Source organism: Ascaphus truei, chromosome 2, assembly GCF_040206685.1.
Source record: "Ascaphus truei isolate aAscTru1 chromosome 2, aAscTru1.hap1, whole genome shotgun sequence".
Classification (NCBI taxonomy): domain Eukaryota; kingdom Metazoa; phylum Chordata; class Amphibia; order Anura; family Ascaphidae; genus Ascaphus; species Ascaphus truei.
The window spans coordinates 417,194,678-417,419,677 of record NC_134484.1 but is presented as its reverse complement, the minus strand read 5'-3'; the positions used below and the strand labels follow the sequence as shown (position 1 = coordinate 417,419,677).

The 225,000-nt window shown below is 41.4% G+C and overlaps 2 protein-coding genes across 6 annotated transcripts in view; both read right to left on the bottom strand.

Annotated features, from left to right (window-relative positions):
- Positions 1 to 84,463: 84,463 nt before the first annotated feature.
- On the bottom strand, positions 84,464 to 192,808 carry SPAG6 (sperm associated antigen 6). Of its 2 annotated transcripts, XM_075587557.1 has the most exons (12): positions 192,673 to 192,806; positions 186,837 to 187,378; positions 184,469 to 184,564; positions 145,665 to 145,831; positions 127,087 to 127,270; positions 118,553 to 118,758; positions 116,420 to 116,593; positions 113,341 to 113,493; positions 107,771 to 107,962; positions 97,511 to 97,627; positions 85,958 to 86,103; positions 84,464 to 84,855 (listed from the first exon to the last, which is right to left on the bottom strand). In XM_075587557.1, exons 2-12 carry the CDS (start codon positions 186,859 to 186,861, stop codon positions 84,789 to 84,791), a joined length of 1,527 nt encoding a protein of 508 aa, XP_075443672.1. In that variant the 5' UTR covers positions 186,862 to 187,378; positions 192,673 to 192,806; the 3' UTR covers positions 84,464 to 84,788. The 2 variants fall into 2 exon arrangements, with proteins under 2 accessions (XP_075443672.1, XP_075443673.1); XM_075587558.1 differs by lacking the exon at positions 116,420 to 116,593 and having other exon boundaries at positions 192,673 to 192,808.
- An 18,955-nt stretch (positions 192,809 to 211,763) lies between these two features.
- Positions 211,764 to 225,000, bottom strand: part of BMI1 (BMI1 proto-oncogene, polycomb ring finger) — a 127,703-nt gene continuing 114,466 nt past the window's right edge. For 3 of the 4 annotated variants that reach the window (XM_075587552.1, XM_075587551.1, XM_075587553.1), the window contains 9 exons: positions 217,903 to 218,036; positions 217,491 to 217,587; positions 217,067 to 217,122; positions 216,939 to 216,989; positions 216,448 to 216,556; positions 216,309 to 216,354; positions 215,091 to 215,189; positions 214,306 to 214,386; positions 211,764 to 214,221 (listed from right to left, as the gene is read on the bottom strand). In XM_075587552.1, coding sequence (XP_075443667.1) covers positions 213,889 to 214,221; positions 214,306 to 214,386; positions 215,091 to 215,189; positions 216,309 to 216,354; positions 216,448 to 216,556; positions 216,939 to 216,989; positions 217,067 to 217,122; positions 217,491 to 217,587; positions 217,903 to 218,014 — 984 coding nt within the window. In that variant the 5' untranslated portion in view covers positions 218,015 to 218,036 and the 3' untranslated portion in view covers positions 211,764 to 213,888. Of the gene's footprint in view, positions 214,222 to 214,305; positions 214,387 to 215,090; positions 215,190 to 216,308; positions 216,355 to 216,447; positions 216,557 to 216,938; positions 216,990 to 217,066; positions 217,123 to 217,490; positions 217,588 to 217,902; positions 218,037 to 219,005; positions 219,136 to 225,000 lie in introns of those variants that run through there. The other variant, XM_075587555.1, reaches the window with a different exon arrangement.

Genomic DNA, 225,000 nt, shown 5'->3' with positions numbered 1-225,000 from the left:
CTTTTGAAAAATATTGACGTACTACTGCCATCTTGGAGGTGGCGGCCGACAAATGGGCAAAACAGAAGTGCAAATGTTAACTAATTAGTTAAGTATTTACTGCTGCGCCAGGGTAAAAGTTGAGAAGCCCCTAAACACGCCTTTTTCAGTGAAGTAAATAGGTTTCTGCAGATAGGAGCGTTGGCTTCCGCAGGGCGCAGAAGGTGAATGAGGATTTTAAGACCTATTTCTAGGATTTTGCCCTTTTTAAAAAAACTTTTGTACATAACCCCCAAAGTAAGGCAATTTTGGTGCAAAACCAGGGAATTTTTATACCTCAACTATGTATCAAAGTGCTTTGCTCCAATTTTACACTGTCTGCCCTAGCATGCGATTTGGGGAGTGTTACATGGTTATAATGAGCTGCACCACATTCTGTGTCTCTGTACGAAACTCGTTTTCCCCTTTATTTGCCCACAAACATCTGCCACATCTGAAGTAGCCAAGTCCAAAATTGTGCATCAGATGAAGGAAATAGTTACATAGTTACATAGTAGATGAGGTTGAAAGAAGACGTACGTCCATCAAGTTCAACCTATGCTAAATTTAGACAACAGATACTTTATCCTATATTTATACTTACTTATAGATCCACAGGAAGGCAAACAAAAAACCCCATTAAGGGGAAAAATAAATTCCTTCCTGACGCCAAGAATTGGCAATCGGATTAATCCCTGGATCAACATTCTTCCCATGTTTACTTATTTGGTATATCTCTGAATACCTTTCCTTTCTAAAAAGATGTCCAACCTTTTTTTGAACAAATTTATTGTATCTGCCATCACAGTCTCCATGGGTAATGAATTCCACATTTTAACTGCCCTTACTGTAAAGAACCCTTTCCTTTGTTGCTTGTGAAATCTCCTTTCCTCCAACCTAAAGGGATGCCCCTGAGTCATTTGTACTCCCCTTGGGATGAATAGTTCATTTGAAAGCTCCTTGTACTGTCCCCGATTATATTTGTATATAGTTATCATATTCCCTCTTAGACGCCTCTTTTCTAATGTAAATAAATCTAATTTAGCTAGCCTCTCCTCATAAGATTGTCCATTCCCTTAATTAATTTGGTGGCTCTTCTCTGCACTCTCTCTAGTTCCAGAATGTCTTTTCTAAGGAGTGGTGGCCAAAATGTTACTCCATATTCATGGTATGGTCTCACTAATGCTTTGTAAAGGGGCATAATTATGTTTACTTCCCTTCAATCCATTGCCTGTTTAATGCAAGATAAGATCTTGTTTGCCTTTGCAGCTACTGCATGACTTTGGGCACTATTGCTAAGCCTGCTGTCTACAAGCACTCCTAAATCCTTCTCCATCAAGGATTCCCCCAATTTATCCCCATTTAATGTGCAAGCCGCCAGTTTATTCTTGCATCCCAAATGCATAACATTACATTTACCTGTATTAAACCTCATCTGCCATTTACCTGCACACATTTCCAGTCTCTCCAAGTCCTTCTGGAGAGAATTTACATCCTGCTCTGATTCTACTACCTTACACAATTTAGTGTCGCCAGCAAAGACGGAGACTTTAATCTCGATGCCAACCGCAAGGTCATTAATAAACAAGTTAAAAAGCAGGGGTCCCTGTTCTTACATATGCTGCAGCTCTGCTCCAAAAAATGCAGCAGTGTGTCAAAACACACTTGTGTCTATGTTCATATTAAACAGAACCCTACATATTTCCTACTCCAATCATTTTTTTTCTACATGCCATTGTCTGCACTAATTAACACTGCGCTGGCGGTATTTTTCAGATGTGAACGTTAAACAATATAGTTTTCATGAGATTTGAATGCAGCTCAACTTTAGCTCATATTTGTATGCACATTTGCAAAGGTTTGTACCATCCCACTTTTCTGGAATAACCAAAGCAACCTAATAATTTCTCTAAGATTAAAAACATTTTTTTTTTTTTAAATCAGGCATACACAAAAAAAGTGCACACGTGGGGGGGGGATAATTGCAGACTCTTGCGTGTGCGTTTTCTGTATGCTGCGTTGTGAAGAGCTGCAAGCCAGGCTAGGGAGCCCCCTTCTCTCTCCTTCCCTTCCTTCCTGCTGTCATCAGCCGACCTCTTGTTGATCAATTCCGATGTTAATAAACAAATCATTCTGCTGGGAACCACTAACATGGTTGCCATACCAACAACACTCTAACCTGCCTCTGGCTACAGGCTTTGACTGGGCTGCAATCCATCGGTCTCTAGAGACTGCGATCTGCAAAGGCAACCCCAGCGAGAAACCCCACACTATTATGCCAGAGCCAATGCATCTTGTGCACGATTCAAGTTGCAGCCCCACTTAGCTGGGCAATTGTTTATTAAACTGCCTTGACTCTCCCCCCCCCCCCACCCCCCCATCTTCATTACGTTCTTACTGTGAAAAGCGCCTTGCTGTCAGAGGCGCTGGTGATGCATTGTGGTGTTAAGCATGTCTGACATTTAGAAGCAGCCATTGTGATGGCATAGAAGGTGTTAAATGCTTTCACTGTGCTGCGTTTGTAATACATGGCGGTGGGAGTGTTTAACAGAATTCAGCAGTAAAACTGCACACAACACAATCTTTCTGGAGCAAGTTCTCATGTGTGCACAAGTGGGACATATCAAGGGAGTTTTGTACCAAATAAAGATCAGCACTTCTAAATGTCCGTGCACGCTACGTGCAAGAGTCTCCGAGTCCCAAGCAATAACATATTGGTGACACTGACCGCGCAAATGGAGAAATGTCAGGTTAGTAATCAAGGGCACACAGGCACAATTTAAACTGCAATTTCCGTGCACCAAGAAAAGGCATTTGCGGAACTTAGTATGTTGACCCCATTGTCACTTGTTAAACTCATCAATGGGAGTTATGTATTAAAGCAGCAGTCCCAGCTGCATTTGTTTTTCCTTTTAATATGTACATTAAAACAATCCACACAATGATAAGTAATTAGCTAAATTGCTGATCGATCTGTTCTCCTGTGATCGATCGGCGAAGATTCAGCTCGGAGAATAACTAAACGGCAGTCAGTGCAGCAGAAGAGGACCAAAGATGCAAAGTTCTGTGGGGAAGATCATGTGACCAGGCAGTCACTAGATACAATTGATGCACTGCTTTAGAGATGGCAGGGCTCAAAAAGTGGTGTGCCACCACTTGTTTCAGAAGAGAAAGGGGATGTGACTATGTAAATGGTTGCTATAGAAACAAAAAATGCTTGTTACATTACAATACATTAAAAATGTTATTCAGAGTTGTATTTTCTCATAGTACAGAACTAATTTAATTTAAAAAAAAAAAAACACACACATGTAGGATATTGCTTGGTCTGCAGCTTTAAAGTCTTCCAGCTGCAAAACTGGGACAACAAAATAGCCTGAGTTTATCCAGGGGAACATCAAACTCCATAGATTTATAAGGGATTTGTTCCCTGATACACATCCTTCAATGCCTCTTGCCTGCAAAGCTGGTGCAAAAAAACACATCGGTTCATTAAAGAAATAAAATCCCCACTGCTTTTCGTTTTTTCATTTCTTTGATCAAGTTGGTGCTATTTTCTGCACCCGTTTTGCAGTTGGGACCCTTTGTATGTAGCAGCTAAACAAGGGAATTCTGTATCATGCCTCCAGCATGCAAAGTTGGGGCAAACCACAGGCAAATAATATGCACCATATTTATCAAAGGGGGGGGGGGGAAATCTCATTGCCCCAATGTTCTCCCAGTTGTGCATCTTCGGTCTATTTATAAAAGTCACCAGCTATAAACTCTGCTTCAAACTCACTGCACTCACTTTAGTAAAAGAGAACATCCCCACAGCTTTCATTTTCTTTGGTAGATCCGGTGCTGTTTTGTGCACTATTTTTAGCCCCTGTTTTGGAGCTGGGAGACTTTGATAAATAGCCCCTCGTGTCTACCACAATAATTATTAATACCACAGCTATACATTTCACTGCTCATGTAAAAAGCAGATGTCAATCACGCTGTCAGGTGACAGCCACCCCTTTCTCCTCCTATAATGATCTTATCCAGCATGCTTATTTATTGCAGGCAGAGTCAATGTTGAGCCTGCCTTTTCATACTGCATATTTACCTATTATACAATAGATTTAACATTAATAATAGCTGAGAACAAAATTGACAAGACAAATCTAATTTTGATTCAGTTCCCTTTCTTAACAAAATTAATATCTGATCTCATCCTTCTTATAAAAAAACAGGCGTGCAGCGTTACATTTATTGACATTTATATATTTATTTGCTGGTACAAAAACAATTAACAATGCAACAGAAGAGTTCTTTGTTCTTAAATCGCCATGTAAACGGTTATATAAATGTGCTTATTTGTGCTCGTACTACAGACCATGACTGCGTAATCAAACAAGGAAGGAGAAGGCTCTAGATCAGGCGTTCTTAATCTTGTGGAATTTAATCACCCCTAAGGGACCAACAAGGTACCTCATACCAATAATTAGACTGTAAGCTCCTCGGAGCAGGGACTCCTCTTCCTTAATGTTACTTTTATGTCTAAAGCACTTATTCCCATGACCTGTTATTACTGTGTACATTAATGGCGCTATATAAATAAAGACATACAGTACAATAATTTGTATACATGGTGTACCGGTACCATTTCAATATTCTGCTTTCATATGAACTACAGAGTTCAACGGCCCCAGTAGCTTGACTGGAACGTTTAGTATAGGGCCCTCTCTTTTTAGTAAGTAAATGTAATGAACAGAGATGGAAAATAATGGGTGGATCCCTACTGAACACGTTTATATGGTGGGTGACAGAGAAGCTTTCACACGATGTATCAGCCACGTGTTATTTTAACAGAGTAAAGGTAATAAAATGTTACACATAAAGAATGGAAACGAATGTTTGATGTCTCGAGTTTAGATAATTTTTAATATTCAAGAAATTAAATCTTCAATAAATCCCAGCCCATTCTCAATCACCCCCAGAATCCCCTTCAATGACCACCCCCCCACCCCCAGGAGGGAAATTACCCCTGGTTAAGATTCCCTGCTCTGGATACAAAATGACATATCCAGTGACGGAGAAAATAAACCAATAACATTTTACTTGAAAGGAGAAGACAACTGAAGTTTATATATTTGCTTATGAACAAAATGTATTTGCTTAGTAACATACAAGAACTGTGTCATTCTTTTCCTTCTAAGAATATGGATCATACAAGAAGCATACAGTCACCCCAGCCTCAGTTACCACTACACTGGTCCTTAAGACTAATTATAGAACAAAAGAAGCATCTTGAAGCACATTGATCCAACAAAAGTGAATGTAAGGGACTCTTATGTATGTTTTTCTAATTCCAGTCCATTAACCTTGGTTCGTTTTGAGAGAGCCGTAAGGATGTCTAATTTAATGGTCTCTATTTCCATTAAGCAAAACACCGCAGTGTTCAGGGGGCATATGAAAAGTCAATATTACTTAGAGAACCTACAATTCTGCCTTGCATTTAAGCTAAAGATTGCAGATGGTTAATTCTCTTGATAACTGCAGTTCACATTGCCAAGTCTTTCAATATAATTACTTATATAACATTAGCTATGCGAGGAAGGGTAGAGTAACGAATGACACAAGCACAGATCAATAGATTTTCATAATTACAACTACTGTAAAAACTCGTAGTAACAAAAAATGTTCGGTAAATAAAAATCATCCAATTTTGGATGTTGCTCCCCAGATGATTCTTACCGTTTGCAGACAATACACACATACAAACCAATCAACTCCTTACCTACATTATGCAATAAGATACCCGCATAAGTAAAAATATGCAACTTAGTGCTGTGCTGTTGTATAGAATGAATTAAATTCAGTCTGAACTTTAGATCGCTGTTCCATTTAGTACTCTGCCCCTGGCATAACATTGATAGGTTTATTTATCAAGCTCTGGATATGTGCATCATGCAGTGTCATAGATTTCCTATTCCGTCCTTCCATTAGTACATTCTACACACAAAAAGCAAGGAGCGTTTTAAAAGTGGTCAAATCCCTGCAAACAAACTAATGTGCACCATTGTAGGCTAATAAAAAAAAAAATGACATTCAAAAGTGTAAAGGATGCAAGAGAAAATCCAGAATATTGGTATGTCTAATATTGGGGGGTTTACATGGAAATTCTAAGAGTTAAATTGTATAGCAATTAAATATGTCTTGTGTTATAAATGTACCATCAAAACAAACAATAATTAAAAAGGGTAAAAGAAGTTAAATTAATGGAAAAGCTTTCAGCTCAACTGAATCAAAAATTAGATCAATTGTATAGGGTCTGGGAACTATGGACTCCGTTCTTCAGATAAAATCCTAACTCTGGTTGATTATTGTCCCTGATCTCCTTTACCTTTTAGCCCTTATACATACCCATACTTCTAAACTAACTTTTCCACCCCTCCCCTTCCCACTCCTTTCCTCTCTGGCCCCATCTTTATCTATCTTTTTCTTTATCTTTTCTGTTATAAAATATAAAAATAAGAATAATTTTTAATTAAAAGAATCATAAAAGATTTAAATATATAGTTTAGATATGGAACATATAGAAAAATGTAAAGAAATCATACAGAGAAGATAATTGTATTTGCTACGATAGATATATTAAAAATGTAAAGGGATAAATATTGTTCTATTATCGAAATTGTATATGTAAGTAAGATGTTAATATATTCATGTCAAATAATAAAAAAAAAATATTGAAATAAAAAATCTCATTGGTAACATTGGACTAAAAGTTGTATTTCTAATTATTTGTTAAGGATCAGGCCTGGCAGTGCTGCCATTTATAAAACCCAGGGGGTTTGGAGAGTAACCATGTACATAGGGCAGGAGCGGCCAACTCCAGTCCTCGAGGGCCTAAACTGAGCCACTGATTGAGCCACCTGTGCTGTAGCAGGGATCCTACATCTTGACCGGCTGGTGGAAAATGAGGCCTGGAGTTGGCCGCCCCTGATGTAGTATGTGCAGTAGTTTAAACACATTTCTTTTTTTATCACTGCAGGAGATAGTGCCCTCCTAAAAATGACCTTATGAAGTTTGGGAATTAGAGAAGACAAAACTGACTCACTTTTGAGAATTCTCCAATGTTTCCACGGAATGTTGTTAATTTTGTGACCATTTTCCCAATCGAAATATATGTGTTAAAATTGAGGTCTGTTAGGAAGATTCTTTGGTATACTCAAAAAAAGAGGTAGCAGTGAACTCAAATGTACAGAATCAAATCACTAAAAAATGACAAGTTCAATATCCCACAATAAGGCCCCGCCAAAAATGGAGCCCAACCCAGTAGCAGCAAAATGGTAAGGGAAAAACTCAACAAGAAACAGTCTACACTCCGCCATATTATTACAAGAATTGTTTATTTTAGCAATTTACAAGTCAGAAAGTACTAAAATTACAATATTACAATACAAAAAATACAATATAATATGAAAAAGTGCACATAGGGCCAACACACCCGAGTTATACCTAAAACGTTTCAGGATACAACCCTTTGTCAAAAGAGAATTATCTTTTGCTGCTGAAAGAGTTTTTGAAGCAATTTCTCCTAACCCTCTGAAACTGAACAAAGGATGTGTTTTGAATCCATTTAGGGTATTGCTGACTTTAGGAAGGTGCTACTGTATACACTTGAAAAGGGCATATATCTGAATAATGTCTTCTCTAATGAAAAGTTCTAATTCAAGAATTCCTGACACTCCGGGCGTGATTTCTACACGGAATGGAAGTTTCGTATTCAAAATCTTTAGTATCCTTATGTTTTTTCTTGCTCTGTTACTCTTGTATTATACTTGTATCCCGATGTTGCCACATTTACAAGGATAGATTAGTATTTTTATAACTATCCACCAACGCTACAAAAGAAGAACTCCAATACAGCTGTCTATTATCCCATGAGGAAGCAGTCCAAGCACTGCGAAATCCATAGGTACTGAACAGCTTACCAAAGCCTCGCTGAGTTCCCAGCAGAGAAGTGTCTGGTGTTGGAACAGTGGAGGAATGCGGCTGGTCCTTAATTGTAGATGTGTCCCAAGAGATCCAAACACCCAGCATCCCGGTCTTGGCGTCCTTCACAGTAGTATTAATCGCTCAGGCTGAGCACTTATCCATGCCTGCACTTACCTGATACAGAGCATGCGTAAATCTTAGTGCCTTATTGTTTTTTAAATATATCTTCTTTATTAAACCGTTATTAGATTATTGGTGGCCCCTGTCTGCGCTCTCATCTTCCTCCATTTGCCCTTTCATTAGCGTCTGTATCAAATTTAAGACATTCGACAAAGGTCAAAGGGACCTTCCATGTGGCACTACCGAATCGGTGCTACTGCAATGTTTTGAAAATGTCCCCTATACTTTGCCGTTGTGTCACCGAATTGGAAGAAGAGATAATAAAGTAGGCGGCATGACATCTGAAAATGATATCTGTAAGCTCTTGAAAACCTTTGTAAAACTACATCATGAACAACATCTCTCAGTCTGTGCAGAAGACATCACAACCGGCAACTTACAGTCCTGTCAATAGCTCACCGAGTCATGTGACCTCCATCCAGTGAACAGACAGAAAATCAACCTTTTAAGTACTCCACACCTTTATGAAATAAAATGTAGTCAAAGTCATGCAAGTAATCATGGTAAAGTAATTAGTTCAAATAGACATCTGCATTGAATGTGTTCCAATATTGCACATATGTGTCAATATCAATGTCTGTAAAATGAACCCAGCAAAAAGTATTATCGGTATATTCTATAACTAGCAACCAGACAAAAGGCCAGTGTGGATCCAAACTGTTGTTCATTTGTTTGGATGGGAAAGAGAGAGATTGTGTCTCCTTTTATGATTACACAGAAGAAAACAATGATGATTTATAATAATAAAGATTAAGATATTACTTCAGTAACATGTCAATGGCCTTTCTATCTGCTGCTACTCATCACGTCATTGGAAAGAAGGGAAGGCATTTTCTAAAAGACTGATAAAAGGAAATATCTTACCCCTGGTAACATTGGATTACTGTATTTAGAACATCCCAAAGTAATCACAGATGATATACGGACATCTGTGATACTGTGTATCTGCCTATTACCATCAAGAGCAGGTAACCACGGGGACAACGGTAACCCTGTAAAAATACAAATCTTAAAGTTATACAAATATAAAATAGGTTAAAGCATTAAAAAGAGGATATCACTTACACACATCGCATATCAATCACACATGCATTCCACGAGTTAGAACATTTTAAAGGGCTAACCACTGATCAAAAATGTCCATATACATTAAATATACCAAAGTGATAGATTTTCAAGGAAGAATAATGTCAATAACCCACATATTTAATTTCTTTAACTGCCCACTCTAGGAATCCATTAAAAAAAAAGTCATATAGAGAACAACAAGTACAAACGTTACCTTCTTCTCTGATGGACAATTCTGGTGTTTCATGTTTGTATTGGTTTCCTACCAATTTATTCCCTAATGTGAGCAAATTCCTGAATATTATCTGAAGTCAAGTTTGCATGTTCCAAGCATAGAATAATCATATTGTAAAATGTGCCAATTCCTTAGATTATTATGTCTAAGACATACAGTACCATTTTTTTTTTGTTTCAGTTCAAACCCCTTTTTGTTTTGTAAAATGATATACGTATTCGTAGACTTTGCCTTCCACAAGCTTAATATAATTCCCTTTCTAGCTGTTGTTTTGGATTCTGGTCACACTTACTCATGTCCATTCATTCATCAAGCTTCTAATTAATGAATTAAAAGCAATAATGCAGACAGCTTGATGCATTACTTTTTGTTTTGGTTACATTGTTTGAACGAGGGCATCTCCCCCTTGCAAACCCAAACCTGTAACACCTAACTGCTGTACTAGGAGCCCCCTTGTTTAAAGCGGCAATCCAAGGCAGCCATTTTGTTTGCAAATTATATATATATATATATATATATATATATATATATATATATATATATATATATATATATATATATATATATATATATATATATATATATATATATATATATATATAATTGAAGCAGGTGGTCTCCGTAGTTGAACCCTGTTTATTTCCGCTCCGGGGACCCCCTGCTTCCAGAGATACCTCTGATGTAGGTGCCTGTAGACGCTCTCCTCGGACGCCAGGGATCATATAATGGCCGCTGTTTAAAGATCTCGGGCGCTGTGGGCCAATAGGAAGCTGTGATGTCATTGATGCAGCTTCCTATCGGCCCATGTGATGCGGGAGCTTTAAACTTTAAAGCCCTGTTTGCTCAGCCAAAGAGACTACTGGCACTTACTTTGGAGGCAAGTATCTCCGGAAGTAGGGCGGTCCTTGGAGCTGAAATTAATGGGGTTCCGTTGTGGAGACCCCCTGCTTCAAAAAATTATATATATGTGTGTGTGTGTGTATATGTAAAAATATCCAACATACCAGCAAAGCGTTTACCCAGCAAACCCTATAAATAAAAATAAATCATAACCTCTCTATGTACAGCTCAAGGGACCCTTAGTTACCAAAATATATACTGTACACTATAAACATAGACAGTGTCAACTACTGTAGAGGTGGGTCGAAATTCAGTTTGCCTATTGCTGGACCTGCGGAAGAGAGTAGAACTCTAGAAAGCCATATAATAGGGATTCCCCACTCAAGTCCACATGAACACCCAACAGGTCACGTTTTAAGGAGATCCCTGCTTCAGCACAGGTGGCTCAATCGGAGCTGAAGCTGGGATATCCTTAACACCTGACCTGTTGGGTGCTAACCACTGCTCTATAATATCAAATGTTAGTGTAATACTCCTTTACTCTGCACTCTCGCAACAGGAGTAACACGGCTTTTTCTATTTAATTACCTTCCCCCCCCATGGATGTTAAAATATATATATATTCAGAATTTTTTCCTTGTTTTATTTTGCGAACTTTCAAATATTCTCCGATTTTCACACATTCTTTTTAGATATTTTTTTAACATCCAATTTTGGTAAATTCGAACAAGTGTGAGTGTGCGAATATGAGTTTGCTGCATTCTTTTGGGCCGTGGCAGTACACCTGACAGGGGGGCCATTATTTCTTTACCTGGACAAGAATTCAGCTCCAGTAGAATAACAGGTAAATATCTCAGAAACAAAGGGGGTCCTCAAAGCTGAAAATAATAGGATTCAAATCATGTAAAATAAATGTTGAAAAAAAATATCGATCAGCGTTGCAAAGGCCCCGGACACGCTGCTTCCTGATCCTGAGCCTGTGACACTATCCCTGAAATTCTCAGAGGGCGCTCTGGACCTTGATTCTCAACACTATTTGTTTTTTTAATTTTGCTTTTTTTCCCCCCAAAATCTTACAAACTTTTTTAGTGCTTTTTTTTTTTGCTAGACTATTTTCATGGAACTTCGAATGATTTCACTCGTTTTCGTGAAAGTTACATGAAAAAAAAAAAAAAAAAAAAAAACGGGGATTTTTCCTGAAATTATTAAAAAAAAAATCACGTTTAAAGGATCATGTGATCTTGGGCAGGAAGAGAAATTCAAGCCCCTTTTAAGAGGTTTTTTTTTTTTTCTTGCAAATTTCAAATGCAAAATATTATTATTTGCAACATGCTCGCGAGCAGCGGAACGCCCAAATTACGCCAGTTTCGCAAAGGTGTGCAAAACTTTTGGACATCTCTACGACTCAAAAGGAAGAACAGCACCGCTTTCTCTGACCCATCTCTGCCACTGCGACAATCTGAACAGGAGTGGAGAATGTCCTCTTTCCTTCAAAGAAGCAATGGGAGGAAGGAGGGAGTTTGTCACATTCCTCCGGTTCCTAAATATATGTGGACTTTGTGCCACTAGATATGTTGGCACTGAAAGTGTCAGCGTTTAACTCGTCATATTCAGTTTGACTACATTTTAGGCTACTTCTTCTCAGTACACCAAGATGGAAGGCAGCGGTGGTACCTCCAAGGTTTGCTCCACGGGGTTTCTTCCTTGCTTTGTATGTTGGAGTTTAATTGCTGGGGATGTGAAAGGTCAAATCCGTCCTTTCCCATCAGATACCCCTGTCTCCCGAGATATGGACAATTGATCCAGTGAGGCTGATCGGCCCTTCAATAATTTTTTGACTTTTCAACCAAGTATATATTTTTTTCCCGGCTCTGCGTACTCTGAAACTGCTGGGATTCAGAGCTCCGTCACGTAGCAGCTACTTTCAGAGCAGTGGGACAAACAGAAAGAGCTCTGAAGCAGCCAGTCATAACTAATCTGCCTATGAAGAGGCATTGTATGCATTTTAATAGTGTCTGCTGCAGTGCACCATTGAGATAGGATCTCAATGAAAAGTATGCTCTGATGCACTGTGCTGTTTTCTGGTTGCAGTTGCCTTGTACAGGAATACAAACATGACATACAGAAATGCTAAATGCCATGCATCCAAATAGTACATGTAATCCCTTCGTAGGTCCGCAATTTATAAGTGGAGAGGGATGCATTTTTTGCTGTCATTCACATTTGGCGCGGAAATGCAGTTTTCTCGAATTTCCTAATATTTGCATATGACATTCGGTAAAGTTTTAGTTCAGAATAAAACGCCACAGGGTTTTTTTTTTTTATTTTAATACGAGAAAATGTAAAAGTTTGGAAAGTTGCAATGAGAATATAAAAAAAAAAAAAATGAACCGCAGTTTCCAAATTCGCAGAAAGAGAATATTTAAAAATAAGCAAAAGTTTGACAATTCGCCCCCAAAACAACTGAGGAAAAAATTGGCCTATATTTGCAGGGGGGGGTGTTTGTTTTTATGAAATAAACATATATTTTTTTATCTCTACTTCCAAGCTGATGCCCATGTGGAAAATATAGAGCAGATTATTAGATTGATTTAAGATTTTTTTTTTTAAATGCTGCTGTTTGCACTAATTTTCTTAAAAATGTGCTTGAAATATAGACGCCATCATTTTTTATTTTTTTTTTATTTTAGGCATCTGCCGTATTGTAACTTGAAGGGACATTTAGGGACAAAAGTGCATTTAGTCAGGAAAGACTAGCAACTTTGGAACAACATGCAATAAACACAAGAGCTCGACAGTAAGTTGAATACAATTATTTTGTGACAATCATTAATACAACACTGCATTCTGCCAGGGTGATTATTACGGATAGCAAGTTTGCATTTAGTATTCCCTAATAAAGCACCTCCAACTTGTGACATAAGTGTGATGAAACATACAGAACACCTACAAGCTCAAATTGAACCCCCAAAATACCCACAACATATATATATAAGCATATAAGTTTCACAGAGGAGTGCTACTGAGCATGGCAATATGTATTTAAAACCAGAGACATAACATAAAACACAGACAAAGCTCAGTGCACATCCAGAAAAACTTATATACGGTACAGTGCCTAAATATACATGTATAAATAACTAATAAATAAAATGGTCTTTTAGTTTAACATTTTGGCCAAATTGTTGTAAGCCCTTGAGCCAAACTTCACGGCAGACCACGTTCAAGGGTCCCTACACTAATATAAATTCTTAATAACCTGTGCATTGCCAGGAAGAATGATTTATAATAAATCTGTCAATATAAGTTGCAAAAGTTCTAAGTCTGATTGAAGCTTTTATTAACCTGTACATTACCAGGAAAAGCACTCTGTAATAGATTTGTCACAATCACACTGCATGCAGGCAAGTTCCCCTGATAGTTGGAGATGCCATGGAGTGAGCTTTTAACCATTTAAATGTGGGAGGGAGTGAGCTTCAATTGGATAGGAGGTTGCCACCCTCCAAAACAGCCAAGACTAGCTGCACAAGAATTATAAAACATACAGAACACCTACAAGCTCAAATTGAACCCCCAAAATACCCACAACATATATATAAGCATATAAGTTTCATAGAGGAGTGCTACTGAGCATGGCAATATGTATTTAAAACCAGAGACATAACATAAAACACAGACAAAGCTCAGTGCACATCCAGAAAAACTTATATACGGTACAGTGCCTAAATATACATGTATAAATAACTAATAAATAAAATGGTCTTTTAGTTTAACATTTTGGCCAAATTGTTGTAAGCCCTTGAGTTTGGCTCAAGGGCTTACAACAATTTGGCCAAAATGTTAAACTAAAAGACCATTTTATTTATTAGTTATTTATACATGTATATTTAGGCACTGTACCGTATATAAGTTTTTCTGGATGTGTACTGAGCTTTGTCTGTGTTTTATGTTATGTCTCTGGTTTTAAATACATAAGTTTGATGAGTTTTAGTGCAAAGCTACATTTTGTCAGCAAACACTGGAGCAATTTCCTTTTAACACGTCAGGGTGGTCCAAAATATTAGCATTCTTTTGCAGTTGTCAACAATAGTGTTCAAAACAATGTACGACGGTGTATCCAAAAATTGCTGTAATAGATTAATTATATATTTTTTAAAATTAAAAAAACCTAATTCTATATTACAGAGTTTTATATCATTACATTTAGAATTATTGCAAAAAAAGTAAAATATCCACCACTACCGCATTTTTTTGTTTCATAGATTTTTATTGATTGATCAAAATAGCGTGGGAAGATGTACAGAGAAAGAATGGGGTGGGGGTGGGGTGAATGGGGTTAGAGGAGTGGGGGATTACATATCCAATACATATACATCCATAAAGAAAACATTACCGCACTGAGCTCCCAAATACCACCTGAATGAGACTTCAAACAATTAGTCCAATAGATAGCCCTTATGACTCAGGAGGAGAGGGATCACTCTGGGACTAAAGGGGGCCTGGTGAGTTGGTCAATACGGCACCTTGAGACCTGTGCACACTATTATAGATTAGCCAAGGTTGCCGTATTCTTTGGGATTTGGCACAGGTATCCTGAGGAGACGAGTCCATTTCTCCATTTGATAGTTGAACCAGATTTTTTTTGATTTTTTTTCATGAGCACCATGGAGAGAAGTTCGCTCTTCGTCCAAAATGACGCATCTCACCACCACATTTTTAAATGGAATCCTAGGGAACCTCTGGCAGACTCCCAGGGTTTCATGGAAGCCAGGCTGAAAACCACTGGACTCGTGGAGAAACATCTGAATGAATTTGGGCCCAAAGCCATACGTTTGCCCCACTTTGTGCTACGCCCTTTTGCCTTTCCATTCTTTCTAGTGTACAGAATGCAATGTGCATACTGTATGCAGACTAGTTTTACTTTCCTATGAGCCACTATTAATATTTTGCAATTTGTCATAACGAGTGCCTTTTTGCAAAAGAGAACCTACCACATAAGAGGCCCATACATTATAAATGTAACCCAAAGCTGGAAATGGTCTCAATGTTTTTTTTTTTTTAAATTTCCTTCTCCATGTTACATTTGCATTATATTACATACCGCCTCAATTTGAAAACGTTATTTCTATCTTTGTTTTAAGTATGATAAATTATTGCTAGGTGTGTTTTGCTATTTTGGGTCATAGACTACACATTGGTATCAGAACACCACACAACTCAAATGTTCTCCTTGCTCTGGGATGGAAAGTAACTCCAGAAGATTAACTATCGTCAAACACCCTGCATTAAGCACAAGAGGGACTTTTTTTGAGTGACGGTTTTTGAGTGATTTTATTAACTTTTTATTAAACATTTGTTATGCTATATTGTTTGATGTTTGATATACGGAGTTTTTTCTAGTTGATGATGTGTTGGCGCACTTAGAGCAATAGAACGTAGTTCATTCAACTGGATTTTTTTATAACCAATTTGAGTTTTTACCCACCTAGTACACCTACAACACACAATTTCATTCCCTTTTTCCTTCCCATCCTTTTGTCCTTTCACCTGAAAAATTGCACCACGTGGCCTTCTTTCTTCGACATTCTTGGCTTCACCTACTTCTTGGAAGTCAACAAAGCATCATAATGGTGTCGTACCTTCCCCCCTCTCTTGCAGAGAAATCTGATAGAATATCTTGCAGTGAAGAGGTTAATCCAGCTACTAACAAGTTGCCATTCGAAGGAAGAAATATTGTGAAAAGTTCCCTGTAGCCGGGGCAGTATGAGGGTTTTGTTTGAGCGGCATACAGAAAAAGCTGAGCATCGCAAGAGTGATGAAGACAAGGGCACAGCTTCAATCCAACAGCTGTCTCTTGCTTCCTCCGAAGATTACTTTCAATAAGCCATGTGCAGTGACCTTTGGCCTTCTGTAAAAGATGTCATAGTACTAATCCCACCTTCAAAACTGTGCAGTGCTTGACAAGAGCTCATTTTTAAAAGCCTGCCAAAAGCAACCTAATATGAGGGCCTGCTCCGTTCCCTGGCTCTCTGCAGCCTGGATGTTTTCCTTAGCCAGCCCAAGCAGTTTTTGTAGGGTTTTTTTTAAGTTTGAGTCAGGTTACCAGAAATAGAATGTGTGTGAAAGCCGCCGCTCTTTCTTCCTCTGCTTGCTTCTGCCAGTGGCCAGTGATCTGCAACTGTCACCAGTCGCCCCTTTATAAAGCAGCCCACACTGAGCGACTGACAAGTCGGGGGGGCTGCTTTTTGTCAAATCAATGTCGGCTACACTAGCACTATTTAGGCAATAGTTGCTTATCAGAAATATAAATACAGCTAAGTCTATGCAACTTAAGGGGGATAAAGGTAAGATCCAAGGCTAGCTGGCTTTGGATGGCACAAACTCGGTCAAGTTTTTTTCAATTAAAGCAGCAATACTACATCCCCCCCTTTTTCTTCTTCTTATTTGTATATGTAAAGCATGTGACAATGTATAATTGTACATTCTTACCTAAGCTGGCAATCGTTTGGTGCTCCTGTTATAAATCTGTCAGAATCCTGATTGTGTGCCTAACGAAAAGGCCGCCTTCTAACTTTGTGCTGCAGGCTGTGAAATGCTGCAGCTGATATGTAACATTATATTGCTAAGTGTAACACATTATTGTTATAGCTTTCAGCATAATATACAGTCTGCTGTTTGGAACATAGCAACATATCTGTTTGTGATACTTTGTTGCCAAAGGGCAGAGCTCAAAAAGGTGTATGTCAGAGCCTGTTTCAAAAGACGAAGTGGATGTGACCTTCAAAATGGTAGCTGTAGCAACCAAATAATGGTCAGTACCATTAAAAATGGCATTAGGAGTTAAAAATAAATGAAGTACAGAACAGATTTATTTAAAAAAAATAACATATAGGATTTTTTAACGTTTTGCTGCTTTAAATTGGAAAATCTCACAACCTGAACTGGCTAAGGCTGCACTCCTTATATGGACTAAAAAAAAAGTGTTTAGGCCAGTTTGTATTTTTATATTAAACCCCCAGGTCACAAAAAAAACTTTGGATTATATTAAGCTACCAGGTAACCTTGCCTATCTCAATCGTAAAAAAAAAGGAGGCTATCAATCCCAGAATGCTTTGAGGACAAAATACAGTACAGTAATGTTACTGACAGTTACTTGGATAGTAGTTGCGGTTTCCTTGGTTACTATTCTAATGTGACAACGATTCGTTCAGAATACATCCCATTCAATGAATTGCTTGTTAAACAAGACACACTTAAAAATATTTTCACAAATCCCTACTATTGCAAAACTTAAAACTAGCACATATGCAGATTCTCTATGAAAGCAGGTCCTGTGTGAGAATTTGTGTGGATAAAGTTTAAAAATATACCTACCATATAAAGACAATTAAAATAGGAATTTGCCTGAGAAACCGTTCTACATGATCTTTCAAAACTCAACACATCTAGTGCGCTGAAGAACACTGACAAAGAGACTCATGAGGCTTTAACAAATACAACTTGGTCCACTGAAAGCTGCAATGAATCTACACGTCTCCAACACCCTCTTCGCTGCTGGAACTGGATCTGAGTGAGACCTTCTGTAAGAATGTCACCACCTGTTCATTAGCAATTAAAACTGATTCCAGGAGGGCCCTGAGCTGTTAATAACGAGGGAATAGGTTCACTGGAAAACATTTGCTAAATGTTGGGGGTTAAGACATAGCGTTAATGGCTAGCCTGTTGTTAAAAAGAGTGCAAGCTTTCAAAGAGCACAAAGGCCCCTTCTTCAGGCTTATTTTGTTGTTGTTGTAAATCTGCCATTAAAGGTATCACTTTTCCCTTACTCTTGCTTGTCTATTCTAGGGGCTAACACCGTACCATCCTCTATGTGTGGAGAACATTACTAACCGTACGTTATGCTCACACAGTAACATCAACCCCCCAGTTTCTACGTTGGTGCCGTTGTGATGTGACTTTATATGGTAGAGCGGGAAGGTACAGCAGCACATTTTGGCTTCGCTATGTGACTGGGTTCTAGCGATTGTACCAGTGTCTGTACATTTGCTTAGCAAATTTTTTTTCCGTTTTCCCTTAAATTTCACATTTTTGCGAAATGTTCACATTGCTCAGAATGTTACTAGACTGATGCCACTTTTTTTGCAGGAATTTAGCACAATTGGCAATATATAAAGGGCGTGACCTTGCACATTGACTTTTAATACTTGGCAAATGTAAGAAATGTGAAAGTTTATGGCATTGTATTGCAGACTTTGTGCAGCATGTCAAATAGGGTTAGAATATATTAATTAGGCCATTCTATTTCGACAGCAATCTCTTATGCGGGATTTGGTAACAGAAAGATGGGGGACGTGCCTGCTTTTTACTTTTCCTTTACTATTCTCAAAGGGCAGGCGAGACAGACAGTGCAATTATTTTGTCAGTACAGATTTTTAACCCTTTGTTGCTTCAGGGAATCTCTGACTACAAAGGAGTTATTGCTGCATCCAACTAAGGCACCATCAGGCTCTCCCCCACCCACGCACTCTCTTTCAAAAGGTCCCTCAAAACCAAGCTCTTGACAAGCCTATGGTTAATACCATAATACCCTCAGAGCTCCAGGCGGTCAGCATAAATAGCTAGATTTTGGGATGACTCCGTGGTGAATAGAGCCTGCACGTGTCTATAACCTCAGGCCGGTGCAGACGCAGCGACTCCCGTAGTCTGTGGTATAACAACAGTGCATCTTGCAGCCTCGCGCCTACACAGCCAGGATGCCAGATTCCTCCGTTGCATACAAACTCCAATCTTTAATGTAACATATGGAACAGCAGGGGCCAAATGAGGCACGTTTAACTTTTTACACTGAATTTATCCACGGATATCTCTTATGTGACCATAGATTGCTATTTTTATGCAGAGGAATCTCTAGTCCTGGCTGTGCCAGTGCGTTGCTTCAAGTTACGCTATGGTTAGTACCTTATACTCACGTCTATTCTCTTTGCCCCCCTGACACAACATAATGCATTGGTGGTCCCTCGGCCAGCACATGGGTTTAGAAGAAGTTGCTACAAACTGGTCAATGGCTCATGGTATAATAATGTTCTACTTTCTATCCCGTACGCGTCTTCAAATTCCACCAGTATTTTGATGGAGAACTTCTTGAGAAGTTACCGTTATAGATTTAGTGTCGTTGCAAATCCTGGCTGTATTCTCGCACGGAATGGAGAGTTGCTGGAAGAATTCAGCATTTCCTCAAATGGGGTGACAGCTTGACCAGTGCTACAGTCATTTAAAGCTGAACGCCACCCCACCACCTTCATGTAAACACTGCACTGCCACTTTACACTGTTTTTTTATCACAGTTTCCATCTTTACTACAAGCATAGGGGACTTGCAACAAATTACATCCATTACAACCACGTTAAGAACAGCGCAATCAATATTGTGTGAAGTTTTTGTACCAGAATCCTATGAATATCTGAGTGTGGCAGCTTTGCTATCATGACAGGCGAAAAAATATGTTCCACAATAAAAGCAGAGAGCGCCAATTCTGCTTGAGTGACTTCTTTTTTTTTTTTTTTTTAACATCTTGTTTTGAAGATGAAGGAAAAACTTTCATTATTTTCTCAGATGTTTGAGCCAACTTTCTGCGCAGCTTCATGTCTGGCACATGCAGCAGCGTCTTTTAACCCTTTCACTGGCAGCCATTGTTTTCTTCAGCCGTTGTTTAAAGCAGCAGTCCAAGCTGTTTTTTTCCCCTTTAATATGTGCATTAATACATTCCACACAATGATAAGGAATTAGCTACGTTGCCGATCGATCCATTCTCCTGTGATCGATCGGCGAAGATTTGGCTTGGGGGTTCACTAAATGGCTGTCAGTGCAGCAGAAGAGGACCAAAGATCTATGAGACACACAATGCTTATCGCTCTCCTAATTATTCTAATTAAAATATTCTTATCTCATGGTGCATAGGGTAGAGTTAGCATGGACACAAAAATCCAAGTGGGGTAGAGACCCTCAATTGGACAGGAAACCCAAAATTGCACTCTGAGAATAAAACACTTAATGGGACTAAACAATATATCCCAGGCTGATAGCCAAAAGTGCTACACGACGCAAAACAAAAAATAATTTATTAAATACATGAGGGAGCAATATCAGGGAGTGTGGGGTATGAATAAGGGTGTGTTTAAAAATACGGTAAATGGTGGCCAGAATAGAGAGTGTTCTCTCTCACTCATCAGGTATAATTCACATATAGGGAAAGCCAATGCTAAAGCTTATAGGGTATGTCCCTTCAGAGAGTACCTGGTGGTGGGAAATGAGGTATAATATTTTATAAATAAATAAATAGTCAGCCAAAGTCCTGACAAGGTATACAATAGAAAATTATACCAACAGCAGGAGATACTAAACACAAAGTAACGTTTTAAGGTGTAAAGAAATGTATTCCTGGTTCATCCGAATCACTTGAAAAATTGTAACATTTGCAGACTAATGTAACATGCGTCAAATGGGTAAGTGTATCATAACACTAAAGTAGAACAGAGGATTGGTGTTTCAGCATATAAATACATGTATACCCATCATCCCCTGAATAAAGTAGTCCCCCATTCATCAAGCTGCATATATAGTAATTCAAACTGTGTGTATATAGGTCAAATCGGACGATGGCATAAGGCAAGAAAAATGGGTAAGTAGAGATAAGTATCAAATACTACCCGATCAGCCGAGTTGGTGCTGGTTTACACGATACACCGGAGTTCCTGGCATTGCTGGTCACCACTACCGACGTCAGAAGAGTGACGTCATTAAAAACCGATGGGCCTTTTCGCGTAGGAAGATACGCTTCGTCAGAGCAGGAGTGATAGGAAAAACCTCTTCACTGGATCCTTATATACCCATTTGCTTAATGAGAAGCAGGCAGGTCCCTGATAATTAACTCCTTGTGAGCTCCCTATTGAGGGAGTCTCTGTTCAATACGTTCCTCACTAGGAGGTAACAGTTCAGTTTAGTGTTTTGCTGCACTGTTGAGGAATTGCAAGTAGCTGTCAATTCAAAAGCAGAATGAATATGTGGGAAAAACTTTTTATAGCACACCTCAAGATAACACTATCGTTAGTACATCTGGCATACAGAATAAATGCTGACCTAAAATAGAGATATAGTTTCAATGATACTTATATCCCTTACATACCATCACTAGTGTTTCAAGCCATGCTAAGATAAAGGCTAAAAAGCCTAGGTGTGGTAATCTCGTGTCATAGTGTATGTATGTGTGACAAGGTCAGAAGTGTAAAAACACAAAATAGCACCATACTAAAAGATAAAAAATATATGGAGTAACAGGGTATCGAACAGGGGAAATAGTGAGACAACGGGGTAATGGTGTGATTTACTGATGTGAGCCACCCCTCATAGGTGATTAATACTCCTAATGATAGATGGATACTTGGATCCTATGTAATTCATAGGGTCCGGCTACCAAACAGTGTAACCGTTAGTATGTAATGTAGGAATGTGCACCCTTAGGCCTCGTTCAGGGTGCTGGCTTCGGAGGGAGGGCGTGCTGCCGTGCGTGCTGCCGTGAGAAACAAAGTATTCAATTTGAATACTTGTTGTCAGGGTAGCAACCGCCCTGTCTCCGAAGCCAGGAGTTGAAGCTGACTACAGTTTCAATAAACGAAAATTTCGTTTTTTGAAGCTGCAGCAGCGTCACAGGGACCTAGGCAGCCAATGAAATCATTCTTCAGAATGATTTCATGACTGCAACTTGGATACTTACCCTGCTGTGTGTAACCCCGCCCCCTCCCCAACGCTGAAAAGTCTGCTGGGGGATAAACACAGATCGCCCAGCAAACTGCAGCACTGCCTCCCTCACGCCCTCCCTCCGAGTCCTGCAGCTGGCACCCTGAACGAGGCCTTACATGGAGCCATCTCTAAGAGTCAAAATGGTACCGCTAGAGTGTATGACTCCATTATAAAATATATCCCTGGATCCCATATACAGGGCAGTTCATATTCGGATGAAAACAGGCAGGAGTAAATAAGACTACTGATGTCTATGCCTAATAATATACACAGATGGAAGTTCATGAAAATGAAGTGTATAAATAAATGCTGTATCACCTAAGTATGAAGGTAATGTGTCAATAGTACTTATATCACTATCATGCTGTCACTGATATTTCCAACCATACCAAATTAAAAGGCAAAATAACCTAAGTGTGGTAGTTCTGTGTCGTAGTATATGTGTATGTGATAATTACAGAAGTGGAAAAACACAAAATAGCACCATACTAAAAGGCAAGGGACCAGGGATATATGGAGTAACGGGGGCTCGAACAACAGGAAGGGAGATGGACAACGGGGATGAAAGCCACCCCTGATAGGTGATATATAATCCTGAAGGTGGGTGGATACTTGGATCCTATATAAATCAGCAGGCCCGGCTACCTAACAGTGTCACCATTTGTATGTGGTGTAGGAGTGTGCACCCTTACATGGAACCACCTCTAATAGTCAAAATGGTACCGCTAGAGTATATGACTCCATTAAAAAATATATCCCTGGATCCCATATGAGAGGTAGTTCGCACTCAGATGAAAAAAGGGGGTGGGGGCCATGAGTTAATAGGACTGTAGGTATCTATGTCTTATGATGTACAGAGGTAGGGGTTCATAAAAATGGAGTGTATATGAACCCCTCATTGAGGCCATCTGGATACAGTGTCTGCAAGATGTATATCCACCTACATTCCACCTGCATTAAACGTCGGTCCCAGTCCCCCTTCCTTTGGCCCCATCTCACGTGTTCAATACCACAAAAAGTCACAGACGTCAAATCGCCATCATGGGCCTCGTTGACATGTTTGGCCACTGGAAGATCTTTGAGATTTCTGATAGACCCTATGTGCTCAAGGACCTGTGTCTTAAGTTGTCGGTGGGTTTTACCCACATATTTTTTCCCGCATTTACATGTGATCAAGTAAATCACCCCTGTTGTCAGGCAATTGATGTAGTCTCTAATATAGTGAGTTTTTGAATTGGGGCCCAAAAAGGTCTTGGTTTTGGGCATATAGGGGTTTTATGAACCCCTATCTCTGTACATCATAAGACATAGATACCTACAGTCCTATTAACTCATGGCCCCCACCCCCTTTTTTCATCTGAGTGCGAACTACCTCTCATATGGGATCCAGGGATATATTTTTTAATGGAGTCATATACTCTAGCGGTACCATTTTGACTATTAGAGGTGGTTCCATGTAAGGGTGCACACTCCTACACCACATACAAATAGTGACACTGTTAGGTAGCCGGACCCGCTGATTTATATAGGATCCAAGTATCCACCCACCTTCAGGATTATATATCACCTATCAGGGGTGGCTTTCATCACCCAGTTAAACCGTGATCCCCGTTGTCCATCTCCCTTCCCATTGTTCGAGCCCCCGTTACTCCATATATCCCTGGTCCCTAGCCTTTTAGTATGGTGCTATTTTGTGTTTTTCCACTTCTGTAATTATCACATACACATATACTACGACACAGAAATACCACACTTAGGTTATTTTGCCTTTTAATTTGGTATGGTTGGAAATATCAGTGACAGCATGATAGTGATATAAGTACTATTGACACATTACCTTCATACTTAGGTGATACAGCATTTATTTATACACTTCATTTTTATGAACTTCCATCTGTGTATATTATTAGGCATAGACATCAGTAGTCTTATTTACTCCTGTCTGTTTTCATCTGAATATGAACTGCCCTGTATATGGGATCCAGGGATATATTTTATAATGGAGTCATACACTCTAGTGGTACCATTTTGACTCTTAGAGGTGGCTCCATGTAAGGGTGCACATTCCTACATTACATACTAACGGTTACACTGTTTGGTAGCCGGACCCTATGAATTACATAGGATCCAAGTATCCATCTATCATTAGGAGTATTAATCACCTATGAGGGGTGGCTCACATCAGTAAATCACACCATTACCCCCGTTGTCTCACTATTTCCCCTGTTCGATACCCTGTTACTCCATATATTTTTCATCTTTTAGTATGGTGCTATTTTGTGTTTTTACACTTCTGACCTTGTCACACATACATACACTATGACACGAGATTACCACACCTAGGCTTTTTAGCCTTTATCTTAGCATGGCTTGAAACACTAGTGATGGTATGTAAGGGATATAAGTATCATTGAAACTATATCTCTATTTTAGGTCAGCATTTATTCTGTATGCCAGATGTACTAACGATAGTGTTATCTTGAGGTGTGCTATAAAAAGTTTTTCCCACATATTCATTCTGCTTTTGAATTGACAGCTACTTGCAATTCCTCAACAGTGCAGCAAAACACTAAACTGAACTGTTACCTCCTAGTGAGGAACGTATTGAACAGAGACTCCCTCAATAGGGAGCTCACAAGGAGTTAATTATCAGGGACCTGCCTGCTTCTCATTAAGCAAATGGGTATATAAGGATCCAGTGAAGAGGTTTTTCCTATCACTCCTGCCCTGACGAAGCATATCTTCCTACGCGAAACGGCCCGTCGGTTTTTAATGACGTCACTCTTCTGACGTCGGTAGTGGTGACCAGCAATGCCAGGAACTCCGGTGTATCGTGTAAACCAGCACCAACTCGGCTGATCGGGTAGTATTTGATACTTATCTCTACTTACCTGTTTTTCTTGCCTTATGCCATCGTCCGATTTGACTTATATACACACAGTTTGAATTACTATATATGCAGCTTGATGAATGGGGGACTACTTTATTCAGGGGATGATGGGTATACATGTATTTATATGCTGAAACACCAATCCTCTGTTCTACTTTAGTGTTATGATACACTTACCCATTTGACGCATGTTACATTAGTCTGCATATGTTACAATTTTTCAAGTGATTCGGATGAACCAGGAATACATTTCTTTACACCATAAAACGTTACTTTGTGTTTAGTATCTCCTGCTGTTGGTATAATTTTCTATCATATACCTTGTCAGGACTTTGGCTGACTATACCTCATTGCCCACCACCAGGTACTCTCTGAAGGGACATACCCTATAAGCTTTAGCATTGGCTTTCCCTATATGTGAATTATACCTGATGAGTGAGAGAGAACACTCTCTATTCTGGCCACCATTTACCGTATTTTTAAACACACCCTTATTCATACCCCACACTCCCTGATATTGCTCCCTCATGTATTTAATAAATTCTTTTTGGTTTTGCGTCGTGTAGCACTTTTGGCTATCAGCCTGGGATATATTGTTTAGTCCCATTAAGTGTTTTATTCTCAGAGTGCAATTTTGGGTTTCTTGTCCAATTGCGGGTCACTACCCCACTTGGATTTTTGAGGACCAAAGATGCAAAGTTCTGTTGGGAAGATCATGTGACCAGGCAGTCCCTAGATACAATTGGTGCACTACTAGAGGGTAGGGCTCAAAAAGGGGTGTGACTGTAAATGGTTGCTATAGAAACAAAAAATGCTTGTTACATTATAATACATTAAAAATGTAATTCAGAGTTGTTTTTAAAAAAATGCTACAAGTATTTTCTCATAGTACAGAACTGATTTATATAAAAAAAACCACATGTAGGATATCGCTTGGTCTGCAGCTTAAATGGTCAGATACAGCGATTCCATTGTTTATAATCATATAACAGCCCAAGGCTTCATTGTTATTGCGTCCTGCTCTGGGTCTTGAAGAAATATCCTCAGCTCACAGCACGGAGCCCTCTCCAAAGGTCACGGTTACAGCTGACCTAGACCGTCATGTCGGCGTTTCTTTACTGTTGTATTATCCCTGTTTTCTTCTTTTTTTTTTTTACGTCCATTTCCTAGAGATTAAAATTCAGCTAAATAATGCAGTGAGCGCGACCAGGAGACAAAAAGCAAATTGTACCATCCCACGCTGCGGGGCCTTATTCCTAGCTAATAAAAAATATGGTCGGGCTCCGCAATGCTTGTTGACCATAGTATCATTTGTAACAGGGTTTGTGGGATAGGTGATCTGAGTCCTTACATGTTCACTATCTGTCATTTAGGGACATCCATATAAAAGAGTAATGGTATGGCAATTTTTTTTTTAACTTATTTGTTTAGGGTCATTTACCCTATGTGTCATTAGTAATTCTGAGCATGTGTTCTTTTTTTAATGCTTTTAACATAATAAAAATGATTTTAATATTTATTGCGTGATCAGGACTGTATTGGAATACAGTGGTGCCAAATGAATACATGTATACTTTCAAATTAGGATTACGATGAGGAGGCCAGCCCCTCCCTGGTGAACCCCTTAAAAAAAATACCCTTTTAGATATCCCAACTCATTCATTGGAATAGTACAGATGCATAATGCAACATTACCCATTACCCCGCAGGAGATTCCAAAGCAGAATTGAGCTTCATTTAACATAGTGTATTATCAAAGATACATTGAGGAAAAAACATCCTTTTATGGCAGCTCATAGAAATTACCGAATGTATCTCTTTTAAAGATACAAGTCCCCGGTGGTTATTCCCCTGGTATGGGACATGGTGCATTGCCTGTTAATTTTTCTAGGTGAATAGAAATTATTAAATGAATCTGCTAAGATAATAATAATAAAAAAAAAAAAGGAAAGCAATTAACCATAAAACATGCTATCAACCAAGCATATTAAAAGGGGAATACAATTTTAAAAAAATAGTAATTAAAAAAAATATATAGAATCTGATAAACGAAATATGTAAGGAATCTCTTTTAACAATGCCTGTTTATTCCCTTGCACAACGCAAAGAGGTGCCTTTTCTGTTTCACACTGTTCGGCAAAATGGTTTCAAGTGACAAAACTATGAAGGGGTTTATTAACATATTCTCCTCAACCAATTCTTTATAACCATATGTTCCTTTCAGTCCGTAAATGATGGGATGAACAATGAAGTTGGCACTGTTGCATATGCCTCCATACACAATGTCACCAGGCTTATAGATAGGTGCGGCAAAGGTGACCTTATGGCCAAGGCAGGCATTGAAGTCAGCGTTCAGGCTGCTACCAGTTCCCCCCGGAAAGTTTTTTTCTTGTTACTGGGAGAATACAGGCCAGGGCAATATTACATTGATAAAGGCAGCGGAATGGATCGTGCCGTATCTTGTGCATATGTTGAGGCTTCCCGTTCTTTTCTTCAATTGGAGCAATCCAAGCCGCTTTCATGCCATTCTTTTCTTCTTACTCCAGGACTGAAACAGAGGGGTCTCCTTAGCTGAGCCCCATTAATTTCCGCCTCGGTGACCCCCTGCTTCCAGAGATATTTAACCTCAAAGGGGTTGCCAGTATCTCTGTGCCGTTTAATGCCCCAGTCATATGGGCCAATCGGAAGCCGCATCGGGTGACATCACGGCTTTTTATTGGCCCTCGGGGCCCGGGAGCTTCGAAAATCAGCAATAATGTGAAGCCTGGAGTAACAACCGGCACCCACCCACTATGGAGGCAAGTACCTCCGGAAACAGGGGGTCCCTGGAGGTGAAATTAAGGCGGTTCAGCTTCGAGAGACCCCCTGCTCCAATCCTGTATTTAAAGAAAAGAAAGACACTTGGATTGCCTCTTTAAATCAAAGACCACCTGGGTGCTTTTTTTCTTTGTGGGGCCCGAGAAAACAGAGTCACGTACCGAGCTAGTCAGAAACTTTCAAATGTTGCTATCCCCCCCCAACCCCCCTAACCGCAGACAACACGGGAGGGCCAACAACAATCATACAAGGTTCAGGTTACCTAAAGGAAAGGTAGACACCTTGAGGAGGCCATAAAACCCAGCATGAATGCTAAGAAGGTAACATTAAAACAAATGTCAGATTTAATTGAGCACTTGAATTTCACGTGCAGGTTGCTGCGGTCGGGGAGGGCATTTTGCAGGAGGCTCCAGAAGGCGACAGCCGGCGCACCGCAGAATAAGGGTTAATAATCACGAGTGAGGACCTGGTGCTACGGGACACTTTCCTGAAAGGTTGTAATTGTAGGTCATTCTGGATGGAGAAAAGGCAGAATAATGTGCAGTTCGAAGTATTCGTAGAGGCCACCGCTAGAGCAGGCGCGTCCTGTTGGGGGCAGTGGTGCGCAAAGCAATGGTCTACACAACAATGGAAAGAGAACGGATGGGGCAGAAAAACGAACGGATGGCCCCCCCATTGCTGCTGCAACACAAATATGGTGAGGGGAAATAAAGAGCAGGGCATCCTCTGATGGTGTGTCAATGAGAGTGTGGCCAATGCGGTCAGTAACAAGGCTGATTCTTCACCACCCACTTTTAAGATTATTTGGGCATTTCCTCTTTTTATCTCTGCATAACGACATCCTATTCAGGGCCCACCATGTAACCGGTATTATGATTAATGCCGCTTAATGCCATCTCCCATCTCCAGTGGCCCCTGTTCGGCAGCGAGCCGGGAAAGCAGGAGGGGGGTTGAGTGTCGAGCACACCTGTGGAGACCAGACAATAGGACAGATCAGGCAGTCCCTGGTCCCAGGGAGAGGGACTAGATACCAGCAGCTGGTTGACCTAATCCCAAGAAGGCAATGGAGGCAAGCTGGGTCAGAAAAAGGTTTTGATAAGGGAGGTAATTACTCATGATCTGAGCTGGCAATTAGACATCAAGATATTGACAAGAATTGAGTGGAATTCATGTATACAACGTGGGGCTGGATATTTTGTACATGACTTTGGCCAGCAGTATAGAGTAAGCTGGAAAAGAAATGCTAATGTGGCAGGGAGAGAACCCAGGTTAAGGAAAGGGGGTTCCTTCTGGGACAGGCAACCTTACCAAAGAGCGCACCACACTGGCTCCCAGGCAAGCAGATGGGAGGGCGCAGGGCTGCAGTGTAACGGGGACAGGGAAGAGGCAATGGTGAGTGGGCCATAGGATAGGAGGACAACAGTGACAAATAATGGTGAAATGTTTCGCTGCAGGCAACGGGAGAGCAACGGGAGAGGCTAGGGGTGTGAGATATGTTGGTAGCGTTACAAATTAATGAATGCTCTTGGTAAGGTCATCTGGGCCAGGTCATAATAAAAAGATACAGTATGCTCAATAAATGCTGGGGCCAATTTTAAAGCCATCATTGGTGTGGAGTACATTTCTTTTCCTGGAGGTACGAGAGAGGAGCGTAAGGATGGGGCTTAAAGGGGGGTGGGGGGTGAATTGGGCATATGCTCGGTCGTCTTGATTAAGATAGTCGCAGGTGTTAATTTCTGGAAAAGTTTTTTAACATCGCAAATTATTCACCAGTCGCAGATGTACTGAATTTGCTAAATTATGCACATTTCTATCTCTATCTCTATCTCTATCTCTATCTCTAGTTGTGTGAAAAAGAAAGCACACCCTCTTTGAATTCCATGGTTTTACATATCAGGACATAATAACAATCATATGTTCCATAGCAGGTCTTAAAATGAGGTAAATACAACCTCAGATCAACAACAACACAGGTTGTATTTACCTCATTTTAAGACCTGCTAAGGAACAGATGATTGTTATTATGTCCTGATATGTACAACCATAGAATTCAAAGAGGGTGTACTTTCTTTTTCACACTGTATATAATAATCACACATATATATATATATATATATATATATATTAAAAAGTGTGATTATTTTTTAATGAACTCACTGGAGACTCAAATGTATCTCCCCTGCAGTTTAACAGTGTTCAGGAAATCTATGCCTCTTCTGTTTTTAATGTATTTACATATTTCTGTCTTCAGGAGGATTTCTTTTTCATGGCGCCACACACATTTATTTGACCAGAACCACATACATTATTTGCTTCAACCCTAATTACTTTAAAGGGGAAGTAGATAAGCGCTTGATGCCAGTACATCATTTATCATACAGAATGTAAACTGCTCTAAATTAACTTATACTTCCGCAATGTGAGAAAACAAATAGATGCATTAACTCTACTGTTACACGTTGCACTTTATTTTCTCTAGGGGTTGGACAGCTTTACATTGTATCTGCTCTACCAGTCGTGCCGTGAAACGCGTAAGAGCTATCCTTTCAGCACCATGTTGTCGTTCACTCAATAAAGAAGTTTTTACCTGACTGGCTGTTATCCTGAATTATCCCTCATTGGCACGGCTGTGCTCCGCTTCACCTTCCCTATTCGGGGGTCACTATTCTAGTAATGTAATTGTACTGTACCCAGGGCCAGCTGGTAATATTGCAGGGCTCAGTGCAGGGCAGTGGTGTAGGGCCTTCGCCAACGCCATCTCTACCTGTCAGTGTCCATCCTCATGGCACCGCGACGTGAAATGGCATCGCATTGCCACGACAACAGACATGGCAACAGTTGTCGTGGCAACGTGGCACCATTTGACGTTTCGGCGCCATGAGAAGAGATACCGAGCGCAAGAGATCGCACAGGAGAAGGTAAGAGAGTTACAGAGACCCCGACAATCAGTTTAATAGTTGTAAGGAAGAGCGCAGGGCCTCGGTAACCGCGGGGCGCGGTGCAGTGACACTGATAGCACCGCCGTCATGCCGGCCCTGACCTGACTGTACCTATAAGGAGAGAGCAGAACCATAAATCTAGTGCAAAGGTCGAATTGGACCATTTATTGTGAATGCGTGAGACAAGAGGAGCACAAGGATTCAGGGTACCAAAGTCTCTTCCCCACTAAAGCTCTCTCCTTATATGTAATAATAATAATAATAACTTTATTTATATAGCGCTTTTCTTCCAATGGGACTCAAAGCACTTCAAAGTTACAAAAGGGGAAAAAGAAGAAAACATTGAAGGTTATAAACAAGACCAAACACAAGGAAAGATACAAGTTGGATGGGACAGTACTGCAACTATTAAATGCTGGACCGGTTGTGGATCATTAATTAAATGCCTGGGTAAACAGGTAGGTCTTCAGCCTGTCTTTATAGATTTCCATAGAGGGGGCTTCTCGAACTGTACGAGGCAGAATGTTCCAGAGACTAGGAGCAGTGTGACTAAAAGCCCGGGCCCCAAAGGAAGTCAAGGAGTTTCTGGGAACTGTAAGGAGTCCTTCATATGCAGATCGAAGTGAATGAATAGGAGTGCAGGGAACTAGAAGCTCTCTCAGATAGCTGGGACCCTGGTCATGTAGTTGCTTTGAATGTAAAAAGCCAACCTTGAAATAAAGTCGCCCTTTTAAATGCAGCCAGTGCGGAGAACAGGTGGCATGTGGCAAGAACGGCTCAAGTTAGTTAACAACCTGGCCACAGCATTCTGCACCAGCTGCAGGCGACGCAGCTCTTTTTCTGGTAGACCCAGGTAGAATACATTGCAGTATTCCAGACGTGAGGACACAAAGGCATGGACAAGCGTAGTAAGGTCCTCTGGGGGCTGGAGGGAGGATCAAGTGTTTAATCCTGGCGATGTTCTTTAGGTGGAAGAATGAAGATTTGATCACAGCTGACACCTGATGTTTAAGGGTAAAGTCACAGTCAGGGACAACACCAAGATTCCACACACAGGCAGAGTTTAGCAGTTTAGAGTTTAGGTTCTGACCTAGCTGTAGTCTTTTTCTGTTATGACGGTGAGCACTTCACTCTTATCAGGATTCAACCTCAAACAACTGGAACTCATCCACTCTAGGAGCTCAGATAAACATTTATTGAAGACAGATAATTGGTCCCTGGTGCAAAGGACAAGTAGAGTAGAATGTCATCTACATAGCAGTGATAACCCAGGCCATGCCATCTGATTATGTCACTTAGTGGCAGCATTTACACTGCGAACAACATAGGATAAAGTATAGAACCCTGTGGCGCTCCACATGACGGGGGCATTGGTGTAGAGGAGTACACTCCTGAAAATACTCTCTGTGACCTGCCAGTGAGAGAGGATCTGAACCAGCTAAGAACTGTGCCACCCAGTCCACAGAAATGCTTCAGGCGCTCCAATAAGATCCCATGTAACATAGTATCAATGCTGTAGTAACTTCTGTCTCTCCCCATCAAGAGATCATTTAAGTCATCTTCTGAATCTTGACTGGAATGGATCATACATTTTATGGCTTGATAGACGGTTTTCCAGTTGGGTTGCTACAACTTTCTCAATAACCTTCCCTAGGAAAGGAAGATTTGATACAGGCCTGTAATTAGCCATGCAATCCGGATCTAATGACGGATTTTTTATATGAGGTCTGATGATTACTTAATTCAGCAGTTCGGGAACAAAACTCATCTACAAAGAGCACAGGATTATTTTAGCAAAGACGGGGCCGATTACATCAACACGACCTAAGAGAAGGCGTGTTGGGACTAGGTCCAAACCACAGGTAGTGGAATGCTGCCCCTGGATTGTTTGCACAAGGTCTTCTATATCCAGATGGTTAAAGCTAGTCCATAAAGCCACAGAACCTGCATTTTCATGCCTGGAACTGTGACACTTACACTGGCGACACACTTTATTCGAGCTCGGCTAGTCCCACGAATTCGGGTATACCCGGGTATATTGAGGTTTGTGACTGTTTTCTGCCCGAGTGCATTGAGGTATTTTCCAAGCAGGGATTGAAGCATTTTATTCCCGCTGGCTGCAATACTGCACAGTATATATATATATATATACTGCATTACAATTCATGAATTTATGCCATCTGGTAGACACGCGAAGCATTGCAGCCTATTAAATCCTAATCATTATCATTTAACAGATCAGCCGCCCGTCAGCCAGGCATGAACCCAGGCTGGGAAGGCAAACGCAACGGGGCTTGTCAGAGGTGAGGAGCAGCGCATTCCAGGTATCTGCCAGGTACATACTGGGTATTTGCTCGAATAAAGTGTGTCGGTGCAGTATTAGATAGCACGGTCCGGGACCCCAGCCCAGATGGAGGTTACTTTATCAGAAAACAAGGGATCAAAGTCCTCACAATGGGATTGTGAAAAGGCTTCACCAGACTGCAGACATGTTGGTTTGCAGAGCCTCTCCACAGTGCGGAAAAGCTGAGTCTATGTACATAGACTTCCGTTAGGTGACAGTTTTTTGGGTCCTGTCATAGAGATCTGACTGTCCCATCGACCCTATTTCTTCACTACCTACATCCTGAGGTGTGCAGAGCAAGAATATTTTCTCAGAAAAGTCATCATAAGACCTAGACAGTGAAAGAAAGAATTCACTGAAAATGATCACGCTGTGTTTATATTGATATACAGTAGGCAAAGAGACAAAGACACAGAGGGATACTGTGCCTAATCTAAAATGATTAAACATCACGGCAAAGCTTTTTGTACCTTTTTGTTGAAAGATTTGCACAATATTTATGGAATGAAAACAGAAATCTTTTTTTTTTTTTCTTTCCAAAGAAAGTACCCTGCCCTGTCCTCTTCTCTTGATCTACATGCCCCGCTTTCTCTCGGCCGTTCTCGTCCCCTTTGGACTGGCTAAATTCCCACACGCGCATGCTACATTCTTGCACTTGTTCCTCTGAACGCCTCTGGAGGAAATCTCACACTTCCTTCACTACAAATTTATGCTATCCTGTTTCAAATCTGCCCTCTCTCAAGCTAAACAACCCTACTTTTCTTCACTCATCAACACGCACAAGTCTAATCCACGCCGACTCTTCTCTGTCTTTGACTCCCTACTCAGACCACCCTCTGCTGCCTGTTATTCTACCTCTGTCTCACCTCAGTACGTTGCCGACTATTTCAAGGACAAGGTGGAAGCCATATGTCAGTACATCCCCTCTGTATTCTCCTCCTATCCTACACCTCTTCCTAAATCTCCTCCTGCATTCATTTACTCTTTATCAACAATCACAGAGGAGGATGTGTCGTTGCTGGTCTCCTCTTCTCCCTCTACCACCTGCCCTCTTGACCCTATTCCCTCCCATCTCCTAAAACTTCTTGCTCCTACTATAATCCCTACGCTCACACACATTTTAACTCCTCCCTCTACTCTGGTACCTTTCCCTCTTCCTTCAAATATGCAATAGTTATACCATTACTCAAAAACAGCAAGCTTGACCCTAGCTGTCTTTCTAACTATCAACCTGTTTCCCTCCTGCCTTTTGCCTCTAAACTCCTTGAATGCCTTTTATTCTCTTGCTTGCTCCATTTTCTCAACACCTATTCTCTCCTAGACCCTCTACAGTCTGGCTTCCGCACTGCCCACTCCACTGGAACAGCTCTCACTAAAATAACTGACGACCTCCATGCTGCCAAAGACAGAGGTCATTACACTCTGCTCATATTACTCAACCTCTCTGCAGAATTTGATACTGTGGACCACCCTCTTCTCCTTCACATTCTCCATACTCTTGGCATTCGTAACAAAGCTCTATCCTGGATCTCCTCTTACCGCTCCCATCGTACTTTCAGTGTCTCTTCTGCTAACACCTCCTCCTCCTCTATTGATCTCTCTGTGCGGGTACCAAAGGGCTCTGTCAGGGGACCTCTTCTCTTTTACCTTTACACACTCTCTATAGGTGACCTAATCACATCTATTGGGTTCAAATATCACCTCTATGGTGATGACACACAAATTTACTTTTCTACCCCTGACCTTACACCTGCTGTTCAGACTAAAGTTTCTGAATGTCTCTCGGCTATATCATCCAGGATGGCCTACTGCCGATTTAAACTCAACATGGCAAAAACAGAGTTCCTAATACTTCCTCCCAAACCTGGCCCTACTACCTCCTTCCACATTACTGTTGGAAGTACCATCATTCACCCAGTAGCCAAGCACGCTGCCTGGGGGTCACAGTCGACTCCTTTCTCACATTCTCTTCTCACATTCAAAACTGTCGTTTTTTCCTCCACAATATAACAAAGATACGCCCTTTCCTCTGTTGCTCGACTGCTAAAACTCTGACTCAGGCCCTCATTCTCTTCCGTCTTGACTACTGTAACCTCCTGCTATCCGGCCTTCCTGCCTCTCACCTGTCTCCCCTACAATCTATCCTAAATGCTGCTGCCAGAATCACTCTACTCTTTCCTAAATCTGTCTCAGCATCTCCCCTCCCGAAATCCCTCTCCTGGCTTCGTATTAAATCCTGCATCTCGCACTCAATGACCCTTACTCATGAGCAGATTAGCACTGAAGTATTGTACTATATGTTGTGCAACTTTGTATGGTGCGCTGGGCCTTTCTGTTTTTGTTTGTATATTTTGCCACGCTCAGGAGCACTGCTTTTTGACACTAATATATATGCTGTATATATGATGTGGGTGGGTTTTGGGGTTCTGGAGCTTGCTGTGTTATTGCAACTGTTGTTTGGAGATATGGCCCCTCCTCCCCATGGTTTAAAGCTCGCCCCGCCCCACTTTCCAATTAGCAGTTTTTATCATGATCCTGTGTATCACAGACCCAGTATGGTCTTTCCCCCTTCAGCAAAAAAGAGAGGTACATGAGAATTTTACCAGGTAGTGTTAGGACCTGCAAATTGGTCATGCCTTGATGTTGGCTGCAGGCTTATAACACTTTGGCCAAAGGGTTTAACTAAAGGACCTTTACTCATAGGCAGATAAGCACTGAAGTATTGTACTATATGTTGTGTCACTTTGTATGTTGCACTGGGCCTTTCTGTTTTTGTTTACTCCATTCTCCTTCTTCACTTTTAAAGCTTTACACTCTTCTGCCCCTCTTTACATCTCAGTCCTAGTTTCTCGCTATGCACCATCCCGACTCTTGCGTTCTGCTCAAGGATGTCTTCTCTCTACCCCTTTCGTATCTAAAGCCCTCTCCCGCCTTAAACCTTTCTCACTGACTGCCCCACACCTCTGGAATGCCCTTCCCCTCAATATCCAACTAGCACCCTCTCTATCCACATTTAAGACCCACCTCAAAACACACCTGCTTAAGGCTGCGCTTATAGTGCCGGCAACGGCACTTATAGTAAGCGCGACGCGACAGAGCGACGGCTTGGTCGCGATCGCTGGAAGTCATCCCAATTTGATTTTTCCAGCAACCGCAGCCCGACGTCACCGTCGCCGGCACTATAAGCATAGCCTAAGGAAGCATATGATTGATAGTTGATAATTAACACCTCTTACATAAACCTTGGCCCCTTGAAAACGCACTTACTGTGACGATGCTAGTCTCAAATCAGGAGGCGAACCCGCAGGGCTGAGGTAGGGATGCAAATAAATCAACCACAACCCAGGGACAGAGTCCTGTAAGAGTATCCGTAGTCGGTAAGGAAGCTAGGGTCAGGGCTGGCAGCAGTGGTGCAAAGTCGAGGAGGCAAGCGGAGGTCAGGGTAGGCGAAAGACAGCAAGGTCTGGGTCACGGTCTGGGGTCAGCAACAAGAATTCAAAACAGGCAAGAGGGTAAGGCGTAACTGCAAAGACCGACAGGAGCTGCAAACACACAGAACTTTGCTTGGCGACTCCCACCAGGAAGTGCAGCCTTATATAGCAGGCTGCCAGTACCCAAAATGGCCAGTTTGAACAGAAAGGGCAGGCAGTCTGGAAAACCTGAACTGGCAGCAAAACCCATCACGGATCGAGCAGAATCCTTACACTAACCAGAACGCCCTGCTACTGTCTCTGTGCGTTCTTCCTACCAACCAATTAGATTGTAAGCTCTTCGAAGCAGTGACTCCTTTTCCTAAATGTTTCTTTTATGACTGAAGCACTTCTCCCCTTTATGTGTTAAGGGGTGAGTAAGGAAGAGGCAGTGAGACGGAGAGGAGAGAGAGAAATACATGGGATGGGAAGAGGGTGGGAAATAGAGGGGGCTCATGAGGTGTGAAATGGGGTCTCGCAACACCGCGGGGGTGGGGAGGCTCGGGGTAGGGGGGCCCGGACGCAACTAGTCCTGGGCCCCGGGAAATCTGTCTGCGGCCCTGCTCTGAACTATGACATAAAGTAATATGCCATCCTACTGTGATACCCACTAACTAACCGATTTTCCCAATGCATCTATGAAATGATAAGGGAAATATAGATGTAATAAGGCCTCGGCATGGTCAGCGCTTAGGCGCTGACCCGTGCTGAGGCGCGCTTACGCGTACCAGTGAGCCCCTGCGGCCGCAATGAGAGCAGCTTTAGCAGGGGCTCGCGTAGGTCTTAAGAAAAATGTAGTTTCAAATGCTCACGGGAGCGCAGGGCCGGTCACGTGAGCGATTCGCCCAATGAGGGCGAACCAGCTCCGTGACGTCACTGGCCCGCCCCCCGACACGCCCCCGGATGGCGCGCTAACCAAGGCCAGGGAAAGCACCCGCTTTCCCTCAGCCTCAGCGCGCCTCCGCACGGACTGAGTCACCATGGACTCAGCCTAATGCTGGCAACTGGCTTGAGAATGGATTGACTGTTCAATGTACTTATTGAATACGCTGTAACTGTTTCTGTAACCCTCAGTATTCTGTGTCCCACTTCCCCTTCCTCCTCTTTATTTTGTATTCCTCTCCCCGATCCTACCTTGACCTTAGAAAAAATAAAAACAATAACATATTAGTTAAAAAATTAAAAAAGTACTATGCCGTAGTTAGTACCCTTACACTTCGGCCACAGTTGATGTATAATATCCATATATGCGCTTCCAAACACTCAAACATCTTCTTTTGAATATTTTTTTACCACAGGAACTCATGACAAGTCTTCCATATTGATTTTCCTGATGCCTCCCGCCATTGCTCTTTAACACCTAGCCTTAGATGGCCAAAAGTATGTAGTCATACTCATCATTAGTTTATATTCCAAAAACAATTCTAGCCAGGCTGATCCTTTGTGAAGTTAGTAATGTGTCTCGGGCAGAGTACGGACTTTCAGTATCTTTATATGGATGGTAATATCAAGAGTGTATAAATCATGAAGGTATCTGGCTTCTCAGCTTGGTTACCCCAACCAGTGAACATGAGACAGTAAGGGGTCTAGGTGATAAAGCCAAAAAAGAAGCAATTGAGGGCCAAAAAAATGAAATGGATGTATTGAAGGAAAAAAGCAATAGGATTTATTTTATGTGAAACATCTAGTGCAGTTTATTTTCCCCTGGATAGTTCCCGTTTTGCCTTGATACATAGACACCTATACGTAGAGCTGGTGTTCTGTGTGCTGGATTCCAGGTAATCAAGATGTGCGATTCCCAGTGGCTTTGTACTCGATTCGACTTCAAAGTGCTGTGACTTTGTCATATATCCAACAGCTGGTAAGGAAAATAAAGCGGCGTTCTACCCGTGTAATAAAAATGCTGTTTGTAATCAGGAGGGAAAAGAACCGTTCTAGTTTTGCCACATGCTCCACGAAGATGTAACCGTTTGCCTTTTTATGACTTTACCCTGAAAATAATAGACAAGAGCCCTAAACACTTTAATTAAAAAATAGCGCATAATCAGCATTGTGGCTTGAAAACTTAACCCAGTGGATAATAAAAACAAAATGCTTTATTTAAATGCAGAATGGTCTGGAGAAAATCTGTTTGTAAGGTGCACATGGTCTGGCGCGCTGTGTTATCCAGCACAAAAAGGATGTAATTAATTAGCAATTTGGGTTTTATAGATTGATGTTTTCAAGATCCACTCTTGAAACATGACAGTGTAATATACTGCATGGGAACGAGGCCCTGGCTTGGATTGTACAGAGTACAGATGTACACACTTTTTCGCTGGAATTTACAAATCGGTTGAAATGTGCCTCTTTTTCCCCCCCACGAAAATCTACACGTTTCGCAAAGAAAAGCTGGCTACGTTTTAAAAGCCGATGTGCAATGTCACGTGGCGCTGTGTATACTGCCACGTTTGCTCAATTCTGGCAGAAACATTGAAACATTTGGCAAATTCTGAGCAACGTGAAGACCTTCGCATACCTGTATTGTGGAGCTAATGATTAAAAATAATTCTAACTATGATAAACCCATTGACCTCATTTACCTCCAAATGACGAAGTGTTGAGCGGGTGAGTGCTTACGCTTTTTTGCAATGCCATTATACCCTAGGCACGTTCTATAGTGCCGGGCGTGTGCTACGCCGGGCGCGCGGATTTTTAGTTGGCTCAGCCTTTCTATACAAGGGCCGCGCACGCAGGGAGAGGGGAGCCGACAGATAGCGGCGAAGATGAGGAAAATCATCTTTTCGCGCTGCTGCCTGCGCGCGCGCGCGTGCGTGCGTGTGTGAATAATTGCAGAACTAAAAAAAAAATATTTATTAAACTTTTTTTTCTTTAAAAAATCTTATTTAGGACTTCCTTTCACTCACACAACCCATTCACACACATATACTCACACATACACACACATATACACACACACACATATACATTACCTGCAGCTCCCGGCTCTATAGACAGGAAAAGCATGTGGCACGTGCACGCGCGTTCGCATAGGCACGCACGGCCGCATGCTGTATATAACAGCCCTTAGTATGTGGGACTGCAGATGAAGCTAGAGGCCCATTTGCAAAGGTTCCCAACTGAGGCACATGGAGCAAAAACAGCACTAAGTTGAACAAAAATAAATAAACATGGTAAAAGCCCCAGCATTGCCCCAGTGTTTGATTTATAATTCTCCAAAGTAGCTCACATTACCAGCCTGCATCGGCAACGCTTCCAATTTCACACGTTATTGATAGCACTGTTTAGTGAATAGCCTCTTTATGTCAAACCTCCCTCAATGGGGATATTAAATATATTCTAAAATAAAATGCAAGCGGGATCCCCCCCCATGCAATAAACAAATGTTATCTTTTTATACCTCCAGCTAGAGCTTGGTGGATATAGTATTACATCCATAGTGCAGCTGGGCTAATCTAATTAGTAAGCGACAAGTGAATTAGTTATATTAATTAATATGAGAGGTCGGGAGAAGGTTACTTCCCTAAATAATCTGGGCCTCATTTGCCAAGCGTTGGTACATTATAGTTCATACCAAACGATGTGATAAGCCCAGCGCATGTGGTATTTTCCATGGTGTTTACTATTAGGTACTGCAACAGAGTGCTAAGAAACAAAGAATATATTGTACATGTTATTTCTAATAAGTTAGCACAGCGGTGCGCAAAGTGGGGGGCGCGGGATTTTTTTGGGGGGGCGCGTGCGGTTGCAGAGGTCCCGCGCTCTTCCCAGGAGCATTTAAATTAAATTCTGGGGGATCGCGTGAGGTCTCTGCAACTCACGTACCGGGATTCAGACGAGTTGCTGTGACGCGTCGCCATGGCAACGCAGCGTCAAATGACGCCACGGTGTTATACGGAGTGTCGTCACACGTCCGTCTCCATGGCAATGGGGTAATTTGACGCCACCAAACAAGGTAAGGGGGGAGCGAGGGGGAGAAGGCAGGGGGGCGCAACTCTAAAAGTTTGCGCTCCCCTGAGTTTGCATATCAAGTTAAATCACATGAGCCAGGATATTTTTAAAGGTGGACAATATTTTGTGTAACACAATAATATATTATTTGTTGTCATGTTACATTACATTATATTGTATTATATATTCATAATCATTATTATTATCAGAATTTAGTAAGTGTTTAATTACATTCTTATCTAAAAGCCTAACTCCAAATAGTAGAAGATATGCAGTTATATCCTTGTACAGTATAAAAAGGCACACTAAATGTGATTGGGCTGAGCGAGCGGCTCAGTGAGTATAAACACTGAGTATGAAGCAACGAAATCCTGGTTCAAAACCTGGTGTCAGCTCCTTGTGACCTTGGGCAAGTCACTTTATCTCCCTTTGCCTCCAGCACCAAAAACACATCGATTGTAAACTCACCTGAGCAGGGACTGTGTCTGTAACAATCCTATGTGCTGCGTACAGCGCACTATACTGTAATTGTGACGCGCTTTCAGTCCCATTAGGCTGCGGCCATGGTACCTCAGACCGCGTGGACGCGTCCGCACGCTGAGCAAACAGACTACCTTAAGGCAGTGTTCCCATACATGCGGGGTGCGGGCGGAGGCAGGAGGGGGCGCGCTATGCGCAAGAAATCAGTTAAAACTGATTTCTCACGCGACAGGGCGGTCACGTGAGCGGTTCACCCAATGAGGGCGATCAAGCTCCGTGACGTCACTGGGAACGCCCCCATGAACGCCCCCAACGGCCCGAGCATTATGGCAAGGGGAAGCACCCGATTTGCCTCAGCGCGTCTCCGCACGGACTGTGGCACCATGTCGCAGCCTTAGGAAAAATGGGTTATATGAAATACTGTAAGAATATTATTATTCATACTTTTTAGCGCCTCCTTATAATAACTGATTTCTAAGATGTATTCAGTTTTTGGCACCAAAAACTCCTCATATGTAACAGAGAAAAGAACCCGGTATTTCCTTTGAAAGAAGTGGGGTAACAACATGGGATTTTGTAATTTCCCAAATACATAGAGTAGATTTGACAGTCACCCAAAGCAAATAAATGTTTTTAATCTTCATAGTATTTATAACACAAGGCAAGTGCACATCAAAACCCTAACTTCTATACTTATACCAGATTAAAGCAACTGTTTTAAAACCGCCGTTGAATCTTAGGAAAGGTCTCCACCATGAATTGTACAATACAAATGTAACGGGTTTCCCCCCCCCCAATCGCAGATTATACTCTGGGTGCGGAGAAACATACGGTGTTACCATAGGTGTGGTGCGTTACCTGTCGGCTCACAGGAGGGCTGAGCCTCTGCCACGGGGAACCTGGGGCAATATATACTAGGGGTAACCACTTACTCAATTCAGCGCCTCCACCTGCGATGGCTCCCACCAGAAGGGGAGTGGTTCCTCGCAGGACAATCACAATAATCACATACACGTTGAGGTATAATAACTAATACTATTTACTTAGGAACATAAGATAACACATATCATGACAATACCAACATAACCGGTGTCTCTCTCTAGAGGAGACACTTACCACTGCGTCGCGCAGGACGCTTTACCAACACCAGGTGGTCCCACACAGTGTCCATAGAGTCCCACCCAATGTCCCGCACTCTTGTAAAGAGAAGCAATGGGTGACTGCGCAGTCACAATTACACTAAGGGCCCGTATGACTTATGACTGTATGATACCTGCCGAGCACTCCGGTGCTCGGGTCAGCAACACTTCACAAAGGGTCAGACGTGCGATGAATCCGTCTGATCCCAACCTTGAGTTATTCTCTGTGGCCCCGACTTGGGCCCGAACTCCTTAACTGGAACCGCAGCGTCCGCTGAGTCCCTACTCCTAGGGCCTGCGGGGTGCCTATCCTATGCAGGTAGGTCCCTGCACCCACCCTACTCGTAACACGGGCCCTGGGCCATGGCTCCCCGGATTGGTTACCGCTATGAACCCCCCAGTTGCCTCATACTACGCGCAACGCGGACCTGGGCTATGGCTCCCCGGACTGGTTACCGCTATGAACCCCCCCAGTTGTCTCACGTCGCTTACCTCACTTAATTCCTGCAGCAACGCTCTGCAGACTAACACTCAGCCCACTTGTCCCTTTCTATTCCCCAGCTCTAACTACAGCAAGTGACAGGGTCCCTAACCTGAGGCTATCCCTGGCAATACTCACTAACCTGGTGGGGAATCAGGGCTAACTTGGACCTTAGGGCCGCTGGCCTAGTGCAGGGAGTCCCTGACTCCTGCACCCTACCTCTTTCCCTGGGCTGCTCCAGACTCTGACTCCTCAACGTGCTCCAACTGACAAAAACCCTGCCTGCACACAACATTGTTGCAACTCTGCAGCATGAGAATATGCCAGCTCTATTGGCTTCAATGCTGCCTGTGAGAAGGGTGAAAGTGCAGTCCCCAGAGGCTGCTGGGAATTGTAGTTCTTGGTACAGCTCTTTTCTATGGGGACCGCGTGCACGATCTTTACTGCGCATGGGCGAAGCTCGCGCCACAACCAAGAGGGGGGTGCCCGCCGGGAGAAGTCGCCGTCCCCTTCCCCCACTGCCACAGGGGTAAGGCAGGGGGGCAAAAGGAAGATCAGGGGAACCGGGGGTGACCTCCTTACACTCTCCCCCTGGTGAAAAATCCAACGTCCCAGCTTGGGGAACGACGTCACTCGGCACAATTTTTATATAATCAAAATGCAGTGCATAGAAAATACAACTTATCATTGCAACTTTACACAACAGGGTACATGGCAATTCACATACTATACCCGAGACTAGCTGAGACCATTTGTGAGGTGCCCCTAACTGATCATGTGGGGGTACCTCACTTTTGCGTCCGTGAGCCTCCCCCAGAAAAACCTCTTGGAGAGTACGCTCTAGGGTAAGAGTCACCGGTTCCGTACTACTTCCTCCCCCTGGTGGAAGGAATAGCACAATGTCCTTTAACCAAGCCTTTACCCGGTCATCCGCGGTATGGATGCGGTAGACCAGGAGGCCAGGACCTTTCCCACGGTCCACTACTTGGCGGACAGAGCGCTCCATGTTGTGCTTAGAGGAGGCAAATTTCCCTAAAACCTTCTCCATACCGTTTTTGTCCCTACGTACATGCGCAGCTTCCACTGAGAAGCGAGAATTGGACACTGTCTCTTTACTCAAAGTCTCTGCTTCACCTGGCAGGGGGTAAAGGGTAGATACCTTACCACTGCGGTGACTCCCGGTGGCCAACAGGTCCTCGGGGACGCTGTCAGTTCCCACCTCGGCTGTCTTGGGGCCTGTCCAACACTTCTGGAGCAGTCCACTCACTGTCTTGAAACTCGGGAGCGTAGGATCCCAGTCCTGGGACCATATGAGTTGGAGCGCACGGGCTCTCGCTCAGTTCAGGAACCGTAACCCTGGCCTTTTCCACAGCCACCTCCATCGGAGCCTGTGGGGAGCAAGGAAGTTCCTTACCACTCTGCTGGCTTGCAATGGGTTTCTCTTCTTCTGGAACACTGTCAGGTATCCTCTGTGCTTCACCGGACACCACGAAGTAGCCGACGGTGCTCTTCACCTGGACGATAGGCAGTAGGTACTGCTTCACTCGCACTGCGGGACAGCTATCTTCTATGGGGGACTCCTCCGCCAGGACGCGATGTCGTTTGGAGCCATTCGCCCTGGGGTCCAGACTTAAGAAGCTATCGTGCTCCGCGGTCACCTGGAGGCTCACACTCAACACCCCTGGGGCAGTCAACTCACCCTTGTCGTCGTCAACAGGTACTGATCCCAAGCATGGGACCGAAGGTACCTCTGTAGGCCAGACTGGCCGTTGTAGGACACACGGGCCCATATCTGGATTCACTGCCACTGAGGTAGTTGGCTTGATGACTTCACTAGAGTGATCCGCCGGCGCATCACCACGAGCAGTTGGCCGCTGGAATCACCAAAATAATATGGGGGTATAGACACCTTACCCTGTGATTCCGCTGTCTCCTCTGTATCATCGCTGGGGGGGTTCACGAGGGCACACGGGCCCCCCACAACCTCCACAGCTGGTTGTTGGTCGCAGGAAGCACTAAGTAACTTCTCTCTGAAGACAGACTTAACTTCAGCACAACTCATGGTAATATAGAGGTCAGGCTTCTCCTCCTCCTCCTCTAAGGATATCACAATCAGATCCTCTGAAATTTCTATGAGAGGGGTAGATAGGGTAGCTATACTGACCGGCTCATCGTCCCCTGCTGGTTCAACAGGCTGGGGCATAATAGGCTTCAATAACCGGGCACGCAACCGTCACATGGGGGTCCCCACGTCAATGCCTCTCTAGAACAGTCACAGGTGGTACAGCAACATCGTATATACGGCTTTCCTTCCAACTCGGTTGGCTCGAAGCCTAGCGGGAACTGGGATAGATCGGCTCCATGGACACAGGCTTCTTGCAGGCAGGTGCACAGTAGTGCAAGGGCATCCACTCCTGGCACGTGCCAGGGCACATACACATTAGGGTGTATCCCCTGACAGTCTATCTCTGTTTCCTGCTCGGAAAGAAAATAATCCATGTCTACAACAGTGCCTTCCTCCTCCTCCTGGTGAACAGAAGTGTCTGAGGGCTGCTCGAAACTCTCGCTCCCCCTGGGGGACTCTAGAGGGGCAGCACACTCTTTCAAGGAGTGATTCTGGCTCTGCATTGTGTCACTCAGTTGGCGGGGGTGGGGCTTTGGTTTTCCAGCCAGTCCCGGATGGTTTTCTGCAACCTTTTTCTGAGCAGCCTGGCAGTCAGAAGCACGTGTGTCATTTTGAGTTGGCGGGAGCCGCCATTTTAGGTGGGACTCACTGTTAGCATTCCCTGCTGCAGGAGCCTCCCTTTTGACTACAGTCCTGTTAACTACACTGCAGCTTTTTGCATAGATCATGAGACAGTCCCCTGCGGAGGACTCGGGTAGGGTTAATACCTGGGGAATAGTCTCTAGGCATATGTCACGCGTGGTGAACAGGAGATAGGTAATCCCCCGGCCGTCAGTATCCAGCTTATAGTCTATCACCCGGGCGGTGGCCAATTCCGGGCAAGTTCTTACTTGTGCGTGCATTGTGGATAAGGCCGTATCATGGGATACTCCTGCCACTACAAACACGCGCCTTGGGGATAATTGCCGCGCTAAGGCCCAGTCATTGACGTCTTGCTGTGACGGCACCGACATGATGAAAAATATGAATGGGACAATTTGAAAAAATGAAAACAGGGCACCCCAGGTCTATCTCAGCAGCGCCTCCAAATGTAACGGGTTTCCCCCCCCAATCGCAGATTATACTATGGGTGCGGAGAAACATACGGTGTTACCATAGGTGTGGTGCGTTACCTGTCGGCTCACAGGAGGGCTGAGCCTCTGCCACGGGGAACCTGGGGCAATATATACTAGGGGTAACCACTTACTCAATTCAGCGCCTCCACCTGCGATGGCTCCCACCAGAGGGGGAGTGGTTCCTCGCAGGACAATCACAATAATCACATACACGTTGAGGTATAATAACTAATACTATTTACTTAGGAACATAAGATAACACATATCATGACAATACTAACATAACCGGTGTCTCTCTCTAGAGGAGACACTTACCACTGCGTCGCACAGGACGCTTTACCAACACCAGGTGGTCCCACCCAGTGTCCATAGAGTCCCACCCAATGTCCCGCACTCTTGTAGAGAGAAGCAATGGGTGACTGCGCAGTCACAATTACACTAAGGGCCCGTTGGTGCACTTATGACTGTATGATACCTGCCGAGCACTCCGGTGCTCGGGTCAGCAACACTTCACAAAGGGTCAGACGTGCGATGAATCCGTCTGATCCCAACCTTGAGTTATTCTCTGTGGCCCCGACTTGGGCCCGAACTCCTTAACTGGAACCGCAGCGTCCGCTGAGTCCCTACTCCTAGGGCCTGCGGGGTGCCTATCCTATGCAGGTAGGTCCCTGCACCCACCCTACTCGTAACACGGGCCCTGGGCCATGGCTCCCCGGATTGGTTACCGCTATGAACCCCCCAGTTGCCTCATACTACGCGCAATGCGGACCTGGGCTATGGCTCCCCGGACTGGTTACCGCTAAGAACCCCCCCAGTTGTCTCACGTCGCTTACCTCACTTAATTCCTGCAGCAACGCTCTGCAGACTAACACTCAGCCCACTTGTCCCTTTCTATTCCCCAGCTCTAACTACAGCAAGTGACAGGGTCCCTAACCTGAGGCTATCCCTGGCAATACTCACTAACCTGGTGGGGAATCAGGGCTAACTTGGACCTTAGGGCCGTTGGCCTGGTGCAGGGAGTCCCTGACTCCTGCACCCTACCTCCTTCCCTGGGCTGCTCCTGACTCTGACTCCTCAACGTGCTCCAACTGACAAAAACCCTGTCTGCACACAACATTGTTGCAACTCTGCAGCATGAGAATCTGCCAGCTCTATTGGCTTCAATGCTGCCTGTGACAAGGGTGAAAGTGCAGTCCCCAGAGGCTGCTGGGAATTGTAGTTCTTGGTACAGCTCTTTTCTACGGGGACCGCGTGCGCGATCTTTACTGCGCATGGGCGAAGCTCGCGCCACAACCAAGAGGTGGGTGCCCGCCGGGAGAAGTCGCCGTTCCCTTCCCCCACTGCCACAGAGGTAAAGCAGGGGGGCAAAAGGAAGATCAGGGGAACCGGGGGTGACCTCCTTACACAAATAAAACAAAAGTTCATGCATCTGTAGCCCCTTCTCCCCCACCCTAAGTGCGATCATATAGCTACCGGTGTTTCTGGTGCGGTGCATACCTGTGAGGTTGACCAGAAGGCCCTGAGAACTCTGCGCTGGTATGGGGAGGCATAAGGACAGGCTCTCAGTGATGATCCTTATAGCGCAGCGCCTCCAGCCGGTGAGGATCCTGGTGAAGCCAGGATAGTCCTCACTGGCAACTCATATGGTGTCCCAGTCAAGTAACCACAACAGATGAATTCAACTGGATCTTTATTTGCAACATATATACAGTCATGACAGGCACATTCCCTGATGTTGTACCACAGGGCTTGCGGCCCTGTAGGCCCTTTCTCAGCTCTTTTACCCCCTGATGGGATAAAGGGTAAGTGCTTCCACTCCACAGGGGGAGGGAAGAGAGCCCTGACTTCTGGAAGAGTGTCAGCTTATGTACCCCAGGGGAGGGGCTTGTAACCCTGCCCCATAACAGGGCAGGTCCGATACTGACAGGCATCACAACATGGGCATGTGACCCTGCCAGTATCCTCCCCAAGGATAACACTCTATGGTTGTTGTTAGGCCAGTCCCTGGATACAGCAATAGTGTATCCAGGCTGCAACAACAAGCTAGGCCTCCATGAGAGAGCTTACCCCCCACAGTGCCTGAGTCTAACAGGACTTATACTGCTAGGGCCAAAGAAAAGATGATAGCCAGGGGACTAGGCTACACAACTGTTACAACATAAGTTTCACAGGGCTTTTACTATGCTGCTCGAGCTGCTGGTATGCTAGTAGCTAAATCCTCTCAATTTAAATTAAACAGAATTTTTTTTGTAAGCTAGTGCTAGTAAATATAAATGATTAGTGTAATATTATTTATGCTAGCCATGCTGTGAAAATAATAATACGTTTTGCTGTCCTATATAATAAAACATCCCAGTCGCGTCAAATACATTTTTGGGTTGATACACAGCAACTTCATTCTGCGCTAACATTATTAACATTCTTTTTAGGGTTTACGCCAAGTTGAATTTGGAGGACGATTTGGAAGCACTTTCTCCTTTTTTTTGCCGAACGGAAACATTGTTTTTGGTGGAATATACCACTCACATGTGTACGCCAAGCACTGTCTTCCTCCGTGCACCAAAACAATGACAAATATATATATGTTAGATGCAGCTGATGGAGAAATGTGAGATTAATATATATGCGTGCACACAAATGCAATTGAAGTTGAGATGATATGTACCAATTTTGAGCTAAAAAAAAAGATATTTGCTACCGTAGGCCCCGTATTAAAGGAGCCCACGGATCAAGGCAACAATGCCCACGGATCAAGGCAACAATGGTACAATTCCAGGGCAAATAATGGTACTATAAGTAAAAAAATATTTTTCATTTCAAATTTTTCTGTGGTCATTTGGTACAGATTTTTTGCCCCTAGAATTGCCCCACTTTTTCCATTATGCATAAACGCCAATGTCTGCACCATTCTTGCAAAGCTTGTTCAGAGCATGAGGATTCATAGGATACATTACTAATGGAGAAAACAGTACTCTACTAAATACTGGAATGGCGTTTTGTTGCAGATTTCAGGGATTTTAGTGCAGTAATACAACTGCGCAGCAAATGCCGGACTGGAAAATCCTACAAATAGCACAAATAGCAGAATTACTGCGCTTGATAAATACGCCAAGTATGTTTAGTGGAGACAAAATCTTACACAACTGCATTATCCACATACAAAGTTACACATATTGTTTCCATGTAAACCTTACTACACTTTCATAAACGCCTCTACACTGACAATAACATGTATTCTCAGTCCCAAACCGGGCCCCAGTGCAAAACTGGAGTGAAACTTTGATCTATCTCCCCAAATCTATTCAAATACAATATACGCAGAACCTCTACCTGAGCACAGATTACCGTCCTGATAAGTAAACGTTAGAATACAAAAGAGGTTGCATCATATCGTGTAACCAAATCGAGCAGGTGTTTTGAAAGGTGCAAAGTTGAAGGCTAAGTCAATAATATATTCAGCGTTAAATTAGCCAGTTAAGTCCGCACCTGTGTCTTGGTTTTTGTGATTAAGATACTGGTATGGGGATTTTATCCCCTGTGGGTTTTATTGTTCCTTCTATATATGCACTTGAAGAGATAAACTGTTCAACTTCTTTTTTTATAACTTCTCTATGAACCACATTAGTCATTGTGCGTTAGCTCTCAGGAACAAGAAGGGAATAGTTGCAGCCCCTGTTGTTTCCTTAGCCTCCTCTTCGTTATTATTGGTCTGCAGAGCTAACATATCCTTATTATTGCACATTTCCATTGCTATACCACAGAAAAATAGACAGTTCCCTTAGAAACATATGCCCATTTTGTTTGTTTGCTCTACAGCAAGGTATATCTTTGTATAAGTCATCATTTACTGATCAAATATAAAGCATTATATATTTTTTACCAAAGAAAGGAATCTACAGTATTCAAACCTCATCTAGCGTATAAACCCACCTCAAGGAACAGACGACAGAGAAGCCCAATGCTACATCCAACATGACAGAAATACACAGTAAAATACTTATATATTCTCTTGAAATAGGGTCATTTAGTTTAACCCTTTGGCCAAAGCGTTGTAAGCTTGCGAGCCACGTCAAGGCAGACACCTGTTCGCAAGTCCTAACACTACCAGATAAAATACTAATATACCTCTATTAGGATTAAAATTCTCATTTACCTCTATTAAGAGGGAGAAAGACCACAGTGGGTCTATATCCAGCAGAATGAGGAACTTGCAAACTAGGGAAGTGGGGAGGGGCGGGCTTAAAACCTGGGAAGGAGGAGCCACTAACCTCCACCAGCTGGAACAGCTGAGAATGGGTTAACGAAACACAGAACCCCAGCAAGCTCTTTTTGGAAACCCCTGAGCCCCCACAAAATATATATATGTATATGTGTCAAAATGGAGTGCTATTGAGCGTGGCATATGTATAGAACAGACGACAGAGAAGCCCAATGCTACATCCAACATGACAGAAATACACAGTAAAATACTTATATATTCTCTTGAAATAGGGTCATTTAGTTTAACCCTTTGGCCAAAGCGTTGTAAGCTTGCGAGCCACGTCAAGGCAGACACCTGTTCGCAAGTCCTAACACTACCAGATAAAATACTAATATACCTCTATTAGGATTAAAATTCTCATTTACCTCTATTAGGAGGGAGAAAGACCACAGTGGGTCTATATCCAGCAGAATGAGGAACTTGCAAACTAGGGAAGTGGGGAGGGGCGGGCTTAAAACCTGGGAAGGAGGAGCCACTAACCTCCACCAGCTGAGAATGGGTTAACAAAACACAGAGAATATATAAGTATTTGACTGTGTATTTCTGTCATGTTGGATGTAGCATTGGGCTTCTCTGCGTCTGTTGTATACATATGTCACGCTCAATAGCACTCCATTTTGACACATATACATATATATATTTTGTGGGGGCTCAGGGGTTTCCAAAAAGAGCTTGCTGGGGTTCTGTGTTTTGTTAACCCACCTCAAGGAAGCCTTGTAATAATACTTCCACCAATAGTATCTCACTCTCCACTTACTCTGAGCTTCATATTGTGCACTTTCTCCCTCTTCTTTCATTAGCCGGGATTCACTAAGCCTTGATGTGGGGTATCATATCGCTAATTTGACGTTCACTACTATAGACGCGCTTTTCTCTGTCGCTCTACTGCTAAAACTCTAACACAGGCCCTCGTTCTCTCCCTTCTCGACTATTGTAACCTTCTACTTACCGGCCTTCCTGCCTCTCACCTGTCTCCCCAACAATCTATCGTAAACGCTGCTGCTAGAATCACTTTACTGTTTCCTAAATCTGTCTCAGCGTCTCTCCTGCTGGAATCCCTCTCCTGGCTTCCTATTAAATCCTGTATTACTTACAAAATCCTCCTCCTCACTTTTAAGGCTATAAACTCTTCTGCTCCTCCTTACATCTCAGCCCCAATTTCTCGCTATACATCTGCCCGACTCTTGTGTTCTGCTCAAGGATGTCTTCTCTCTACCCCTTTTGTATCTAAAGCCCTCTCCCGCCTTAAACCTTTCTCACTGACTGCCCCACACCTCTGGAATGCCCGTCCCTTCAATATCCGACTGGCACCCTCTCTCTCCACCTTTAAGACCGATCTGAAAACACACCTCTTTACCGAAGCTTATGGGTAGCTCCGCTGGCTGATACTATACATCTCATATGTATATCCCGGCCGCTCGGGCCCCCTGCTGGTCACGTGTCCACTGACCGGCGGTCGTTTAAAAAAAAAATGCTTGAGGAGAGGACATCCAATCAGGGCCTTCCTCATGGGCGGGACTAGTAGCTAATTAAGCAACTACACAGGCGGGAGAAACGTGTTTGAATGTTCCTGGCTGTGCAGCTGCTTACTCAAAATACACACACGTAAACACTGTTATCTGTACTGTCTGTCTGTCTGTATCACCCTGTACTGGTGTGTGTGTGTGTGTGTGTGTGTGTGTGTGTGTGTGTGTGTGTGTGTGTGTGTGTGTGTGGTATACTCTGTGTTTGTCTCTGTAGTGTCGTGTGTTGTCTATCCTTTGCCCCCCCCTCCCTCCAACCCCCCAGGCCCTACCAGAATGCTTTGCCCCCTCCACCCCCCAGGTCCTACCGGTATCCTTCGCCGCCCCCCTCCCCCTACCGGCATCCTCCACGGGCCGTCTGCAGCAGGCTGTAGTGGCAACGGGGCCTTCTCAGCCACGCCCCCCCCGAGCTGGTTGAAGCCTCCTGAGTCCCCCCCCCCGTTCCCCCAGGGCCGGTTGAAGGCACCCCCTTGCGGACCGGTTGAAGAGTCCCCCCGGACCAGTTGAGGAGGTACTGTAATTAATACTCATCAATACTGTACCCCTTACACCCATACTTAACCGCCCCATGCCTATACTTATCTCCCCCAGGCCCATACTTAACCCCTTCCCCCCAGGCCTATACTTATCCCCCCCAGGCCCATACTTAACCCCTTCCCCCCAGGCCCATACTTAACCCTTTCCCCCAGGCCCATACTTAAACCCTTCCCCCAGGCCTATACTTAACCCCTTCCCCCCAGGCCTATACTTAACCCCTTCCCCCCAGGCCTATACTTAACCCCTTCCCCCCAGGCCTATACTTAACCCCCCATGCCTATACTTATCTCCCCCAGGCCCATACTTAACCCCTTCCCCCCAGGCCTATACTTATCCCCCCCAGGCCCATACTTAACCCCTTCCCCCCAGGCCCATACTTAACCCTTTCCCCCAGGCCCATACTTAAACCCTTCCCCCAGGCCTATACTTAACCCCTTCCCCCCAGGCCTATACTTAACCCCTTCCCCCCAGGCCTATACTTAACCCCTTCCCCCCAGGCCTATACTTAACCCCCCAGGCCTATACTTAACCCCCCAGGCCTATACTTAACCCCCCCCCCCCCAGGCCCATACTGAATCCCCCCAAGCCTTTTGTCACATTGGATGTAGCATTGGATATCTTTGTCTTTTGTTGAATATATTACAATAAACAGATTGCATTGTAATGTTTTTTCCATATTACAATAACAAGAAAACCGTTAAGTAAAAGTTGTGCGCTAAAATTTTCATGATAGGTGCACTAAGGGTTGGGGGGGGGGTCCTGCTCCTTTCATTTGTCCTGGGCCACATGATTTCTGTTGGCGGACTCCTTTTCCTAATGTTACTTTTATGTCTGAAGCGCTTATTCCCATTATGTGGTATATTATTATGTCATGTGTGTTACTGCTGTGCGGGAGCTATGTACACGGATGACGCTATATAAATAAAGATACATGTTCATACATACATACATACAGCACATACAGCACATACAGTACATACAGTACATACAGTACATACAGTACATACATACATACATACATACAGTACATACAGTACATACATACATACATACATACATACAGTACATACAGTACATACATACATACAGTACATACATACATACATGAATAATAGTTAAGGCCGGATCGGGTGTGATACCCTGTATCGCTGCTTAGGGAATCAAAGCCCCTCAGCCACAAGCTCACCTTGGTTATTTGCACTTACACTGTTATTTGCACTTACACTGTTATTTGCACTTACACTGTTATTTGCACTTACACGAGCCCCTATTGCGCCTGTCTCCATATTCCACCACACTGATTAGACTGTACGCTCTCCAGAGCAGGGCTTCATATCACATTGTTTCCATCTATGTTTGTATTACTTACATTTGTACTGATCTTTTTTATTTCCTTGTTTAATCCACATTGTATTTCATTACGTAAAACCACGAAAACATATTCAGCACTAAATACGAATAAATGATTAAAACATAAATGTTGTTATTGTAATAATAATAATAATAATAATAATAATAAGAAGAAGAAGAAGAATATTAATAATAATAAAAAGCCACAGTATGAGCTGCAATGCAGCTTAGCACTGCCAATTTATACACAGGCTTTGCATTAAATAATGATACCAGTGTTGTATATAAGAAGAAGTCACTTCATCAGAACGGTGATGAATGCCTTAAGTATTGGACGGTGTACAGCTGAAGGGGTTAAGATAAAACAACATAGTCCTGTTACACAAGGCAATTTGGGGACACAAGATAAAATCGCTCTCATTCATTTTTCCATGTGTTTCTTAACCCCTTTCCATTGGGCTCAGCATTGCATTGCTTTGTGTTACAGCCACCTCTAGCAGCAAGAGATTTCATTTAAGGTCGGCCCCTCTGGTCAACGAAGGCTCATGTACAACCACATCTCTAAAGACCAGGGGTAGCCAACTCCAACCCTCCAGAGACGCCAACAGGTCAGGTTTGCAGGATATCCCTGCTTCAGTCTTCAGCTGTGCCCCTGGTGGAGCCACCTATGCTGAAGCAGGGATATCCTGAAAACCTGACCTGTTGGTGGCCCTTGAGGCCTGGTGTTGGCCACCCCTGCTGCAGACTTTCGGACTTGTACCGTGAGTAGTATCACCAGCGTTTAATAATGCCGTTTTCTATATAGATCTGATAGTCGGATACCTTAGTGGCGCCCTGGGAAATACCAGGAAATATGCAGTGAGGGGGCGGGTGGCACAGGGAAAATGCTGCTGCAATCTCAGTGACATGTAGATGAATGTGGAGTTAGAATTCCCAAGTGTCCATTGAGTTTTCCCAGGAGTATTTTCCCAAATCGTTGTTTATCATCTATGGGCTTAAAACTAAATCAAGATACAAAATGCAAAGAATGCCATTTCTTTAATGACGTAACCATTTTCTGAGCATTTATGTTATTTGTATCGCTTCTTGCTTTTCTATTCTTTCTCTTTCATGTAGAGCTTGCACAGCAAGGCCCCGTTTCTCGGCGCCCCGCTTTTCGGCGGCCTGCCGATACGGCGGTACCGAGAAGGGGGCCGCCATGTCTGCGCATGCACAGAACGGGCCGCTCCGAGGTCGCGCATGCGTGGAAGGGCGAATTGCGCGTTGTGGTAGAGCATTGGGAGCGTCCTGTGCAAACTGCCCCGTGTCATTTTGCCGGCTGTGTTGAGGAAGACACTGTGAGCCCAGGAGACGCGTTAGACTGCAGCATACGGGCTACGCTATACCACACAAACCCGGAAGTGGCAGATCAACGCCGAAACATCAGCTGATACCAGCGCGCGGGATCAAAAGCCTTGAGTGCCGCACTGTCTCCTAGTTCTACAATCACCGGCGGGGCAGCATGGACATACATTTTTTTTTTAATTCACTGAACTACAGACATCATATATGCAAGTTGATACTTTAATTTGTGCTGCACATTATATTTATATCTTCGCCCTGTGCTCTTTTCTTCCATAAATACATAACCATTGGAATATTTTGGAAAATCTTTCAGTTATTATTGTAAATAAAATGATCACTTGTGAGCACATTCACATGTCTCAGACAGGTCTGCAACCCTGCCTTCCCCCATTATCAATTAGCATACAGTGCTTCCACTGCAGCAAGGGATTCTGGGTAATGACATGCAAATGAGCACTCGCTGTTATTATTGTGTGAGTGTATTAAAGTGACAGTGAATTATTCCAGCTTTCCTGAAAGATTGACAGCTAGTTTCTTCTGTTGTCTTTGTAATGGAGTATAGGCCTTTCTGGCTTAAGTATAAATCATATTTGTATAATGCCTTAAAAAAGCAAATTCCCAATCCAACATTAGCCTTTTTTTCTTTTCTTTTTTTTTTAAATCTACTCACAATATTGCAGTCCTCAAACTGTATCCTCTCCACATATATCTTTCTATGAGTGATACAAGACTATTCACCTTTGCATTCAGTAATCCAAACCTGGTCTGGTTATTATAAAATGAATGTATTATAGTTTGCCATTGCTCTGCTTTTCTCCTTTCTCCCTTAGGCTTATGCTGTGATAGTTCCTTATTCCCAAGAATACACAGGCGTATAATTACATGTATTTATTGCACCTCCTCTTGTCCAACCCCTCCCTTTTCTCGCTTAGGTTATACTTTAAAATAAGTCAATCAAATAAATAAATTAGATACTCACTTTTATTATGGAAATAGCTTTGCGTTTTGAGCCAATGCACCGTGAATTTTGAAGTGGGACCAATTCTGTAAGCATGTAATTTAAAGTCCACACAGAGAAAATCCTTTGAGTTATTTAAAATGTAAACTACCAGTTAAAGAAAAATTATTTTATGAATTTTGCATTATTTAGTAGTCTTATAATTTTTTGGTAGGAGGCAATTTCAATAAAGAATTCCAAAGCATTTCGTAACAAACTTGTATTATTTGTAAAACAAATAGTGAATTGAGATGACGCACGCATGCTCTACACTGAGAGGGTGCTACCCAACGATGGATGCTTCCTAAGAAGACATGAACAAATATCAAATGTAGGGGAGAGAGAGTGCACTCCTGCAAAAATTCCTTATGTGTATATTAACACTTTGGTGTACATTCACACATAGAAGCCAGCAGTTTACATGTCCTGTATACAAAGCAGATTTGGAGTCTACCATAGAGGAGGATAAACCATAGTCTGCTATCAAGGTTAGGTCAAATGGTATACTCCAAATCTATAGATACCAAAACAGGGTCAGATAGACATTATTGATAGCAGAGTAAATGTTATATACTGGACCGAAACGTTGGATTTATATGTGCTTGTTTTTTTTTTCAAATACACTTTTGCAATATGTTTTTTGTCTCCTTGGTGGGACACCTGGTTTCCTGTTATTTTTGTTGAACAAGCACCTATTTTTGTTGAACAAGCACCTATTTCTTTGGAGCCTTTGAAGTGCCTGCTGTTATCTTTATATATATATATATATATATATATATATATATATATATATATATATATATATATATAATCAGACCTCTGGGCAGAGTCAATCCACCCTGGTCAGAGAGTCACTCTTTACTATTTGAGTGTTATTCCATTTTTGTGTATTAAAATTATTTTAAGTTTTATCACATGGATATGGTATTTACAACAAGTATCTACACGCCAATCATCTACCTAATTGTGAGTTACTCTATGACCAGGGTGGTTTTACTCTCCCCAGAGGTCTGATATATATATATATATATATATATATATATATATATATATATATATATATATATATATATATATATATATATATATATATATATATATATATATATATATATATATATATATATATATATATATATATATATATATATATATATATACTGATACCTCTACATATATATATATATATATATATATATATATATATATATATATATATATATATATATATATATATATATAAAATCTGCTATCAATTATTTATTTATAAAATGTTTTACTGAGAAGTAATACAGTGGGAGTTACTTCTCCTTTTCAGGTATGTCCTGGGCATAGAGTTATGCTGCCAAATACATAGTTACAAATACATAGTTACATTAAGTGAGCAGGGGTATACATTATAGGGGGTATACATTATATTCAATGAGGTCTAGCTTACCTGGTTTGGTATCAATAGATTTTGACATTACCTTGGTAGCAGAACATGGTTTATCCTCCTCTATGGTAGACTCCAAATCTGCTTTGTATACACGATATGTAAACTGCTGGCTTCTATGTGTGAATGTACACCAAAGTGTTAATATACACATAAGGGATTTTTGCAGGAGTGCATCCACTCTAAAGGATTTTTTTCTCTATCTCCCCTACAGTTGATATTATTTATAAAATTATGGAATCTATATTATATAGGAAATTGCAGATATGTGTATAATTTAATGGAGTTTTTTTTAATAGCTTCAAATAAATAGCATTTTCCATAAATCATCTGTTGTGGCTTTAGCAACAGTGTAACACAAAATGCAGGATATAGTGCTCAATGAAGCAGGGACAAATATTATCTGGAACATTCATTCATTTAATTCAATGTTCAACACAAGAAGTTATATTTTGAAGGGAACAAAAATATGTTACATTGAATAATTATATCCAAGCCTTGTTGGGTTACTGACCTTTCTTTTTCATGATGTAGCACTCCAGATATAAGGGATTGTAAATGTTAGACTTTTAAGTAATGGAAACAGGTCTGCCAATGTCACTATTATAATTGGATGCACTATGTAGAATAAGGGTTCTAAGACCTCTGATATAGTTGTAAGCACAGTGCTGCCCAGTACGTTGTTTAGAAAACTTTGCTTCCTTGTGTTTGTAAAAATTGAGTGATTGTGCTTTTAAAGACCAGTAGTTAACAAACCCTTGAATTCTGCCATAAAATGGAGCTGCAAAAGCTTTTTTTTTTGTAACTCAATTTGTGCATTATTCTAATTTCTATCAATGTTTTTATGGAGCTGTATAAACTCTTCATATATTCTGCTGTTAAACATAAATATCAAAGTCTAAAAACATTTGCTACAGTGGACAAGATCTTTCTCATATCACATATTCACATAGAAATAAACCCACCCCAGATTAATCGTATAAAAGGAGTATATGGCTACACAGTTGCTGCTTGAAATGTACATTTTGTTTTGGTTGCCATTATTCCAGCTAAACTGAGCAATATTCTGAAGTACAGTAAATGATTGATATTGAGACAGTGAAAAGTATATAATCTTTCTATGCAAATAACAAATAAGGATATTTTTGAGAACATTTTAACTGCGAGTTCAACTCTTCTGATCAAATCTGTAGGAGGCATCAAGAAATATATTTAGGGATTTCTACAAAAGTGTTACATAAATTATATTTTTCTGAAGTGGTGAATATTATCAGCAGGTAAATTGAGACATTTTATAGTGTATTATGTCAAATGTTTTCTTGTCTAAATTATATTTATAATTGTGCTTTTTACAATTGATCGTACTTAATAACTAGTTAAAGTACAGAGTACAGCGTTTTAAACCTGTTTTATCTGGGTGAAGATAAAATATGCCTTATTAGCTCAAGTTGGGGGGAAAAAAAGAAAAGAAATGCACAGTGGCTCATAAAAAATAATGCTCAGTTTAATCATTATTCTGATCAGGACAATTCACTTGTATTTGTGGTTAGAATTCTGAACAATTAGCCATGTGCGTTTGGTTAATTTATAATCCCCCTCATTAGTGAAAATATCTAATGTGAGCTGTCTAATAAAGGATGGGGCTGAAATATTAATCAGCCAGTATGCCTTGTTTAATTTTCTTTCCCTACTAATTGCTACATTCTAATTTATATTCGCTTTGCCCCTTCTGTGTGTTTACATCCTCATCTGAAAAGTTTAACACAATTGTTTCTGAATTCTAACATATTTATTTTCTTGGATCAGTCTGATCAGAGTATTAGAGATCTGAGTGTTGTTAATATTATTATTTTTGTCCAGCGAAATCCCGGACAGTTTTTGATGGTGTTAAATCCGAATTAACACAGACAAGTGCTGGGAATGTAATAAGGAGCTTTCCCCCCACTGACCGAAAGGGGGCGCAGGAGATGTATTATCTCTGCATGCAGCCAGCCTAATAATAAATACATGTGGCTTCTCGTGGTAGATTAGCATTCACTTTGATTAACTCCTTCACCTCCAACCCACTTTTGCTACACAATTTATAATTAGATTACAATCCTTTGTATTTATTTGATTGGAAATCGCACAAGTGCTTTTAACGCAATGGGGGCCCTGTAATTGACAACCCTGTTATACCGCAGATTGCAGGTGTTCAGATTATTAGGCATTATATTCCAGGATTTCGGCTGCAGCAGCACATCACATGTATTGGCAGCACATCACATGTATTGGCAGCACATCACATGTATTGGCAGCACATCACATGTATTGGCAGCACATCACATGTATTAGCAGCACATCACATGCATTGGCAACACATCACATGCATTGGCAGCACATCACATGTTTTAACACAGCTGTAAGAGAGTGGCTGAGTTTGGTTAACAGGTGATCTGATCTTAAAATACTCCCAAAGGTATCTTTCAAACTGCAGCCGAAGACTAAAACAATAATGTATGGAAATAACAATGTCCTTGCACATTAGAGATATGCATACAGAGAGATATCCACTGACAGATGTATAAACCTCAATACCTAATACCTAAAGATCTATTGCTGTATTGAGGCATCACTGGCAGACTGCAGAGGAGAGGAGGCAGAGGAGAGGAGGCAGAGTGCAGAATTATTATTAATATTACTGTATCTCTTTGCAACAACTCTATTAATGTGTATGCACACACAGTATTATTAGTTATTCCTCTTTTCCTAACATGAACATCAGAGCCCTTTTCTGCCATTGTACAACAGTGTACCTATACTATCCCATGCATTGCCATTTACACGTCTTATCTATTAGCTGAATGTACCAATATCGATTAACTACTTGAATTATTCATATACATTTTGTCTTGTTGTCTTTGTATCATTGTAGAAATGAATACCCATTGAAAATGAATATATTTATTTGTGTAACAAATGGAAATCTTTACAAGTTAAAGTACGTTTCTTTTTACAAGGTGGTTAAACAGGATGAATAAATAACTCATGTTCATTCAGCAAGAATAAAATCCAATATAATCTCTCTCTTGCATGTAATTTGATTAATAAAAAGCCTATTTTCGTCCCCAAGCAACTTCATTTTCACTTAAACAAAAACAAATGCAGCAAGAGAAAATCATGGTTGCTAAGTAAGGTAACGTGTAATGTCTTCTGTATACAATATTTAACATGAAATGGTTTCTGCAGATCTTCAACAATTATGAAAACAACAAAAAAACATTGCTGACCTTTTTGACTTATCCAAACGAGGCTACAATTATGAATAGTAACATCCAAAGCTGTATACAAAATTAAAAAAATATATATAGTGTGGACATGTCTTTTATTTACAGACTATTTTGGATGCATTAAAAATAAATGTTGTGTGATAGGAACATTGAGATCAGGTAACAGCTAAAATCAGATTGTTCATGCAGTTAAACTAAAAAATAAATAAGTATAAAGTGACTGTATTTTGGGGCTGTGTCTGTGCAGTTGTTTGATGCAGTTTCATGGCAATAATGCCAGTTTTAAACATGTAAATGCTGCGCCCTACGTCAGATTTCTAAACGGTATAAACCTACAGACTTTTATTAAGTGTGACTCCGGAGCAACACCCCATATAACCCTCCGTGATGTCCTGCGACTCGTGTTATATTGCATTATATCAGACCCCTGTCACTTGTGTGCGCGTTTTACACTTGTACATGAAGACGCCTCTCCCGATCTTCCTCCTTTCCCGGGAGAATAGGAGCTGCTGCCATGATTTCGCACATTTACACCAACATTTTTTTTTTTTATTATTGTGAAGTCAAACGTCCAGGGTGTCTTCTTTTATTTGGAATAAACATGTCCAACTGCGGGCCTGGCTGTTTCTAGGGACAGGGTAGTCTTTGCATGCAACTCCATTTTTGTGGAGAGAATAAAGCTGCCTTAAAATGGCTGCTGCACACCGGTGTCTCTCCAGCTCTCTCACAGACACTTTTATTCTTATTTTATTTTTTTAGGAGCAAATACATTTCACATTTAGACACGACTGGTGCAGTCCATGGGTGCTTTGTTCTGTTAATAGACAGCAAACTTTATTTATTTATTTGTGTGTGTGTGTGTGTGTGTGTGTGTTGTGCTCCCCGTGTCACTCTATGTTACTGGCACATAAACGCCGAGCAGCTGTGGAGACCGGGCAGCTGTACCCCGCAGGGTCATTACTGGTCAGTTGGTCAGCAGGCTCTGCGGACAGGTGCTAACCTCGGCACTGACACATAGGACAATATATATTTATTTATTTTTAACCGGGAAAGAGATATAAACCGGGACTCCCCGTCCCCCCTACCCACCGTGGGCGGCGTTTTATTGGGTGGTGAGTGTGAGGGAGGAGGGCGATGGAGGCGGGAGAGTGATTGATTGCTCGGATTTTGGGGTTTTGTTAAACAAAAGGGGAGGGGGGGGAGCGGAATAAAGTCCGCCGGAGAGACGTCTGGGAAAGGGAAGCACAAGCGCTGAGTGAGGGGAAAGGAGACTGTGAGGGAGGGGGGGGGGGGGGACACCGCGCGTGCGCATCTTGAAACGCGTTGAGCCAGCAGAGAATGCGTTAAATGCACCCTCCGCCACCCATACCCCCCACCCTCTCTTTGTGCCTTTTCTGTATGCAAACACCGAGCTGTATTGTGTGCTTTCGGCGTGTGTCTGCCACCCCCCATTCATTTCCACAACCTGCATCCACCACAGGCAGGGTTATTTAAGTAACAAAGCTGGCCTCTCCCGCGGTGTAAAACACAGCATCACCTATATCATTATAAAGTAGTCAATTGCTTTAAATAGGATCGTTTTTATTCCATAAGGCCTGCTATTCCTGCACGTTTTACAGCTGAATACTTTCATACATAGCCGTCTATTTGGCTACCTCTGGCATTATAACCCAATTTCACTGCCAGTGAGGTCAGTACATATACAATAAAAGGGTGCTAAAAATGCTTATTTGGGACAGTGTTAGTTAATTATTACTAATACAACTAGTAACATTCATTTGTAAAATAATATAACAGTGTTGTGAATAAACATGTCAGTGAGGTGTGTAACACAGTGGCCCCTCTTGCAGTGAAGGGTTAAAAATCACATATTGATAGAACGTCCCTCTGGGATGACTATAGTAGGTTTGACAAGGTCTCACAAGGCTCCCAGGGGCTGGGTTTGTTGCGGAAGTAAGCGCAAAAAAAGGACACGACCCTGCAGCCGCTGTATTTGTTTTAGGCGATGCCCTCAATGAGTCTTCAAGGAGGCCACTCATGGACCTTAGGCATGTCTATTGACATCAGGCCTCGGGTCTCGCAGACCTAATTTACCACTAGGCTGCTGAAAAGGCAACGCTTTATGTAGGTGCCCTTATTGGACGACGAGGGGTCTGTTACGCTCTTTAAAATAAAAAAAACAATCGCCCTCGCGCTCTCTAAGAAAATGAATGTCATTCTCACTGTAGCACCTGTAGTTATTGCCCATTTCTACCGCAATCAAAAACACGTTTGGATCATAATTTTATCAACTGGCATATAATTTATTTTTTTGTGTCTTGTAAATGGAATACCAAGAGTATTCATTCAATATACTGTAAAGCTGCTTCTCTGTGCCGAATTTTAGTTCCATTCAATGAAAGGGAGCTGATCCCTCCCACCCCCCTTGGAATCTCAATTCCTTTTTTTGTCCCTTCTATCTTGTACCCATTAGAGCTCAAATATAATTATAGCACATCTACGGTGCCCGCTCTCACGTCCGACCCCTCAGTACCTATTGTACCAGCTTGCACTCATTTGTTCTTCTTTTGCTTGTCACTCTGTTATGCAACTACAGTTCCTCCATTGTACCGCGCTGTGGAATATGTTGGCGCCTTATAAATAAATGATATTATTATAATCATTATTATAATCATTGTTCTCTTGCCTGGAAGTGCCTCATAGGACACTACATCAACGACTGAGTCACTGATTGAGCCACCTGTGCTGAAGCAGGGATATGCCTTAAAACGTGACCTGTTGGTAGCTCTTGAGGCCTGGAGTTGGCCGCCGATGCTGTACTAGTTTCTCCCCAGGGCACTCAAAGGGTCAAAAACAAATTGGATACATTGGATTTTTTTATTTATTTTATCTATAAATGTTTCCACGGTAAACACATGTTTTGGAGAGTTTTTACCATCCTTTTCTAACCTCTTTTGGGGGAGAAGTTTATCAGTTCTAAAATGTACATGTGAATTGTTTTCATATTTTGATCTTCCTTTGTAATGTAATTATGAAGCCAGTATTAGTCAAACAGATACATAACGAGCTGATACACATGAATTCAATGCACATTGCATAACATTTATTTGTCATAGCATACACAAGTAAGATTGCTATACTCATACAAAGATATATTTGGTTTGGCCTCCATATTGGACCCCCTTTTTTTCCTATGACACAACTTTTATAGCACCCAAAATTAGGCGATAATCTTAGCTACATTGGCCTTTGTGTGCGACCCTCACACAGTGCCGGACTTGCGCATAAGCCATCTAAGCTACAGTTTAGGGCCTCAAAATAGAAAAAAATCAATGCTTTTCAAGTTTTAAAATCAGATGATAAATAAAGAAGATATGGGAAAAAGAAGATTCTCTATAAATATGGACATTTTCGTTTAAAATATAACCCTAAGCACCATGTGCATCGAAAGTGACAAACTTCGTGGCTTATCATTTGAAGACATCATCAATGACTTTGCTCTCCAAAAATTAATGTGATGTCCAAACACTGTTCATTTTAGCTTCACACCGTCATCTTTGCATATAACAATGCTAGTGTAACGCTTTCATTCATTTCAGTTTCATGTTTGTTTTCAATGGTCCCTCCAGTCAGAATAATAAATCTATTTCTAATTTGTGGGGCCTCTTAAACTTGACAGAGCCGCTTACCCATAAAAATCTGCAAACTCCTGCAATAATATGCAGCCGTCCTATTTCAAAGGACTGTGTGTAACCAAGTTATATATATATATATTTATTTGCTATATGCTTTACTGTGGAGGGTTTTTGTCACTTTTTTTACCCACCATAACATTACTAAGTATATATAGAATTGTATTTTTTTAAAGCTATGCCACACTAAGGAGTAGATTCATGAAAGTACAATATATTCCACAAGAATAAAATAACCTGAACAATTAATTAGGAAGCAATAAAAATCACAATGTCACATTTTTTCACAGGCTGTCAGGGCCACAGATTACACCCATGGGAGTGTACCACTGATTCATTGATGTAATTCATGTTTTGATTGTAATTAATAACACCCTACACTTTATTTTCTATTAGTATCCAAGCTTCTGGTTGTGACGTATTGATTTACCTTCCATATACGTATATACCAGTATGTGGAAGATGGTAACATGTTAGTCCATAGAAGACATTTATTGAGAAGGCATTATTTATTGAAAATATATAAAAAAGCCAGCACAGAATAAACCTTTACTGTACACTGTTTTAGCCATATTCCTTTGTTAATCAGTATTGCAGACCTGAGGGAGAGAGGAGAACTCCCGAAAGCTTGTCCTATGACATAAATTGTTAGTCCAAATAAAAAAGGTATCATCTAATACTGAACACATTTATTCTGCACTATCGCAACTGGACTAACACGGCTATTTCCGTTTTATATATATATACATATATAGCTTGGGCTATAAACAGAGTGGTTTGTAACATAGTTTTCCTTTAAAATAAATGATTTCTTCCTGTTGTGTAAGGGTATTTTTTTGTGAATATAAGAAACATGTTATGTTTTTTTTCTTTCTTTGTTCTTCACCTGATTACCATATCTAATTAACCAGAAATGGAACAGAGTGTATAAAGCCTTCAATTTGGATTAATAAATGCAATGCCTTTGATGAAATGGTGTGTTTGCAGAACTGTTGTCTGCCCATTTAGTCTTCACACTCCCTGTTATATGGGGATAATTATTCGTGTGGCTTTATGCTGTGGCGTACATATCTTTTTAACAATTCACCTTAGTTATAATTCAATCAGATGTTTCTCTTCTTCCAGAGAAGAAATTACATTTATGTTATACAGGCCTGAAGTAGCAGCTGCTCACGCCTACTTCTAGCCATAGGAGGAATTACCAGATGCATACAGTAGGTTAAAATGAGATGTGTCACATTCTGCATCAGACCAGTTAGCTTTATCTAGGTCTCTCCAATGCCTCTTTTATTCTGCCTGTATTATTAATTATCAGAGATATCATCTCTGTCTTGTTAAACGTATTTTAATTTACTCCACCATGCTTGCTCTGGAGAAGAAAAAAAATGATTCGCTCTTGTGAATATATATTATTACTTTATCTATGAAGAAATATTATTGCCATTAATATGTCTTATACTTCCTACATCCACCTGAATTATCAGTGCTGATATAGAGTATGCAGAATTGTGTAAGAAACCCCCTGCCCCTTGGAGCTTGTAATCTAATGTTTGTGCCTGAGGAGATAACGTTACAAGGAGCCACCAGGGCTTGAACTAGATTTCCCTGCTTCTCTCCCTGCTTCAAAGTCATTGTCATTATTCTCAGTCAGGGCTTTTACTCTGAGCTATTCATACCTTCAGAGCAAGAGGGTCAGTAAATCATTGCTTTGCAACACATTGCAGGGAGTTAGGAAGCATGCACACTGGTTTCTTTTTATATTCATCTGTAGATTTTACATAAAATGAATAGATGTCAAAAACAATGGCAGAGCTTTTTATATGCTGTCGAACTGTAACATACATACCTGGAGGGCTAAAACGCGGAAAGAAAAAGAGAACAATTGTCTAAAATGTTTCTTATCAGTTTTCAACCACATACAGTATAATGTCCCCTACTCGAGATGATAAGTGCGTAACAAACCGTCAGCAATGCAGTAACTTCCATTCAGACGCATGAACGTTAACGCTTCGTTCAATGTGTTACCGTGTTTATCACCATATTAAATAGGGACCATTGTGTCTCTTAATATATCATGAATATTAGTCTTATATGGTTCTTCTCATTAGTCCAGAGTTTCAAACTCTCTTTCACACGGGCCGACATGGACCGTGATGCCATGTTCAATTTTAAAGAACTTGAAGAGATAATGATGTATTTATGAATTTATTTATTCCTGCTCAAGCAATATCCTACACGTGTTTTTTTTAATAAATCAGTTCTGTAGTATTAGATCATTCTTACTACCTTTTTTGTTATTTTAAAATCCAATGCCATTTGTAATGAGATTTAATATACTGATAATTCTTTGATTTCTATAGCAGGCTTTAACCCACTTCCCCAGCAGTGCAAGATCTTTGTAACACTTTCCTGTTTGTGATAATTCGTTGTCAACATTCCCAGCAGTTTGAGCTGCAAACTATAACTATAGATGGTGTTACCTTAGTAATATAAGGATACATTGTAGCTGCTGAGTTACACTGACTGAAGGATTGATTTGAAACTGAATGGCGGCCTTTTAGTGAACCCTGGGAAGCAGGATTTTGCTGATCGATCAAGGGAGCACTAATCGATCGGCAGCTTAGGTAATTAGTTTTCATTAAAGGTAATCAAATACTGCACATATTAAAACATTTTTTTTTTAACTGCTTTGACTGTTTCTGCTAAATGTAACTATACTGTATAGCTGGTTTATCACATACACAATTAGAAAAATAGATAAAGATTACAATAACACATTCAAGGTAATTTACCGCAAAAATAACTGATTCCATGACAAATTATGTCAATAACCATGTATATTGTTAACATGACATTGAACATGGGGAAGTATATTTCTGCACAATGCAGACGTTTACCTTTTATTTAAAAATAAAAGATACGGTTGATGTTTTGCCATTTTAGTTACATTTTAGCATCTTATGTTTTTTGCGTATATGTTGTAATTGTTACTGTTTCTAAATCATCTATTTTATAATATGTATATAGTATATATATATATTGTATATAGTATATATAGTACAATATGTATATAGTACGCATATGTTCCAAAATGAAACGACATCAGCTCCCTACTATGCTATTTAGAAGGAGAACGATATTCCCTCTGAATAGCTCATTTCCCAATTTGCAGCTAATTAAGATTTACTTTCATTTAAATTCCCCAAAATTGACCATGCACAAAATAATAGGTAAGCTATAGTTTATACTATTTTGAATTAATGAGCAATTAGTGTTAACATTAATTGTTTACAAAAAAGAGATAAGGTAGCGCTAACAATGACAGACAATACAAATTACTGTAAAACTAATTCAATTGGTAGAAGAAAAAAATCCCTTGGTGTTCACATATATTTAAATGAAGGGCGGCTGCCAAATGCTAAAAAACACTGCCCACCTGGTCAGGTAAAGACAATATGAGATAGAGATACATTTGACCCCTTATATTGCACTCTTAATATCGGAAAATCCAATATAATTATAACAGAAAAATAATAAACATACAACCATTTTGTGGTGTAACACACGACAAATGTCCAGAATCCACTAGTACTCTGCTGCACTAGGTGAATGCCCTACTTACTAGACGGAAGGTGTTAGCAGGCGGTGGATAATGTCAGAGAGTATCCCCTCTCACTCGTGGCACGTCCGCTATCAGCCCGTCGGTCCGTGGCATACACCGCCGATGGTCACCGGCGTTTGATGTCTCTCCTGCCGGGCTGCGCTGAATCTGTGCTTGTGTCGGAGTCCTCCGCTGTCCGCTCTAACTCTCAGCTGACTCACAGCTCTCGCAGGATGTTGGAGAATGCCGGTTCCGGTATACGCCAAAGCAATGCCTGCGGTCTCTGGTCTCTGCTGTAGTGCACTATTGAGACACGGGCGGCTGCAGAGGAAATAGGATTAACCCTACGCGTTTCGAATCGGTCTTTCCGTCAGGGGTTTTACACCCCCGGAAATGCCAGTTCCGGTATACGCCAAAGCACTGCCTTTGGTCTCTGGTCTCTGCTGTAGTGCACTATTGAGACACAGGCTGCTGCAGAGGTAATAGAATTAACCTACGCGTTTCGAGAGTCAGTCTCTCTTCGTCAGGGGTGTTACACCACCAAATGGTTGTATGTTTATTATTTTTCTCATAATTATATTGGATTTTCCGATATGAAGAGTATAATATAAGGCGCCAAATTTATCTCTATCTCATATTAATTGTTTAATTTTTTTTTACTCTAACATGCAACATACTTTGTTCGCTGTGATCACTTTTAATGGCCCTTTTACGATTGATATATTGGTCTATTAAAAGCCCAGGGGTGGGCAACCCCAGTCCGCAAGGGCCACCAACAGGTCTCGGGTTTTCAGGATATCCCTGCTTCAGCACAGGTGCAACGGAGCCACTGATTGAGCCACCTGTGCTGAAGCAGGAATATCCTTAAAACCTGAGACCTGTTGGTGGCCCTTGAGGGCTGGAGTTGCCCACCCCTGCCATAAAGTATCTTACTTTCTCTGGGACCAAGGCAACTACAGTACAAGTGCAATTACTTGCAACATAATATGATAGCAACAGTTAGGCAGAAAAGCTAGATGCCGCCCTTCAAACTTGTCATGAAGACGTCACTTCCTCAGAGTGACTGAATGAACTGTACACAAAAATCTCATGTATATAACACAGTTAACCCATGCAATTCCAGCAAGATCAACAAATATTACTGAATTTGTATGTATGATCTGTTGTAGATTGTTTGACCATTTAGCAGACTTCAGAGATGCAATTAGTGTGCAAAGCTTACGAATGAAAGGTCCCTCCTTCCAGTGTACATATGTATTACACTGAACAGATGTGTACAGTGATAAATATGCGATGTGTAATATAATGCTGCTGCCTAATATCCTCCACAGGTACAAAGAAAAAAAAACAGTGTGAAAACACATTTTTGTAGTAATGAAACACAAACTCAAAAGGTAATTTGTGATTGTAAGTTGTTACCATAATTGTAGGAAGGGGATTGTCATACATTGTTATAAAACCTTTAATGAAATGATCATTTTAGAAATAAGCTGAGTTTATACTTTGCATTGATATTTAAAGTTAGTTTATTCTTCAGGTAAGAGCAGTGGCCTCATTTTTTCAGCCTCTGTTTTTTTTTTCATAGTATTTTTAGTAAACGAATACTGTACATTAGATTTTGGGGGCGTCCTACCATTGCAGACTAGCAGTATTTATAATAAATACAAAAAAACAAATATAATTGTGGCCTGCCTTTTTTATTATTATTACTTACTTACATTTATATAAATTGCTTTGCGGGGTTATTGGGGGTGTTACGATAAAGGAGTGGGGTACATCCATATATTTGGGTAAAATCACAGGGAGGGGAGATATATAATATATTGTATATGTACAAATGCTATTTCAGTTTTAACATAGTATACATCACAGCATCCAGAGTATTTTTAATCTAGGTACGGAGATATACCAGCATGTCGGAGCCAAGGGGCCCAAATTACCGAAAACTGTGAAGTGAAGCCATTTAGGTAAGCAGAAAGTTTTTCCATATATACTATATACCAGATTGTATTATTTACTCGATGTAGGGAGGGGGAAGAAGTTTGTTTCCAGCTCCTGGCAATAGTGCACCTAGTGGCATTTAGAATTTGTGAGATGTTTTTGGCTTCATTTTTATTTTATTTGTCTACGGGTGTCCCTAATATTGTGTATCGTGGATTATGGAATATTGACCTGCAAGATCCTATATATAAAGGCAAGCACTTCCTTCCATAGTGGTTGGATTTTAGGGCATGACCAGAATATGTGCAGTATAGACCCCATAATACCACAGTATTACCTGGGGGGGGGGAGGAGGAGGTATAAGTATGGGGGCAGGGGGTATACAGAGGTATGGTGTGCAGGGAGTATAAGGAGGTAATGGCCTGAGGGGGAGAGATATAAGGAGGTAATGGCCTGGGAGGGGTATAAGGAGGTAATTGGAGTGGGAGGGGTATAAGGAGGTAATAATCCTACACACAGGTTAAAGATCAGTAACTGCACAAGGGATCTGTACAAAATTCACTAAAACTTTTAGCATTCTGCCATTCCACCTGTGTCCTAAAATTATTTCCAAACACTTATTTCCAGTCCCATTGATTCATTCTATTGTTATTTTAAGTGGATCAGTAAATGTAAATGCTATATTGCTTACGATGGTAACCGTGTAAGAAGTGTATAAATCCTGTCTACATAGATATATCGTACTTTATTTTTAAGCTGTAGCATATCTACCTGTTTGTATTTTGTAGGTGTTTGCGTCTATGTGAGTAAAGGGATTTCCCCTATAACAGTTCTAGTCAAACTGGCCCTGGAGAAAAGTACAATTGATGTACATTGTGATTCCTTCTGGTCTAGTGGACCAACATTCATAGATTAAATGATAGTGTCTCGTGTTTTCAAAGCCTCATAGGATTTGTATTTAAATGTACACAACCTACATCGAATCTCGTATAGAAGTAACATAAGAGTTTCCCTTGGATTACAAAGTTTTATGTGGTATGTAAAGAGAATGTATCTTTTTTTTTTCTCAGAAAGGATTTTGGGACAGATTGTGTTTATTCATGAATTTATATAAACTTGCAAATATTGATGTGGCTCCCTTAACCCCTTCACTGTCAGAGTGAAGGCAGAGCAATATCCTGCAAGCTCCTCAATATGTGAAAAGGATCAGCTGCTGCGGGATTGTGGCCTAATCTGAACGTATGAATTTAAATGACTTTACAGAAGACTGAACAGGTTTATCTGATAAAGGCGTTAAACTCTATCATTATAATTTTTTTTGTGTCTCCTTAAAAAATGCTATAACTTATACCCAGAACATACTTGAAAACAAGAGGTAATGCTCAATAAATTTGTTCCTGGTAAAATATTTTATAAATGGTAAATACTCTAGATTGCAGGTCACACTACTGAGTATTGGTCCTGTCTGAAAAGAGGCCAGAATATTTCAACCAAAATCCAAATACCGTATTTCCTCGATTCTAAGACGCCATCAATTGTAAGACGCACCTTTGATTTAATAACAATTTTCGGGGGGAAAAGAAACACTACATTAAATGTACAGAAAAAATGTTTTTACTTTCAATGCTGCATCATAGTGGAGTCTTTTTGATGCCATTTTAAGTGACAATTAGGGATACCTTCTATGCACATGCGCAGGCAATGACAACTTAAATGAAGGCACCTTCAGCCTGTCATAGGGCAACAGCAACCTCCTGCCCAGCACTACGGGCGGCGCGCTAGGGTTAGACGCATCACGTTATTGGAACGTCATTCTGCAACGTAGGAGATCACGTGATCCTCTGTTGATTCGCATTAGCGGCCGTATTGGTACAGGAAACATACCCGTTTTTCAATGACATAGATTGTAAGATGTATCTCGATTTCGGAAATGGTCAAAGGTGAAAAAAAGTGCGTCTAAGAATTGAGGAAAACGGTACGTATAATGAGGGTGATCAAAGATGTCCTTTATCACCAGGGTGTTGTAATGGGGGGAACTCAGTCCCGGCACCTTATATTAGATATCGACAATAATAAACTCTATATGTAATGGTGTTAATAGAACTGGTATACAGAGATACATATATTTGTTTCTGCCATGGCATTATTTAATGCTGGATTACTTATTGTAGCTTAGATCTACAGAAGAGTACATCAGTTTTTCCTACAAAATACCACTGCTTTAGCATATTAGACATGTATCCTAATCAGACAGTATAGTATTTTAATTCACGTCCCATTCACAGCTGAACTCATGAATAATCCTAATAATTATTATGATTATCCAAAAATCCCAAAACATGTTCCCTTTGATCTAAGATGCATTGCAAAACAATGGGCTTAAAACCAGAAATTCAGACAGACTATAAATAAGTGAGGCTCACTGCATATCGGTGAGACGTGACAGGTCTTCTCCAGTACACAGTTGTGGTTTAGGCATAAGTACAGAGGTTTAATACATGCATTTGTCCTGAAGAAGGATATGCCATAGCAGGTTGGGATATCCTTTAATGGGCAAACACTAGAGGAAGCGCTCTTGATGGACGTATCTTTATGCCAGGTCTACAGAGCTCATCGGGAGAAGAGACTTTTGATAGCTCATGTACAAATACATCTGCAAATAATTGTCATATTAAAACGTAGGCAAACTAAGCAGTTGCAAGGAGTGCACCATTTACTATGCGCATATCTCTCTGCTTCAAGAGGGGCCATCAACCGAGGCATTGCCAGCCATCCTAGCAGAGAAGGGGGTCCTTCTTTATAAACAGCATAGAGGGAACATCTGTTCTATAATAAGGAAGGGTGCGATTGTACAAATGACCTTTTAGGCCCCTGATACAACATTTCTAGCATCAGCAAAAAAGAGCAATATAGTACAAGTATAAGTACAATATATCTCTGCACTTTCGTTCACACACTTGCTTTGAAAGTTATTCATTTGCATGTGTAATGTTGTTCATTTATTCGTTATTTTTAATTCAGCAAAAACTAGGACATTAATTAACTTACACTCCTCAGTGTTAAAGGGGCAGGCATGCAATGTATATCGTGTCATATGTGTCCATCTAGCATTGACGTGTTAAAGAGATTGTTTAGTGCAGGGGTTGCCAACTCCACGGGCCATAAACAGGTCAGGTTTTCAGGATATCCCTGCATCAGTCCAAGACTGAGTCACTGATTAAGCCACCTGTGCTGAAGCAGGGATATTCTGAAAACCTGACATGTTGGTAGCTCTTGAGGATTGGGGTTGGCTTCCCCTGGTTTAGGGTGTACCAGTTCCCTTCTTTGTTATTACACATACACATTGTTTCCTGAAGTTCATAAATGATGTGAAATTTGCCAGGATTATTTAGCAAAACATTTAACATTTAACTTCACAAACAGAATTTGCCAAGCATTGAAAGTGAATGTGCACGGACGGCCCTGTTGCACTTCATATACTGCCATTTACTGCAATGATTACTAAATTCTGGCAAAAAGTGGTGTAATTCTGGCAAAATTCGGAGTAATGTGAACTTTGAGAAAATTATGTAAAAACATGAAATTTTAGGGAAAAAACGCAAAAAAAAATGTTGTGACGAAATTTTGAGACATTTGCACATCTCTACTCGTTATTCCTTTAAACAGATCAGGAATAAAAATGTGTTACAGAAACACACCTTAAAAATGCATGTTGTGTTATAAAATACAGAGTCTTTAATGCTGTGTTAGGCGCATAGAATTGTAGTGCTGCTGCTTATATATGGGACTTTGGAGGAAGCTAGATTTGAAGAGGAGATGCTGAAAACTCACGCAAACCACAATAAATGAAAACTCTCAATTTATCTAATGTCACAAACGGTAAATTACCTTTTGTAACAGTACACTTGAAGAAGAAACCTATGAGGGTTTGAGAGCTCTGTACACAGTAATTTAATCTATGAAGACGCCTAATGTGGGTGCCCTGGAAGAGATTACAATTGAGAACTAATCTACATTTCTCCAGCACTTATACGGCTACTAGACCTTTCAATGACTGTACATGTTTACAGAACAATGCGATTTGCTGATCTATTGCTTGGAGTTTAATTATTTCAACGCTGGAGGGTTGAGCACAATATTACAGGGCCGTGCACTGCAGACTACTCCAGCACGAAGGGCAACACATGGTAAGGAATTGTGTGCACCTGCAGGGTTTCTCATAGTATATTCATGCAACTGTACCACGTCTCTGAAGAAAAGTATATCAACCGTTGGGCTCTGATTTGTACAGTGGAGGCTTTTCTCCCTTTATTACGTATAATGCAAACATAGCGTCTGTATTATCAGTATATAATATACCCTCCACTCAACCCACAGACGATGTCATGTATAAAAAGTTATTAAAATACCATTTGCCTTACTACTCATTTTAAATACAGGTTCAAAGCGTTTATTTGCAACTTCAAACTTTTACAGCAATTAACGAAATTGCCAGTAAAGAGCAATATTCATCCAGCATTCCCGGGTGCATTATTTTCTCTGTTTATGTTGTCAGGAGAGGGTGATGCTTAAAATAAAGTCTGGGGTTGGGGTTTTGTGTTTCTCTCTCTCTCTACGCTGACAGCTCTTACTTTGCAATGAGGTATTTGAACGAATTGAAATGCCTACGGGGTCTTTATAAACCTGACAGCCAGAGGTTTGCTAGAAATAACCATTCTTCCCCCACTGGGACATGGAGAATAGCACCTCTTGAAGCTATGTGAGGCATGATGGACATGGATGTAGAAGAGGTGTAGAAGGTAATTAGATAACCAGTTAACTCATCCAGTTCCGAAGCTGTTAAAACTAACAATGTCTTTCTCACCTTTCCAGTGAGATACATCTAAAACAAATTAGTGTTAACATTATACATAAACTTAATTCCACGTTATATATTTCTATATTGCAGTACTTTATTTAAAAAACATATTTTTATCTTTCTGCAAGACGCCAGACAATGGAAAAGATTACCATTCGGTTGACTACATTTAGAGCAGGTGTTCTTGAATTCTGCATTATATGTTTTAATTGTACTGCTGTGGAAAAGGTTATGTGCAAAAACTTTGAATTGCATCTCCCTACAATCCACAGATTTATGCCCAGATCCACAAAAGGGTGCTAAGCATTAGCACACCTTTACAACCACTCTTCCTCCCTTCCTCTTTAACGCCCCCCTCTCTAACCTCTTAAACTCCCCCCTCTTTCTCCCCCGTCTTACACTCCCCCTCTCTCTCTCCCTCCCCCTCTCCCTTGTCTTACAATCCCCCTCCTCTTCCCCTCTTACGCTCCTCGTTTCTTCCCCTCCTCTTACTCTCCCCCTCTAACACATCCCCTCTTACACCCCTCTCTCTATTCCCCTCTTACACTGCCCTCTCTCTCTTCCCCTCTTACACCCCTCTCTCCCCGTTACACCTCCCTCTCTCTCCCCCTCTTACACTCCCCAGTGTCTGGATGGGATTAACGCCAGGTTTAGCTATGACCTAACTAAGGCATCGTTAAATCCCTGCGGTAACTACAATGGAGCTCTGTGGATAGGCGCTGTTAGAGGGAACACGTCTTCTGCTTACCATTAGCATGAACTTCTATTATAGCAAAGCAAGGGCTCGTTACGGCTGAAAACAGCCCGTAATACTGCGTTACTGGGCTTTGAAGATCCCCGTTAGCACTTAACGCAAGTTAACGCCTCATTAAGTCAATAACAGAACTCTGTGGATCTGGGCCTTAGGGCGATTATTTACATTGTGTCTAATTTGTAAATATGCCCCAAAAAATTGCTTATTTGTTGAATTACATTTTTCTTTGAGTTCTTCAAAAGATATTAAAGAACCATATAATCTGTCCACTAGATCCTTAATTATTATTTCTGATATATTTATCTGCCCAAACAAAACAAAAAAATTATTCCAAATCACCCGCTGGAAAAATCGGGAATTCCCTGTAATGGTAATTACGGAAATATGTATAGATTAAGTCTCAGCAGTCACCCCGAAAGTCCCCAAGCTCCAAAAGAACCATAACAGTACTAATTATTTTATTTTTTGCACACTTTATCTTTGACTATACCACGGATCAGAAAAGGAAAATAAATCAAAAAAGGATGTAGGAATTCTGCTGCAATGCGAAACACAAAATGTATGGGTATTAAATATCTCTAGGGTCATTCTATATACTCTAAAGCAGCCCTTTAGAAAGTTTAGGATTAAGTGCTGTATAATTTTTCGTAGGTGAAGTCTTTTTACAGAATGCTACATTTGAGATTATCCTTCCTCTCCACAGCGCTTTAGCTGTATCCCAATAGAGAACAGGATTGCCACTACGACTAAAGTCATCCAAAGCAAATTCCTCGCAAGCTTGTTTAAGAAAGAAATGAAAACTTCCATCCTGACAGAGCAAAGGGAAAACTCCAACCTCTTATTAGACCTGTTGAGTGTCTGTAATGTAAGCCACAGAGGAGCATGATCAGAAGCAGATGCTTTCAATCTTTGATTTAGTCAACGTGGATGAAAGCAGAGAGTGAATCAGAAAGTAATCAATACGTGACATAGCGGCATGAGCCTCAGGAAGGGAAGTGAAGTATCAAAGAAATGTAATTATTTTTTGATAAAGGTAATATGAACCTATTTTTCTGATGTGTAAAATCGGATTTAGAAGTTGTGGGGGTCACCTTAACTAAAATGAGGTTATCAATTAAATTAATATCTCCACCAAATACCAGTTTAGCATCCACCTTGGCTAGTAAAGAAAACTTGTCATACACATTAGGAGCACATATATTCCCTAAAACAAAATGTGCATTATATAGAATAAGGACTCTGCCTTCCGGATGAACATATTGGCCTGTCAATTTAAATTTTGATACCGTTCTTGATCAGAATAGCAACACTTTGCTTCCTCCCATTATATGCGGTGGAGTAACAAGCCCCAACCAATTGTCTCTTAAGTTTTAGACGCTCTTCAGAATTGAAGTGTTCAAGTTTGCTGACTGAAGGCAATATCAGTTTCCAAACGCTTAGTGTGTTAATATTTTCTTTCTTGGCAAGGGAAGTAGCCTCGCCAACATTCCACGTGGTATAAAATAAATCATATTCAAGAGGTATGCAAGAGAAAGGTAAAATATATGTGAATATAGATGAGTGGGAGACTGGAAAGAGAGGAAAATGGCAGAGGAAGGTCAAGTTGGAAAGGAGTTGAACATAGGTATAACATATAAAACACAGGTATGAAGCCAACATGACCACACAGTGTATATAACCAGTAAGTAATAATAGTAATCAGCAATAATTATCCTATGAGATCATGTGTACATTACAAAACTTCCCAACATTCCCATTATTAATCAAACATGGCAAAAAAGGATACTCATATAAGGAAAAGTCCCCATCACTTGACGAAGCTCTCGGCTCAACCCAGGTCTTTGGTCTAGGAACTGGATCTTGGATCAGCAGTTTCTTGTTGTTCTACTTCTATGAAATCTGTTTTGTCGGCACATTCAAACGTAGAGAATTCCACACTGCTCGACCGAATTCTAGGTTTGGCAGTAAATGACAGGACAAATCGTGTTCCTCTTTTATGAAGAATGGAGTAATTTTGAGAACATTCTCGCCTTTTTCTGGCACTTCTGTAGTCTTGAAAAATCAGGAGCTTATTTCTATTGACTGATAACTCAGAGAGCTTTCTAATTGTTCTCAATATCTGAAGTTTATGTTGAAACTTGAGATTCTTTATCAGACCTGGTAAAGGCTTGAGCAGCCCTCCTCCCTGTATTTTGGGTGGCCTAATTCTGTGAGCACTTTCAACAAGAGGCGGCAAATGTTGGGAGTGTTTCTTCAACAAGGTTGGTAATTCCTCAGAAATAAAGGACAAAAGATCTTTATTTTGTACTGACCCAGAATGAGCAAAGTATTTATTTGTGATCTATTTTTAAGGTCATTGATCTTGTTTTGAAGATCATACTTCTGTTTTTGCAGCGACTCAAGCTTGGCAGCATGAGATACTTGATGGTCCTCCAGGTCTGTGTGCCATCGCTCTATCAGAGACATTGTAATCTGCTGTGTTAGATGTTTTTTTAAGTCAGCTATGTCAACTATGACAACAATTTTGGTTCATTGTTCACCCTACACACCGAGTCCCAGACTTGTTTAGCATTAGACCAGGGAAGATAATGAAGTGCTTTTCAATATTAGAGCTAGACACATTGCTAAAATACGCCCTTTCCTCACCAGCCATATACAGCTTAGGTTTATTATCTTTGATAGAGTAAAAGTGTGGGACCTTTGGAAGCTTGAGCTGAACTTTAAACTTGTTAAGATCAAAATAAAAGATAGAACAGAACAACGATAGGGTGGGTCTCCCCAGCTCCTCTAGGATCGGCACAAGACTGATCCCAAGTTTAGCGACCACAGAGCTCTCACCTCTGGTCGCAAATGCCACTCGATTCCCATTTCCACGGCAGACTGTAAAACCTACACACGATGCAAGAGCCACAGAGAGTCCGAGGATACAAGACACAAGTCAGCCGTTGAACTACAAAAAGCATTCAATATCGAGAACACTCCTGGAGTCTAGACACCAACCACGCCACTTCAGGTACTTGTTTGGACCACCAGGGAACAAGACCACCCTAGGTGGGTGATCTTGTTCTCTATTTGGAAATTCGTACCCTGCCCTTCACAGCTATGCTAACCAGTGCATGCAGTAGGAATTCTCTGTAGAAAGCAGGAAAAGTGCCCCATGAATAAGATAAATATGGATTTTAGTATAGAGTTTGGATCCGTGCTTTAACAAAATGCACAGATATTATATATATATATAAAAAAAGACATTGATGTTTATCGATATTTTTCATATATAGATATATATGAAAAATATCGATAAACATCAATGTCTTTTTTTTTGCATCATGTACGGTTTAATTAAATGAACTTACTAATATTGTGGAGCAATGTCCAGCAGTAGAAGGGTTACAGTCTCAAGGATTAAAGCATGTACTCTGACATGTACGTACATTCACTGGAAGAAGAAGAAAGTAATAGCTATGGGCCAAGATTACGTGGAAACTAAAAGAGAAAGCTAATGGCAGTCTAAACGGGAAACACTGAAAGACATAATTACTTGAACAGTAAAAGAGTGCGCTTCTCTATGCAACAGGGCTATTATAGATTTCAAAAGGCCACCGTGGTTGTCAACTGAGCTTTGACATTTGTTAAAAAGAGAAACGTGTAATGTAGGACAGATGAAGGTAAACTGCTGACATCTAGACATATACAGAGAATATAAAGAAGATATGATAAAGAGTATCTGTAGTGTTTTTTGGTTGGGATACTAATGTAAAGCACCTGAAGAGTTAGCAAAATAAAACAACCATTGTTTAACAGGGACAACGAAACAGCAGGTCAAAATATATGTAAGGTACAACCGTTTCCAAAAGACATGGTAACGTAGACTTTTATTATGAATATACAAGAAGCTTATTATTTATTTTATTTATTTATAAAATGTTTTACCAGGAAGTAATACATTGAGAGTTACCTCTCGTTTTCAAGTATGTCCTGGACATAGTTAATATGACAAATAATACATGGTTAAAAATACAGTTACATAAATGAACAGGGTACTGAACACTGGACCTAAATTATTTTGCACGTTAGCACGGATTTTGCTTTAGAAACGAGGCTGCTAGGTTGTGAAAAACAAACTTACTTTGGTGATTATATTTCCATATAAGTGGTGGGGAATTATCAGTGTTAAAAGTTCTGTTAGAATAAGGTACATCAGGGTTCACTAAAGCTGTGGTAGTTGACACTGATGGCTATTCCCATAGGAATGGGTGTTAACAATTGCTAGCAGCTATGATGGTTAAGTGAATAACTCGCACAAGTAGGAAAAACTTACTCTGCTACATTACGCAGTATGCAAGTATAAAATCATTCCATTTATGAGCATCTGCATCAAAAGCACGACACCTACTTAGTAAATTCATTAAGGACATCAAACACACTGCTTCTGCTTTAATACAAGGCCATAAAAGTCTATTTTTCAAGGTCTTTAAAATGGTTAAAACAAAAAGATGCGTACACAGAACGCTTACCGAGCATCTCTCATTTATTTAGGCTATTTATGTTTGTAAAAACAAGGTTACCGGTATGTGTAAATTTGTATTTTATTGGAGCGATTTCAGCAAAATGCAAAGCTACCAGCTGCCAAAGCATGACAGGTTCCATCCTAAACAAACACAGGAGGACACAAAAAGACTTTACTTAAACTAGCAACATATCTAGATGCATTTTTAAAATTGAAATACAGTTGAGGCCAACAGATGCAACATTTTCTACAAAGTCTTTGATGCTCACTTCACTGGCAAGTCAGTTGCAACTTGCACACATGCATACAGAGCTGGATTAAAAGTATATTTAGCCCTAGGCAACGTGCTAGTTTGGGCATCCCCCACCATAATGCCACACACAGACATACATACATAGGCATATACACACAGAGGCACAGACAGACAGAGACAGACAGACACACACACACACACAGATACAAACCTAGGCATCAGGGCCGCCGATAAAATTCCCAGGGTCCAGCACTAGAGTTTCGACAGCCCCCCCCCCTGTGTCGGCCGCCAAATACATACCCCCAAAAAAACCACCTCACAAATACGCTCCCAAAAAAACACCCCGTACATACCAACCCCCCCAACCACAAATACATACCCCCAAAAAACACCCCAATACATACAAACTACCATACATAAAAAAAACACCCCCAAATACATACAAAATAAACCCCCACCTGCCAAATACATACAAATCCCCCCACTTCCCCAATACATAAAAAATCTCCCCCCACCTCCCCCCAAAACATACAAAAAAACCTTGCCCCCAATACAAACCCCCCCAATACATAAAAAGAACAGCCCCCAATACATACAACCCACCCTCCTACCGCCCCAATACATTAAAAAAAACACCCCACCTCCCCAATACATACCAAAAAAAAACCCAGCCCCCAAATACATACAAATCCCCCACCCCCCAAATACATACAAAACACACTTACCTTGGGGATGGTCTTAGGCCTCTGGTGCCCTGACTTTCCCCGAGATGCTATTGATTAATCCTGCCCCTGCATGCATACAATCTGGCTGATCAATACATTATCATTACTTAGTTTTGTACACTGTTAATTATTTGACAGCTTACACTGTCAAGAGCCTCACGGAGGTTATTTATTTAATAAGGGTGCAAAACTGGGTTCAAAAGGAGTGAGATTTTTTTTTTCCTTTGATAAATCCAGTGTTACTTTTTTTGCACCAGTATTGTCCTCACTTTTCTGACAGCAAACATTGATAAATAACTGTGTTATAGTATGTAGTCAGATCACCGTCATAGAACAGTACCTTTCTCAGCTTGCTGTCATGCCATGTGTATGGAGCCTGTTAGTAAGGTTTCTTATATTGGATACAGATTGTTAACCAGATTTGCGTTTTTTGTTCGTTTTTAAGCAAAAGGGAAGAGGTGAGATGACGAGGAGTTGACCGAGATATTTAATGCGGCAGCCAAAAGCTCCATCTGCACGACATTAGGAGAACTCATATAAGGGATTAATGAGGTGGTATTTTATCCCAGTCAAATTATCTAAATTTGTCCCGGGTTACTCCCCTTTGTACCCAAAACAGTGCAGAGAAACGGGGGACCTGTTGCACGTGCTGTGGTCCTGTCCTCGTATAGCACCCCTATGGGAACAAATTAGAAATTGGCTGCAGAGGATTTTGGGCCTCGAAATTCAGATGGACCCGTGGCTGTTCTTGATAAACAAACCAGCACAGGAGCTATCCAGAGCGGGAAATAAATTAATTGCTCATTTTGCAACTGCTATGAGATGCGAGACTGCAGCATTGTGGAACCAAAATACAATTCCATCTATTGAAAAGATTCGGAACAGAATTTGGTTTGTTTGCCAGATGGAGAAGTTGACGAGTTTAGTTAACGACACTGGCCCAAATTTTCAAAAGATCTGGCTGCCGTGGCTGGCCCAGACAGATATCCAGGGAGTGAGCAATGCCACCGTTTGGCACTGATAGGAATAAGTGGGTTCTCCTAGGATGAGAGGCAATAGGTAGGGGACTGGGAAGGTAGTCCCGGACAAGGCCTCATAAGGAAGTTGTGCGGGGTCCATCCTGTCGGCAAAGGACAAACCATAGGGGACTGGTGCGGACAAGACTTAGACTCTCCCCCCCCCCCTGCTCCCCTCCCTCTCCCCCCCTGCTCACCTCCCTCTCCCCCCCTCTTTCCCACCCATGGTGAGTTTAATGTTGTATGTCTGTGGGTCTGCGTGACATAAGGCATGAACATGACATTTACGCAAGAAAATTCATGTGATAACATGTACATATGTATGTTATGCCTTGTGGACAAAAATCAATAAATTTGAAGTTGAAAAAAAAGGGAAGAAGTGAAGTACAACGATGCAGAGCTTGATACACGTTAATATTTAATGTGCACATAGTTTCTTTAGACACTTCTCACATCATAAGCTAAATGCACATTAGAGTACAGTAGCTTGACTCAAGATAAAAATTACATACTTTGTGTTCATTGTGCTAAAAAAAGGAAATCTTCCTGTATCATCCCTATTCTATTTATGATGCAGCTAATTACTTGTCGGAAAAGGGTGTTTGTGGCAGCCATTTTGCCTTTAGTACATTTGCAAACACTCCAGTATGCATCAACTTGCTTGTTATCCTCATTGCGTGTGGAAGAACGCTGGAGTACCTGCTACTCTACGTACTGTGCTAAACTTTCCTTTTACAGAACTGCCGAGAGCCCATGGATGATACTTTGTGCCTATATATTCAGCGTCACATATGGCGCATTTTAATCTTGATGTCAATTGTACTTGTCTGCGCCTATACATTTAGCCCAAATTTCTCCATCTGCATCAAAGCATTTTTTCCCTCATTTGTTTTGACTTTCACAAATAGACTGCAACTGGCGTACAGATTTAATGTACTAAAAAAAGAATACTTCTCTGCGCCATGAAATTTAGTTTAAGTGAGTTAAAATGGTGTGTCAAATTCTACTTGGCATAAACCGTAATAAGACTGTTAGTGTTAGTGCAGAAATAAGTTGCTGTGCATCAAAAATCTATTTGACGCAGCTGGGATGTTTTCAATATATAGGTTAAAAAATGCATTATTTTCATAGCATGGCTATTATATATAACATTACACTAATCATTGATATTCACCAATTGTAGTTCTGAATTTAAAAATACACAATTGTTTTAATGAAAACGTTATTAATCCGGTATGGACATGAGCGATGCGTCAAAACTAATTTCAAACAACAAATTATGCGGCGTGTATCAGGGTAGGTGTACTGATACTTTACTTGTTTTGTATCACAGCAAAAAGAGCATCAGATGTTTGTTTTTTAATCTATTGCTTTTTATTTTTAGTGGAAAGCTTGTGCTTTGAGTCATCTTTGATCTGAACTGATTTGCTCTGATGGACATTACTTAAAGATCTAGGACTTAAAGGGGCAATTCAACTTGCTTGTTTAAATAAAATTTTTATTTATGTAATGAAAGCATGTAGCATATAAATAAAAAAACGCTTACCAGTATTTGTGTATAGGTGCTGATGGTCCTGGTAAGCTCTGCCTTTTCTGTTTCGTTGGGAAAACTGAGACTTCAAGTCACTCAGACTGCAGTGACCAGCAGCATTACCAGGAAGTTATAGTGAGAGGCTGCGAGGTCTCGAGGGTCAGGGTTCACAGAACGGAGAAAGCAGCGGTTACCGGGATCGGCAGCACCTAGTATTGGCGGAGCAGGCCCCTCATTACCTTTTGTATCTGTGCTTGTTTTGTCCTTATTTGGTAAGCCATTTTGTTTATGTCATATACAGTACATCACTCTTTTCCCCCCACTGCACCGCGCTGTGGAATATGTTGACGCTTTACAAACAAAAACGATGATAACAAGTGAATTGTGGGCCACTGTGCAAGAATATGAACTAGGCCCTCCTTCAACCGATACCTCCTGACACCGCGCTGCTTGACACGGGTAGTATGACGGCAAGTGACGTCGGCCAAGCTCTCAGCTTTTCCCTGCCCCGCTTCTGTAAACACAATGCCTCCAGCAACCAGCATTTGAGAACCAAGAAGACTGGATCAAGGGACTACCCTGGTGTGGTTAATTTAGCGGAATACAAAAAAAGAGAAGAAGAAGAGGGACGGAGGATGGGCCCTTAAAAGCCATGGGCCCTGGTCTAGCTGGACCCACTGAACTTGCAGTAGTTCTACCTCTGGCACCTACTGCAGGCAAGTCCAGCTGAGTGGTTTGTACTTATCTCCCTACATTGTTTAATTACATACAGTAAATGAAACAAATGCACTTTGTTGGTTCAACTGCCAGTTTATAACCAGGCTTTGGTTTGTATAGTAGTAGTAGTAGTAGTAGTAGTAGTAGTAGTAGTAGTAGTAGTAGTAGTAGTAGTAGTAGTAGTAGTAGTAGTAGTAGTAGTAGTAGTAGGAATAATATTAGTCCTGTTTTTTTGTGGTGTTTAAGCTTGACACTGAAATATTATTTTTATAGAAATAAAAAGAAGTTACCTTGCATTTTGTTATAAGGGATTTAATGAAACCATTGCTCACAACCACCACATTTCATACATATTTGTTTCCCATTGTGTTTTAGATAATATAAAGTACATTTATATATAACGTATATATAAAAAAAAGCACTTCTGATTTCAATGACTCTTTCAGGAACTGCAGATGCCACAAGTTAGCCGGTGTATTTTAGCCTCAAATTGTACAAAAGTGGTTAATTATTTCATGGGAATGAAAAAGGCAGATTTAGGTTAAAACTTGAAACTATAACCACATTTATTCCAATCTGACTTTGTATTTAGATCAAGGCATGAAAACATTTAAAATCTGATTAAATAACTGGCTGGTAATGATCCACCCTCTCCAGAAGTGCCTGTGAATATCCGGGGGAATAATACCTAGGAAAAACAGAATAATTCATGTGTCAAAATGTTGAACAATGAGGGCTATGTATCAAACAGATTTTATTTTTATTTATTTTTTAAATAGCAGTGTTAATTTTTCAGCTTTTGTTAAATGGGACATGTCTATTAAGCAGGCATACTAGAAAGCAAATTAAGATGACAGTTTAAATAACACAGAGAAAGGAAGACCAGAACTGATACACATTATGATCATGTGAGCCAAATAACTCATTCACTAGATATTTCTATTGTCCACTATCAAGGTTTCTCTTATTTCTTGGGGCTTGACATAATAACCCCTTAGAGCAGACTGCTTTACTTTGTTCTAGAGCCGACTGATATGCTTTGTCCAAGAACTGACTGATATGTTTTGTCCAAGAACTGACTGATATGCTTTGTTCTAGAACTGACTGATATGCTTTGTTCTAGAACTGACTGATATGCTTGGTTCTAGAACTGACATGATCTGCTTTGTTTTGGAACTGAATGATATGCTTTGTTTTAGAACTGACTGCTTTGCTTTTCCATATGAAAACAGTCTGCAAAGGTTTTAAACTTATGTCTAACCATTTCAGCCAATTGGGTTTGTTGTAATAATTTATTTCTAATAAAAAAAGTCCATTATAGGACTCAAGATGGTCAACTTCATAAAAAAACTAGGCCTTTAAAAAAAAAAAAAAAAAATAGATATGCACTGCAGACTACTTCAGGTTTCATCCATGTTGGAATGCAAAAGGATCCACAATGGCGTCCCAGCAGCAGTCTGGTTGCCAGCGGTCATCTCGTTATTACCCAGGACATCTGCTACTTTGGGGTGGAAAAATCACAGAATATAAATATTTTACCAAATGGAATTATTAAATAGGATGCAAATGTTTCACTGGTGCTCTCCTGTCTGTCTTCCAATGGACACATATAATAATATACTGAGGATGAGTATCTCAACCAGTTAGAATTTAGCAAAGCTTCAACTTGATGGACATGTGTCATTTTTTTTAACCTAAACTACTGTCACTATGCTACCCTGTAAATGTAACAAACTTAGAAAATACATTGCAAAAAAAGGGACATATGGACAATGCAGAATATCCCATACCTCACAATTTCCTCGGGGTAACAGTTATTGATAGTGTCAATATACTCTTGGAGAGGGGAGCCTGGATCTGTTGTTATCTCTTGAATCTTTTTAAGTCCACCACTTGTTACAAAAAGACGCCTTGCTTTGCTGTCGTGCGGAAGTACCTTTAGAGAAATAATGCACCAGAATGTTATTGTAGGTATTCTTTCATATTGCCCTCATGCACATCCTATCAATGCAGACCAGGTCTTGTCAAAGGACTGATGTATTGGAATGAGTGCCTGAAACGGTCAGCACAGTTATAATTATCTGGGAACTTTTTTTTATTAACAATGAAAGATGTTGTACTGACAATAAAGAGAAATGGGAACCTTTGGTTATGTTTTATGACAAAATGGGTGAATTAATGCAAAAGTGCAGAGTGCTAGCACAATGTAATGCAGGTCGTGAGGTATTAGTAGCAGAAATGAGATACATGCAGTGATATCACTAGCACAACAATGGAAGCACCTCATCTGGGGTACTCTGTTCTGGAGGGCACATCTTTAGGGGGACAGGCAGAGTGGAGATCATGAAGATGAAAGAAGAACAACTACAAGGAAAGACTTAGGGACCTCAATACGAGCTGGAAGAAAGGAAGATATGACAGATTTACAAATACCTCAGAGGTACAGTGGAATTGGGATTCAAACTAAAAGTAACAGAGGATAAGAGGAGTGTGACACTGTATAGTGCTTTTCCACTGAAGAGCAGTGGATTCATTGAACCAGAGTGATCGAGACCGCCCAAGTGATGAAACAAAAACCAACTGGGTAAGGAAATATGGGCTAAAAGGCCAAATAGAGAATAAGGGTAAGTTGGTAAAAAAAAGTGAGACTACATAGGCCAAATCATTATCAACTGCTATAAATTTCTATTTTAATTCCATAAAGCTTCATTATGTGTTTGATACTTTCACTTGAAAGGGAATTTTTTGTATAAATGCTAAATACAACGATATTTACGTGTAACATAACCCCCTTTTTCTGTGTATCAGAGTGGCCTGCACTGCAATGTGTTGGCCTCAGGTGCAGTCCCCATTGCCACATCATCTAGCCTCCTCCAAACAAACACAATGAGGTCTATATTATGAAAAGCGAGTCTCCTGCTAGTTATTATTGAGGACGGGAAACCATATCCGGACAAAAGCTGGCCTAAGATTTGTGGATGTTTTTATTATCATTTTTGTAGGTCAAGAGAGTTTCAGGTGTAATTCTGCTTTAAGTAGTATTACACAAAGACTTCATGAACCTGCAATTAAACAAAATAAAGAATTCACAATTGCATACTCTTTCTCTTCCTTGATGTGGGGGGGGGGGGGCTAGTATCGACCCATTAAACGTCATTACCATGGATTATGCATTACACTTTTAGTGTATAAAAACAAATCTATTTCACACATTTCTCCACTCATTCTCTAATCATGGACATCAGAAGCGTCTACAGGATACGTCTGCTGCAAAATAGGCTGCATTACTTCTCTTGTCAATAGCAGGCCCTGTGATATACGTATCACTTTATTTATATAGCGCCAACCATGTACTCAGCACTTTACAACAGTACAATAAGCGGTAAATATAATACAAGCAATGGGAATTAGTGCAACATGTAAATGACAACAGAAAGCAATAGGAAACCCTGCCCCACAGAGCTTACAGTCTAAATCAGGTGAATCCCAATAAGAAGGTAGTTTAATAGGTGTAATATGGTAATAAGTACTGTCCACGGTAACTACCGATCTGTTGGTCTTAATGTTTAACCCTTTCAGTCGTGAAACCGCCTGCAACGCATAACTTGAATACCTGTCTATTAGCTCTGTAATATACAAAAAATACAGGCTTCTTTGACTTGTCTTGTATATGATCTGTAGCATAATATCACAAATTAATGTTCTCGTAGACTATTGTGTAATTTCTGTTCATGCTTTTCACTGAAGTGTGACAGAAGCATGTTTCCTCCTTAAAATGTCTTCAATCTTAGAAACATGTTTAAAATCATTACCTTCATTTCTTTCACTTGATCTTTTCTTCCCTACACAAGCAAATCAATATTTTATAGTGTTTAAAAGTAGGCTCTGAAGTATTAATAATAATGAAGATATTTGTATGTCAACTTTCTCGCTCTGCTTTAATCATGCTTTGTGTTTATTCATTTATAACAACAGTAATGATAACATGCGGGCATTTACAGTATGGCACTGTATTACAGATTACTCCAAAACAGAACACGACTGTAAAGAATTGCATCAATTCAGCAGACTAGGAGATAGTTTGTAAATATATATATATATATACCATACGATACAGGTTGCAACACGACATCAAGGGACAGCACGCAGGTAAGTAAATCAAAAATGTTTTATATTTGATAGAAGACACAAAAAACGACGTTTCGGTCCCCCAGTGGGAGAAAGGTCCCCTGCGTGCTGTCCCTTGATGTCGTGTTGCAACCGGTATCGTATGATCTGTTATTGCTTTATGGGATAAGCACCAAAACTTATTTACTTGCATATGGTGTGCCGGCTGTGCATTGGATTATATATATATATATATATATATATATATATGTAAAAAAAAATATATATATATACACATACACAGACACAAACACATATATAGATACACTTTTACATGATAAATTATTTATTTATTTTATATAAAAAAACAGAAAGCATAAAAACGGTGTGAAATTGTCACAGATAAACAAAAAGTGTGCTCTCAAATTTGGTCGGGTGGCTGAATACTTCAAAATGTACAATAATTCTTTGTCAGGAAAAAATTAGAACATTCATTTAAGATGGCAAGCAAGATCAATTCGCTGCACTAAAAAAAGACATACAATCAGAAGATACTAATATTTCTGTACAAGTTTAATAAAGTTGTTAAAAATATAATATATAAAAAAAAAAGCTTTGTAAGAATTTTAAAAACTTGATTGGTTTACCTAGTTTTTGTTTTTTTTTTGTTTTTTTTCCAGCAATCCTTCATGCTGTGCTAATGTTTAATCACTCCCTTTTAAACGTTAAATACCTTACAGCTCTGGGAAGCATTGTTAGAAAATTGAACGCTTTGCCCTCAGGCCATAATTTATTACCAAGTAATGAATGCACAGTCACCAAGCCCTTTCTCAGCCGCAGGGCCGTGCAATGCAATGAATGCACAGTTACCAGGCTCTTTCCTGCTGGATGGGCCTGCACAGAAATGGCTCTAAGCCCCTGCGTGCTGAAAGGAACTCCAGGTCGTATCAGCAGTAATGTTTCTAAGCACAACCACATTATCCAAATGTTTGGGCCCCAATATACAAATGCGTTCTTTTATTATTCTTTGATCCTCAGCTTGATTATTTATATTTCCATATATTATATATATATTATTTAATTGCTCAAAAATAGGTATCTCCAATAGGATTTGAACCCTTGAGAGGTAGAGAGGCATGAGTTGCACTGTAATGTGTTGCAGTGAAGTTCACCACTGATGGGATTAAAGCATGTGTATGGTTTGGCCTCTAGGAAGGTCTTGCTTAAGGCTCACATTTAGCTAGAGTAGGTCCCTCTGGTTGCTAAGGGATTGAAGTCAGACCGGGGTAAAATGATTGAATAATGACTTTGTTGGTGTTTTTAGGAATGCATCCAAGCATTAAATACAATGTTAGGCCATTCCAGAAATACCACAATGCCCAGAAGATAGCAGAAGGGTCCTGCACACAGGGAGTTAAAAAATAAACAACATTAACTGTCCAAGATTTTTAAGAAGACAAACCAGATTTTGTAAAGTGGACTGAGAAAAGCCAGGGTTTGGAAGTAAAGCAGCAACTGAAACTTAAATGCCTGGATATTGCACAGGTTTTCTCCACAATTTACATGTTATAAAAAGCAAAGTTTAAAAAAACAACAACAAAAAACATGCACCTGGACAAGCAGTAGCCTCCATACTAGCATATGTACACAGACACATTAATACTGCAATTCAAGTTACCGGTCTTAAAAAAAATTAATATAAATATATATATATATTTTTTTTCCATTCAATATGTGCATCAATACAATCTGCACACTGACAGGTGATTAGCTAAACTGCAGATCGATCCATTCTCCTGTAATCAATCGTTTGCTCCAGGTTATTTAATTCAGTTCCTGCACAGCATTCTCGGCAATGTAGTTCCTGGAATATGATTGACTGGGTAGTTAGGCAGTTACTAAATACAATTGGTGCAGTGCTAGAGAGAGGGCGGGGCTCAAGAGTCAGAGCCTAACAGAAGGGGAAGGGGGTGTCACTTTGGAAATGCTTCCTACATTAGAAACATTAAAAGTGTATAAAACATTTTTTTTTTTAAATTGCTACATAGTACAGAACTGATTTATTTAAAAAAAACACATGAAGGATATTGCTTGAACTGCTGCTTTAATTTATCTGATTGTTTACGATTGGCGATGTGAAACCATATCTAATGCACATTGAGCCATATCTTCTACGCGGTGCTATGCCATAAGACCTTTTACAGCACATTCACGTGAATAGGAGTTACGGTGCCCTCCTGCGCCAGAAGTCTCATGAAATGGCACTGTGTAGTAAATATGGAGAATTATGTCTAATAGGGACTCTGCTCTGGGCTTTATCATCATGAGGACTGGTGGTGTACTGTTGTGTAACTGCATTAGTAAAATCATACATGAGTCTGCAAATACAGAATGTAAAAACTGCCAACACAGGGCTTTCTTGGAATGGGCAAAAAGGCTGCAGATAACTTCCTTACCAGTTATCGCAGCAGTAACAGCAACTTCAGAAAAAATGGGGCATTTTTTTGGCTCAGAAAACTTGTGCAAATCAACATGATGCTTCGGTAACTATTCTAGGCCAATAATCTTGTGAAGTTCATACAAATGCCTTTTACAGGCTCCACTCAATGGTTAAAAACAAGGGAGGGGTTTAACATCAGTCTTTAAGGACTACCAACAGGCCACGTTTTTTAGGACTTCTCCAACACATTATTAACCAATTAGCCAAGCTTTAATTATCACTAAGATATCTAAGCAAAATGTTTGGCCTGGGTATAAACCACCTGGATATGCATTTTTGACCATGTACTTTAGCCCACTAATATTAAATGTTTGTATCACCTATTCTCCCATCAGACATTACTGTGTCTGGTTTGCAAGATGAAGAATATTTATCGAACCATTTTTATGTATTCATCTTTGAGTGGCTCGTGCATAACATTTTAGATTACAGGTGACTAATTATGTGAAGACTACAAAGATAAACCACAGAGATTGGAGAAAATGGAAAAAAAGAAACAATAGTTTAGACTGTTTATCTGACCCATATTACTACTTCACTACTGTTTCAAAAATGCTATGGACCACATGCATTTATTCATATTTGAGTCCCTGTGTCTTTGAATCCACATTGGATTATTCTCAGTTGAAATATAACAGTGTCTCACCATCTGATGAACTTTCAACAAAAGTTTAAATTTCAAGGTTCTTCACATGTCATCAGATGCTGATTTACGGTCTTGGGAAGTTTACACAGAGAACAGTGGGATGAGAACCAAAGAAACCAGCTTTAAAGAAAATAAACAAACAGACTATATTTTAGTCTGGGACTGTACTTTTGACAAGAAAATAAATTTTTAGTGAGAGTCGCACCTGAAATAAGCCATTATATTCTGCTAAACTGCGGTAACTATACCTCCAGTTTGAGAAGAATCGCACGCAGATGGCAATGACCATACATTTTACCTTGAGAGATGCATTATTGTACTTCAGTGTTCCACCCATTCTTTTCAATTAGAGTAGCTTGAATGTAGAACCATAGACAATCTCTGCACACAAGGAAGAAAATATAGCTGCATCCCAAGGACATTCTGAAATATACATTTGCAGAAAAAAAAGGCACAACATTCCGGGTAAGCAATCCCTTTCCACACTGCACCCGACGAAGGGCATTGTTTCCCTGGAACGTTGTGCCTTTTTTTCTGTAAATAAATGTATATTTCAGAATGTCCTTGTCATTCAGCTACATGTGTCTCCTTGTGCGCAGAGATATTTTTTTCAGTGGTTCTGGATTTATATTAAGGGGTTTTTTTTTTATTCACCCTTCATCTTGACCAGCACTAAATGTTACCAGTGAGTGCTTTCCCCCTATTCTTTGTGTATAGCTTGAATGTATGCCGACATTCAAATAAAGTTAACATAGCCACAAAACATACTATAGAAAAAAAGGTGTGTAAATTTAGACCTGAAAGTCTAATTGTGACCATCTCCCTTCATATTAAATTGCTGCATACACTACAAAATGATCCTCCTATCCTTAAAGGCTCTGTCTATGGCTCTATATCCTCCTATCCTTAAAGGCTCTATATGTCTATGGCTCTATATCCTCCTATCCTTAAAGGCTCTACACTCCTCTGCACCACCATATGTCTCATATCTAATCTCTCCTTACACCCATACTCACCTCTTATGCTCAACCCAAGGATGTCTCATCTTTGCACCTCTACAGTCCCCTCGCTGATTTCTCACTGATTTCTCTACTTATGGAACTCTCTTCCACTCAAAATTTGTCAACCATTCAATTTTTTAAGTCAAGCTGGAAATTCACCTCTTAAAAGAAGCATTAAATGAAATGACCTATGCCTACTTGCCCTCCCTGACTTGCACTTTTAATAAATGACTGTTAACTCCTACTGTGTCTAAGTTTCCCAATGTACTATTTAGATTGTAAGCTCTTGGGTGCAGGGTTTCCCTTTGCCTTTTACGTTCTGCTCTTATCCCCTCTGTTTGTACTTTATTCTCCCTGAATTGTAATTGTGTTAAGTGATGCATACACGGTTGGCGCTATATAATACATACGTGTATTGTAATAAATATAAAGGAGTACACAGTATCCGCTGACTTCAGAGGAGGCCAGATAGGGGCTTATACCTAACTAAGGGAAGAATGCAGCAGTGGTTCCAAAGTATTTTTTGGCTCTCCGAGTGGGGCTCTAAATAGCTTGTTTCTATAGATGTTAACCCGTTCATAGTCTGAGCTGCCAGCAAAGCACTGGATGGACTTTGTATGACACACACACATGAATTCGTTATTTCCTTAATACCACAATTAGATCTTTACGACCTAGAACAACTTATCTCCCTATCTATTGCCTGCATTTCACAACTTGTCCACTCACTAAATCTATTTGACTTTTATTGCCATCCGGGAATTGTACTGTAGTGTTTTGTTTTCCGGACTGACCCAAAGAAATGTACTTTCTTCTTTAGGCCATTTACTTAACATATTTAGTTAATCAAATAAAAACAGGGTCTCCCCTTCTGCTTATTTATTATCATTTCTCATTTGCCTCACCCACCAACAAACGTGTGATTTGAAACAAATTCTTGTGCTGAGGCATTACCGTTTGTCCAGGATCACACAAAGATTTGACCAACTATGATTAGGCAATAATGACAAAAGTGCTCTTTTCTCCCTACTTGCTTTGGGAGCCTCCCAAGAAGAGCAAGACACCAGAATTGTGTTCTGCGATTCCACCCCAAATGTGGCTGCATGTCTACATGTAATAATGAGAAGCTCTCTGGGATCCAGTTTGGGTGCGAGCCACATTATAAATTCCACTTATTTTTAGAGCATTTTATGCAGCTGTGGTCTGCTGTTACCTAATGAGACAAAAATAACCCTTTAATATCCCATCCTTCTTTATTAAAGAAATGATTTCATGGCCTGTAATGCCCTGAGGCAGCATTCCACTTGTGTGGAGTGTGCATGTGAGCGGCTGTACAATTCCAAGTTCATAACTTTCAGTGCCTCATTAAAAAGGGGAAACCTAGCTGAGATTTTTGTGTTAAGGGAAGCATTAAATCTTCACAGTGTTTTTACTGCTGAGAGCCTACCTGCAAATTGCCCAACTGAAGCGTTTTGCTTTGTACACATGCAAGCTTTATGAAATCTAAGCATGGGTCCTGCACATTCAATTACAACATAAAGCCGTTTCACATGCAAACAATTTTAATTACAATAAAATCACTCCACTATATTATTAAGCGGCTACGTGTAAAAACATCTTTCCAGGATTTTTATTTTTGGGCGTAAGAAAACAAACATAGATCTTGAAGTATGAACCAACATAATAAGTATAGATCAAGATTGTCAAAAGATTGTTGCAAACACACAACAGTTCCTTTCAGAACGATTTTGGCTAGAAATACAGATTTCTACAACTTGTACCTTACATTGACGGGGGATGGAAGGTCTATATATATCATGGAGAAGAAAAAAAGAAGGTACTGTATATTTCTAAATACAAATCATAATACTGTACTACAATGGAACGCACAGATGTATCTACCGTATATCTTTATCGCGCCATCCAGGTACATAGCGATTTACAAAACACATGAGATAATATTATAGCACTTAATGGGAATAAGCACTTCAGACATAAAACAATAGGAAAAGGAGTCCCTGCCCCAAAGATGCAAAGGTCTAAAGTCCCAAATAAGAAAGATTTAAGAAATCTTGACATTTGAATAAATTATTACGGATTTCAATTTAAACTTCCTTGCAATGAGTAAGATTCACTCTAAGCGAGACCGACAAGAAAACACTCCACAGTGCCACCACGTGCTTTACAGAATCCTGGTATACAGTACTTACAGAATCCTGGTATACAGTACTTACAGAATCCTGGTATACGTAGTGCAAACATTATACAATGTTTAAACTGCAGAATTCCACATGTAAACATTCAAATTAGCACATTAAGCAAGTCATCTTGCAGTGTACAGTAGCCTCCTCTTATTGCAGGTATCAGGATCAGCTTTAGCATTATATATTAAGTAGCTTGTGATGTCAAGCCTTGGTCAATGAAGAAAAGAACAAACAACCTATTTACAAACAGCATTATCATCCTTTCAGACTTATTTGCTTGGTTGCTCACAGAAACTGTTCCATCTGCTATGTCCAAGCTGGCAGCAGTTTGGCATGAATGGATATATATATGCAGTCTAGTTGTGCCAAATGACACTGGTGTGTCATCAGATTAAAGAGATGAACATCCTTAGTATTCCTGCAGAGCGTAAATGTCGTTTATTTTTTATTTATTTTTTATAAATCGCCTTCAGTGTCAGAGGGGCCTTGAATACAATGTAAAGCAGGCATCTTTCACACGGATACATTTAAAAGCCGAGAATTGTATCACAATCTTTTAGTTTTTTTGACTAGACCAGTGGTTTTCAACTTTTTTTTCGTTAAGGAACCCTAGAATTAGATTACGAAATTCTAGGAATCTCCAACCCTCTCCCCCTCCCCCGTCGTGCTCTCTTCCCCCCTTGTTCTCCCCTTACACTCCCCCGCTCTCTTCTCCCCTTACACTCTCCTCCTCTCTCTTCTCCCCTTACACCTCTCCCCCTCTCTCCTTACACTCTCCCCCCTCTCTGCTCCGCTCACACTCTTCCCCCTCTATCTTCTCCGCCACTATTAGGCTGCGTCCATAGACACAGCAGCTGTGCGGAGGAGTGCGGAGGCGCGCGGAGACTGAAGGAAAGCGGGTGCTTTCCCTGGCCTTCGTTCACGCGCTGTCCGGGGGTGTGTATATGGGTGGGCCACTGACATCACGGAGCTGGTTCGCCCTCATTGGGCAAACCGCTCACGTGACCGCCCGATCGCGCGAAAAATCCGTTTTGACCGATTTCACGCGCATCGCGCGCCCCCTCCTGCTTCTGCGCGCACACGCCCGCACGCTGTATAGACGCGATCACAGCCTTAGGCAGTCTGATCGTGCAGCGTGCGGACGCGTCAGCGCGGTCTGCCCTTCTATGGACACAGCCTTAGACACAAGGTAACTTCCAAGAAAGATTTAAATAGATGTCTGATTTATTTTAAGGGACACCTACCAATTACTTCAACTTACACTAGTAAATAAATCCTAGTTATTAATGCAAAGGTCCATTGGTCTGCGAGAGCTTCCCCCTCCTTGTCACTGCTCAGTGTGTGCTTGCCGGGGGAGTGCTATTGATAGCAGCGCTGCTCTATGGTAGGGAGCTGCCGATGCGCGAGGGAACACTCCCTGCTGTCATACCAGCAGAGATAGTGCCTTGGGGCCAGCGGTGCTGCGCCGGTCCACAGCTCCCTCTTCCTGTCAGCCAGAAGTTCAACGCGACTTCCAGCAATGACAGGAGGGATAGAAAGGATCGCAGTGACCGGGCGGCTGGTGCTGAGCTGGGGAGCCGCTGGGTCACTGCTACGTGGGGTGCCGCCGCTCCACCGGGCCTGGGACAGCTGGGAGAGTTGTCCCCGCTCTTCCCCCCTTTTAGCTGCAGAGCCCCGGTTGAAAATCACTGGACTAGATCTTTGTCCAAAGTTCTAGTGGCAAAATTGGTCCTGGAGACCTATATGCGATTGTAGTAATGATACCTCGGAGTGGACAAACATGAGAGTTGTTCATAGATGAAATGATGGTGTACAGAGCTCACTGTTCCCCTTTAACAGGATAGTTGCAGAAAAAACCTGCTCGGTTTTGAAAGCTCTGTAGACGATAATTTTATCTATCATTTAGCGCTCATGTTGGTCCACTAAAATGTACTACAACCTGCAATGACTTAAGTGGACAATAGGGCAAAACGTCCTTGTAGAAGTTATAAGGGTTACCAGAGAAATCTGGCCATTTCAGTCTTATAATTATATGGCAGTGGCCTGCGATTGTGGGGATATATATATATATATATATATCCAGCTCCACTCTTACTCTTTCCTTGTCACTGCAAGCATCCGCCTCCCTCTCCACCTCCCCACTATATAGAGATTAAACACTATACCTATAATCCGATTCACATCTTTCCTCCAAGTTGCACCAATCAGTTCAACCAGATGCATCCCTCCACTTACCATAGGCCGCACACACAATAATAGTTTCATGTCCTGTACACAGATTCTTTACACTTACAGTTTAAACAATACATTGTGTTTAAGTACTGGAGCAGGCTTGAGGAACCTCTTAAACTGAGTTTTTTTCCTTTCCAGCATTAACACAACAGATATACATAGATAATACTTGTCATTCTGCTGCCCAGACATACAATTTCTTTATTTAGCGAGACTTTAACAATGCCAGATGACATCACGTATATTCTGTGTCACACAGAAATTGCAGTCAGCCCAAGTTTGTTTTATTTATTTTACTTGTTGTTTTTTTTTAAATTAGGGTTCCTCTCTCTTTGCAGTAGTGTTAAGTGTTTGTTTTAGCTAAACTTTCTCTCTCTCTACCAGACATTTAATAAGAATAATACAACACCCCAGAACATGCATCAAAGCATGTTGACACACTTTTCAGGTGCTAAAAGACACTAAGCCTTTGGCTCTGTGTCTTATAGCATTCCTGGTGCATGCGTTTAATCCTTTAATGCACAACCTTGAGCGTAAATTACATGTCATGTTCCTGAAAAACGTAGTACTCAACTGGAATATTGATCACCATGTGGAGGGAGAAACAGTCCGAAAGGATTATAGCTATGTTCTGTCTGTGCAAATCTTCTTACCTTGCTGAACTGTCCAACCACATGCTTCAGAATATTGGGTGGAGCATCGTGTAACAGAGGTTCAAGAGCTGGCAGATGGGTACATTTCTGCAGGATGTTTTTTAAAGCCTTCTTTGCCTGTCAAAGTACAAACAAAATGAAAATCGGGAGGCATCTGGCTTAATGACAAGAATTTGTAGTCATTCATGTCCTACATTCCAGAAATTCACACTGTCAGGTCAAGTTTGTTGTGTTGGTTACCCCTCCTGTCTTACTTAACCCTCTCAGCATGGGGAACATTTTCAATGTATTGCTTTGAAATGCATTGCTGGCCCCTCCAGTAGTGGAGTAGTTAAATAATAGCTACTATTTTTAGACAGTTTATTTACATTAGGGTGAGTCGAGAGGGAACGGATTACTTACCACCAATTACTGATACATAGAAATGTACAGTTAAAAAACAAACAGTATTTTGGCTCAGACAATGGTCCAATATTGACTAAGCAATAAGACACCTTGTGGTTCCGAAAGACATCTTCCAGCCCATTAGTGAATTGGCCAACAGATGTCTCACAGACTTAAATATCAGCCTCCATTTATCTTTTTTTTCCCCTTTCTTACAAATCATGGGGCCTAGGAATCAAAATCCTGGAAAGTTTGTCTAGACGCGCACAATGTTAGTGTTCCCTGATGACGTTCCAGCAGACAACGCCAGCACACTGGCAGCCCTTAAAATGTCCACTGGACTTCATCTTTTTTTTTCTCTTCTAGGTGAGATTGTATCTGTAGCTCTCAGTTCACAGTGGATACGATTGGAAGAAGAGGATTCACTCTCTCGTTCCTGAGCAGGAGACTACTATGCAATTGCTACTCTACTCACATTGCTCGTGGTGCAGACAGCCTGTAGCACACGGGTACTAGAAACTTTCTGGCAGAAAAAGGGTGCATCTTTTCCCCCCCTTCGCAGTAGTATCAGCTGTATTTTGGTCAAGTTTCTTATACTTAATACAGATCTCCTGGACAGGGAGATTCATGTCATGTCATAACTGACAGAGTGATGGCTTGAGGCTGAAACAGCTTACACATCCCATTATAATATGTGCGCCTCAGAACAAGCTCCCTAGCTTTTCCTATTCTTGGCATACAGTAATTTCTCCAAATAGGTGCAAGGGAAGTAAAAACAGGGGGGGAAATCGCTTCATAGGTTGAAAGCCGTTGCATGTTCAAAAACATATTAGTTAGCATCAAATTTAGACTTCTGAGATACTTAAGATCTAAAGTTTACACTGAATTTATCTTTTAAAGAATTACACAAAAAAATAATTTCTATGGTGGCAATATTTTGAAATTGAACTGCATTTTTTTTTTTTATTCTTTTTATTTTCTCAATGTTTATTGAAGGTCTTCACAGGATTACAACACAAAAGAATTAGGATTGATAAAGAAATAAAATGGGGGGGAATGATAATTGATAATTCAGTTTATAATGAAATACATTCCCTCTGTATACAGGTTTAGACAAGTATATTAACATTTAATAATTGTCTAAAGTGAGAGCCCAGTAATAAGGACTGCAGAGCGGCATTCAGTGGGAGCGATCTAGGGAGAATATGCACAAGGCCCCAGCTCCAGCCCCCGGGAGTGCGCAGAAGCAGCTCACACAACCCCAAGGTCAGAGAAGAATCAAAAGAGGATTGAGGCCAGGGATACCTGTGTGAGATAGTCAGGGCTGACAAACTTTCTGACATTTGAAACAGGAATCATTCAAAAAGCTAGTCATCTTCTACATCTGGAAGACGAACCATATTTTATTATGGATTGCGGCCAACGATGGGATTTCTTTTTTGTTCCATAAGGCTGCTCATTCACACCTTGTTAACTTCTTCTCAGCCTTGGTAACATCCTGTATAGGTCCATTTAACAGGAAGAGCCACGGGTCTAACGGCAAGTCTATACTCAGGACCTTGTAATATTTCTCCCTGGTGGTGGTACCCATAGAGCTTCTAGCAACTGAACCAAATAGTTCATCCCATCATCCACACCTAAGTCCTCTTCGAGATCTGACTCCCACTGTCTCAAACTTTATTTTGTGTTGAGGGGAAAAACAGCCATAGTTGTGAAGTTAGTTGTTGTTGACTGGCAGTACCCAGGCACAGCCACTCGAAATGCGATAGGGGAGAGCCCGGAAGTATTTTGGTATACGGCTCTCATTTGTAAAACTCGGAAGAATTTGCCATTGGAAAGCCCTTTTTTCATTACGATTGAACTCAAATTGTCTGGCTTTAAGGTCCAGGCTTAGATCTTTAAGTCTTGTGATGCCTGTCTCGTTCCAATTTAGGAAGGCCCGTCTTGCCAAACCAGGTTTAAATTCGGGGTTGCCTAGGATGCGAGTCATTACGGAGTTTTTAGTTGTGAGATTGTATTTTTTAGTCTTTGGTTTCAATGAGTGGGAGACCGTGTGCAGAAGTGCACACCCTTACAAAGAGCGGGAGACCATGTGCAGAAGTGCACGCCCTTACAAAGAGCGGGAGACCGTGTGCAGAAGTGCACGCCCTTATAAAGAGCGGGAGACCGTGTGCAGAAGTGCACGCCCTTACAAAGAGCGGGAGACCGTGTGCAGAAGTGCACGCCCTTACAAAGAGCGGGAGACATATTAGTTTGTCATGTTCTACTGGTTGGATCAATGAGGCCTCCAGGGCCCCCTCATTTCTGAGGTCTTGATCTGTATGCCACTGAACTGCATTTTAATGTGTTACCGGAGGCAAGACAAACACCACAAAGGAATAATAGGACGAAATATTTTGAAGCTGTGAAAGCGTTAATAAAAGTATTCAACTTAGCAAGAAATATTAGTGTTGCTGACTCCTCCAGATCCAGTTAGACAGCAACGGTGAGACTATTCAGTGTCAGACATATATACTAAGCGCCAAATGTAGTATATCAAGATTACTGGAGAAGTTTACAATCAGGTGATTGTATATATCAGGATATTGTTATATGATATAAATAAAAAAAATGTTTTAGTACATGGGTCCAGTACTTTATATTAGAACCTGTAATGGTGACAATGGTCAGGAGCTATATGATTCTTTTTAGATTATAAATGATTTGATGACTTTAAGCTTACATACTGTAGGTTATTTCCACAAATATGGCCATGTTAGAAAAAACAAATCATGTTATTTGTTCGCAAAATGTCATACACAACTAAATGGATGCATTATTCTTAACGCCTTTATTACCAGATTATCTAGCAGCTGATTGCAGTTCATCTAATAACAGCAAAAGGGTACGTGTTTATAGACCATACTTAGTTCCCAGCGACAAACGTGAAGCAAATGTATCTGTTTCATGGTTAAAAATCTTTTAAATGTTTGTATTAAAACTTTAGATATCCACTTTCAAATGCTTTCTTAATCATAGTAAATAAATCCCAGCTGCTTTTTCCATGGAAGCCTTAGCCTGCAAGCAGTCTGCCAAGAAGGGAAGGCAGAGCGCACAGAAGGGTTTATTTAAAACGATCTCACAGCACAGCAACTCCGAGCCAAAATAGGGCAGAAAGTGTACAGTAGACATACATTTTTAGGGTATTTTGCTTCCAATAACTATTTTTTTGTGTGCAAACGAGCAGTCTTTAAGAATGTCATTGCTGGAGGAATTAGCAATGCACTGCATAGCTAGCATCTTAATCAAGCATTATTAAAATAGCAGACAATACGAGAAAGTACATAACCTATATATATATATTTTTTTTTTCTCTCTCAAATGAATGCAAGTAAATGTATTGTTAACTGTGTATTCCCCTCTTTTCACCATGTTGAATTGGGGCCTTTGTGATTTGCAAGATCAGTGAGATTCTGATAAAAAGCACCAAATTGTGTTATTTGGTATTGTGCTGTATGGAGTAAGGCTTGCACACATACATTGAAAAAGGTATTAAATATATTATTTATCAAATGTTTTACTAGGAAGTAACACATTGTCCTGGGCACAGTGTTATAATGACAAATATATGGTTACAAATACATAGTTACATTAAGTGAAAGGAGATACAGTACATTATATACAAGACATTGCATGCATAGTTAAAGATAATATATATATTATAGGCGTATATAACAGTTACAGACCAGATTAAAATGTGAGACAGCTTTACTTTTGAAAGAATTAAACAGGTGGCGGCAGTGAGAGTCTCCGGTAGACTGTTCCAGTTTTGGGGTGCACGGTAAGAGAAGGAGGAGCGGCCGGACACTTTGCTGAACCTTGGGACCATGAACAGTCTTTTGGAGTCAGATCTCAGATGATAAGTGCTGCATGTGGTAGGGGTGAGGAGCTTGTTCAGATAGGCGGGTAGCTTGCCCAGAAAGTATTTGAAGGCAAGACAGGAAAGATGAACTTTGCGCCTAAACTCGAGTGATGACCAATCTAGTTCTTTGAACATTTCTCAGTGATGTGTGTTGTAGTTGCATTGGAGGACAAAGCGGCATATTGAGTTGTAGAAGGTATCAAGTTTGCCAAGGTGAGTTTGGGGTGCCGAGCCATATACTATGTCCCCATAGTCTATAATTGGCATCAGCATCTGCTGTGCGATACGCTTTCTGAACAGCAGACGTAAGGAGGATTTGTTCCTATATACTGTAGTACACCTAGTTTGGCTTTCTCAGCAAGATAAACTTCTCAGTGTTTTCACTTCATTGCATGACCAAATCTCTTTGGTAAGTAAGATTGAGTTTTATATGCACATCCGTGATATTCACAAAACAAAGTTATGCATACATTTACCAAATAACTGCTGGTCATCAGATGTGCTTAATAATGGTTTCCCAGAATCAATGGGTAAAATAAAAGACTTGTTCAGGTTGTTCTGATAATCTGGATCTTGGTTCCCTAACAGTTGTATTCAGATGTAACTGAATATGAATCAGACATCAAAAAACACAGCTGCAACAATCAAATGTAAACAACTATTAATATATGAATAATAGGTAACAGATTCCTACCTGGAAAAGCTAATAATCTTAGTTTTCAGACCTACCAGCAGGCCAGGTTTTCTGGGTAATTGATAATGGAGCAAGTTGCAATAGTGATGACTACTTATAGGTTAATTGGTTAATTATGTGTTAATAGGAGAAATCTTTCAAACTTGGTGGGGGGTGGGGGGGATTCCATTAAAGTCCGATTGCAGGGTTACGCGCCCGATCCGGCATTCAAGTCAATGGTAGTTACCACTGGATTAGAGGTTACCCTTGCAATGGATCTTTGTGAATCCCTGCCTTAGGGCCTTATTCTATATAGTCTGAAGCTTCCATTAGTCTGTTCTAGCCCTTTAGGAGTGAGCCAGATCTACAGGACAACAAGAAGATAGGAAAGATTACATTGTCTGGTAGTGAAGAGGTTAAGCATGAAGTTGATCAATATAAAAATACTCAAATACTATATTTTTATTCTATAACTAGAATTCGATTTTCCCAGAAGAAAAAAAAAAACCACCAGGATTTCCTAATGTAGACGAAGAGTAGGTACAGTTTGTTTTCTGTTCTTAATTAAATAAGAGGAAGGGATATTGAAAAGCATAAGCCTTTGTCATGGTATATCAAAGTAATAGGGGCCAATATTGTAATACGATTATAGTTGCACGCAAGGAAAGATAGTAGCTGCTTCCTCCCCTCCCCCCTAACAATGTCAACCAATTAACTTCTCCTGAAGAGTCAGCCATGGATTCAGCCGCAGTGCAGGTCCCTGTGGCACTGAACTGGTTATTGGTCTACATGGTATTACTGGGTTTAAGTGCTGGCTGAATGTAAGCACAATACAGGCTGGCACCATGCTAGTTTTCCCACATGGCTCTGCTAATACAGCTAAGCCTGATCTATAGCAGGCTGTTATTTTAGTATTGGATAGAGACAACGGCTCTGAATTTTGACAAATAAAGTGGTTGTTTAACGAGGTGGGCATGTATCCACTGGGAACTGAGCGGAGACCACCAAAATCACTTGAGATGTGAACCAGAATTAAATCCAGGTGTGCGGTGGGGGAGGCTACAGCTTGCACAAGCATGTGTTCAAATATAGTTCAATAGCTGAGTAAGAACAAAAGGTTGAGGCTGGAATACACACAGACGTCACCAATTACACATTTCATCAAACAGTATAAGCATACAATGCAAATTACTGGGAGACAGTGATACTATTAGGCATGCAAGTAAACAATGAGAAGAGAAAATCACTTCCCTGGAAAGCTAAAATAATAATAATTTTTTATATATATACATACATACATATAGATACAGGTATGCAGAGATTCATTAGAGAAAACGGAGCACAGCAGCAAAAAGGTGAAGGGGCTACAATATAAAGACTAAATAAAATCTATTTATTGTAAAGGTAACAACATGGCACAAGCAAAGTAAGTACTTTAACGCGTTTCACGCTTATGGTAGTGCTTCGTCAGAGAGTATATATATATATATACTGTATATATATATATATATATATATATATATATATAATCAGAAAATAAATAGATGATACCGTTCTGTGGCTAACGAAATGCTTTTATTTGTGCGAGCTTTCGAGATACACTGATCTCTTCTTCTGATCTGAAGAGATCAGTGTATCTCGAAAGCTCGCACAAATAAAAGCATTTCGTTAGCCACAGAACGGTATCATCTATTTATTTTCTGATTATTGAAGCTCGGCTAACACGGTACTGATACATATATATATATATATATATATATATATATATATATATATATATATATATATTATAAACACACACCGTATATACATACACACACATTCACAATACATACAGGTATAGTGGCACTAACAATACACGTAACTGCCTGGATGCAATAATCATACATACATACACACACACACACACACAGATCTGGGTGTCTCTGGCTTGGGAGATATTTTGTACATTTGGTCTTGTCATTTTCAAGATGAAACATGCCCACTGACAATGTCATTCCTCGAGAGCTGTTTAAAAAGAGGAACATTGTTGAGATGGTCAACATTCCCCTTGTGCAATGCCTCCCCAGCCCTTACGTCACTGTCATCAACCAGTTATGTCATTGGCAGGAGAATATCCTTCTATTCAAGACAACAGTGCAAAGGATCTGGGCTTTTCCAATTGCTAAAACAGTGACCATATGACCTTTTGGCACTCAATGGGTTATTAAAATGCATGAACTACTGCACCTGGTGTGTGTGTGTGTGTGTGTGGGGGGGGGGGGGGTATATCATATTTTCTCCTCATCATGTTTAAGGTGGCAAAAACCAGACTGACATGTTTCTATGATGGAGACTCAAGCAGGTAGGTGTCTGGATGTATTTATGTGAAGCTTCATACATAGCTCCATATGACAAGACCATACAGGCCCATATTTACTAAGCTATGCTACTCCATAAAACACCGTTCAGCTCCAGAGGATCTCTTATGTCCCCATTCAAGTGAATGTGCTGTGATGCGTTTTCTGGTGACAGGGTGTGTCTCATGGAATAGCACTGCTTAGTAAACGTGGCCTTGAACCTTTTGAGTTAATGGACCCCCTATCTGTGATATGATGAGAGCAAAGGCTGCATGTTAGTGTGAGCAGAGAGAAAGATGCAATAAAGAGAAAAATATACATACTTTTACAACTTCTTTTTTTAATTAGAGTATTATGTGTGTTTTGCATATGTATGTTAATAAGTGTCACATCTGGAAATCCTCATCAGAAAGCATACATTTCCCTACCTTCTCTTTAACATGTTACATTACTATTGGTTGTACTACAAACATACAAAAATAACCAAGTAGCCATACTTACAAAGTTCACACCAAGAGAGCAAATGATAGCAGGGTGCTCAACTCCAGTCCTCAAGGCCTCCCAACAGGTCAGGTTTTCAGGATATCCAGTCTTCAACTGAGCCTCTGATTGAACCACCTGTGCTGAAGCTGACATATCCTGAAAACCTGACCTGTTGGGGGGGTGTTGAGGACTGGAGTTAAGCAGCCCTGGATTATATGACCCAGGAATTTGTAAAAGATCGTTTATCTTTGAATGAACTACTGAGGCCAAAAGGTTAATTGGTATCTTATTGTTTTTGCATCGATAATATACTGCATACTTTCAGCCTAGAAAAACAAAACTAGGCAGCCATATCCCTTAAAAACATGGAGAGTTTCGAAGTTCGGTCCAAAGAAACATCGCCAGCAGCCAACTGCTTGTAGATAACAGTATTTCTGCTGTGCTGCTAGGCAACACTCCTCGCACAAGTGCCACACCACTCACACAGTGAAGGCAGTTTTAAAGGAGAGGTTTTCATTAAAAACCTTTTCCTGCCAGATGGGCCCCTACAGAACATTGCAGCACCACGAGTGATTGCCTACTCTGGCAATTTAGAGGTTAAACGTTTGATTATAAAGGAGTAAAGAGGCGCTATGGGGTTACATATTGCTTTTAATGCATGCACATGTGGAATATATTTACATTTTAATTATGAAAGCATGTCGTTAATGTAGAAGGCTCACGTCAATTACAAAGTTCAGATCCAACTGTAGGCAGATTCAAACAGATAGTCAGAAAATTAGCAGAGAACCCAACAAGCCCATATTTGCTCAGACATCAGATCAAAGTGGACAAATACGCAATTGATGCTTCTAATCTCCATATTTTATGTTATTACTTCCCTGCAAGTAAGTGTATTCTGAGATGCAGATACAAGAAAATACAGCCACAAACCCTACACTGTTCATTTAGTGTTGAAAGCACATGAAACATGATTAGTTTCACCAAGCTGACATTGGATCGCACTCTCAAATTATGGGTCGCATTTTGCATAGGCTCAGAACAGGCCTCTGATTCATAAGGTAAAGCATCCTAGAGATTTAATACATAAATAAAAAAGAAACATGTTGGCACTTAGCTCTAATTGTATCAATATAAGTGAAGTGTATATTACTGTGATAAAAATATTAATAAAGAATTTATAAATACTAATAATAAAAAAAATGTGTGAAACAGTGGCAGCGAATATCTATGTAAATATAAATAATAATAAGGTCAGGGCCATACAGTTCCAATGGAATAGTTCCCAATAGGTAATCTGTGGGAAATAAAAACTGGAATCCGGAGTCAAGTTCAACGATGACTTTCTACAACAAAAAAAGACGTACACGCTCCATAGCATAATGCGGTTACAAAATGTAATAACAAATAGTTAGAGTAGGGTTAAAACTCGCAGTGGCTATGAGTGACCACGTGATACCACGTGACCCATGTTTCGTTACATTGAACGTAACATCATCAGCATAACGGAACGCGTTGGGACACAGGGTTTTGCGTGTCAGTACTTTGCTACCGGCGTTCAGGACGCTCAGCACCGGCCGCGTTTACTAGCTGGCAGCACCATCAGATTTCTCTTTGCTTGGGCACGGGCGGTTGGGCCACTTATCGCTGGTTCTTGAGGGAAACAGGCTGTTTCACCTTTCCCATGGAGGGTCCTTATTGAAGTGAGACGTCTTTGATGAATTGCTTGTTCCCTGAGGTTGCCTTTGACTGGTAAACTGGACTTCTCTGCGTACCAAAGCACTACGGGCAATCAGCTGGTTGCGAGGTATTGGATTTTTTCTGCCTCTGCTGTCCTGGACTAGCTGGAGCACTGGTACCACTCACACTCATATCCACTGCGAGTTTTGATCTTACTTGTCGTAAGCGACCGTTTGTCTGCGGCTAACTATTTGTTATTACATTTTGTAACAGTATTATGCTATGGAGCGTGTGCGGCTCTCTTTTATGTTAAATAAATATATGTATACATACAATTACACAGACACACATTTTACTACTAGCATTATCATGTGTTGTTTTCCTGTTAACAGTAGAAGTAGCTCATGATTAGCCATTATAGCCTTCCATGGAATGACCAATAGCAGATTGCTTGTCAGGTTATTTACATGCCTGTCTTCCTGTCACTACAACACCCTGTGATTTACGCATTACACACAAGAATAAGATAACAAGGAATATATAAACAGCTTTGCTCACCTTCCCCATTTTTATAACAGCAATGTGCGTCCTGCTTAAATAGCAGCAAATACGTTACTTTGTATTTTCTAACAATCATCCATTTTAAATAAATCGCTTCTTATTCTGAATGTCTTTCAGATTTGCAGTTACACATAACAAGTTATTAAGCGATATTCAATTGTCCATTTTCGTACGCAGGGTTAAAATCATCAATGCCATGTTATGAATATAATATTAATAACGAAATGAGCTTAAATTACCTTAGCTTGGAGGTCTTCTGAACTTTCTGTGTCCATATAAAGGGAAAGCAGCTTTGGCAATACATTTGCTACAGCGACAGCACGTGAATGCTCAGGAGTATGTCTTCCAATCTGTCCCAGGGACCAGGCAGCAGCTGCCTTTATATGATCCTCTGGTTCCTCTGACAGGCAGATGGCTAATTGTGGAACCCCCTGCAATGTTAAACAATTGTTCTGAGTGAAAGGCAATGTATATCAAATGCTCCGGCGAATAAGGCATATTAGGTAAAGATTAGGCGGTTTTCCCATGTAAAGCAGCAGCACTAGCTAAATATTACCTGTATGTGTATTTATTCTGTGCCATCTCAAAGGATTTAAAAATCCAAGATTTGTTTCTCGTAGCAAAAAGTTTATTTTTTCCAGTAAAATAACCCTTTCACTGCTAGTAGGAAGTAGTCGATTAGCTGTAGATAGTTTGTGATAACCTTTCAAAGGGACGGTGCCCACATTGCATGACATTTTTTTTAAATATTTTTTTTCTATTTTTTTTAAACTTATCAGTGTAAGTGATTCCCTTAGAAAGATTGTTAAAACAAAAGTCTTACTTGTTTCCTGTAAAATAAAAACAAAAATAATTTTTTTTTCCAGGTCCTATGAAACGCGACAGTCATATCTGGTTAACTAATAATAGCTTTAAAAATATTTGACAAAGACCAGAAGAAAAACTGTGGGTATTGACCAAGTCTTTTTAAACAAGAAATTAGTTTACGATTGTAAAAGAAAATCCCCCAAAGCATGTGGCTACTGTAAAAACATTGAAAGTAAAAACAAAACAAAAAAACCCCCATAAAAGCCAACATACCCGTCTTCATATTCTTTTCTTTAAAAGTCCTAATCATCTACATTTAAGCCATTCAATGTGGCACAGTTTGGCCATCGGAGAGACTGGCCCCTTCGGTGTAAAGCGGTTTTTAAAACATTTCACATATCTCTTCTTTGCTTGCAAACTCCATCTATCTAAGAACCCTCCTATCTTTCCTTTAAAGCAGGGCTGCTCAACTCGATGCCTCAGCAACAGGTAAGGTTTTCAGGATATCCCTGCTTCAGTCTTCGACTGAACAACCACTGATTGAGCCATCTGTGCTGAAGCGGGGATAGTGGACCAAAACCTGTGACAAGTCCATGTTTCCTCGTGCCCATACAGCTATTACAAGTGTGCATGTACTGCTCTATGTAAAAAATAAAATAAAAAAAAGGTAGTGTTAAAAATCGTTGTTTTCTTAATTTCACGTTTCGGTGCTGGGCTCTGGGGAGACCTCCATTTTGACCTTGGAGACACTTATTATTTGAACTGCTCCTATCTCATGCACAAAGCACTAGAGTTTAAAAAATAAATAAAAACATCATACCCTGAAGGGGCAGGAAGAGATGTATAGAGAATATGGAGGGAAAACTAGACGCCAGCCATCACAGACTGCTGCTTTAACCTGAACATTTGTAGCCATTCACGAGCATTGCTAACGCCATCATCCCTTAGATAAGGTGAATTTGAGCGTCAGAGGAAGGCAGGTGCTGAGACTTTCTTTCACATGAAAGCATCATCAGTGGAGAGGAATTTCTACATCCACCGTATGCTAACCACACGGAAAATAGTTAGGTGGGCAGTAAAACGGTAACTTAATCGTCTGCCCCAACTCTAATCCAAATGAAAATCGCAGATTTGTGATGCCGTGCTAATGGAAATATTAACAGTTTACCTCAGTGATGCACTAGTAACATTTCCAAAACATGCGTCATCATAGTTTTTACGTTTTGGTCAAACGCAAGGAGTAGATCTTTGACTGAGCCACTGATTGAGCCACCTTTGCTGAAGCACGGATATCCTTAAAACCTGACCTGTTGGGGGGTGTTGAGGGCTGGACTTGAGCCCTCCTGCTCTAACTTATAAAACAATGTATGTTTATCTATACATAGAGGTTATCTAGCAGACTAGTACATTTGGCTATGAATAATTAAAGCGCCCGTCTTTTATTTTTTTATGTTTTCTATCTTTTTTTAGTGCTGTAATAAATAATAATAATAATATAATAATGTAATAACTATTATCATGATGAATATCACCATTAACACAAATTTTCCGTTGTATGAATCAATGTATAAAATGTTTCTGTTTAGATCTGGGGTTTTTTCTTCTTCGATGTAGGTGTTCATATGCTTGTAAACCAATACAAAAATGTTAATAAACAAAGCGATATAGGAAAAGAAGGTAACTTACGGTGGTTACAAAATGTAACACAAGCAGGGCTTTTGGTGAATAAAAGCTACAATAATATATATCTATGTTGTAGCCCTCCTCTGATACAAAGTGTAACTTAACTTTATAATTTAATATGTATTTATACAACCCAAATCTTGGCTTCAACGACTTCCCAAAGAGAAAAATGTAAAGCAAATATGATTTACTCATTATATATACAGTACAAGTTGTGTGTGTGTGAAAGCTTTAGCAATCAAAACACTATCCACTGTGACTTACTTCAAACTGAGCCCTTATGGTGAGCATTTAAAGTACTTATATATAATGGATATTACAGATATACTTGCAACTGTGCTGCACAAGATCTCAGAAATATACAATTGATGTATGATTGTGTTAAAAGTGCCCAATCTAAGATCTTAAAGGGTTACAATTTAAACCTAAATTTCAAAAACATCTGTTCCATTTGCTTTTCAAAAGACACACAAGGGGGACATTGATGGGTTTCTTTTAGAGAATTATGAACCTGAGGTTAAATCTGACCCAGAAGTAAAGAGTAGATTTGTGGATTATTTGTTCTACACTTTAGAGATTTGGAAGCACTGGAAATTAGATTATACAGAGCATGTCATGCAGCGCAGGGAAAGGAAATTGCACATAGAGAGTTCTCTGATGGTGTAAGTCCTTCAGTGCTGAGATACACTTTTACTACAACAGCACTAGGACCCAGATCCACAAAGCTTAGTAATGTTACGTCACCCTACATTACCATCACGTTAAGCCTTAACATGCGTCTTCAATAGGTTAACAACGGAACAACGTTAAGTCATGTTTTCTCCCAGAGAGAGCATTGCGTTAACTATAACGGTCGTTAGTCAAGAGAGGAAAAACAGGTGTGTCCCCTAACAGCGCATGTTTACTAAAGTTCGTAAAGGTTAACACGGGGACTTGACGAATGTAAAATGTTAAAGTCATACCTAAACGTGCCAATACTTGCATCCGGACTTGGAAAAAAAAAAAAAGGCGCTAAAATGTTAGTGGGGGCTGCCTCCCAGTGCCGTCTTAACGCATGGGCACGCTGGGCAGTTGCCCGGGGGCCCCACGAGCATAGGGGCCCCATGCTAATCTATGCACAGACCAGAATTTAACACTAATTTTCCGATCACCCGCCTCAACATTCAAATCTCCCGCTAACTCGGTAGAAGGAGAAAAATTACGACTTGTAGCGGAGAGTTGGCATGTCTGCATTCGCGAGAGAAATTTTGCAGGGCCCAGTGCATTGCTTTGCCCGGGGGCCTATAATGCTGTTAAGACGACCCTGCTCCTCCTCCTCCTCCTTGTCTCTTTGGATCTGAATGACAGCAATGGTAAGACATGCTTAACATCCCGTTACTGGAAGCTAAGCCAACGTAGCGATATGATAACGTGACATTAACCCTATGGTAATAAGATATAGAATGCCCATTGCTTTCGCATATCATTAACTTTGTGGCTATTCGCTACCCTCATGGAAAACAACATCTATTACTATTTTAGTGGATGTAATGTTATGAGCCCTGATGTAACAGAGCTTTGTGGATCTGGCCTATATTTACTAGGTGGCGCTATTCTATACGACGCCTTCTAGAAACAGACGACACCTCATGGCCCATTCAAGTGAAGGTGTCTTCTGGTACCAGAAGGGTTCTTGCGAGAGCACCGCTTAGTAAATATGTCATTACATGTATTGTTTTGCAGAAGCTCCACTGTGATAAAATACTCATCTGGGGGCAACTGCTTTTAAAAACCAGCTACTGAGTTTTGTATTTGGTATTTGGCAGATTATTCAGTAAACTCCTCATATATAGAAAGGCATGCATAGCAGGTTATGAGTATTTTAGTTCAACTTGAACTGCTTGCATTAGCTGCCGGAATTTATCTTCAAAGCATAAGGATCACCTTAGACTCCAGTTACTGCGATGAAACAACCGGGGAACACAGTTGGCAGGAGAATGGACAGACTAAGTGGGCCAAGTGGTTCTTGTCTGCAGTCAAATTCTATATCTCAATGTTGTTTCAGCAATATGGTAACCAGTTCAGTGTCTTAATGACGTACGGTGTACGTCAAGAAAAGTGCCACTCCGGGCAACCCTCATGACGTACACCATCACATCATTGATTTTTGTTTGTATTTTAGGGGCCGTATGCAAATCGCGAACCACATTGAAGGATGGGGGGACTGCCCCCCACTGTCACATCCAGCCAAACGTCCAGAACAGAAAACTGATCATGTGATTGCTCCGAGAAGCGGTCACGTGATGCAGACGTGTCAAGACCCTCTGGCACTGAAAGCGTTAACGCAGCAGACTACGCTGATTGCCTTTTTTTAAATTTAGCATCTTATTGTTTTACGTACTTTAAGAGATCCCGTCATGTCCTCTCCAAGGTGTTTCTCCCCTCACCCCCTTTGTTCAGGAGATATAAGCGTTTGAAATATGAAGAGTTCCGAGGAGGTTCAAATGAAGCTCTTCCCAGAGCCCATTGCCATCTAAAGCTTACCATTGTAACCTCAGAAGCTAGATTTTAAGACAATTATGTTTTTTTTTAACACTAGAAAAACATTTAAAAGATAAAGAGCAGGATATTTTCAGGGGCCAATATACCAACATTATATGAGTTCAAATGATATAGGCTTCTGTGGGATTGTTGCTTTAAGTTGCTAACCACTAATACCCACAAACGAGGTTACTATTTACAAATCTCCCACTTAGGGATGAGGTGCAATGCAATTTCAGCATCTATTTATATTTAAAGAACAGCTTTATACATATGGAATCTGGTGCATAGAAAGCGAATGAGTAACTATGTGTGACATGTGACAAGTTACTGTATGAGAGAGTCTGACCGATACATGGACACGTTCTGCCTTTCCATCGTGTGACTGAACGCTTCATTGCTTTAGTGCTGAAGGGGTCCTCTGCATATTGAACCGTTATTTTGTCATTAATTTCTGCTTTTCCCGTCACTGTCAAACGAACTGTTAATGACACTAATGAAAAAAAGAACTTACCCAGGTTAATTAAAATGTAGAAACAAACACCAGGTTGTGAATATAGTGTGGAGCTTACGTCACGTTTTGTTTTTTATACTTTGAATTTTTATTATTGTTGCCCCTTCCTGGTTATGTTCTGTACACTCTGCCCCCTGCTTTTTCTTTGTTTCAAATCTGGTTATAGATCAAAAAGTATTTCCAGATAAGAGTACTTTTATATGTAATATATGATACTGACAACATTTTACCTACCGTTACAATATACATTTAGAGTTAAAAAAAAAGAAAGAAAGAAGAACTAACCTTAGAGATGATGACAGCCATTGCCAGGTTCTCAGAATGAGCAGCCACATAACCCAGCATCATGATACCGGGAAGACGGACATTCCCATTGCAGTTTCCAATACAGTCAATGACAGCAGCAACTCCCCCTGCATTCACTATGAGCTGAGATAGCTGGAGAGCAAAACAGAAGGGCAGATGCAATGCATTCTATGAATATCATCAACATAGGCACCCTATAGTTACAATATATCTACGTGTAGTCAAGTCTTTTTCTATTTATGTTAACAATGTCAAGGTCTTGAATCTTGAGGTCTTGAATCTCAACAAACATAATGTGAAAGCAACAGTCCCCGCCAGTTCACGGTTGTTTCTACTTTGAAACTTACGGAGTGGGCCCCCTAACCTCCTGGCGTCCTCCTGGTACCGTCATCGAGCTGCTGTGTGTACTGGGCACAAAATCAGCTGGGCAAGGTCAGCCGGGAGGCGACGTTAGGTATTTCCTTTTATGACCCCACAGACAAATTTGTAGGTTTTTTTTGGTGTCAACATCGCATGGGGATCCCACGGGGTTAGGGGACCACGGATCAGCTTTGGAAAAGCCACTGTTTCATGTAAGCTTACTAAAATATATATTTTTAATGGGAAAAAAGGGCTGGGATGCTACATAAGTGAAACAGACATTGCTTTACACGGAAGAGTAAATAATAATACAAATATGTTGACAGCGAAAATGCAGTGAGTTTGAAGTTTCTGAGATTGATGGAAAATGTCAGAGAATAATTAAAAGCATTTGCAGTCCCTCCAAAGTATAATAATGTCAGTGATATATTTAAGTGATTTAAACCAGCATGAAGCGTGGTTGATGCTTTTTTAAAAATCAAAATGCAACACCTGTTAGTATTTGTATTTGTTGTTATCACTTTGCATGGTGAGCCGAGCTTTGGGAGGAGTATGATGTTCTCTGGCTGTTCCCTTTTGTCTGATGTCCCAGTCTTCTCAACACAAGATTGCCCAGGCAGCTCTCCATCCACTTACAAAAAAGGTCTGTTGTGGGATAGCCGCTCAAGTGCTGGATCAACGTGTAAATACACTCAATATATCACGCATAAACAGAGACATGAGGCAAGAGGCTAGTGGTATATGTTGACAGAATCAATAAGTGTAAGATCTCTAAGGATATGTAAGGTCCATAAAGAGACACAGTAACCCTGAAGGTATGAGCTAGTGGGCATAAACCCACCCCTCAATACCTCGTTGGGATAGTCTCTGGACTACTATTACAATATGAGATGCACTCCATACTGCATATACATGAATATACTCACATTTGAGACTCCTTGATAAAGTGCAATCGCGCATGAAACGCGTAGGAGGGTTGCTATACCTCCGTTTTTTAATATAGACATAATAAAAAAAATGATTTCTGTTTTTGACCCACTTTCTTGGCTGTGCGCCATACTTTCACTTTTTGTCTCTACCTCCACTTACCTTTATTGGCCCGTTGGTAAGGACAGGGTGGCAAGAAGAGTAGCAGAAACACTATTTTGGACAAATACTCCCCCCAAAAAGGAGTTTAAGAACTTGTGCTTAATTAAAGAAACAAAATATCTGCTTTAGGCATAGTTACATTTGTTTAGGGAATCCAATTAGATTGTTAAATTCTATACGAATAGTTTTTTTGTCAGCTACCAGGGATAGCCACGAACAATGCACACTGCATCTGATTACCAGGAGTAACCATGCAGACTCAGCAATAATGACTGATGGGTTTTGCATATGCATGCTGATGTGATGTAAGGTAACAGCAGTAATATTGCACTTGGAGGTGATTGTAATATTAGCAGACTTGGATATCTTGAACCAACACCAAAGTAGTGGATGAATGATTGAGTCATCAAAGATGATTCTTCAGATGTCAAATGCCAGTGATTAGCAATTAAAAGAATAAAAACAGTAACCCTAACAATATCAACGTTTTTTAAATAACATGAATCTCGCACTTTGCGAGTACTTAGCGGTCAGTGGGATAGAATGCAGCCTTGCAGGACCTGAAATGAACAGGCAATATGCTAACAAAAAACGTTTTCTAACAACAAAAAATAACAATGGTAGTGTTGTTCCCTTGTTTCACTGGACAAAAAAAAATGGTAGTACGATACCCTTTATTGGACCAACAAACACTTCAATAAATGCCATCATACGACCTATTTTTTCCTTTTATTTTCTTTCACATGAACGGATGCTTTATGACAACATTGTTTTGTAAAAGGTGTAGTAAAGAAAGGACAGAACGGGTGTTGAAAATTGTGTTTAAATTGTTCTGACACTTTTCAAACCTCCACTTCATCACACTTTTGTTTACACTTCTCCCATTAATTGGGCAAATGCAGTTGATATAGCCAAGCGGTGCCATCTACTGCATTTATTCCCTCAGTTGCTGGCTCTGTAAGTGTCCCAACATACCACGTAGATTGTAAGCTCGGCAGGGATTTCCTTTCCTATTGTCTGATTTTGCTTGTTGTACTTATTGTATTATAATTCCCTGTACTGTACTTTTTCTTTTGTACTTTGTGGGTGCTACATAAAGATATACATACATAATGTTGGGTAGAAATGATACCACGCTTGGATAACTAATGTTTACAAATGGTCAGATTTCATGACGTTACAGACAACTTTGTGGACAAGGAAAACTACTGCATTGAACACTTCGATTTTTAATATAGAAAAATATATATAGAAATATATATATATAGAAAAACTCATCATTTGTACCCAAAAGATCTTTTTTTTTTTATATATATACTATTGTTAATGTTCGTCATTAGTGCTTGCATTCCCCAGAGATTGCAACTCTGTCACCAGCACAGCAGCAATCCTACAGGGCTACCAAGTCGCTTCCACTGCCCAAGCCACGTTGAGTCACATCACATGCGACAGAGACAGGATTTAAATATCCCACATGCCAATCCATTTGATAGTGACTCTCACCATAGAAAGGATTAAAGTACCAATTTAATTAGTAGCTTGCTGCTGTATTCAATACTGAATGAAACGAGGAATGTTATGGCTGCATGTTGACACTTTGAGAGGTTACCTCGGGTGTGTGCCTCGCAATTTCGCGTATTAAAGTTGCTGAATTTTTCTTCACATATTCATCAGCATCCTTCAGACATGTCAGGACAACGGGGAAAATTTCAGCTTCTACCACCATTTCTGCCAAATCCACGGAATGCTTTGCCATCTGGCTTAGTGCGGAAAGCACCTGGCGCTGTTAAACAAACGCGGATGTTAGTATACGCCGGTCCACAATCTAGAGGATTGCATGTGCATAACTTTGGAGTGATGCTTGCACAGAGGATTCGGAACTCTCACAGCTGCCACCAGTCTAAGTTCTTTCAAAATAAAAGCGGTCTCACATTTTAATCTGGTCTGTAACTGTTACTTATCTTTAACTGTGTATAAATGTATAACCTCTGTTCATCTAATGTAACCATGTATTGCCATCATAACTCTGTGCCCAGGACATACTTGAAGACGAGAGGTAACTCCCAATCTATTACTGCCTTTTAAAAAAAAATTGTAAATAAATACATCAAAGGGGGTGTTTAATTTAAAAACAAATTTACCTAAACACATTTAGCATGCAGGTCTCATTTATGGCTAAAGTGGGTCTACTGGTCCCATATATCTAATTAAGGTTATCAGTGGCTCAGCACTGCATTTCAATGTACTCACCTCTATTTATCCAGGATGAAATCAAGAAAAATCATGCAAGCAAAACTGGTCAAAGACAAAGTAAATCAATGTGAAAGCTATGCTTTGCAATTCAACTTTAATACATATTGTATTAGTGAATATAAGCAGAATAGGGTGAATTACAAAAAGCTACACAAAGCAGTCTCCCCAGATCACACAATTTATGTGCATAACTTACTCAAATTAGTTTACAACAAAATAAGGCTAGCCAGATGCACACAGCGTGTAAATAACGCAGAGAAATAATCCACTTCTGGTAACAAATATCACACAGGAAGTTATTTGAGCACATGTATAAAATGGGAACCATGGCACTGGCAACTCAAAGTGTCTTTTGTGGCTATTAGCTGGACTTTGCAGAGCAGCCACAAACCACTGTTAAGAAACAAAACAGACACCACAAAACAGAAAAGCTCATTCATTTCAATGAGAGTATAATAAAGACAACACAAAAATAAAGGCAGACCTGATAGCATAATAAAAACAAAATCATGCCTGCTACTAATGACTAGCAATCGCTACAAAAACGAACACACTATAAGAGTAAATGGAGTCTATGCCTTTATTCAGACATCTGTGCTCTTCGTGTAATGTGTCTGAGTTTTGCAGTCACTGCAGGCACTACTTACGAACATAAATAGCTATTTCCAAACCAAAATATATGAGAAGGGCCTGCTGTGTTACACAAACTGTCCCAGTTATCGAAACTGCAACAAAAAAAACCCCCCAGTGTACTGACCTTGTAAGCGTGCAAATGAAATAGTGTGCAGTTTAGTTACTGGGCTGTATACAGGCTAAACAAGCATAAACACATATCTGCCATTTGTCTATAGCAACAATAAAGGGGCAATTAATAATAGAAATGCCATTGCCATTTGACTCATATGCATGTAAAATAGGAATTGTGTGAAAGTTGTTATTCTCGTTTACGGTTGAATTTCACACTGAATGAAGTGCAAAAAAGAGAGCGCTCTGATGAGAAGACCCCTGTAATCCAGCCGTGCACACGTTCAGATACGTCAATCGTTATTTCTGTAATGTATTATTCCCATTTGAACAAGAACTAAAGCATACACGTCTACAAATTACTACAAGAACACAATTTATACTAAAATAACTGCTGAAGCGTTTGAGCATTACTGTATAATAATACATACTTTATTGATGGACATCTATTTTACAAATCAGGGTGCGTTACGAAGTTAGGCGCTGAATTAAATGAATGAATTGCATTTCACAATTGCACGTTTCACAATGTCTAAATATGCTTTTTATGCTAGATTATTTCCAGGAATTATTTGTAAAAAAAATGGCAATTTCTCACTTAGAAATATACATGTTTTCAGTGCGCCTCAATGTTCCACATATACACGCGCGCATATATTTGCTTCTGAGCTAGTCGATATTGGTAGGCGTGTGTATTTTGTATTTGTCATACGTTTTAAATGCAAAGAGAGATCGAAACAAGTACCTTGAGTTTAGCATCTGGATTGAGGATCATCTGAGCTAAGTGGGCAATCGCCCCAGCGTCCACTACCGTCTGTGCTAGCTCAGGAGAATGCTTTGAAATATCGCTCAGGGCTGAAGCTGCAATCCTTTTCAAAGCGATTTCTGGCTCCTGGATACAGAGGACTAGCAGGGGGACAGCTCCTGAATCCACCACAGCTTGTGACAGTTCTGGAGGTCCAAGAAGAGGTAATTAAGTAAGTACGGGTGACTGACCCTTGTGCAAGCCATTTTTCACCATGACAGACACAGCAAAGGAAAGAGGGGAGGGTGGACTTTGCTGTCTGGATATCTGCATTTCAAATCAGCCCTCCCAGTTTCCTGAAACCCATTTGGACCAATCCTTGGCTGAAAGGAACACTGGTCAATAGTTGGATCCCATTTACATGCACACATTTGAGGTAGATTAGGCTGAAATGGTTTGTTATTCTACTTGGGGAAAAAAAAGAAAAAAAGAGTAGACAGATGTCAGCTGTTTAAGCCCTGACTATTCTGTACTTATCAATAGGCTGCATTTTCTGCATGGTTAACAATAGAGAAAAATCAAAGCACCAACATTTTACCAAGCACGCCAATTACAAAGGGTTTTGTCCATTTCATGTTTCTGTTTTAAATTGTATGGGTAAAACATTACATGCACACTGAAAATTAACTGATTAACCTACTCCATTGGAAAAAACTTCCCAGTAATGAAAAGTTAAACAAAATAGTCACTTACACCATTAAATTACATTGTCATACATGGATATTTGTGTAGTAATCAGTTTGTGTTTTAAGCGTACCCCTTCACCTAAGTTTGGTCAACCTGTGAAACATCATATGTTCTGGTATAAGAAGAAATTACTTTGCAAGAAATTAGGTCTATTCTATTTTTCATTTTGTCCAAATCTGAAAAGCATTTTCTTATAAATAGAAAAAATAATAATTTCATGTATTTCTGAGAATATGGTTTTTTTTTATACATATTTGACAGGGCCATTGTCACATTTTATATGGGAATATAAGGAAAATTGTATCAGAATTTTTCCAGACAATTTGTGACACCATGTATATTTTGAAGAAAATATTAAATGTGTTTTTGAAATGTATTTAATTATAAAAATAAATATATTCAAAGCCACTATTTAAAAAGTATTACAAAGCAATCTATTACATTTAATACATGATCAATGTTTCCTACATTACAATATCAGCTTCTTTAAAATTATATCCTGTGCTTCATGTTTCGTTTTGGCATGGCTTGTGTTATTTTTCATTATTTGAATGATAAATAATAACATTAAACAGCGAGAAATGTGAATAAGTAGCTACTTTGGTTATATGTATAATGTGAGTATTGTGAAAGAAATTGATCAATCTTGTGCGTTGTAAAACAGAACATAGAAATATGTATTACTTTGATCACATTTATTAGAAATATTTTGGAATGGTTGCCGATACATTTATTTTTTAAATGTAATCAATGTGTGAAATGATATTTGCTTTGCAAAAGGTCTAATCTTGAAGATGAAATGGGAGTCGTTTTTCCAACTGTATCCCTCTACCTAAGGATGAAAACAATACTCTCAGAAAATCACCATCTACAGTACGTGAAAAAGAATGGACCAGCAACAAATGAAAACAAGTTACATTTGTTCTTCTAAACACTAAATTGGCTTGTCCTCACATTATCATGAGAAGTATGCTTACATAAAATACTAAAGGCTGGCTCTTCACCTCTATAAAGGAAAAGAGAAAAAGATTTGACTTTAGAACCTGCCCATACTGACCGTCAGCATGGTCATTGTATAAATACCAAACTATTCCGCTTCATTTTCTATTCTTTTTAAAAGAATTACCAAACCTCCAGAAACTTTAGTACATACAGTTAAAAAAAAAATATGCTAAATGATGATTTCATTGGATTAGAAATACAATTTCTTGCATTCGGAGAACAGAACTTGTGTGTCTTAAATAACAGCCTTTTGACGAAAAAATAAAAAATAAATGGAGTTGAACAAAAGCAGATAAAATGTCCCACCTGCTATTGTACTCAGTCATGATCATTTAGCTTTCTGGGCTGTTAAAACACAAGTTCAACATACATTTCAGCTTTAGCTACTGTGCAGTATATGTATACATTGGAGGAGGGGCCGCCAGCCTGTGGCCTGGGCTGGCATTTTGGTATGGCCCCCGCGTGATGGAGCAGAAAAGAACCGACCGAAAAATCGTTTAAGGAAAGGAACAATACGAAATCCTTCAAATTAAAAAACATGGAAGGGGAAATTTATGAATATTAACATACATTTTGAAAACGAACACAATTTTAATAACTTTTATAAATCGAATCAATTTAAATAATTAAATTACGTTTAAAGTTATTCCCTATATTTGGTTTTGTGAGCAGACGTTTTTGACAATGAACGTTGTTAAAAAATAAGTACAGATCTGTGCTGACAGACGCTCATGTTACCTGAAATGCACGTTCAGAGATCACATTGAGACATTTTACCTACATTTTTTTATTTTTCTATTAGGCTTTCAAGTTCTCCTCAATAAAATATATGGTCATATTTTCATATTTTTATTATCCTGGTTTACTTTTGGCACTATCTAATTTAGGTTAAGCTATTCATTTAAACCAGATGTAGGGGGCCGCAAGACATGGCCCACCACAATATTTCTGTCCCTTTATTAGCATGCCTGAAAAAAAGGTCGGCCACCCGTGCTTTAGAGACATACCGATGTGAACACAAGGCTGGATTTCAACATATTTCTCTGCAAGCATTTTAAAGTACAAGTTTAAAGAGAAACCTAATAATCACGGAAAGCACATAGGGACGGCACCCTGAAAATGTACATATCGGCTACAAAGCACCACGTGCTATTTTCTCCCAGAGCACAAGGTTTATTTACAAATGGCTGCAGGGCGTCGGTGAAAATCGGCTCTAATTGACCCAAAAGTGAGGTCATTTAAAGGGAACCGCAGAGAGTTTCAATAATAGGGTTTCTGTCAATTGGCTGCAGCAATTATTTTCTTAAACTGTTTATTTAGTATTTATTTAAAAAAAAGGTTAAGAGGTATATGTAGGGAAGGAATACAGAAATAAAAAGGACGGAGGGCGTAAAGGGGGTACGAAAAACTGTTAATCACGTCATTGGTAACATGTAACATTGTGCCTGTATTATATGGACACTGCCTTTTTCTTTCTTTAGGATATTATCCTAAACAAAAGAAGGTCCAGTTTAACGCTATCAAAAAGAGAGGGAAAAAACATGGTCAGTGTCTCAAGGGAGGGGAAGAAGGCATTGAACAGCAATTAATGTGTTTGCTTAAATGAATATGATAGGCTTGCACAATAACAATAAATATACATTTAAAGACACCTTGTGAGTAATATATATATATACACACACTTTCATGGTTCCCACCTAAGGAAGAGCTGCAGCAATGTTAATGTATTGCAAAAAAAAAAAGCATTTATCAATAGTTGTAACCTTCAGAATAAATATATAGAGAAGGAGGGGACCTCGCTCAAACTGTGTCTAACTGTGTGCTGCCTGGAAAATGCTGAAAGCAAACTAAGTACACAGGGGTACTTGGAGAAAAAGGATTCCTTTATAGACGCACCACAGTACGGTAATATTAGTATAATTAAAAATAATCTTTAATTAGCAAAATAGTTTTAAAAAAAACTGAGCATCCAATATTCTAACAAATATATAAACTTATACATAAAAATTAACAATGGGTCACTTGGCATCCACGCCTGTCTGGAGCTAGGTACAGAAACAAATACCCCCGTCTAAACCACGTAAGTGTACACGCTGAGTAATAAATGTATGTACCTATAAATGTATCTATAAGTACCTATAGAGCAGTATATGGCCAGTAAAGCATTTGGACATATGTGGTTAAAGGTACCACCCCTCTGTAAATGAACCCCCTCTTGCCTAAGATTAATTATCAGGCTGGCTATAGGAGTTGGGATTTAACTACAGTGTCAAGAACGTCAGAATAAATGGCTAACACGTAAACGCTCTAACACTATCTCACCACACAAATAATGAAGAATATGTGAAACATAAAATACAATTTGAAGACCATAATAAGTGTTGGCAGATTTGCAACAAGGTTGTTATAACCGTATCAATGATGCATAGATGTTAATTGCTGTACAGTTAATTATTATATACAAAATAAATGGTAGGTAGCCATGAACATGGTCAAACCACAGAAGCAAAGACCGAACCACAAGAGGTGATTAACAGCTTTCAAAAGCGTGGTTACTGCATCTCGCTTGTTTAATAGTTTATACTTTATGTACTGTACCTAGCCTACAAATCGTCCGTGATGCCAACTGGGACATCATGTCACAGTAACCAAGTGTTAAGGCTCACAACTTAGAATTGTGTACTTTAATCTGGCCTTTTATATACAGTATATTGAAAGGCAGGGTTGCAGACCTGTCTGAGACATGTGAATGTGCTCACAAGTGATATTCTTTATTGGCTATATGCTAACGGTGGAGGTTTTCTGTCGCCCTTTTCACCCACCGTAACTTAAAATGTTTATGGAAAACCTACCCAGCCTTGAAAATGGCAACACCAGTACAACCAACCTCACACTGATGAGACCCATTAAGGTTGAAACATGCCTGTGAGTGGTTTGACTGGTTTTGCATCTAATCCCATGCTGTGCTTAAAAGCTGTCTGAACAGCAGAGCATTTGCTTATATGGGTTCCATGTAAATGGATTTAAGGCAAAGGGTGACACATTGTGTGCTCATTTGCATGTCATTTGCCAGAATCCTTTGCTGCAGTAGAAGCACTGAATGCTAGGTGATAATGGTTGAAAGGCAGGGTTGCAGACCTGTCTAAGATATGTGAATGTGCTCACAAGTGATATTCTTTATTGGCTATATGCTAATGGTGGAGATTTTCTGACTCCTTTTTCACCCACCATTACTTAAAATGTATATATATAAAAAATAAAAAACGAATAGACGATACCGTTCTGTGGCTAACGAAATGCTTTTATTTGTGCGAGCTTTCGAGATACACTGATCTCTTCTTCCGGCGGTGTTACAAAAAGCAAGAGAGGTTTTTACTTTAAAACAGTGCACTTGGAATGTATCTGTGACTGAAGCCTATTCCTCCCCCCTGTGCAGTATGCGATTTATGGCTTGAGGTGTTAAATGGTCCCTGAATGTTAGTGATGTAAGAGTATGTGTGTCTATGTATGTGTGTAAATATAAATGTATAAAGCGCCCACAGTGTATACAGCGCTTTACAAAAGGTGTGTGTGGAGGGGGAGTATATACACATACACATTTACAATCCGCACTGCCATTCCTTCTCTAAATCATCGGCCATAGATTGTTATCTGGGTTCACATCAGTTTTAAACTCATGGAATATTTTGTAAATCAGCATTGCTTTCCCTGAGGAAGAGGGAAAAAAATCTCTCGAAAACCTGTCCTATAATATTAATTTAGTCCAAATAAAAAATGTGTCACCTAATAATATTGTAACTGGACTAACATGGCTATTTAGCTATATATAAGAATCAATTATGACGATTGTCATTTTATCAGTTATGCAGAAGAGTGTGTGGCAAGAGTGTGTGGCAAGCTCAAAACCCAACACAGTATTATATATTTATATATTTAATAGTGCCAACTTGTGTGCTACTGGAAAACTGACCTCGTTTTCCCGTTGTGTATGTAAAACATTCATATTTGCCCAACTAGAAATTCTACATGTTTATATTTGTAATCATTTATATTTCCCCCTTAAATTCAAATTTGTTCAATGCTTTTTTGCCATTTACAATACCTAGAGACTTCTTTGCAAACTTTATTTGTGTGAACAGCAATACCCGTCTAACAACTAGTGGTTCAAAAGGGGGGCTGTGTTTTTGCTTTGCTTTTTTTGTAAAGTAGTACTCTGGGGTTGTCAATTAAAAAGTAGTGGGGTTTAGTACCGCATAGCGCCATCATTCGTCGACTGCTACACCCAGCGTGCTCATGCTAGAGCAGGACTATAACCCTGTGAGGGCAACATCTACAGAGAAGAACTTTTTTTCTTTTTTATAAACTGGGGTTTTACTATTGGAAACCTCACCGTTAAGAAGCTGATGAGAAGCTGTGGCACCAAAGGGTGCCAATAGCAGTAACATGTTTAAGGGAATGCAGCGGGTGATTAATACCCATTTTTACCAAAATCTGACAACTATTTTAAGCTATTTATAACATGATGAGTAGAGATTGGGAGGTGTTTCATTTCCACTGGCTTCTTCCTTTTGTGTGATGTAATTGTGGGACTTCACAAGAGTTGCACCAGAAAACCTCACTCAACAGCCCTTCTTACCCTCCTTACCTTTACTGATAAGGACAGGGGGAATAAGGGTAGAGGAAGCCATTGAATGACAAACACTCCACCATTATGAGGCCCCAGAGAAAATTGATTTACGTGCAATTTCCAAAGCAACAAAAGCAGGCAAATCTTTGATTTAGGGATAATAACATTTGTTGAAGGAAGTCAACTGCAATGTTGAATTGTTTATAAAATGTTCTTCTTTTCATCAGCTACCAGCAAATGCATTTTTAAATAATACAATTTCTCTGGAATCACTGGGTCTCAATGTGTAGGGTAACCACAGTCTTTCACAAAGAGACTCCATAGTGCAGTACCGTCCCAGAAAATACAGCATGTCATTCCTGGGGTGAGGGTTTCTGTTCTAAACCCTGCGAGTGACAGAGAGGCCGGGGAAGCAATATTTTGCTGGTCTCTGTGTCACATAAGGCAGGGGTGCTCAACCCCAGTCCTCAAGTCCCCCAACCGTTCCGGTTTTAAGGATAGCCCAGCTTCAGCACTGGTGGCTCAAGCAGTGGCTCAGTCAGAGGCTCAGTCTCTGAGCAGCACTGACATAAAGGGGTTATTTCATTCCATTTGCTAGTAGAAAACCTCAACATTTATACAAGAGTTATGAAATCATCTACCATTCTGTAAACCAATGTTGTCCTATTTCAAAAGAGTCAAGTGTCAACCAGGGCCACTTAGGGCTGCTTGTTTACATGTAGCACACACTGAGTAAACAATGCAAGTGAGCGTTGTTATTATTAATAATAAGCACCTTCTCTCCGTCTGCTTTGCACTTGTCTTCATCCTTCTCGCAGCTCTTTACTGTACAACAGCCCCATGTATTTCCTTTCCTGCCTACTGTGCCATATCTGTAGTGACCGAAGCAGAAGGAAATGCCTTTGGGAGCTGCAGTCAGTCCAGACCACAAGTTTCGGTATCTAGTATAAGCTAGGGGGGGTGGGGTCCTCCTTTTTTTCTTGCAGTGGTATAACTTTTTTTTTTTCCATCTCGTTATCCACAGTAAAGTATTTCTGTTTCCATTGTGTGAGTTGGCAATTGGCCATCTAGGTGAGTAAGTATGGAGTCGGTTCACACAGGTGTGGAACCTCTGGAGATTTTCAGAATGTTGGATCACAGAAGGATATAATCACCTCCCATGACCTTTGGACTCTGGTTTTCCAGAATCGCTGTTCCAGACTACCATAAATAACTTGAGCTGACCATACACCACAACAGAGTTTTTTTTCTTCAACAGCACAAATGAGATTAAGCATAATCCCTCAGTTTCTTGTAAAGTTCATAGCCATGTAAACCCTCCACCCCTGCAGTCCATCAAGATTACAAAACCAATGAATTTACAGGTTTCTAAATAGTAACTGTAGGTTTGCATTATAATGAAACGGAACACCCTCGTTTCATGTAGCAATTCTTCCCATTGTAATTTACTTTTTACAACGGAGCAATTTTTTAGGTTTGATTCATTAAACCAAAAAATTTGTCATCCTCAAACTAACTTGATGAGTCTGTAAATGAATTTTATTCCATATGTTCTATTGTCGCCATTTCTTTAAAACTTGCTTAGACTTTAGCAGTTCAGTTACTGTTCAATGTATTCTTTTTATAGAAAAATGTGGGATTGGGTAGTTGCCACTGATGGCAGAAGCTTGTTGGCTTAATTCTAGCCTTAGCCAGTTATCTCCCTAGAATTCACTTTCCCCACCCTAAATCGAAAGTAATAATAATAATAATAATAATAATAATGTTATTGTTCCTTTCTCTTTTGAAGACTACCATCATGCAAGCCAATGCTCTATATACTGTACGTGCCCCTGGTAACTGACTTACTGTGTTGTTTTATAATGCCTATAGCCTATAGGAATCAGGAGTTTTCCACTAAATCACATCCTACAGGATTTACAAAACAGCGTGTTGCAGGCGACTACAGCAGTGTTAGGGTTAAACATTAATATGTATGCAGCATCAATTGTGTCTGTGTAGAATCACTGCTGTACCTACGTAGCCATAGAAACAGCACACAAGTCATGAAAGTTCTAGCATGCAAAGACAGTCTGTTAGAAATGATGTAACCCACTACATACATACATACATACATACATACATACATACATACATACATACATACATACATACATACCTGCATTATGTCGTGCAATATAGCCAAGTGCCCAGGCTGCAGCTTCCTTAACTCCTGGATCAAAGTCTTCTAGGCATATCACCAGCATATCCACTGCTCCACAATCAACTATTGACTGAGCTAACTGAGGAGAATGTTTAGCAACTGCTCTCAGTACAAATGCTGCTGCTTTTTTGTAAAAGCGCTAAAGGGAAAAGAAAAGAAAAAATCTTAAAAAGGCAACAACAAAAAAGGCCATGAAATCCAGTGTTACTCCACTCTGTCTACTCTGATAACTTATAGTGTATATATATATATATATATATATCTTAATATATAAAATCGAAAGGTTGGTACTAGCTGCGGTGAATCTGATTGGTCCGTGGCCACCCCGACTCTCATTGGCCAAGAGGTACGCCCCACTGTGACACACCTCCCACATGACTCTCATTGGCCAAAAGTTACAGTGACATCACTGACACACACCTACTTCACTCTCACACACTTGCACTGACAGCATACGCCCACAGAACCCCTGCGGACTCCTTGGTAAGTTTACAACACACACACACAGTCACTGTCATCCCACACATATAGTCACTGTCATCCCACAACTCACAGTCATGCTGTCACCCCTGTGTACACACACTCCACACACTCACTGTCAACCCACACACTCACACTGACCACAGTCATCCCACAACTCACAGTCATGCTGTCACCCCTGTGTACACACTGCTTACTCCCCTGTAGCTAACACTCATGCTTACTCCCCTGTGCACATGGCCCGACAAACACACACACACGACAACACTACCACGCACGATGAACACTCCCTGTAGCCCTGCACTCTACCTTTATGCCTTACTAAAAACACATATATTACAATAAATATATATTAAAATAATGGCGTGCGCAGTCCACTGCCCCCCCCTCCTGTCCACTGTCCCCCCCCCCTCCTAGCGGGAAATTTAACTCACGGGCAACGCCGGGTCTCTCAGCTAGTATATATATATATATAATATATATATAAATAAAATAAAAATATTACTTGTGGGACCATTCACATGTCTTAGACAGGTCTGCAACCCTGCCTTTCAACCATTATCAACTAGTGTACAGTGCTTCCACTGCAGCAAGGGATTCTGGGAAATGACATGCAAATGAGCACACAGTGCCACCTTTTGTCTTAAATCCATTATTATATGAAACCCTTAAGCCAACACTCGCTGTTTTAAACACAGCTTTAAAACATAGCCTGGGATGAGATGCAGAGCCAGTGAACCCACTCACAGACAGACTGTTTCGACCTTGTGGGTCTCATCAGTGTGAGGTTGGTTGTACTGGTTTGCAATTTAAGACTTGAGTCTTCACCACACATTATTTAGGTTATGGTGGGTGAAAAGGTGATTAAAAACCCTCCACCGTAGTGGAGTGCTGCAGTGGAAGCACAGTATGCTAGGTGATAATGGCGAAAACCAGGGTTGCAGACCTGTCAAAGGGCTGTAATATAGTGCGCACTCAACAATTAGAATTGGCTGTGTCCAGGCCTGGCGTTCTTCAGCCGCGCGCACGGCAGTGAGTGGTGGCACGGCAGATCACAGCAAATACATGACAATTTATATTTTCGCGCTGCTGCCACGCCACGTGACGCTGCCATGCCAATCACAGCACAGCTATCGCTGACATCTATAGCCACACCCTAGCCGCACACGCCCCTGCTTGCAATATATAAACGCAACACCGAGCGCGCGCGCGCACCAACTCCTACTATATAATAAGCCTAAGGTTTTGTCCCTGCTGGCGCCGAGCGTGGGTGTCCTTTAAATTTTCACAAGCGCTCGCGGGGGTGGGGGGGGAGGAGGGACAATGCAGGGGAAGCTGAGCCCGCTTGTAAGTATGAAAAATTTGTTTATGTAAGCGCAGAGCGCCGGTGAGTGTGTGCCCGCACATACGCGGGCGCGCATCGCGTGAGCGGGAACTTGCATATATATGCAAGTCACCTCGCCAAGCACTGCCCGCTCAGCGCGAGCGGGGACGCAGCCTTAGACCTCGGCCAGGCTCCCCGTTGGCGTGCTGAGGCGCGCTGAGGCTCAGGGAAAGCGGGTGCTTTCCCTGGCCTTGCAGGTGCTTTCCCTGCGCGCTGTCAGGGGGCGGGCTGGGGGCAGGCCGGGCCAGTGGCGTCACGGAGCTGGTTCGCCCTCATTGGGCGAACCGCTCACGTGACCGGCCCTGCGCGCCGGCAAGCGGGGAAATTTTAAAATTCCCTAAGACCTACGCTTCTGCGCGCTTGCGGAAGCGTAGGCGAGCCCCTACTAAAGCCGCTCTAATTGCGGCTGTAGGGCTCAGTGCTGAGCGGGAGCGCGCCTCCGCCAGCAAGCAGTAAGCATGGCCGAGGCCTTAAACATGTGAATGTGCTCACAAGTAATATTTTTTTATGCTATACGGTGTAGGGTTTTGAGCCATCTTTTTCACCCACCATAACACATTATATATTTAATGTATAAAGTAAAATCTCATACAAAAAAAGACAAAATGTAGAAGCATGTAAAAAGGATAAAACACCTTAACTTAAATAAATATGTATATATATACTGTATACACATACATATTTATTTAGTTAAGGTGTTTTATCCTTTTTACATACTTCTACATTTTGTCTTTTTTTGTATGAGGTTTTACTTTGCAGCTGCTAGCAACACAGAAGCATGCAACAAAACTTCACATGAGCCTTACCGACCTAAACAAATACATTTCACAACCAGAAACAAGTCCACAGCTAGTGCAAAAATGACACGAAGAATGTGGTATCTTTTTTATTGCACTGTTTGGCATATGGAAAATATTATAATCACCTACTCCTTTTCCTCTGCTAAATCCTGCATTATTACTGCCTGTGGCGCTTTCCACTTTCTGTATGATGTACAGTAAAAAATATTATACAATATAAAAACAAGGTTTACATTCTATATCCCCTATTCAATATCCTGTGAAATGGTCTTCCCCGTGCTGGCCAAGATTTTAGTATTTCACAGGAGACAGTGACTTCTTTGAACACTGTTTAATATCAGACTAAAAACAACTACATGACTACTTACAGAATCTATATGCTAGCTCTAGAAACCTTATTGGTATGGTACTACAGGAAATATCCCAGCATCGATCTACACATGTCCCTACTAGGGATACTATTGTCTAATGATCTTCAGTCTTCACAGAACGTCTTGTAATTTGTTCCTGCTCTTCCCACCCCCTCCCTCCCTCCCGTTTCACCAAATGATTATACAAGTTCATGTTTCATGTGAATTGCTTCTTTGTCTCAGCATCCAAAACACTTGGAGCTGGGACTAAAACAAGGCTGATCTTGTTTCAATGCTGATATGTTAACTAAGAACATGTATTTAACATTTCAGTACTAGTTTTTGATGTATTTGTTGAAGCAGTAGTGCCAGCGACTTGACCGCTTTCTAGACGTGGCCACGCCGGTAGTGCTGCTGAAGCCTGTCAGATTGACTCTTTTATCCTGTGTATATATAGGCTGCCAGCATCCCATTTCCCACTGACCCTACTGGCAGCAGGAGGTGCTCAGAAACAGAAAGGGACAATTAGCAGCGGCTGTTTCAACGCGGCCATGCAGCAGCTGAGTGACAGTGGGCCGCAGCAGGTAGGTGTTTTTTTAGGGTTAGGATTAGGGTTTAAAGCTTTTAGGGTGAACGGTTAGGGTTTTTAGGATAAGGGGTTGTATTACCTGTGGCGGTAAATTATCTTGGCGGCCAAATGTCTTGGCGGTGAACCGGCTGCGGTGAAACGACCTGGCCTCCTCAGAAAGCCTTGTATTGGTGGGTGAGCCAAGGTTGAAAGTACATATGCTCACTCGGGATCCTGCAATGTGTGCTCAGGCCCAAATAATCACAAAGTCACAGAGGGTGACGCTTCTGATGACATCAGAGACACATGTAGCGAACTACTTCTATACAAACTGGCCAGACAAGAGATCATTGTTGCTTTAACTCATTAGTGCTTGCAACGCATAAATAATGGAATACATTGTAGGTGTTTCAGCATCGAAAGGGTTAACCCTGCATGCACGATGAATGACAAAACGACATCGTAAAATAAAAACACTCAGTGATTTAACACATTCTCTTGTATTTTTATCATTTGTTTATTTACATCTAATATGCTTATCAGCTTTCTAAATTTATGTCGCCAACAACCTATACTGAAATAGCATAGAAAAGAGAAAATGTAAAATAAAAAGGAATATACGTAGCATTGCTCATGGGATGCAATGCTGGGGCAAATATAATAAATGCATCACTTATATCAACACAAGGACTATCATTATTCTTTCAATTGATTTTTCTTTTATACGTCACTTTCAAATGAATTTGTTTTCTTTCATACATCAGGTGCAGATTTTTGCGGAAGCATTGCACCAATTTTACTCTTTGAGGTAATAAAAAGGTATTACATTCAACTAAGGAAACTGCAAAAGAAAAAAGAAAGGATAAAGTTGCCAGAACTGGGCATGCGGACTCCACAGCGCTTTAAAAATGCAGTGGCACCCGCTTGGGGTGTAGGCAGAAAACACTCCACATGAAGCTTGCGGTCAGGAAAGATAATAAGTAAATAGAATGGAGACTAGTTATCAATGTCTCCCAAATGTAAAACCTGTTAAAAACAAAAAACAAAACCTATTAAAGAAAAATATTCTTTTAACGGGAATTCTTTCCACGAACTCTGTGCTGCCACTAGTTTCGTTTCAGTTTTGCAGCTGAGAGAATTTGATCAATAGCCCCATACTGTATATTTGCTAAAATATTAACTTAAGAAAAAAATACAAGAAAGTGCACAACTCACGGTGCAATAAATTCTTTTTACTAAACACAAAGAATAATAGAAATGCACTCACAAACATCCAAGTTTAGAAAGCAGTGGCTTTAGAGATTGTGTGGATTTGTAGATCGTTCTTCCTCTGCAGGGATACTTCGCCCATTTAGTCAGTGATCTTCCGATGGTGCATCCCAGCGTCACTACGTCCTCATGTCGCTTCTAGGGGGCGGATCAGGGATGATGGCAGCACAGCACGGCTCTAGAGACAGCACGCTCCCTTCCTTCTCCTGCACAGTGGTGCACGATCCACTCCTCCAACTTCCAGCCTCTCTCCGCTACCAATGGGAACCACCCTACGCATTTTGAGCCGTGGCTGTTAGGGACCGGGAATATTGAAAAGCGGGACTGCTGTGATCTATGCTGGTGTAGCAGTCCGGATTGCACCGATCAACAGCTGATCTTCTGTCCGCTTCAGCTCCTCGGCGATCTGGCACCAGCCAATGGGTGGGCGCGCTGAACAGCCTCATGTGACCTCTATGCGTTTCGCAACAGCGTGCTTCATCAGGGGGACCCCTGGGGGGAGGGGAGGTTCTACCATAGGGTTATGTAATAGGATTTCTTAGAAAAACCCTATGGCAGAAAATTATTTAACCTTTTTCATGCCCGAGGCAATCAATGTATTGCAAAGGAACATCTTCAGACACCAAAGGGGTTAACAGACATCATAAATACCCTACTGATAAAATACAAAAAGCATAACATCCATATGTGCAAATATTGACCTCTTCGTAACTTTAGCGGCCAAGTAGTCATTGGGTGAGCATGACTAGCTGGCTACTTGGGCTGCTAATTAGTTAATCTATTATTAAGTTCTATATGATAAATAATGTGTATTTTTATCATGTGTTCTAGATTGGCTAGTCTTATCTTGCATGTGTATAGTGGCCGTTACATTATATACATACTATAGGCATGATTGGCCTAACACAAGCACAGGTTAGGTGCTTAAAAAATCAGTGAGATTTTTGTGTGCTATGCCCCATATTTCCAAGTATCGGAGTATGGTGACTAGCTTGTGAATAAGTAATCTGGAGTTAGCTACTCGTGCATAAACCGCGTTAAAAAAAACTATGACATACTGCATCAATGTGGTAAAATGCCCCTCATTATCCCTTTACCGCTGATAATATGGCTCCAGTGATTAGATTGATACATAAAATTGGCGTTAAAAGCCCATAACGGCCATTTTGTCTGTTATCAGCCTTTAGTGAATCCCAAATATACCTAGTGGGAAAGCAAGGGGGGGGAGGGGAGATAGTTCCCCATCTCAGCTGGTTCCATGTGGGAATTACTAATGAGGCTGGTAAGGTGCTGTGGCTGGGATATGTAACTAACAATATACCAAAGAAAGCTGGATTTTAGTGAATCCCACTCAGAGACCCCATGAACTGAATATGTAGATTGAGCATTCAAATTGGTGTAGTAAATAAAAAGCTACAAAGTGAAATATGTAGTTAGACACTGTGCTCGGGGAATCTGCGTGGAAGTGTTCGGGTAAACAGCAAGATGAGTTTATTTCCTTTCATCCTTTGGTAACTAAAGGATGGCAGATCTGCCTTCCAAGACCTTGAACTAATCTGACCAGCTCTGAGTGATCTTGAATAACAACTGTCTCACAGATGAATTGAAAACACAGGAGCCAAAATAGAGAAGATAAGCAGAGGTATTTACATTGGCTTTCTCATTGCAGCATTTTAGATCATTAAAAAAAAATGAACATGATGCATTTTTGTAGAGGGCTGAACGAGTGGCTCAGTGAGTAAAAGCACTGAAAATAACGGCACTGAGTTTGAAGCACGGCAGTCCGGTTCAATTCCCTGTGTCTACACCTTGTAACCTTGGGCGAATCACTTTATCTCCTTGTGCCTCAGGCACCCAAAAATCGATTGTAAGCTCTACGAAGTAGGTTCTCATGACTGCAAAAATGTTATGTACAGCGCTGCATAAGCTGTCAGTGCTATACAAGAAAAAAAACATTATTATAATTAAAGCAATATGGAAAGTAGGCTAAAGCACTCAAATGCAGGTGCAATGAATAAAATAAGCCAAACCACTAAACCAGGGTACTAATAAGAATAATATAGTACTTAATGTGCAATAGTACGGGTACTATCCTCCTGAAGACAGGTGGTAGATGGTACAAGCCCACTCACCCTCAGTCTCATCGGCAGGTTCCCCTGAAAATAAGCAATACTCACATCCTGGTAGTAGGTAGGCAAGCTGTGCAGCTACAATTATGCAATAACAGGAAAAGGGAGACCAAAAAGCGCACCAGCAAAAACGGAGCAGGAAGGACCCAAAACGAAAAAATGATTAAAAGGGCACTTTAATGTGACAAGAAACCCATCCAACGCGTTTCGAACGTCACAGCGTGAAAAAGAACACGTATTCAAGTCTTCTGCTGCAAAACTGCAGCAGATCCAGTGCAAGCAAACAGTGACAAAAATCCTATTTAAAAGCAATGGAGTTAGATTTGATCTGGTGCAGCTTTCTTACACCAAGTTTAATTCATTTTAGCAGCCTGGAGATTTGGATGTTTAACACCCTTTCCATCTGATCTTAATTTATTATTATTTCTAATTACAACATCAAACAAAGTAGGCGTCAGTAATATACCCAACCACAAATTTATGCTGTAATGTCTGCAGAATACAACTATTGTGTTAGCCTGGTTATTGACACTCCTACCTTTTTGATGTTGCCCTCCTTGTAATGCGCTGTGAGAGGACGTATACATGGAGTGGTAACAATGTTTCAGATTTAGCAGTAAATTCTATATACACGGATGCAGCCATTCTGGGTTGAAGTCAATGGGGATTTTTTTTTGCTGAAATCAACCTGAATGGCTGCTTCAGTGAATGCAGAATTTACCTGTTATGTTTATAAAAAAAAAAAAATATATATATATTTATATATTTTTTATAAAGTCCCTTTAAGAATGTTTTGTCCATGGAATACAAGTCTCTGTGCACATTTCTTCTATTATTAAATATAATAACATCATGTATTTCTTTTGTATGTATTTTTGCATTTTTATTGAAAATTAAATATGTACAATTAATGATATATAATATTGCTACATTATTAATAATTGCAACTGGTGAACTCTAATACGTTGTCTAATCTCTTGGAAGTCTAATGCAGGGGTGTGCAAACTGGGGGGGGGGGCACGAGATTTTTCAGGGGTGGCCCGGCGGTTACAGAGGTCTTGCGCTCTCCCCAAAGGCATTTAAATGAAATGCCGGGGGACTGCTCGAGGCCTCTGTAACTTCTCCTACCTGGTCTAAGGCGACGTGTCGCCATGGAAACCCGCGGGGTCACCTGACGTCGCGTTGCCATGGCAACGTGACATCACATGACCCCACAATGTCATTTGACGCCGGAGCCGAGCGGGGGATGGCGGGACGCGAACAGGGGAGCAGAGCAGGCAGGGGGCGCAGGGAGAAAACTTTATGCACCCCTGGTCTAATGCACTCTCCTCTCGGTTATTACTGTAGGTTAGAGATCAGCAGGGACATTCACAGGACATGATCAACATTTAAGGGGCCTCTGTTTTAGTGACAGTGTGCAGGTGCACATGATTTATTACAGTACACATTTCCTTACTTTTTACTTGATTACATTTTCCAGTAGCTTTTTTTTTAAATTTTGCAGAAATATCAAATGTAAAATAATGGGGTTTATGCATCGAGGGAAAAATGCCAATTTTCCCCCATCAATTGAACCCGAGTGTCATTGTATCAAGTGTGTGACTGCATTCTGGGGGAAGGACTTACGTGACCCATATTAAAAGCAGATGTATCCATTTTTGCACCTAGGTCCATCACATTAAAAATGCCCATGTATAAATTCATTTAAACTCCTCTAACAAATAAGAGCAGCACTCCAAGCTGCTGTTTTACAAAATGTTTTTATCCCCCCCCCCTTTAATATGTGCATCAATACAATCCACAAAATTATAAGGAATTAGCTAAATTGCCAATCGATCCATTCTCCTCTGATCGATCAGCGAAGATTCGGTTTGGGGGTTCACTAAATTGCCGAAGAGGACCAAAGATGCAAAGTTCTGTGGGGAAGATCGCATGACCAGGCAGTCACTAGATACAATTGGTGCACTGCTAGAGAGATGGCAGGGCTCAAAAAGGGGTGTGCCAGAGCCTGTTTCAGAAGAGGAAGGGGATGTGACTTTGTAAATGGTTGCTATAGAAAAAAAAATGCTTGTTACACTATAATACATAAAATATGTAATTCGGGTTGTTTTTTTTTTTTTTTAAATGCTACAAATATTTTCTCCAATACAGAACTGAAAACACACATGTAGGATATTGCTTGGTCTGCTTCTTTAAACTAGACACTTGCGCAAAACATTTTTTCCCTGCTCTTCTCGAACTTTATTTAACCTCCTCGACGTCATCTCACCAACGAGGGTTTTGTCATTTATGCTTTACTTCTGTCAAGACATATTCTATCAGCTCCTCTTTTGTCGTCACATTTTATGTCTCACTGTCTTCCCCCAAGCCTCCTGTCCCCTATTTTATCATCTGTAACCCATTCACCCTGGATTATTAAAAAAAAAAAAAAAAAGTTGAATAAATACAAAGTTAAACAGGCAAAAAAAAGTTTTTAAACTTGTGTCTAAACGCACATCTCAGGGGGTTAACACACCGTCGCTAATGTTTTCAGAGCCTCTTAAAAACAGACAATAACTTGGTAAAGAATTGCTGTGCATTATAAGGCAGACATGATGGCTGCAGGTTTGTGAGCAGCAGTCTTTCCCAGAAGTCGTTGTAACTTTGCGCCTCCATCTACAAACACAAACACTGCCTGTTGCTTGCGATGTGATATTTGTTCATGTGATGTTTGAAGTGACTCTCTCGGGCTTCATTTCAAAACAGATTAAATATACCTTCATATATGACCCGGAAGTTACGCGTGGACGAGCTGTTGCGTAGCCAAGTGCTTTCTATTTTCCTCCACTCGAACGCAGCTTTTTTTTTTTGAGGTTATGTTTTGTGTTACGATATGTTCTTTGTGGGCCCATTATTGTATAGTCCTACTCATTACCCGGGCCCAACAAGAAACTCCATATAGTGATCATGAAATGATTAGAAGTGAGGCCTGGATACTATTTGAGAGACAGATATTTATTTCTCCCACATTTTGTCATTTAAACATGGATTATTGTCGTTTGCAGAGAAAATAATGTTTCTTTGCTAAGGGATCCGCCACATTTTTCCCCACAGAAACACCTTCGGTCATTATCATTTTAAAGTGCTGTGTGTTCGTTTTTGGGAGCAGAGGACGGATTTTCCACTCCATGCACAAAATGCTGCTTTGAGAAAGGGCCAAGGATCACACCGGGAGACTTTCTTCTCCTATTGGACTGATCACAAAGCAAATATGTATAAAAGCACAGCACATTCTTCACTAACTTATTACAGGCTAGCAGCACATTACTGCCGAATGTTATAGGTGCCTTCTCCAAAATGTCCACTTCTTGTCCAAAATATCATGCAAATCCAGGCTGCAGCTGCAGAAATAAGGTCGGGGGGGGGGGGGGGAACGTGTATGTGGCTTTGTAAATAGTCATCTCCAAATGTTGCCCAATAAAAAGAATATTTCTGGAGCTGAAACAATTCCTCTGGTGTGTTAAAAAGGTCAGACGTAAACCCATTCAAGATCCAGAGAGGCCAGCAACACTACCCATACAGGGCCTCCAGCACGGAAGAGGTTGAGGATATATTTATCCTTGAATAAATATATAAAATCATATATATATATATATATATATATATATAATATATGAGATTTCTAAATTCAGCCCCGCCCCCTACAATCTGATTCGGAGATGAAGAGCTAAGCGTTCAGCCACAGTTCACTGTCAGAGTTCTCGGAACCATGACTGAGAAAGTTTCCACTTACTTAGGTTTATTTGCTGAAGCTGGCGAGCGTCCAGAAGCTCTGCAACGGAGAGACAGATTAAATGTGTTTGTGCTACAGGACGCTGGGCAATTTATCATCCAGACCATTTTGAAAATGAACCCTGGAGGGGAGGGGGGGGGGGTGGGGGGGCCTGCAAAAGCCACTGCTAGTCTGCCTGACAGTGAACGGGTTAATACAACAGTCTATTGATGCAAAGTGTGCGTGGTGATAAATGTGTCTTTGCAAAAACATTTATCTTCTTGAGTGTCCGTTCATATTATAGCAGCAGTCCCATGCTGATCGCCATTTTTTCCCCCCATTTTATTTGAAATGGATTTGACCTATTTTATTAGATATATTCTTGCCCTTCCCAACGCGGTTTTTATGGTTTAAATCTGATCCTCAGCGCAGGATGTATACGCGTTTGAAATATGACGTGTCTGGAAGGTTAACGTAGACCCCTTCCCAGTGATCAGTGCAGAAGCTTGAGGTGAAGAAAAGCAAGTGTTTTGCTACGGAAAAACAGAAAAATAAAAACTAATTACAGGACATGCTTAGAGGCCAATATACTAACATTATGGGGGTCAAACTATAGGCTTCTGGGAGGGATTGCTGCTTTAACCCTTTGAGTGGCCCATGACCTATCATCAATATCATGAGCCGGCATTCAAAGAGACCTATGACTTACAGTAGGTCCTTAAGGGCCACCAACAGGTCAGGTTTTCAGGATATTCCTGCTTCAGCACAGGTGGCTCAATCAATGACTGATCCACCTGTGCTGAAACTTGACCTGTTGGTAGCCCATGAGGACTGGAGTTGGCCACCTCTGACTTACAGGGTACGTCGTGTTACAAATACTCGTTTTTTTAAGAGGAACATTACGTTTAACGCGATCGAGAGTAGAGTATCCTCCACTTCCAGTCCCATCCTGGGGGGCCTGCCCGCAAACATGTGATCGCTACATCCACGTGGTTCAAATAAGGTGTTAAATCTACCAAATGACCTGGATTACCCGGGTTTGTCCGTCCCAATTTGCAGAGGTCTATACAGAAGCATAATTGGGTCAGGAAAACCTGCATAAAAATCACAAAATTATGATTCTTTTTAATCCTTTGAATGCCAGGGCCTGTCTGGCACAGTACGGTCAAGTGGCCGCTCTCCCTAGCAATCCCGTGGCCGCTCTGCCTTGCAGTCTCGAGGCTGCTCTCCCTAGCAGTCCCGAACACACTCTCCCTAGCAGTCCCGCAGACACTCTCCCTAGCAGTCCCGCAGACACTCTCCCTAGCAGTCCCGCAGACACTCTCCCTAGCAGTCCCGCAGACACTCTCTCTAGCAGTCGCAAAGATGCTCTCCTCTAGCGGCCGCTCTCCCCTAGCAGTCGCGCGGCCGCTTTCCCCTAGCAGTCCCGCGGCCTCGCTCCCCTAGCAGTCCCGTGGCCGCGCTCCCCTAGCAGTTCCGCGGCCGCTCTCCCCTAGCAGTCCCGCGGCCGCTCTCCCCTAGCAGTCCCGCGGCCTCGCTCCCCTAGCAGTTCCGCGGCCGCTCTCCCCTAGCAGTCCCGCGGCCGCGCTCCCCTAGCAGTCCCGCGGCCGCTCTCCCCTAGCAGTCCCGCGGCCGCTCTCCCCTAGCAGTCCCGCGGCCGCTCTCCCCTTGCAGTCCCGCGGCCGCTCTCCCCTAGCAGTCCCGCGGCCGCTCTCCCCTAGCAGTCCCGCGGCCGCTCTCCCCTAGCAGTCCCGCGGCCGCTCTCCCCTAGCAGTTCCGCGGCCGCTCTCCCCTAGCAGTCCCGCGGCCGCTCTCCCCTAGCAGTCCCGCGGCCGCGCTCCCCTAGCAGTCCCGCGGCCGCTCTCCACTAGCAGTCCCGCGGCCTCGCTCCCCTAGCAGTCCCGCGGCCGCGCTCCCCTAGCAGTCCCGCGGCCGCGCTCCCCTAGCAGTCCCGCGGCCGCTCTCCCCTAGCAGTCCCGCGGCCGCTCTCCCCTAGCAGTCCCGCGGCCGCGCTCCCCTAGCAGTCCCGCGGCCTCGCTCCCCTAGCAGTCCCGCGGCCGCGCTCCCCTAGCAGTTCCGCGGCCGCTCTCCCCTAGCAGTCCCGCGGCCGCTCTCCCCTAGCAGTCCCGCGGCCTCGCTCCCCTAGCAGTCCCGCGGCCGCGCTCCCCTAGCAGTTCCGCGGCCGCTCTCCCCTAGCAGTCCCGCGGCCCGCTCTCCCCTAGCAGTCCCGCGGCCGCTCTCCCCTAGCAATCCCGCGGCCGCTCTCCCCTAGCAGTCCCGCGGCCGCTCTCCCCTAGCAGTCCCGCGGCCGCTCTCCCCTAGCAGTCCCGCGGCCGCGCTCCCCTAGCAGTCCCGCGGCCGCTCTCCCCTAGCAGTCCCGCGGCCGCTCTCCCCTAGCAGTCCCGCGGCCGCTCTCCCCTAGCAGTGCCGCGGCCGCTCTCCCCTAGCAGTCCCGCGGCCGCTCTCCCCTAGCAGTCCCGCGGCCGCGCTCCCCTAGCAGTCCCGCGGCCGCGCTCCCCTAGCAGTCCCGCGGCCGTTCTCCCCTAGCAGTCCCGCGGCCTCGCTCCCCTAGCAGTCCCGCGGCCGCTCTCCCCTAGCAGTTCCGCGGCCGCTCTCCCCTAGCAGTCCCGCGGCCGCTCTCCCCTAGCAGTCCCGCGGCCGCTCTCCCCTAGCAGTCCCGCGGCCGTTCTCCCCTAGCACTCCCGCGGCCGCTCTCCCCTAGCAGTCCCGCGGCCGCGCTCCCCTAGCAGTTCCGCGGCCGCTCTCCCCTAGCAGTCCCGCGGCCGCTCTCCCCTAGCAGTTCCGCGGCCGCTCTCCCCTAGCAGTCCCGCGGCCGCTCTCCCCTAGCAGTTCCGCGGCCGCTCTCCCCTAGCAGTCCCGCGGCCGCTCTCCCCTAGCAGTCCCGCGGCCGCTCTCCCCTAGCAGTCCCGCGGCCGCTCTCCCCTAGCACTCCCGCGGCCGCTCTCCCCTAGCAGTCCCGCGGCCGCGCTCCCCTAGCAGTTCCGCGGCCGCGCTCCCCTAGCACTCCCGCGGCCGCTCTCAGGTTCATATAAAATTATGAACATATAATGTGTGGTGTAATAAAATCCTCTTAGGAAGTGGGCGCCACCTATAAAGCAGTTGACATACGCATCATGTAACCAAATATGTAATCACCTATACGAAAGTCAATGGGGGAAAGGGTGGTCCATATGCCAGCTAAGACCAAAGGTATTATTTATTACACTACACATTATATGTTCATAATTTTATATGTTTATTAAAACTTTATTGTTTTTTCACTTTTAGTCCTATGTGGACATATATGTATTATATATGACAGCTGATGGTTAGCCTCTGGTCATATACCATTCTGTTAGGGATATTTATATCTCATGTAGTAATTACTCACCCACTTTTTGCCACAGCGAGTGCTAGATATAGGAACTTTTTGGGGTTCTCTTTGGACCCACCCTGTTAAAAAGAGTTTTAAGGTTAGTCTTAAAGGTGGGGAGAGAAGGTGCTTGGCGTATACTCAGTGTGAGGAAGTTCCACAGGTAAAGTGCATTGAGGGGAAAGGGTTTAAGGTAAGAGAGAGCTGTAGAGGTGAAAGGGGTGGAAAAGAGACCGTTATGGGTAGAGTGCATGAGACGACCAGGGGCATAACGAGAGACCAAAGCTGATAATGTACAGTAGGAAGGAGCAAATGAGTGGAGAGCCTTAAAGGTAAGGAGGAGAACTTGGTGGGTAATCCAAAACGTGATGTGAAGCCAGGAGAGGGATTTAAGGATGAGATGAGCAGAGACTGTTTTGGGAGAAAGTGAAATTATTCAAGCAGCAGAATTTTGTATAGATTGGGAGAAAGTTGGGAGGCAGAGAGGTCTGCTAGCAGTATATTATAATCCAAACGAGACACACACAAGCTCTCACGAGCAGGGACCTCATTACTTCTCTGTATCTGTGCATGTTTGTCCTTATTTGGCATGTTATTCTGTTTATGTAAATTTACATAACTACACTCCACTGTACCGTGCTGCGGAATATGTTGGCACTTTATAAATAAATATATATATACACAAAACCATATTACCATCCTTGCGTAAGGCAAAAAAGAGGCAGCACTCACTTCCAGGGAATAAAATGTGTATTCAGGCATATATATTCAGGTATATATATATATATAAGTTCTTCAGTATTAGGTGATACCTTTTTTATTTGGACTAACACAGTGATTTCCTTTTTATATATATATATATATATATTATAGGTACACATTCATCATTCATGTATATGCAAATAAAATATATATACAATAATATAGTAACATAGTATAAATATATCCCATGTATACTTTGCATAGTCAATTGTAATTGGTAGAAGCTTCCCTGAACAAAGTGAGCAGGAGACAATGGGAATAAAAAGATTGTTATACACGGAACACTTATCCCTGCTGACCCTGTGTGATCCGTTTGTGGGGATGGTGAAAAAGGCACTCTACCAAAACAGAGTACTTCAAGAAGCACTGAAACCATGCTGATCCAGGAACAGAAAAACATAGATTGGATAGGTATTCTTCAAAGAAATTGTGCTTATTTATTATATATTTTAGTTGAATTGTCACTTTTGTGTTTGTCAATTGTAGTTTTTTGGTAATTCATTTGTGGTTCAGCTGTGCTTCAGCACTTGCCAATTACCAAAGGTCATTGAAGACCCATGCAGATACAATATTCATTGGTCCACCACTGGCAGGCCATGCGTGTGTGTGTAACAACACATATACATAAATACAACAAGCATAAACAAAAATGCCCCAAATAGTGTCATCAAGTTTAATGAAAACACTAGTCTAAAAACAAATATGCACTTACATACGTGCTGATATACAAACGGATATCAGACTCTGAGATCAAGCAGTACTGTAGTATGCTTCTGCCAAAATGCCTCGGTCTATCCAAGCCTCAATGTCAATTGCTGTGATGACGTTATAAGGAGAGACGCTGCAACCTCCGGCAGAAACACTGAAGGGAGTTCTGATGGCATCGGCCACGGGACAGACGCGCACTACTGCTTGGACTCCGAGCCTGATATGCTTTTCTATGAGTGCATATTTGTTTTTATACTGGTGATGTAATTACACTACGTGGGGCATTTTTGAGTGTGCAGGTTTTCTATGGGATGTTAACACTATCTCATGTGGCAAAGAGGACCGCATACAAAAAGCTGCACCATTTCCCCCACAGTGTCAGGAATTGTGGCTGGACTAATACTGGGACAAATATGACGATTTATACCCAAACTTACAACTGGACCAAACCTGTCTTTAAGTATACGAATTTGTTATATACTCATTTGTTTTTCTAAGTTTTTTTTTTATTTTGAATTCACTCTATAACCCATCTGATCATATTTCTTACTACGCATCTGATCATTTTTTATTTATTAGATTTTTTTTTTCTAATTTATTATCCTCACATATTTAATGCTCAGAGAGGGGTATTAATATTAGATGGGCAAAACTGTTAAAAAATCCGATCCACAGATTATCTACACTGTTTTCACCAAGATCCGCATACAGAAATCCATAGGCGGACTGGGCACTAAAAAATCCAGACGGATACATCCTAATCCGCCATCGGATCCGATGAGATTTTGTGAAATCCGTGATTTCGGCTTTGTACAAATCCAAATCTGTTTGTGAATATGACAGATGTGGGGACGGGGGGTGGGGGTCTTATGGAAATCTGTTTAGGAAGCGTTGGATGTGTGTGATTTAAATATACTTTACATATCTCATTTGCATATTTCCCAGATATCCAACGGTGCTTCATTTTGAGCACAGGTGTCTCTCCATATGTTATTTGGAGGGAGGTTTGAGGGGATATATATATATATATATATATATTTTTATATATATATATTTTTATATATATATATTTTTATATATATATATTTTTATATATATATATTTTTATATATATATATTTTTATATATATATATTTTTATATATATATATATATTTATTGCTTCAGACTCTAGAAAAAAAAGAAAAAAAAAGTCTCTCCCAGGGATTCAGAATCCATAAACCGATTCATATTTGTAAAAATCTTAATGTACAGGGCAGATTTTCAGTGATAGGAAAAAAATATACAAACCTGCCTTATTGAGACTGATCTGCGAAAATCCACAGCTAAAATGATCTTGCAGATTCAAATTTCTGCGAACATTTTTCCTATTTCCAATTAATTTAACTAATATGCATGTAGGACGTGAGCGCGCTACTCTCTTACAGCAGGGTAGTCCGGGCACACACAGAACAATGGAACCCAGAGGTCTGGAAACGGTGGTACTGCTAAAGCACTTAAAGAAGAAGCACAATGTAGAAAAATCAAGGAAGCAGGCACACCAAAGTTGCAATAAGCGTGTTACTTTAATCCTCGAAGATTTTATATATATATATATATATATTTTTTTTTTCCCCAAGAAAAGTTTGAAAACTCGATTTAAGATATGGTGATATAAATTTCCCTTCAAATGTGATTGTGCTGGCTTTTCCTACCAGTTACATGACTTAGCTTGCCAAGCACCTCGGAGAGTTGAAATAGTTAGGAGTGCTGATCTCTATGAAATATATATATATATATACACATACTTATGTACTGTATGTATGTATGTATGTATGTATGTATGTATGTATGTATGTATATATACACACACAAGCACAGATCTATTTATATATAAATATCTCTCTCTCTCTCTCTCTCTCTCTCTCTCTCTCTCTCTATATATATATATATATATATATAGACACACACATATACATATATATACACACACACACACACACAAACACACACACACACACGCACATGCACGCATGCACTGAGCCATTGTGGGGACAAAAGAAAGATGCATCAATGTAAAAAAGTGCTAATAGAAGTTTGTTTTCATGCATTCTCCATTTACCTATTTGTGTCAAATGTAAGAAAGGGTTTCACGCATTTGATACATTGTTGGCCAGAAATATTTACGCCACTTCAGACATGGCAGATTTGTTTGATGCAAGTCGAGGACAATAAAAAAAATAGAGAGACTGACACAGAGTTTCATTTATCTCATTATAATCTGTGCATCATGTAAGCCCTCCACATCTCCTCCCGACACTCCCCACATCACAAGCTGATGTACAGGTCACAGAAGTTGGAACAAAGACCGTAATACATTGACGCAAAAAAACGCAAGATGAAAATAACGCAATTTTTTGCATCAATTTTTCTTAAATTTACCTTGATACATCACTCCATTATGTGTAACCAACAGTAAGTAGTTCAGTATAAGCTTTCATTTTAACTAAACGGCCTTGTCCTAAAGTAATGGTGAACGCACCTTCTAATTTAATGAATCAGTTCTCATGTATTTCATTCATTGTCCTTTCCGTTGCATTTTTAAATAACCTCTAGATTTCAAATGTTTAAGAAACAACATAGTTGCAAAACAACTGGATGTTGTTTCTATATGAGAAATGGCAAGTGCCTCAATTATCTAGCAATCTGTCATTCTGGTTCTATTCATTAACATCCCCATGTATTATTTATGCACACACAATTATTCAGTGTTGTGCTGTGCTAGAAGGTACTGGCATTAATTCCAAAACTGAGAAGCTAAAACAAGGAGAGCAAGGGTGCGGATTAGGAGAGGTTAGGTATGGCCCGATTTGTTCTGGCCCTCTTAACATCTCTAACGCTGAATTTTCATGTTTTACGTTCTGCATAGACGGAAGCTTTAAATAAAATGACACGCACAAACTTAAATACATAGTGCTTACGTTCTGTTCGGCCAGAGAATACACAAGCTGTGGAAGAATGTCTCCTTTAACAACGGCTTCTGCCAGATCATCGTTATAATTGGCTAGCCTCCCGAGAGCCAGAGCAGAGGTCTGTTGGATAGTTGGGACCACGTCCAAGAGAAGGGGCCGCAGCAGAGACATAACGCCTGAGTAACAGGAGAGAAAAAGACACAAGCTGTACCATAAGAAGAGTGCTAATACACTTGACTCATTCGTGGGGTTAGAAATGATCTAAAGCAATTACAAATATATATGCATTTTAACATCACGCTTTTTGTAGGAGCTGCTCCAGGACTAAAATATACAATGGTGTGTGTATCAACACAGTGAAACGGTTGCCTTGATACTCTGAACCACCGTATTCCGCCTGTGCTTGTGTGAAATAAAAGAAACTTTAATGCAGATTGCTAGCAATGGAGATTCACACCACCTAAAACCTGGGAGACTTTACCGCACGGATTAAATGGAGACAATATAAAGCACAAGACTTTATACATACATCCCATTATAATATTTATGTCATTATATCTCCATACCGCCTCCTGTTGACCCCCCCCCCCCCCAACTCCTAAGCAAATAGGGAAAAACTGGTGCAAAGTGCCCTAATAAATTGAAGCAAAGATACATTCCTCTTTAATGGCAATTTTCCTTCCACATTTTATTCATACACAGACTTGTCAATGTGCATTTCAAATAATGCACTGCATTAAATAACACAACAGTACAGTAAAAAAAAATACCATCTGTGGTTAGTTAGGGATAAATGTAACATTTACAGACTTGATCGAATGCAGTTAAACGTTAGTAGCATTATACCATTTACAAGCCTGGCTACCCAGCAGTGCCTGGGGAAGGACTACAAACGGTGCAGCAGGTGCAAGGCACTGGGCCCGGCAAACTTAAGGGGCCCACTAAGCGCTGCAGAGGATGAGGGAGCAGGATTTTTCAGGCTCAGCGCTGCCACCCAGGGAACCGAAAACTATTAGTGCACCAGGGTCCCCCTTTCACTAGTTTTGCGGCAGGGCCGGTTTTACACTTTTGCCACCCCTTTGAGCAGCATCTCCTCCTCAGCCGACTCAGTGTCATGACATTGCGGCGTCACGTTGTCTTGCCGATGCGACACCATGTGACGTGATGGCAACGTGAGGCCATTTGACGTTGCGGAACCTTGATAACAGGACGCTGTAGGAAGAGATACCGCCGGACAAGGTAATAAGGTAACATATATATTTGTAAATATTAAAAAGGTAAAAAATGGGGGGGAAATTGCCACTCCCAAATTTTGCCGCTCAAAGCTCGGGCCTATTGGGAAATCCGGCACTTCTTCCGCCTCTGAGCAGGGCTACCAAGTACATGCTACTTAATAACCGACGTCCATAACAAGGCTCTTCTGTTTGTTTTTTGAGTTACATATGGGGTGTCTGCAGTTGGCCCAGGGCTTATACTGGAGCCACCAAAGAAAGACCCCCATAAGGAATTAGGTGATGCACCACGCCAAGCTACATGAAAAGAAAGAAAGAGGGACTGGTAGTGCCGTGGAACTGTGGCTTGCATCGTGGGGTTATACCCCAGAGCCAGCAGTTTGGGGTTAGTTTGTTCCGTTGGTCCGCTGTGTATCCTGATATCCACACCTGTGACCCTATTTCGGTGTGGATGTGCGACAGGACGAGTGCCTGCATTGGAGCCCTGGACAGCCTGAAACAGGAATGTGCGCAGAGAAGTGGGGGCCCAGAAGGACAGCCGTTATACACGGAGTGGATCGTTTGGATATCTGAGCGGTAACATGGACCCAAAACATGCTCTTCCTAACTAATTGATTTTTTTCTGTACGTGCATATTATATCACAAATTATTGTTTCATTATAATGACACATTTATACACTATGAGAGGTCGTGCGCTGTCTCTTTTTTATTTTCATGTGATCAATAAGGTACTGAGCCATTAACTGTGGCGAGCAGCAGACTTTCTCAACACATCAGGTTTAAAAACTAAAGTTTTTTTGATATGTATCACAAATCTTTGGGTGCACTCTTTATGGACATTTTTATGGTTATCAACAAGACTATTTAATATCCCAATATTGTATATACCAGGGGCGCGCCAACATTTTTGCGGCGCCCCCCCTCCTTACCTCACCGCCTCCCAAGTGCGCCCCCCCTCCTTACCTCACGGGGTCGTGTGACATCACGTGACCCGTGGCGTCATTTGATGTCACGTTACCGTGGTGTCACATGACCCTGCGGCATCATTTGACGCCGCGTTGCCATGGTAATGCATGCTGAAGCCGGCAAAATCCCGGTAAGTAGAAGTTGCAAAGGTCTCGCGCGGTCCCCCGGCATTTCATTTAAATGTCTGGTGAGAGCGCGCGGGACCTCTGCAACCGCCCGCGCCCTCCCAAAAAAAAATCTCGCACCCCCCAGTTTGTGCACCGCTGGTATACACTATAAGTCACTTATATTACACAGTTGGTGCGCAGTTATATTTTTTCTTTAAACTACACCAAGCCAGTAAAATGGCTGTCTTTGGTGAGCATGCAAAGTCAACTTTGACCACATCCCAAATGAAGCTTTGAAAGCAGCTTTCTCCTTTTCTCATCTCTGCTCCATGGTTCAGTTTTGCTGGGGAGGGGACTAGCCACATCCACGATAGGCTGCACCCCCTAGATTTACTTGACTGGAAGTGGCCCTCTGTGAAAATTCATTGAGTATCCCCGAAATGATCTTACATTTGCTAGAACAAATTATTGTTCAACTTTGGACTGGACCTAGGAAATAAGGATCCCAACTTGCCAAAAGCCTGTTAGCAATCCCATATGTGTCAATTATCCACTCTTATGCTGGGACTTAACCACATAAATGAAATCACGCCTCATTTTGGACTGTAACGTCAAGAGTCTCGCTGGACACCAACATCGCAAACAAAAATGGTTTCCTTCAGGGCCCTAAATAGAATTGGATTTATTGTACTGTATGTAATGAAAGTTCGCGAAATCTCCTGTGCCTGACTTTGTAAAGCAGTTTAAAATAAATGCTTCAATGCCACAAGTAAAGGAGATGCAGCAACTGCCACATATCTCAAAGGAACAGCTGCCTTTCTCAAACTGAGCAGCTTCTCTCCTCCATGCAGCTCAATAGATCAACTTCCCTTGTAAAGTGTTACAATGTGCACAGTCGACTGAAACAGCTTACAAGGAAAGCAAACCAATGTTTCAACCAACTGTTCCTATTGTAAGTCTTTGCTTCATGCAAGCTTCCCTCGCCGTCAATCACATTTTAACTCTTTACTTAGGAAGGCACTCTTCTGAGTCACAGAGACCGGGAAAAAAAATCTATTTTTAAAGGAGCTCTGATTTCATGTGTTTTTCTCAAAAAATACATTTTTGGATGGTGCTTCAAAGTTTGCAGTGCCATTTACCAACGTATCCTGCAGTGGCGATAGCGTGAAATCGCTCAGTCAGACACCCTCGCTGCCATCTTTAGCAATAGTTATGTAATTTAGGATACATTTGGTAGATCTGAAAGCTTGGTACGGAAAGTGGCAAGTATCACACACACAATACATTCCTTTGTTGCTAGCTATTTAGTGGCGCATACTTAATAGCAGAAAGAAAGGTACATCATTGCAAATCTCCAGTAATCGCAGCTGTGGTCCAAAGCACTTTGTTTAGTCCATTGTGAAATCCTCCAGCAGTTGTCAATTGTTGAAACATATATAGATTTAAAAAAAAAAAAAAAAAAGACTGACAATGAAAATGAGTGTGCAAAGGCAATTGAACCAACTGCATTTCACTGCCATTTTTATACAGGAACCTGGAATTTTAATCAATTAAAAAATATGCAGTGAAGAAAGGCTCTTTTAACAAAATTTAGCACACTGTTATATTCATTCTCATTAGAAATCACGAAATAATTACCAAGCATAGGCTGCCAGCCATCACTTTTATAAAAGAATATGACCACCCATAAGAAATACAGTGTTACAAAACGACTGCGGAAAGCACTGAACAGTGTGTTACAAGGTTATGCCAACAAAGATATTACAGTTTAATATAATTTAATGGGGATTTAAATTCTGGCATGTTCTTTTTTTTAAATTATTTTATTACTTAAGCCCTTTTGATATGTTCTTGTCTAAAGATGAGTTCTCAACATTCGAAACCCAGATCAAATTGAATCTAATTGTATGCCCAAGTGTAAGAATATTAGCCCTGGAAATATAGCAATTACAAAAAAAAAAAAAAAATAGTATATATAGTTTCGGCTTTAGAATTGTATTGTATTTTCAAATTAGATTATAAAATCAATAAAATCCTTCATAGCCCAAACTCCACTTAGACAATTACAAATGTATTCTCCTATACAAAATGTCGTCACTTTTTTTTAATCTTAATTACACTTCAATGTCAAATCCTCCAACATATGTTAAAAAAAAAAAACCTAATAATCTAAAATACATTTTCTATCGTCTCTAAAATATACTGACCATAATGATTGTTTTATTGGGAATTTCTTTAAAATGCCTTACATCCTAATGCCTTACAACCTGCAGCATTATTGGGTCATATAGGTGAAAACCCAATGAAAACATCATGACCCATACTGGTGTTATTTATTTATTTATTTTTGTAACTTATTTTTTATTTTGATTGTTTTGAAATAAAAAAAAAAACATTAATTTAACACCAGTATCATAAAAGACACAAAAATACAAAAAATACAACAATGCCGTACAGTCCCAGCTCCAACTATCACATAAAATAACCAACTCTGAAAAGAGGAAAAATATAGCTCTCCCTCCACAGTGAATAAACCGTTCACCTGTTCCCCCTAGAATTCCAGGGTTCCCAGACCTTTTGGAATCTTCTTGAATTGTGTCTAACATAAGCTGTCAATCTTTCCATCGACTGCATTTCATTTATTCTCGAAATAATCTCTCTCCTGTAGGACGGTTGGGGCTTTTTCCAGGCCCCCACTATTGCGCCTCTAGCCGCGGTCAGGATATGTGACAATAGTTTAGATTTATTTTTGTATAAATTATCTAGCAGCTTACCCAACACCATTGTAATCGGATCTAGAGGGATCCTTATCCCAAAAGTCTCTCGCACTAAGTTCTGCACTACTCCACAGAACCTCTATATTTTGGGCCAGAATCACCAAATATGGGCCATATCACCAACCCTCCCACAACCCTCCAACAGGGATTCGTGGTCTCTGGATAAATCTGCCTCAACCTCTGGGGCGTTAAATTCCACCTAAAAATAACTTTATAAATATTGTCTTTAAATATTGTGCATTGCATTGATCCAGATAGTTTGCCAGTGCTCCCAAGTAATCTCTACCTGAAAATCTTGGGCCCATTGATCCATATACCTATGTGTGCAAGGGGCTCTAAATTCATGGGAGCAAAGAAATTGGTAAATAATTGAGATAAGACCCAACTGATAATTTCCATTTCTGCATAATTCCTCAAATACTGTACACTCTGGGAAAGACCCACCTGGGGACAACTCCCTCAGATAATGGGAAACCTTTAAAAATCTAAACAACTCAGCTCCCGAGAAAGAATACTTCTGACAAAAAAATCATTAAAGCTTAGTAGTTTACCTCTCTGAAGCATATCTCCCACATCTCTAATATCGTTAACCTTCCATACATCAAAACTAGCTGTGGACCAACCCGGACCAAAGGTTGTCAAAAATAGGGGTACATCTCGAAGGAGATGAGGCTAATTGGTAATTGGATTTGGCCTTATACCAAATCTTAATAGAAAATGTCATTACTGCTGAGTCAAAAATGTCTGGTTTGAGACCCTTTGTTGGTTTGTTATTCCATAAAAGAGCCGGGAGTGCCCTGGAATTGATAAATCCCTTTTCCAAATCTACCCATCGGTATTGACCCTCTTGGGAGTGCCAGCAAACCATCTGTTTCAAGTGGGTGGCTAGATAATATTTCCAGATGTCAGGAACCGCAAGACCCCCTCTCTCTCTGGGAGCAAGCATAACTGATGTGTAAACCTGAAGAAGCAATGAACCCCAATGTGAGAGCACTTAATCACAGTGTTATCACAGAATGAACACAGGATAAACACACCTGGGCAACCTAATGAAGTAGAGTGGTAGGTATGGTAAGATATGATGTGTAATTTAAAAGAACACTTTATTGGAGAGACAAACTCTCAATTAAAATAAAACGCAAGCGAGTCCTAAATATATGAATAGGCTCTACGTAGAGCTGTAACTAAAGAAGCGAATTTAAAATAATGGCACATGGGACTGGTAGGGTGGGTTGGTCTAGATCTCTTAGACCACCCCACAATACCAGTCACATCTGCCATTATCTACAGAGCTTTTGAAACCTCACAGCATTCATTTTCAAATACTGGTATGACACCAAAACTTTAAAGTTTGAAACAAACACCACCTTCTTTATACCATGATCATATTAAATGTACTGTGAAATCCTCTAAAAATTGCCAATGTGATTTCTGAATGCTTACAACAGATCACCGATCAGTGGCTGGGAATCAATGCTGCATTCTATGCACCACTAGGAACGAGCCTCAAAACTAGCATCTAAAAAAGCAGTATGTATTGCAGAATTTGTCATCTTCGTGCTGGGCTCTGTTAGGCATTCTGGATTACGTTTGAAAAACTATTAAGTACATCTTTTATTATAAAATAAGTTTTAAAAATGCAAAGGTGTTATCAGGCTGACTGAGACCGCTTTCACAGCAACTTCATTATATTTGGTAAGTGGGAATGCACCTGTGACAGTCTTGGCTATTTCAAATTGCATTTATGGTGGATATTCACCAATCTCGTCCCATAATAACTGTCATTCAAGTAATGGAATAGAGCACAGATACTCCTTCTCAAAACTTTGTGAATTCCCGATCTATAGCAAGTGATATTGCACAAGTGTGTTAGCTCCGCCCCCTTTCACACAAGGCTAATGAATACACAATGGTGTTTGCACCCGCTGGTGTGGTGCGGGTCCCACTGCAACATCTCAGTGGGAGCAATAACAACTGCTACATCTGTATATTTGTCTGGGCAGACCAACATGAAAAAGCAGGAAAGTATGGTAAAGGTGCCAAACTCCCCACCATTGGTTCAAAATAGCACAATCACTAATGTCAAGTGAAGAGAAGGTAATATGTATTACTACAAAGTGCCATTGTTTCAGTTCAGCTTTGGCTCGTGTGCTAAATGATCTCCTGTTGGCGAGAGACAGAGGTGACTGTGCGATCTTAGTACTCCTTGATCCCTCTGCAGCATTCGATACCGAGGACCATGGGATCTTAATGGAGCGCCTGAAGGATTTCTGTGGACTGGGTGGCACAGTTCTCAGTTGGTACAGATCTTTTCTCACTGGCAGGTCACAGAGACTATTTTCAAGAGCTTACTCCTCTGCACCAATGCCCCCGTCACAGGGTTCTATCCTATCTCCTATGTTGTTTGCAGTGTACATGCTGCCACTAGGTGACATAATCAGATGACATGGCCTGGGTTATCACTGCTAAACAGATGACACATAACTCTACTTGTCCTTTGCACCAGGCACTAAGGACCATTTATCAGTCTTCAATAAATGTTTATCTGAGCTCCTAGAGTGGATGAGTTCCAGTTGGTTGAGGTTGAATCCTGATAAGACAGAAGTGCTCGTGGTGGATGCTCACCGTCGGAAGAAAACAAAACTGAAGCTAGGTCAACACAGTTGGCATTAAGCTTGGGGGCTCCCAGCTGCTAAACTCTGTCCATGTGTGGAATCTTGGTGTTGTCCTTGACTGGGACTTGACCCTTGAACATTAGGTGTGATTAAATCTTCATTCATCCACCTAAAGAACATAACCAGGATTAAGCACTTGATCCCCCCAGAGGCTCTTACTACGCTTGTCCATGCCTTTGTGTCCTTGACGCCTGCACTACTGCAATGAGCTCTACCTGGGCATTCCGGAAAAAGATCTGCACCGCCTGTAGCGGGTGCATAATGCTGCGGCCAGGTTGTTAACTAACCAGACCCGTACTTACTACATGACACCTGTTCTCCGTTCTCTGCACTGGCCGCCTGTAAAATGGTGACTTTATTTTAAGATGAGATGGTGACATTGAAAGTACTACATGACCAGGGTTCCAGCTATCTGAAAAAGCTTATAGTTCCCTACACTCCCATTCACTCACTTCGATCTGCAGATGAAGGAGTCCTAACAGGTCCCAGAATCTTTTTGACTTCCATTGGAGCCTGATCTTTTAGCCACGCTGCTCCCACTCTCTGGAACAATCTGCCTCATACAGTTCGAGAAGCCCCCTCTATGGAAATCTATAAAAACAGTCTCAAGACCTACCTGTTTACCCAAACATTTATTTAATGAACCACAACCTGTTCGGCATTTAATAGCTACAGTACCGTCCCATCCTGTATTGTATCTTTCCTTGTGTTTTGTCTCTTTTATAACCTTAAATCATGTATTCTTTATCCCTTTTTGTAACTTTGAAGTGCTTTGAGTCCCATTAGGAGAAAAGCGCTATATAAATAAAGTTATTATTATCACATGGACCTTTTTCAAGGCTTAGATTATAGTGAGCATGAGTGTGTATTTATAGCCGACCCCTCAGTGCCATAGTCACACCAGAAACTACATCCTACTAAGTACCAGAAATAACAGTTCAACCCGTCCATATTGCATTACACTTCCATGGTAATGATCATTTGGAAGACCACCATATTTACACTTGGCTCTCTTCATCAATATAGTCCTATTTACAGGTAAGAGATTGTCAGCCCTCAGGGACCAAAGGTGGTGCAGGGACCACAGTTTAAGAAACACTAGTCTAGAAAAAGCTAAGACAAACAGGAGTGAAAATTAATATATATATATGGTGTTATATATATATTTGTTAAGAAGGGAAGGGTGAATCTTTGCTACTTGTATTTATTTAGTTTATTTTCAGTGCCTGAAGCGGACAGTCTCACGGAGTAGAAACACAATGGTTCAAGCTCTGTGGTCCCCTCGATTATCAAAATATCAACTATGACAGCGGTGGCCAACTCCAGTCCTCAAGGGCCACAACACAGATCAGGTTTTAAGGATATCCCAGCTTCAGCACAGGTGGCTCAATCAGTGGCCCGGTCATTGATGAAAGGTCTATATGGGATCTGAAACTTTGTTATTCCACTGTTCTTTGCTGTCACATTAAATGGAGAACTTCATTATGAACAAGCGAGTAGAGCTCTACTTTTTATCTGTCTTTGAGGAGACCTGCACTTTGAAGACATTTGTTTGCCAGTGGTTGACTGAGCCAGGGAAATCCTGAAAACATGACTTGTTGGTGGCTCTTGAGGACTGGAGTTGGTCACCCCTGAACTATGGTATTTACCGGACAACACTGCTGGTTTGGTGGATTAAATAAAAGTAAACTGTTTTTTTAAATTATATCTCGGCTTCCAGGGAAGTCGCCTGCAATCAGCCCGCCACGGTCCTGTGGGACACCCTGGCACATGCAATTTTAAAAAAACAACACAAAAAGATATTTATGGGAGATTGCTGCTTTAGGTGAAGTTACTACTGCACAGACCTTCATGGTACACAGCTGTCAACATTTTATTTACCTGATATTGCTGATTTTAGTAATAAGACTTGGACAGAAAAAATGACAAAATGTGCTGTGGGTAACCCTGCATTTGCAAGTCACACACAGCTTGAGTCCAATACAGCATCAGCACAAAGCCACACAGCACTGTCACTGGCTCCAGCTTCAGAAAAGGCCACCGAAGAGTTTAAGCAATTATAAAAACCTTTACTAATTACTAAGAGCATGTGTTTTAGATCAAATGCAATCTGCACACAGACTTCTACAATACAACTCTGTGCATATAGAGCAGCAATCAACACGGCTCCAGTTAAAAACACATCTCTCTTTCTCAGTGCTTTCTAAAACTCATATTTCAGCCACTTTTTTTTATTCATTTGACAAACAAGGGGCCTCATGCAGAGAGCATCGTTATTTCAAAATTCGCCATTTTTTGTACAATTTCGCGCAGAAAACGGCAGAAAATGGCGAGTTACGAAAAACGCGCCGATTTTTTTTCTCTATTTCTAAAACTCGCCTCGCGGCTGGCGAGAACCTCCATCTCGCCATTTTTAAAACTCTCCGAATGCAGAGAGGTACGAACGGCATGTAGCGGCTGTTCGCGCCAGGAAAATGGCGCGATTTTCTCATTTTTGCCGCGCCAGGAAAAGTTGGCAATAAGATGGCGCTCGCCGCCTATAGCAAAGGGGACAAAAAATGCGCGATTTTTTCTTTACACATTTCTGAAGCGCGCATCTTTCCCATTTAAACTCGCCACACGCATCCATGTTAAACATAGCAGAATTCGAAGTTTTCTGCATATGGAGAATAAAACTCTCCAAAAAAGCTACTTTTTATGAAATTCGCCAATTTGAAAATTCGATGCTCTCTGCATGAGGCCCAAGGTTCCCAGGAATGAACTGAAATGCTCACCAGGGTTGCCATATACACCAGGGAAGCCAAATAAAAAATGTGCTTTTTTGTTGTTGTTTTTTTTTTAATTCCCTCCTTTTAACTACTTCATTGCCAGTGCGCTTGCAGCTCATTGCGCTGCAATTTGTTGCAACTTCCCCCCCCCTCGCGCCCCCCAGCAGCAAAAGGGTTAAGAAATAAAAAAATGAGTTACTTATATGCAACACAGCAGAATTATAACATGGACATGGAGTAGATTTAAATAGAGTTGAAGGGGGAAAGCTGCATGGCAACGGGCCGCCAGTGCACTTCAAACATGAAGCGCTGAAAAGTGCACTTGGAAAGGATTTTTATGGTAAAACTGTAGGACTAATATCCCCTATACAATAGCATGCGAAGCCACCTATTCATACTAGAAAAGAGATCAGTACTATTCATTGAATTGGGAAGCGGCTCCACAGCACAGAGTGAGGCTAGTGGTACTATGAGTGATGTCACAATGACACTAACACATGCAATGAATGTTCCAACGTACTATGGCAAAAGACACAAATACTGTATACCATGTTACTGTATTCTAAGAAAATATTGCAATAATTGTGATACCCTCTCATTGTTCCGAGAGGCCTTGTAAACTCTGAGGCTACAAATCCATGGGTTTGAATTGTTTGGTTGAATACACTTTCCCATCTTATGTTTAACATTGAAAGGCATATAAAATACTGAGGTCTTTCAAATAAAGTAATCATGTATGAATCTCCTGTGCTGCTTAAAAACACCCAGTATTCCCTGTCTGTCGCTTCCCTGCTGCTTTTACTACATTAAAACAGACGTACAGCTCACCCCATGCTGACATGTGGAACCTTATTCCCCAAGGTGAATGGAGATAATCAGCCTTGCATTGTACTTCTCAGGGCACTTGGGACATGCAGTTATTACAGTACACGGCTCACTGTCATGTCAGATTGCTTATTTACAGATCACTCAGCTGGTAAATAAGGTGAAAAGATACATTTTCAGGAGAGAAAAAAATGTTTCTCATCCAGAACCAAATTGTTGACTTTGGAATCGATTTATTTTGCATTAATAAGCACCCCTTGTGCTTTGAAGAAAATTGATTTATTTCTACATACAGCTGCCAGTATACACAAGATGTACATAGAACAACATGTCACAATTAATCACCGTCCTAAAGAGCTTGCAATCCAATTAATAATACAGGAGTCGCAAGGAGGAAAAGTGACTCACTGAAAATCACATAGAGGATGCTAAACAACTACATTCCTCCTCCCTGCACTAAATGAGTTTGTGAATGATTACGTAAACACAAGATAATTGGATGTGACAATAACATTCTTCGTAAATCACAGTTCAAAATCAGATAACAGGTGGGCGTAACCTTTGATGACTTAACCTCCCTATGACTCACACACAAATAAGTGTGCACACACCCACATATATTATATATATAGATAGATTGTATATAGACAGTGTTAGACAAACCTATACATTTGCTCGCCCCGGGCGAGTGGATTTAACCCCCGGGCGAGTAAATATTGGCCCAAGCAGCACACGTTTGGTACTAGGTGGCGAGTAGATTTTTTTGTGTGGCGAGTAGATTTTTTGGTGATTTGTCAACCACTGTATATAGATATATATATTGTAACATCGCCGGAAGAAGAGATCAGTGTATCTCGAAAGCTCGCACAAATAAAAGCATTTCGTTAGCCACAGAACGGTATCATCTATTTATTTTTTGATTATTGAAGCTCGGCTAACACGGTACTGATACCTCTACATATATATATATATATATATAATCAAAAACAAAACAGTCGATACCGTTCTGTGGCTAACGAAATGCTTTTATTTGTGTGAGCTTTCGAGATACATTGATCCCTTCTTCGGGCGATGTTACAATTGTGTAAAGCTGTTTCCCCCACCCTCTGGGAGATGTCGCCATTACATGGTGTAGGTTGCTGCATACCTGCTGGCTCACAGTAGATCTGAGTCTCCGCCAATGTTGTTGGTGATAACAGGACTGGTTTCTGGTGTACATTATAGTTGCTTATCTCTGGGTACACAGCGCCTCCATCTGCCGTATGAACCAGATGTATGGAGGCAATCTCCTACAGTAGAAACAGTTACCTCTCCCCCCAGAAAGATTACACTCTAGGCAGGAGGAATATTCAACTGGGTCCCGTTTATTTTCCTTCTGTACACACATAGTAGCACGTGGGCCTCTGGTCACTGCAGTTCACTGTAGGTCACCAATGCCTGGATGGTCCCTGGACCTACACTACGGGTCAAGGGTCCCCGCAGCAGTCCTTGCTCTTCCCTGCCCCTCTAGTAGGGTCAGGGGAAAGGTCGTCACTCACTCTTCCCCAAGGGGAAGAGGAACAGGAAAGGCCAGTTCTCAGGCAATCCTGTGTGACACCTGTCTCTCTCAAAGGTAGAAACACTACTAAATTTGGGTGGTGCAACGCCTTTAGTACAGTACAGACAGAATACAGTCCTTTTCCCACCTCCTCCCCTGTCACTTGAAGGAGCTACCTGTGTGGGAAAAGCCCATAATTGGTCCTGGCACTGCCTACTCTTACGAGGGCTTGCATGTCAGGGAGGGCAGAATGGTAGCCTGCTGTCTACAAGCACTCCTAAATCCTTCTCCATCAAGGATTCCCCCAATGTATCCCCATTTAATGTGTAAATCGCCAGTTTATTCTTGCATCCCAAATGCATAACCTTACATTTATCTGTATTATTATCTGCCATTTACCTGCCCACGTTTCCAGTTTCTCCAAGTACTTCTGGAGAGAAATGACATCCTGCTTTGAGTCTACTACCATACACAATTTAGTATCATCAGCAAAGATGGAGACTTTGCTCTCGATGCCAACCTCAAGGTTATTAATAAACAAGTTAAAAAGCAGGGGTCCCAGTACTGATCCCTGAGGTACTCCACTCACGACTTTAGCCGAACCTGAAAAAGTTCCATTTATGACAACTCTCTGTTGTCTGTCCTTCAACCCGTTTTCAATCCAGGTGCATACATTATTACTGAGTACAATGTGATTTATTTTGTGCACCAACCTCTTGTGTGGAACTGTATCAAAAGCTTTTGCAAAATCTAAGTAGACCACATCAACTGCATTACCCTGGTCTAAATTCCTACTTACCGCCTCAAAGAATTAAATAAGGTTAGTTTGGCAAGATCTATCCTTCATAAATCCATGCTGACTATTACTAATAATTTTGTTTTCCCATTAGGTATTCCTGAATATTATCCTGTATTAAACCTTCAAGTAGCTTCCCAATATTGAAGTCAGGCTTACAGGACTGTAATTCCCCGGTTATGATCTAGCTCCCTTTTTAAATATTGGCACCACCTCTGCTTTATGCCAACCTTGTGGTACTGAGCCTGTGGAAATGGAGTCCTTGAATTTTAAATGTAATGGTTTGGCTATTACTGAACTTAACTCCCTGAGAACTCTTGGATGTATGCCATCGGGGCCAGGTGCCTTATTTACTTTAATTTTTTCAAGCCACTTTTGAACTTTTTCCTCAGTTAACCAATTGTTCATTAATATGGAGGTTGTGGCTTTCTCCTGCAGCACTACTATTCAAATTGATTCTTCCCTGGTAAACACAGAGGCAAATAATTTGTTTAATACCTCTGCTTTTTCCTTATCTCCAATAATCTGCTTGCCCATCTCACACTGAAAGGATCCTATATTTTCTTTTCTCATTTTTGTTTTTTATTAAGGTACTTAAAGAACTTTTTAGGGTTGATCTTACTTTCTATTGCAATCCTTTTTTCATTATCCATTTTTGCTAATTTTATTGCCCTTTTGCAATTTTTATTACATTGCTTATAATTCTGATATGATGCCTCCGTCCCTTCTGACAAAGAATCTAAACGCCTTCCTCTTCTTGTCCATTTCCTCCTCTACCTGTTTATTTAGCCACATTGGTTTTGACTTATTTCTTTTATACTTATTACCCTAGGGTATACACTGATGAGTGTGCTTTTCTAACAATGTTTTAAAGACTGCCCATTTATCTTCTACATTTTTCCCTGTAAAAACATCATCCCAATGAATTAATTGTAGTTTAGACCCCAGTTGATTAAAATCTGCTTTTCTAAAGTTTAAGGTCTTTGTTGAACCCAAGTAATCTGTTTGTTGATCATTTATTTCAAATGAGACCATGTTATGATCACTGTTACCCAAATGTTCCAGGACTTGAATATTTATTACTTCTACATTGTTTGATTTGACCAAATCCACCATCTCCTGGTTGGTTCCTCAATAAATGGTCCCTGAATGCTTGGGATGTAAGGGAATGCATCTGTATGTACTGTATGTGTATGTGTGTGTACTGTATGTGTACTGTATGTGTGCGTGTGCGTAGATCTTGATTAATAAAGCACCCACAGTGTATACAGCGCTTACAAAAGGTGTGTGTGGAGGGGAGTGTATAACAATGGCGTGGGTAGATGTTGAAAAGTAAGAGGATGTTGCATTTCTATATGTACATTTCTATATATACAAATACACACTTATTTATGTATATCGTGCCAATTCTATGCTTCTCTTTGTCTGTGAAAAAGTCACCATAGTGTAAAAATATACTTGTGTAGATAACAATGTATATCTATACAATGTGTAACACTTGAATGGCTGGTGATCCCATTGTCCTGCATTTTGTGTCTTATAAACCTTTGGAAAGAAATATGCTCTGTGCATCACGCAGTTGTTTTACTATTATTTATGCCCAGTCTTTTTGCTGAATCTTACTGGAAATTAATTATCCATTGACAAGAGGCCATAGCTGTAATATGACACCTTACCCAGATTTCCTTCACCATAACCGTATATTTAAATTAGTCTAAGACCTTGAATTGAGACACCTATTTGCAATCACAATGATTGACTTGTAATGATTTAGATTTGGTGGCTATAAATCAGGTTTACGGGGCATTAACCACTTTAATGGTAATCAAGTGGAAGACAGGCACATCACAATTGTGCTATAATCACTCTGCTGCTAATCAAAGTGAAATCACTTTGAAGGGCATTAAACCATTTGCTACTAATAAATATGAAAGCAGTGTGCAGGATATCAACCTCTTTTACTATTGGTGTGTGTAACTATACTACAAGATACCACTGGAGGTGAGACACTTAATCCCCTGGTCTCCAAGGAAGAGAGCATAATGCCGCTGGATCCCTTGAAGACAAACCAATACTGACAGAGGGATGCCCGAATTCCCGCTGGATTCAGTGCTGTTTGAAAGGCTTGTCCTATTCTGTAGGTCTATCTTTCTCAATGCAAAAACGGCATTGAACTCCAACTTTTTTAATGCTATACCCACAGCACTAAATATGTGGTCTGTCATGTCAGAATAAAACACAAACGCAGGATTTTCACAACATGAAATAACTTGTTATAGCAACTTCTGTAAGAGCAGAGTGTGGCAATTAACATCATTTCTCACGGCTGTTAACATGATCATCAGTCCAGTTTTGATTCACATTTTTCGTAGCTGCATTATACAACTATGCAAAGTAGAATCAAATTATGCACTTTGACACTCAGAAGCACCCCATAACAATGAGAATTTGCTTCTACTTTCTGTGCTTAGCTTAGAGCTTAATGGCACACTGTTTTACCAACCCCAACCCTAATATATGTCCAATTACTGTTTAATATGAACACATTTCCAATCTGATTTCTTTTTATAACGTATATTTTACTGTGATTTAACAATACAAACAGAAGATAATGTTACATTAAATATGATAATTACATTAAATAGAAAGTACTAGAAAACATTTTTTTAATTACAGATATGTCCGAAAGGGAGGTAAAATAAGAGATGATTTAATATAAGAATATTTATATACAGTATTCATAAAGGAACAAAAGATAAATAGGGGCACTCATGCTACAAATCTATTTATATTAACGAGTAATAAAATAATGTATTTTAATCATTATATTCTAAAAATCTATGAAGTCATTTTCCCATTCGTGATAAGTAGGTTATGAGGTATTTCCTAACTGAAAGATAAAATATCTATATAATTAAGTAGCAAAACAGTATCAATAAAATTATTATATAATACAGGAGTGGCTAACTTCAGCCCACAAGGGCCACCAACAGGTCAAGGTTTCAGGATATCCTTGATTCAGCACAGCTGGCTCAATCAGTGGCTCAGTCTTCAACTGTCTTCAACTGAGCCACTGATTGAGCCTCCTGTGCTGAAGTAGGGATATCCCTAATCCCAGGCTTGTTGGTGGCCCTTGACAGGGCAGCCGACAGGGGGGTACAGCCGGGACAGGTGTCCTGGGCTTGGTAGCTGCAGGGGGCCCGGCCTCTGGCCAGCCCCGGCTTCCGGTTCTCTTGCGGCCGGGCCCCGGCTCTCCCCCAGCTGCAGACCTCTTCCTCACTCTGTCCCACGCCGAGCTTCCAACGCGGGCGCAAAACGGGCCTCTCTGACGTCAGCACACCGGAAGTAAGCTTGGCCCAGCTTCCGCCGCGCGCCGGCCTGAGAGCTAGGCCCAGCGCGTGACGACGTCGAAAGCTCAGCGTGGGACAGAGTGAGGAAGAGGCCTGCAGCTGGGGAGAGCTGGGTCCCGGCTGCGAGAGGACCGGCAGCTGGGCTTGGCCATCCACAAGGTAATAGGTGGGTAGGATTAATGCAAATCCAGAATCCGGTACTCAAAAGACCACACAAACAAATAATACAGTGATGATAGTCTAGTTCAATCTTTACACATATATGCAGCACCAGTGGGGATCATATGAGTCCATAAACGGATAGTGCAGCGTTGTATCCACACTGTGTGTGATCGTGAAGGCATGTGAGTATATATGCAAGCCAAACTCCACTCACAAATGAGGGAGACAGTCGCGGGTGTCCCGCAAGAGCAGATCTACTGACGCTGTCAATCCACACCAGATATGGAGGGGGTAAGCAGGCAAAACAACTGGCTTAGAACTAAAGCACAATAATGTTGAAGAACTTACTTTTAAACTCCTCACGGTCCGCTGCGACGACTCCTGCCAGGCATGCTCCCAGGCTTGAATAGATGAAGGAGAAGATACGTCTTATAAGGTCCTACTCACACTTTGGACTTTCTATAATGGCATTTCCAACACTGTGGCACTGGTAAATGATGTAGGTATCCGGTGTGTCTACATCGTTTACCAGTGCCACAGTTTTGGAAATGCCATTATAAAAAGCCAATGTGTGAGTAGGACCTTATAAGACTTATCTCCTTTTTCATCAGTGCTATTACGTTACTACTCTATGTAGTTTTTATTCTTGTCATTTCAGTACAGCCACCGCTCCCCTCATTGTTTGGAGATATATGTTTGGATTAGACTTGCGAAACCGTCTAAAGAAGGGTTGAGTAGAGCCGTATATTTGGATTTATTATGCACTAATCACTGTTTCCATATTTTAATCATTGTGCATTATTTTTCACTGGAGAGTATTAGAGCACCACTGACTGTTTATTCTGTATATATTGAAATTATTTATTGATTAAAAAACATAAAGTAGTAGTGCTGGTAATACTCATTACTACTACTTTATGTTTTTTAATCAATAAATACATTTTTGGTCACCACGTCCTAGCTGTGCTATTTTGGCTAAGCACCGGCTATTTCTATATGTATTGGAGGTGGGTGTATTTTTATATGTATTGGGGGGGGGGTGTATTTTTATATGTATTGGGGGGGGGTGTATTTTTATATGTATTGGAGGTGGGTGTATTTTTATATGTATTGGGGGGGTGTATTTTTATATGTATTGGGGGGTGGTGTATTTTTATATGTATTGGGGGGTGGTGTATTTTTATATGTATTGGGGGTGGTGTATTTTTATATGTATTGGGGGGTGGGGGTGTATTTTTATATGTATTGGGGGGTGGGGTATATTTTTACATGTATTGGGGGGTGGGGGTGTATTTTTACATGTATTAGGGGGTGGGGGTGTATTTTTACATGTATTGGGGGGTGGGGGTGTATTTTTACATGTATTGGGGGGTGGGTGTATTTTTATATGTATTGGGGTGTGGTATTTTTTATATCTATTTGGGGACGGGGTATTTATTATATGTATTGGGGTGGTGGGGGTGTATTTTTATATGTATTGGAGGGTGGTGTATTTTTATATGTATTGGAGGGTGGGTGTATTTTTATATGTATTGTGGGGTGGGGGTGTATTTTTATATGTATTGGGGGGTGGGGGTATTTTATTTATATGTATTGGGGGTCTTTTATATATGTAATGGGGGTGGTGATATTTTTTATATTTGTTGGGGGGTGGGAGTATTTTTTATATGCATTGGGGAGGTGGGGGTATTTTTATATGTATTGGTGGTGTATTTTTTGGGGGTGGGTGTATTTTTATATGTATTGGGGGTGGGTGCATTTTTATATGTATTTGGGGTGGGTGTATTTTTATATGTATTGGGGGGTGGGGGTGTATTTTTATATGTATTGGGGTGGTGGGGCTATTTTTCATATGTATTGGAGAGTGGGGTATTTTTTATATGTATTGGGGGTCGTGATATTTTTTTATATGTATTGGGGGTTGAGGGTATTTTTATATGTATGGGGATGTATTTTTATATGTATGGGGGGTGTATTTTTAGATGTATTGGGGGTGTCTTTTTATATGTATTGGAGGTGGGTATATTTTTATATGTATTGGGGGGGTGGGCGTATTTTTATATGTATTGGGGATGTATTTTTATATGTATTGGGTGGGGTGGAGGTGTATTTTTATATGTATTGGGGTGTATTTTTATATGTATTGGGGGGGGCTATTTTTTATATGTATTGGGGCGTGGTGATATTTTGTATATGTATTGGAGGGTGCATTTATATGTTTTGGGGGGTTGGGTGTATTTTGAGTATGTATTGGGGGTGGGGGTGTATTTTTAATATGTGGTGGGGGTGTATTATTAATATGTATTGGGGTGGGGGTGTATTTTTAATATGTATTGGGGTGGGGTTATATGTATTTAGGGGGGTCGGGTTTTTTGGTATGTATTTTGTGGGGGGGAGATTGAGTGAGAGTGGGGTAATTGACAGAAGGTGGGGGCGAGTGTGAGGGAAGGAGGGAGTAAGAGTGAGACGCAGGGGAGAGAAATACATGCGAGGCAGGAGGTGGGTGAGTGAGGAAGAGGGAGTACGAGTGAAACACTGGGGAGATAAATACATGCAAAGTGAGAGGTGGTGAGTGAGGAAGAGAGGGAGTGAGACGAAGTGGAGAGAAATACATGGGAAGAGGGGGGGAAATAAAGGGGGCTCGTGAGGTGTGAAATGGGTCTCGCAACACTGCCGACACAGGGGGCGGACGGCGGACGTAAAACTAGTCCTGGGCCGTGGAAAATCTGACGGCGGCCCTGGCACTTGAGGACTGGGGTTAGCCACCCCTGGTAAAATGGATCATTTGATTTTTAGTTTCAGCATCACCAACGCATACTAGTGTATAAGAGATGAAGATTATTTGAAGATGAACAACACAACAAATCACCCAAACGCCTCCTAGTTTTTCCACTTTGTGCAGACACGGTGTAAAAAAACAGAATTCTAATACGTTCTGTTGACTGGGAAAGGGTGTAAGACAAGCATTTTCCTGTGGGAAATAATTAGCATTTGGTTTTGAAGGCAGATACAGCTCCAATTATGTTTGATTGACTAATGTCAGAAGATGGTACAATCATGGCTGCACCGTCTACTTATTCAACCACCTGCATGAAGAGAAACTTGCTGTATTGTGCATCAAGTTAAACCACATGTGATTAAGGCTTTAAAAAGCCATGTGTTGCACTTGTCTGGAATAGATCATTAAGAGCCCTTACATAACATTAATAGAAAACAAATATCAATGGTCATTAACCTTTTTTTAATAACTACTGTATTGTTGAATAAAAATGCCTGTATAATTCAGGAGATCAAGAAACACACCCAGGCCAGATCCACATTACTAGCCAACTTAGGGGCCTATGCACTAAGCTCCGATAAGCAGTGGTCGACAAATCACCAAAAAATCTACTCGCCGAAGAAAAAAATATACTCGCCACCTAGTACCACACGTGTGCTGCTTGGGCCAATAGGAGTTCGCCACGATGTTAAATCCACTCGCCCGGGGCGTGCAAATGTATAGGTTTGTCAAACACTGCCGATAAGTCACTTATTGCCACTTTCTCACCAAAAACGCCTACTGCTATTCAGTAAGCCCCGATAAGCCGGCGATAAGAGCGCTTTTCGTCAATTTTTTTGCAGAGAAAAAGTAAATTTCAAAAAATCGCCAAACGCGCGGCGATATGCTACGCATCACCACATATCGTCAGCTTTTCAAACTCGTACTATTCCAGTAGCCCCGATTGGCTTATCGAGGCTTATCACGGCTCTAGAATTGAGATGTCCTCTCAAAATCATGTCACCATGAAAAGTTGGCAAGAGAGTGGTGAGAAGCTGCCGATAAGAGGTGAGACGAGACTTAGAAAAAATAAAAAACATTTTTCCTGCATCGGAATGATGGCGGGAGTCTCTGGAGCTGAAATCCATTAATATCAGCACCGAGATCCCCGGCATCAATCCAATGCAATAAAAATGCATTTACAGTCAACGTCATTACATTAGCGGCTAACCGCTAAGGCAATGAAGGGGTTAAGGAACAATAGCAGCTTTATTAAGGGCAGAGGGAGTGAGTGAAGCGGGTATTTTGCCCTTTATTCACCCACTCTGCCCCCAATAAACATTGCACTATGTACTAACCAACAATACACAATCCAACCCGTGCCCCCACAAAAAAACATAATTTTTTTTTTTATACATAGGATTGATACCAGAGGCCGGCGTGGGTCCCCGGGGGCCTCAAGGTGGTCCCTGCGGGTGTCCAGGGTCCTCAAGGTGGTCCCCATGGGTGTCTGGGGCCCCAACGGGGTCCCCTGGTGGTCCCCATGGGTGTCTGTGGGCCTTGAGGTGGTCCCCGCGGGTGCCTGGGGGCCCTCATACTTGACCCTTCATTCACCCCCTCTGCCCCCAATAAACATTACAATATGTACTAACCAACAATACACAACCCACCCCCTGTGCCCCACATAAAACCATCATTTATTTTTTTATACACAGGATTGATACCAGAGGCCGGCGGGGGTCCCCGGGTGATCCCCGCGGGTGTCCGGGGGCCTCAAGGTGGTTTCCACGGGTGTTCCCCGCGGGTGTCCTGGGGTCCTTGGGTGGTCCCTGCGGGTCCCCGCTGGCCTGCAGGACCAATCCTGTTGCAAAAAAAATAAATGTGGCATACATTTTAACAAATACACGTCCTCCCCCCCAACACATACAGTACAGTAATGTGCAAAATAACTAGCCAACACAATAAATAAATAATTAATTAAAAACGCTAAACAATCGGAAACAAAAATAAAACCAAGCCATAAAAATGACAAACAATGTATTCCAAACAATAAACTGAAATAGAAAAAAAAAAAACACTCAATTTGCCCAAAAATGCATTGGCTAAAACTGTATTTATCTGTGCCCAAAAAGGGCACAAATTAATACATTAGCAGTCAATGGGCAATGAAAAACATAAAAATACACAAATACAATAAAACAAAACGGTAAAATAAAATATACATACATTCAATATTTTTCTTACCTTTAGAAGCGTTGGCCCTTTGAATCTGGAAGCTCTCGTACTGCGACGCCATCAAAGTCAATCCAACGCCATCCACTTTGAAGATCAGTAACAGGTAACAAAATTCTTCTCTCTTTTATCTTCTATCGCCATCTTCTTTCTTCATCTGTCATTATCTCTTTCTTTTCTTCATCTGTTAATTCAAAACCCAATGGTAAATCCACAACACGATGTTGACTCGTCGGCTTCTTTAGCTCAAATGAGACATCAAGGCCTTACATAGGGCCTCTAACGTCACATTTTCAGATCAGATGTTCAGCTCCAATCTGATTGGACGCTGTATCATGTGCCCACCTCTTTTTTTTTTTAGAGGAGTGACGTCATCTCCAAGGGTGGTACGTCACATCCTTCAAACCACATGGCTGTATCACATGGTATTACAGCCAATGGGATTGAAGACAATCCCATTGGTTGCTGTACCATGTGATAGGTTACTTTAGTTCAAAAGGATGTGACATCCTCCCTAAAAGTGACGTCACATCCTTTTGAACTCATGTAACCTATCACATGGTAGAGCAACCAATGGGATTGAAGACAATCCCATTAGCGCTAATACCATGTGATATAGCCATGTGCTTTGAAGGATGTGACGTACCTCCCTTGGAGATGACGTCACATCCTTCACAAAAAATTTTTAAAAATAAGGAGGAGGTGGGCACATGATACAGCGTCCAATCAGATTGGAGCTGTACCATCAACCTAAAAATGTGACGTCACAGGCCATATTTAAGGCCTTGATGCCTCATTTTACCTCAAAAAGCTGACGTGACAACATCGTGTTGTGGATTTACCATGGGGCTTTGTGGATTAATAGATGAAGAAAGAAGATTACAGAAAACAAAGAAATAATGACAGATGAAGAAAGAAGAAGGTGATAGAAGATCAAAGTAAGAAGAATTTTGTTACCTGTCCCGGATCTTCAAGGTGGATGGCGTTGGATTGACTTTGATGACGTCTCAGTACGAGAGCTTCCTGTAACCCCTGGATTCGGAGGGCCAACGCTTTTAAAGTTAAGTAAAATATTGAAAGTATGTTATTATTTTTTTTACAGTTTTTATTGTATTTCTTTCTTTTAATGTTTTTCATTGCCCATTGACGGCAAATGTATTAAATCGGTGTCCGTTTAGGATACAGATAAATACAGTGATAGCCAATGCATTTTTTGGCAAATGCTTGTTTTCTATTGAGTGTTATTTTTTCTATTTCGCTTGATTGTTTGGATTAAATAGTTTGTAATTTGGATGTCTTGTTCTTATTTATTTTTTCAATTGATTTGCGTTTTTAATTAATTAATGATTTTGTTGGCTCCGTGTTTCAATTGATGTGTTGGCTAGTGGTTTTATTAATTAATTGCTTTGTTGGTTACTTGTTCAAATTATTTAATTGTTTTGTTGGTTGGTGCTTTTATTAATTGAATCTGTTGACTAGTGCTTTTATTTATTGAATTGTGGTGATTAGGTGCTTGTGTATGTTTTATTATTGTGTATTTTGGGCCTTCGTGTATTTTTATTAGGGTGACCATTGACTGCTATAGTGGCTTATCATGCCCATATTATATGGTAGAAAAGAAAGTGATCTGCGCTCATAAATCGTGATAATTGTGCAAAAAGTGATTAAATAACCATACCCTTGTGATTAATTAACAAGAAAAAACCTGTTAACATAACTGAGGTGATGCTGCTGTCTCGTGGTGTAGCTCCATAGACCAAACTAGTGCAAAAACAGAAAAAAGACAGCGCAAAAAAACCTCATTGTGTAATGTATAAACAATATTGTATCTAAAAGACAGGTAAGTATCGCACGTACATCTATGAAAATAATATCAGGCAAGACATGTTATGGACATGTTACCACTCTGTGCTCCACCGGGATCAACTCTCCTCCCGCAGGCTCCGTAGGATCGATGCAGACCTCTTTGGTAAGTAGTCTCAAGCCTCTGCTGAGTGTGGTATAGGCGCTGTAGCTGCCACCGCAGAAGGAAACTCCGCTCCGGTCTTGTTCACCGCAGATAATAGTTATTTTGACCATTACTGTACTGTATGTGTTGGGGGGGGCGGTATATTTATTGCAATGTATTACAAATTGTATTTTTTAATACAGAATTGGTACCGGAGGTCAGCAGGGACCAGCCGGGGGCCCCCACACACCTGCGGGGCCACCCGAGGACCCCCGGACACCCATGGCGAATACCCGAGGACCCCCGGACATCATCTGAGAACACCCACGGGGACCACCCACGGGCCCACAGACACCTGTGGAGACCACCTGAGGACCCCCGGACACCCACGGGACCACCTGAGGACCCCCAAACACCCACGGGGACCACCTGGAGGCCCACAAACACCTGTGGGAACCACCCGGGGACCCCCGCCGGCTCTGGTATCAATCCTGTGTAAAAAATATAAAATCTGGTTTTATGTTGGGGCACAGAGGGTGGGTGGGTTGTGTATTGGTATTTGGTACATATTGTAATGTGTGTAGGATATACATATTGTAATATTTGTTGGGGGAACAAGGGGTGAGGGAATGGCCAAGTACCTGCTTCACTCACCCCCTCTGCCCTCAATAAAGCTGCTATTGTGCCATAGCCCCTTCATTGCCTTAGCGGCTATCCGCTAAGGTAATGAAGCTGCTTTAATGTAATTTTTATTATTAGTGTGCAGGAGCAGGGGGTCTCCTGAGGTGAACCGCATTGATTTCAGCCTCGGGGACCCCCTGCTTCACGAGATACAGGCCCCGTTATGGGGTGCCGGTATCTCCTATGCATTTAAATGTCCCGTGTCTCGTGAAAGGGGAATCAAAAGCATAGGAGATACCGGCACCCCATAACGGGGCCTGTGTCACGGGAAGCAGGGGGTCACCGGACCTGAAAACAACGTGGTTCTACTCCGGAGACCCCCTGCTCATCTACACTAGTAATAACATTTAAAAAAAATATTTTTGGGGCGAGATTTCCGCAGGGAGAGGCGGCTCTCTCTCTGCAGCAGAAAGAACTCGCCGGGTGAGCCCTTTTCAGAGGGGCTTTCTGCAAACCGTGATAGCAACGCTGCCAAAAAGGGCAATTTAAAAACCATGGCGATTTTTTTTTATCAGAGCTTAGTGCATAGAATAATACTAGGGTAAATACTTGAGAGATAGAAAAGATTTTGATGAGGGTAAAATATATAAGTTCCACCTTAAAAAACCTACTACACAACCAGATATCACTGAGTCCTCAACTGAGTATGAAAACTCTGACTTAGAGAAGGAACCAAACAAAACTCATAAGAAACATCATATGCTGACACGCACTCAGGGAGCTTCACTTCCTTTTTTAGAGGAGACCAGGACAGCATATCCTCAGAGAGGAAGAGGCCGACAAGAAGGGGCCAAAAGAGGTCACGGAAGGGGAAGATACGCTGGGGATCACAGGAGGTCGAGAGGGTACAAACGCTATTAACCCCAACCAGCTTATCCCATACCGCTAGTGACATGATAGGAGGCATGAATCAAGGTCAAATTATTAACCTATCCAACCGTATTCTCAATACAGATCATATAAATGTACTGCTTAAAGGTCTGTCATTTTCCCCAACATCAATGTTTGATACCTTCGAATGGGTTAAAGATTTGAACCTATTCGCAAGGAAGCTGCTATTACACAAACTCTATAAGAGAAGGGATCTACGTATGACTACCAACTTGGGCATAGATCCTCTCACTGAACTTGATGTAGATAACTTGAGCGTACTTACTGACCTAGCAGAAGAATCGGATAGGACAGAGGGTGAGGGTCCTTTCACCTCACTTAAACCCAAATCCAAATTCATGCCCCCTTTAGAAGCCAATTCTAATGTAGCGGTATTTGTCGATCTAGTGACTAAAGAACTAGAGACATTTAGACACCCCCAGAGCAGAGTCAATCGCAATCTGACACATTCTGAGGAATTGGCCCTCAGGGACCTTGAACAAGATAAGGAAATAACCATCAAACCTTCGGATAAAGGAGGTAACCTTGTTATCTTGAGGAGTGAGGATTATGTAGCAGAGAATATACGCCTCCTCTCTGATAGGACCTGTTATGAGGTACTTACATGTGACCCTACTCCGGAATATCAGAAAGCATTCTATAATATTCTATTTGATGCTTTCAAAGGTAACCTTATCACCAAAAGAGAGATGGACTTTATCTTTGTTCAGTCCCCCAAGATTGCGACCTTCTACTCACTACCCAAAATACATAAAAAACAAACACCACCCCCGGGACGTCCGATTGTCTCCAGCATTGGAAATATTACCGAAAATGCCAGCAATTATATTGACCAGGTATTAAGACCATTTGTAACAGCCCTTCCATCGTACCTTAGGGACATGAAGGATATCCTGAACAAACTCAATGACATTACGGTGACAAAAGACACCATCCTAGTGTCACTTGATGTGAAGGTTTTGTATACCTCTATACCACACACTAAGGGCCTAGAGGCGGTTACATACTTCCTGAGAGCAAGGGGGGTGTCTTTTCAGGATCACAGTACCTTTTTGGTCAACCTCTTGGAGTTCGTCCTCACCAAGAACTACTTCCTTTTTAACAACAAACTGTACCACCAGACCCAAGGCACAGCGATGGGGACGTAATGTGCCCCATCCTATGCCAATTTGTACCTGGGCTGGTGGGAGGCGGAAGTGGTTTTTGGTGAACAAAATGAGACTTTCACGGACCATATTGAGATGTGGTACAGATTCATCGATGATGTGTTCTTGATGTGGAGAGGATCCACTGATCTCCTCAAGACCTTCATCGATGGACTGAACCAGAATACTAACAATCTCAGACTCACATATGAGATCGGTCCTGAGAAAATCAACTTTCTCGACCTTACTGTGCAGATCGGAACCAATGGGTTGATCAGCAGTACCATCTACAGAAAGAGTACTGCAAGAAATAGTATACTAAGGGCTACTAGCCATCACCCACCCAACCTTATCAAAGGGATTCCGGTAGGACAGTTCCTACGAATCAAAAGGAACTGTACTGATAACACAGAATTCGAGAAACAAGCCTCATTGATGAGGGAGAGATTCCTAGAACGAGGGTACTCCAAGAATATGGTACATAAGGCATAAAAGAGAGCCAAAAATACACCAAGGGTGGACCTGTTGAAAGACAAAATAGAGACAACATCTGCCAAGACTATCAGGTTTATAGGCACATATAACGAACAATGGACAAAGGCCAGGAGTGTACTCAATAAGCACTGGCACATTCTCAGGGCAGACGAGGACCTCAAAGAAGTGCTTAAACCATACCCAGAAATGACCAGCCGTCGGTCTAAGAACTTAAGAGATAGGCTGGTCAATAGCCACTTTGAGAGCCCTGTCAATAAAACATGGCTCCCTATAAGGCCAGCTGGCAGCTTTAACTGTAAAAACTGCAAAGCGTGCTCGGTCATAGTAAACGCAAAAACCTTCATGAACTGGGATAACACACGTCAATTTAGTATACGAAAGTTTATTAATTGCAAAACCCCAGGGGTAATCTATATGGCAGAGTGCGTTTGCTCGCTGAAATATATAGGAAAGACCAGGCGCCCATTCAGGGTTAGGGTCCTCGAACACCTGGGTAACATCAGGAATGGAGTGGACACTCCGGTGGCAAGGCACGTCAATGAGCACCACCAGGGTGACCATACAGTACTCACCTTCAAGGGCATAGACCAACTGTCCATGGGCATTCGGAAAGGGAATTGGGACCAAGAGCTACTGAAAATAGAGTCCCGGTGGATATACACCCTAAAAACCCTAAGCCCAAGGGGTCTAAATGAGGGTTTTGTATATAGCCCATTCATATAGTCCATACATGTAGCCTAGCTGTGCAAACATGTTGTGCACTTAGAGTACCATATAAAATCATAGTGACCATTCACTCTCACTACCATTCCTCTGCTGTAATCCCTTACAGCCTCATTTTTATTTTTATTATGGTGTCAGCAAACACATAAACCCCTGTGCACTCTCTATAGAGTCCATGGATATATATGCAACTAATGCTTCTATTGACAATACGATAATGGACACAGTGGGCAGCATTAGGTTCTTTACCTAAGATCAGGATTCTATCTCCTATCCCACGGACGCTAAGTACTCAACTAGTGTACATGAATAGGGGATTGAGTAACCTATCAGAGCTCACGCTCGTCTACAAAAGGTGGGGGCAACAACCAAAGCCCCTCCCAGCCTTGAGAAAGCTTGTGCCATAGCGAAACGTACGTTGGCAAGTGACGTCATCACGTCAGAGGGGCGGGACTAACGCTCGTGATCGGAGCGCTCCCGGCACCCACACAAACTCCCCAATAGAGAGTTTGTTTAAGCATTGAGCTTGAGACTTAATTATACTAAGCAGCAACCGTGTGTGTACCAGTGTGATCACTAAGCATTAGCTAGTGTGTATACAGCCACAGAACAGAAGCACAGTGCTTGCCTTTTTATGCTACCAGCTTCTCCTGTGTTTTTATTGTTCCTGAGTGTATGTAGACACTACTTGTGTACTACAATATTTTTTCTACCTACCTGGACTTATGGTCACTTGTGTACAGCAGATACATCCATCTAGATATCTGCATTTAGGTACAATTCAAGTGAGTGTATGTGAGTGATTGACTTGTTAACCTCCATGGTGGTCTGAATTGCTGCCCCCCCCCCTTCCCCCAGGGATCAGAGCAGCGACCTGCTGATACAGACTACCCTATGACTGGTGACTTTAGTCTGTCCCCTGGGAACCTACTATAGCTAACTACTCACTTGTTTCACCTACCTATATATACTTGGTGATGTGATATACATATATATACCACTCACTTTGATAGCCACAAGTAGCTGTACCTGTGACCAAGTACTTACGGACACAGTCTCCAGGAGGCATTGATTACATCTGGCTCTACCCTGCACATATCATCAAGGGCAGTAGCATACTCTATACACTTGAGACCTGGTATTTTTTACTTTCGCTGCGCTTTTTTGGCTCTATAGAGTCTCATTTATTTGGGCACTTAGCGTCCTACTATATTTTAATATTGAGTTAAGACTCTAATAAATGGTTTTTATCGTGTACATATTACTTATCAACATATACACATATCCTTTGTTTAGTGTACTCTGTGCATCTGCTTGAGTGCTCTCCATTGGGGTCCCTTTCTCTCACAAGTCTTAGTGCATAGGACCCTTAGCGCTAAAGGGAACTACTGGCAGTGTTATATTGCATGGGTTAAATGTAAGTGACGGTGTCCTTTTAAAAACCATGTAAAATCTTTAATGTTTACATGGTAACCAAAAGCCTTGTTTTCTTTTACAATACTTACCTAATCCCTTGCTGTATCTGTTGGTGCAATAAAACATAATTATACAAGCTATTATTTTCCACATCAAACAATGGAACAATTGGGTTACATTTATATTGTATGTTGACATTGTAAGACTTGAACTTACAAGGACATTTTCAACACTGACAAACAATTATCAATTCATTCTTCTTTCTTTAATTTCCCTTCTTTTTTTATTAAATAAAAAAGTGTTAGTAGCTGTATTGCTCCCAGAAAGAGTAAGATACTTTGTACAGTAAACTCTTTAATCAGACATGACCTCCTATGTTTTGTGTTGGACTTCAGAAGCGGTCACATCTAATGAAGAGACCTCTGCAGTCCTGAAAACTTACGCACAAGAAAACCTTGTATGCTTGATATGTTGGTCTATTAAAAAGGTATCACAACCTTGGACTGAATTGGACTGAATGAGTACAAAGTATGTACAGAAGATATATGTATGTTGTAATTGTTGAATTGCCTCCCCCTATACCCACCTCACAATTTTCTGTACTGCAATTTTTTACAAGATCAGGAAATCCCAATTGAGATACTTCTATCAGCAATTTCGGGGATCCATAATACTGGGAAAGAACCTAAGGACTGGAAGAATCACCGCCCCATATCTCTGATAAATGTAGATATCAACATTTTTTCTAAAATACTGTCAACAATACTTAATGATCTACTTCCAAGCCTAGTCCACCTTGACCAGGTGGGGTTTATTCTAGGCAAACAGGCCCCTAATAATAGGAGTATTAAAGATAAATCCACATTGCTAAAATGAACAACTTCCCCACTATGCTTCTCTCGCTAGGTGTCGAAAAGGCATTTGACGGTGGATTGGAGATATCAATTTACGACACTACGGGCTTTCAAACTTAAAGAGACTTTTGTGACTTGAATCAAATTTAGGCTACTTAGGTCCCCAAAGGCCTTTATTTGTAATGCAGAAAAGGTATCTGAGCAGTTCCACATTCAAAATGGAACTAGACAGGGTTGTCCCCTTTCACCACTTCTTATTGCCCTCACAATTGAGTCCTTGGACTGAATGATCCGTAGTAACCCAGACATTTTAAGAGTTAAGATTGGAGGCAAAGACTATAAATTAAGCCTGTTTGCGGATGATATTATGCAAACTCTTACCAACACACATGTATCCCCTCCAAACCCTTTATAACATTGTAGGTCGTTTTGAAACAGTCTCAGGTTTCAAGGTGAAGACAAGTAAATTGAATGCATTTAACATCAACCTCTCTCCTGAATCTGTAAGGCTGGCATCTCTAAATTTCAATTTCAAATGGCTAAAGAACACAATCATCTATCTAGGAATCAAACTAACCAACTCATACTCCACTCTCTACCAAGCCAACTTCCCATATATGTACGTATCCCTTAAAAAAAAGGCCTTGCATATAGTCACACTACTCAATATCATGGATCGGTATGATATATGCACTGAAAATGACCCTCCTTTTCCGAAAATGTTATACCTTTTCAGAACCCTTCCGATCCCCATTGGATCTAAGGATCTGCAAAATCTACAGAAGAGTTTGTTCCATTTTATATGGAAGGGAAAAAAACAGAACAGAAAAGTTCTGATTCTCCCCAGTGTAGAAGGTGGTTTAGCAGTCTCCTGCTTGCAAACCTAATGTCAAGCATCACAAGTAACAAAATTGGCCTGGAATGCCTTGCCCACCAAGTTCGATGGTTTGAAATAGAGCATTTCCTCCTAGAGCCCCTCCATAGATCGGCCATGCTGTGGCTTCATATAAAGGCAAGAATAATTACAAGTAGGACATTACCAACAATGGAATATGACTCCGGCCCGTATACACAAAGTCAACAAGCACACTTCCCCCCTGTGCTTCAGGGGGTGTGGCCAGGTGTTCACGCTCCTCATCAACATGCTAGGTACATCTTTCAGACCCTCTCCATGAGAGGCACTTCTCCATAGAAAGTCCCTTAAGACTAATGGCAGTTAGAGGAAATTGCTAAACCATATTTTTTCAGCAACAACGTGCGACATCTCAAAGACCTGGCCCCCAACCTCCCGGCAGTTATTAACAAAGTGTGGTATATCATATTTCTTGAGAAACGTACAGCTTGCCTCAACGACTCTTCTGATAAATTTATGAAACCTTGGGACCCCTAGGTCACGAAATGGGAGCACTAATCTTTCGACAGGTCCACCATGGCATTGTAATGTGTGATGAAGCCATGACAGTAACAACCTACCTGATGGTGTTTGTGATTGTTGGTCTAAAGACATGCAATATAGAATGTATGGATGTATGTACATAGTTGGTTATCTACCCATATCTAGACAAGTCTGCAAAATCATCCCCCCTTCCCTCCCATAATTTGGAACTATATACATTATTATGTGTTCTGTGATGTTTCAACCACAATATTCCCTTTTCTTTTTTGAGCCCCATAAAACATTTTTCAAAAGAAAAAAAATGAATGGGGGATAATATATATAACACACACACAAAAATGTAGCGCTAAGGTGGGGATCTAATTAGATTGAGAATAGTGCAAAATTAATTAAAATACTAATATATTAATAGTGATGTGAATATATACTACTAATCTAATAATATAATAAATTCCTATATAGTGATAAGTGGAACAATAAAAAGTGTAAATTGCTTAAATCCAAAAAGGTATGTCCAAATAGTTCCACTTGGTGAATAATCCAGAGAGGCACAAAGTCCAACAAACCAATCCTATGGAGCACTTTGCAGCTTCAGGAGTAAGCCATCCACTGTAAACCTAAAAACACAGAGAAGCACAAGCTCCATAGCATAAATCTAGAAGAGCCCGGCAAATGCTGGGTGCACCTGGTCAAATGAAAGCCTCATGCAGCTCCTGTCACAAGCTGGCGCCACTTTTCAGTGTCTCACAGAGCCTGTGTAACTATCCTCCGTCACTGCATCAATTCCCAGCAAGGAGAGGGTCAGCTGGCTTGGCTGTATTGGTTGTCTCGGCTGCTACGAGTCCAGGAACTCCTCGTGTCACCGCCCGTGCGTGATGACGTCACCACGTCCCTACGCGTTTCGTCACGCAAAGTGACTTCATCAGGGGATATCTGATTGGTCCACACTAGCCAATTAAATAGGCTAGAGCAAGTAAAATGAATCCAGGCCTGCCAAAGCTGATTCAGCAGACTCCATACATTGTTGCTGCTAAGTAAACTCAATCGGAATCGTGGAAAGTGCTGAAGCTGATTCAACAGACTGAATGTAATGTGATACCATGTATGTGCTAGAAAATTCATCATAAAAATACACTTAGTAATACTCAAAAAATAAAAAAATATATAAACAATAGTCACATTGTTAATTTATTTTTATGTATAGTGTGGACAATTACAATAGTACACCCTACAAACAATAATTTAAACTACAAAATTTAATTACTTATGTATATTAAACTGGGGTATTATGATGATGAATTTTCTAGCACATACATGGTATCACATTACATTCAGTCTGTTGAATCAGCTTCAGCAGTTTCCACGATTCCGATTGAGTTTACTTAGCAGCAACAATGTATGGAGTCTGCTAAATCAGCTTCGGCAGGCCTGGATTGATTTTACTTGCTCTAGCCCAGAGTTTCTCAATTCCAGTCCTCAAGGACCACTAACAGTGCAGGTTTTAAGGGTATCCTCTCATTAGCACAGGAAGCTCACTCATTTTGACCGAACGCCTGTGCTCCAGCAGGTGTATACTAAAAACCTGCACTGTAAGTGGGACTTGAGGGCTGGAGATGGGAACCTCTGCTCTAGCCTATTTAATTGGCTAGTGTGGACCAATCAATCAGATATCCCCTGATGAAGTCACTTTGCGTGACGAAAAGCGTAGGGACGTGGTGACGTCATCACGCACGGGCGGTGACACGAGGAGTTCCTGGACTCGTAGCAGCCGAGACAACCAATACAGCCAAGCCAGCTGACCCTCTCCTTGCTGGGAATTGATGCAGCGACGGAGGATAGTTACACAGGCTCTGTGAGACACCCAAAAGTGGCGCCAGCTTGTGACAGGAGCTGCATGAGGTTTTCATTTGACCAGGTGCACCCAGCATTTGCCGGGCTCTTCTACCCCCACTGATGACATCCCACAGAGATTTCTCTCCCATGAATGTGTAGATTTAAAATCTTGTAAGTGCAATTCCTTGGGACTTCTTTTGCTTATTAAATGTACCTTGATTTTACACAGAATTATGCTATGGAGCTTGCGCTTCTCTGTGTTTTGTGGTTTTGTGGTTGTGTGGTGTGTGTGTGTATATATGTATATATATATATATATGCAAATACAACTGTATGCTCATCTGCATGTCTTCGGCAGGTCTGCAACCCCGCCTTTCCCCATTATCACCCAGCATACAGCACTTCCACTGCAGCAAGGGATTCTGGGAAATGACATACAAATGAGCACACTGACACTGTGTGCTCATTTGCATGTCATTTCCCAGAATCCCTTGCTGCAGTGGAAGTGCTGTATGCTGGGTGATAATGGGGAAAGGCGGGGTTGCAGACCTGCCGAAGACATGCAGATGAGCATACAGTTGTATTTGCATATTTGCTTTCCTGTGGAGGGTTTTTGTCACTTTTTTTACTCACCATAACTTAACTCAGTATTATGGTATAGCCTATCCCATAGCCTCTTATGCATATCCAGTTAAAATCAACCCCACACTGATGAGACCCATCAAGGTCGAAACAGCTGTCTGTGGGTGGTTTTCTGGGTATGCACCTTAACCCTGGCTGTGCTAAAAGCTTAAGCCTATAGGGAACCATGTTAAAAATGGTTTTTGAGGCAAAAAGTGACACTGTGTGCTCATTTGCATGTCATTTCCCAGAATCCCTTGCTGCAGTGGAAGTGCTGTATGCTGGGTGATAATGGGGAAAGGCTGGGTTGCAGACCTGCCGAAGACATGCAGATGAGCATACAGTTGTATTTGCATATTTGCTTTCCTGTGGAGGGTTTTTGTCACTTTTTTTACTCACCATAACTTAACTCAGTATTATTATTATTATATATATATATATATATATACAGTGTTCGACAAATCACCCAAAAATCTACTCGCCCAACCAAAAAATCTACTCGCCACCTAGTCCCGCCCCCAGCTCCGCCCCTAGTCCCGCCCCCAACTCCGCCCCTAGTCCCGCCCCCAACCCCGCTTTAAAATAAAATATATAAATAAAATACATTTAATAAATTCCTAGTCAGAACAACATTCGTTTTTGACATAAATGTATTTATTATATTACATTATAATACAATTAGTCGTGTGTGTGTGCGTGTGTGTGTGTGTGTGTCAATGTCGGATCTAGAAATAAAAGCCAGAAGTGAATGACTAGTTTCCTGAATCCCTTAACCAGTGTCTTGACGTTGGCGCTTCACAGAGAGAGAGACAGACAGACACACACACACACACACACACACACACACAGAGCGGCACACCCACACACACACAGAGAGAGAGAGACACATACACAAACACACACACAGAGAGCGGCACACCCACACACAGAGAGAGAGACCCACACACACAAACACACACATAGAGAGAGAAAGAGAGACACACAGAGAAAGAGAGAGAATGAGAGACACACACACAGAGAATGAGAGACAGAGAGAGTGCGACAGAGAGCGCGAAGAAGAGAGTGCGACAGAGAGAGCGAAGAAGAGAGTGCGACAGAGAGAGCGAAGAAGAGAGTGCGACAGAGAGAGCGAAGAAGAGAGTGCGACAGAGAGAGCGAAGAAGAGAGTGCAACAGAGAGGGAGAGGGTGACAGAGAGAGGGCGAGAGGGAGAGGGTGGGTGACACAGGGAGAGGGTGATACGGAGAGGGAGAGGGAGGGTGACAAGGAGAGGGAGGGTGACAGGGAGAGGGTGACAGGGAGAGGGTGACACAGGGAGAGGGTGACACAGAGAGAGGGTGACACAGAGAGAGAGAGGGTGACACAGGGAGAGAGAGGGTGACACAGGGAGAGGGAGGGTGACACAGGGAGAGGGAGGGTGACACAGGGAGAGGGAGGGTGACACAGGGAGAGGGAGGGTGACACAGGGAGAGGGAGGGTGACACAGGGAGAGGGAGGGTGACACAGGGAGAGGGAGGGTGACACAGGGAGAGGGAGGGTGACACAGGGAGAGGGGGAGGGTGACACAGGGAGAGGGGGAGGGTGACACAGGGAGAGGGGGAGGGTGACACAGGGAGAGGGGGAGGGGGAGGGTGACACAGGGAGAGGGGAGGGTGACACAGGGAGAGGGGAGGGTGACACAGGGAGAGGGGAGGGTGACACAGGGAGAGGGGGAGGGTGACACAGGGAGAGGGGGAGGGTGACACAGGGAGAGGGAGGGTGACACAGGGAGAGGGAGGGTGACACAGGGAGAGGGAGGGTGACACAGGGAGAGGGAGGGTGACACAGGGAGAGGGAGGGTGACACAGGGAGAGGGGAGGGTGACACAGGGAGAGGGGAGGGTGACACAGGGAGAGGGGAGGGTGACACAGGGAGAGGGGAAGGTGACACAGGGAGAGGGGGAGGGTGACACAGGGAGAGGGGGAGGGTGACACAGGGAGAGGGGGAGGGTGACACAGGGAGAGGGGGAGGGTGACACAGGGAGAGGGGGAGGGTGACACAGGGAGAGGGGGAGGGTGACACAGGGAGAGGGGGAGGGTGACACAGGGAGAGGGTGACACAGGGAGAGGGTGACACAGGGAGAGGGTGACACAGGGAGAGAGAGGGTGACACAGGGAGAGGGAGGGTGACACAGGGAGAGGGAGGGTGACACAGGGAGAGGGAGGGTGAAACAGGGAGAGGGGGAGGGTGACACAGGGAGAGGGGAGGGTGACACAGGGAGAGGGGAGGGTGACACAGGGAGAGGGGAGGGTGACACAGGGAGAGGGAGAGGGGGAGGCTGACACAGGGAGAGGGGAGGGTGACACAGGGAGAGGGGAGGGTGACACAGGGAGAGGGGAGGGTGACACAGGGAGAGGGGAGGGTGACACAGGGAGAGGGGAGGGTGACGGAGAGGGGGAGGGTGACAGGGAGAGGGTGGGTGACACAGGGAGAGGGAGGGTGACACAGGGAGAGGGAGGGTGACACAGGGAGAGGGAGGGTGACACAGGGAGAGGGAGGGTGACACAGGGAGAGGGAGGGTGACACAGGGAGAGGAAGGGTGACACAGGGAGAGGGAGGGTGACACAGGGAGAGGGAGGGTGACACAGGGAGAGGGAGGGTGACACAGGGAGAGGGAGGGTGACACAGGGAGAGGGGCGGGTGACACAGGGAGAGGGGAGGGTGACACAGGGAGAGGGGAGGGTGACACAGGGGGAGGGGAGGGTGACACAGGGAGAGGGGAGGGTGACACAGGGAGAGGGGGAGGGTGACACAGGGAGAGTGACACAGGGAGAGGGGGAGGGTGACACAGGGAGAGGGGGAGGGTGACACAGGGAGAGGGGCAGGGTGACACAGGGAGATGGGGAGGGTGACACAGGGAGAGGGGAGGGTGACACAGGGAGAGGGGGAGGGTGACACAGGGAGAGGGGGAGGGTGACACAGGGAGAGGGGGAGGGTGACACAGGGAGAGGGGGAGGGTGACACAGGGAGAGGGGGAGGGTGACACAGGGAGAGGGGGAGGGTGACAGGGAGAGGGTGGGTGACACAGGGAGAGGGAGAGAGGATGACACAGGGAGAGGGAGGGTGACAGAGGGAGAGGGTGACACAGGGAGAGGGTGAGGGTGACACTGGGAGAGGGAGAGAGGGTGACACAAGGAGAGGGAGGGTGATACAGGGAGAGGGTGACACAGGGAGAGGGAGAGAGGGTGACACACTCACAGACACACAGACACTAACACTCACTCAGACACACTCACTCAGACAAACTCACACTCACACACAAACACTCACCCGTAAGGCAGGGGGGTCGCACATGGCAGCGGGGGCCTGCGCACGGCAGGAGGGCCTCTGCAAGGGGCCGCGCCCCATCCAGAGTGGGACGCCGACGCCGCAGTATTCACTGATAGATGTGCTTAGAGCAGGGAGAGGCTCCGGTGAGGGGATTTCCCCTGCTTAGAGCAGGGAGAGGCTCCGGTGAGGGGATTTCCCCTGCTTAGAGCAGGGAGAGGCTCCGGTGAGGGGATTTCCCCTGCTTAGAGCAGGGAGAGGCACGTGTGGGGTGAGGGGGGGGGTCACGGAGGCCGGGAGAGATTGGGGTGAGGGGGGGGGGTGGATGGCCCGATGGGAGGGCGTGGTGGATGGCCCGGTACGATGGGGGGGCGGGTGGCCCGATGCGAGGAGGGGCGGATGGCCCGGTGCGAGGGGGGGGGCGGATGGCCCGGTGCGAGGGGGGGGGCGGATGGCCCGGTGCGAGGGGGGGGGGGCGGGTGGCCCAGTGCGAGGGGGGGGGGGGCGGATGGCCCGATGGGAGGGTGTGACAGATGGCCCTGCAGGGGCCTGAGGCAGACAAGCATGGAAGGGGCTGGCTGCCGGAAGGGGGAGGAGTAGAAGCGCTGAGGAGGGAGGCCACTGCTCAGAGAGCCGGAGGCGGGGTAATCTCCCGCAACAACATGAACCCGCCTCTGGCTTTGTTTTTTTTTTCTCCAGCGCGAGCGCAGGAAAAGCAGCAGCGCGAGCGCAGGATATTTAAAAAACACATGTGTGCTGCTTGGGCCAATATTTACTCGCCCGGGGGTTAAATCCACCCGCCCCGGGCGAGTAAATGTATATAATTGTCGAACACTGTGTATGTATGTGTGTGTATATATATATATATATATATATATATATATATATATATATATATATATATATATATATATATATATATATAAAATTTTAATTAAAAATTTTCACTTTAAGAATGATTTACATTTCTAAAAAAAAAAATCTTAAAAATATATGTATTTTACCTGCTACTTAGACATGCCCCTTTCAATATTCCCAGACTCACCTCTCACACCCTCCAAAAGAAAACAAAAAGGTCTCCTGTCTGTCCCAAAGGAGTATGTTTCTTATACAACTCAAACGCCACTGTTCAGGGAGTGATCATTACCTCCGCCTACCTCTGCATTGCTGTCACTCAGCAGGTCTCATGAGCCACTTGGAACAGCTACAGTCTGGAGACCCCAGCAACAAATGGACTGCAATGAGTGTATAATCAAAGCGTTCTGCAAACCTGACCAACATTGGCAACATCTCCACAAGAGTGTCTGACAGCGAGTTACCTGCATTTTGTAATGTTTCGATGTTCTGGGGCCGGGTAGCGAGCTCAGCAACGGTTTGAACAAACTGAATCCTAGCCCTCTGATACTGCTCGAAAACTGGAGACAAGGGACAAGGGTGTTAGTAAAGAAAACATGATTTATTTCCTTTGTATCCGGAGCATTGCATGGGTTAAATAAAAAAGAAGTTAAAGAAAACTACTGCATTGCACTATACCATCCAAATTTCCCATGAATTACCCATTCTACATAGAGATGCAAAACCATGAAGAAGGAGAGGAGTTATTAGCGCTCCAAAATCCTAAATCTTTTGAAAAGTCAATAATCCTGAACATTTCTTTTTGACGAGTTTGGTGCCAGTGCAAATACACGGCAGATTCTTGTTGGTTTAAAGGTGCAGCCTCATATACGACCATAACAAATTAAAATATGCATAAATTATATATTTTTGTAAGAAACAAATTAGACAAATATACATAATTTAAATGATTAGAAAAAAAAGTGTTTGGCAAATTTTCTTTTGGTAAAGTGGGGACTTTATAAGAGCAAAGTGAGTATCTCAACATACGCACCTTCTCCCCTATCATACTACTGACTACTAGAGTATGGGACATGTGTAGATTAAACTCTGGATATAACAGCACTCTAACTAACAGCAATGTCTATCTAACGGCACATTTCAAAATGGCCAATCACGAGTCAAAACATCACAGCTCTGGCGGTAAAACACATTTTGTAGCCCACAATATCTTGTGCACCTCTCAACAATGGCTCCTAAGGCTGAGTCCCCTGTGCCGCTGACCGCGCTCATGCTTGGAGAGCAGTGACGTCACCAACTCTCCAAGCATGAGCGCCGGGTGTCCGCGCTATTTTGCAAGCTCACATGGAGGCGTTGCAGGCAAGATGAGCGTGGTTCAAAGACAGTTGTTTTGTTTACGAAAGCTCCAAGTGTGGGTGAGTGTCCGTGCCTGTGCGCGCTCCGCATGAGCAGGGACATCAAAGTTTAAATAGCCAGAAGCAACCTCGCCAAGCACCGCGCTCAGAGGCACAGGGGACTCAGCCTAAGATTGACAAAGTAAAGACTGGAGAGAAACGAAGGACTACACTATGCATTGCCGATAAAATTGAAATAGTTAAGAAATTAGAAAAAGGCGTAAGCAGGAATGTTTCGATGCGTGAGTACAATGTGGGTTACTTATGTTCCGTAGGTAAGTTGTTCTTTATTTTTCAATACGGTATTTTGTTTAAACTGGCAGCACTGACATGTCCGTTTTTTATTTATACCCCCCTTATACAATGAACTCTCTATATAACGGAATATTTGATATAACAGCACCCACAATTCCCGGAGGTTGCCGTTATATCCAGAATTTACTGTACGAGGTAAAAAGCAAATGTTTCTCTAAGATCCAACAAAAACTTTTTTTCAAAAGTGATTTAAAAAATAAATGTACTTACCTGATTTTATTGAAAAGATCAACTGCTTTGTTTTAATCTACTAAATATATCACTGCTATTAGATGTCTCTGATCCAACCTGCATTGCACCTTTGAGTGCATGGGCAGTGAGGAGTTAGGTTACCATGGTCACCTCCTCTCCTTAGCAGCACTATACACAGCTGCAGTGATCTACATGAAAACATTTGTCTGCACCTTGCCATAGCCTCTTTCTATCCTAATATTTTGGTATACATCTCCATATTTTGTGGTATTGAGGTTGGTTCTTACAGTCTTCTGAATTTATGCATAAGGCTACACTGATAGTGCCGGCGACGTCACGCTGCGGTCGCTGGAAAAATCAAAGTGACTACGAGCGATCGTGACCAAGCCGTCGCTCCGCTTCTACTATAAGCGCACGCGACGACGGCAATGCATTTGTTTTGACGCGATGTCGCGTCGCTGTCGCCAGCACTGTTAGCGCAGCCTTAGGCTGTATCCCCGCTGGCGCTGACCGCGCTCATGCTTGAGCGTCACCAATTCTCTAAGCATGAGTGCCGGGTGTCCCGCCTATTTTACAAGCACGCGCGGGGGGTGGGGGGCATCGCGGGTAAGTTGAGCGCGCTTGAAAGTCAATTTTTTTTGTTTACTCAAGCGCCAAACTTGGGTGAGCGTGCGTGCCCGCACGCGAGCACACCGCATGAGCGGGGACTTACACATATAGACACATGTAAGTAAAAGCGGCAAGCACCGCGCGCTCAGCGCCAGCGGGGACGCAGCCTTATGCAGACAAATAAACAGACATATAATACAGTTCATCAATAAATGAACTAGAAATAAACATTTGCCAAGCTGACTTGGGAATAATGCACTATCTCCAATGAGTTACACAATATGAGATAATTAGGGTTACAGAAGTATATGGAATAATTTACCTTGTAGAACCTGTCTTTGGCTCATGGCTCTTGCTGATTATAACTGATGTGAAGAGATGTCGGGGTCTCCGCCGGCCTGGATGGGTGTGTGTGTGCGGGCCCCGGTGTCTGCTCTCTAGCAACCTCCTGTGTGCCACTGTGTATCCGTCTCCATGGCAACACCAGCGGAAGCGGACGCTCCGAAGAACATGGGTGAAGGGAGGAGGGGGTGAGTGGGGAGGGAAGACGAGACGAGACACGTGTAGTCCGAGCCGCTCTGACGTCACCACAATGGAACTTTCACTCCCCCCCATCCCCATAGATGCAGAAATGAGCCCGCTCTGAGGCAGAAGGGAGAGGAGGGAGGGGCCACGTGCCAGCCGTCGCCATGGCAACAAAAGGGAAGCTGCAGCCGCGGTTAGAGCAATGTGTGTGAGCGTCGGAGGGTGAAGTCAGGCAGTTGCGGTGACGTCACTGCTGCAGAACTTGGCCCCGGCCGCCGGCGGTCACACAGCCGTGCAGAGCCGTGCAATGCCGAGATCAGCCCGGCAGTGAAGGGGTTACTAGGGCAACACAGGGGAAGAAGAATCAGTGATATTACTGACTGGCGCAGATTTGGTCATATCTTTCATTTCCATCACACTGTGATCATTTTATTTATAACGGTGTAAATGCCACACAGGAGCTTGTCGCCGTTATGCTAGACTGAAGGCATACAAATGTGTGGCAATATGTCCAGGCTAATAACTGATACATTTGTGAAATTCATCTTAGTCAAGTTAATTAAAGCCCTTTGACATCCTACATAGGAACTGTAATATGAAAATATATTTTGTATGTATGTCTTTATTTATATAGCGCCATTAATGTACATGCTGTAGCGCTTCACAGTAGTAATACACGTGACAATCATATAAATAACAAATAATACAAATAACAGGTCATGGGAATAAGTGCCTCAGACATAAAAGTAACATTGTAGAAGAGGAGTCTCTGCTCTGAAGAGCTTACAATCTAATTTAAAGGCCTATGCTACTATGAGACTATGTATAACAAATGAAAGTGACAGTGACTTTGTAGTGTTTTTTCAAACAAATCGTTTAATAATTTTACTGTTGAACGATTACACTGAAAAGGTTTTTACAGTCATATTTTATTGTATCCTATTAATGGTATACATTAATATGAGACTATGTTTTATCGCTCTTTTTTACACGTTCTAGCTACACAATGTAATCAATGCAATTTAGGGGAAGTTTAGGTAAACTTTTCTGCACATCATGGCAAAAATGAAATCAGCTTTAACATAATATATTCTAAACAGACCTAGAGGACGAAAAAGGCGGTAATTGGTGGCATTTGTCATCTAATGAAAAAGAGAGTTCTGAGTTATTGGGGCAATTGTTTCAAATAAATTCATGTCGCCCTCCGTGACTGCAACCCAGTGCTCAAATATTATTATATTATAGTACACGTGTTATTTGAAATTATTTTTCATGCATCCCTCATGTTGAATACCAGATTGATACAATTTCAATAACAAGAATGTATATGACCTTTTATATTCATATATATTTTGATAACATCATTTATCAGTGTCAAAAATTGCAGTAAAGTTAAAACTACACAATTATAACCGCCCAACTAAGCTGAATTTGCAAAGGTGTGTATTATGTAGATCAGGGGTGGCTAACTCGAGTCCTCAAGAGCTACCAACAGGTCAGGTTTTCGGGATATCCCTGCTTCAGCATAGGTGGCTCAATCAGTGGCTCAGTCTTTGACTGAAGCAGGGATATCCTGAAAACCTGACCTATTGGTAGCTCTTGAGGACTGGAGTTGCCCACCTTTGATGTAGATTATTTCTGATTGCTGGTTATTCCAAGGGGATTCTGCTCAGATGTTTTAAAAGAACACAAAACGTGATAAATAGTTTCATACATTGTTTCCCAATCTTTGCTCTCACGAGTACTGCATGAACTTTTACAAAACATTAGACCACATTTCATTGCAATCTGCCATGTTTCATGTGAATTTGAGGTTCCAATGGCTCAGAATGTCTGTAGCACAGATTTTACACTAACACTAACTAATGCAATGTTTTTAAACCAAGGTTCCTAGGAACCCTTGGGTTCCCCGAGTATCCTTAAAGGGTTCCCTGCAATTTTCATGTCATTTAAAAATTGTACCAAATACAGAAGAATTTACAATGCATCTGATTTTTCCACACGCTATTTATTAGAGAGGGTTGGGGTTCCGCAGAATTTCACATAGGGTTCCTTAATCTGAAAAAGGTTGGAAACCACTGAACTAATGTATGAATGCAGTGCGCCATTTTCTGCCTGTGTCTGCATCGAATGTAAGGAATATTTTTACATTTGAAACTAATGTGTTACCAGGGAACATTCTTATACAGCAGACATTTGTTATGCTAATTAAAGGTGAAAAAAATGACACTCACTGATGTAGATGTAGATATATCTGATTATAATAAGTGCATCGTGAAACTGCTCTCTAACTGCCTATAGACGTACCGCAAATTACAATCTCATGCCCACATTGGAGCAAAAGTGTTTTCATATATTTATCCTAAGAAACAAGATGAAAATGAAACCATTTACTTGCGTTAACTTCTGCTCCAAAATTGTCTTGATACATCACGCGATAAGTATATGGAAGTCAAATTATATAGCAAAGTCAATTGCAATCACAGATTTCTTCTAGACATACTGTAATTCATCATGACATCCTGTGTAAACCATTTCATTTTACTCGTCGGTAATTGTGGGGAAAAAAGCTCCAGCCACAAAAACTTGGCAATTTTTGAACTTTTTAGGGATCTGATCTTTTCCCATTGTTTCATGACTGTTTTTAAAAAGCCCCCACTTCTGGAATCGTTTGTCTAATTAAGTCTCTAAATTCATTTTCCCAGTTCTAGTACACATTATTTTCATTGTTCATTCTGTTCATTGTATTATTTACCTAGTTGTATATAGCACAACATGTTTGAAATCTAAATGCAAATCTCAGTCTATATATAGACTGAGATTTGCATTTAGTTTTCAAACATGTACTATATATATCAAAAGTGAAATATAATATAAAAATACAAAAAAGGCCCACAAATACAAAAAAGGCCCACACACGTATATATATAGGTGTGTGGGCCTTTTTTGTAATTTTATATTATATTTCACTATTGATATGATCATATTGTGATTTGTGTACTTGTCTGACTTGTAAAATGTCTAAATACAACTTTTTGCAAATTGTACATTCCGTTTAATGATCTTTTTAGAAAGGGAACGTATACAGGGATATACCAAATAAGTAAACATGGGAGGGATGTTGATCCGGGTAGTAATCTCGTCTAAATTTAGCATAGGTTGAACTTGATGGACGCATGTCTTTTTTCAACTTCATCTACTATGTAACTATGTAACTATGTATAGACTCTGCTTTGGACTGAGTTCTTCCCTGACTGTTTTTGCTATATATATTGTACATTTTTTATATGAAAAAAAGAAATACATTTTGTTCTGTAGTCTTTTAGATGTAAAACTCAGATTACATGTGCACAATTTCAACTAAATTTAACATACGCATCAATCTCAAAAAATATGTTGCTCCTGTATTAGGTGGATTATGATGTTGAAATTAGTCTGAATTTATTTCAAGATTAATGAAATCCTGTTAAGTGGAATTTAAGGAAACCTCAAGCTAATGTATTAAGATTGTATTTTGATGTTTCTTGTGCATCAAAATGCCAGTCCTAAAAAGTAATACAAACCTTCAACAAATGTGCATCGTATATGCGACACATGAGTGTTATTTGAAATTATTTGTGACGCATCCCTCATGTTGAATTCCTGGTTGATACAACTTCAATAAATAGAAAGATTTGTATTTTTTTAAAACAAGTATTAATAAATAGCAATTATTCGTGTCATATTATTTATAATAGCCATACTGTAAAAATAATACATTTTGTTAACCTGTGTAATAAAACATCCTGGCTGCATCAAATAAAATTGTGGATTGATACACATCAACTTAATTCTACGCTCAAAGTATTAACAGACTTTTTAGGGTTTATGTCAAATTGAACTTGGCGGATGATTTTGACGCACTTTTAATTGATTTTGTGGCGTACAGAAATGTTATTTTTTGTTACATGTCATTCACATCTGTACGACATCCGCAGTCCATTTTTGCCCACCAAACGACTTGAGGAAAATCATTTGTGATGCAGATAGAGAAATGTGAGCTTAGTACATGAGAGCACACACAAGTGCAATTTAAATTCAGTTTGACATGCACCAATTTTGAGCTAAAAAGCTGCATGCGATGCTTAGTACATAGACCCCTTATCTTCATATCTTTGTATTATAAAGTGTGGTTGGAGTGTGTGTAAAAGGGGGTACTGACTGAGTAAAAGTATTTGTATATTTACAAAGCAACCCTCCATTTCCTCATACATAGAAAAAGTATTTATTTGAAAAATGACCTTAACTCGCCCCTGCCCCCCTTAAGAATAAATAGAACAGGAGCCCTATTTCTAAGAGGTCAGCAAGGCCTGTTATTGTTTAACTGGTTTGGTATCACTTGAAATCAGACAAAGCTACACCCCTCATATATGCACTTTCATCACTGGTTGTAACATTACATTTATTACTATCGATCACTGCCAAGTTGTTCTGTAAAGAGGAAACAAACAACCGTAAAATAACAAAAACATGCTAGCTGGTGATTAGGAGGCACAGGGAATTATTTACCAGAGCAAAAGGAAGAAAAGTGTACGGATTATTATATTTTTTGCTTAAGTGAACACTTGTTATATCCTCCATGTTGTCAATTTTGTGTTACTTTCCCAGCCAGCTTAAATTAAATTCTTCAACCATACACAAACTTCCACACAAAACCTCATTAACTTTGTGTTCCATTTATGGCAGTGTCTGTCTATTAATTGCTGTCCTGCGCAACTGCATTTGAAAAATAGAGTGAATATACAGTGTATAATGTGCTGGATCTGGACTGACGTAAGCCATTGTATGGGGCTTGTGCATCAAAGGCTTGTGGCTGCATCCTAAAATCCCTTTAAGAGCAATAAGAAGTTTTTCTTTGTTATATTTCTTTTTATATGCTTTTATATGGGCTTTTAGTTTTGTCCCCAGTTTTGAGGCTGGGAAACTTTGATATATACATCCTTTTCTGCGGCAGTAATTGTGATAATCTGTCACCTGGCCTCTCTAGTATTCTTGATGTATGTATAGTTTAATTTTTAAAGCACCAACCAGTTATGCATCGCTTCAACAGTTTGACAAACATAACACTACAATTAGTACTACTGTGAAGCGCTATGTACATTAATGGCGCTATATAAATAAAGACATACCATACAATTACAATACAGGGAATATAATAATATAAAGAGAGCTTGCTGTGTCTGAGCCCCAGATCCTTTTGGACATTGTGCTTAATATAATAATATAGATGGGTGAAGTACATCAAGACAAAAATGCAACATTGGTAGATAGTGCTCCCTTCCCTGCCCACAAAAGCTTACACTCTAAACCAGAAGTGGCCAACTCCAGTCCTCAAGGGCCACCAATAGGTCAGGGTTTCAGGATATCCCTGCTTCAGTCGTTGATGGAGCCACCTTTGCTGAAGCAGGGGTATCCTGAAAGTCTGACCTGTTGGTGATCCCTTGAGGACTGGAGTTGCCCACCCCTGCTCTAAACAGTTAAATAGATGCACGGATTCACAATTGCCTACTCTTATTTCTCCAAACGGTATAAAAAGGTCAGCAGGTCAGACAATGCAAGTGCTACATTTATAATAACGGGAAATACAAACTTACCAGCTGCAGTTCAACTCCCCCCTCCCAGTGCAGCACAGACTGGGTGGGAATAATAAGGAGCCGGGCTGGAAGAGAGCAGAGTGAAAAGCACAGAGAGGCAGCAAGGCAGATCTGAGCAGCAGCATATTCTGCACACTGCAAGGGAAGGGAAACAGATGCAGACAGGGGGAGGGAGGAGGAGGAGAGGGGGAAGCGGGAGGGAGGGGGGGTAATGAGGGGGCACCCGAGGGCCAACAGAGAGAAGGGGAAATTGAGGGCATTAAAGGGGCCGACAGAGATGTAGGAAGGCCTGTCAAGTGAATTTTCTTTTAAAACACTCACCGCGTTAATTGCTCCATAGACTCACCGAGTCTCGCCCCTTTGATGCCGGTTAACCCGTGAATGGGGTAATTTGTTGTCCAATGTCCAATCCAATGTCACTGCGTTTGACCTTGACATCTAAGCACAACATAGAACATCCAGAAGAGCATGCAAGGGGAGGGCAGCAGGAAGCAGGGGGTGAATCTGGGGGCAAGAGCACCTCAGAAGGGAGAGGCAGAGGCAAATAAAAAGTAGGTGTAAACAGCCAGTCTAGAGGGGAAGCTGAGAGTAGACAAGAGGGGGTAAATATGAAGATTTAGGACTATATGTATCAAAGTAAAAGTGGTACAACTCTTCACTATATATATCAATAAGATTTCTTTTTCTGGTGCAATTATTTTGCCCCTGAATTGTACCATTTTTTATTTGATACATATACCCCCAGATTTGTATGATGAAGTGGGACTGCGTTGAAGAATTTGCATCTAAAATAATAATTATTTTCTTGGTGGATTTCAAGCCACATGTGTGAAGTGTATTTATATGAGTAGCTCTGTGACTGATACTATACACCTCATACATGGACCGTGACCGCTTGCAGACGCACTTACCAGAACACCTTCCTGCTGTCTCTGTACGTTCTCCCTACTCACTAATTAGATTCTGAGCTCTTCGGGGCAGGGACTCCTTTTCCTAAGTGTTACTTTTATGTCTGAAGCACTTCTTCCCATTATGTGGTATTTGAACTATTTATTTATAAGATTGTCACGTGTATTACTGCTGTGAAGCGCTATGTACATTAATGGCGCTATATACATAAAGATATACATACTGAAAACAACACAATTAAAGCCTGCGACTAACTAGATAAATAATACAAAATTGCTCAAATCAAAAGTAGGTACACTGATAAAAATGACAGCCTAATGACGATGCTAGGGACAAGTATAAATGAGTACCAGCAGAGAAAAAGAAAAAGGGTCCCTATAAGAGCACTCAAGCAAAGGTGATATATAAATTGATTTATATTAGGTTTAGCCTAACCCTAAATCAATTTATATATCACCTTTGCTTGAATGCTCTTATAGGGACCCTTTTTCTTTTTCTCTGCTGGTACTCAAAGATATACATACATACATACATACTGATGAATTTGGCACATTTCGGTGCTTTGGGCGGAAAACGTTCCTATGCCACGTTTAAGGTGACGGAGGAAACCAATGCAGAAAACCTTCACCAAAAGTAAAACATTTCTTCATACATCTTGTTGCCATACGTGAGCCAACATGCAAATGTAACTGTGTCCTAATCTGCTCCCACTTGGTCCATAAATCCCTAATATCGCAGACCAGCACAGACATACAGGAAACAAGCGCACAGAATTATAGTATATAGACACTGCCTATCGCAAATATATCATAGAGCAATTGGCGACAAAATAATCAGTTTGAGCTAATATTTAAGGGATGGTACATAGACTCCAGAATGTTTATTTCAAGGTATGAAGAAGAGGGCAGCAGGAAGACAGGGGAGAGGAATATAGTTATACAAACTGCAATGTGTCAGGCAAGAAGCATATATTTAGGCCCCTGAACAATATGCTGTGTGGCTGCTTCCAAGGGCTGTAGAAGAGATCTGCTCTATTCAAAAGAATAGGATGAAAATGTTCTCCAACACTGGGAAAGCAGCTCACAGCATATTGAGTACAATCCTCCGAAATCAGTGAGGATTAGGCCTGCCAAGTGCCAACTCAGAGTTATTCATCTTGAATCCCCACTCAAAGTCAGTGTCACTGCAAATGACCCCAGAGCCTCAAATGCAGCTTTACACTTCCAGTTCAGACCTATACCCACCAGTTCAGACCTATACCCACCAGTTCAGACCTATACCCATCATTACATCACGTGTTGGGACCCCTGGTCTCGGTACCTCGGATCATGCTGTACTAGAAGCGGTGTCTGGTGAGAGGAGAGAGAGGAAAGACAGAGTGGAGCCGCCGCAGCAGCAGAAGCAAGGAGACAGGAAGAGGGTGCGCTGAGCTCTGCCAGCTGGGGAAGTGATCACACACAGCCGGGGAGAGGGGAGCCCTCTAGGGATGCTCTGTGCAACAGACCCGGGGCAACTTTCATTTGGTGCAAGTAAAGAGGTTTGGTGCAATAAGGGCTTCACTCCAGTTTTGTATTAGCTACTACCTACAAGCATACTGTATGTATGATTTAAAAGTCGTGTGGACAAAGTATTGTTTTTAGCTAAATGCAAAAGTGGAGTGAAACGTTTTAACTCATGCACCTCCTTTTGTGCAGTGTGTGTGTGTGTGTGTCACACACTCATACATACTGTACACATTTTTTTTCCACCAAGTTCAGGTTCAAGATCATCAGGCCCTATTTTTTTTATTTATTTTTTTAAACAAATGTTGCTAGGAGCATTTACTACTACTACTACTACGAATAATAATACTAATAATAGTGTTTCATTGCTGAGGCACTTGTGAATTTTCGCCTTCCAACTCTCTGAAGAAAATTGATTGAAAATCAGCTGACGTTTTAAAAGCAGCATTAAACAAATACTGCAAAGAGAAACTGCAACTTCTTACAAAAAAAACACGATCCGTTTTGCTAGACAAACGTGTGTTAAACCACAAAAAAAGCAAACAAAATGTTCAGATCCACTTGAGGCTGTGAAATCAGGAGGATGCTTTGCATGTTCTGCACATCTAGACAACTCCCTAGAAAAGCTCAACCGCACGCACAGCATCAGAGAGACACCTGGCCCCCTAACACCAATGTGTCTTACTCCGGACACGTAGTTTGTTTTGGAGAAAATATGATGTATATTTCCCAAAGTCTTTTGAATGAGATGTGTATTACTTTCCTTGAACATTATTATTATTTATTTTTAATAAATAACTTTACCATTTTCTTTGCCAGAAGGCACACGAAGGCATTGACACAAAAGTACTTAATTAAGTTTATCCTGTTGTGATTTACTCTGGTCTTTGATATTATTATACACGGTATTTTTTCAGGCTGAAATTTGTTACAAGGATTTAGGAGACCTTCGGTGGTCTGTACTGGTTCTGTATTGGTTCTTTTTTTGAAGTTGAGATACTTTGTAATAGATTTACATGAATCCTATATAGTTTGTGGTTGATCTCAACCAAACCCAATTGTAGTTGGAATGTGTGGTCTGAGACTATACCTGCCCAACGTTTAAGTGTGATTTTCTGTTGTTGTTACAACACAATGATACACATGTAACACATGCATACACTGTATGTCTATCAGAAAGACAGAAGTGCTAGGCAACCTCTCTCTTGTGTTTATTATAAGACAATGCATTCAGTTTCTCCCCCTCCGAGTCAGTGTTAGCCTTTTAGGACAATACATAAAAGTAACATGAGTGGATCTGCCATGGTGAAGGAGTTGGCTGTGTTGGGAGTTATAAGGAGAGTGTAAGTGCTGGTGTTAGCAGCACTGCTGCAGGCAGTGGCTCCCAGCCCATGCGCGCATGTGTGAGCCTCATCCATCTGACCTGCCAATACTGCACACAATAGGTTTCTGTGCCTTGTTTGTTCTATGAATATGAATAGGGAACTCGGGGGTTCCTCTGCAGTGTGTATCTTAAACTTGGACTACACAGCACAGCCGCAGGTTATGCATTGGCCATTACCGTCTCATTAAACCCACATGGGCCGATGCAGCCTTAACCATTTGACATGTTGTTCTATGCCATACATTAAAATAACTGGGATAGAAGCACAAGTAAGGGGACCTGCTTATAATGTCTGTTATCTTCTACACTTCAGGGGGTTGTCAGAAGATGTAAAACTGCTGCAGGTACCATGTTTATCAAGGGGATAAAATCCCACCCACACCCCCCCCCCCTTTGATTCATTTGATGCACTTAATTTTGCATCATTTCTGCCCACGTTTTACATTTGGGAGAGGTCCATGTATAGACCCTATATGTCTTGGTGATCTTGTCAGACTGTCCATACTGCAAATGACAGCGGTGAAATGATATCCGACTGCACGTGTGTGTGGGAGGATTATGGTTATAGTAAAACAATTTACACGTATCAATTACTACAATGTTCAGTGTTCTCCGTTCCCTAATTCGTGTACCTTCTGTGTTATCTTTTTCTGCAATTGTGTCTGTTTGAATCAATTTACAATTACAACTTCCACATTCTCAGTATATAGAGAAATCAGAAAGTAAAATCAGAAAGTAATCAGAAACTAAACATGATTATATATATATATATATATATATATATATATATCATGTTTACTTTCTGATTTCTCTAACAAACATATGAATTGTAATCAAATTAGCATGATGGCAACTTTAATGTCTGGTTTTAAACTGTTAAAGTTGAACAAAAACGTATTCAAGTATTTTTATTCTTCACAATAACACAAACTTTTTCTCATGAATCAAAAATAATTGTGTTTAAATAACTATGTTTATATCCATGAGCAAAAACATTCTACATTGCAAGCAGTGAGGTGTAATATAGGATTTAAATAACTGGGGTTAGGCCCAAATGAAACATATTATTTGAACACACAAATATGTGGGTGAACTAACATTTCTTAAGCATATAAATGGTACATTTTATTTTCTGAATTTTAGGATTTTTTAGGCCTTACAAACACACAGTTTAATGTGAATTTACAGCACACAATCAGTGAGTTAATTTGCATACTGTATGTATGTATGTATGTATGTATGTATGTATGTATGTATGTATGTCTTTATTTATATAGCGCCATTAATGTACATAGCGCTTCACAGCAGTAATACACTTGACAATCATATAAATAACAAATAATACAAATAACACATCATGGGAAGAAGTGCTTCACACATAAAAGTAACATTTAGGCAAAGGAGTCCCTGCTCTGAAGAGCTTACAATCTAATTGGTAGGTAGGAAAAAAAGTATTTGTATAATAGTTTCTTGAGCTAGACATTTGAGGTATCAAACTTTACATTCTAAATATAATATTGGTGTAACAGATATATTTGGATCTATAAACTAATGAAAACTAGCAATGTGCAAAAGATCCAACAAGAAAATTCACAATATGGAGGTTCTTTAGTAATATAAGTAAATTACTTTAAATTTGCCTTTTAATTAAAAAGGGTATAAAAATCTAGTATCACCTATTAAATGGACAAAAATGCAGGAGTTGTCCATCTAGCAGCCAAATAATGAGTTGTATGTGTTATAAGAAACTTAGATAGAAAATGACAAAAAAATAGTAATATATACAGGGGTCCCCAGCACACAACACACACACAATTGTGTGCTGGGAACCCCTGTATATATTACTGACTTGCTTTACCCCTTGTTCCCATGCACCATATCATTTACTTTCCATACGGATTTGGTTGTGGAGTGCTACCTAGCACGCATACTTTTTGTATGGCAATAAAACTAGTTTAGAAAACAGTTCAGGTCGTTCATCGGTGGGACTTTAGTTGTTCTAAGTTCCTCCAACATTTTGGCAGTCGCCCAGTTTGTTTTATTTACCTGTTACAGATATTTAAAATAAAGTGTTAGATGGGGAGGAACTATTTTGTTTCAAAATTCATACTGAAAAAAATCCAGACCTTTTTGGAACTGTTACACACGAGGGCTTTATTATGCTTTAAACTTTCATTTTAGTTACATTAAGCAATCCTTTTTTTAATTAAGCTTACAGGCTAATTGTATTTAAAAGTACAGTGCCTATACATTATACTGCATTCAAAACAACTAGTTATTGGTGTAATTGAAATATTTGAATACTGATGCTTATAAAAGTCTGAAGTCTGTAACCCTTGAAGAAGAAACACAGGGGATCCTGAAATATTTATTCACAGAGATGTAAATATATATGATTATGTATACATCAACTGTTAAAAAACTATGAGACACGGCTGAAATATTATCTAGAAAAATAGAAAAATAATATATATAGACTATTCATAATGATTCATGATCTGTCTATCATGAATATATATATACAGTTAGATACATAGCTCCATAGACCAAGTTCTACCTCTGTCAAATTTCATTTAAAAAGAACATAACAGCAGACGTGGACTTTTGGGCTGTCCATAAGATGTATAATGTTTAAGTGCAGATCTAAAGTACTGCTATTATAATAATTAATGTGTTTGTTTTTTAACTACCCGAACCCAACGTTTGAAACTTCAATGTAATTACTTACATGTTGCAACTGTTGTATTTAGAGAAACGTATTTTAAGCATATACCAGATATTGTGTCCGGAATAGAAATCAAAGTGCCTATGCATTGACCATGTTAGATCGGAAAACTTATTTTGTAGAATGATTCACTTTCAGCACACCAAATTCAACTTGTTTTGTAATCATATTAGGAGACGTTGTTCCAATTAGATAAAAACATAAAAATTTTACCAAATAAATTATTTGAATTTACTACCTGTTTATACTAATATATAAAGGGATGGTTTATCTGGCTAAGAATAGTTGGTCCCTTCAGGAATAAAATATGTTTCTAGTCATTTATACATGTTCTGTATTACAGACGTTACATGTTTTAAATACTAAGTACCTCTAATGTATCAAGATACTTGAGTAGCATCTAAATACAATGTTATCCTTTATGTTTCCTTAATCCCCATGGAACTAGTAAAATCGTGTTAATATTGTGTCCAGTTGTCACTGATATTTCCGGTTTAACATGTATTTAGTTTGCTTTAACTAACATCATTGCTGAACGAGGTGGAGCTGCTTATTTTTCTAACCATAAAATGATAGTACAAAACAAATAAATTAATATTAGCACATAAAATCTATCATGTGTCTGTCTCTACAATGAATGTCCTTGGACTGTATGTAGAAACAGGAAGTCCAAAGCTAGCAAAATGAGATGACCATATACATAAGGCAGTGTAAAGGCTGCTAAAGACTATACATTCCTGGTTGAGATACACCTATCATATATTAAAGTTACAGTCAAGCACACCAAAAAATGAAAAGTAAGTCAGACTAGTCACTTTATAGTCAATGACTTTACGAAATAAAGAAGCAGCTTCTTGATTTTTTGAAGACAATATATATATATATATATATATTTATATATATATATATATATATATATATATATATATATATATATATATATATATATATATATATATATATATATATATATAGTGCTTGACTGTAGCTTTAAAATTTACTTGGACTGTATGTGACATGATGAAACGATTAGAACATCATGTATAACACACAGACACACACACACACACACACACACACACACACACACAGACACAGACACACACACACAGACACACACACACACCAGCCCCAGCACAGTTTGAGGGGAGTAGGGAGAAAAAGTTATTTTTGTGCTAAATTAGGTTCCTTGTGTTGCATAAAAAAGTCAGTGCTGGTTATATATCAAAGTCTCCTGAATGTAAAACGTGGAGGAAAAAATATTCTCAGACTTATTGCCTCTGCTGGTATTTTTCTGTTAAATCTGGCACTTCTTTGCCCCAGTTTTTCAACTGGGAGATGTTGCTAAATCTCCCCAGATTGACACCTCAGCACTCACCGAGAGCATCAAAACATACAGCTGAGAGCATCTGGATATGTATAAGCCATTATCAGTGTGCACATCTTCCCATATGTTACACTGTCATTAATGAAGTGGAAAGGACATCGCCCATGCAATAACACACCCCTGATTTATATCATGCAAGACGGGGATACAGTCTGAAAATATACCTGGGACTTCGTGATATATACCTGGAGACTCCGTGATATATACCTGGGACATGTGATATATACCTGGGACTTCATGATATATACATGGGACGTCGTGATATATACCTGGTACACATGATATATACCTGGGTCTTCGTGATATATACCTGGGACTTCGTGATATATACCAGGGACACTTGCTATATACCTGGGACACATGATATATACCTGTGTCTTCGTGATATATACCTGGGACTTGTGATATATACCTGGGACACATGATATATACCTGGGAATTCGTGATATATACCAGGGACATGTGATATATACCTGGGACTTCATGATATATACATGGGACGTCGTGATATATACCTGGGACACATGATATATACCTGGGACGTTGTGATATATACCTGGGACTTGTGATATATACCTGGGACACATGATATATACCTGGGTCTACGTGATATATACCTGGAACTTCGTGATATATACCAGGGACTTTGTGATATATACCAGGGACGTTGTGATATATACCTGGGACGTCGTGATCTATACCTGGGACTTGTGATATATACCTAGGACACGTGATATATACCTGGGACACCTGACATATACCTGGGACTTGTGATATATACCTGGGACGCGTGATATATACCTGGGACACGTGATATATACCTGGGACACATGATATATACCTGGGACACGTGATATATACCTGGGACACGTGATATATACCTGGGACATGTGATATATACCTGGGACACATGATATATACCTGGGACTTTGTGATGTATTCCTGGGACTTTGTGATATATACCAGGGACATCGTAAGATATACCTGGGACTTCATGATATATACCTGGGACTTCGTGATATATACCTGGGATGTCGTGATATGTACCTGGGTCGTGATATATACCTGGGACTTCATGATATATACCTGGGACTTCGTGATATATACCTGGGACTTATGATATATACCTGGGACACGTGATATATACCTGGGACATGTGACATATACCTGGGACTTGTGATATATACCTGGGACACGTGATATACCTGGGACACGTGATATATACCTGGGACACTTGATATATACCTGGGACACGTGATATATACCTGGGACACGTGATATATACATGGGACGTCATGATATATACCTGGGACACGTGATATATACCTGGGACTTCATGATATATACCTGGGATGCCGTGATATATACCTGGGACTTTGACAGATAACAGGACATACACCCCCACAGAATCACACATACCCTCCTGTGCTAAGTTTGTGTTTTCTCTGTTATTATCAAACTGTATTATCATTTTATTAGAGCACAGGAAAGTGACAGTAGATCACTAACAGATTAACAGATAGCTGTGTATATAATCTGGTATAAATAGCTGATTCCTTTAGGTTCCTTCCAATAACATATATTTCTATGTAATTATTCTCTCTCTCTCTCTCTCTCTCTCTCCTCTCTCTCTCTCTCTCTCTCTCTCTCTCCTCCTCTCTCTCTTCTCTCTCTCTCTCTCTCTCTCTCTCTCTCTCTCTCTCTCTCTCTCTCTCTCTCTCTCTCTCTCTCTCTCTCTCTCTCTCTCTCTCTCTCTCTCTCTCTCTCCTATTAATTATCGACCATGTATATATCATCTATTATCTATCTACTAATATGTCCATCTCTTGTAACATATGTATGGTTGAATAACTATATTTGCTGGAAATAATGTAATAAATGTGTATATTTAGCGTAAGTGACAGGTTGAACAGACAGGACCGGCTAGAAACCCCGAGGCATTTACCATGCGCGTTACTATGTTACGCACTTCTCCCACACATTCCCAGTGCAGTGTGCAAGGAGGTGTTTTGTGTTTGTGTGTGACTGTGATAGTGTGTGTGTGAGTATGTGTGAGTGTGTGATTATGTGTGTTTGAGCGTGTGAGTCTGTGTGTAAGTGTCGTGTGTGTGTGTGTGTGTGTGTGTGTGTGTGTGAGTATGTATGTGAGTGTATGTGAGTGTGTGCAAGTGTGTGAGCGAGTGTGTGTGAGTGTGTGCGAGTGAGGGTGTCTGTGTGAGAGTTAGTATGTGAGTGTGTGTAAAAATGTGTAGGTGTGTGTGTTTGTTTGTGTGTGAGGGGGTGTGAGTGTGTGAGAGCGTGTGTGTGTATGTGTGTGAGAGTAAGTGTGTGTCAGTGAGGGTGTGTGCGTGTAAGAGTTTGAGAGTTTGTGAGTGTGTGTGTGTGTGTGTGTGTGTGTGTGTGTGTGTGTGTGTGTGTGTGTGGGTGTGGGTGTGTAAGAGTTTGAGAGTTTGAGAGTTTGTGTGTGTGTGTGTGTGTGTGTGAGTGAGTGTGTGAGTGAGTGTGTGAGTGCGGGTGTGTGTGTATATGTGTGTGCGCGTGCTGGCTGGGTGGGTGCAGAGCTGCAGCCCGGGGCCTCGCGCACTGGAGGAGCAGTGGAGCTGGCAGCAGAACACCGCGCCGTCCTGTTGCTATTGGCAACGAATCAGCTGAGTAGCAGCTCACATAGAAAAGGGCGGGTAAAGGTCCGCGGGCGGATTGCACTGGGCAGGGAGAGCCTGCTGGCAGCTGCCACGGAATGGGACGGGGGGAGGAGGAGGAGGGGGGGGGGTAACCCTCTCATGCATTGAAATAAAATGACATTATATACACAATAAAGGCAATGCATCGAGCGATGGATGCAGGACAGGGCGAAGGTGCTATTGTGAGTGTGCTAGACTGTGCAATGTTTGCTTTCCATGGACTGTCAAAGCCCCTTGTCCACCGCCTCCTTAAACATGCCAGCAGCAGCACTTCTGAAAGTGAAACTCGATCTGTCCGTGGGGCCCGTGTGAGCCACCACAGCGCCTGAGAGCTCAGAGCTTGGAGTGTTTGCTTCCCTTCAAAGGCCAGAACTGCTGTGCAGTGCAAGGAGGGGGGAGCAGTGACAGGGCTGCAGGGAGAAGCAGGAGGGGGAGCAAGCAGTGACAGGGCTGCAGGGAGAAGCAGGAGGGGGAGCAAGCAGTGACAGGGCTGCAGGGAGAGGGAGGAGGGGGCAAGCAGTGACAGTGCTGCAGGGAGAGGGAGGAGGGGACAAGCAGTGACAGGGCTGCAGGGAGAGGGAGGAGGGGGCAAGCAGTGACAGGGCTGCAGGGAGAGGGAGGAGGGGGCAAGCAGTGACAGGGCTGCAGGGAGAAGGAGGAGGGGGCAGCAAGCAGTGACAGGGCTGCAGGGAGAAGGAGGAGGGGGAGCAAGCAGTGAGAGGGGGAGCAAGCAGTGACAGGGCTGGAGGGAGGGGGAGCAAGCAGTGAGAGGGCTGCAGGAGAAGGAGGAGGGGGAGCAAGCACTGGCAGGGCTGGAGGGAAGGGGAGCAAGCAGTGAGAGGGCTGCAGGGAGAAGGAGAGGGGGAGCAATGACAGGGCTGCAGGGAGAGAGGAAGATGGAGCAGTGACAGGGCTGGAGGGAGAGGGGGCAAGCAGTGACAGGGCTGCAGGGAGAGGGAGGAGGGGGCAGCAAGCAGTGACAGGGCTGCAGGGAGAGGGAGGAGGGGGAGCAAGCACTGACAGTGCTGCAGGGAGAGGGAGGAGGGGGGCAGCAAGCAGTGACAGGGCTAGAGGGAGGAGGGGGCAGCAAGCAGTGACAGGGCTGCAGGAAGAGGGGGAGCAAGCAGTGACTGGGCTGGAGGGAGAAGGGGAGCAGTGACAGGGCTGCAGGGAGAGGGAGAGGGGGAGCAGTGACAGGGCTGCAGGGAGAGAGAGAGAGAGAGGGGGAGCAGTGACAGGGCTGCAGGGAGAGGGGGAGCAGTGACAGGGCTGGAGGGAGAGGGGGGAGCAGTGACAGGGCTGCAGGGAGAGGGGGAGGGGGGCAAGCAGTGACAGGGCTGCAGGGAGAGGGAGGAGGGGGATCAAGCAGTGACAGGGCTGCAGGGAGAGGGAGGGGGGGAGAAAGCAGTGACAGGGCTGCAGGGAGAGGGAGGAGGGGGAGCAAGCACTGACAGGGCTGGAGGGAGAGGGAGAGCAGTGACAGGGCTGCAGGGAGAGGGGGAGCAGTGACGGCTGCAGGGAGAGGGGGAGGGGGAGGGGGAACAGTGATAGGGCTGCAGGGAGAGGGAGGAGGGGGGCAAGCAGTGACAGGGCTGCAGGGAGAGGGAGGAGGCGGGGGGGGGGGGGGAGAAAGCAGTGACAGTGCTGAAGGGAGAGGGAGGAGGCGGGGGGGGGGGGGAGAAAGCAGTGACAGGGCTGCAGGGAGAGGGAGGAGGGGGCAGCAAGTACTGCCAGGGCTGCAGGGAGAGGGAGGAGGAGGGGAAGCAAGTACTTCTGGGGCTGCAGGGAGAGGGAGGAGGGGGGTGGGGGGAAGAAACCTTGCCCTGTTTACACACTGCCAATAAACAAATGTCTAGGAGACTAGCAGAGAAGCACATACACTTCCCAGGGAGACTGCTGCGTGCTGTGCAGCAATACACTGCATACACTAACCCTATTAACCTCTTCCCTGCTGCCTGCCCGGGGTTACGCAGTCACGCATTGCCCTCACCTCTGCCAGGGAGAGGATTAGGAATACACATCACGATTAAGAGTGCATTATGTGCGGGCTCCTGTCGCAGGGTTACCCATCAGAGGCAGCTTCCTCCAGCATCCCATGGATTGCACACTGATTGTTCTCTTAGAGTCACACAAAAATCTTACTATTATTTTAAAATATATTTTCATAACAAGATACACGGGATGAATCAATGCATTGCTGGGGAATTCTGCTAAACATACATTTCAGCAATAAAAAAATGCATGCATGGGGTTTTTTTCTTTTTTTTTTTAAATTGACCTGCTTTTAAAATATTAGAAGAACAATTTTTTACTTGTAGTTTAGTTAACTCGCTTCAGTAGAAATACAATATTTTGTTATAATTAAGTTGTAAATGAATTTAGGTAACACAATATAGTACCATTTCGATGCCAAAAAAACCCTGAATATTTGTTGTTTCCATATAAACGGCATGAATAATGTATTGATCCTATTGAAATGGACAGGTTGGTTTTGCAATAATTTGCAGGTGCCTCAAACGCATAGGGGTCTGAGGACAGTTTTGTTTTCACATTTATGCAACAAAATGCATTTGACTGATCTGACTTCGAACATGAATTTATTTGGTTTTGCATTTTGGACATTTGTAGAAAAAAATTAATTCGTTGCCAAATAATGTAGTATAAACGTCGATGGTGTTTTTTTTATGACCTTTTGAATACATGAGTCATACAGACGTATGTCCTCGCAGGAAATGACAAAGAGGTGAGCGGCTTGGCAGTGCCCTTATAAAGGTCTCTATACATGACCGAAACGTTGGTAGATCTATTATCTAGTGCTTGTTCCTTCTTCTTAATATATTAAGAATCAGCACAACATATTGGTCTAATGCAATGTTTTTTTACTTCCAAAAGCTTATAATAGTGTGCAGCTGCATGCTTGCACTTTGTAAACGGCTGCAAATATATTTTGTATGTGCAAAAAAAAAAATGAAAATAAAGGATTGTGCTGTTTTCCTCACTTAGGCCTTTTTACAACCTTTGCTGTCATGTTTTAGAAAATAATCTGCAATTTATAAGGTATTGGTCTACAACCAAAATGTGTTTGCTAGTTTCCTATTTTGGGCCTTCTGCAAACTTTTCTATGGCAGTATAACATAATATGCACAATAATCACTGAATTTAATTCTTGTGTTTAGCAGTTGTGCAAATGGATCAATGACATATTATGAAGGGTTGCGTGTTTATTCTTATAGGGATAAGCCCCTTGCTTAAAATGAAAAATAAATGTGTTTTTTTTTTTTTACCATGTTTTTAGATTGGGTCCTTAAGCAAGTTTATTAAAACCATGTTAACCAGATAATGTAATGTATGTTCTATAAATGAAGATAGTTAGTATGCTCCAGATTTACTGCACATGGGTAGTGTACCTATGTCTTGATTTGCTGCACATCGTTAAATGATACACATGCTAAGCCTAGTACATTAAATGCAAGTATATGTTTTTACAGTTTTTCTCACTGCACCTTTTTCTGACCTTTTCTGCCATGTTTTATCAGATCTCAAAGACGTGTATTTTCCACTCAGGCAGGTGCTGTACAATTAGATTCGTTGCTTAAAGTGAAAGGTTGCATATTAGATGTGTGCCTTCAAATAACAAGAGACATGTGTTTGTATTAAACTTAGGACTTTGTACAGTCTACTACAAGATCTTAAAAACACTCGGCCAACAGAAACAACACATTTATACACAGAGCTGTGATCTGCACACTGCTTGCAATGCTTGTATTTTATTTTAGGAGTGCATTCATGCACAAGGTTTATATAGTTTCGGAATGACCTGACGCTCAAATAGTATTCAAAGTAAAGATGATACACGAGTCTTCAAAAGATGAAGATTGTAAGACTATTATCTGTGTTTCGTGTCAACGTCATTATTCAGTTAATGTGTTTCTGGGTACAATTTTGGAAAATAACTTTGTAATCTTGAGAGCAGCTCTGGTTTTGGTCTGGATCCTCTTTTTTTCAGCTCCTCGGTGCTATGGTTCATGAAGATTACCGTTCACTGTTTTCCCTGGATTTCTCTGGATCCATTGCAGATGTGATATCATTTATTTGAGCAACATAAAAAAGTTCTACAAGAGCTCCACAGGCATTTTCTGCAATACTTATCTGACAGCAACAAAACTCAACGTTGAAACACCGTTCTGCTTTTGAATTATAATGTATAAATCAGCTAAAATATGTCTGACTGTGATGCCATTATTCAGATTCGGGTTTGTGATAACAGCCTTGAATATTTTTTAAAAGGGACATATACTGTGAGTAAGCTTGTAGCAGGGTTACATTTTTTTAATTATAATTGTTATTAATTTGGTTGTACCTTGCCATTGCAGAGTAACTCACCCTACATAAATGCCAGTCTTGATGAAAGAAGACCATGACACTGGAAATACTGCAATGTAATGATAACACTGTTTCGTTAAAAAGAAGAAGCAGCTGCACCGTATTGAAATGGGTTTGAGGCCCCGCAGACGTTAAATAAACGTGTTGTATGTCTGTGCCTATGACACTTTGGGACCTTCCCTTATATTACAAGGGGACAGAGCTTTGCCTAGATACACAGGATATGTGAAGATGCTGTGTACCTGCACCCCACGAGTTATCCTTGCTGCAGGACCCAGCGACAGTGAACGGGTTAATTAATGTGGCTGCGGGTAAAATGCAAATACCAATCCGTATCTCTCCATTTGGATGGTGGGACCATGACATGCTCTCCCTCTTGGGATCAGGTTGCTGCTGAGCCCGCCCCAGGGACACAGCTCAGGCGCCTACTTTGTGCACAGGTGACACATTTGTGTGCATGCAATTATCTGGGTCGCGAAGAGGAAGTGGTCTCTGGACGGATGTACATGGCCGCAACCCCCTGATCTGTGGTGGGTGGGTGGAAGGTCGCTTTCCCATGGCAGGACACCCACTGCCGTGGCAAGGCAGGGCAGCACAATGCGCCCAGTGCGCAAGCGCAACATGGCTACTGCAGACTGCAACCTGCAGGCTTCCCAAAACCACAGCCTTATGGTGCAAAGTGGGGAGCAGTACCCTGGTTATCTCTGCTTTTTTTAAATTAATGTATCCCCCCCCCCGCCCCCCAGTTCTCATGATGAGATTGCCCATTAATGTCACCGCTGGATGTGTTGCATTTAACAGCAATTCAAGGTGATCATTCGTAATGCAGCAGCTACCTTGGTTCAAAGGAAGGATCCCTATATGTCGCCTATATTGGAATATAATGTAACATGGCCCTTGGAAATCATTGCAGTGATCAGACAGGCAGCAGGAAATGTTAGTGAAGCGGTCCCACTAGTTACACGGGTGCACACGCACTTTAACATAGCTCTACAATATGGCACGTTTGTTTGGCATTTTCCAAGCATTTAAACAACTGAGGAGAATATGACAAAGGGATTGTAAAAAAAAAAATCATATGCTTAAAGATATGTCTGCTGGCACTTCCAGCAAAAGCAGAGGAGATTTATGTATGAAGAAGCACGTGGGGCAGAATATCTAAACCACGTATATTAAAGAAACAATCCCAAACAAAGCTATAGTATTTTATTTCTGAGAGACATCCGTAGCATTGTCTTTTTGTCCCAGAATTGCACCATCTTTGCTTTGTTACTTACATAGACCCAGAGGTATCTTAAACCTCATCCCAAAAGATCAAGAACATATCACTTTAAAAAAACAACAATAATAATTAGTTAAATAACCACATTGCTCCCATGTCATTTTAGCAGCCACTCTCTTCAGGTGTAATGGGAGCCCCTCAGCGTGGATCCGATCAAGTCTTCCATAGTCTGCCTTCGAGGTCCTTATCCCTGGGTTTATTACAAGGTTTATTTTAAGGGTGTTGCACTATTTGTGGATCAGTGCGATTTCCCTGTACACCTTGCGCTTTTGACTGCAGAATATCCCTGGGATTTGCGTTATTTCTCTCCACAGTTTCCCCATAAGTACAGTTTCCAAAGGACACAAAAACGCGATTCTGATTTTTAAAAAGCCAATAGATAAAAATTAAGGTGCTATAATTATGCAAATGATATATCTAGCTAGACCAGAAAACAAACACCTCGTGTCAAATGATTGAATTGAATAATTGCTTTTCAGCAGATATGTGCAAAAAGAAAGCTGTGTGTGTCTCTCTCTCTCTTTGCACGAATAACATGCATTGAATACATTGGCAATAGAGAGTCTTGCAAAATGTCCTTAATAATGGAGAGGAAATCCGCTTCTAGTACAAAAAAAAATAGACTGTATATAAGCAAACGCTTCACATATTAACAGCGGAAACAGGAAATACACCTCGGTGTAAACCTTAGTATTTTGGATAGTATGTGCTCTTTATGAGATGTGGGCACCACTGAAGGGATATTACTGTATCAGATCTCTGTACAGCGTACAGTGGGGACACGCAGACCTTCCCAGTAACAGTACGTTCTCCAATTGGCAGCAGGGTATAGTGGTAAGAGGGGTAACTACATTGAGCGGCACAGATGGGGGTTGGGAGAAAACTGTGGCTCTGTGTTGGCAGGTTTAGGAAACCTTGCGTTGGACCAGTATGCAGGTCCAGCAAACGGGCAGTTAGTTAGGAGCTTTCAGTGACATGAAGCTGCTTCCCAAGCGTGATTTTGTTTTTCTCCAGTCACATGCTGAGTCAATACTATAAAGATTCAGGATGGATTTTTTTTTGTTTGTTTTAGGACAGTCCTAAACAGGCAAAGCAACTGAAAAATAATTGCTCTCCGACACCGTTTTAAGACGGAAACCACACTTCAAGGAATCAAAAAGCAAAACAATTAAGGGAATTGTGAAAGAAGCCCCATTGAAATTATTGGGATAGTTTAGAGACTTTGCCTGCAAGTTTACCAATACCTCGATAAATGATGATTTGAGTTGCTCTGCATCAGGTGACCATGACCAATGTGTAATTCAGTCAAAACCATGTGCTAGAGAGAAGGACTTTAACACCACATGATATGGGAGTGATACTAACACATCCTACAAAAGGTTATTTGATCAAATATTTAATAATGACATGTTCGGTTAAAGGATTACGAGTGACTAAGTGGGTGGTTGAACAGTTTGTTTGGCAGTAATTGCTTAGGAGTGTCTCTAGAAAGCAAGTAAAAAAAGCTGTTTGTGAATCAGCTAGAGGTTCAGAGCTTTATACAACTATCAAGCAATGATTCAACTGAGAGCAAACTAAGAGCAACCTGCTTGTGGTTACGTGGGAACCAGATTCTTCCTCAACAATTTAACAGCTTAAGCTTCATTGTTTTATTGTGAAAACATACTGTGATGGCTGATCTATGTAACCCAGAGAAAAAACGAGAGTTACATAGTAGATGGAGGTTGAAAAAAAGACATATGTTCATCAAGTTCATAAATGGTAAATTTACACGACAGATACGTGTCCCATATTTGTATTGATCCATAGAATATTTGTATTGATCCATAGGAAGTCAAATTAAAAAAAAAAAACGATGTACACATTTTATTGCTAGAGATGCACGAATCCAGCTGGAGTATGTTTATTCAATCCAACTCACGACTTAATTATGATACAAACTACTAACCTCAGAAAATAATTAGCAGTTCGTGCGCAATAATCTTAATAAACCATGATGAGCAGTAATATTCTGTGGTTTACCCACCTTTCGCGTTTTTTTCTTGATTCTATTTCCCATGGTATATTACATACCTAATAACAGGTTGCTAACAGAAAAGTGTGTATGTATGTGTGTGATAGATTCGGAACTTTTAGCCTTTATCTAGTTAAACATAACTTTTAAAAACAAAACAAAACATGCCCAATTTGATATACGATTTACTTCAGTAGAAAGGAGATACCACCAGTCTTCAATGTACAGGAGAAAGTAAACAAATATAATTCACCGGGACACTTTGCATTCTGGCAGTGAAGAGTTACGGTGGAGGTATTAGTCCTGAGGAAATCTGGATTTTTTTTTTTTTTTTACAGTTTGTGAAATCTTCCATGAACTAACATGAGAGCTCTTTGTGGATAAGCCTTTGCCTTTGAGGCCACAAAATGTTTGTTCAGTGCATGCTCTCCAAACAGGAGTAACATACTTGTGTAGTCTCAAAACCTAACTGAAAATATATATCTGATAACCTTTTTATAATTGTCAGGTAAAAAATAATTTAAAAAAAAAAGTACCTCCTTATTGTAATGGTTATTAGCACGTACCTTAATTCATTTTTTTAAACCAGATTACTACATTTTTACAATGAATCCTTCCTACAGAAAACACAATGTGACATTCCCTCTGGAACGATAACGTTTATTCTGTCAGTAATAGCATTTGATGTGACACACACACACACACACACACACACACACACACACACACACAATATCATGGCCCCAATATTGTAAAACGCAAAGATGAGGTGCTGGCTTGTGGTACCATTTATGTTGTAAAATCACTGGCACTTACACATGACATCCAATACAATTTTTTATCAACAGTTTCAGTACAGAAATTATAAACAGTCGTCTGTTTTCAAAGCATTTTTTTTATGTTGTGTATTGAAAGTATATATTACAGTGAGACAAAACATCAAAAAAACATTAATAATCATGGTAGAATGATCTCACAAGATTAATCTCACTAAAGCCACTAAACAAAATAAACAAACAACGGCTTTGTTGTTGATAGGTGGGTCTATAAGGCACGCAGTCTATTGTATGTTGGAGATGTTACAAAAAGAGACAGTGATACATTACCTAGTATATAATTTGGCACATTGATTTCCGATATGACTGCTCTTAACATGAAAAATCAGTACCTCCTATTTCTCATCATATTTTAGCTGACATGATATTTCCTTGGGTATCTTCTGCCTGTATTAACTAAACATACTGTCCTTTAAATGGGTATATACACACATACATACGCAGCTGTAGTTGCTACATGAATGTCTACTGTCTAACAAAATGTCAGTCAACTTGGGAAAGAATGGAGGGATTGGGGTCTTCATAGAAACGAGGGTTAAATATGAACAACAAATCAGGCAAGTTATATGCAAATGTAATGATTTAATGACTATAAGCAAGACAAAGCAATAGTTTTGTGCTTCTTCTGCAGAGTGGAGACAATGAAATGATTAGCCACAATTTTCCGTACAAACATGACGATTTGCTTTAGAGAAGAATCCTCCTCACAGATGCATATGGGGGATGGACACAAAGTTCGACCAAGGCAAAGCACAAACTCAAAACCGTTCAGGGTGGCGGCCCCGTCTTCTCTGACCTGCTCATCTTTTTGTTCACAAGATCTCCGGAGCAGATTCAGGACTTTAATAGGGCCAACAAAAAAAACCCCCAAACACACCACAACTAGATTTTGAGAAACCTTCAAGTTTCTATGACATTATTTTAGCAGTATATGTAGAAGAACAGCGTCACTACTAGTAAGTGGCTTAATAAAACAAATGCTAGTGTGATATTATGAATTATATTTGACTACAAAACGTCGGGATTGAAGTAGGGTTTAATTCCCCCCGCATGTATTGGTTATTTCAGACGGTGTAAAAAAAAAAGAAATCTAATTGCAAGTACCATTATTGCTCGGGAACCAGCTCAAAGTCTTTAAGACTAATTGCTACAAGATTACCTTGAACCCTCTCTGATGTCAAATACAACCTAATACAGTACATTTATCAAAAGATGTCCTGGCTGCCTGGGGGAGTGAATCGTGTGCTTTCTGCAAGGGCCAAACTGGATATACTTTGACAAATTTAACAACCATATCTGAGTGCATAAAACACAATATTTTCTTTATAGTATTTATAAATATATCATACAATACTGTCTCCTGTTATGTCATATACCAATATGGCATTGTACAACAAGCATGATGCCACCTGATTCTCACAAAAGCGAATCATTTAAACAAGTCATTAAAATAAACGGCAATACCCGCTTTTTAGGCAGAGAGAGAGATTGTAAAACTGAAACGTTGACTTTCCTTTTGATCGATTCTGTGCAGCAACAGATTAAACAATGCAAAAAAAAATATATAGAAGAAGAATCAAAATGGCTAACACGCAAGAAATCACTATTCACAGTGAAATGGCTACATAGAAAGACTATGTATATTTCCTTCCCGTTGGATTTTAAGATGATAAAGCACTTGGATTTGAGAGGATGAAAAAAATAAACGCTTTCTAAGGGTCCACAAACAGCATAAGAACAAACACTGTAAGAAGTGGCGCTCTGGACATGACAATATATCCATGGTGGTTACACCCAACCTCAAGGCAGGGGATATTCCAGCATTTCTCCCATAATCCCGGTTCATTTCTCCATTGTTTTCTCCTTCCCCAACTCAACGGAAAATAATCCTTTACACACAAAAAAAAAAAAAAGTCTTCCGTTTCACTGAACCTCCAAATAACAAAACCACCCCAAGTCCAAGTTCCATGGCTACGTTCTGGTGTCACTACAAAGTAAGCGACTTGGACAAAAGTCACATGTATTAGCATCTATAAAGCTGTAAATGGCATGAAGAAATCTATAAATCAGGGTGTGTTTGTCTTTCAAACGGTAATTCCTTCGTGGTTTTTTTTCATCCAGATGAAGTGGCAGAGGAGCCATTTACTGACATCTTCCTTGCTCTGTTGGTGAAGGGATTCTGGTGGTTACTGCTTGGGTTGGAGCCGTTTCCATTGATGGCGGTGGAGATGTGAGGGAATTGAGGGTGTGGGGATTGCACTGGAGTGCTAGGGCTTGGCATACAAGATGAAGTTGAAGGCATCCCCCCGGTTGGGCTGGCCGCTTTCTCACTGCCAGAGTCACTTTCCATCTCCCCACTAGTGTTATTTATCCTGTCGGCAGGGTGGCTTATCCGCATTCTTTTACACGTGGGTCGCACTCGGTACTTCAGGGGAAGAGGACCATTCTGCAATGGAAATAAAAAAGGCCATTATTTTTCAAGGACATACACCACCCAATAAAGTAAGGCATCCCAATGATCGATATTTACCCTTCTCCAGGTATAGATGTAGGCAATATCCATTAATGTATAATAGTCCTTTAGAGGCTCCTCTTCATACATAACATCGATCTAGGAATGATATAAGAATAGACAGATGACATAAAAGTAATATGTTCTGCATTTACCTTTCCAAATGCTCAAAAACAACTTGCAAAGCAAATCATTTGTATCATTCATTGCCAGGGAATTCCCTTTTCTATTGCTTTTTTTCAACTTTGTATTTTTATTTATTTTGTAATGCAATAGAATAGATAACATTACAGAGTTTTGAAATATGCAGATACCATTGGGGAGGGGGGATTGAAAGATACAAAAGAGAAAAGGGGGAGGGACATGGCACAACAGCAACATGGTTATAAATACAACATCTGTGAAAAAACTTGCCACATGCTTTCTAATATTTGCCATTAATAGCAATCTGAACAATACTTCACTCAGAATATTTTTTGTAAGTGACTTAATTGTACACAAATTACAGGCTGCAAGATAAGATCTAGGCAGGGCTAGAACCTGTACTGAAAACTTCCTCTCTCCAGATTTGTATCAACAGGCAGCCTTTATGCATATTAAAACACCCTTTCTATTTCAGCAAGGACTAGATCATTGTAGTCAGTTTCTTCATCGTGTTTTAAGATTAACTTTTGATCTGTTCCAATTAGCCTCGCCTCCAAATATTTTACATACACCAGTTTAATTACACACAAAAAAAGATCACTGCATTTCTCATTCTCAGTTCTTTTTTGTACCACATACTGCCTCGAATGAAAACGTACCTGAAAGTTACTGGGTATGTCCATCTTACTCCTGAGAAACTTTCTTAGATGCATCACGGTCATTGCTGCAGGACAGCGCAAATATCTTTTATCATTCGCCTGAATATGGAAACAAAATGGGACACAGTTGAACCAGGATATAAAGAAATAAAGCAGCAGTCTCTAAAAACTAGCACTATAATCTTTAGCTAGAGTTGGAGCACGTATCCAAAAGAAAAAATATATACAATTTGAACAAATCCTTCATTCATGTGCTCCCTTGAACCTAACTTGGGGCATTTTGCTTTCATATAAAAAGCAACTGCTAAGAACTGAGGAGAATATGTACAGTATTATGAAAAGTTTCAGCCGCTCAGGAGAACCACAAGAGTAACAATGTTTTAAATCAACAACCTAAATGGTTTCAAATTGGCTCTGATGCTGCTTGAGACAAGTTGATTTTGAGGTGGTAAAAGATGATTACAATAAGGGGGAAGGTGCAGGGAGTGTGTTGTTCACATTAGATAATGATCTTGGTAAAGACAGACCAACAGACATAACCATCACCTTAACTTACTTGGTAATGGCTAATATAGCACTGATACATCAATACACAATAATTATATGTCAACAAGTTTAACATCCAAAAGTTTAGCAATCAATGACTTTGTTTCGAAATGTATGTACATATATACTTATATTGAATGCAAAATTGATTTATGACAAAAAAAAAGTCCCCAGTTCCTGAAGGTGGGCTGTGAACTGCTCGTCAACACTTGAAGCAACTTCAAACAAACCAAAAGGAAACAAGTGATCCTTGTGATCAGTAATCCTCCACGTGATAGATTTACATGATGGACCCTCATACGCCCACTGAAATAAATATACTGTATTTTGTACACATATATATTAGCATAAACTGATAATCTTTTGTATAACAAACAACTCAATTGAAATCTGTGCAATATATTTCCACTGTCTTAAATTCTGCACCAAATAAAGTCGTGGATCTCCATTTAAAACAGAGTTCTGTTTGGTAAATAGACCGGTTTTATAGTTAAAAAAAAAAAAAAAAAAACGAACTGAAAAAGTATTTATCTAAGTGACAACCCATAAAATGTCCCCCATAGTTCCCACTTGTTAACAGACACACACCAACAAGGCACTGTTTTGCCTATCAGGTTTATTTCACTTTATGTCAAAACATTAAAGTAATATTATTGTTAAATAATTACTTACCTCTTCCTTTGATTTCTCTTTTTCTTTGTTCCCCTTCTGATCCAACCTACCAAAACAAAATTGAAGAAATTAGGATCACTAATAAATGTATAAATTATTTTAAGTATGCCTCCAATACTGGAAGATTCAGAAAACTTGCCTATTCTTGTCAAAGAATTCGATGGATAAGCTTATGATCTCATCATCTGTTATAATTCTTTTGTCTTCATCTGCAACTTCTCCTCTGTCTTCATTAGAGCCATTTGACCCTAATGTTAAAAAAAAAAAGTAAAAAAAATGTTGGGGGTGGGAGGGGGTTGGGGAGACAGTGGGGGCCGTTCATTAACATCTTCTCACTGCAAGATTGGAACAACACTGGTGCAAGAATAAAGTGAATAGCCCCCTTTCTTTGCACTAAACGTATATATTTAGAGTCTCTTGAATATGTATAAATATGAAGCACATAGGAGTGATATATTCAATTAAAAGCTGAGCTGAGCCCAACTACTCTGTAAAAACGCATATAGGGTACTACTCAGTGTGAGTCTTGATCTGTATATATCATTTTAATTCCTTTGGAAACAATAAGTTACACGTGTTTAAGAAGTGTTATATATTTAGTTTCTGAATGGGTGAAAGGCTGGTATTTACCATCAGCAGAAGGATGAGTTGCATAAAAATCTCTTCTTCGTTTCATTTCATCTGCAAGGAAGATATGGGCGTTAGGATGTCTCTATGAATGCCATTTGTAAAACTGCAAATCGATATTTGATACATACTTTTAAATAGTCCTGGCACAAGCTTGTACACTATATCTTGAAGAGTTTTATCTGCCCTGAAAACCAAATAGAAAAGAGAGTAAAGTGAACACAACAGGAATTAGTAATTTTATTTTTTTACAGCTGAAAAAACACACACACAGCTGAACAAGCTACACAAGATATTGCAATTTTAATCTGGATGGATTTGTAGAGACTTAACACCAAGAATAGTTGCATTAATATAACTATAGGCTCTATTATACACATCATAGGAAATTATGAGAAGCTGAAACAAATCATCATGTAAATCAACAGATTCCAGACATGGCTACAACAAATGAAAAGCATAAAACAGTAACGGGCAAAGAACACTTTGTCTATAGAAATTGGATCATAAGCTCAACACAATAGCAAGAAGCAGTTGAGAGCAGGCAGCACCTACCTTATATTGAGCAGTGGTCTGGTTTTGTGTACTTGGACATCACAGATAGGACAATACTTGCTTGTCTCCAAATAACGAACAATGCAGGTTTTACAAACTAGAACATAGAAAAATAAAAAATAAATAAAACTAGTCAACGTAGTCTTTGCCAAAATCATAAGGAACGTGACAAAGCACAGGATACAACGTACACCAAGTAATCGTTCTAACAAGAGCAAGACAAAGACTACAACGCGGTGATATATTACCGTGTGATAATGTGACAATGTGCAGGCAGGCATACTAGTTACCTAGTAGCATGGATGTAAATGGTATATTTAACAAGCCCAACAAGACGTGTTGTATCCATTTCTGCTGTTCGCGTGATAGTGTAAGCAGAGGGAGCTAAGGAGGAAACACCAGCCTTACTTACAGGAATGTAGACACTCAATTATGGTTGTTGCATCAATGAAGTATCCGCCACAAAGCACACACATTAGATGAGGGTTTAGCTCGGTTATTTTGATCCTGGTTGTTCGATGCATGTTTGCTCTATGGAAGGACTTTCTGCAAAACAGATAATCCACACGTTACAGATGGCACCTATGTGGCCAGTAAAAAAAAAAGCCAAGTCCCGATTATCCAGATAATATATATGAGAAACAGGGAGAATGTTATCGAATTGGTAACAAAAGGCGATGAATACACGACTTGCATCACACATCGTTTACCAGATGAAATGGATGGCAATGTTAGCGTCCACAGCCCCGAAAACATAACTCATTCTTCCCAGAAAGGGGACAGACCCATTGCAATATATTTACAGATGGGGGTTTTTTTTTCAGAGGAATGCAACCTTTGGAGCAAGCGGCATTGGAAGAGCCACCAACCATTTCCTTGCAACAGCACCAAGAGGAACCAAGAGGAGCAGCCCCTGGGCGGCTATAGAAAACCACACACACACCCCGGGTATTCCTTGTGCCTTTTACACCTCAGGATGGACCCGCCTGGTTTATGCCAAAACAACGTCGTATAAACCGTGAAACTAAAACGATATTCCTCCAGCGGAGGCTGGAAACATCTGGGAAATGGAGGGCATCGGGAAACCCATAACCAAGGGCCACCCATCTGTACCATTTAGGTCGCTGCTTTCCCAACGAGTTGCCTTAATCCTACAGACAATTAGAGGTTAATCCCATAAAATAATACGTTGCTGGCCCCCCCACATCCAGGGGCAAATTTGGGGCTGTGCACCTTCATCTATGAAGTTACAGATTTGTATGTTTTTTTTTTTTTACAAATGGAGGAATAATAAAATAAAATGGGGAGGTAAAGAAGTAATCCTGTGTGTGGCATCGCACCTCTCACCCAGTGGAGGGGAGAGGCATGGTCCGGGGGCAGGGGGGCTGCCTGCCCCACAGAGAGGGAAGCTGCCCCGGAGACTATGTTATTGATGAGAAAGGAGCACACTGGCGTGTGTGCTGCTGGTGCCCGGACACAGCCATTCCCGCGGTTGCTATAGCAATTTACACTTACACTTGGCATCTTGCCACAGCCTGGGAATGGGAAGGAGCTGCTGCTCAGGAGGGGCAGGGAGACCAGCAGCAGCAGCAAGAGGTGCAGGGGTGAGGGCAACCGACCTGGGGCTGCAACTGCAAGGGGGGAGAGGGGGGCAGTTGCTAAACCTTGAAAGCCACCAGGGATATTTTAACATGGACGTTAAGGATCATGTCTGGGGTCAGTAGGGGAGACGGTTCCTGAAGGGGATTTAGGAAAAGCAGCAGCAGGGACCCATGAGAGGAAGGAGAGCTCACTGATGTGGGATCACGGACAGATATGTAGTGGCTGTAGGGAGCAATGCATATAGGGGAGCAGATTATACAAGGTAAGGGCGGCAGGGGTTGTGGGCAGAAGGGAGACTGTGGGAATGGGAGAGACGGGGACAAGTCACGGGGGAGGTGTAAACATGCATACAAGTTGCAAGGAAAACTCAAAGGCAAACAATGTAGGGGGAGAAAAGGGGGAGACCCTGTGAAGGACGCAACAAGGAGATTGGGGTCTTTGCAGGACGGGGGAGACAATACATTTTGTTCAAGGGCAAAGGGAAACCGCAAGAGTGTGTGTGTGTGTGTGTGTGTGTGTGTATATATAAAAAGAAGAGGGTGGGAGGAGGGTAACAAAATGACAAAATATTGAATAAGGAATATATAAAAAATAATATATATATATATATATATATATATATATATATATATATATATATATATATATATATATATATATATATATATATATATATATATATATATATATATATATATATATATATATATATATAAAGCAAGGAAAGGAAGATAAATACATATATAATCAAGCAGTGAGAAGAAATGTAAATAGAAATAAAGAACAGAACCAAAATAAATTATTCGAGTATAAGAAACAGCGTCAAAACTAAGCGACACCCATGTACTATAGTGAGAAAGACTGGGGGAAATAAGAAGGGAGAGAGAGACAGACAAAGAACTGCGAGTCGGAGAGAGAGGGGGACAGAAAGAGAGAGAGAGGGGACAGAGAGGGTGGAGAGAGCGAGAGAAATAAACAGAGAGAAAGAGAGGTGGGGGAGGGGGACAGAAAGAGAGAGGGGACAGAGCGAGAGAAAGAAACAGAGAGAGAGGGTGGGGGCGGGGGGGAGGGGAAAGAGAAGGTGGGGGCGGGGTGGGGAGAAAGAGAAGGTGGGGCGGGGGGGGGGAGAAAGAGAAGGTGGGGGCGGGGGGGGGACAAAGAGGGTGGGGGCGGGAGAAAGAGAGGGTGGGGGCGGAGGGGGAGAAAGAAAGGGTGGGGGGGGGGAGAAAGAGAGGGTAGGGGCGGGGGGGAGAAAGAGAGGGTGGGGGCGGGGGGGGGGGAGAAAGAGAGGGCGGGGGGGGGAGAAAGAGAGGGTGGGGGCGGGGGGGGAGAAAGAGAGGGTGGGGGGGGAGAAAGAGAGGGTGGGGGCGGGAGAAAGAGAGGGTGGGGGCGGGAGAAAGAGAGGGTGGGGGCGGGAGAAAGAGAGGGTGGGGGCGGGAGAAAGAGATGGTGGGGGCGGGAGAAAGAGAGGGTGGGGGCGGGGGGGGGAGAAAGAGAGGGTGGGGGCGGGGGCGGGGGGAGAAAGAGAGGGTGGGGGCGGGGGCGGGGGGAGAAAGAGAGGGTGGGGGCGGGGGATGGGGGAGAAAGAGAGGGTGGGGGCGGGGGGAGAAAGAGAGGGTGGGGGCGGGGGAGGGGGGAGAAAGAGAGGGTGGGGGGGGGAGAAAGAGAGGGTGGGGGGGGGAGAAAGAGAGGGTGGGGGGGGGAGAAAGAGAGGGTGGGGGAGGAGAAAGAGAGGGTGGGGGAGGAGAAAGAGAGGGTGGGGGGGGGGAGAAAGAGAGGGTGGGGGGGGGAGAAAGAGAGGGTGGGGGGGGGAGAAAGAGAGGGTGGTGGCGGGGGGGGGAGAAAGAGAGGGTGGGGGGGGGAGAAAGAGAGGGTGGGGGGGGGGGAGAAAGAGAGGGTGGGGGGGGGGGGAGAAAGAGAGGGTGGGGGCGGGGGGAGGAGAAATGAGACGAACAGCAGAGAGAAGCAGCGATACGAGCACAGAAATGAGCCGGTCTGGAAGCCGCTGGGTGCAGAGAGGGGGAGCTCGGGGCCCGGGCCGGGGGCAGCAGCAGCAGGATGGGGCCTCCCCGCTACGGGTGCAGCAATGTAGGAAGCCCCGGCTCCGGGAGAGCTGCACATCCAGAGCGGGGGAGGGGAGGCCCAGTACTGACCCACAGCACCAGAGACACAGCGACAGGGCCCATCCACGTCAACAGCGAGCACCCAGCTTACCATGTGCCAGCAGCACCTAACAGGCACTGCACTCACTCACCGGGCACATGATGCAGCACCTCACAGGCACTGCACTCACTCACCGGGCACATGATGCAGCACCTCACAGGCACTGCACTCACTGGGCACATGATGCAGCACCTCACAGGCACTGCACTCACTCACCGAGCACATGATGCAGCACCTCACAGGCACTGCACTCACTCACCGGGCACATGATGCAGCACCTCACAGGCACTGCACTCACTCACCGGGCACATGATGCAGCACCTCACAGGCACTTCACTCACTCACCGAGCACATGATGCAGCACCTCACAGGCACTGCACTCACTCACCGGGCACATGATGCAGCACCTCACAGGCACTGCACTCACTCACCGGGCACATGATGCAGCACCTCACAGGCACTGCACTCACTCATTGGGCACATGATGCAGCACCTCACAGGCACTGCACTCACCGGGCACATGATGCAGCACCTCACAGGCACTGCACTCACTCACCGAGCACATGATGCAGCACCTCACAGGCACTGCACTCACTCACCGGGCACATGATGCAGCACCTCACAGGCACTGCACTCACTCACCGGGCACATGATGCAGCACCTCACAGGCACTTCACTCACTCACCGAGCACATGATGCAGCACCTCACAGGCACTGCACTCACTCACCGGGCACATGATGCAGCACCTCACAGGCACTGCACTCACTCACCGGGCACATGATGCAGCACCTCACAGGCACTGCACTCACTCATTGGGCACATGATGCAGCACCTCACAGGCACTGCACTCACCGGGCACATGATGCAGCACCTCACAGGCACTGCACTCACTCACCGGGCACATGATGCAGCACCTCACAGGCACTGCACTCACTCATTGGGCACATGATGCAGCACCTCACAGGCACTGCACTCACTCATTGGGCACATGATGCAGCACCTCACAGGCACTGCACTCACTCACCGGGCACATGATGCAGCACCTCACAGGCAGTGCACTCACTCACCGGGCACATGATGCAGCACCTCACAGGCACTGCACTCACTCACCGGGCACATGATGCAGCGAGTCAAGGGGGAAACATGTGACTCTCTACCTGGTTTTTGTTTAATAAAATATATATTTTATGACGGTACCGTGTTATCCCGTAAAATACATCGGTGTGTATGTCCGTATATGAAAAATGACACAAATGCGACCATAATCCCACTTTCTTTCGCTATCGGTGCCAAACAACACATCCCATTGGCAGCAGCGACTCATCCAAGAGAGAGTGTGTGAGAGGAGGAGAGAGGAGGAGAACTGAGGAGAGAGGAGGAGAGAGGAGGAGAGGAGGAGAGAGACCCCCCCCCCTTATGTTTGTGCCCCTCTTTGCTTGTTACACACAGGCAGGAGAAGAGATCCTCTCTGCTGCTGCACCCTTTGCTGAGGGAATAATAATAATAATAATAATAATAATAATAAAGGCAGCATGGGTCATGTCCTCCCGGGTTAACACCTTCACCTCCGGGAAACACCATGCAAGTCACCAGTGCGGGGGCTTCCCAGGCACGGGGGGGGGGGGGGGGTTATATACAGCTCATCAGTCCCAATAGGGGTTTGATTATTACAAGAAAAAAAAAACAGCTGCATGAAAAATAACCCGCTATAAAGAGATGGGAGCGAGCAATAACACAGGGTCGGGTGACAAGGTGGCACAGGGGTTTGGGGATATTAATCAGACTTCATTAGCTGTAGTGACTAATGTTAATCATGTTATATGCCTCAAAAATAAATTAAAGATACAAATTATTATGATGTTTTATTTGTATACAATTAGGGAAAGCAGTTTAGTTAGGGATTGCAGACAAAAGTTAGTCCCTTAATGGATTCGTGCTAACGAAACTCCAGGAGGTGTGAAAAAAAAGAAGCAAAATGTCATGAAAGTATTACATGTGTGGGATCTCATAAGGACTGTGCATGTTATGTGACGCTGGGAGGCAACAAGGCACCAGAGAAAGTTTAGCTACCAGCAATTATTATTATTATTATTATTATTATTATTATTTTTTAGCACTCGTGTGATGATTAAAAGAAAAAACGGCAGCGGTGCAAAAGCCCCGACAAATAGGGAGAAAGGAGATTTTAAAGCAGGAGCAAAAATAGCCAGCAGCAAGATGGGACATTTCAAAGGTCTGTTTGATACTTGGCTTCCCAGCACCTTATAAAACATCGCTTCATAGGGAGGTGGAAGGGACAGCAATGCCACCTTCACCCAGCACAATCATCTCTACGGCAATTAAGTAATTGGCATCCACTTAAAAAGAGGGGGGAATCAGGAGCACACACCCACAGCCGCACGTGCAAACCAGAGAGATGTGTGTGCAACTACTAAAAGCACGTTACAGAGGGTAGACCATTTTATTTTACACAGCTCGCTGGGTTGGTATATGTATATATATGTATGGTAAAGAAAATCCGTAAGCAGTGGATATTGGTAGGTGCAGGACCCATAAAGAATAAATAAGGTAAACGATACCGTGTATGATCCACGAAAATCAGGAGACAGCACACACAGTCTTTGGTAGATAAACTGTATTATCAAAACATGGCACAGTACATCATCCAACGTTTCGGTCCCAGGAAACCACCCTGGGGAAGGTCCCGTTCCTGGGACCGAAACGTTGGATGATGTACTGTGCCATGTTTTGATAATACAGTTTATCTACCAAAGACTGTGTGTGCTGTCTCCTGATTTTCGTGGATCATACACGGTATCGCTTGCCTTATATGTATATATCTTTGGAAATACGAAGGGAGCTCTGTTTTACATTTTCAGGGTGGCAAACTATTCTCAGCTATATGGAACTAATAAAAATTATAGAAAGTGGTTAAACCCGATGTTTCAACCAAAAGAAAATGACACCGAGGTGTGCCCCTCCTTCCCAGGCATGTTCTGCAATGCTCTGCAGTTATGCCCCTGGTCCAAGTTGCAGAAAGGGCACCGAGGCACCGGGCAATGCAGGGGATACCCAGTAAATGGGGCAAACCCTCTCAGATTTGAAACCCCAGCGCCAACATAAGACTTTAGCGCGAAAACAACTGCAGCGACTAAACTCTGAACTAATTAAAAAGGAAGCACCCTCTCAATCCCCCCAACCCCCATAATTGCTAACTATAAAAGCTTCCAAAATGCCAGGAGAGGTGCAGGGGAGAGCTCGGAAACTACCAAGAGAGGAAACACCGAAGGATCAAACGAGGCAACACACAAATCTCACTGTGTGCTCATCTCCAAGCCCACCTCATCGTCTCCCAAAAACAGACCACGAGCACGAGAGATTATTATCCCTGTGCAAGGAGAGCCAGCCAAAACCTGACTTTCTAATTGTTCATTAAAGAATTGCTCAAAAGGGCAAACGGCACAGTTCTTACCCCCCATACTTATTGTACCCAAGGACAAAGGATCCAATGTGTTTTGGGCTCTCTGATCTGTCACAAATTACCTCCAACAATAAAAGATAAAGATCAACATAATCTGTTTATTTGGAGGCTATCCCCACAATGCAATTACCACACTTTGGCGTTTTATTTTGACACCATACACCGGTTTTGGCGTGGACATTTTTCCAAAAATAACTGCATTTAACACATCTTAAATATCAGCTCAGCATTTTTTTAATATATATCTATCAGAAGACAGAGGA

Coding starts and splice junctions, on each gene's coding strand:
- SPAG6 (XM_075587557.1), bottom strand. CDS start 186,861: ATGAGCCAAAGACAGGTTCTACAAG. Junction 184,565..186,836: donor CCAAAGACAGGTTCTACAAG/GTAAATTATTCC, acceptor CCTTGTCTCCAG/TTTTCGAGCAGTATCAGAGG. Junction 127,271..145,664: donor ATTCTCTGGCCGAACAGAAC/GTAAGCACTATG, acceptor TTTTCCCTTTAG/CGCTTTTACAAAAAAGCAGC.